This window comes from Pan paniscus, chromosome 12, assembly GCF_029289425.2.
Source record: "Pan paniscus chromosome 12, NHGRI_mPanPan1-v2.0_pri, whole genome shotgun sequence".
Classification (NCBI taxonomy): Eukaryota; Metazoa; Chordata; class Mammalia; order Primates; family Hominidae; genus Pan; species Pan paniscus.
The window spans coordinates 51,591,867-51,831,167 of NC_073261.2; the positions used below are offsets into that span (position 1 = coordinate 51,591,867).

At 42.1% G+C, this 239,301-nt stretch overlaps 2 protein-coding genes, 1 long non-coding RNA gene and 2 pseudogenes across 6 annotated transcripts; 3 read left to right on the forward strand and 2 right to left on the reverse strand.

Annotated features, from left to right (window-relative positions):
• Positions 1-30,293: 30,293 nt before the first annotated feature.
• Positions 30,294-82,196, reverse strand: LOC117979186 (uncharacterized). The gene is made up of 4 exons (XR_010109199.1): positions 82,038-82,196; positions 75,564-75,623; positions 42,575-42,839; positions 30,294-37,752 (listed from the first exon to the last, which is right to left on the reverse strand). It is a non-coding gene; the product is annotated as an uncharacterized LOC117979186 (long non-coding RNA).
• Positions 82,197-85,575: 3,379 nt separating this feature from the next.
• On the reverse strand, positions 85,576-143,253 carry SEMA4F (ssemaphorin 4F). Of its 4 annotated transcripts, XR_008624330.2 has the most exons (17): positions 142,966-143,239; positions 140,784-140,935; positions 139,837-139,896; positions 139,510-139,608; positions 134,649-134,742; positions 123,861-123,980; positions 123,609-123,760; positions 122,768-122,946; positions 122,409-122,556; positions 122,060-122,282; positions 121,810-121,919; positions 121,535-121,695; positions 118,087-118,145; positions 117,680-117,822; positions 113,125-113,243; positions 87,628-87,714; positions 85,576-87,272 (listed from the first exon to the last, which is right to left on the reverse strand). XR_008624330.2 is itself a non-coding variant. In XM_003810322.4 (14 exons), the coding sequence occupies exons 1-14, from the start codon at positions 143,108-143,110 to the stop codon at positions 117,212-117,214; spliced, it is 2,313 nt and encodes a 770-aa protein (XP_003810370.1). In that variant the 5' UTR covers positions 143,111-143,242; the 3' UTR covers positions 115,362-117,211. The 4 variants fall into 4 exon arrangements, 3 of the variants coding, with proteins under 3 accessions (XP_003810370.1, XP_008960921.1, XP_008960923.1); XM_003810322.4 differs by lacking the exons at positions 85,576-87,272; positions 87,628-87,714; positions 113,125-113,243 and having other exon boundaries at positions 115,362-117,822; positions 142,966-143,242; XM_008962673.4 differs by lacking the exons at positions 85,576-87,272; positions 87,628-87,714; positions 113,125-113,243; positions 139,510-139,608 and having other exon boundaries at positions 115,362-117,822; positions 142,966-143,253.
• Positions 143,254-148,620: 5,367 nt separating this feature from the next.
• On the forward strand, positions 148,621-238,925 carry M1AP (meiosis 1 associated protein). Its single transcript, XM_003810323.5, has 10 exons — positions 148,621-148,922; positions 156,897-157,188; positions 182,092-182,277; positions 190,006-190,174; positions 215,406-215,579; positions 220,649-220,811; positions 221,690-221,831; positions 234,841-235,047; positions 237,063-237,203; positions 238,490-238,925. The coding sequence occupies exons 1-10, from the start codon at positions 148,633-148,635 to the stop codon at positions 238,646-238,648; spliced, it is 1,923 nt and encodes a 640-aa protein (XP_003810371.4). The 5' UTR covers positions 148,621-148,632; the 3' UTR covers positions 238,649-238,925.
• Positions 168,287-169,001, forward strand: LOC103784749 (Golgi apparatus membrane protein TVP23 homolog B-like; annotated as a pseudogene).
• On the forward strand, positions 176,157-178,383 carry LOC134728612 (torsin-1B-like; annotated as a pseudogene).
• Positions 238,926-239,301: the final 376 nt, after the last annotated feature.

A 239,301-nucleotide genomic window follows, 5' to 3' on the forward strand; every position in this document is an offset into this window, starting at 1 on the left:
CCTGACCTCAGATGATCCAGCTGCCTCGGCCCCCCAAAGTGCTGGGATTATAGGCGTGAGCCACCGCGCCCGGCCATCAGGCCTTTTTTTTTTCCGAGATGGAGTCTCGCTCTGTCGCCCAGGCTGGAGTGCAGTGGTGCAATCCTGGCTCACTACAACCTCCACCTCCCGGGTTCACGCCATTCTCCTGCCTCAGTCTCCCGAGTAGCTGGGACAACAGGCGCCCACCACCATGCCCGGCTAATTTTTTGTATTTTTAGTGGAGACAGGGTATCACCGTGATAGCCAGGATGGTCTCAATCTCCTGACCTCGTGATCTGCCTGCCTCGGCCTCCCAAAGTGCTGGGATTACAGGCATGAGCCACCACGCCCAGCCTCCACAGGCCTTCTTTAGCCACTTTTTGGTACACAGCAAACCCTTTCTCTGTCCCCACCCACACGCTGCCCATTTCCCCTCCCTGCTTTGTTTGTCTCTATCACTTTTCACCTTTTAAATACCACATCTTTTATTTTTATTTTATTTATTTATTTGTTTTTTGAGATGGAGTCTCGCTCTGTCACCAAGCTGGAGTGCAATGACGTGATCTTGGCTCACTGCAACCTCCGCCTCCCGGGTTCAAGTGATTCTTCTGCCTCAGCCTCCCGAGTAGCTGGGACTACAAGCGTGCACCACCAAGCCCAGCAAATTTTTGTATTTTTTTAATTAATATTTTTGTATTTTCAGTAGAGATGGGGTTTCACCATGTTGGCCAGGATTGTCTTGATCTCTTGACCTCGTGATCCGCCCATCTCGGCCTCCCAAAGGGCTGGGATTACAGGCATGAGCCACCGTGCCTGGCCCACATCTTTTATTCTTTTATCTCAATTATTAAGTTTCCCCATGAGAACAAGGCCAAGAGTTTTTGTCCGTTTTGTTTAGTTATATCCACAGTGCCAGAATAACACCTGGCCCAACAAATGTGTGTTAAATAAATGAATAAATAATACAGTAATTTTACTTCAACTGCCCATTTATTCCCCCAATAATACAGTAATTTTACTCCAACTGCTCATTTATTCCCCCAATAATACAGTAATTTTACTCCAACTGCTCATTTATTCTCCCAATAATACAGTAATTTTACTTCAACTGCTCATTTATTCCAACTGTCTTTTCTTTATTCATCTATCAGCAACTTGTTATGAATCATGTAGTTGGGGATATTATCCTACATTCCCGTACACCTCACTTGCTGTTGAAGATGCTCTCTAATTTGAGCAGGCAACAGAATCTCCGAAGGGTGTGTGAAAACAGGTTTCTGAGCCCCACCCGCAGAGTTTTCGATTCAGCAGGTCTGGGCAGGGGTTGAGGTTCTGCAAGGCTGGAAACCTCCCAGGTTGTATGGATGCTGCCAATCCCAAGACCACACTTGAAGTTGAAAGTGTCTAGATTCAGGAGCTGGGTGATGTAGAGAGCTGGGATTCTACATCCCACTGCCCAGTGACTACTGGCATTCACTCTATTCCCAGCTCAGATCATTTTTCATTTACCTCCCTGCAGAATAGGTTTCACCCGCTCATACCTTAGACCCCTGCTTGAGCTTTTCCTGACATGCTCTGGATGGACTGAGAGAATTTTGAAAAACATTGTAGGGGTATATTAACAATAACAACATGCCGGGTGCAGTGGCTCATGCCTGTAATCCTAGCACTTTGGGAGGCCGAGGCAGGTGGATCACTTAAGGTCAGGAGTTCAGGACCAGCCTGGTCAACAGGTGAAACCTGTCTCTATTAAAAACACAAAAAAAATGCAGGGTGCAGTGGCTCACGCCTGTAATCCCAGCACTTTGGGAGGCCAAGGCAGGAGGCTCACCTGAGGTCAGGAGTTTGAGACCAGCCTCAACATGGAGAAACCCCATCTCTACTAAAAATACAAAATTAGCCGGGAGTGGTGGTGCATGCCTATAATCCCAGCTACTCCGGAGGCTGAGGCAGGAGAATTGCTTGAACCTGGGAGGCAGAGGTTGCGGTGAGCCGAGATCGCGCCATTGCACTCCAGCCTGGGCAACAAGAGCCACACTTCGTCTCAAAAAAAAAAAAAAAAACACAAAAAATTAGCCGGGTGTGGTGGCACACGTCTGTAGTCCCAGCTACTAGGGAGGCTGAGGCAGAAGAATCGCTTGAACCCAGGAGGCGGAGGCTGCAGTGAGCCAAGATCATGCCACTGCACTCCAGCCTGGGCAGCAGAGTGAAACTCCATCTCCAAAAAAAAAGAACAACAAAGCTGGAGGCATCACACTACCTGACTTCAAACTATACTACAGTATAGTTTGGCTACAGTAACCAAAACAGCATGGTACTGGTACCAAAACAGAGATATAGATCAATGGAACAGAACAGAGCCCTCAGAAATAACGCCGCATATCTACAACTATCTGATCTTTGACAAACCTGAGAAAAACAAGCAATGGGGAAAGGATTCCCTATTTAATCAATGGTGCTGGGAAAACTGGCTAGCCATATGTACAAAGCTGAAACTGGATCCCTTCCTTACACCTTATACAAAAATCAATTCAAGATGGATTAAAGACTTAAACATTAGACCTAAAACCATAAAAACCCTAGAAGAAAACTTAGGCATTACCATTCAGGACATAGGCATGGGCAAGGACTTCATGTCTAAAACACCAAAAGCAATGGCAACAAAAGCCAAAATTGACAAATCGGATCTAATTAAACTAAAGAGCTTCTGCACAGCAAAAGAAATTACCATCAGAGTGAACAGGCAACCTACAAAATGGGAGAAAATTTTCACAACCTGCTCATCTGACAAAGGGCTAATATCCAGAATCTACAATGAACTCAAACAAATTTACAAGAAAAAAACAAACAACCCCATCAAAAAGTGGGCGAAGGACATGAACAGGCACTTCTCAAAAGAAGACATTTATGCAGCCAAAAAACACATGAAAAAATGCTCACCATCACTGGCCATCAGAGAAATGCAAATCAAAACCACAATGAGATACCATCTCATACCAGTTAGAATGGCAATCATTAAAAAGTCAGGAAACAACAGGTGCTGGAGAGGATGTGGAGAAATAGGAACACTTTTACACTGTTGGTGGGACTGTAAACTAGTTCAACCATTGTGGAAGTCAATGTGGCAATTCCTCAGGGATCTAGAACTAGAAATACCATTTGACCCAGCCATCCCATTACTGGGTATATACCCAAAGGACTATAAATCATGCTGCTATAAAGACACATGCACACGTATGTTTATTGCAGCATTATTCACAATAGCAAAGACTTGGAACCAACCCAAATGTCCAACAATGATAGACTGGATTAAGAAAATGTGGCACATATACACCATGGAATACTATGCAGCCATAAAAAATGATGAGTTCATGTCCTTTGTAGGGACATGGATGAAATTGGAAATCATCATTCTCAGTAAACTATTGCAAGAACAAAAAACCAAACACCGCATAATCTCACTCATAGGTGGGAATTGAACAATGAGATCACATGGACACAGGAGGGGGAACATCACACTCTGGGGACTGTTGTGGGGTGGGGGGAGGGGGAAGGGATAGCATTGGGAGATATACCTAATGCTAGATGACGAGTTAGTGGGTGCAGCACACCAGCATGGCGCATGTCTACGTAAGTAACTAACCTGCACAATGTGCACATGTACCCTAAAACTTAAAGTATAATAATAAATAAATAAATAAAAATAAATAATAAATAATAAAAAAAAGAACAACAAACCTTAATGGTTGTTGAAGCTGGGTCCCAGACTCAAAGACGGTTCATTGCTCGATTCTCTTCACTATTTGAGTGTTTTTGTTTGTTTGTTTGTTTTTGTTTTGTTTTGTTTTTAATTTCCATAGTAAAAAGTTCAAAAAGAAAAAAGCCAGAATGAGGGCTGGGTGTGGTGGCTCACGCCTGTAATCCCAGCACTTTGGGAGGCTGAGGCGGACAGATCACTTGAGGTCAGGAGTTCAAGACCAGCCTGGCCAACATGGTGAAACCCCGTCTCTACTAAAAATACAAAAATTAGCCAGGCATGGTGGTGCATATCTGTAGTCCAAGCTACTCAGGAGGCTGAATCATGAGAATCACTTAAACTGGGAGGCAGAGGTTGCAGACTCCGTCAAAAAAAAAAAAAAAAGTCAGAATAGAATAACTCCTGCAGACAAGCAAAAGCTCTTTGGAATTGCCCACCCACCCTCCTGTTAGATAGTAAAAGGGTAATTCTTTAAATGCCCACATCCACACAGAGTTCACATCCTGTTGTCCAGTTTAGTGATTTTTTTTTTTTTTTTTTTGGTGGTGGTGGTAAAATAAATGTAACATAAATATGCATTTTTATATTTTACCTCAATTTATCATTTTTCTTGTAATAAAATACACATAACATAAAAATTACAAAATGAGTAATTTAAAATTTTACTCATTTTTAAGAGTAAAATTTAGTGGCATACATTATATCTGCAGTGTTGTGCCACCATATTAGTAGCTCTTAAATGTTAGTGAGCAAAAGAGAATTTCTAAATAGGGTGGGACATGGTTATCCTAAACATTAGATTTTTTTTTTTTTTTTTTTTTTGAGATGGAGTCTCGCTCTGTTGCCCAGTCTGGAGTACAGTGGCACGATCTCGGCTCACTGCAAGCTCCGCCTCCTGGGTTCACGCCATTCTCCTGTCTCAGCCTCCCGAGTAGCTGGGACTACAGGTGCCCGCCACCATGCCTGGCTAATTTTTGGTATTTTTAGTAGAGACGGGGTTTCACCGTGTTAGCCAGGATGGTCTCAATCTCCTGACCTCGTGATCCGCCTGCCTCGGCCTCCCGAAGTGCAGGGATTACAGGCATGAGCCACCGCGCCCGGCCAAACATTAGACTTTGTGGGAAAACTGAGGGCCTCTGAAGGCAATTTTGACAATAGAAAAATAGTACTTTAAGTGCTGACACCACCATCACCACCCCCATGAGACTCTAGTCCTCTCCCAAGCATCTGGCTCTGAGCCAGGCCTTGAGCTCGGCCTCCATCCCTCTTGCTTAGGGGAGTGTACTGCTGAAGTGGAAACCTCATTATTCACTTTGCCTATTAGGCCCTGCTTTCCTGGGGCTTCTACCTCTGCCCCCTCACTCTCAGAAAGTCGGGGTGTCAGCCCACATTGCTATTGCAATGCCAGCCTAGCCATCCATGGAGAGGAAGTCCTGGTTTATACAGTACCTGCTTTTGACCTCACTTGGCATCTGTCTGACTTTGGAGCCAGGCAGGGTTTCAGCAAAGCACACACAGGTCACGGCCCCAAACCTGTCGGTCCATCAAAACCAGTGGAGGGATCTTCAGTGATCTCCAGGTAACTGCCAGGCGTCTGAGCCCAAGCTAAGCCATCATATCCCCTGTGACCTGCACGTATACATCCAGATGGCCTGAAGCAACTGAAGATCCACAAAAGAAGTGAAACTAGCCTTAACTGATGACATTCCACCATTGTGATTTGTTTCTGCCCCACTCTAACTGATCAGCGTACTTTGTAATTTCCCCCACCCTTAAGAAGATTCTTTTTTTTTTTTTTTTTTTTGAGATAGAGTCTCGCTCTGTCGCCCAGGCTGGAGTGCAGTGGCACGATCTCGGCTCACTGCAAGCTGCGCCTCCCGGGTTCACGCCATTCTCCTGCCTCAGCCTCCCGAGTAGCTGGGACTACAGGCGCCCGCCACCACGTCCGGCTAATTTTTTATATTTTTAGTAGAGACGGGGTTTCACCGCGTTAGCCAGGATGGTCTCCATCTCCTGACCTCGTGATCCGCCTGCCTCGGCCTCCCAAAGTGCTGGGATTACACGCGTGAGCCACTGTGCCCGGCCTTTTTCTTGACACAGAGTCTCGCTCTGTCACCCAGGCTGGAGTGCAGTGGCGCGATCTCAGCTCACTGCAACCTCCGCCTCCCGGGTTCAAGCAATTCTCCTGCCTCAGCCTCCCGAGTAGCTGGGACCCATGCCAGGCTAATTTTTTGTATTTTTAGTAGAGATGGGGTTTCACCATGTTGGCCAGGCTGGTCTCAATCTCCTGACCTCGTGATCTGCCCACCTCGGCCTCCCAAAGTGCTGGGATTACAGGCGTGAGCCACCGCACCCAGCCGCCTCCCACTTTCTTAACTCATTTCCGTTTGCCCCGAGAATGCTCTTGTCTCTAATCCTAGTGTAACATCACATACATTTCTGTTACACTAGGATTAGAGACAAGTTCTGCTTAGAAATAACTCCAAGAACAGTTTTTATATTTTATTTTCACATTGAAAATCGGTCAGCTTTGCTTCAGCATCAAAAAGCATGTTTACGTCAAATTAAATGAGCGCTGGCAGCGAGCGGCACTTTTTTTTCTAAACGGGAAATGGGTTAATCAGTTATGGAGGACCACCTGAAACAGGGGTGCGCAAACCATGGCATATGGGCCAAATCCAGCCTGCTGCCTGTTTTTGTATGGCTACAGTCTACAGCTAAGAATGGTTTTTACAATTTTAAATGGTCGGAAATAACTGTAAAGAAGAATTAATATTTTGTGACACATGGAAATTAGAATTGTTTTAGTGTTCCTTAACAAAGTTTTATTGGAACCCAGCCACACTCATTTGTTTACAGACTCTCTATGGCTGCATTTATGCTATAATGACAGTGCTGAGTAGCTGTAACAGAGACCTAGCGACCTGCAAAGCCAAAAACATTTACTATCTCGCCCTTTACAGAAGAAGCTCATCGGCTGGACGCGGTGGCTCACGCCTGTAATCCCAGCACTTTGGGATGCCAAGGCGGGTGGATTTCCTGAGGTCAGGAGTTCATGATCAGCCTGGCCAACATGACGAAACCCTGTCTCTACTAAAAATACAAAAATTAGCCAGGCATGGTGGTGGACACCTGTAATCTCAGCTACTCGGGCAGGAGAATCGCTTGAATCTGGGAGGCAGAGGTTGCAGTGAGCCAAAATCACGCCATTGCACTCCAGCCTGAGCCACAGCGCGAGACTCCATCTCCAAAAAAAAAAAAAAGAAGAAGAAGAAGAAAAAGCTCATCAACTCCTAGCTTGAAGAATATACAAACCATCCAATCATATAGCTGTAATGTTTAGAAATTGTCTCCTGGCCGCTTTCTGGCAGGATAGGGTCTGGATGAGGCCAGGAAAGCCTAGAGCACATGCCAGGTCTTCCTTGTTTTAATTCCTCAGAGCACAGATTTCATTGAATGGTTCCAAGACACCTTATCAAAGGGATATTTTTGAGGACCCCTAGGAGATATTTCCCTTAGATCACAGGATCAGGAAAATCTTTGCCACTCCCTTGTGATGATCTTTGTCACAAAATATTTGCTTTGGCTCTGAGGATGCTCTGAGCCCAATCCATAGCCCCATCTTCAATGAAACAGGCTCTTAGATGGATTTCTTGAACACTGCCACTAAGTTTGAATTATTTTATTGCCCTACACATTTTTCTCTGCCTCCATCACTTCCTTTTACAATTTCACTCAATTTCTAATGTTTCTCTAAGCTGCTTCAAAAATCCTATTTTGAAATGAGGCAAAATATGAATTAGTAAATATAAAAACAAACCAAAGCAATCATCAATTATATTACATCACTATAATAATGTGCTCAATGGTTCTAGCATCAACTTGGCTATGTTGAGAACTCTGTCTCACAGAACCCCTCACCTGTATGGTCCTGGGTCAGAGGTACAGCTGAGTGAGAGGTGGGGGACAGAAGCCACAGCCATCAAGCTCTGCATTTGTCATATGTCAGAGGAGGTGAGAGACACCACAGAGGTGCAGGCAGGCACCCCACTCTGTGATTAGCTCTCCTTCTAGCTCTTTCCTGATTGCCAACCTTGCTGATCAGTAGTAAGCCCAGGCCCCATCATCAGAGAGTTTACTTCAAATCTGCAGAGGCTACTCTGAGTCCACCACCTTCTATGGACTTCTACACCAACGGTAGAACGTGCCTGGCTTCCAGATTTCCCTGCAAGTTTCAGTTCATTTGCCAGCACAAGGGCCAGTCAATGACTCTTCCTCTGATTCTTCAACTTCCCTTCACAAACCTGTGTTTCCCCAGATTCTCTCACAATTGCATAAGGTCTAGTTCCTCTAATAAATTCCTTAATCCACAATACTCACAGTGGTTCAGCTTCCCTGATTGAACCCAGATTGAGACAAGTAGTGCAACACACTTTACTACAGGTAGGATTAATGGTGAAGAACACATCTCTATCCTTACTCCTAACTTCTGTTCTTAGCCATGTGTGATCCTCTCATTAAATGAAAATGTCCTCCTTTCTATATCCCAATCTGCAGAGGAAGAATATCTAATTATGCAAGGCTCCACTGCTGTGAAAATTTCTCTCAAGTCTTGGGCCAACAGGAAGGTACAGACTGTGTTTGAGGCAGGTAGCATAATCATCGCTTTGAGCTACCTTCTCTCTCCCATCCTAATTGAAATTCTTAACAAACCAATATCAAGTTCCAAAATTGAATCAGTAATGAAAACACCTACCCACACACAAAAATCCCCAGACCAGATGGATTCACAGCCAAATTCTACCAGAGGTACAAAGAAGAGCTGGTACTAATTATACTAAAACTATTTCAAAAAATTGATGAGCAGGAATTACTCATTGATTCTAGGAAGCCAGCATTACCCTGATACAAAAATCTGGCCGACACACAACAAAAAAAGAAAACTACAGGCCAATATTCCTGAGGAACATAGACACAAATCCTCAACAAAATACTAGCCAACTGAATCCAGCAGCAATCATATAGTTAATTCATCACAATCAAATAGGCTTCATTCCTGGAATGCAAGGTTAGTTCAACATATGCAAATCATTCCATGTGATTCACCGCATAAACAGAATTAAAAACAAAAACTATATGACCATCTCAACAGACACAGAATTTTTTTTTTTATAAAATCCAACAACACTTCATGACAAAAACCCTCAGCAAATTAGGCATTGAAGGAACATGTCTCAACATAGTAAGAGCCATCTATGACAAACCCATATCTAACATCATACTGAATGCGCAAAAGCTGGAAGCATTTCTCTTGAGAATTAGAACAAGACAAAGATGCCCACTGTCACCACTTGTATTCATCATAGTACTGGAAGTTTTATCTAGAGCAATTAGGCAAGAGAAAAAAGTAAAAGGAAAAGAAGTCAAACTATCTGTCTTCATAGATGATATGATTCTACACCTAGAAAACCCTGAAGACTCAGCCAAAAGGCTCCTAGAACTGATAAATGACTTCAGTGCAGTTTCAGGATACAAAATCAATGTACAAAACTCAGCAACATTTCTATACACCAATTAACATTCAAGCTGGAGAGCCAAATCAACAAAAAGAAATACCTAGGAATACATTTAACCAAGGAATTGAAAGAATCTGTAGTTCTACAAAGAGTATTACAAAACACTGCTGAAAGAAATCAGAGATCATACAAATGGAAAAACATTCCATGCTCATGGATTAGAAGACTAAATATTGTTAAAATGCCCATAGTGCCCAAAGCAATCTACAGATTCAATGATATTCCTATCAAACTAGCAACGTCATTTTTCACAGAATTAGAAAAAAACTATTCTAAAATTCATGTGGAACTAAAAAGGAGCCCAAATAGCCAAAGCAATCCTAAGCAAAAAGAACAAAGTCAGAGGCATCTAATTACTCCACTTCAAACTATACTATAAGGCTATAGTAACCAAAACAACATGGTACTGGTATGAAAAGAGGACACATAAACCAATGGAACAAAATACAGAACCCAAAAATAAAGCCACACACCTACAGCCACCTGATCTTCAACAAAATTAACAAAAATAAGCAATGGAGAAGGCACTCCCCCATTCAATAAATGGTGCTGGGATAACTGGCTAGTCGTGCAGAAGAATAAAACTAGACCCCTTTTGCCATACACAAAAATTAACACAAGATGGATTAAAGATTTAAATGTAAAAAATTAAAGATTTAAATGTAAAGATTTAAATATAAGAATCCTAGAAAAAAACCTAGGAGACACCATTATGGACATCAGCCTTAGGAAAGAATTTATGACTTAGTCCTCAAAAGCAATTGCAACAAAAACAAAAATTGAAAGGTGGGACCTAATTAAATGAAAGAGCTTCTGCACAGCAAAAGAAACTATCAACAAAGTAAACAGACAACCTACAGAATGGGAGAAAATATCCGCAAAACTATGCATCCAACAATGGTCTAATACCCAGAATCTATAAGGAACTTAGACAATTCAACAAGCAAAAAAGAACCCCATTTAAAAAGTGAGCAAAAGACATGAACAGATACTTTTCAAAAGAAGACATGTAAGTGGTCAACAAACATATGAAAAAAATGCTCAATATCACTAATCATTAGAGAAATGCAAATCAAAACCAAATTAAGATACCATCTCACACCAGGCAGAAGACTATTAGTAAAAGTCAAAAAACAGATGCCGACAAGGCTATGGAGAAAGGGACCACTTACACACTGTTGGTAGGAATGTAAATTAGCTCGGCCATGGTGGAAAGCAGTTTGGAGATTTCTCAAAAAACTTAGAACTACCATTCAACTCAGAAATCTCATTACTGGCTATATATCCAAAGGAAAATAAATCACTCTACCAAAAGCCACATGCAGCTCTATTCACAATAGTAAAGACATGGGATCAACCTAAGTGTCCATCGGTGGTGGACTGGATAAAGATAACGCGGTACATATACACCATAGAATACTACACAGTCATAAAAAAAGAAGAAAAATATGTTCTTCCAGCAACATAGATGCACCTGGAGGCCATTATCCTAAGTCAATTAATGCAGGAACCGAAAACAAAATACCATATGTTCTCACTTATAACGAGGAACTAAATATTGGGTACACATAGACATAATGGCAACGGTAGACACTGGGGACTACTAGAGGGGGAAAGAGTCGGGGAGGAACAGGTTGAAAAACTAACTTTTGTGGCCGGGCGCCGTGGCTCACGCCTGTAATCCCAGCACTTTGGGAGGCCGAGGCGGGCGGATCACGAGGTCAGGAGATCGAGACCATCCTGGCTAACACGGTGAAACCCTGACTCTACTAAAAATACCAAAAATTAGCCGGGCATGGTGGCGGGTGCCTGTAGTCCCAGCTACTCGGGAGGCTGAGGCAGGAGAATGATGTGAACCCGTGAGGCGGAGGTTGCAGTGAGCGGAAATCGTGCCACTGCACTCCAGCCTGGGCGACAAAGCAAGACTCCATCTCAAAAAAAAAGAAAAAAGAAAAAAAACAAAAACTAACTTTTGACTACTATGCTCACCACATGGGTAACGGGATCAATCATACCCCCAAACCTCAGCATCATGCAATATACCCATGTAACAAACCTACTCATGTAGCCCCTGAATCTAAAATAAAATTGAAATTATAATTCTTTAAATTCTATTACTGATTACCTATACAGCATCAAAAAATGTTTACAGGATTGGCCGGGCACGGTGGCTCACGCCTGTAATCCCAGCACTTTGGGAGGCCGAGGCGGGCGGATCACCAGGTCAGGAGATCAAGACCATCCTGGCTAACATGGTGAAACCCCCATCTCTACTAAAAATACAAAAAGAAATTAGCCGGGCGTGGTGGCGGGAGCCTGTAGTCCCAGCTACTTGAGAGGTTGAGGCAAGAGAATGGCGTGAATCCGGGAGGCGGAGCTTGCAGTGAGCTGAGATCGCGCCACTGCACTCCAGCCTGGGCGACAGAGCGAGACTCCGTCTCAAAAAAAAAAAACAAACAAACAAAAAAACCGTTTACAGGATCAATGGAAAAGACAGGTTTTATGCCAAATGATCCTCTGGCTCCCATCCCTCTTCTCAGCTTTTTCTTTCTTTCATGTCTGGTGTTGACCAGCACTGGTGTGGAATTAGGAGGCCCTGGATTTGAATCCTAACTCCTTTACTCTCTAAGCCACAGAAGCTCAGCATTGTGAGGAGGAAACATGATGGAAGCGGAAGCGGAGGGCCCTCCTCTGTGCCTGGTGCATTGTAAGTACTCAGCAAGTTGGTAAAAAGTACTATTTCCTTCCATTGCTCTCAAGGATACCACTCCAAGTTTCTTTCTAGGGCTCTAAGGCCTGATTGTATTCTGTCAAGGTGTCTAATTCCTTCTAATCTACCTCATTTGGGGACCCCTTTAAGACAGTGCTATGGATGCCTAGGCGCTAGTGGAGGAAGACGACGAAAGCTGATCCCCTCATTTTACAAATGAGGAAATCAAGTCCCAGAGACAAGAAGCTATTTGCTTTGGGTCACACTGTAAGTTAAAATGGAGCTGAAATTAGAACCCACCTGTCTTGACCCTCTGCTGGGGGCTTTTTCAATTCTGAAAATTCTGCTTAGAGTGGTTCTCCATCCAGGTTGTTTAGGACGCATTCTTTAATCCATGGGAAGGACTTTGGGAAGGACTGGAGCAACTCAACCAAGCATCCAGAGACACCATGCCCAACAGTCTATGTCCCAGTTACTCTTTATCCCCACCCTTGAGCTCTCTTCCGAACCCTAACTCATAGATAACATTGACTACTGAGTAGTATCTGGATCTCACAGGCTCCTCCAGCCAAACAGTTCAGAACTGAGGTCATAATCTTCTCCAAACACATCATTCCTCCTATATTCTCCATCTTGCTTAATGACCTCTCCATTCATCAAACTGGACCCCAGAAAGCATCTCCACCTCCTCTTTTCTCACTCTTATTCTCAGTTAATTCATGCCTTAGTCTTTTAGCTTGGGAGGGGCACCCTAATCAGGGCCCAGAACCTGCTGTGTCCACAGCCAGCTCTACGTTAATGTCACCTGAGACCAGCTCCAAAAAGCTGATGATGAGATTGTAAAAGGGAAAATGGTGCTTAAGGAACAAAGTCTCCCTTCTGCCTTATCTCCAGCCAATTTGGATCCTGGGAGAAGGTTGTTTAAAATGCTTTGAGGAAGACACGTATACAATTAAATGTTATCCATCATCTTAGCCAAATATTTGGAAAGCAGGAAAGGTTGGAAAGCTCAAATTAAAATTCCGGGATGGGAAGCATTTATCTTCCAAACATGGGGAGGTTAGGCTGCTCAACTGGTGTGCTCATCTCTCTGTCCTCAGAGCTGAATCCTCTTCTGGGTGGTTAATCCTCAGGGAGCTGAGCCTGTAAATGCCACTTGGCAACAACTGCAACTGCCAGTCTCCCAGAGGCAACAAAGAGCCTGACCTGAGATTGGGAGAGCTGGTGGATGAGGGATAGGACTGCATTAAAGGCAGATTATTTTTTTAAAGTAATTAAACTCACTTCCTATTTAACCTATGATGACTTCTGTTCTCACCACTGTCACTGCCAGCAACCTGCTTGCCTCTGATGGTCTTTTCTTGTCCCCGCTCCTCCACTTTAGGCCTCTGAGCTTTCCGCACTCTCCAGGTCTCCTTATTCTTAACAGATTCTCCTACAGATCCCCTTCTACCTCTCTGATGCCTCTTCTAGATTAGTTCCAGAGAAGGTTCTCTCAAAGGTTCTACTTTCTTCTTCCATCCTCTAAATGCCAGTATTTGCTCAGGATCAGTCCCCGGGTCTCCACATGGCTCTCTCTACACTCTCCCAAAAAGAGATCCCTACCTCTACCCTAACTGACCTTCAACACTGCCTCCTCCCTGTGAACTATTCATCACCTTCGCCTGTAACATCCCTTCCCAATTTCCATGCCTTTCTCAAGAGTCGTGCCCTTCTGTCTTTCAAGATCAAAACTGAAGAGTAATTTCTGTCTCTTCCTTCTCCTTTTTCCTCCTTATTCAGTGAGACCCAGGTCTTTCTTGTCCAGCTAAACCTTCCTGTACCATCCCTGTTTCCATCACCACCCCTCTAAAATGAGCCTTCAACACATGCCCACACAAAGACCTCAGCCTCCTAACTGCTCTCCAGGCTCACTGTCCTGAATGCCAATTTTAGACTCTACGAAAGTCCAGGTTTGGCTCTTAAACTCCCCTACTACCCAAATTAGTTGTTTGAGCATTCTTACCACTTTTGCTTTGGAATCACAGCCTTTTAAGTCAGATACACAGAATAAAATCAACTTCCATGCTATCCCTGTCCCAGTAATTCTATATTGAATTAATTCTCCTGTTGATAATTTAAACTCCAGACAAAATTTTTAAAAAATTATTTGAAAGCATTGGCGAGAAGTGAAGAACATACAGAAACTTAAGAGGATTTGACTTTTAAAAGAAGAAAAACAAGCCGGGCGCAGTGGCTCACGCCTGTAATCCCAGCACTTCGGGAGGTCGAGGCAGGTGGATCATGAGGTCAGGAGATCAAGACCATCCTGGCCAACATGATGAAACCCTGTCTCTACTAAAAATACAAAAAATTAGCCGGGCGTGGTGGCAGGCGCCTGTAGTCCCAGCTACTTGGGAGGCTGAGGCAGGAGAATGGCATGAACACGGGAGGTGGAGCTTGCAGTGAGCCAAGATCATGCCACTGCACTCCAGCTTGGGCAACAGAGCAAGACTCCGTCTCCAAAAAATAAAAGTAAAAGAAGAAAAACACAGCAGATGAGATCCATATTTATCCCATTTTTCCCCTAAGGATTGTGTAGTGTAGTGTATGGAAATAGAGCTCAGGCAGAAATCATCAGTCTTACTGGGCTAAGGAGTCAGAGGTCAGAGTTTGGGACTGGCAAAACAGCTGGATATTGAGAGAGAAATCCTGGAACGGAAGGAGTCTCAAAGGAGGAAGCCCAACATCTGTGTGCAAATTCTCCTCAAATCCTTGGATGACTCTGAACTGTACATGTTCAGGGAAAGGTCCAAGAAAGCCAGTAGAAAGCAACAAATGGGAGGCTGAAAGGCTGTGCAGATATTTCCATTGCTGTCTAGTGCTGGGGAGACTGAGTTTGAAGAAATCTCACTAATTCAGAGGGCCTTAGTTTTACAGTGAAACTCCAGAAGGGCCATAACTTAGCAGTAAGAGCCACATCTCAAGACTAAGGCCTAAACCTAGGATTCAGAGTAAAATAGACTTGCCATACAGAGTCTAAATGAAATATTCATAGAAACAAGGTGATCCTTCAGTAACTGCCAGCTGGAACAAAACTCTATCCTCATCAGAGTAAGATAGGTCAACCCAGAATCTCTACAATGTAATATGCATGATAATGAATAAAGTACTTACTTGTGAAGAAGCAGGAAACCCATAAGCAAGTGAAAATAGTCAATAGAAACAGACATCTTGGCAACCCATATATAGGAATCAGCAGACAGGATTTTAAAATAACTATGATAAATGTATTAAAGCACCTATGGATGGGTGTGATAGACGAAAGAATGAGATGCCTCAGGAGAGAAATGAAATGCTAATAAAGAACAAAATGGGGCTTACAAAACTGAAAATTCTAATATGTGAAATTTTTAAAAACTCATTGGATGAAATAAAGATTAAACAATGTATTATAGAAGCAAGAATTGGTGAAGTTAACAACAGTTCAATAAAAATTATCCAAATTGAATCACAATGGAAAAAAAATTTAAAGGAATGAGTAGAGTCTCAACAATTTGCAAGATGAAGTCTAACACACAAGCAATTGGAATCCCAGAAAGAGATGAGAGAGAAAATTATACAGAAAGAATGCTTAGAGAAGCATGGACAAAAATTTTTCCAAATTTTATTTAAAACATAAACTTACAGACCTAAGAAGTCCATCAAACCTTAAGTGGGATAAATACAAAGAAAATCATATTATCAGTTAAATTTCTGAAAACAAAAGAGAAAGATAAAATATTAAAAAGTACAAAAGGAGGAAAAACACTACATACAGAGAACTAGTGATAACAATGACAACTCATTTCTCCCCAGAAACAAGAGACCAGAGACAACAGAACCAATCTGTAAAGTGTTGAAAGAATAACTGTCAAACTATAATTCTATACCTAGTAAAAATTCCTTTAAAATTGAAGGTAAAAAAAATTTTAGGCAAATAAGAACTGGATTTATTGTCATCAATAAATCCACCTAAGAGAAATGTTAAAGGAATTTCTTCAGGCCGAGGGGAAGTGATACCATAAGAAAATTCATATCCACGGGAAGGAAAGAAGAGCATCAAAAATAGTAAAGAGCTGGGAAATGCTTTTAATATCTGCCTTTCTTTCTTTTCTTACCTTTTTAAAATACTGTTTAAAGCAAAATAATCCATTATGGGGATTCCACTTTTACTTTGTGGAAGTAAAATATATAAGAGCCTCTTGTTTTCTTTCCTATCACCTAGCTATTCCTAAGAGAGAGAAGAGCCTGAAAATTGGCCACCTCATGACCTTCCAAACAACCATGCAAAGGTCATTAATATTCTCTTTAGGTAGGAAGGAGCGTCACTCCTGGATTCTGTCCCCTTTGCAGACTTCTTGATGTCTTTCAGGGCCTGGCAAAACTCTCCAGGTGTGAAGGTTTCTGAGCTCTCATTCAATCTAAGTAGAAAGGGAACTCCTTGATTCTGTTCAGATAGCAGGCATTGGTAGCTTCTTCTCTCGAGCCTTCACATTTTGCTCCCTCTTCCTGGAATCATTTCCTCCTCTATTTGTCTAGTTACTTCTGAGTCAGTCTTCAGGTTTCAGCTCAGACATCCCTTCTTCAAGGAATCTTTCACTGACCACTACCCCTCCCCATCATGCCCATGTCTGTGTCCATGCCTGTATCCCCTGCTCAGTCTCCCAGTCTCTCTGGACAAAGCCCCATCCTAGTCCTGGCCCAGAACACTGAGGCTGAATCCACGTGACCACTGCTGGATTCGTGGAACACCTGCCTATCAAGCTCTCACCTGCCTACCAGGGTTTTCATCACTTCCCAGCTGCTTGAACCTTCTTGATGCTGACTGACCTACAGTGTGAACTTCTCTCATCACCAACTGTGAGAGTCTCCCTGCTGGGGCCACCTGCAATCCAGCCAGTCTGCTGGTCATGGCCATCCCGGTTCTGCACCAATATTCTGCCAATAAATGCCATTTTAGGTAGGTTTGCACAAAAATGAGTGTATTAGTCCATTTTCAGGCTGCCGATAAAGACATACCTGAGACTGGGCAATCTACAAAAGAAAGAGGTTTAATGGACTTACAGTTCCACTTGGCTAGGGATGCCTCATAATCATGGCAGAAGGCGAAAGTCACTTCTTTCATGGAAGCAGCAAGAGAGAGAATGAGAACCAGGTGAAAAGTGTTTCCCCTTATAAAACCATCATATCTTATGACACTTATTCACTACCATGAGAACAGGATGGGAGAAACCGCCCCCATGATTCAATTGTCTCCCACTGGGTGCCTCCCACAACACATGGGAATTATGGGGGTATAATTCAAGATGAGATTTGGGTGGGGACAGAGAGCCAAATCATATCAATGAGTTTTAGAAAGTGACAATACTTAGAGACAGGAGAAGGGCAAGAAGATATTTGGGTTGGGACCCCCTCCTAGGCACTCCATGGCACCTTCACAGCACTCATGACATCAACCTGTGGTTGGCCCACAAACCCCGCCCTCCACTGTGTCCCCAGTGTCCAGCACAGAGTCTGATTGCACTCATACAATCAGTATTTACTGAATAAATAAATGAAAAGTTGAAGAGTCAAGAAAGACCTAAAGGAAATGGATTTACTGAAGTGAAGGAAGGAAAGTTTCAAGAAAGCTAGGTGTGCTGTTCTTTGCTCCACCTCTTGCAGCATAGGTGTGGCATTTGGTAGGTGACGGTCACCTGGGAGAGGCTGGATGAGTGCCCATTTATTCCTGATGCTAAAGGACACTGTGAGGTCATGCCTGCTTGAGAAGTTTTCAATGATGGTCTTTTTTTTTGTACTGAAAGACATTTCATAATGAGATAAGTGGCATCGTTGCCATAAAGGCTTGGAACTAATCAGATAACATAGTCTTAGTATATTCTGTTCAATTATTCAAGTGTACTTGACATTTACTTCTAATTCAGTGATTCACAGTTCTGGTGTGACTGCTTTCAAGTGTCTCTAATTATCTCAAGCGTGTCAACAGAGTCTCATAATGAAATGAATTTACATTCCCTTAATACATATTGCCAGGCCCCACCCAGACATAATTAATAGGAATCTCTGGGGTTGGGCCTAGAAATCTGCATTGTGTAATGCAGCTTGCATCTGCTTCTCAGATGATTCGGACACAGCACTTTGGAATTATTGTTCTATTCCAGCCCTCTCACTTTCCAGATGAGCAAACTGAGCCAGGAGGATGGAAAACACTTGCCTAAGGTTATGCTGTGCCAGGATTAGGGCCAAAATTCAGGCCTCCTGACTCCGATTTCAGTGCTCTCTTAACTGTACCTCACTGCCTCGGAGTACCCAGGCCTGGTACAGCAAATCCAGCTCTGCCTGACCGTGCCCCTGAGCACCTCGCAGCCTGTGGGTGCAGGGAGAGGAGAGGGCAGCGGCTCTGGTGGAATGTAATCGCCGATGAGGGGCTTCTCCCACCACAGCAGCAGAGCTGAGAGCTGTGAGCCACTACCCCACAGGTCGCTGGAAACCCTGGCATTCACCAGCTGTTTTCCCACCCGGGCTGCACTTGACTTCTCCCACCCCATTCACCAGCAACTCCTCCACAACTCTTTCCAGGGATGAGAAAAAGGAGGAGAGAAAGCCTTGCATGTATCTCCTAGAAACGGATGACACAAACAAAGGAACCTAGAGGTTGTGAGTGGAAAGGCCGCCTGGGCAGTTTCCATGGCAACGCCTCCATGCCTGCCGTAGCAGCTACGTGCTGCCTGGCATGTGCACTCTGCCAGGTCCCTGGAGGGCACTGCTGTCTCTCACTTGCTCAGGGTTCAGGAGTTGTTAATCCCGGATTCAGATAATAATATCCAAAGGCAATCAGGGGACATTGAACCAGCTGGAGCTGAAGGCTCCTCTCTGTGGGCCATGGAAGGAGGGGCCTCTGCATTCCTCCGCCTGCCATAGGCTGGGCCTGCAGCAAGTGCTCAACTACAGTGGGAAGAATGGCTGAGTGAAGGAGAGACCCTCCCAGACTACAGTAAGTTCCTCTGCTGATAGAGGTGAGAGAAAAGCAGAGCCTGGAGTGGAGGAAGGGTAGGCCTTCCCCCAAATTATAGAGGACACACATTGATCATCAGATTGCTTTTAAGAGCCTCGCCTCTTCACTCCTCCCACACCAAGTGTTTGCTGCTCCCTTTCAACTGCAAACCACCAGTACTAAGACATCAGTAACCAAGTGTCACCTCTCCCAGGGTGCTGTGCTCCCCTCCCTCTGCAGAACCCTCCTTCCAAATCCCCCTGCCCCACTCCCCACACCCACTTTGAGAGGCATGCAGCCATGGACCACTGAGAGTGGGATTTCAAACACGAGTGATGAAAGTGATGTTAGGAAAGAGGAGGAGCTACAGTGGAGTCCTGCAAAGTATTTGCCATCACAGCCTGCAGCATCTTTAAACACATAACCTCAGTGTCTCCTTCCCTTGAGGGTAGCTATCACCATTGGAAAGAGCAAACAAATCTTGCCAACAAAGTAAGTAAATAAGCTGGATAATGCCAGATGGGATAAAGGCCTTCTCGCAGCACTGATGAAGTGGTAAGACTTAGGGTTCGTTTATTCATCTGTTTTTGTATTTGCAGGGTCAATTAAGTAATTTGAGAAACATTCCTTGAACTGTGTCCCATGACCAAGCACCCACTCAGGCCCTGGGGACTATGAAAAGTGCCCTGGGAGTAGGAGGGGGGTTCCAGTTCACTGGGGAGACAAACAGGCAACCATAGGATAGAACTGCTTACCCTCTTCCCACATAGTTTCAGACCTTGCTCACTGTCTAACATCCTCAACCCACTTGCCCCTTCCCTTCTTCACTTCCTTCCGGCCCCCTGCTCAGGCTCCCAGTTGGTGAAAACCGCTAGAGAAAGCTTCTTAGCCACGCAGACTGCCAGCACCCAGGTTTATGGGGCCTTCAACAATAGCTGCTTTACCATTTTAACCACAGTCCTCATGCCCGCTTGGCCACCATCTCCTCCCTCACTAGGAGCAGATAACCTAACTAATATTTTCCATAGATAATAGAGTCCTTGAGGCAGGAGCTCCATCAACCCCACCCAGGGCCCTGGTTTTATCTCTTTAGGAACGAATCCTCCCCTTACCTCGTCCATCTCAGGGAAGGAGGTGTGTCTGCTTCTGCCCAAAGCTAATGCCTGCCTCCTCCTGATCCTGCCTTCCCTCTTGTCCTCCTCCTCAGATAACTGGCTCCATCAGCCTTTTCCTTTCTACTGCTGTTATCCCTCCATCACCTGAACATACTCAAGTCTTCCCCCAGGCGTTTAGCAAACAGCAGCAGAAACAACAAATGGTACTTCTTTTTTTTTTTTTTTTTCTTTTGAAGCGGAGTCTCGCTCTGTCGTCCAGGCTGGAGTGCAGTGGCACGATCTCGGCTCACTGCAAGCTCCGCCTCCCGGGTTCACGCCATTCTTCTGCCTCAGCCTCCCGAGTAGCTGGGACCATAGGTGCCCGCCACCACGCCCGGCTAATTTTTTGTATTTTTAGTAGAGATGGGTTTTCACCGTGTTGGCCGGGATCATTTCGATCTCCTGACCTCGTGATCTGCACGCCTCAGCCTCCCAAAGTGCTGGGATTACAGGCGTGAGCCACCGCGCCCGGCCAACAAATGGTACTTCTAGATACCATTTTATATGGATCTGGCCCTCCCCAGTGAAGTTTTATTTAAAGAAAAAAGAATTATCTTGGAGAGATACATTCATGGGGTTTAAAAAAAAAATAGAAAAAAAAAGCACACAGCGAAAAACGTCTTTATATCCCAGAGGCAACTTTTCTTGCTAGTTTCTTACATGCATAGAGTTATGTGATTATATAACCCTTCTCTTATTTACACTTGCTGTTTTCACATAGTGCCAATCATTCCATATTAGCATATATAGATTTTATTTCTTTAACATCCACAGAGTACCCCAAAGTATGTACTATGGACATACCAACATTTATTTGACAACTCTTCTATTAGTAGATGTTTGCATCCCCCTTTTGCTATTTCTTTTTATTTTTATTTTAAATGGAGTCTCACTCTGTTGCCCAGGCTGGAGTACAGTGGCACCATCTTGGCTCACTGGAACCTCCGCCTCTGTGTTCAAGTGATTCTCCTGCCTCAGCCTCTCGAGTAGCTGGGATTACAGGTGCCCGCCACCATGCCTGGCTAACTTTTTATATTTTTAGTAGAGGCGGGATTTCACCATGTTGGTCAGGCTGGTCTCGATCTTCTGACCTCAGGCGATCCACCCGCCTTGGCCTCCCAAAGTGCAGGGATTACAGGCGTGAGCCACTGCACCTGGCCTGCTATTTCAAATAATTGCAATTAATCACCCTGTACATGTGTCATTTTGTATATGAATATTTTTGTATGATAAATTCCTAGATGTGGAATTATGGGATCAAGCTGTGTGTGCATTTGAAATTTCTACTGATATTCCCAAATGTGCCCACCATAGAAAATGCACCAATTTATACTCCCATCAGCAAATAATAAGAATGGCTCTTTCCTCAGGCCCTTACCAACAATTGAGTTATCCAACTTTTTTTTTTTTTTTTTTGAGATGGAGTCATCTCTGCTCACTGCAACCTCTACTTCCCTCCCAGATTCAAGCAATTCTCCTGCCTCAGCCTCCCGAGTAGTTGGGGTTACAGGCGAGCACCACCATGCCCAGCTAATTTTTATATTTTTAGTAGAGAACGGGTTTCATCACATTGGCCAGGTTGGTCTCCAACTCCTGACCTCTAGTGATCCACCTGCCTTGGCCTCCCAAAGTGTTGGGATTACAGGTATGAGCCCCTGTGCCTGGCCCCAACTCTGTTTTTATACTTCTCAATCTAAGTGACAGTGATATTTTAGTGTAGTTTTATTTTCTCTTACATTTAGTGTGAATGGCTTTTTTCATATGTTTAAGAAACATTTATATTTTCTTTTCTGTGAACTGTTCATATCTGTTACCCATCTTTACATTGGGTTGCTCTTTTTCTTATTGATTCATGCAAGCTCTTTATATATAAGCCCCTTTTTATAATGAGTTACCTATTTTTTCCAATCTGTCATTTATATTTGGATTGTGCCTATGATGTTTTTTGTAATGCCATTTTTTATTGTGGTAAAATATACATAGCATGAAACACACCATTTAACCACTTTTGAGTGTACAGTTTGATGGCATTAAGTATATTCACATTGCTGTGCAACCATCACCACCATGCATCTCCAGGACTTTTCATCTTCCCAAACAGAAACTTTGTACCCATTAAACAATAATTCTCCACTACTGAATTTATCAGTTTTTTCTTTAGAACTTTTGGGGTTTATATCATACATAGAAAAGCTTTCTCCTTTCTCAGGTTTTAAAAAATCTGTCCCTTTTGTCGTTATGTCTTAGCCCTGGCTGCATTCCAATCAACAGGAACTTTAAAAAAATACCAATTTCTACTATGCAGCCATAAAAAAAGAATGAGTTCATGCCCTTTGCAGGGATATGGATGAAGTTGGAAGCCATCATCCTCAGCAAACTAACACAGGCAAAGAAAACCAAACACCTCATGTTCTCACTCATAGGTGGGAGTTGAACAATGAGAACACACGGACACAGGGAGGGGAACAGCATACACCGGGGCCTGTCGGGGGGTGGGGGTCCAGGGGAGGGAGAGCATTAGGACAAATACCTAATGCAAGAAAATATAAACCTAGATGACAGGTTGATGGGTGCAGCAAACCACCATGGCACATGTATACCTATGTAACCTGCATGTTCTACACATGTATACCAGAACTTAAAGTTAAAAAAAAAATTCATAACGCATACTTAAAAAATACAAATTTCTAGCTTTACCTCCAGTGATTATGATTTAAATAGCTGTGGGGGGAAGTGGGGGCCAGTGGCAAACACTGGTAATTCTTTTTTTTTTTTTTTTTTTTTGAGATGGAGTCTCACTCTGTCGCCAGGTTAGACTGCAGTGGTGCAATCTCGCTCACTGCAACCTCTGCTTCCTGGGTTCAAGTGATTCTCCTGCCTCAGCCTCCCAAGTAGCTGGGACTACAGGTGCACGCCACCATGCCCAGCTAATTTTTGTATTTTTAGTACAATTCTTTTTTTTTTTTTTTTTTTTGAGGCAGAGTCTCGCTCTGTCGCCCAGGCCGGAGTGCAGTGGCGTGTTCTCGGCTCACTGCAAGCTCCGCCTCCAGGGTTCACTCACGCCATTCTCCTGCCTCAGCCTCCCGAGTAGCCGGGACTACAGGCGCCCGCCACCACGCCCGGCTGATTTCTTTTTGTATATTTAGTAGAGACGGGGTTCCACCGTGTTAGCCAGGATGATCTCGATCTCCTGACCTGGTGATCAGCCTGCCTCAGCCTCCCAAAGTGCTGCGATTACAGGCGTGAGCCACCACGCCAGGCCTAAGCACTGGTAATTTTTTTTTTTTTTTTTTTAGAGACGGAATCTCGCTCTGTCGCCCAGGCTGGAGTGCAGTGCTGCGATCTCGGCTTACTGCAAGGTCCGCCTCCCGGGTTCACGCCATTCTCCTGGCTTAGCCTCCCGAGTAGCCGGGACTACAGGCGCCGGCCACCACGCCGGCTAATTTTTTGTATTTTTAGTAGAAACGGGGTTTCACCGTGTTAGCCAGGATGGTCTCCATCTCCTGACCTCGTGATCCGCCCGCCTCAGCCTCCCAAAGTGCTGGGATTACAGGCGTGAGCCACCGCGCCCGGCCAACACTGGTAATTCTTAAATAGACTCCCCAGTGATTCTAAAGCTCAGCCAGCATTGAGAATCACTGTTTTTGTATATTTAAGATTTCATCTCTTATAATTGTCTTTGATTTATCTGGAATTTGTACTAAGGTAAAATGCGATATGAAAATCAACTCCATGTATTTCCAAATGGCTTTTCAATCATTCCAATACCATTTAATAAATGTCAATCATTCCAATACCAACACCGACTTCAAAAGAGAGAAATCTCTGCTCCCACCACTTAGTATCTGGGTGATTTGGGGCAAATTACTTAAACTCTTTTTGCCTCAGTTTCTTCATCTGTAAAATAAGGATAACGATAGTACCTCTCAGAGTTATTGTGAGGACTGAAAAGCTAATATATTTAAAGCACTTTAAATAGTATCTGGGCCTCAGTAAAATGCTATATTGATATTTGCTACAATTATTTGTTATGGTCACTACAAATGAAGATGTGTAAGTCAACGCATAGATATAATGAACTATCATATAATCATTACAAATTATGCTTTAAAAGAGTTTCGTTTCAGTGAAAGGATGATATGAAATTAACACATCTAGATAAAGTATGTATAAGTTAAACAAAGACTAAGTAAAGAAATATGCTAAAATATTAGCAATGGTTACATTCAGGTGATGGGAGTTCATGAATTCTTTTTTACTTTCTTCTTTAGTCTCTCCTATATTTCTCAGATTGCATACAATGAATATGTATTATTTATATTTAGGGAGAATAAGGAGGGGCTTAAAAATTGCTCAGTAGTCTGTTGATCTGGATTTCATCCCTCAGCGTGTATGCTGCCCTGCCCAGCACAATTTTATGTTCAGTTTGATGAGCCTGTTCTCTATACTGCATCCATGCCATGGAGAGCTTTCTCAGGGATGATGGCCCAACATTAGGACTCTGCCTCCCAGATGGTATTAATGATATTTTCTGGGAAATTCTAACCCAGCTTTTGCCCTTGCTTCCAGCCTGCATTATGCTGTGGCTTTATCAATCAGTTTATGAAAGATCTTATCAAAAGCCTCGCAAAATGCCCTATTCATTCAGTCAACAAATATTGATTGAGTCTCTATTATGCCCCAGGCCTTGTGCCTATCATATTTTCTTAATAAATGAGTCTAGAAACAATGTCAAAGAAAGAAAAAGGTCAAGCAGACATACTTTGTTTTTAAAATCTCAGGCTGAATGCCAGTAATTGCTGCTTTTCCAAAAGTCTCCCAAACTTTTTTGTTATTATTTTAAATAATCTAGTCTAGAATCTTGTCTGGGACTGAAGCCAAACTCAGTAGTGGTATTTTGAGCAAGCCATCTTCTGTGGTCTTTGGGCATCCAGATGACTTTTATTTAGCTCTCTTCTTCCAAGACTTCTGGTATTGCCCTAAAATGTCTCAAAGACATTGGGCCATTCCTCTATTCTGCAAACTTTCCAGTAACTGAGATGTAATTCCTTTGTACCTAGAGACTAGAACTCAAAGAGAGCAGAAAAATCCTGTTTTCTTGTCTTGGCACTAGTGTGGGAGAGGGTCAAGGGGTCTTCAGACACTTTTAATGTTCTAGAGAAAATATCTCCTACTTCACTCAAATCCTTTGCAAGTATAAACTTCCAAATACCATTGAAAATACATATTTTTAAAATAAAATCTGAAAATAAAACAGATCTGTTCTTTCCTAATGCAAAAAGGACTGCCAGAAACTGGTAGAGAATAAATACTTCAAAGAGCTGAATGGTGATTATTTGAATGAATGACAAACAAAGAAATGAGTGAGTACTCTATGGTGTCACAGAGTAGGTCTGTCTATAACTACATATGATAGATGCCAACCATAGGAAACTACTTTCCATTTTAGAAGTTAGAAGGGAATTAGAGGCATGACCCAAAGTTCTTTTTAAAAGCAGTCCAGAGACATTTAAAATAATGCTGTCTTTAATATGGTGTCTCAGTGTAGCAAGTAGAATGTTTTCCAGGGTTCATTCTTTTTCGGCAGCACCTATTTTAAATGCATAGCTTGAAATTTGTGAGACCTTAGAGAGCAAGAGTTTCTTAACTATTGTTTAACTTGTCAGAATAATTCCAGAACTTTGACTTTCTTTCCTTCTTTCTTTTTTCTTTCTTTCTTTCTTTCTTTCTTCCTTCCTTCTTTTTCCTTCCTTCCTTCCTTTCTTCCTTTTATTCTTTTCTTTTTTTGAGATGGAGTCTCACCTTGTCACCCAGGCTGGAGTGTGGTGGCGTGATCTCAGCTCACTGCAACCTCCGCCTCCCAGGTTCAAGCGATTCTCCTGCCCCAGCCTCCCGAGTAGCTGGGATTACAGGTGTGTGCCTCCATGCCTGGCTAATGTTTGTATTTTTAGTAGAGATGGGGTTTCACCATGTAGGTCAGGCTGGTCTCAAACTCCTGACCTCGTGATCTGCCCCCCTCGGCCTCCCAAAGTCCTAGGATTACAGGCGTGAGCCACAGTGCCTGGCCCGTTTTATTCTTTTTCTTTCTTTCGAGACAGGAACTTAATCTGTCATTCGTGCTGGAGTGCAGTGGTGTGATCACAGCTCACTACAGCCTTGACTTCCCAGGCTCAGGTGATTCTCCCACCTCAGCTTTCCAGGTAGCTAGGATTACAGGTATGTGCCACCATGTCCAGCTAATTTTTTTAATACATATTTTTTGTAGGGATGGAGTCTCACTATGTTGCCCAGGCTGGTCTCAAATTCCTGGGCTTAAGTGATCCACCTGCCTGGGCCTCCCAAAGTGCTGGGATTACAGGCATGAGCCACCGCGCCTGGGCTAGAACTTTGATTTCTAAGAATGGTTCTCAAATTTGAACAGACTTCAAAATCCTCTGGAGGGCTTGTTAAAATATAGATTGCTGTGCCCACCCCAGGCTCTCTGATTCAGCAGGTGCAGCCAGGGAGTTTGAACTTCTCTCAAGCTCCCAAGTTACGCTGTAGGCCTAGCACTAGTTTTAAGAACCTGTGCTCCATAACACACTGGTGAGCTGCAGTGAGCACCTGGACAGGCAACAAACAGATTTCAAACACAGATTTTTTTTACCTTTGGTTTCTATAGGTCACTGCTGCACATTTTAATAGGCTCTCATTTTTACATACTATACTAATGACTATAAATATCTATTTCCTAATACATAAAAATGTTCACAGCATCTCTGGGGTGGTAATATGATGTGTGTTTTCATTGTCTTCTTTTTGTCTTTCAACTTTTTTTTGAGACGGAGTCTCGCTCTGTCGCCCAGGCTGGAGTGCGGTGGCGTGATCTCAGCTCACTGCAAGCTCCGCCTCCCGGGTTCACGCCATTCTCCTGCCTCAGCCTCCCAAATAGCTGGGACTACAGGCAGCCGCCACCAGCCCAGCTAATTTTTTTTTGTATTTTTAGTAGAGACGGGGTTTCACCGTGTTAGCCAGGATGGTCTTGATCTCCTGACCTGGTGATCAGCCTGCCTCAGCCTCCCAAAATGCTGGGATTACAGGTGTGAGCCACCGTGCCCAGCCTTGTCTTTCTACATTTTATAAGTGGTTTGTCTTGAGCATATATAACCTTTATAATCAGAAAAAAATCTAAAGGCTAACAAAAGAAAGAAAACGTGGTAAGGGACAGTCTTGTTGGAAAGCTTGATATTTCTATCACTAGCTACACAGAGAACCAAGGGGGAAAGCATGACCATAGCAGCTAACATACTTCATGAGTGAGTCCAGTGTACTCCGTTCTCACTGCGTCAATTCAATTCACCTTCCGTAACCCTGAGATGGGTACCATCATCTTCATCTTCATCATCCTCTTCATCAGCATCATCATCCTCTGCTTTTAACAGATGAGTAAACTGATGCACCTGGCTGGTAACTAGAAAAGCCAGGATTTGGACCCAGGAGTTTCAACTTCCATGTTAGCGTGCTTAACCCCACGTTACAAACCTTCCTGAGCATGTGAGACCATTGTCCCATCCTCCAGCAGAGAAGATCTTGGACAGCAGCTTTCCCTCACATTCTCTCATCTAAATGCTTTATGGATAGTCATTCACGCAGAAGCCTGGGTCTCCAGCAAGGGCTGGCATCTGCCCATCCTAATTTTTGTTTTAACCTGGTGAAAATGGGAGGAGAGTTATATGCACTGATGTTTCATTTAGGTAAAGGGTGCAATGTTGCAATCCATGAAGATCCTAACGCAAGAAAGGAGAAGAGGGCTCTAAATATGAAGGTGATGTTCTACCGGACATATGAGTACCACAGGATTGTGGAAATCTGTGCTCCTCCAGCCTAGAGTCCCGACCCCATGAGCACAAGGAGATCCAGAGGGAAACCCTCCCCAGCTTTCCTGGAAAGCTGAGGATAAGGCCTCAGTAAACATTTATTAGGGGCAGTTGTAGGCCACATTGTACCAGACACTTTACATACATTTTCTCTAATTCCCAATGCCCTCCAAAGTAGATCATTATCCTCTTCTCCACTTCACAGGTAAGAAACTGTAGCACAGATAGGGTAAGTCATTTGCCCCTGGTCAGACAGCAAACAGGTCCCAGAGCTGGGGTTTCAACTACAATTTGAACCATGGTCTGCTACTCCAAAGGCCAAGCTCATCCTATGGCCCTGCCTTCTAGGTATATTGAGTGGCTTTCAGTTATCTGCTTTCTGCAGCACAGTCAGAAGTTGGTAGGGAGGAAGGCAAAGAACTAGGACTGACTGCAGCCTAATGATCTGCCTGGGGCTGGGATCTGGGGTCGGGGTATGAGGGTGGCAGCCCCAGAGCAGCTTGGGGTGGGAAGAATAGGACCAAACTGTAAGTGTGTGGGAGAGGGAAGCAGAGGAGATGGGGAACCACAGCGCCTGCACTATCTTAGCCTTCTCAGGCCAGGCCAGCTGACTGGGCAGCCTTTGGCCTCACCCAGAAAGAGGGAGGGGAGGGTTCCTTTCACAGAATGTGGATTGGAATCCCCAACCCTCCCCCCCTCCACCCCTGACACCCAAGGCCTGTTAAGGCCAGGGCTGAGGCCCCAGGGTACACCCACCCTCAGGGCTGCCAGCTACTAGGTCCTCACTAGACAATCTTTTTTTTTTTTTTAGCTTCTAGACCTAAAAATAGGTCAAAGGCGTGGAGAGGGGAGGAAATAGCTAGACTCAAAATAATGTGTGGAATGATAAGCAAAGCTTACAGTGCATGAAATCTGGGTAGAGAAAACTATGTGGCCTTTTTTTTTCAACATTTCCCATAGACGGTAAATTTGAAGTAAAAACATTGTTACTAAAATATAAAAATATTATAAAAGCTGTACTATCATTGTGTATTACCCATTTAAACATGAAGTAGTGAAGTTTTTAAAAATTAAATATATTTCTGGATCCCCCATCCCCCATACTTATATATTTGGGACAACAGCATCTGAGTGCCCTTTAACTGACTGGCAGCTCTGGGGTCCCCAACACTTTCATCTTCCCCCATCCCTCCAAAGCTTAGAGACCAGTCCATTGTTAACTTCAAACCACCTCAAAGCTGACTTTCCAAGTTCAGTTTCTTGTAGAATTTTTTTTTCATGATTTTTTGGGTTTATTTTATTTTTAATTTGAAAACCACTAACCTGTTTCTATGAGGGAAAATGTGCTTCAAGTTCCAGACCACACACTTTTAGGACACGATCTGTTCCTACTGCAGGTAACAGAACGACATAATCAATGAACTGGTATCAACTACTGCAAGAGGCCATGAAACAGAACCTAGCCTCCCAACTCAGACATCAAAAGCATTCCACACTCCAGAGTAGCTGATGTTATGATTCCCTTTATCCTCTTTCAACTAAACACATCTATTCATGTTTTATCAATGATTTATCCAGCCCCTGCTATGAGCCAGCCACAAAGCCTGGCATTAGGAAGACTGAGATGAATAAGCTGAGGATGGTCAGCTTTGTGGGAAAGATGGATGGGGAAGCCAGTGAGCTCTCTTTAGTAGGGAGGGTGTGCAAAGAGACAGGGGGTCTCCAAGGGGAATGGCCCAGCTTCATGAAGAAGGTAATGCATAATTGAGACTCAAAAGATGAGTAAGTATTGGGAGTAGGGATGATTCTAAAGCATAGAGCACAAGCCTGGAAAGACACGACAACAAACCACAGGTGCCAGGTGGATCCACCAGACACCTGCCACCCCAACTTCCCCTTCACATGGAAAGGGCCATGGCCACAGGCCCCTAACCAGGTGAACTGGGACAGGTTGGCCTTCTATAAGAGTGGCTACTGATCGGATGAGTGGGCACCTAACCCAAAGACTCAGGCTGGCTGAGGTACCCAATGAGGTTTTCAATACCAGTGACAGTAACTAAATCAGCCAACCAACCTGGCTCCCTCTGGCATTTATGCGGAAGAATATCAGGAATTTGGCTGGTACGTGAAGAGTCAAGTGCACAGAATTAAGGACAGCAGACCAGACTAGGCACTAGACACTACATCTGCCTCCGCCTCTGCCTAAACTTTGAGTTCTCCTTTGAAGCTGTTCTGCATAACAAATCACCACAAAACCTAGTGGCTTATCACAATAATAATAATTTTATCTCTCACAATTTTCACGAGTCAGGAATTTGGGAAGGGCTCAGTGGGGTGGTTCTGGCTCAGGGTTTCTCAGGCAGTTGCAGTCAGGTGGTGGCTGGAGCTAGAAGAGCAGGGAGCTGGAGCATCCGAGGACTGGTGGGGTGTCTCTGCCTCTCATTACATCCCCTCAGAACTTCTCCATGGTGTCTCTCCTGATGGGCTAGTTTGGGCTTCCTCACAGCATGGTGCCTTCAGGGTAGCCTGCTTGCATGGCAGCTGAGGGCTTCCAGCTGAGAGTTGCAGCAAGCAAGGTAGGAGTTGCATTGCCTTTTTTGACCTAGCCTCAAAAGTCATTTGGCATCATTTCCACATACTGTCTTGGTTGACCTGGTCACAAAGCCCAATCTATTTCCTTTTTTTATTATTTTTAATTTTTGTGGGTACATAGTAGGTATGTATATTTATGGGGTACATGAGATGTTTTGATATAGGTATGCAGTGTGAAATATAAGCACATCATGGAGAATGGGGTATCCATCCCCTCAAGCATTTATCCTTTGAGTTACAAACAGTCCAATTATACTCTTTATTTAAAAATGTATAGGGTTTTTTTTTTTTTAAGACTGAGTTTTGCTCTTGTTGCCCAGGCTAGAGTACAGTGCAGGATCTCGGCTCACTGCAACCTCCGCCTCCTGGGTTCAAGCAATTCACCTGCCTCAGGCCTCCCAAGTAGCTGGGATTACAGGCCTGTCACCATGCCCAGCTAAATTTTTTGTATTTTTAGTAGAGACAGGGTTTCATCATGTTGGCCAGGCTGGTCTCAAACTCCTGACCTCAGGTAATCCACCTGCCTCAGCTTCCCAAAGTGCAAGGATTACAAGCGTAAGCCACCACTCCCAGCCAGTTATTATTGACGATAGTCACTCTCTTATGCTATCAAATAGTAGGTCTTATTCATTCTTTTTAGTTATTTTTTGTACCAGTTAACCATCCCCATCTCCCCTTCCATCCCCAACTACCCTTCCCAGCCCTAATCCATTTTCAAGCCCACCTCCTTTTTTTTTTTTTTTTTTTGAGATGGAGTTTCGCTCTTGTTGCCCAGGCTGGAGTGCAATGGCGCAATCTCGGCTCACAGCAACCTCCGCCTCCCAGGTTCAAGCAATTCTCCTGCCTCAGCCTCCCAAGTAGCTGGAATTACAGGCATGCACCACCACACCCGGCTAATTTTGTATTTTTAGTAGAGACGGGGTTTCTCCATGTTGAGGTTGGTCTCAAACTCCTGACCTCAGGTGATCTGCCCGCCTCAGCCTCCCAAAGTGCTGGGATTACAGGCGTGAGCCACCGTGCCCAGCCTTCAAGCCCACCTCCTAATGGAAAGAAAGTAAAAAAGATGTGGACATATTTTTAAACTTCCACACAATCTCAGCTCAGCCTTACACTGAAACTCCATTTTCCATTTTCTTTAGGTGAAGTGTTTAGGTGAAGATTGGGATTGAATCTCTGTTCCATGCACATTAGGCAAGCTACAGTTAGCTCAGCAGGGCTGGGGCACAAGGTATGAGCACAGCACAAAAAGAAAAGTCTAGAGAAGTAGGCAAAGGTCTTCCATGTCAGGCTAGGGAGTCTGGGCTTTTTCCTACAAGTGTCCACTCTCCTTCCAGAACAAATAGGGACAGTTACAGGTGACTTCCATAACTAGGTAGCCTCTAGAACAGAGACTGGAAACAGGTGGCCCACAGCAGAAGGCACCCATACAATACTCCTTAGCTTAGAAAGTTTCTTACCAAAAAAAATCAGCATTTCTGGCTTCTCTTGAAAAATTAGAAAACCTGGTCATAGTGGACTCTTATTCTTGCATGGATGCAAATAGGGGAGAGAATAGCAGCTGTCTTCAAATAGGATGTATGCTCTTGGCTTAGCCAGAGTTTCCACAATTTCCTGTTGCATCACAGTTGTCTTGTTTCATTATTTATCTTATTTTCACAGTAGACACTTGAGTTTGTGACCCTTGATCTCAGGCTTCCTATGGGCAAGAGCTCTGCTGGAGTCGGGCTAACAAACCCCCCTCTCATTTCACACTCGGCAAAGAAATGGAGACATATTCTCTCTTCATTTGAAGCATAGTTTGCTTCAACTTTGTAAACACTGTATGCAAACATGTTCTCAATCATTTTCAAAGAGAAACCTTGTGCTTGGAGTCATCTCATTTGCTGAACTGGATTTGGTCAATTTGTTTAGAGCAAGTGAAAACAATTGCGTACCTTGCAAAGTGTAAATCAGGCACAGGGTCACTTCCTGCAGGGGAAGGTCCATCAGCTGCCTTTGTGAGCCAGCATCTCGGCGTGATGGCTGGGCTGATTAGCCCACAGGTGATTTCAGTCAATCATAACACATAAATGCCCAGTTTAGATGTAAATCACTGAGTGTTATGTAGTTTCACCTCACAGGAAGTGGCTCGTTATACTCCTCTTCAACTCTACAAATCCTACCCTTTCTTCAAGCCGCAAATCCAGTCCCAGCTTCTTCTGAAAGCCTTCTCCAATGACTCTAGTTGTGTAGACAGGGCTTGCTACCCAGGACAGCCTCTGTGCTGGCTTTGTGCCTGCGTTTCTAAGTCTCTTTATCCCAGCTCCCTCCTCTCTGTGCCTCATCTCCCACTGGGCTCCCTTTCAGCCCACAGCTTGCCTTAACTTTGTCCCCAGATGGCTGCAACCCTCATTTTCCTGGCAGCCTGATGTCCTGTCTGGCTAAGTCAGGTCAGCCCCCACAAGGCCTGTTCCTCCCTGCTGGGTAGCTCTGGGGCCAGAACTGCACTCCTCTCCCCACCTGATCTTCCAGACAGCTTGCCTTAACTTTGTCCCCAGATGGCTGCAACCCTCATTTTCCTGGCAGCCTGATGCCTCTCTGGCTAAGTCAGGTCAGCCCCCACAAGGCTTGTTCCTCCCTGCTGGGTAGCTCTGGGGCCAGAACTGCACTCCTCTCCCCATCGGATCTTCCATAAATGCCTATTCCTGTGTCTATATCAGAGACACTGATACCAGGGAGAGGGTGAGGGAGTGAGAAGAGCAAAAAGAATAGATTCTTGGGAGGCAGATGCAGAACTAGACAAAGGAAACTCCAGCTAGGGGCTGGCTGACATAGACCTTTGTGTCTTCACTCAGGATTGAAAATGAATGACTACAGACATGTAGGCACATAAGTGTCCACCAGTGGTCCACACCTATTTTTCTATTCAGATTGTATCTTCAGATTTGAGAAGAGCATTCCTGAAGGAAGGAGTCAACATGACAAGGTAGACAGTCAGAGGAAGCAAGTAGGAGAAGTATCACCATTAGGAATAAAAATAACAAGAGGACAGTGGAGGTCTCAGAACTGTTCATGAGAGAGAATCAAAAGCAACAAAGCGTGAGAGAGCCGGATGCTTTGTGTTGATTGGTAACTGTCCATAGGCAGTGTTGGACAATGCATCTTAGCCCAAACATTTAAAATGAAGCACTATTATAATTTAGGGTATACAGACAGGGAAACAACAGACATGGGGATCATGCAGGCCACTGAAGGCTTTGTAAATACTTGTTAACTCTCCTTGCTTATTGATTTTGTGCTAGTTATAGGAAGTCTTAGCTTTATAAGTCAAGCCTTCATCAAGGAGCTCAGGAGATAGAAAGCTTCATGCTTGAAATAAAGTAACCTGATAATTTAATTGCTGCAAGAAATGACCAAAACTTGATTCATGTGTCTAATACATAATGAACATTGAATAATATTGCAGACATGTTAAAACTGTATAGGCAAGATGGTCATTGAGATCATATCAGATAACATCCTAGGTAATGGTTAAATACTGCCTATTACCAATAATTACACATTACACATGCATTAGATGACTTTCTAATATCTACTAAAGGCCTACTATGAGCTATATGTTGGGGCTGCAATGCTGAGTAAGAAAGACACAGTCCCTGACATTATGGTCATTACACTCTAGGGTTAGTTACCTTCAACTGAAGGTAGTAACATTCATATCTCAGGGGACATTTACACATGTGGAGCACTTTTAGGTGCACATTGAGGACCCCACTGGCCTTTGGCTGACAGGACCACAGATACTAAACACTCTACAGTGTGTGGGCTTGGACTAAAAGGCCAACAGCAGCCCCATCAGGAAATACTGGTAGTGCAAGATATATCTCGCCATGTTTAGAGGCAGGGTTTTTTTAATAATAACAAGACCAAGTACATAATGTTTATTTGTAAAGTATAATTTTTTCCAATTCTTCTATGGTATTCCTTTTTAAATCTCATAGAACTCTTGTCTTCTAAGTTTCACACTTTAGAAAACCTCTAGAGATTAAGAGCAGACACTGCTAGGTTTGAATCTCAACTCTAGCCTTAAAATTTCTGACCTCCAGAAAGGGACTCAACATCTCTGAGCTTCCTAACATGAGGCAGATAATGGCTGGCTCACTGAGACATTGTTTGTGTTGTCAGGAGGACTAAAGGCAGCAAGGTCTGTAAGTTGCCTTGCACAGTGTCTGGAAATCTGGATGTTACGAGGAGGTGGCCATTGTAGACAATGTGGCCCAAGCAGTTTGGGTGTGGGAAATGACGATGTAATGGGTGGAGGGGAAATTAGGGACAGGGCATGGCTTCTTGAAGAATACAGACACCTGAGACACTGAAGGGCAGAGAAAATTGAGAAAGGGAGAAGGGGAGAAGGACAACAGGTGAGATGGAGGACGATGGGGAAGTGATCCAGGTGAGAAGATCTGGAAGGCATTATTCCTATCCCATTGCAATCTGAGGACTGACTCAGCTCCCACACAGATTCTCCTGAGCAAACAGATCTCTCTTGATACCTCCCCCTCCTTCTTTTTTTTTTTTTTTTTTTGTTGTTGTTTTTGTTTTGAGATGGAGTCTCACTCTGTCACCCAGGCTGTAGTGCAATGGTGCGATCTCGGCTCACTGCAACCTACACCTCCCAGGTTCAAGCGATTCTCCTGCGTCAGCCTCCTGAGTAGCTGGGATTACAGGCGCAACCACCATGCCCAGCTAATTTTTATATTTTCATTAGAGACAGGGTTTAACCATGTTGGTCAGGCTGGTCTCGAACTCCTGACCTTGTGATCCGCCCGCCTCGGCCTCCCTAAGTACTGGGATTATAGGTGTGAGCCACCACGCCTGGCCACCTCCCCCTACTTCTATCCTTCATCTCCTTTGTGAATCCAGTGCCAGTCCCAGAGGAGACACACAAACCCATTTTCTTGGTCTCATGTGGTCCTGCTTCAGATTGATTCTTCCTGTCCTGGAGGGAGAGGGCAGAATCTGACCAACGTCTAGCCAAACCCTTTTCCTAGCCTCTCTTGGAGGTCATCTCAGGGCCCCATGCTCATTGTGAGGTCAGGGGCAGGGACAACAACAGGGAGTCTAAGCACATGGAGAATTGGCTTCTACTCAGCGGTTTTATTTGTTTGTTTGCTTGACAATGTTAACTATCTTGACAAGAATTCTGCAAAGTTACTTCAGACCACTTCCTTGGGCAGAAGGCTGTGTCTTGGCCTGAGTTCCCCACACTGGCCATGAGTAGTGTTCTCATGTTCTGGAGGCAATTCGTGTGCCAGTTGCATAATAAAGAGTGGTACTTTGGGTCAAGGAGGAGGCAGAGCCACGGCAAAGACTGTTTCTTGGCACTGATCCCCATGCAGGCCATTGAAGGCTTTGTAAATACTTGTTGACTCTCCTTTCTTATTGATTTTGTGCTAGTTGTAGTAAGTCCCAACTTTACAAGTCAAGTATTCGTTCCACCCGCACTTTAATAAAAGGCAACATCCCCCGTTACCCTCATCCTCTTTGCCTCCTTCCCCATAAAAAATATTCAGAAATAGGGTAAGAGTTGCCCCTGTTTTGGTCTCACCCGTGCTTTTCTTTCATTCTCAGTGTCCTTTCCAGGCACTTCCCTGGAGCTCTCTGAGAAGGTGAGTTACAGCTCCCAGTCATGGCCAGTAGAGCATGTCTCTGTCCTGTGCTTTCGGATGTTACTTTTTTTTTTGGCAGATTTTCTTGGCTGAATTTTGGCATCTGTTCCTGGCTAAATGCTGAGCTCTCCAATTGGTCCCCTTGATCGGTACATGTGGGGTGATTGAACTGTGGTGTCATTTAGGTTGTTTAGAAAAGACAAAACTAAAGCCATGCAACTATTCCTCCTTTTCCATAGTCACACTCTGGAATTAATGGTCAAACAACATTATTTATAGAAGAACCTAGGCCTTCCATATTGATAGGATCTCCAAAACCTATCTTTCCATGCAAAATTTTATCCTTCCATTTGTGCTATGGATTCAGTAATCAGGGAGGCAGTAACCACTCTCTTCAGGAACAAGTGCTGTGATAGATTAATGATGTCTGTCCTGAAAGCAGAATGGGGAAGCGGCAACATGCATGCCATGTGTTTGTCATTCCTGGTCTATAACCAACTGGATTATGGAATTGCTATTTCTATTACTCCTAGGGTCAGAGGTCAGCCCAGTGTATCTGTCCTTGGAAACTACAATTACCTTTGAAAGAAATCTGTTTCTACCTGGATGACTATATCCCATATCTTCATGCCACTCAACTTCTTGTATTCAATCAAGAAATATGTATTGAGCCCCAGCTATGTGCCAAATACTATTCTAGGACAAAATAGCAGTGAAGAAGAAAAAAAAGATCCTGTCTTCATGGATCAGAGTTCCTACAACAGGAAGGCAAACAATAAACAAACAAATACATACATAAGAGGTAATAGTGTTTTGAAGAAATGGACATACCAATGGGATAAAGAGTGACTAAAAAGGATTTTGTTGTTTGTTTTTAAGATGAGACATTATGACATGTTTGTAAAACAGCAGAATTGCTGCATAGAATGAGAAATTGGTGACTCAGAAAAGAGAGGGGATAATTACAGCAACACCAAGATGCCCATTTCTCTTCTAAACACTCTTTCTGTACCAGAGAGCAGTTTTCTCTCTAATTGATCCCTTTGCAGTCTGTGGCCATCAGCTTTTCTGTGCCTCCAGGGTTGTTTTTCCATCATAAATGCCATGCCTGTCAGCTTCTCAGGAAAGGTCAGGCCTCAGAACATGACATATCCTTGTATCAAGCACCTTCATATAAGTTTAGCTATTTTTCCACTCTCTGGACTACTTGTGTGTTCTTAATGTCAGTTTGAGTGTCTCTTATGCTGTCACCAAGGATTAGCTTCCTTCTCTCATATTTCTTCAAGGGGATCCATTTTCATATTTTCTTCTCTCAAATAATCTTCTCCATCCATTTTTGGCAGGAATAGCAGAGACAATTTTCAGCAAACTATTATGGTCATATAGTATTCATTTTTCCCCGTAGCAAGTGAGGGAGCAATTCCTATAACACCAAATCCCCAAAGTTATGGTCAGCTACTCATCTCTTCCATGAGCTCCTTTTAAAATATGCAAATGTAAAGTGTTTGTCACTACAGGACTTTGGGCCCAAATCCTCCCATGGATTTGCTAAACATTGTGAGCTCAGCCGGCTAAACATGAACCATAATGAAATTTTTGGATCTCCTAGCCCAAAGCCTAGAATAAATCCAGGCTTAAACTTAATCCTGGGATAAACTTAATCTTGGCTCAATTAATAGCGTATTTTTCTACATTCTAGAGCATAGTTGGCCAGGGCCTACCCCAGGCCAGAGAGCCTTTCATTAAGTGAACTGCCCTAGAGGAAGAGGACCAAGTACCAGGAGGGCTCAAAAGAAAGAATCTCAAGAAATATCAACAGGAAAAAGGAACTAACGCAGGAAAGATTTTAATCCCTCACTGATTCTACCACTGTAGCCCGCTTGTCTCCCTGACTTTGAACTCTCTCAAAGCTCCTCTTTTCCTCCTCCTCTTCTCTTTCTTTTTGCTCTTCCCTCTCCTCTTCCAAAGTGTGTGTGGCAAGGTCTGACAGGGAAGTTCATTGGCTCTTGTAGAGATATGAGCATGCCTTCGACATAAAGCTGACAGACTGCAATTGATAGAACAATCAAATGTCCAACTACTGAATGTTACTTCTTTAGCAATCCCTCCCAAAAGGGTCATTCATATTTTCTTAGCCTTACATTCTAGCTCTGAGATTATGGTCTGGATCCCTGAGACTTGCGCCTCCTCCCAAGGCACTTGTTTGTGATTCTTCAATGGAGGAATAGGTAGGAAGAGTTCTTTAGGCAGCCAGATACAAAATAAGCTCATTTAGAAACCTTCTATTTTCTATGGGTCAGAATATAAATTGAAAATGTCTCCTTCAGTGAGGAAGAAAGAAAAATCCTTTAAAAATCATGCTGCTATAAAGACACATGCACGTGTATGTTTATTGTGGCACTATTCACAGTAGCAAAGACTTGGAACCAACCCAAATGTCCATCAATGATAGACTGGATTAAGAAAATGTGGCACATATACACCATGGAATACTATGCAGCCATAAAAAAGGATGAGTTCATGTCCTTTGTAGGGACATGGATGAAGCTGGAAACCATCATTCTGAGCAAACTATCGCAAGGACAGAAAACCAAACACCGCATATTCTCACTCATGGGTGGGAATTGAACAATGAGAACACTTGGACACAGGGTAGGGAATATCACACACCAGGGCCTGTCGTGGGGTGGGAGTGGGGGGAGGGATAGCATTAGGAGATATACCTAACGTAAATGACGAATTAACGGGTGCAGCACACCAACATGGCACGTGTATACATAAGTAACAAACCTGCACATGGTGTCATGTACCCTAGAACTTAAAGTATAAAAATAAAAAAAAAAGAAAGAAAGAGAGAAAAATCCTTCCCTCACGGATCACAGTTCCTAGAGTAGAAAGGCAAATAATAAATAAACAAATATATATTAATACATAAGAACACTTCAGGCAATGATGCTTTGTAGAAATGGATATACCAATGGGATAAAGAGTGACTAAAGAGGATTTTGTCGTTTGCTTTTAAGATGAGAGAGACACTAGGACATGTTTGTAAGACAGGAGAATTGCTATATAGAATGAGAGATCAGTGACTTAATTCTCATTGTCCAAAGCACTCTCCTGTTTCTCTGCCTCGCATCCTGACCCTAACCCATGTTAATTAATTTGTCAGGTAAAATATATTTTTGGTGACCTATTTGGGTCAATTTTAATTCTATCAGGTGCCAGTTACATAAAAGCAAGCCATCATATTTGTCAGTGTATTATTTTCAAGTGTTTAAAAACAGAGGTTTGAAATTTTAAAAATTACTTAGAATGTAATATAGTTATTTGTACCTGCTTTCATGCTACAGTGGCAGAGTTAAGTGATTGCAACAGAGATGGTATGGCCCACAAAGCCTAAAATATTTACTAGCTGGTCCTTTGCAGAAGTTTCATTAGCTCCTGACATGTGGCACTAATAATTATACTAGCTCTGTATATTAAATAGTTAATACTTTTTCCCACTGATTTAAGCATCACACTTATTAGCTATAAACACACAAACACAAGTTTACAGCCTATTTATTTTGTTCTACTGATCAGCTTGCCTATTTCTATAATAGTATAACATTTTATTTTTAAAAACTTTAATTGTAAAATATTATTTAAATGTTGATAGTGAAAGCTCTTTCATTATCACTTTTTAAATCTTATTGATTATTTTAAAATCTATTCTTTTGAATGAGCTATGGAACCATTTTTGTCAAATTCCTAAAACTTTTATGAGTGCTCATATATGTCTTTTTTTTTTTTTTTTTTTTTTTTTTTTTTGAGATGGAGTCTTGCTCTGTCTCCCAGGCTGGGGTGCAGTGACATGATCTCAGTTCACTGCAACCTCCGCCTCCTGGGTTCAAGCAATTCTCCTGTCTCAGCCTCCTGAGCAGCTGGGATTACAGGCATGTGCCACCACTCCCAGATAATTTTTCTATTTTTAGTAGAGATGGGGTTTCACCATGTTAACCAGGCTGGTCTCAAACTCTTGACCTCGTGATCTGCCCACCTTGGCCTCCCAAAGTGCTGGAATTACAAGCATGAGCCACTGCGCCCAGCCCATATATAAGTCTTTGTGTGGACATATGTTTTATCTTGGTGAATACCTAGGAGTGGGTAGAATTACCAGGTCATTTGGTAAGTGCACATCTAACTTTATAAGAAATCACCTGTCTTCTATTATATTTTAAATATTTTTTATTTTGCATTGTTTTGATTTTCTCTTTTTTTCCAGGGAAGCCAATTATGCCTATGCTGGATCTCCTTTGACTGTTTTCTACATCTACCATTTTCTGTTTAATCTGTTTTAACCTTTATTTTCATTTTATTGTGTAAGTTTCCTCATTTCTATCTTGTGCTTTGCCACTACCATTTCCACCTCATTGTTTTCCAGGTTTTCTCTAGCTGCTCTTCCCTTGTCTCAAGATTGCTAACTTAGCTCAGCTTTTGTGATGCATCTGCATTCACTAAAACTTTGGCTCCAGCCTTTGCATTTTAGGTTACAACTTGGCACAACCATTTCAGAAAACTGTCATTATCTACCAAAGTAAATTATAAACATACCCTAAGATCCTGTGAGCTCTGGACCTTTACATATTGTTGACACAAGCCCTTTGTTTGCCAAATGTTTTGCATGCCTTCTTCCTCTGTGGCTCTCTTTTTTACTTCCTCTTTTTTTTTTTTTTTTTTTTTGAGATGGAGTTTCTCTCTTGTCACCCAGGCTGGAGTACAATGGTGTGATCTTGGCTCACTGCAACCTCTGCCTCCTGGGTTCAAGCAATTCTCCTGCCTCAGCCTTTCAAGTAGCTGGGATTACATCACACCCGGCTAATTTTTGTATTTTTAGTAGAGACAGGGTTTCACCATGTTGGCCAGGCTGGTCTCAAACTCCTGACCTCAAGTGACCTGCCTGCCTCGGCCTCCCAAAGTGCTGGGATTACAGGCGTGAGCCACCGAGCCCAGACTTCTTTTTTTCTTCTTAATGTTATTTTTGATGAACAGAAGTTTTTATTTTAACATAGTCATTGCTATGGTTTGAATGTTTTTGTTCCTCGTCACCAAAGTTCGCATGTTGGAAACTTAATCCCCAATGTAACAGTGTTGGGAGGTAGGATCTTTGGGGAAGTGTTTAGGTCATGAAGACTCTGTCCTCATGAATATATTAATGCCACTTTAAAAATGCTTGTGGGGGCCGGGGCAATGGCTGATGCCTGTAATCCCAGCACTTTGGGAGGCCAAGGCAGACAGACCACTTGAGCTCAGGAGTTTGAGACCAGCCTGGGCAACATGGTGAAACTCTGTCTTAACAAAAAAATAAAAAATACAAAAACAATAAGCTGGGCATGGTGGCATGCACTGGCAGTCCCAGCTATTCAGGAAGCTGAGGTAGGAGGATCACTTGAACCTGAGAGGCAGAGATGGCAGTGAGTCATGATCACACCACTGCACTCCAGCCTTGGTGATAGAGTGAGACCCGTCTCAAAAAGAAAAAAAAAAAGTGCTGGTGGGAGCAGACTCACTCTCTCTTGCCTCTTGCCCTTTCTGCCTTCTGCCGTGTAAGGATGCAGTAGGAAGGCAATAAGAAGGCCCACACAAGCTGCTGGTGACTTGATCTGGGATTTCTCAACCTCCAGAACTGTGAGAGAATAAATTTCTGTTTTTCATAAATTACCTGGTCTGTGGCATTCTGTTACAGCAGCACAAAATGGACTAAGACAGTTGTATATGTCAGTCTTTTTCTTTATGGTTAGTGCTTTTTATGTTCTACTTGAGGAGTCTTGCCTTATGCTGAGATCATGATGATATTCTTTTATATTACCATCTAAGACTTTTATTGTTTTGCCTTTTCTTTAAAAGAATCACTTATTTACATTTTGTTTTTGTGTATGTATGAAGCGAAAGCCAAGCTTTATTTTTTTCCAAATGGGTATCTAAATATCCCCACACATTCATTGATAAGACATTCCTTTCACCTGTGCTCTATAGTGTCACCTTTGACATAATTAATGGTTCACATATCTGTTTTATTATTTTAATTCATTGATAAAGTTGTCCATCCTTGAACCAATATGACAAAATCTTAATTGCTATAGTTTTGTAATAAATCTTGATACTACTAGCTAATTTCTCCCATCTTCAGCTTGTTTATATATATACACATTTTATATATTTATGTATTTTTATATATTAAGTTAATTTATATAATATATATTTACCTCTCCGCCACACCGCCGCTGCACCGCCATCATGAACACCAGCCGTGTGCAGCCTATCAAGCTGGCCAGGGTCACCAAGGTCCTGGGCAGGACCGGCTCTCAGGGACAGTGCACGCAGGTGCGCGTGAAATTCATGGACGACACGAGCCGGTCCATCATCCGCAATGTAAAAGGCCCCGTTGGGTTCTTCAATGTAAAAGGATGTTGGGTTCGCCCGCATGGCCGATGGGAATGGTCTGTCACAATCTGCTCCTTTATTTTTTGCCTGCCACACAGAATTGAGATGCGCCTTTAAATAAAGCGTTTGTGTTTCAAGTTAAAATATATATATATATTTACATATTATTCAATATATGTGTTACATTATACATATATATTAATATTTACATACATATTTTCCTGTAGGAAAGGTTTTATCTGCATCCCTCAAGTTTGGATATACAGTATTTTTGCTATTACTTAGCTCAAACAATAATATTATTAGATACATACATATTTAGTGTTGTTATATCTTCCTGGTGAATTAAACCTCTATTATATTTTTTCCCAGGGCAAATTTATGTTACTTCTGCCATGTGCCTGGAAACACTCATACCCTGGGATCACTTTAATCCAGCTTCAGAGACTGGATAAGTAAAGCTGAGTTGCACCCCCTCTGAAGGTCTATTTACTTCTGGTTCAACGTTACTCCTAGGGTGCAGGCATCCCTTTGGGGTCTCAGTCTAAAGAGAGGAGGGCTTGTCAGGCTTCCTTCGCCTGTGTCCATGCTCCATGAGTCTATCAAAGGTGTCATTCAGTCTCCCAGCACCCCAGTAAACTTTTATTGCTAGGAAATAAGAAAATTGTTGCTTTCAAATATTAGTTTTAAACTGATCATGATAATGAACTTGCTTATTAATTCTGGAAATTTTTTCTGCTGCTTCTGTTACATATTCCAGGTGGATAATAATATCATTGGCAAACAATTATGCTTTTATCTCTTGTTAGCATTTAATATTACAGAGGAGATATATACAGCCAGTCTATTTTTTTTTTTTTTTTTTGAGATGGAGTCTAGCTCTATCCCCCAGGCTGGAGTGCAGTGGCACACTCTTGGCTCAACCTCCACCTTTCAGGTTCAAGCGATTCTTCTGCCTCAGCCTCCTGAGTAGCTGGGATTACAGGCGCACACCACCACACCCAGCTAATTTTTGTATTTTTAGTAGAGATGGGGTTTCACCGTGTTGGTCGGGCTGGTCTTGAACTCCCAACCTCATGATCCACCCACCTCAGCCTCCGAAAGTGCTGGGATTACAGGCGTGAGCCACCACGCCCGGCCAGCCAGTTTAATTTTTAAACTTGCCTCCTCAGCCTGAATGCTTTGCTTATTTTGCATGGTGTGCCTAAATGTGAGCCTCTTTCCATCGACTTGATACAAAAGGAGGAAATCACTTTTAATCAATATATAAGGCTCTTTCTGGCAGTCTGAAAATATTCTTTTATATTATACCATAGTTAAGTAATTATTTCTATCCCATTTGTTCTGTTCTGAGTCATGTCTCGATTTTCTATTTTCTGTATTTATTCTCTCACTTGATTTTTTTTCCCTTTCTGCATTCTTGGAGGACTTTTCAAGCTTGTTCTTCACATATTTCTGCTTTCCTCTCCTGTGTTATCAATTCTGTTCTTTATTGGTTCAATGTGCATTTTAATATTTTGCCATCTTATTCTATCTCTTTGTGGTTTTATGTCCTGCTTCATAAAGACCCCATCTTCTTTTACTTTACTGAGGATATCAAGCAGCCTCCTAAAATTTTCTTCAGAGCCTGCATTTACATTATTTTTGAAAATACATTTGTTCTCTGAATCTTCAATCTGCTATTCCCATTCCTTTGTTTCTGTAATTTATTTATATGTTTCATATTATATTGATTCTTTCTCTTATGATCTTATGATTTTTAAAATCATAATCTTCATCATTATAATATAGCTTGCATTTGTTGAGTGCTTACTGTGTGCTCTTCCAAGTATTTCTATGCATTGACTCATGCAATCTCACAACAACTCTATGAAGTAAGAAGCATTATTAACCTCATTTTACAAATACAAATGCTGAGACATCAACATTAGGTAACTTGCCCATGGTCACAGAGCTGTAAGTGGTGGAGTCAGGATTTGAACCCAGACAGTCTGGCTCCAGAGTATCAATGCTAGACTGCCTCTCAGTCATGTTTAAGACATTTTTAAAAGGAGAATGCTATCTAACTCAGTATTTGACAACAAATTATGTGTGTGGATTTTTCCCTAGCTCCATTTCTATTTGTGTGAAGGTCAAACTCCATTCTCAGCCACACAGCTGAAGAGCAGATTGGAGTACATAACATGCAGTCCAGTCCTGACTTCTGCTGGGTATTCATCCATTTAAACTCTGCACCTCATACTTTCAGCCAACGTGATTCTTGAAAAGCTATAGTTCCGACGGGTTCCAACAAAGCTTTTTCTCTCCATACCCACTCTAGCAGCTCTTTACTTGTAGGGCTTATATGACCCAGGATAGGGGTACTACTGTGGTTCCTTACCTTAATGTCTATACACGTACATGCACCTCCCCAACTCCACTATTTACTCTCTAGTTAACTTCTGGGGGATTTCTGCTGTCTTTAAATAGATGCAAACAAATAACAAAGAAGGAGGAGGAGAATCAATATGGATTGGTTCACAGGACCCACAGCAGAGGGACAGCTGGGTCTTTGAGTGAAGAGCTAAACAGTGGTGATGTCTGAATGGTCTTGAGTTTTCAGGTAAGCTCTGTTTCATGAGCCACATGAATTGAAGTTAACCATCATTCATCTGCATTAAAGATTCCTCTGAAATTCTGGGTCAGCACTGTCCATTAGATTTAGTTTTGAGGCTGGTTATGAGCTTTCCCCTCACCACTCCCTGCCATGGCTTCCTAGATATTTTATTGAAAAGTTGAGAGATGCTGTTTTTTGTTTGTTTGTTTGTTTGTTTGTTTGTTTTTGAGACAGAGTCTTGCTCTGTCGCCCAGGCTGGAGTGCAGTGGTGCAATCTCGGCTCACTGCAAGCTCCGCCTCCCGGGTTCACGCCATTCTCCTGCCTCAGCCTCCTGAATAGCTGGGACTACAGGCGCCCGCCATCACGCCCGGCTAATTTTTTGTATTTTTAGTAGAAACGGGGTTTCACTATGTTAGCCAGGATGGTCTCTATCTCCTGACCTCGTGATCCGCCCACCTCGGCCTCCCGAAGTGCTGGGATTACAGGCGTGAGCCACCGCGCCCAGCCTGAGAGATGCTGTATTAAAGGCTGTTAATCAGGTGCCATTTTAAACCAGAACTACCCTCAGCCATTGTTTTCAAAGCTGACCAAACAGATTAGATCAGTGATCAAGGGACTCGTAAAGGGATTGAAGGGCCATATTAATTTTTAAACCTGATTACAGTTTCATCCATTGACTTTGTATATATACAGATACTTTTCACCTCACTTAGCATCTCCCAAATCCTCAGCATAGAAAAATAACTATTCAAGACTACCCAAAAGCACAACCTTCTTGAGTCAGATATAATTAGACAACAATTACAGACTGTTTGCCTACCCAGTACTACTCTCCTGTTCTTCCTGAGTAACAAAACCCCAACTTTATCAGGAATGACCACATTTTTCAGCCTCTTTTAAAACAGTGTGGCCATGTGACATTATTTTAGCTAAGGAAACATGAGTTGAAGCTGTTGGGGGGAGCATAGCTCACAGAAAAAGACTCTTTTTTTTTTTTTTCGAGACGGATTCTCGCTCTGTCGCCTAGGCTGGAGTGCAGTGGCACAATCTTGGCTCACTGCAACCTCTGCCTCCCCAGTTCAAGCGATTCTCCTGCCTCAGCCTCCTGAGTAGCTAGGACTACAGGCGCCCGCCACCATGCCTGGCTAATTTTTGTATTTTTAGTAGAGACAGGGTTTCACTATGTTGGCCAGGCTGGTCTCGAACCCCTGACCTCATGATCTGCCCACCTCAGCCTCCCAAAGTGCTGGGACTACATGTGTGAGCCACCACACCTGGCCTAGAAAAAGACTCTTTAAAGAGACACAGGCAGCTGGAGATTGCACCTTCCTTTTTACTCTTCCTCACCTCCTTCTACTTCCTGCCTAGAACACAAATGTTATTCCTAGATTTCAACAGCTATGTAGACCATGAGCAACCTAGAGATGGAAGCTATGGACTAAATCTCTTGGAATTTCTTTTTTTTTTTTTTTCTTTTAATCTCTTGGAATTTCATGGATGATAGGAGCATCTTTCGTTCTAATGAAGCAACCCTTGATGGGCTCCTGGACAGCTTCAGGGTGGAAGCCGGTCACCAAAAAGCCCAAGCCGTGATTAGAAGCTTGGAACTTTCAGCCACACCCCACCCCTATCCTCCAGGAAAGAAGAGGGGCTAGAGGTTGAATTAATAACCATTCATGCCTTCTTGATTAAGCCTAATAAAAGTCGCCAAAGTACAGGGTTCAGAGACCTGGGTTGGTGAACACATCTATGTGCCAGGAAGGTGGTGTGCCCCGACTCACTGGAGACAGAAGCTCCTGCAATCAGACCCTTCCAGACCTCACCCTGTGTACCTCTTCATCTGCCTGTTCATCTGTATTCATTATCATATCCTTTATCATAAGCCAATAAACATAAGTCTCTCTCCAAGTTCTGTGAGAATAATTTGTCAGAGCAAATTATCAAACCTGGGGAGGAGGTTGTGGGAACTCCCGATTTGTAGCCAAGTCAGACAGGAGAGTGGGTAACCTGGGGATGTACTACTTTTGATTGGCATCTGAAGTAGGAGGCAATCTGGTAGGACTGAGCCCTTAACCTGTGGGGACTGCATTAATTATAAATAGCGTTAGAATTGAGTTAAATTGTAGGACACCCAGTTGGTATCCTGGAGTGTTGGAGAATTGGTTGGTGTCAGAAGAGCTCACATATCTGGTGTCATAAATGAAGAATTATGAGGGGAATTCTTATAATTATCTGAGAATATATGGGGGGAAAGGAGTGTTTTTCCTATACAGTCACCATGCTAACCACCTCTAACATCTCAACTCAAACATCAAAACTGGCCCAGAAAACACACCAGGCACTGCAATGAGATAACTGTAGTCCCAACAGTTAAACAGGGCAATTTCCAGGCCCCCGTGTGTCTTTCATGGTATTCTCTGACTATCTGAGCATCAGATCACAGATGTCGACAAAAACCTAAACTGACAGCCTGCTGCACAGACTGAGCTGAAATCCTGGGCTGGGATTCCAGGGCACTGTTGCATGCAGGCAATGGGCCCCCTACTACCTTCAGGCAGGACATTCCAGTTGCAATTACACATTCACATCACATTCAGGAATATCACAGTGTAAGTCAGCCTTTGGCAAAATCCCATTTTTCCCCCAAATAATATAGAAGCAGAACAGCTGTAAAAATTACATATCAGTAATCCTTTAGCTTTTCTATGGCAAAGTGGCTAGGTACGGCTGTCCAGATCATTAGCATATATCACCTAGTCCAGAGCAACATTCCTAGTTTTTCTGTCTGCAGCTGTGTTCCTTTCACAGCTCACTACAGAGTAATCATAAAATTCATTTATAAGAATTCATCAAGATTCTTTGGGACATTTGAATAAGCATTCATAGAAAGTGTTTTCTAGCCCTTTCTTGATCAATTTCAAGTTAAAATATCATTATTATGCTTACAGAAAGTTGTTGCTTTTCCCCTTCTTTTCTTTTTCACCCACAATCCGTTTAAAAATCAGACAGCATCTCAATTAAAAAAGCACAGTCCAAGATACACCAGAGTGCATATAAACATTCTGAACATTTTACCAGACCTCAAACACATTAGCCTATATTTCAGTAGGACCTCGTTTTAAAACATGCATTGCCACAACTCAGGGTTTTAGAAGCCTGGAGAGATGGAGACCAAAGGAAGAGAAGAAAGAGCCACTCTTGAGCAATTTGGGTAATTCCCTCAGTATATGGCATGATTTGATAGTGAACAGGAAGACTCTTCTAACTGCAAATTTCTCCCGTTCACCTAATGTCTGCAATCCTACCATGGTAGACCTCTTTCAGTTCTTCCTACAGTTAGGGATGCAGATGCTACCAGGAAAGATAATACACAACAATGATTTCCTTCTCCAAGTAAAGTGACCTAGATTATCAGTGCCTTTTCAATCTAACAGCTACCTGAGAGGAAATAAATCAGAATGCCGAAAAAAGGTGTGTGTGGCCAGGCGCGGTGGCTCACACCTGTAATCCCAGCACTTTGGGAGGCTGAGGCAAGCGGATCACCTGAGGTCAGGATTTTGAGACCAGCCTGGCCAACATAGTGGAACGCCGTCTCTACTAAAAATACAAAAATTAGCCAGGCGTGGTGGCAAGCGCCTATAATCCCTGCTACTTGGGAGGCTGAGGTGGGAGAATCACTTGAACCTGGAAGGTGGTGGTTGCAGTGAGACGAGATCGTGCCACTGCACTCCAGCCTGGGTGACAGAGTGAGACTCCGTCTCAAAAAACAAAACAAAACAAAACAAAAAAAACACACAAAAAAAGGTGTGTGTGTCTAGAGGGATGGGGGTGAAGAAAAGAGGACGTATACAGAAAGGTGGGATGGGTGAAAGGGTGGGGGCCCAAGAGGGTTAGGGGCATTAGGAGATGTTGCCAGGGGTGCACAGAGGGGAGTAGGGACGCTCGGAGGAATGGGGTCTAGTGGGGAAGCCGAGGAGAGGGGAGCTGGACAGATGATCTTCAGCAGCGAGCATTGCCCTGGATGGGGACCCCCAAGTAGAAGATCTGACCACTAGGGAGTGAAAGGCAGCAGCATATGGGCCGGAGGATTCCAGAGGATGGGAGGAGGGGCATGGTGGGAGACCGAGAGGAAGAAAGACAGTATAGTCCAATGTCTCCTACTTCACCAAACACTGCCTCACTGAGGCCAGCATAAATCCTATGGATGCTGTTCCCAGTTAGCTTCCAGCCGGCCTCACTGCTGCTATTTCCAAGGTCAGTCTCCAAAAGCTGGTTGCCCAATCAGGCGGGAATGAGTCAGGGCCCCACCAGGCTGGTGGAGGTGGGTGGGAGCTTGGGGGACTTGCACAAGCCTGGACCGCTGAGATCACCAGAGAAGCCCAGCTGCCCACGAAGCCCTAGAATGGCTCCTAAAAAGACTTGGAGAGGGGGGTGCCAGGCAGTAGGATTTCTGGCTTCCCCTCTGGCTTGGTCCTCGTATGTGCCCTGTCACTTCCCAGACCATGTATTAACAGGAATAATGGGTTCTGTCCCTGTCAGACCCTGTGGGTAAGGGGAGGGCCAGGGAGGTGTTGGAGCCAATGCCCCTGACATCCCCAAGCTTGACTTTATGTTCCAGGACTGGCACCTGCCTCTTCTGGGCTGGAGAGTGGCATCAGTGCCTCTCAGGGGCCTGCTGGTCCAACCTGATCTGGTGGCTTCCCTGGGCCTCTGTCAGGGAGGAATGGGGCCCTTTCCAGGGTAGCATTAGCCTCCGGATCACCAGCCAACTTGGGTTTAGGGGAGGGGGATAAGGGATGCTGGGTGTCCAGCCCAGGTCAGCTCAATCTTAGGGACTGCAGAGCCAATCTAGGCTTATAGCAAGCTTGGGGTGCAACCACCTCCATCCCCAAAACTATCTGCTGAGCAAAGGCAGTCAGCCAAGCTGATGGGAGTAAAAAAGCACATCATTAGAGATGGTTCAGAAAGCAAGTTAGAAATGGAGGAGCCTGTCCCTTCCTCTAGACATGTGCTTGTCACTTCTGAGTGAATGTCAACAAAGAAACTCTCTGCAGTGATTCCAAGAGGGTACGCCTCTAAGGGGGCATGTGTGCATCTCAGTAGGAAGAGGGAGAATTTTTTAACTCCCTGCAACCACCACCACATTCACCTGCAGAAATTCTAAATCACCTTTCAGGTAAAAATGGCTGCAGCAGCGACAGCCAACAAGGTTCAGAATCTATGTATTGAGCACCTTCTGTGTTCTGGGAATATTCAGACAGACCCAGGTAACGAACAACATTCCACTGTGTCATCCCTCTGGACTTGTCTGAGCATGACAGTTTATTCAATCACAAGACAGTCCAGTCACAAGACAGGAAGGTCTGAAGCAAGCCCAATTTCACCCTTAGGGTGTGATGGTCCTGAGGAAAGTGACCTGCTGGCCCAACCTAATCCCAGACACTCAGCCAGGCAAGACAGGCTGATGTCACAGTCACAGGCAATCCCCAGCTCTGGTGGAAGCAAACAGTGAACAGTGGGGGACCAGGCTGGTTAGACTCACAGGTGGGTGGAGTGCAGCATCAGGCAATATTATCATAGTGGCACTTGGAAGTCTGGTCAGGCAGGTTATCTATAGCCAGGAATCTGCAGTTTTGCTCCAGGATTTAGGAGAATTCTCTGGCCTGTGGCTGGGGAACTAGTAGATACAGGCAGTGAGGTGGGGGTATTAGGAGATTACCAGGAAAGGAACCCAGGACAGAGGCCAAAGGGACAGCAAATGGGGTTCAGGCCTTGGATCTTGGAGTTGGCCCTAGGCCACCTTGTCATGGATCAGAAGAGGTTGTAGGGGGGTGGGGGAAATGAATGACACAAAGTCATGGCAGAATATGGACTGGACAGAACTGTGAGCCTGCAGAGGAGGAGAGCATAGGCCTCGATGAGGAATCAGGAGCTGGGTGTAAGGGTGGGTTCCTGAGCAGCAAGAAGTCTGTTGTCTGCCTCCTTCAGGTGCACAACCACGGCCTCCACTAGCCCAGGTGGAGCCTTTGCATGAACAAAAAATGGTGCCTCCTTTGGGCAGACCAGTTGAGTACACACCCCAGAGGCACACAGGCACACCTTTGTTCAAACAGAAAGGCACCACTTCCTCCTGCAGGTGCAGCCCACACCAGGGCACATAACTTGAGAACAGAGCCTGCACTAGATCCCAGCGCCCACTTTCTTACTTGGTCAGCACCTGTGTGTCGTCCATAAAATGCACACCTGTCCGTGGATGCCCTGGGAACGGCTCAGGGAGAGGGCGTGTGAATCCACCTGTTCTCCCCGGCAGTGGGCAAGCCTAGACCTCCCAGCACGGAGCAGGGACCATGGGTGGGCTTAACTCTGTGGTGGAGGAAGTGGTATTGGAATAAACTTGTCTTTGTGCTGTTGAAAACCAGCCCCTACACCTCAGCGGCCACCCTGCAGTGTAGCCTGTAATTGATTCCTTATTCATACCACGTTGGAATTTCAAGAATCGGTGCTAATAACACCCTTTCCCCTTCTTGCAGCCCCAGAGCTGTAGCTGGAGAGAGAATGACAAGCTGGGTAGCCTCGGCCACAGGCCCCCAGCTAGAATCCTGACCTGCAGGTTATAATAATTATCAGTAACAGCTAACATTTATGGTGCACATTGCAACTTACCAAGTGCTTTCATGTGCATTCTCTCCCTTGCTCCCTGTGAGGCAGGGATTCCTGGCAGTCCCTTCACAAATGAGAACACAGACTAGCTCTTATGTGTCCAGATGGTTGGTATAGCAGCATGTATTGGAGTTCCCTGGAGCCTGACTACCAGTTTCCCATCCCAGTATGACCATTTCTTGGCTGTGTGACATAGAGCAAGCTGCTTTACCTTTCTGTACTTCAGTCTCTCTATGCATGAAATGGGGATATTAGTAGCTCCCTCGTGCATGAGGTGATGTGGCAGTTAAAACACTTAGAACAGTCAGTGCCTAGCATGAAACAAGTGATCCCAGCATAGAAGCTCTGCTTTCATAGCCTCATCTGGAAAACAAGATCCACCTAAGTGTGCAAAAACCTCACATCCTTTGGCAGTCCATTTGTGGCACAAATAAAACTGGATCAGATTGCAGCATCACATTTGAGAAATGTAATTCCTGATAAGTTTCTTGAGCACGACTTAGCCCCCACGAGGCTGGGTAGTCAGAGAAGTTGCCACAAATGCTGTTGACTGGGTTGAGGAGAGCAGGTGGAATGGGCTCTGGCTGGACTGGGCAGTATGTACCCTCTGCACAGAGGCAACTGGCCAAAGGTGCCCATTTTTCAGCAGAAGCCCCAAACCCTGATTTTTAATGTGAAATATCCTGATTTCCAACTTTAGCAACTCAAATTTCTTCTAAACACTGTGTGGGCCAGACCAGACGCAGGTGCATGCAGCCAGTTTGTGCCACCTCTCCCAGTGGCCCTCTCTGACTGCCACCCCTGGAGCTTTTAGTGCCTGCGGCCTCACACACTTCTCTCCAGGTTTGCCCTTATCTGTCCCATGATGGAGACCACCCCACTTGGTCCTCTCCTCGAGGTCCTTGGGTGGTAAAATGTCAGCCATGAACATGATGGGTGTTCTACCTGGAGTACTTCAGAGGGAAAATGCCACGGACAATCAAGTACTCAATTACCATGGAGGATGAAAAAGAATGTGCTACATAAAATAAGATAAAATGAAACATGCTTTGGCATGTGAACATACAATGGGAAGTGTTTTGTCAGCTCCACACAAAGGCAAGATGCCATGTGCTCACTATAATTTTTTTTAATACTTATTTCAGAGGAACGATTTGACACCACATGAAAATCCCTTATTAAGGGGAACTTCAATGTGATCTCTGCCAAACTCTCGTGTTACAGCTAGAGAAGCTGAGAGAGTCCTGCATGAGATCTCAGAGCTGGAACCCAACACGGCGCTGCCATGTGCTCACTCAGCCCATTCTTCATTTTCATGTGCAATGCCTGCTTTCCAGGGTCTGAGATTTCCCTCCTTGAGGCAGATCCATGTATGTGTCATCCCAAGCATGTTCTTATGAGGCACTTACTGCAAGTGCAAGATAATAACACAGTAGCTTTCATTTGTAGGGTTCCATATATGGTCATCCAAGGACCCTCGTGTGTTTTTCTTTCCTGACAGGGGCATGAGACATGAACGCAAAAACCCACGCCCAGGGTCAGGAGAGCTGGGCTGTCGTCTGCACCACTAACAAGCTGTGTGACTTTGTGGGAGCTATTTGGCCTCTTCAGCCTACTCTCTTCTTTTCTCACTTTGGATAATACCAGCCATACCTTAGTATTGGTATAATTATTATGAGCTTTCCCCAGCTACTGGTTGAAGACATGAGGCTCTGACTCCAGTCTAAGGATGCTTCTTGACTGACACCTTGAAAAATGACACAAGGACCCTGAATCCACCAAAGAGGAGAGTTGCACACAGAGAGACATACACAGGCCTGCACGCACATCCATGTCCTGCCAGGTGGGGTAGGCAGAAGGCTGCTGAGAAGGTGGCCCTCAGGAACCCACCCCTGGCAGCTACCACAGTTCATTGCCCCTGTGTGCCAGACTTAAGGTCACCCAGGCCTTCCTGGAGCTGAGGGTCAGCAAATGCCTTGGCTGGGGCTGGCAGACCCTCTACTCAGCTGGCTACTGGCATAGGATGCCTTCTCCTTGACCTCTGAATCTATTTGGCAATCCTGGTGCAGGTTGAGACCAGACTTTTAGTAGTGAGTTAGAGAGACAATGATCTCAGCAAGACCGAGGCAACAGGATTAGAGCTGAAGCCGGTCAAGAACCACACCTGTGCTCACATGTGTGCCGATAAAGTTAAACAAGCTAGTAGTGTTTACACTTGAGGGGATCAACTTTGGAATTAGAAAGGATTTTCCAGAAGGGGACAGCCAGGAACTGAGGAAAAAGAACTTTTGAGAGAATATATGGCAGGGACAGAGTAGCCTGCGCCCTAGGCTAACTGTACCATTGGATCCTAATTAACTTGGGAACATATCTTAGTCTTATGGACTATTGTTCCCTTCATTTATAAGGAGGTATAATACTAGTTGACATTTAGTAAATGCTTGCAATATCCCAGGTGCTATATTAAGCACTTTGCATGTGTGTCTAATTTAATCCTCACAATGAATTAGGGTTCTATTATAATTCCCATTGCCCAGATGCAGAAACTGAGGTTTACAGAAGTTTAGTTATTTGTTACCATAAAGGAGTGATACATTTTGCAGGGGAAATCTTCACAGAAGTGGTGACGTTGAAGCCGTCTTAAAAACCAAGTAGCTATTTGTCAAGTAGGCAGCACCAAGAAGAGGAAAGTGGACAGGGGGGCACTTTAAGAAGAGGGATCAGCTTGTAGCAAAGCTCAAAAACAGGAAATGACCTGGAAAAGCCCACTGGGATTAGACTGTGAAAGGCTATATAGGGAGTTGGACAATCATGCATCATTGGAATCTTTTTGGTAGGAGAGTCACAGGATCAGATTTGTTGGGTGGACTAATGATTTTATAGTGTCTTTTGGAATAATGTTTTATCTTCTTCATTTATTATGGCTACAACTTACTCTTTTTTTTTTTTTTTTTTGAGATGGAGTCTCACTGTGTCATCCAGGCTTGAGTGCAGTAGTGTGACCTCAGGTCCCTGCAACCTCCGCCTCCCCGGTTCAAGCGATTCTCCTGCCTCAGCCTCCCAAGAAGCTGGGACTACAGGCATGCGCCACCACACCCAGATAATTTTTGTATTTTTAGTAGAGACGGGGTTTTGCCATGTTGGCCAAACCTGACCTCAAGTGATCCTCCCGCCTAAACCTCCCAAAGTGCTGGGATTAAAGCTGTGAGCCACCGCGCCTGGCCAATTTGATCTTAATTCTCCACCACTTGCATCTTATTCCCTATTTTATTACCCTAGTGTAGTGTATATTTGTGCCACCTATTTAAATCCTCTTGGGAAGGAGACAAGAAATAAACACCTACTTACTTATAAATACATGAGGATGTACACCATATAGGTGGCATGCAGATCACGGAAGAGATGTCAAGAGAGACCAGGAAGAGGGCATTGGAGAAATAGACAGAGTAGTAAAGAGATGGGTCACAGAAGCCAAGAGGAGAGAGCATTAGAAAGAGGGAGCAGCTGGCTGGCAGCATGTCACATGTTGCCAAGAGGTTAAATTGGATGAAGACTAAAAAAAGGCCTTGGGATTGAGCGATGAGAAGGTCACCAGGGACCACAAGGACACTTCATTGCCCTATTGCATCAGACACAAATGAGAGATGAAGAAGTGGAAGCAGCAAGGACAGACATACAAGTTCAAGAAATTTGTAAGCAGGAAGAAAAAAGAACCGTGGATTAAGTGAGGGGAGGAGGCTTTTATTTTCTTGTTTTGTCTTGTAGTTTTTAGGGAGCGGATGCAAACACAGATGGGAAGGTAAGCTTCAACAGGACACTGCCAGGAAGAAGCATGAAGAAAGAGATAAACCCAGAGGCAGAATGAACCCTTTGGCAGTGGAGATATCTGACCATGGAGATGGTGAGAAAGCTCAAATCTCAGTTCTGGGTTTCCCTTGCATTGATAGCTGAAGGACTGACATGTGCATGGTGATTGGAGGAACCCAAGAAGTGAGTTTCTATCCTTTCCCCTACAGAAATACTGTGGGAGGCATTGCTCCAGAGGTAGACTCCTGGCACTCCTATTCCTGCCCCGCACCCTCACACACACTCAGTGCACGTCCCCAGGGACAGTCCCTTCTCTGGGCCTTATTTTTCCTGCCTGAGGCTCCTGGTGGGAGTGATGCTACCTTGGGGGAGTCTCAGGAGAGGAAGTGGAGCACACAGGCAGGAGGGAAAAAAGGAGGGAGGCAGGAAGAGCATAAACCAGGGCTCGGCTATGCCAGCTCAAGGCTCAGGAATTCCATATTCTAATTCCAGCTTCTCTTAAAGGGCTGGGTTCTCTCTGATTGATGGATAATTCCTGTTCTGCCTATTCTGCAATCATGCTTCCATTTCCATTCCAAAGATGAACCCAAAGAAACTTGTATCCAAAAGAAGGCTTAAAAAGTAGTGGTGACTCGGAAGGGCGAGGCCTGTGGCTGCTGGCAGCATATATGTCATGCCACCTATTCCTGCATGCTTACATAATCGCAGTGCAACCGTGACTCACAGCCCGACAGCCAAGCTGAAACGTGATTAAGTCCTACAACCCTTCTGCCTGGAGCAGGGCAGGGCATGCTGTTTAACCCCTCTGCTGCCACAGCCTGGTGAGAAGGTAGTGCCCTTGGGTAGAAGAGCTCCTCCAGATGGATGAGTCGGACACATTGGGAAAGGACCCCTGACCTGCATAAATACTTCTCTGAGACAGCAGCAAAAGGTCTTTCATTCCACAGATACAAATATTCCTGGGAGAGGTGACACATGGAATCCCTGCGTTTTAGAGAAAACTTTAGACTTACCCAAGTTGAGTCATCCCCTTTAACAGATGAGGCTACGGAGGCCCAGTATCTAGTGAGAGATTAGTGACCACTCAAGGTCACACTGTGAGATAGCAGCAGAGTGGGGACTTGAACCTGGGTCTCCTGGCAGCAAGTCCAAAATGTGGTAGCCCTGACAACCTATTGAGAAGATTGCCCCTCTATATTCCAGGCTGCCAGCCAAGTGGTTCCGCACTTCACAGTAGCCTGTGTGCACCTGCTGTCTTCATACAGCCCTAGCAAGAATGACCCCAAAAGGGTTGTTCCTTAATCTCCAAGCTCCACTTAAAAGTCTCACAACTGGAGTTCTGGGGAGAACAGTATTTGGATTCAGGTCGAATCTCCAGCTCTGGAGTCTATCCACATGGATGTGGTTGTGTCTGACACTTCCTAGCTCAGTGACTTTGAGCATCTATTTGAGTCTCAGTCACCTCATCTGTGAAATGGGGATAAAAAACAGTAGTGTTGTTGTGAAATCATTGAAATAATTTGTCAGAGGTGCCTGTCACAGTGCCTGGCATGCAGTAAGTGCTCACAAGTGGTAGCTGCTACTCCAGTGTTAGAAGCACGGCTGCCTTCACGAAGGACAGGGAGTTCCTGCTGGAAGCACTCAGAGAATGCTGCCTTCAGGCTGACCCCCAACACTCACAGGCTTCATGATAATCTCAGTGCAGAGCTTCTCTATAAAGACCTCAAAGCTCCACCAGCCAGCTAGACACTGTGTGACCTGAATCCTGTCCAGGCCCCTGCCTTGCTGTTGCTGACATCCAGATGAAAAGATCTGGATTGCCACATCCTACCTGGTGTTATCTCTGGCAGTGGCAGCAAAGGACTGTCTGATGGGGAATGGCTCCACAAAAGGTTAAAATGCCATCCCCTTCCCCAAATGTCTGTCCTGGTTTCACTTAATAACCAAATGATTCTGTCATCCAAGGGTTTATCTAGATAAATGATTGTAAACAAATCTTTTATTTTTATAATTGCCCTATTCAAACATGTTTAAAGCCTGTATTCTAGGGGAAGGGAAGCTATAAATATTAACAGTAGTGAGAGAAGCACTGGACTGGGGACAGCAGGAAGAGGGGAAGGGAGGGTGAGGGGATGGCTTGAAAATAGAGAAGAAAGTAAAAGCCTGCACACTGAATGGTTAGACCCCCTCACCCTTCCCCTGCTTATTTCCAAGAATGCTGGCAATCAGGTTCATATCCTCCAGCAAAGAGACTAGAGAATCTTAATCTGGAAAATTGAATCACACTGGAAGAAAGCCATACAGATCCTACAGATACTGACATTTGGAAGTGTCTCAGTGCAAAAATCCTGTCATTGCACAAATGTACTGTAGCAGTTGGCCTCAACCCTATCAGACTCAACACCTTCTTTTTTGTTGTTGTTTTTTAACAGCTTTATTGAGATATAATTGATATTCAGTAAAGTGCTCATGATTAAGATGTGCAATTTGGAGATTTTTGACATATGCATGCACTCATGAAATGATCACCAAAATCAAGATTTAAAAACACAGCCATTCCCCAGAAGTTTCCTTGTGCCATTCATTGCCATTCTCTGTCCCAGTTTCCATTCCCAGGCAATCACTGATCTTTTGGTCACTATAGGGTTAGCTTACATTTTCGAGAATTTTATAAAAATTGAATTATATGACATGTCTTTTTTTTTTTTTTTTTTTTGAGATGGAGTCTCCCACTGTCACCCAGGCTGCAGTACAGTGGCATAATCTCTGCTCCACTGCAGCCCTCGCCTCCCACGTTCAAGCAATTCTGCTGGCTCAGCCTTCCAAGTAACTGGAATTACAGGCACCCACCACCACACCCGGCTAATTTTTGTATTTTTAGAAGAGACATAGTTTTGCCCTGTTGGCTAGGCTGGTCTTGAACTCCTGACCTCAAGCCAGGAGGTCAGGCTTGATCATCAGGTCAGCTGATCTGCCTGCCTCACCCTCCCAAAGTGCCGGAATTACAGGCATGAGCCACCAGGCCCGGCCAATATGTCCTCTTTTTGTCTGGCTTCTTTCAGTCAGCATAATTATATTTTGAGATTTGACCATGTTGCAGGTACCTTCAACTTTCTTTTTAAAGCAAAAATATTGAAATACCTCTTTTACTATGTGAAATTAAATTCATAGTTAAAATAATCAACCTACACATTATTTTCTTTAAATTATAATGTCCTTACGAAGGAGAAAAAAAAGGAAGTAGTTCATGGCCCAAGATGGTTTACTAAGTAGGCACATGGGCAGCATACCTGGGAGACATAATGAAACAGTTAGATGCTTTCATTTTTTACAATGAATAGTCCAACCTTAAAAGAAGTTAGACCATATTCAACTGAATATTGTTGATACCATTGTTCATTTTATTTTGTCATGTTTCTTATATTTTCTATCTTGAAATAAGATCTAAGTTAGTGCATTGGAACCCCTCTGGGTAAGAGGGGCAATTGCAAACCTAATTTTTGCAATTGTAAAAATTATCTGCATATTTGATCATGAGCAGTGCTGTTGCCATTGACATGTTTTTCTAAAAGGTGACAACCCTTGGTTAGGTTCTAAACAAAACAAAGTCCAGTCTCCTCTCAATTTACATAGTAGCTGCATTTTAAAAAATCATAGGGTATGTTAAATCCATGTGAAAAAAGTATTTGTATTTATATATAAAGCAGAGCTGATATCAAGAATCAAATCATTATAAAGAGCTTTTCACCCACATAACTGTGCAGTAGGACATAGAATAGGACACAGACAGGGTTGCCAGATTTGGCCCATAAACATATAATATTTGAGACACACTAATACAAAAAAATGTATTTGTTGTTTATCCAAAATTCAATTTTAACTGAGTGTCCTTTATTTTAGGTGGCAGCCCTAGATACAGGACAATCTTTGTTTTGTGGAACTGTCCTGCAATCCAACTAGCATTCTTGTCCCCCACATATTAAATGTTAGTAGGCCCCCCAATAACTGTGATAACTAAAAATCCTCACAACTTTCCAAACTGCCCAGGAGCTGCCCCTACTGAGAACCATGGTCCTACAAAGGAGATCACCACAAGCAAGCCCTACCCCTGCCCATAGAGCCCACATCAGATTCTTAGTGATTGACTCAAATATTAATGAATGGTTAAGGATCCATAGACATTTGAAAAAGACCCCCAAGGTGAAAAACAAAGGCCAGAACAGACAGAGAAAAGGGACTTGAAGAAAAGAACAAGAAGAAAAACAACTTCAGAGGAAAAACTGTATGTATTCTTTGGAGAGATAATAGCAAGAAGAGGATGCTATAGAAGGAGGGGGAGGAGAAACAGGAAACCTATCAGAGAAGTTGGAAATTAAATATGGTACCCACAGTCAAAAAAAAAGTCAATAGGAAGGGTGGAAGGTAAATTCAAGGGAGTCTCCCCAAAAACAAAACAAAATAACTAGGAGGTAAACAATAGGGAAAGAAAATGAGCCAGAAAATTAGAGGATCAATTCAGGGAGTCCAACATTCAAGTAATAAGAATTCTAGAAAGAGCAAACAAAAACTTGAGAGAGAAGAAATTTATCAAACAAATAATAATTTTTAAAAATGCTTCAAACAAAAAGATTAAAAGAGCCCATCAGGTACCAGAAAAAGAATATAACTTCTGCCATGATCATATTTTAGAACACCAAGGAGGAACAGAAGTTTCTAAAGAGAAAAAAAATTACATCCAAATAACTAAGAATAAGAATGGCCACTTCTTAACTGTAACAGAAAAAGCTAGAAAACATAAAGCACTGCTTTCCAGGTTCTGAGAGGAAAAAATTATTTTCAGTCTAAAATTCTATACCCAGCCAAATTATCGGTCAGGCATGAGGACAAAGGAAAAATACAGGCTTGAAAGATCTCAGAAAACTTTTCTTCCACGGACTCTTTCTCAGGAATAGTTATTTAAGAACATGTTCCATGAAAATGAGAGGGTCAATAAATCAAAAAAAAAGAAAGACTTAGGATCCAGGAAATGAGATCAAACACAAATAAGAGTCAAAAGGGATTTCCAGGTTGATGAAGGGAAGGCCTAGAGCCATGCTGCACAGCTGTTCCCAAGAGCAACAAGTCAGCCTGAAGCAAGAGGATGGAGTCAGGAAAGTTATCTGGTAAGTTATTTAACAATGGGAATAATCATGTTCAGATACTACCCAAAGGAACCAAGTAATTTAAGCAAATGGATGGAAAGGCAATTATTAACCCTAGGAATATCCAAAAATGTATAAAAATAAAACATTATAATATACTCCTTTGCTCTGCAATAAACAATATTTACATAGTCGTAATAATATAACATTTTATAATATAAAATAATATAATGAAATAAAATAATATATAAAAAATATAAATCTGAAATCAGATTTAATCAAAGCAACAATACAGTATAGCTATATTGGCAGAAAGAGGGGCAGGAAATGGGGGTGAGGAACAGAAAGAAAATTATATCTCTTGTAGTTCATGAGAAAGCCAAAAGATAAAGTTTAAAATTGATGCCTCAAACCAATGATATGCACATATCAAATAGAATAAAAATAGAGATAAACGGCAAAGAAAAAAAATAAGAATAAAGGAGTGGATGGGGCAGGAGACTGCTGTTTTTTCATAGGAGACTTCTGTCATTAACTTTTAAAGATATGTGTGTACTGCTTAGATAAAAGGAAAAATTAATTTCAAGAAATTAATGGCTGTGGTGGAAGTAGTCTGGAAAGGTTCCAGCAGGAAGAGCTGCTACATTCTGTCACTGAATTTAATCATTGAGCTACTCTCGACCCTGGGATGAGGCCAAGTAGACAGGCTCCTTTGAAAAGGGAAACCAATGACTCCTTCTGATTAGAGAAGGCTCGGAGGAGAGGGGGTTTGGGAAGGACCCTGCTGTGCACACCTGCCATGGCCATAATCTCTCTCTCTTATTCAATTTTTTGCCAAGTCACTGGGAGCAGGAAGCTGCTTTTTCTATTATATAGAGCAACAAAGGGGATGAGTGGTTTGATAATGAGGACTGATAACTGTCTAATACAGAGAAAGCCTGGGCTTCCCAAAAGCTTTAAATTACAACTTTGATCGCACTGATCAGGGTTCTTGAAGTTGCAGCTGGGACACAGAGAAGCCACAGAAGATGCAGTCTGAATGTTTTCTCAAACACAAAGGAAGACCTGGAGTCAGATTAAACAAAGATTTCCAGCTATTGAAGCAGATCAGTGGCGGGGGGGTGGGGGGGTGGGAAACTAAGAGATGTTTCTGTGTCTTCAAATCTTATTATAAATTGCAGGTTGCCTTGGGTGTAAAGTGGAGATTAGAAATCATTTAATTGCTGTTCAGTTTTAATGGAGAGTTTTATTTTAGTCAGAAAAAACACAAATGGGTTATACAGGATGTGATAGTTTATGACTCAGTTAACCATACTTAGGAAAAACCTGTCTGCTTGGATCATAAGTCCAAAAGCCAGCCTCCACTATTCACACAAGTGGCAGCTTTACCTGGGCTACAGGCCTGGTGCCTAGGAGGAGCAATCACCTTACAGTGGCATTGCCTAACCTAGGACTTGGTGAGAAACAGCGTGTCCCTTCTGAGCCTGTGTATATTTTCAAACTAGGCTGTCTCAAGCCAGATCTATTTGTACATGTTCATCACAAATTCTGATTGAGGTAATGCTGACTTAATTCTGCAGACCAAAATTTACTGCATCTCAGATCTGTTTCAACAACTATTCCATTAAGATCCTTTGAACATCACATCTAATGTCCATCCAGTTAGGTAGTGTGGGGGTTGGGGTGGGAGGGGTTGAGGCCTGGCCTTCTCACCCCAGCTCTGCACAACTCTGAAAGTCATGTCTAGCTTCATCACTCTCTATAGGAGCCATTGAGGGCGTTGTAACAACATCATAGCCAAGTTCTCCCTCTGCTCAATCCTGCTTTCTTCCTGCTTCCTGATTTTAGGAATACTTCCTAATTCATGTGTGCATACTAATCTCTAAAAAACAAACAAACAAACAAAAAACCCAGAAAACTCTTTGAACATTTAGTAAGAGCAGTAAAGATCTACAAACCAGAGATTATGGTCGTCATTTCCAAAGAGGTTTTTTTACCAGACTTTGGCTGGTTTTTCATAAGCTGTTTTAACTAGATGCTAAATATCCCCCTCAAAGTTTATTTGATTTGGAAAAAAAAAAGACAAAAAGATGGGCACAGGACATAAATACAATGTGCAATTGTACCCTCAGTAGAATGAACAGACCTAAATTCTCAGAGGTATCTTACATGACTTTTTGTGTCTCCACAGATCTGAAACCACTATCTCAAACTGCAGAGCTCTTGGCTCCCTCAGATAACCTGTGGCAAAATCTCCCCTCATTACTGATGAAGTTTGAGGTTTTCCTGGACTCTGGCTACCGTGGCCTGACCATTAGTCAAGAGATAGTCAGTCAGGGCCTCTTGTGCTCCCTGGGGGTATTCATGGTGGAGGAGGATATTAGCAGCATGGCTGTCTATACCAGCAATTCTTACAGCAGGTCATGGTGGAGTTCACGGGCGTGCACATGTGAGAAAGAAAAGTCCTGCCTCACTCCCTCTGTTACCTGCCTTCCAACTTCCTCTAGGAATAACATGCTAACAACACAACTTCCTCCACTCGGGTGACCACATACTATTCAATTACTGCTACACTAGCACCATGTATTAAGTGATTAACATGTGCTAGGCCCATTTCTTATCTTATTCAATTCCCATAACAATCTCCAGAGAACATGGGTACCCTTTTCCGGATGAGAAAACAGAGGCTTTTAGAGGTTAAGTAATATGCCAAAGGCCACATGGAGTTGGTATTCAAACTTATGCAATCTGAGCAGGCATCCTGTTTCTATTTATTTATTTTATTTTATTTTATTTTATTTTTATTTTTATTTTTTAGATGGAGTCTCGCTCTGTCGCCCAGGTTGGAGAGCAGTGGCATGATCTCAGCTCACTGCAAGCTCCCTCTTCCAGGTTCATGCCATTCTCCTGCCTCAGCCTCCCAAGTAGCTGGGAGTACAGGCACCCGCCAACACGCCCGGCTAATTTTTTGTATTTTTTAGTAGAGACGGGGTTTCACTATGTTCGACAGGATGGTCTCGATCTCCTGACCTCATGATCCACCCGCCTTGGCCTCCCAAAGTGCTGGGATTACAGGCGTGAGCCACCACGCCCAGCCTTCTATTTTTTTTTTATAAATAAATTCAAGTTGGGTTTCCACCACAACCAAAAGAGTGTCATTCAATACAGAAAATTAATGTGATGGGCAAAACATGAAACCACAAAGCCAAAAGAAGAACAGGCAGCTGGGTCTCAGAAGCTTCTGCAGCCGCAGGGTCACACGCTCAGGGCTTCACCCCTTGTTTCTATTTCTCTACGTGTGTTGGTTTCTGGCACTGAGTGGTTGGTGATATTTTGGACGAGGATAAGTGTTTCTGTATTTCTGAGATAAAAGGTGATTTTTAATTTATTTTAATATTTTTTCTATCACTTTTTTTTGTTTTCTGCAATAAATGTATTTCTTATGTGATTTTTTAAAAGGCGTGAAGAACACAAATAAAATCAAAACAAACTCCAGAGTGCTCATTGTTCATCACTTAACTGCTAACAATCCCAGAAAATACATCGGGCAGACTCCTAGATGCAAGAAAAGTGGACTGAATGTGGCTGGATAATATGCTGAAATGTCCTTTTTTCTCTCTCTCTCTTTCTCTCATTTTCTTTTTCCCTTCTTCTTTCACCCCAGTTTAAGGAGTAGCCTACTCCATCTCAGAGGAGGTATGTCATGGGGCAAAATATAAAAATAATATGCAAAATACTTTCCTTCCTGGATTTTAATCCCAAGAACTTAAACAATAGAGAAGGGAGAAGAATTGAGGATGAAGGTAGAATATGTGGAAAAAGCATGAGCAGAAAAGGATTTCCTCAAAACTCAAAAAAAGACTTGCCAGGGAGGGAGTAGGAGGCAATAGTCACCAAAAATTAAGCTTTTTCTTCATTATTTTTTTTTCTTCTCCCCGCCCCGCCCCCTTTTTTTTTTTTTTTTTTTTTTTTTTTTTTTTTTTTTGCTAGCTCCATACTAAATAATTATGTAAAACTTTTTAAGGCACATTTCTAGTAATTCATACATTGAAGAATGTAAAATTATACATGGAAAGCATTGACATAAGGAAATATTTCAGCATCAACTGCAGAAGCACCTAAACAGGCACCCCCACCAAAAATATTTAGGAAGCTCTGCAGAGAGGAAAAAAGCTGTTCGATCAAGGATCTGGGGTTATTTCTACTTTGAAACTACTCATTATTAGAAATAACTACAGAGTTCTAGAGACAGAGATTAAGAAGTAAAGTCCTGCAAAGATATATTTGTTACTCTGCTTTCTTAAGAACTTATGGGAATTACACATTAATGTTTTGTTTTTGGTTTTGTTTTTCCCCTGCATAAATGCCTCTGTTTTGGTTTCTGCTTCTCAGCTTCTGAATGTCACCCACCAAGAAGCTGTGAGCTGGATGCTCCACAGATATGATATACAGAGCCTTCCCTGCTGGCCTTTTTCCTTCCATCTGGAGATCAGCCCGGGTCCATAGGTAAATCACATCCTCCTACCTAATAATGACCAACTGCTAAAACCCAGGTAAGAGTACAAGGCTTGGAATTGGGGAAAGGGAAAAGGCAGCATTTTATCAGCTGATTCAATTTTTTGTTTGTTTTAAAAGCTTTTTAAAAATAAACTTATTTTGGAATAATTTTAGAAAAATTACAGAAAAGTTGCAAAGATAATACAGAGAATTATCATATACCCCTCACCTAGTTTCCCCTAATGTTAACATCTTATATTACATGGTACACTTGCTAAAACTAAAAAAAAAAAAGGGGGGGTACATTATGATTAACTAGCCTTTATTCAGATTTCACCAGTTTTTCCACTAACATTCTTTTAATGTTCCAATTCAGGATATCACATTGCATTTTGTGATTTATAATTTTTAAGTTTAAGCTCTATTTTTACAAAAGTTAACATGTCCACAATTGAAAAAGGAAATGATCATACATGACTTATGAAAGGCAATCTTCTGCCCAAACCCTCCTTGCTTCTAATTTTCTCCTTCCAACAGCAAACAATTTCAACTTTCTCACTTTTTTCACCCTCTCTCCCTCGATCCAGCCACACTGGTCTCTGAACATTCCTCAAATGTGCCAAGCCTATTCACATTTAAGGCCAAATCTTTGCTCAAGTTTTCTCTTTGTCATGTCTTCTTCCCAATAAAGTCTACCCAGACAGACCACTCTATTTAAAATTGTGGAGACTTCTGGTTCTGAAATGGCAGAACCAGAAACAAGTGTAGAAACAAGCTGGTGTAGAAACAAGCTGGCTTCACTCACCCCAAAGAAAACCAAGATCAAATATACAGTGCTGAGATTATCACTAGCAATAAATTATAACTCAAATATGAAGATGAGAAAGTTCTCCTGGCCTCAGAGAAGCGAAAAAAACTCCAAGCAGATGGTAAGAGACTTGGACTTCCATATCTGTTACACCCCTTTCCCCACTCTGCCTAGCACAAAATGCATGGAAAATTTCCCCTGACGCATGGTTTCTACACTGGAAAAAGTGAGTTGGGGTGGACAACCAGCTTGCCCACCCTCTTGGTTCTCGTCAGGAGACCTGTCCCTGCCTCAAACCACAGGATGCACTGGGAGTGCTTGAAAGGAGAAATCACCCTAAGGAAACTGAGGAGGCAGGACTACCATCTCCAGCTGTGAAAACTGCTCTCAGCCAAAGAAGACACCAAATTAGAGCAGCACCACACTGTAGGTTTGTTCCACATATCCTTGGGCATAAACTCTTAACCAGCCTTTCGATATTACCAGGATATTCCCCCTTGAGACCTACCCCTTTCAGTACTGGTGGTACTCTGGTTGTTTAATAGAACCAGGGCAAACCCGGGCTTAAGGCACCATTTAGTGCCAAAAAGGAAGCAGCAACCTAGCAGTGGAAACATAAGAAAGAAAATCAACTGATAAATTACAAAGAATCTCTAAGCAAACATATCCAATAAAAACCAAAACAAGCCAGACAAAGAAGACTGGAATAACTAATCCTTCAATGCAAAAACATAGACATACATCCACAAGAAACGGCAGCCAGTAGAGTGCTATGACTGCCTCAAATGAACAAAGCAAGGAACCAGTAACTGACCCTAAACAAGATGGTGATATATAAACTCTCTGACCAAGAATTCAAAATGGCAGTTTTAAGGAAACTCAGTAATTTCCAAGATAACATGGAAAAGCAATTTCAAAATTTGTCAGAGAAATTTAACAAAGACATTGAAGTAGTTTTTTAAAACACAAATCTTGCGGCTGGGTGCAGTGGCTCACACCTGTAATCCCAGCAGTTTGGGAGGCCGAGGCAGAAGGATCACTTGAAGCCAGGAGTTTGAGACCAGCCTGGCCAACATGGTGAAACCCCATGTCTACTAAAAATACAAAAATTAGCTGGGCATGGTGACGCATGCCTGTAATCCCAGTTATCCAGTTGGCTAAGGCATGAGAATTGCTTGAACCTAGAAGGCGGAGATTGTAATGAGCCAAGATTGCACTGCTGCACTACAGCCTGGGCAACAGAGTGAGACTCTGTCTCAAATTTTAAAAATAAAATAAAATAAAGTATAAAAAATCACAAATCTTGAAACAGAAATACATTTACTGAACTGAAAAATTCATTAGAGGCTCTCAACAGCAGAATGGATTAAGCACAAGTAAGAATCAATGAGCTCAAAGACAGGCTATTTGAAAATACACAGAGGAGAAATGAGGAGAAAAAAAGAATGAAAAGAAATACAGGTCACCTACAAAATATACAAAACTACCTCAAAAGACCAAATCTCTCTTTTTTTTTTTTTTTTTTTTTTTTGATATGGAGTCTCACTCTGTTGCCCAGGCTGGAGGGCAGTGGTACAATCTCGGCTCACTGCACTGCAACCTCCCCCTCCTGGGTTTAAGTGATTCTCCTGCCTCAGCCTCCTGAGTAGCTGGGATTACAGGCATGCGCCACCTTGCCCAGCTAATTTTTGCATATTTAGTAGAGACGGGGTTTCACCATGTTGTTCAAGCTGATTTTGAACTCCTGACCTCATGATCCACCTCCCTCGGCCTCCCAAAGTGCTGGGATTACAGGCGTGAGCCACCGTGCCTGGCTCAAAAGACCAAATCTAAGGATTATTAGTGTTCAAGAGGGAATTGAGCAAGAGCAAGGAATAGAAAACTTACTCAAAGAAATAATAATAGAAAACTTTCCAAAACTTGAGGAAAAGATAAATATCCAGATACAGGAAGATCAGAGAACACCAAACAGATATAACCCAAATAAACTACCCCAAGGCATATAATAATCAAACTCTCAAAGGTCAAGGACAAAGAGAGATCCCTAAAAGCAGCAAGAGGAAAGAATCAAATAACATATACAGGAGCTCCAGTTCTTCTGGCAACAGACTTCTCAACAGAAACCATACAGGCCATCAGGGAGTGAGATGACATTTTCAAAGGGCTGAAAGAAAAAACAACAACAACAACAACAACAAAAACTGCTTACCAAGAATACTTGTAACCTGCAAAGCTATCCTTCCAATATGAAAGAGAAATAAAGGACACACACACACAAAAAAAGAAAACTGCAGGCCAATATCCCTGATGAACACAGATGCAAAAATCCTTAACCAAACCAAATTCAACAACATATTTAAAAAGATTCACCATGATCAAGTGGGATTCTTCCCAGGATACAAGAATAGTTCAACATATGCAAATCAATAATGTGATACATCACATTAACAGAACCAAGAACAAAAACCACATGATCATTTCAATAGATGATGAAGAAGTATTCAACAAAATTCAACATATTTTTCTAATAAAAACCCTCAACAAATTGGATATAGAAGAAACATACTGCAAAATAACAAAGGCTACATATGACAAACCCACAACTAACAGCAAACTGAACAGGGAAACATTGAAAACCTTTCCTCTAAGGTCTGGAACAAGACAAGGATGCCCACTTTCAACATTTTTTTCAACATAATACTAGAAGTCCTGGCCAGAGTAATTAGTCAAGAGAAAGAAAAAAAGGACATTCCAAATGGAAAGGAAAAAGTCAGACTAGTCTTATTCACAGAAAACATGATCTTAGAAAAACCTAGACTCCACTGAAAAACTGTTAGAACTAAAAACAGATTCAGTAAAGTTGCAGGACACAAAATCAACATATAAAAATCAGTAGAGTTTCTATATGACACTGTGAACTATCTGAGAAAAATTAAAAAAGCAATCCCATTTACAATAGCTACAAAAAAAACTCTAGCAATAAGTTTAACCAAGGATATGAAAAATCTCTAAAACTATAAAATATTAATGAAAAAAATCAAGAGGGACACTAATAAATGGGAAGATAGCTCATGTTCATGAATTGGAAGAATTAATATTGTTAAAATGTCCATGCTATCCAAAGGGATCCACAGATTTAGTGCAGGTTCTATCAAAGACCAAAGACATTCTTCAGAGAAATAAAAAAAAAAATACTAAAATTTGTATGAAACCACAAAATACTTCAAATAGCCAAAACAATCTTGAGCAAAAAGAACAAACCTGAAGCCATCACACTACCTGACTTTAAAATATACTGCAAAGCAATGGTACTGGCATACTAACAGATGCATAGACTAATAGAACGGAATAGAGAACCCAAATATAAATCCCCACATTTGCAAACAACTCATTTTCAACAAAGGTGCCAAGAACATACAATGGGGAAAGGAAAGTGTCATCAATAAATGGTGCTTGGTAAACTAGATAACCAAATGCAGAAGAATGAAACTAGACCTTTATTTCTTACCACATACAAAAATAAATTCAAAATAGATTAAAAATTTAAATCTAAGATCTGAAACTATGAAACTACTAGAAGAAAACACTGAGGAAATCCTCAAGAACATTTGTCTGAGCAAAGATTTTTTTGTTTTCTGAGCAAAGACCCCAAAAGCACAGGCAAGCAAAGCAAAAATAGACAAGTTGGTTACATCAAGCTAAAAAGCTTCTGCACAGAAAAGGAAACAATCAATCAACAAACATCATATGTTCTCACTCATATGTGGGAACTGAAAAAGTGGATCTAATGAAGACAGAGAATAGATTGGTTGTTACCAGAGGCCAGGAAGGCTAGGGGGTGAGAGGGATAAAAAGAGGTTGATTAATGGGTAAAAATATGCAGTTTGATAGAAAAAATAAGACCTAGTGTTTGATAAATTAGTAGAGTGGCTATAGTGTACAATAATCTATGGTCTATTTCAAAATAGTGATAAGAGAATAACTGTTTCTAGCATAAACATTGTTAAAATGTTCATACTAACCAAAGTGATCAGAAAGAAAAGCATAAAGAGCAGATATTTAAGGTGATGGATATCCCAATTACACTGATTTGATCTTTACAAATTATATGAATGTGATAAATTATTGCATGTACACAGAAAATATGTAGCTATATTTTGTGTCAATAAAAATAATAAGGCTCAGCACAGTGGGTCACATCTGTAATTCCAATACTTCAGGAGGCTAAGGTGAGAGGATTGCTTGAGGCCAGGGGTTCAAGATCAGCTTAGGCAACATAGTAAGACTGCATCGCTACAAAAAAAATAAACAGCCAGGCATGGGGGTGCACACCTACTGTAGTGCTAGCTACTTGGGGGGCTGGTGCAGGAAGATCACTTGAGTCCAGGAAGGACTTCAGTAAGCTATGATCACTCCACTGCACTCCAGCCTGGGTGACAGAGCAAGACTTTGCCTCAAAATAATAATAATAATTAATTAATTAAAATTAAAAATACCCCGGGCACAACGGTTCACACCTATAATCCCAGCACTATGGGAGGCTGAGGTGGCCAGATGGCCTGAGGTCAGGATTTCAAGACCAGCCTGGTAAATATGGTGAAACCCCAACTCTACTAAAAAATACAAAAATTAGCTGGGCGTGGTGGCAGGTGCCTGTAGTCCTAGCTACTTGGTAGGCTGAGGCAGGAGAATCGCTTGAACCCAGGAGGCAGAGGTTGCAGTGAGCCAAGATCATGCCACTGCCCTCTAGCCTGGGTGACAGAGCAATACTCCATTGCAAAATAAATAAACTTATAGGCCAGCTGTGGTGGCTCATGCCTATAATCCCAGCACTTTTGGAGGCCCAGGTGGGCGGATCATCTGAGGTCAGGAATTCGAGACTAGCCTGGCCAACATAGCGAAACCCTATCTCTGCTAAAAATACAAAAATTAGCCAGGCACCTGTGGTCCCAGCTACTCAGGAGGCTGAGGTGGGAGGATCATTTGAGCCCAGGAGGCAGAGGTTGCAGTGAGCCAAGATCACGCCACTGCACTCCAGCCTGAGCAACAGAGTGAGACTACATCTCAAAAAGTTAAAATAAAATGAGATAAAATTATAATACACCTCACCCATGCACTCCCAATGTCCCTTACTCTAATTCTTTGTTCTTTTTTTCCACATAATGCCATATACTTTATTTATCTATTTATTATGTATATTGTTTATTATTTCTCTTTCCCTACTGGAAGGTAAACACCTAGAATAGTGCTGGGCCAGACAACAGCCTTTAAATAAATATTTGTTGAATAAATGAATGAATGAACATTGAGAGAGAAGTAAGCAGACAGGAAGATGTAAGTTCTTTCCTCCTCCAACTCTGCAGCATCCCTCTAATTTCCATACTGACAGAACCTAACATGAAGACAGCCAGCAAAGAAGAAATGTGGTTTGCAGCGTTCCAGCCCCAGCATCACACAGCAGTGTAAAAAGGTGAGCTTATGGCTGAGAAACAGTGTAATAACTGAAACACACACACTCAATTTTCCTGCACTAATCTTCCCAATATAGTTATATTTCCATTTTTGTTTAAATTTATATTATTCTTTACATTATTTTTAATATAGAATATTATTTGCAGCTGAGTCATATGGTGTGCAATGATTACATTTCCTTTCTTATACAACTTTCTGTTTTTCCAGGATTTAATAATTGCTTATCTTTCTTCATCTCAATTTCATTCCCCAAATTCTCACATAACACTCCTCTCAATACAGTCAAACACATCAGGAACCTATCAGCTCATTTTTTTTCATGACTAGATGCTTCAGTGCAGTCCTCTGTCCTCTTGTATTTTCATGTTTAGCTTCTTTGTTTCTAAGATTACTTCTTCCCCTATTCTCTAACAGCCTCTTGATACAGTTTTCCACATATTCATATGTATCTGATGATCCATCTATTATTTTGTTTTCCTTCCCCATGGAGCCCTGTACCTCTCCTACTGCAGACTGTATTGTTTCTTCTTGAGGCCTGCTACACAGCTGTTCTGGAACTTCCCTTCCCCAGTTTAATCATTTTTGAGGCTCACATTCTCCAGTATCTTTCTAAGAACGAATGCACAGGATATAAGCATTTTGCATGTCCGAATTTGTCTACTGTAAGACTTTATGGATGGTTTGTCTGTTTAAGAAAAATCTAAATTCAAACTACTCTCCTCAGTATATCAAAGGTATTGTTCCATGGTCTTTTAATTCCTCAAGTTGCTATTGAAAAGTCTTATGTTACTCGGCCTCTCACTCCTTTATATGTATCCAATTTTTCTTTTTTGTGCTTCTCTCTGGACTTTAGGACTTTCCTTTTTTTCCTGTGTTTTTTGTTTGTTGTGGTCTCTGGTGATCCATGACTGTTCACTCATATGTGAAAGTGAGAAACCAAAAGGCCGATTGATAGTTCAGTGCATGTGAGCAGGGTTTGTTGATTGTCAGGTCTTGCCTTGCTATAGGATGATTAGGTGGGGACCCAGCAATTTTGTTGATGAGTCCTTTCTGTCAGTATTTTCTTTTAGACTTGTCAATTTCTCCAGATAGAAGTGACTGTGTTTCTTGTCTTAGGTATTCCTGATGATGGTGAACTGTAAGGAGGGGAGCCTGCTCGGCTTGTGAACTTTTACTTAATACCGCTCTTCAAATACAGTGCTTCTGCTCTGCCCTCTGCCATACTGAGTCCCCAATTCCCTGGCCTCTTCAGTCAGCCTCTACAGAGAAGACATTCGCCCCAGTGCCCTGGCAGAGCAGACAATCACCTGGCTGTGTAGAGTGAGGAAGGAGATGTAGAAGCCTAAGCGTCTCATGCAATTCTCGTTTGGAGTCACACCCTGAACCGTTTCCCAGCTCTACCACCTATGGCCCTGAAGTATCACGTAGGGAACTCAACTTCTTCCTCTGAACTTGGAAGACCTTTGAAACACATAGGATGTCCAGGGCCCTCTTGGCCCTGGGAGTCTATGATCTATGAACCTTCAGAAGCTAGAGAGCTCTGCCTAGGTAGTAACATAGACAGGAAGATACAGGAGGTGAAGAAGGGCAAGGTGACAGTGGGATAGAGTGGCAGGAGACTTCAAAGAAAAGGTGGGATGAGAGCAGGACAAGAGCCAGTTGGAGGAATAGCAGAGGGAACGCCTCCTCAGGTGTCCAATACTGGGGCAGGATCGTCACAGCATGCTGGAGGCTGGTAGGCAAAGGGTTCTAGAATAATAAAGTGGAAGAGTAAACTTCAATTAGAATGTGGAGAACTTGAATTTCTTTTTTACATTAGCAAACCCCACGATCAAAGTCATCTAGAGATTCGTTTTCAGTGCCAGAGACCCTACCCCAGACTTTAAATCAGAATATCAGAGAAGAGCCCAGGAACCTATATGCCTTTAAACTTTCCACGTGAGTCCAATAAACTGGCAAGTTTTGGAACCACTTCCTTAGGCAATGGAGAACCATGGATGGTTTGTAATCAGGATGCATGATAGAAGTGGAAATTCTAGAAAGATGAATTTGACAGGCATACGCAAGGTGGACTGGAGGTCGAAGGACATGTGACAGGGATTCAAGGGAGGAAATTTCAATACTTCACAAAGATGGTCATGAGAGTCTATAGGAGGTAAGTGGTCAGGGAAAAGAAAGAAGAGACTATACCAATCCATCTTTCATGGATTGAATTATGTATCCCCCAAAAATTCATAGGTTGAATTCCTAACCCTTAGTACCTCGGAATGTAACCTTATTGGGAAATAGAGTCACTGCAGATGTAATTAGTTAGGTTAGGATGAGGTCATAGGGTGGACTCTAATCTAATAGAAGGGGGAACTTTGGACACACCAGCATGGACAGCCATAGAGGGAAGATGATGAAAAGGAAAGTAGGGAGAAATGGTTATCTATCTACAAGCCAAGGAGAGATGCCTGGAACAGATCCTTCCCTCAAAGCTAACAGGAGGAACCAGTCCTGTTGACACCTTGATCTCTGTCTTCTGGCCTCCAAAACTGTAAGTCAATAAACTGCTAATCACCAGGTTTGTGGTACTTTGTTATGGCAGCCATAGGAAACTAATACACTGTCTTTTTGGAAACACATTCCTGCCTTCAACTACCTCTTCCTCACTTTCTCTTGAGGAATGATTTCTCAAAGCCACCCACCTGAGAGGGCTGGAAGCAGTGGTTACAGAATGAAGCATGTGTTTCTAACATTATAGGATGCCTTTTTACTGGAGGAGTGAGTGTGGGGTAGCTTTTTGGAGTCCTTGGCCAGTTTGCTCCCAGAACCCACCTGAGATATCAAAGAACTGACTTGTGATTGGACCTTGCTGAATAGAAAAGATGTTATCTCTAGGAGAAGCAATTCACATTCTCCCCACCTGAGAAAGGAATTGGTGCCAAGAATATTAGACAGTGGGTAAACCCCCAGAGGAGAAGGGAGACTCATTTCTTTGGAGCCACTACCGTCCCACTGGTGGCTCATCCAGATGTTAGAGCTGCAAGAGGAGGAACAATCTACAAAAAAAGGTAAACTCTCATTCTATCATTTTGTGGCTTGGCCTATGCTGAAATAACTATCTTCCTTGGCTAAACAAAGAATTTCCAAGAACCCAATACATGAAGGTCAATGTCATGGTGGCTGATATAACCACATGGGACCAAGCACAACCACATTCCTGGCCTCCCTCACTGTCCTGCTCAGCCTGGACCCACACCAGCTACTCTGCACTGCCCTCGCTAACATCCTTGGGACACTTGGCCCTTTTACCTGCCAGTGTCCCCAGTGGCAACCCTCACTCTAGATCACCCACGACCTGCTCACTCCAGGATTGCCGACTTTTGCTAGAAAAAGTGTCATAACTATACCACAGGACCCGCTAAGTATTCCCACTCCACAACCCTATCTGGGCCCTTCCTGCTTCCATGGTTATCCATCTGGAGTTAGCTTCCTGTTGCTTCCCTCCCAGCCCTTGCAAAGAATTCTCTAGGCTCCATGAGTCTTCAACTCCATCCCAGTGACTCTTACCATCAGCCAAGGATGTCACTTCAATTTTCTGGTGAAGTGAAAAGTCTTCAGGCATCTACTACCTCACCTCTGTTTCTCTCCACTTTGGAGTTTCTCTATGTTAACATCACTCCTTTTCTGTATTCCTCCTATTTCAGAGGAAGAGGTGGTGTTTTAATTTCCTTGACCAGGCAAACCCATCTGTTCTGGGTCCCATTTCTTATTATACCAATAATCTCATTTTTAAAAAATTTTCTTACAGAGCATTTTAAATGCATACACATAATTTTATTACCTTTTTATATCTTCAAAATCCTCTGGCTTATTTCACTTGCAAGCTCAAGTCTCTTCCAGCCTTAAAAACAAAACAAAAAATAAATAAAAAATAATCTTAATCATTCCACTTCTTTGAGCTACTTCCTAATTTCTTTCCATTTTTTAAATGGCCACTGTTTCCAACAGGTTACCTTTTCTTTCTCCTCTTTGTTTCTTAACTTTCTACAATCTAGTTTCAATCTCTATCACTCCACTAAAATTCTTCTTTCTTTTTTGTAACTTTGTTATTTTGAAATTTCAGTTTTTTAAAAAAGTTTGCAAAAAACTGTGAAGAGAGTTCCCATATATCCTTTGTCCAGCTTCCCCAAATTTTAACATATTACATAACCATAGGACATTTATCAAAAGCAGGAAATTAACTTTCAAACAATACTATTAATAAAACTATAGGCTTTATTAGAATTTCACCAATTGTCCTCCTGTTAATTAATTTCTAAAGCCATTCTTTTAAAAAAGTTTTCTACTAAAGTCATTTTAAACTTTGTTTTACTTCATAAATTCTGAATATAAAATTAAGGAATAATGAGTGGAAAACTTAGAAAATATGAAAAGATATAGGCCGGGCGTGGTGGCTCACGCCTGTAAGCCCAGCACTTTGGGAGGCCGAGGCAGGTGGATCACGAGGTCAGGAGATCGAGACCATCCTGGCTAACATGGTGAAACCCCGTCTCTACTAAAAACACAAAAAATCAGCCGGGCGTGGTGGTGGGTGCCTGTAGTCCCAGCTACTCGGGAGGCTGAGGCAGGAGAATGGCGTGAACCCGGGAGGCAGAGCTTGCAGTGAGCCAAGATCGCGCCCCTGCACTCCATCCTGGGTGACAGAGCGAGACTCCATCTCAAAAAAAAAAAAAAAAAAAAAAAGATATAAAGAAGAAAAAAAAACTACCCACAATCTGGCCAGAGATAAAGCTACTAATCTACAGGGCATACCAGGGACAGAAGAACATGTTAAATACCACCATGGAAATATCAACACAATTCAGACCGTGGATTTATTATTTATTTATTTATTTATTTATTTATTGAGATGGAGTTTTGCTCTTGTTGCCCAGGCTGCAGTGCAATGGCGCAATCTTGGCTCACTGCAACCTCCGCCTCCTGGGGTTCAAGCAATTCTTCTGCCTCAGCCTTCCCGAGTAGCTGGGATTACAGGCATGTGCCACCACGCCTGGCTAATTTTTGTATTTTTAGTAGAGACGGGGTTTCTTCATGTTGGTCAGGCTGGTCTCGAACTCCTGACCTCAGGTGATCTGCCCGCCTCAGCCTTCCAAAGTGCTGGGATTATAGGTGTGAGCCACCAAGACATTCAGTTCCCAGGGGAAGGCAGGAGACAGTGGCCTTCCTCTATCTCAACTGCAACAGGCTTTCTCCTCTTTTACAAATCCACCTCAACACAGACCCTTTACGGGTGTCGGGCTGGGAGACGGTCAGGTCTTTCTCACCCCACAAGGCCATACTTCAGACTATCACATGGGGAGAAACCTTAGACAATACCTGGCTTTCCAAGGCAGAGGTCCCTGCGGCTTTTCACAATGCATTGTGCCCCTGGTTTATTGAGACTAGAGAATAGCGATGACTTTTACCAAGCATACTGCTTGTAAACATTTTGTTAACAAGACACATCCTGCACAGCCCTAAATCCCTTAAACCTTGGTTCCATACAACACATGTTTTTGTGAACTCAAAGTTGTAACAAAATAGCTGGGGCAAAGTGGCTGGGGCAAAGTTACAAATTAACAACATCTCAACAAAGCAATTGTTCAAGATACAGGTCAAAATAGAATTTCTTATGTCTTCCCTTTCTACACAGACACAGTAACAGTCTGATCTCTCTTTCTTTTCCCTACAACTGTGGATTTCTTCAGGAAAAAATTCAAGGAAAAATAAAAGAGATGAAAGGGGAATCTGCAACTTAAAAAGATGTTCATAAGCTAGATTAACCAATTGCAAAAGGTGAACTTTGTGTGGATTCCAATTTAAATAAACTACAAAAATTATAAGACAATCAGGAATCTGAAAATCCTGAATATTTATTTAGTAATGCTAAGAAATTATTGTTATTTTTAAAGCATGATAATACTATGCTTACATAAGGAACATTTATTTTAGATATAGCTATTGAAATATTTATAGATGGAATGACTGCTTCAAAGTAATGGGATGGGGGAAATAGGTGGGGGTATAGGTGAAACAGATTGCCATGCACTAATAATTGTTAAAGTCAAAGGATGAGTAAATTAGGTTCATTAAAACATTTTCTCTGCTTTTGTGTATGATTTGGAATTATCCATTGTGAATGCTTTTTTAAAAAATGAATCATCTATTCAACATTCAAAGTCATTAAAAATAAATTTAGACTTTTTTGCCTTAGTTTTTCAAATACATAGCACAAAGAATCACATCGTTTAAGTCTGGCAAACACCAGCACAAAAGACCTTTTATATCCACCTGTGTCCTCCAGGTCTCACTAACCCAGCCAATATTTCCCTTGTCTGACTCACTCCCAAACTCTGCCCTACCCAGGCTGTTCTGCCTTCTTTGCCTTCTTCGCGACCCTTTTACTCTTGCCCTTTGCTACCCTCTTCCTGATCTTCCCTGGATCCTTCATGCAAGTAGCTCCAAGCCCTTTCTAATTTGAAGCAATCCAGTCTTTCAAATTCCAGTTCCATGGCTCTGCTCATAACCTTCTAATTCCATGGCTCTGCTCATAACCTTGCTTCACTCAATAAAAGCACAAGAGCCTGGCAGAGAACAAAGGAAAACTCCCTAGTATATGTTAATATTCTGTTTGTATTTAAAAGGTAGGCAGACAAAATAAACTTGGAATTATGTTTTATAGACATAATTGTATCCTCTTTTACGCTTTAATTTCTTTCTTTCTTTCCTCATTCTTTTCTTTAACATTGTATTATAAACACTTTGCCAATTCCCTGTTCTTTGAAAACCTGGTTTTTAATGTCTGTGGAATATTCTGTCACATACATGAGCTGTAATGTATTTATCTCATCCTCTTTTGTTAGATCCAGTGACCCCTTAGTTGCCAAAGAAATTCAGTCCTCACCCTCCTTGACTTTCTACAGTACTTTGACACTGGTGACCATGCTCTGCCTTAAAATGTTCTCTCATTGGCTTTCCTGATATCCTCTCAATCTCACTCCTGTCTGACTGGTCATTCTCCTGCCTTCTGTGACCTGTCTTCCTCCTGCTCCCTGAATAAAATCCCTCCCCAAGGTTCCATTAGATTCTTTCTTTTCCTCTCTTTACTCTCATTCCCTAGGTGGGTTCTTTCTCCCTTGGCTTCACGTGAAGGACTCCCAGATCTTATAACTTCATCCCTAACCCCTTCCCAGTGTCCCAGACCTGCATCAACCCTGTCTGTTGTACATGTTCACCAAAATATAGCCCAGTGCAGTCCCACCAACACGACTAAGCAACCAAAAGGAGCTATCCAGAAGCAGCTCAGCCTGCCTCCTCCCACCTGACCACAATGCTGCATCTCCTCAGGATTCAGCTCAATGCCTTGGATTCACCACCAACCCTTTCCTTCACCGTCCACTTCACCAAGTCACCAAGCCCTAAATAATCTACTTCTGACATGTCTCCCATGACAATTTCTTACTTTGAATTCTCACTGCTCCATTCAGACTGTGAATAGGGTCAACAATTTTCATCTCCCATTTGCATTCACCTCCTACTTGGTCTTTTCTCCTCCTCCTCTGTCTCTGTTCTCTCCAATCCATCTTACCAATCAATCTTCCTAAAGTCTGACTTTAGTTAGGTGACTTACCTGTTCAGTAATCTTCAGTGGCTCCCTATTACTTAACCAAATTGAATTCTGACATTTAAGGTACAATTTAATAGGACCTGCCAAACAATTTCCCTAATCTCACTTCTCTCTTCTTCCCACACATATCTTGGAGGGGGAATAGCATGGCTCCAGAGTCGAATCCCAACCTGGTAGTGCTATAGCCTTGGGTAAATTATTTAAGTAATCTGAGCCTCTGCTTCCCCATCCATAAAATGGTAGTATTAGCAGCATCTACCTATGTGTGATTATGAGGATAAGATGAAAAATATATATATAAAGTAAATAATATCCAGCATACAGTAGGTTCTTGATAAATATCACTTACTACTTTTATTGCATCACTGCAGTCAAACTGCATTGCTTGGTTTTCCCATATAAATTTTACGACTTATTTCCCCTCCTAATTTTGCTCCTACTCTTCCCTCTGCCTAACTTTGACACAACATCTTTGCCTTCTGAAAGCACCTCCTAGACTCTAAGGCCCTACTCAGGTGCTGCTTTCTCTGTGAACTTTTCTTTGACCACCAGCCACAGGAGCTCTCTTCTTGCTCCTCTGAATGGTAGCGCTCTGCTTCCAGCACTCTGAGGCATGTATACTGCCTTCTGGTGAGCTGTGTGAATGCTTTATCTCCTACAAATCAGGGCAGGACCATGTCTTCCTCATGTTTAATTTCCTCTACACTGTCCAGCACAGGATCTGGCACAAAGTTGAAACTCAGGAAACTTTAATGGAAAGATTGAGTGGATGACATTTCCTGTTTCTCATCAATAAAGTTTCATCTTCATACTCATCTGTTAAATATTTATTGTCTCTTTTTAATACATCTTATTAAGCCTAGGATTAATCAATATGGTTCCTGTTCTCTCAAAGCTCACAGCTAGTTCAGATTATACTTTCAGAAAGTAGAATGAAAACAAGTCAGGGCAATATTTAACAATGTGTTTAATCAACTATAATCAAATTTCATAATGTATAATCTAGACAGACAGTCATTCCCGGGTGGTCAATCTAGGGAGGAGTCTGTAGGAATTAGAAGGTGAGATGGGTAGGGGCAGAGGCAGAAATCTTCACCAGAAGGTTGAGCAGACAGAAAGGCAGTTGAATTCAGGTCAGGAAAGTAGGAGGAAAAATAATTTTACAGGAGAATAATCATACCTGCTTTCATGGAGGTGGGGGGCAAGTGGGACGGAGTGTAAACTAAGAGGAGTGTGTCATCTACTTAGTTAATGACTCTTTGTCTTGCAGTACTGGTGGAGGACAATGGACACCAGCTACATTGTTCACAAGTGGTAATTATCATGACTACAAACACCAGGGATTAATACTTACCTATCGAAGACCATATGAGTAATGGGTGTCTCCCAAGCCTGTAACTGAAAGCACCTTCTAGACTCTAAGGCCCTACTCAGGTGCTGCTTTCTCTATTATACAACTTCTATTCCTGGAAAATCAATGTTGATTAAAGAAGTTTCTGGCCAGGCATGGTGGCTCACGCCTGTAATCCCAGCACTTTGGGAGGCTGAGGCGGGCAGATCACCTGAGGCCAGGAGTTCGAGATCAGCCTGGCTAACATGGCGAAACCCTGTCTCTACTAAAAATACAAAAAAAAAAAAAAAAAAAAAAAAAAAACTAGCCAGGCGTGGTGGTGGGCTCTTGTAATCCCAGCTACTCGGGAGGCTGAGGCATGAGAATCACTTGAACCCGGGAAGCGGAGGTTGCAGTGAGCCGAGATTACGCCACTGCACTCCAGACTGGGTGATGGAGTGAGACTCTGTCTTAACAATAAATAAATAAACTTTCCTGAGTTTTTGCTTTTTCTATTTTGAGGCTCCCAATTGCTGTTCAGGTTAATAAGGTCACAGCTCTATGCTTCACCTAAGAGAAGAGGGTTTACCAGGAAGTCCGACTTGCCTCTCAGCCACAGATGGTTGTAAGGCATGAGCCGATTGTGAGTTGAGGTGTAATTGAAATAATCCTAGAAAGAAACGCACATGTCTGAAATTACACCCTTATATCTCATGAAGTTGTATCCAGTTCCCTTCCTAACAAATCCAAGCATTCCTGACGAAGGACACAGAAAAGTCTCTAATCTTTTGGCTTGAATGTGATTAGCATCCTTTAAGAGGAGGAGAGAAGGCATGGAACGAGACGGAGGAGGACAGGTCCCTGAGCAGGAAAGGTGAGGGACAAAATAACCCGCACCCTGTCAGGTCTAAAGAAGCCTCCTGTCCCTCGCCTGCAGACCTGGGTCCGATTCCTCTGCTCCTACAGGGGACAGCAGTACGGGGGAAGGCAGCTTGGTGGAGTCCGCAGGCGTCCCCCCTTGGAGGTGCAGCGCGGAGCTCGCAGTCCCCAGGCGGGAGAGCGCGGGAGGGCGGCCGGCGGGCTCAGGTCCTCGGTGGCGGGGGGGTGCAGCCATGTAAGGCCTTACGAAATGTGCAGAGCCGGCCCTGGCGCCGGCAGTACGGCTGCGGAGGGACGGACACCCACGCGAAAGACCGCCCCAGGCCCTGCCAGCCGCGGACTGCGGAGGCTTCCGCACAGGCGGGCAAACCGCGCTGCGTCCGCCCCGCCCCGCCCCGGCCCGCCCTGAGCCGCGGGGCTCCAGGGCCCACGACGCTTACTTAGGTGGAGTTTCCAGTTGAGCTCGGCTCGAGGGTTTAAATGGATGACGTGTTCCATCCGAAGTCGGAGTTCATGTGATCTTATTTCTGTGTGTAACTCCGTTCTCACCTCTATCCCTAAATTACTCTCTTCGGCTCCCACCCTGAGCGCCCTCGCCCGACAGCGATCGGCACTCGTGCTGCCACCTGCAGGTGAAAGGGGAAATTGAGCGAACTCAAGTTGGGCGGCCCACTGCTGGAGGAGGGCTTTCAGGACAGGGTAGCGGATATTCCAGATTACTGGAAATCCTGGAATTACTAAGATTTAGATATATTAAGCCCAAAGAGCACAACAATTGGCAAGAGACTTGATATAGCCTTCACATCCTCTGGAGGTTTTCCTTTGGTTTGTTTTTCCATTATGCGGATTTGGCAGGGGATGGATGATAAATATTTGCACGAATGCAATTTAGGGCTGTAAAACATATGTTCGCCACCAGGTCTTGTAATCGATGCACATCGGGCAGAGCTGGTTTTTTTTTTTACCAGCGCCACCTCCATGATGTTACTGTGGTTTCCATCATGGCAGGCTCCGCCCTGCCTATATTGCTCAGAAAGGGCCTTGTGCCATGACCAGTGGTCATACCTGGGTCATTCCTAGCCTGGCGGGTTACCCCATTACAATGTTCTCTGTGCCACAGCAAGTCTTTTTTCAGGCATTCCGATACCATGATTTTGAAAATGAATGATTGTTTTTAAAATCATTTTAGAATAATTCCATTAGCATTGTGGTTGAAGCGCCCTGGAGTCAGGCTGCCTGAGTTTGAACCTGACTCCAGTTTACTTACTTGGTGACCTTGAGAAAGTTATTTATTCTCTCTGTGACTTAGTTTCCTCACATACTGAATGGGAATAATATACAGGCCACATAGGATTGTGCGTTTTAAATGAGATAATACACACAAGCACAGGAATATAACATAAAAGAGGATGTGCTCTAAGCTCAAAATGTCCAAGAAAAAAAAAAAAGTGCTCTGAGCTCAAAACATCCAGTGTCAAAAAGTCAGGCTTTGACACTAGCTAGTTTGGGAATATGGGACAAATTACTTCACTTTTCTGAGCCTCAGTTTTCTCACCTGTAATATGCAGATGATGAGAGTATCTATCTCACAGGTTATTTATGAGAATTAAATGAGATAAAATGTCTTCCATGCTTAGACACAGTAAGGATTCAATAAATGCTAGTCTTTTAAACCTTAGCTAGTCTTTACTATTTTCAGCATTCTGTTGTTTGGAAGATTCTGGGTTTTAAACTCCCAGATAAACAATCTTCATCTGTTTGTTCACTGTTTTACTTTTGTATCTAGTACAATCATATGTAGTCCTTCTACCATCCTGGGAGGTAGGTGTCCTCATCCCTAGTTTACAGATGAAGAAGCTGAGGCTCATCGTAGTTTAGTGCTATGCCTGATATCATCATACAGCACCTGAAACCAGGGCACATACACAGCTCCACTCTCCAAGACTAGGGCTCTTTTTCCTGTATCACAGCTGCCTTTATAATTCCTCTAAATGTGATGAGCACTCATTTTATTTTACAAGTTTTGCTAGATGCCCATGCAGTGTTTGAAATTTTTCAAGTTATGGCAACTTCCTAAAATCAGACTTGAAAATTTCAAGAAACTAAAAGAAATATACTTAGAGCCTTTTCTTCATGGCAAACCTTTTCTTCTGACTTATTAATGGCTTATTAGGTGTTGCTTTCAGAGGGAAGCATGGAGGGGGCAGCAGGAGGGGCTGCTGGAAGTACCAGTTGCTCAGAAGTGACAGGTGTGTTAAGTTCATGCATCTCCCTCCTTCCTAGCACCCCACATTCCCCTTTTGAAATGTTCCTCCCCTGTACTGAAATTGCTTATTTTCGTCCTCTTTCTCCCCTGACAGACTGTGATCTCTATGAAGCTCAAGACTGTGTCTAACATGTCAGTTCTCTAAAAGTTCTTTCAATTTTATTTCTGTAAGAAAATAAATTCATAGAAGAAACACTCTTCAATTCAGGAGTCAGGAAACAAGATGACTTAAAAAAAAAAAAGAAAACAATAACAGATCCACACCAATCTGTAAATCAAAAGATTAGGGATAAATTTCATAATTTTGCCCAAATATCCAACTGAAGATCTTTCTTTGATGATTAGTAATATTAATAATGGTAACAACTAGCACTTATCAAATGCCAACCATGATCAGGCCCTATGATAAGCATGTTAGATGTATTGGCACATTCAAGTCCTGCAGTAACTCCATATACTAGGTACTCTAGTCATTGTCATTTTACTGATCAAGAAGCAGGCTAAGAGAGAGCTTGGGCTCATCAGCATCCCACAGCTAGTAAGTAAAGTAGCAGACCTGGACTTGAACCCAGGCCTGTCTGACACCGAAAGAGAAGGCTCTAACCACTGCCCTGTGCTGCCTTCCAAGGAGTGGCAGAGTGCAGCAGGAGTGGCAGCTAGCTCAGGGAGGTGCCCGATGTGGAACAATGGATGGGATGAGTGTGTGCATGCTTCCTACATGAACCAGCTTGATTTCTTCTCTTTTATTTATTTTCCACTTCATCAGCTGGGTTTGTACCACAGTCATCTTCTTTCGCTGTGCCTGGCATCCCTGTCCCTGACTCAAGCCCAGAGTGATCTCTCCCCTAGTCCTTGGCACCAGGGCAAGGGGAAATATCCAGTGTCAGAGATCTGCAAAGCCCTCCATGTGACCACCAGACAGATCGGTGCTCATCTTCCCAGCAAACTGCATCCACACCTCCGATGAGTGGTTTCGATGGTGGTCAGCTAGGCCAAGATCACGTCTCTCCCTCAGTAAGTCCCAGATGCCCAGGTCACCGGGAACAGCTGCCCGTTGCATGCTCTGTCCCCAAAGGCCAAATCTTTCTACTCAGTTCATGCAGTCCTGAAGCCTCCCACCCTCTTCCCATGTCCCCATTTGCCCCTACCCATCAAACCTCCCAGGGCCAGATCCTTTTACAACTGACTGGCACAGCCAATTCACTTGTGGGATTTGATTTCCAAATACTCAACAGCCCCAGTAATTTCAGCAATAATTGCACAGGCAGGCCCAGACCATTCACAGCTGCTGCGTCCAAGATTTTTTAAGGGATTTTTTAGAATTCCAAACTTGTTTTCTGTTATATTTGGTTCCAAATAATTAGTAAGCCCCATGACAGACCCTAGAAACCACCGATCATGTGCTGAACACCTGCAGGAAAGATAGTGGAACATCGAACGCCTTTATGCCAGTGTGGCACTTAAGGAAAAGTAACTATGACTAGAAAAGGCAGAGGAGTGGGTTGAGATTCTGAACTGGGTTCAAAGCAACTTCAGAGGCCATAGAGCAAGAAATTCTCGACTCCCAGATGCAGAGGAACCATCAGAAGAGCTTGTTGAAATGCAGATTCCAGGGCCGGGTGCGGTGGCTCATGCCTGTAATCTTAGCACTTTGGGAGGCCGAGGCAAGCGGATTGCCTGAGCTCAGGAGTTCAACACTAGCCTGGGCAACATGGTGAAACCCCATCTCTACTAAAACACAAAAAATTAGCCAGGCATGGCAGGGTGCGCCTGTAGTCCCAGCTACTTGGGAGGCTGAGGCAGGAGAATCGCTTGACCCCCAAAGGTGGAGGTTGCAGTGGGCCACGATAGCGCCACTGCACTCTAGCCTGGGCGACAGAGCAAGACTCCATCTCAAAAAAAAAAAAGAAACAAAGAAAATTAATTAACGTTAATTAATGTGTGACAGACTTATAGCTCATATTCTTCCTAAAGATAAAGTTTTTAAAACAACTTTATTGAGGTGTAATTGACATACAATAAAATACATCGATTTAAAGTGTACAATTTGATAAGTTTTCACATATGACTATGCCTGATAAACTAGCCCCACAATCAAGATAATAAACATATCCATCATCCCAAAAGTTTTCTCGTGGACTTCTATTATCTCTCCCCCTGCAACCCACACCCCATCACACCTAGGCAACCACTGATCTGATTTCTATCACTATAAATTATGTTAGATTTTATAGAATTTTATATAAATGGAGGCTTACAATATGTACTGTTTTTTGTCTGGCTTCTTTACTCACGTTAATCATTTTGAGATTCATCCATGTTGCTGCATGTGTCAATACTTCATTTTTTTCATTGCTAAGTAGTATTCCATCTCATAGATATTTATTCATTCATCCATTGATGGACATTTGGGTCGTTTCCAGTTTTTTACTATTATAAATAAAGTGTCTATGAGCATTCATATAAACTCTTTGTATGGATATGTGCTTTCATTTCTCTTAGGTAAATATCTAGGCATGGGATGACTCAATCACATGGTAGGTATATGTTTAAGTTTGTAAGAAACTGCCAAACTGTTTTCCAAAATGGCTGTGCCATTTTACACTGGCAATGTGTGAAAGTTCTAGTTGCTCCATATCCTTGCCAACACTTGATATGGTCAGTATTTTTTTTTTTTTTTGAGATGGAGTCTCGCTCTGTCACCCACGCTGGAGTGCAGTGGCATGATCTCGGCTCACTGCAAGTTCCACCTCCTGGGTTCTCACCATTCTCCTGTCTCAGCCTCCCGAGTAGCTGGGACTACAGGCGTCCACCACCATGCCTGGCTACTTTTTTTGTATTTTTAGTAGAGACGGGGTTTCACCGTGTTAGCCAGGATGGTCTTGATCTCCTGACCTGGTGATCTGCCCGCCTCAGCCTCCCAGAGTGCTGGGATTACAGGCGTGAGCCACCATGCCTGGCCGATATGGTCAGTATTTTTAATTTTAATCATTCTAATAGGTAACCAGTAATATTTCATTGTGGTTTTAGTTTGTATTTCCCTAATGAATGATGTTGAGCATCCTCTTGTCTCCAATCCATATATTGTCTTTGGTTGAATAGTTGTTCAAATAGTCGTCCTATTTGGGGAAGGGGAGATCGTTTTCTTATTATTGACTTTTTTCGTAGTTAAATCAGAGGAATAGATTTAATTCACTGTCTTATTAAGGTATTCCATACTTTATGTCCTTTACTTACCCAAAAGACACAAAATTGATAAAGAAAATACAAGCAAATGAAAAACTCAAGCGTTTCCCATAGAATAGCATAGAATGTTCATTAAGTTATTAAAAGCTCAAAGATAACTTAAATCAAATGCTTATTTAGATCCAAGAATTGTGCTTGGTTCCACCTCAAAAAGCTTCATAACCTAAAAAGGAAATAAATATAGGAAAAGAAAGCAAGTTCAAAGTTTTGAATGAATAAAATTAAAGCAAGCTCTAGAAAAGAAATTCTAAATGGAAACAACAACAAAAATGTACTTAAGAGCCAAATATTCTTGGAAACTTAATTCACAGTGCAACCATGTTGAAAGGTAGGACTTTTAAGAGGTGGTTTGGTCATGAGGCCTCTGCCTTCATGAACGGATTAATGCTGTTATGTTTCCCAGATAAAACAGGGTTCCTGATAAAAGGGTGATTTTGATCTTCTTACTTCTCTCTCTCTCTTTTTCTCCTTCTCGCTCTTTTCCACCCCGTCACACATATACACACATGCCCTCTTACCTTTCCACCTTCTGCCACGGGATGACACAGCAAGAAGGCCCTCACCAGATGTGAACCCCTCAACCTTGGACTTTCCTGCCTCCAGAACTGAAAGAAATAAATCTCTTTATAAATATTTTTTAAATAGCCAAATGCTGAACAGAACCGTTCAAAAACAGTAGATTACATACTGTATTATAATGGAGTGCTTTAACATGTGCAATATAGGCATATTATATATACTGGTTTTACAAACTATTTCCATTATTTTGTATTCGGCTTGCTTGTAAAATAACTTTTTCTATCTTGAACATCAGAGAGTAGCAAAAAACTGACTAAAACTGCCTAGAAAATTACATTAGGCTAAATTTTAATGTTTTAATATAGCTAGGCAATCTCCCTTTTATTCCTGAATGACATTTTCACTGAATTAGGATTCTGGGCTGACAGTTCTTTTCATTCAGGACTTGAAAAATGTGTGATGCTTCCCTCTGGCCTCCACAGTTTCTGATGAAAAATTTCTGTCATTTAAATTATTTTCCCTCTCTGTGCAAGGTGTCATTTCTCTCATTCTGTCTTGTCTTAGTTTGAAGAAGTTTGATTATGATGTGCTTTGTCATGGATTTCTTTTCAGTTTATTCTGTTTGAGGTTCATTAGCTTCTTGAATTATGCAATCACAGCTCACCGCAACCTCTGCCACCTGGGCTCAAGCCAACCTCCCACCTCATCCTCCTGAGTTAGCTGGGACTATAGGCACGCACCACCACACCAGCTCTTTTTGTGTTTTTTGTAGAGACAGGAATTTGTCATGTTTCCCAGGCTGGTCTCAAACTCCTGGGCTCAAGCGATCCTCTTACCTCAGCACCCCAAAGTGCTGGTATTAATGGGGTAAACCACCACGCCCAGCCTATTTGGCTCCTCTTTATGTCTTGTGTTTTCCTGCTGAGACATTCTATTTTTAAATTTGTTTTAAGCATGTTTATAACTACTCATTGCAGCATTTTTATAATGGTTTCTTTAAAATTTTTGTCAACATCCGTGTCATCTCAACATTGGCATTTGTTGTCTTTTCTCATTCAAGTTGAGATTTTCCTGGTTCTTGACATGATGAGTGATTTTCTATTAATTCCTGGGCTTTGGGGGAATTATATAAGACATTATATCTTATTTAAATTTTCTGTTTTAGCAGGCCCTGTCTGACACTGTGCCAGTCAGGAAAGGGGATTGCTGCTTCATAATTGCCAGGTGGTTGTGTAAGTCCACAGTCCTCACTTGGCCTCTGTGGACACTCCACTGGGGTAGGGTGTCTCATTACACCTGGTGAGGGTGAGGGTTCCAGGTCCCCACATGGCCTTCACTGACATAATCATTGAGGAGAAGGTCATTACAGGGCACATCACCCCAGCAAGGAAGGGTTGGGGTGCCTCATCACAGCTGAGTGAGGGGAAAAGCCTAGGCTCCTTTTTAATATGGGTCATATTTTTCTACTTCTTCTCATACCTGGTAAATTTTGCTTAGATACTAGACATTGTAAATGTACTTTGCTGAGTGTTAAATATTTTTGGACTCCTATATATATTTTTGAACTTTGCTCTGGGATAAGTTAAACTACTTGGAAACAGTTGGATCCTCAGGTTTTGATTTTATGATTTTTTTTTCAAGGGTGCTGAGAAGTGCTCAGTCTAGGGTTATTTATTGCCCACTTCTGAGGCAAGGACCTTCTGTACAAACTACTGAGTGCCCCAGGAATCATGGGACTTTCCAATCTGGCAGGTGGGAACTGGCACTATTCTCAGCCCTGAGTGAGCACTGAGCAGCGTTGCTTCTAATCCTCGCAGGTGGTTTCCTCACACACATGTGCTGATTGGTACTTAGTTGAACCAATCTTGAGGAGACCCCTGAGGATCTCCTGGGCTCTCTCTGTTCACCTCTCTCCTCTCCATCATCTATCCTGCAAACTCTAGTTGCTTTGGTCTCCCCATACTCTTATCTCTGTTTCCTCAACTCAGAGCATTTTCCAGGCTCCATCTGGGTTCCACCTTCCTGAACTGTGCCCTAGGAACTTCTTCAGGGCTGTAAGCTGGAGCAATTGTAAAACTCTCCTCACCTCCCAGGAATCACTGTCATTTGTTACCTGATGTTCATGTCTTGAAAACCATTCCTTCATATATCTTTATTGTGTTTGTTGTTGTTGTTGTTATTGTTTCAGGCAAGAGGGCAAATCTGAACCTATTACTCCACTTTGGCCAGAAGCAGAAGTCTTCAAGAGAAATTGTTAACCTTTTTTTAAAAAAAAAAAAAACTTTCATAAAAGCTGCAAGAATACAATGAACATTTACATACCTTTAACCTAGATTTACCAGTCGTTAATATTTTGCCTCATTTGTTTTATTTCTCTCTAGATAGTTGGATAGATGGATAGATAGATAGATAGATAGATAGATAGATAGATAGATAGATAGATAGATAATCTGCACACATGCACACATTATTATTGGTTTTGCCTAACCATTTAAGAGTAGGTTGCTGACATCATGCTCCTTAACCCCAAATACTTCAGCATCTGTCTTTTAAGAACAAGGATCTTTTTATATAACTACAGTATAATTAACAAATTTGGAAAATTTAGCATTGATAACAAACTATTATACAATATATAGCCTACATTCAAATTTTGCCAATGTACTTTATAGTAATTTTTTCCAACCCAGAATCCAATCTAGGATCATGAAATGCATTTATTTGTCAGATACATATTTTTAAAATATATTTTAAAATATAACCCATATGACTTCCTAGTTAGTTAAATGCAGGTAGCAGAAGGGTGAGATCCAGCCTTGTTCTGCTTCCAGGTAGCAGAGGAGAGGGAGTGGCCTACCAGGGATCCTGCTTGGTCACTGCCTCTGAAGCCTACTACCTAATCCCTGCCAGTTAGGGTGTCTCCTCTCCTCATTTGGCTCTTTGATGAGTGTGAAGTGAAAATGCTCACTCACTGAGAAGTGCTCAATGGAGTATAAAAATTAATAGAAATGAAATGAAGAGATTTCAAACAAATAGGCAAACTCAGAAGTGAAAATCAATGACACAAAAGTGGTAATGCTATAAAATAAATAAATGCAAAGAGATTAACCATGAAATATGAATCAGCAAACCTCATCCAGACAACCTTGTCCAGTACTGCCTGTGTCAGAAACTTCCCCACATCTACTCCAGACAACCCATCTGTCCCTACTCTTCCTCCTTGCCACTGCACCCACATTCTTTGGCTTTCGGGAAAAGCTCTAGCCTCAATTGCTGATTCCTGAAATCTGACATCAAGTTCACATCAGATCTCCCTCCCTGATTATGCAGCCAGATCTCCCCTCTATGCATCTCCATGACCCTATGTTTGTCTCACTCATGAGCCACTGATCTGGGTCTGCCTGGACCTGAAGTCTTTGGGTTTGTGGGTTCTGAGCCCCTCTAATACTGCAAGCTCCTGTGGTGTCATGGAAAAATTTTAAACCTGTATGAATATCGATAAGTTCTTTGGCGTCAGATCTGGTTTCAAATCCCACTGAATGTACAATCTTAGGCTAGTTTCTAATCTTCTATGAGCCTCAGTTCCCTTATCTGTAAACTGGAAACATAATATCCTATGCAATTATGGTAAAAATTAAATGAATTAAATTATACAAAGGATTCAGCTCATTGCCTAAAATGTTAAAAAAATTCAATAAATGTTGTTTCTCCTTCTCTTATTCATTTTTTGAATTCCCAAAGCCTAAAATGTGTTACTAGTAATTTAATGCAAATTAAAATGGCTTGTAATTACATGACTAATTCACATTAACCATAAAGGAATCAGAAAATATACAAAAAAAGAAAAGAAAAGAAAATAGAGAATAACTTGTAACCTCCAAACACCAAGATACTAGTGTATAAATTGATACATATCTTTTGAAACTTTAAAAATGTGCAAATATGGCCAGGCCCAGTGGCTCACACCTATAATCCCAGTGCTTTTGAGAGGCTGAGGCAGGAGGATTGCCTGAGACCAGCAGTTCAAGACCAGCCTGGACAATAATAGCAAGATCCCATCTCTACAAAAAAAATTAAAAATTAGCTAGGCATGGTGGCACACATCTGTAGTCCTAGCTACTCAGGAGACTGAGGCAGGAGGATCACCAGAGCCCATGAGTCAGAGGCGTCAGTGAGCTATGATTGTGCCACTGCACTCTAGCCTGAGTGATAGAGCAAGACCCTGTTTCCATAAAAAGTTTTTAAATACTCACTGTAAAATACTGTACATAGTGCTTTATAATCTGCTTTTTATATGATAATATATGACAAACATCTTTCACTGACCATAAATAGATTTCTCAATATTATCCATTATGGCTACAGAGTAAACCTATACAGGGATGTCTCTACTTACTCAACCAATTCCTTATTTTTGAACACTTAGATCTTTTGCAATTTTTTCACTATTTCCAGGCAATTACTGTGATGACAAGCTTGTAAATCTTTGTTCTTATTCTCAATTAAATTCCTAAGAGTGGAATTGCTAGGATAAAGAAAATGTGAAAATGTTAACACTTTTGAAATACATTGCGTAATTGCTCTCCAGAAAGATGTTACCAAATTATATTCCTCACCTACTCAGGGTATACGGTCATTCTTTGCTTGCCTTTGCCATGGGGAAATGGTATCTAATTGTTATTTTAATTTCCTTTTTTAAAAAATGTAATTTGTATTTAGAAAATGTTGGACTGAATAAATGCACTTCTCTGTCCATCCTGACCCTCACACCAAACCCATCTGCACATTTGCAAGCTTTCCCTTCTAGGATGAGTGGTCATGAAGAGAATATGATCCTAATTTGCATGAAACTGATGGACCCTTGGATTGAGGGGCAGGAGGAGGACCAAACGCATAGGAGAACAAAGGCATCTGCAGTGTTGGGAGGAGCTGAAGAAGAGCAGGGCAAATCATAGGATTCCAGGGCTAGCAGAAATGAAGGTCAGGATTATGGGGCCGGGTTTGGAGAAGGAGAGAAGATAGGAAGGGACAAATCCAGTGACCATTCAGAGGGCAACTGGGGCTCTGCTAGGGCTGGGAGCATTATTGGAGACGTCTGGCTAAGTGTGAATCCAGCCCGCATTGGTAGGCAAGTTACAGTTTCCACTCACTCTTGTGTCGGCTCGTTATACAATATTTGTCCCCTAATAATTACTTTTCCTCATCTCCAATTGGTTAGATAATAAAAGTAATAACAATAAACAATTATTGGTGCTATACTCTACATGCATTATCTAATTTGATCCTTACAATAACCTCATGAAGTTTACACTAGCCAATTGTACAGATAAGAAAACAGCCTGAGAGACGTGCATCAACTTGCTCAAGGCCATGTAGCTGGTAAGAAGGGATCCCAGTTGAGAACTCCAGCCTTTTTTCAAAGTAACTGCAATATTTTACAAGGGCTGACATCTTTATCCAACCCATGCGTCATACTAGATACTATTTCAAGTTGAAGGCCAAATTGCCATGAGAAAATAAAGGTAAGACTCTAGTAGCAATTCTACATGGAGAATGAGGAAAAGGAGATCAATAATGCTGCCCCTCTCCATACCCAGTCCACTATAGTGACTCATCTAAGGCCCCAATTATTCAAACATCTACTTTGTTAGAAAAACTTAGCACCTACCTCACCAAGCTGGGATGAATTTAATGTACTTGACTCTTTGGAGATTTGACACTCATTTAGGCCCAAAGAACCAATCTATTTCCTGATTCACACATCCTGCCTGTCTTCTCCCCTGTGCAGTCTAATCTAAAATGGGTACTAGGAACTCACTCTTCTCAAGCCCTACTTTACACCTGGCTACCACCCCCAAGGTTCATGTCTGTGTTCTTTGGGGCTCCTCTAACACAGACCACAAGTGGGGCTTGGCCACATCTCTAGAGTACAGGTACAAACCCAAAGCCTTAAGAAAGAGATGCAGGAGGACCCTCCTATTGGCAGCTCCTGGTGGTTAACTCAGAGCAATCTGTGGCCCCCTTGGATTTTCATGCTACAAAGATTTGGAAGTAGAAGGTGTTACTGAATCTGCAGGGGTTGGTTCCTACTGAGTCCAAAGGCTGAGCTTGACCTGAAAGACTTGTTCCCTCTCCAGCCAATTTGTCCAGGTCACGTGGGGATCCACTGAAGCTATTGTGATTGTTTTTCTGTGCCTGTTACGGTATCTCCCCATGACAGCCTCTTCCTGGAAAAGGCCAGGATTAGTGTTTCATTTTGGCCCATTGCAACACAAGCTGCTTCCCAGCAGCTAACGGGAGGGGAGGAAGGATGGAAGAAAACTTGCTTCACTATTTCGCGGCTAAGTTCCACTCCCTTCAGGAGACTTTTCCAGACCACTCATGCCAACAAGTCCTTGGGCTGCATCCCTTCCTGCTCCCCAGCTTCTCTGACCTTTTAGAACATTGCTTGTCTCCATGTACATAATAATGCCTTGTTTGTTCTATCACCAAAATTGGCATGTGAATCCTGTCTTATTTCCTTAACCAAAATGTGCATTTCTGGAGGGCTGGGACTATATTTGAAGATTTTTTTGTATGTTCCCCCAGCTCAGAAGATGACGTTAGGTCCCAGATCACTCTACTTAAAAACTCCAAATGAATCATCTCCTTTCCTCCAACCCGTAGTATTATTTATTTTGTTCAATATATGACCCCCAAGAGAAGGTTAGCTTCAGAAATGTAGGGATTTTCACCTGTTTTGCTCACTGATTTTTCTTCAGCATTTAGAGCAGTGCCTAACATATAGTAAATGCTCAATAAATACATACTGAATTAAAGGATTAATTCAGAAAGAATTATGAAGTGAACCACCAATATCTATGGGAAAATGACCATTTTCCATTTCAACTTTTCAATGAGTATTTTACATGTTTCTCTTTATGCATTTCAGGATAATTTCTTTAGGCTCCCAAATCAATTTCATTTTTTACTTTATTTCTAGCTCACAATATCCTAAGATAAAGCATTACTACCAGTAGTTAACTGAGCTTTTACTATGCATCCGTGACTATACATATTCTCATTTAATCAACACCCCCTCCCCTAGGTTGATCTATGAATCGTCTGGAAAGTAAATAACTTTCCTAGTCTCACAAGCAGTAAGTGGCATGAACCCAGGCCATTGATCATCAATCTGCTTTCCTGCCTGAACGGAATCCAGGTTTCTAGGATTCCCCTTGATCTTCCCTCCCTTGCAGTCCTCAGGCCCTAATTAGATGAGATCAGCCTTTTGATGAGAGACCAGGTCTGGAGATGCCCAGGAAGAGTTCAAAGTCCATACTAACAAAAGAACTACCATAGAGTAAGTTTATGGAAGAAAAAGAAAGTAAAACAACAATTTCTGATTGACAAAGTTGCTTCGTTGCTTCATTAGATGCTGATGAGCAATTTTAGCTGTACCATAAACATGAACTGAATGGAGATGACTGCAGATAGAACAGGTTTCAGGGCAGAGGAAGGAGTTAAGTTTTGGTCATCTTGAATTTGAGATGTCACTTCAACACTCAAGAGCAGATGTTCCGTAAACAGTTGTCAATAGTCTGAAGTTCAAGCAAGAGGGCTAGAGATATAAACTGGGGAGTTGACATCACCATGGGAGCTTGTTAAAAGCAAATGCCTCAGGGTTGCCAAACTTACCTCTTGGCTGTCAGGTCCCTAATCCTGATGATTGTGTTAAATGTTTTTGAGAGGCTCGGAAGAGCCATGGAGAGATTTCAGCGTTCCCCAAATTGCTGCAGCTGCAGCATTATGAAGCTCAAGTTTACCACAATGCCCTTCTCATCGGGGTCCCACTGGAACTCCATGAGTGTATGTGTGATCAATTGCAATTGCTCAACGGCTGGAATGGTTGACCTCTGGGATTACCTTTTTCCTGGGCTTCCAGGCTGCCCAAGACCCTTGTAAATAGACACATTCTTTTTAGATAGGTTAAAGCCATACTCCAGACCTGGGATCCAACTTGCTTCTTTTCAGTGACTTTGCATATCTCTAAACTGAAACAAGTGACACAGATTTCATAGTGTGATGTGAGAATCCTCCAATTTCATTTCTTTTCATACTCTAGGCACAGCATGTACCACTTCACCAACTACTCCATCAATATGCATCTCACCCCTGCCCCCAGCTGTGAAGATAGAGGCTACAAACAACGAGAGGTGCTGAGGTTGGGGGAGGGACTCACAGAGCATGGCGAGAGCTCAGAGCAACGGATTTGGGGTATCTGAAAAGTACTGACTGAATGAAAAGATTTTTTTAGCAGCATTGCGAACACAGCTGAGGTTGGAAATCATAAATTTGTTCTGGAACCACTCAACCTGGCTGTGGAATTCTCTATAGCTGAGTTCGACTAGAGAAAATAAATGGTAGGGCTGATTCAGGACTGGGAGATGGCCTGACACTGACAGGTGCGCAGGGAGAGCAAGGTGGGATTCATTGATGAGAATGTAGCTGAAAAAGCTAGAGGGTCCCCGGCTGGGTAAGGAAGGAAGGGAAACCCAGAAGGAACTGATAAACAGTGTCCCATCTCTGCCAGTGAACCAGCGATCACCTCAATAGGATGGAATGTGGGGGAATCCAGGAAAGGCAAGGCCAGAACAATGGAGACCCCCATGCCCGGTCCAGCTCAGTAACCTCAACAGCCCCATCCTCTCCCACAAGCAAGGCAGCGGGGGTGCTACACATTCCCCTCTGGCTAAGCCATACCCCACCCATCAGAGATCCCCAAATATCAGGGGCTACTGAAGGCTAAGTGTCCCAGGAATGCATCAGAACCTCCAGCTGAATCTCTCCAATTTCATGTTTTACTAGAATGACACTGGGGTATCTCACAGCATCAGATGAATAACTGAAGAATTAAGCCTCAAGAAAGCAGGAACCAGGAATTCTCCAGAGACCTCAAGCACAAGAACCAGGAACTGAAACACCATTAGAACTGTCTCTTCACCTTCCTTCTGTCCTTTGTTCTGCATGTTACCTTCACTTTCTTTTACTAAAGAAAGTTAAGAACATGGTCTCTGGAACCAGTGCCTGAGATTTGAATCCTAGCTCTGCTCTTCCAACTGAATGACCTTGAGCAAGTTACTTACCCTCTCTGTGCCTCAGTTTTTTTATGGAGATAACACTAGTGCCTACTTTGTATGATTGCTTGAGGAATAAATGATTTTTCTAAAGCACTTGGAAGAATCCCTCCCACACCCCCAGGCTCTGCCTTATCTAAGAGAAGAGTTTGGACAACAAGAGTATTAATCAGCAATCTAGCCTGCGAGGCTGAAGATAATAAACTGAGGTCCCATTCAGGCCAATGGTTGGATCCAATGCCATGGATGGGGTAGGGGGCAGCAGGAGCCATGGTGCTACTCAGGGTCAGGCAGGAGACATATCATTTAGTGAGGAGCAGGGGAATCTATTCCAACATGTGGTATTTATTCTCAGACCCTTACTCTACCATTGCTCCCTTTACTGGCAACAGATGACCTCATCTACTACGTCAAGGCAAAACCAGACATCTTGCCCTCTACCCTACCCCTACATTCTTTCAGAGATGTCTGCTCTGAAGCCCATCCACATTGCCTTTCCTCCCCCTCTGTGAATTATCTGTCCTTTCTGCAGATTATTTAAGAATAATTCCCTCCACTGTCCTTTCATGCCCCCAACGCTCTTCCTCAAGACCATGTCAGCCGTGGTGTTCTTCCCACTCTCCGCATATCTTCCACCCATTCTCCTCATATCTTCCACCTCATCCTCCTCCTGGCTCTTTCCATTAGCATTGAAACAAGCTCGGGTCTCTCCCACCCTAATCATAAATGGCACTCCTTTGACTCCCCTTCCCAGCTAGCAGCTCAAAAAGTTGTCTTCACTCCCTGCCTCCACTTCTCCCCTCCCATTCTCTCCTCAGCCCTATGTTCTCTAGTTCTCATTCTCACTTCTTCTGAGAAGCTGACAAATGCCTGGGCCTCTGCTATATTAGACATCACTGCTATCCCTATTTTGAACACCCTCGTCCCTGAGTTTCTACAGTAACACTCTCTTGGTCATTCCCCTGCCTCTCCAACCGCTCCTTCTCCATGTCTCTTGTATGCTCCTCCATCTTCCTCCACCTACCCTTGAACAATCTATCTTCCCACAGGTTCCATCCTCTCTTAATCTTACAGTTTCCATAGGTGACCTCAACTACCTTCAACCACCCCCAACATGAGCTAATGATTCTCAAATCTATATCCATTATCTTAGTCCTCCCTCTGAATGTCAGATTATTTATCCAACAGCCTATGTGGCATCTTCACTTGGAGGTCCCCCTGAGGCATTGCAAACTCAGCATGTGGGTGTAGGGGATAGTTCCTGAAGCCATGTCATGTGGAGAATGGCTGAAAACCTAGGAGGTATCTGATCCACAGAGGTGACTCAGATGGATTATGGTAGTAAAGTGGGCCATAGTCTGGGTCAGCTGGGAAAGGTGCTGGAGATATTCTGTGCGTACCCCAAGGGGTGACATGAGGACTAATGATTGGAAAATTGGAAAAGACAGATTTCAGCTGAACCTAAAGAAGACCCTTTGGAAGTCAGAGTAGCTCAAAGGTAAACTTGGGTACCTTGTAAGTCACCTCAGTTATTGACAGCATTCAAGCACCAGGCTTTAAACTCCCTCAATAAGACAGGGCACAGTGGCTCACACCTGTAGTCCCAACACTTTGGGGAGGCCAAGGCGAGAGGATTACATGAGGCCAGGAGTTTGGGACTAGGCTGGGCAACATGGTGAGACACCGTCTCTACAAAAAGAAAAAAAAGAAAAAAAAATCCCTCAAACTTCAGGAGTCTGTGATTCTGTAAGAAAGCAAAATGGAGCTTATGCAGATTTGACGAAATACCATGAAACCTGGTACTACTGCTGCTTATTAATTGGGCATTGGTTTGCTGGTGGGGGCTCTGACCCTCTGAAGTGGAAATAACAACAGGGATGTTTTAGGATACCTGAGAGAAGAGAAGAAATTGAATACGTTCTCAAGTGGGAAGGACTGATCGTCAAAGGAAAACTCACCATGGCATGACTTTCTTGGAGGTATTTGTACTTAGTTATATTTGTAAGGAACCTCTCAGTGGATATGGATTTGGCATGACTCGTATTGCAGTAGGGCCTTTGTGCTAAGGTTCTGTTTCAACAAACCTAACGAGATATCCTTTGAGGCAGGGCCCCCTGAATCTGGGTGGAGTAAAATGGCCTGACAACCAGGCTAGGAAGGACTTTTGTGACTGAGTTTACAGATACCTCTGCCTTCTAAGCAGAGGACAGAAGACAAGAATTGCTGTCTGGAAAAGGATAGCTCCCACTTACAGCCAGCTCCATGAACATCTATAAGACAATGTACCCCAACTCTATGACAGCTCCATCCCATCCCATCCCATAATATATATCATACTTATATTTTCTTGCTTATGTGGCTCCTACAACCTTTGCTTCCTTTCTCCCCATTTAAAACCTTCTTATGAACAGATTTCTCTGACTTGCATCTAGCTTTTTCATACCTGGATTTTCCAGCTTTGTCTAGTCCCTTTGAATTCATGATTTAACTGGATTATTTCCCATAGCATCACTCTTAGACCTAGGACCTATGTTTTAGAGGGTTCTTCTTTGGGGAAATCTATGGTCCCTAAGGGATGTGCCCATCTGGAGTCCAGACTTCTTTCTGGGCCATCTTGCAGGTACCTGGGACCCTGGGATTTCCTATCCAAACAGTCCTGATCCTGATTCCAGGGCCTGGACAAGCATCTTCTCTGGGTCTGGAGAGGGGACCTTGCTGCCTGTGAGTGAACTCCCAGGCCTGAGGGGTGGCTGAGGCCAGTGCACAGGGCTTTTTGAGATGCAGGATGGAGCCAGGGCCAGGAAGAGAAGGGGGAAGACTGGGGGCTGGGATCCTCTGTTTGTACTGCTGCCCTGGCCCTGCTAATCCTAGAGGTTCCAGGTACGAAGATGAATGAGGTCCAGTCCCTGGCCCAAAGGAACATCAAGAATACAAGTAAACTAGGGATCAAAGTTGAACTAAAGATTGTTTCTTTCTTCTATCTAAAGCCTGGAGCCTGGAGAGGCCTTCAATGTGCTGCTCTCTACTCCCTCTGAATGATCTGCACCTCCCCAGCAGGAGGCAACCCCACCTCAAAGTGTTGCCCTCTCAAAATGCTCTCCAGTTCATCAAGACCCCAATCTTACAACTGGGGCTCATCTCAGAAGAGAAGAGGGTAGTAAGAGGGTGCTATCTCTTCCCTCTGTGCCTCAGCTTCTTCATCTGTCAAGCGGAAGTCATATCTGCCCCCTCACTTCTCCAGGATTACTTTGAGGATAAAATTAGAATTGATCACCTGATTGCCCAACATTCAAGGCTATTCTAAGCAACAGCCTCTCAAAGAGAAGTGCAAGAAAGAGCTAATCTGGGGTGACAGACACTGATACTCTGGACTATACATTGAGCTCTAGCCATGCCAAGTTCTTGAGTCAATGCTGGTTTTCCATGTCACCCAGCATGCCTCAGGACTAATGCCCCCAAGTATGTACTCAAGAGATGAAAGAATTTAATCTTAGTCCAAGAAGACTATAAGCTGGGAAGACAGCTCTCCAGCAAGGGCTAACTCTAGCTGTGGGTAGACAGGCACACTTCTACTCTGTTCATGGAAATGCAAAATGGTACAGGCCTTTGGGAAAGTATTTTGATAATATTCGTCAAAAGTACACATGCAATTACTCCTTGACCTTGCAAATCCATTTCTGGGAATCCACAAATATACATTCTTATGAGATGACATATGTACAAAGTTAGTTATGACGCCACAGGTTGTAAGAGCAAAAGATTAGAAATAACCCCAGGGTCCATAAATAGAGATTAGTTAAATATACTATGATTCAGCCTTACAACACAATAATTTAAAACAGAACAAGGACACTTTCTATGCACTTATGTGGAAGGATCTCCTTGATATATTGTTTATGTAAAAAATAATGGAAATAAGAATGCATTTTAACATTTTAATTTTTTCTTTCTTTTCTAAAAATATTTTTTATTTCCATAGGTTTTTGGGGAACAGGTGGTATTTGGTTACATGAGTAAGTTCTTTAGTGGTGATTTGTGAGATTTTGGTGCACCCATCACCTGAGCAGTGTACACTGAACCCAACTGGTAGTTTTTTTATCCCTCACCCCCTTCCCACATTTTTATATTTGATTGTATTTTCACAAAGAAACACTAGAAGGGTACAGAAGAAATTAATAAGAGAGGCAGGGCCGGGCGCGGTGGCTCATGCCTGTAATCCCAGCACTCTGGGAGGCCGAGGCGGGTGGATCACCTGAGGTCAGGAGTTTGAGACCAGCCTGGCCAACATGATGAAACCCCGTCTCTACTAAAAGTGCAAAAAAATTAGCTGGGCATGGTGGCAGGCACCTGTAGTCCCAGCTACTTGGGAGACTGAGGCATGAGGATCGCTTGAACCTGGGCGGTGGAGGTTGCAGTAAGCCAAGATCATACCACTGCACTCCAGCCTGGGTGAAAGAGTGAGACTCCGTCTCAATTAAAAAAAAAAAAAAAAAAAAAAAAAAAAGAGGCAGGAGAGATGTTTTTCAGTATACAAACTTTTATATATATATTTTTTAATCATGAATATTTTAACTTTGCAAAAAAGAAATTAATAAAGATTTTTTCAAAATCACTTCAGAATGCCTTCTAAATGGGCAAAGAGTGCTGAACTAGGTGGCAGAGGTTCAGATTTGATTTTAGGTGGGGCCCTGGCTTCCCTGAATTTGCTCAGCTGTGAGACTAGGGTGGCCCTGTATGCTCTCAGTCCCTTACAGCTTGCTCTTCTATAAATAAGGTATTTTCCTGGATCGCACCCTGTGTTGTATTACCGCTCCCTTCTGTGCCCTTTCGTTGTACAGACAGTATCAAGTTTAATGAGTATGTTTGGCACCAACTTCGGGAGAATTCCCAGCATCTCACAATTCATATCTGGTTACTTCCTGCTCTTGGATTATATTTGTCAATCGTCCATGCCATGTACTTCTCTCTTAGGCTTTATTCAGAGGCTTTTAAATTTGCACTTTAACTTGGATTAGTCCTTTTAGAAAGCAATTTGGTCATATAAAAGGTAACTCATTTACTCTTTTGAAAGAGTTTAATACAGCGTCCTGTTTCTTGGGGAATTACCCTCTATATGACAAAGTCCAGTTGTTTTATTCATTGATTTGGATTTACTTCTGTTGAGGGTTGTAGGGATGAGGGAGTAGGGATAACAGAAATCCATGGGTAGAGGATATGGAAAACAAGGTGAGCCAACTGCTCTGCTACATTTGGAGAGAAAAAGGCAAGGCTGAGGACGACAAAAATCCAGACAGGGGAGTGCTCTGTGCAGAAAAGAAGCACTGTTGTGCTCTGAGGTTGTGCAAAGGAGATCATTGTGGGAGAAGCATGGAGACAGAGCCTGAAGGTTCAAGGAGGATAGAGGAGCTCTACGAGTATAAGACACCAGCTCTGCAATTGAGTCTGCTCCCAGCTACACGGGAGGCAACTCGACTCACATCTGGCTGAGTGTCTGATGCTGGTGTGGACAGTGTTGCTATAACCTGCTGAGACACACAGAGATCCCAGCACAACAATTTTCCTCTTTTTATTCCTTAAAAACCATTTTAGTTCAAAAACAAAATTTCAAATAATAAAAAAAAATTCTCCCAGCTATCACAGTCCTCAGTATCTACTAAAATGAGTTGAAAACATATCCACAAAAACACCTGCACATGTATGTTTATAACAGCTTCATTCATAATTGCCAAAACCTGGAAGCAACCAAGATGTCCTTTAGGAGGCGAGTGGATAAATAAACTGCGGCACATCCAGACAATAGAATATTATTCAGCACTAAAAAGAAACAGGCTACATTAACCAGTCAATGTACATATTGCTTGGCAAGACTAAGCTTCAGCTTGTCCAGCATAAGTCTCGACTTACACTTCTGTATTCCCTACAGCAACTAGCTTCATGCTTTCCACCTGAAAGATGTTCCACAAGTGTTTGTTAATTTTACCTGATTGGCATCAAAATGAAGATAGCAACACAGAGCTGTTATTTAAAAGAATAAGCCAGAAGCTGAATGGTATTGTTTTTAACTATTAGGACATGTCGCCACGCATCAGTCTTTCCCAACTCATTGTTAGCTGGGAATGACTGGGAATAGGAACCCTGGGGGAAAAATCCTGGATGGGTGTGGCTAATAAAGAGGATATGGCTGTGGAGCAGATAGACTTGGCTTCAAACTCTGCATTTACTACTTCCTAGCTGGGGACCTTGAGCAAACTGAGCTCTGGGTTCCTCATTTTGTAAAAAGAGTTCAAAAGGGCTCTTGGTGTGGTTGAAATGAGAGTTTGAAATAATATACTCAGAGCACCTGCCAAGGTGTCTGGCCCCAAGCTGCTCAATGTCTAACAATGATTTCATCACCTTCCTTGCTTCCATCATGTGCTGGAAAATCTAAGTACGTTAAAAAAATGAGAGACTGAAGGATGTGAATCGCTATGAGAAAGCATGAATATCAAGAAGGAAGCATAAAAGGTACGAAAGAAGCACGCACACACACACGCACACACACGTGCAACAATTCCAGGCTCAACTGTCTTGTCTGCAGATGTTTTATCAAACATAGGAATATATTATAGCCAAGTTGTCTAAACTCTGTTTACCTGAGTCTATCAGAGTTTATCTGTTAGTAATCTATCTCTAAAAGGCTGAAAGCTTCCTGGTTCATTCTAACACAGCAGTCCCGTTTCTGAGAATTTACTTTAAAGTATATCCACACACCTACAAAATAATGGATTTATGGGGTTGCTTACTGCAGCAGAAGACTGGAAACACCTCAAATATCTATCACTACTGGGAACTGGTTGAATAAATAAACTATGACACAACCACACAAAGGAACACTGTAGCTATAAAAAAAAATGAGGACACCCTATGAACTGATAGAGGACAATTTCCTTGATTTACAGTTAAAAAGAGCAGGTATAGCACAGGTTATAAAGCATGCTACCTTTTCTGCAATATTTTCAAGGCAACAACTTCACCTTCCCGATCTGCAAAACCACTAACACAGGCATGATCTTAGGAACCAACACGGCTTCAGCACTAGGACATTCACAGGCTAAAGGAGAAAAACTATACCATCATCTTACTGGCTGCTTATGAAGATATTTGACATAATTCAACATCCATCCTATCCTCTTAAAAGAAAAATATAAAACCCTGTTAGTGTTAGAGGTAATGCAAAGACTCCCTCTGTATTACAAACCTATTAGAAACCAAGAGGAAGTGTGAAAAACAATGGTGAAATACTAAAGGCACTGCTATAAAATCAGGTTCAAGTCAAGAATGAGTTCTATCTGGGCCAGTTCTGGAAGTTCTAGCCAACATGCTGAAATAAGAAAGAGAAGAAAGAAACAAATGTATTATTTTCAAATGATGTGATGTTAATCAATGGAAGGTTAGTTAAAATAAGAAATATCAAGCAACAGAATCCTATGCAGGATGATGATATAGAATAACATTTTATTGTGGAAAAGTACCCAAGATATAGTATCAAATGGAAGAAGCAGTTTACAAAAGAGTATCATACTATGTTTATTGAAAATATCTATTTATATCCCTATGTTGAATATATACATAGAGAAAAGTCTGAAAGGAAATCCACCAAAATATATTTAGAGATTGTATCTCTGGCCTATGGGTTTTGAAGTGATTCTTATTTTTATTTACTTTTCAGCATGTCCTAAGTGCTTTATTACGAGCATATGTATGTAATTTTTTAGATAAATTTCTTTCACCCACAAATAAACACACTCGTGTGTGCACATGCAAAACTCATTTCAAGGTCAGTGAGATGAGCTGCATTTCTCTTAAAGTGGCTAGTGTTTGTGACCTAAGGCCACTTTCCAACTCACTCCCACCTTTGTGAAAAACCAAGCTGGTCTGCTCTGCCTGGTCCCTGCCCCTCTGAACAGAAGCCTCAGATCTGTGGGCTCCAAAAAAGCTTACTCTGGGTTTGATTTCCCAGGTAACCATGGCCCCTGTCCTCAGTACCCATACCCAGTCCTAGCCCTATCCTAGCTGTTTGCAAAGAACTCCCAGCCCTCTGAAGCCTGCCCACCTTGCCTGAGTGAAGAGGGCTCCTCCTTGCCACACATCCAACAGAAGCCTTTGCCTCCCTAGTGGGTGAATTTGGAGATCCCTGTGGCAGTCTGAAGCCTCCAAATGACAGGCTTCTCAGCCCCACAATAGGGCTGAAGGTCATAGGCAGAGCATACCAGGTCCTGTCACCTCATCCCAGGTCTCTTGGGACCTTAAATGTCCCCCATATGTGTTTCCTCCCTTGGGTCCCTGCCTTGTATTTCAGACAGCTAGTTGGGTGGATTCTGCTACCTCGTTTCTGTTGGCCACATTTCATGAACTCTGTGTCTGCCTTTCCCCACCTCATCTTAGGCACATTGCCTGGCACAAGCTGCTGGTATGTGTGGTGCATCTGATCCTTACTTCTTCTCCACCCTGCACCCTGAAGTTGTGAGAAGGCCACTCCTAGGTCTCAATTCCTCTGGGGAAAGGACTGGATTTGTTATCTTCCTGCATCAACTTGAGTCATAATCCAGCAGTCTGCCCCCAGAGCCTGGTACTTCTTTTGCCTGGTACTTGCCCCACACCCCACCAGCTTCCCTCCTGGCCCAGTGCCCACGACACCATCGGAGGGTGGTCAGGCCCGCTCCGTAAGGCTGGACACTGTTACCCAGACAGAAGCATTCCGATGGCTGCAGCAATGGAGTGACCGAGACATATATACGTCCAGCATGACTCAGTAGACTGAGATTAAAGCTGGCCTTGATCATCTTGGGACTCTGAAAAATATTGGCATAATCATCCCTCATCTATCCAGAACCAGCTTCCTATCAGTCAGTGTCTCCTTTCCATAATTTAGTTATGAACCAGGAATTAATGCACAAATACAAATGCCTTCAAATAGAGTTACTTTGAACCTGGGAAAACTTTACATTATACTCATTTCTACCTAGCTTGGTTATTTGATTTCTAACTCCAAAACGTTTTAGGAAAAGCAAACTAGGAAAAGGGAAAGCAGCAGCTATGTGGCAGTCCTCAGGAAATGATTGCCTGATAATTGATAACATGCAAGTTTTGGAAAAGTACGAGACCTCCAAAAGAGGGAGCAAACAGTCCTTTGCATCTGATATTACCACTCAGCACAAAACCTCATGTTTATAACGTAACCCCAAGTCACACACATGCAAACATGAGTCACCTTCAGCATGCTCCCCGAGGATGCCTAGGTGTTTCTGAACAACTCCCAGACCTCTGAAGGCTGCACACCTTGTCCAAAGTTGAGAGGGCTCCCCCATGTAATGCATCCCCGAAAGCTTTTGCATAATCACAGTACGCGAGCAGCATGGTCAGTTCTATAATTTGTACTGCAGTTCTCAGAAACTGATGGGAATGTATTTTTACGGTTGACATATTTACAACAGTAAATATATATTCATATATTTAAAGCACAAATCGTGCTTTATTTGCTGCCTATATCCTTGTTTCTTGAATTAGCTAATGGAGGGAAAAGAAACCTTGACCAATTAATTGTTAATGACTTCAGTTTTCTAATGAACTTTGCCTTCCTCATCTCTAAAATGAAGCCAATAATACCTGCCTGAAGCACTTTGGATGACCACGAAAATCTAATAGGATGGCTATGTGAAAGTTCTACAGAAAGGAATAAAGAATGTGTAGTAATTTCCCTTATCTAGATTGGATCATGGATCTAAATTACAGAAGGAAGGAAAACTACAAGTACACATTACTCAAAGGTTAGAGATTAGGCAAATCTTGAAGACAGATAATTGACAGAATTGGGCACAGCTCAGAAGGGGCTTCCACCAGCATTAGCAACAGGCTATTCTTGGGGAAAAAGCGACACCTACTGCATCTAACTATACTGCAATGGACCCAGAAAACCAAAAGTCTTCAAACTTGTGTTCAATGTTAGTCGGGCACGAGATCCCTACTTCACTATTGCAAAAATAAAAAATTAGAAATGGTCATATTGTATTTCTCTGGAAAAATCACAATCTCCTTTCATTTAAAAATAACTGTTGTTTTTCATATTCAAGTGTAATGCATATTAATTATAGATATTTAAAGAAGAACATAAATATCCTCTAATAACATCATTATCAAACACGTCTTAGTGCTGCTGCCACTGCCATCTTCATTTCTCTTCATTCTTCCATTTTTTCCCTTCACTTATTCTCCTTCCCCACCTCTTCATCGTCCTCCTCCTTCTATCTCAATTCATGCACATTGTAAAAAATAAATAAATAAATAAGACAGTAAATCAAAAGTAAAACCCCTCATCAGGGGTGACCATTGCTAACAGTTTGTTGTGTGCTATGCCACACAATTTTATAACAGTGGAAATACATTATCTATTACAAATGATTATAAGATAGTACTTGTTGTCATTGCTGTCCAGCCAAAGATCACTGGGAACACACCTGTAGTCAAGCAAGTTGGGGTTATTACTCTTTGCTGCGGGGGAGAATGCATGGCATGGGGAACTGTGGGGTGTTTCAGTAAGAGGGTGTTAGAAAGAACTTATTCTGGGACTCAGGCTTGTGCTAGGGGGTTTGCAGAAGGGTTTAAGGGAGCAGGGTAATTCTGTGCGTGGGTATCTTAATAACTCTCATCCGGAAGGAGGGAAGACTGCTGCAAGGCTAAAGCCAGTGAAGAACTGGTAAAGAAGCACTAGTCATTCCTATTAGCCAGGACAGGAGGCTGCTCGGTCATTTTGTGGTCTGGACAATGTACCTGTTTTGCCTGTGTTGAAACATGATTATAGAGTGATCTCATTTTTTTCTTCATCATCGGCACTGAGTGTCCTTGTCAGACGTTGGTGTTCTATGAAATCCTTTATGTTCAATAGGAAAACACCGAGGCCTGGCTATGAGTGCCAGGCCAGCTCCTATCTGTCAGGAACCACTTTTCTCTTTCTTATTGTTTCCTCCTTTTTTGCTTAACAATGTGGACATTTTTTCATGTCAATACTGAAGCTTATTTAACCAAATTTCACTTGTTGAATAATTGATTTTTTTCCCAACATTTTAGGCTTATAATTAATATAAAAATAAAAATCTTTAGAAGTATGTCTTTGCACACTTATACTGCTATTTCCTTAAAATAAATTTCTAAAAGTGTAATTACTGGATCAAATGATATATACACTTTAAAGTTTTCAATAGATATTACCAGAATGCCCTCCATAGAGTGTGTACTAATTTCATTTCCAACAATAGTATAGAATGCCCACTCTCCACAAATCCTTGTTTGGGGAGCGCACAAGGTCACCAACCTTTTTTTCTTGTTTTTTCTGGTTCCATAGACAGAAAAACATCTTAAAGTGTTTTATTATGTAAAATTTGATATACACAAAAGACAAAATGAGGCATGTGTATGTCTCACTAGACTACACTACATTAGACTGTCTCAGTAGCTTCAGGGGAGTCTGGTTAGGTGGTACAAATGCTTTGATTGGCATCGCAAACCTGTTTCTCAAGCTGCTAGTTAAGAAGAGAGGTCAGTAGAATGAGGTATCTTTGGGTTCCTCAGATTTGGAACACACCTTAACAATAGCGCCTTTCAAAGTGTGTTGCTGTCTGCTTACTCATCTGCCTATCCTTGAATTATGAGCTTTAAGGGGACAGGGACTATGTCTTATTCACTTTTGTGTCTCCAGAATCTAGCCCAGAACCTGACCTAAATAGACCTAAATTAATATTTAATGAACACCCCCCCAATCTATTTTTTTTAAATCAATTGATACATAAGTAGTTGGGGGTGATAAATTAGCTATAGATTTTCTATGTAAGAAACATACTTATACATAAAATTCAATTTGTCCAACTACTCCGTTGGAATAATTCCTACAGATTGGAACTGCCAGGACAAAGTATATACAAGATCTAAATTTTGAGTAAATTTCCCAAAACTGGAGTAAATTTTCCCAGTGTTTAAGAGTTCCCTATTTCCTAAAATTCTATACAAATGTTAGATTTCTGTATTTGTGATCACTGATAATGTAATATTACAAAGAAACTGCTTTTTCATCTATTAATGTTAAGCTACCTCATCTTCATATCACCTTATTAATCATTTGTGTTATTTCATTTTCCTGTTTCTTTTATTTTCATTTCCCTTGTAATGTTAGTCTCTTTGTTACTGATTTCTAAAAGCTCATTTATGATTAAGAATGTTAACATTTTTTCAAGTATTGCAAATGAAATACCATGTTTTTCTCATTTATTTTAATGTGGTGTTTTAATTTTTGGTTGTACAGAAGTTATGTATTGAAATATGATCATGTTCTGTTTTATATATATGAAATGAACAATGAGTGAAGGAGGAAACACCACTCCACTCTAGGAAGGCAAGACCCAGTTCTTGGAAGTTGCTCTGTAATGGGCACTATTTGGGTACTTTGTACACTGCAGGGGTTCTGAGCACAAGCTTTGGAATCCGAGAGACCTGGGTTTTAGTCACAACTCAGCTACAAACTAACTGTATGACCTGAGCAAGTTATTTCTCCTTCGAGCCTCAGTTTCACTGGCCGACAATGTGGCTAACAACACCAGTCTTTCTGAGATTGAGTTTGATGTAAAAAATGTTTAGCTCAATGCCCACATCATATCTAGCAGATGATTATATTTTAGGGCATTATTATTATTATTAAGGGCAACTATGATTAGGGAATTTATGCTTGCAAAGTGGTGTTGTGCCTTCCAGGGATACGTTGATTCTTTCACTCTGAAAGAAAGAGCAGAGAGGACCTACCTGTGGACAACCAGACACAAATTAGGGCCCAAAGCAAAGAAGGGTCCAGGATGGAGTTCAGAACACAGACAGGGAGAGGTCGTTTGAGGTCTAGGAGAAGGACACCCTAAAGCTATCCCTTGAAAACCATGAGTCTATGAGCAGCGGATTCCAGGGGCTGCCACTTGGTACTGCAGAACCACAGGAGCTGGGAGCTAAGTGGCCTCCTATAGGAGTACTGACCAGTGGATGGTGTTGGCCTCTCAGCAGGACCTGCGTTCTTTCCATTACCCAGAGGGTCAGCTCGGCAATGGCCATATTCATTCACTCAATAAATATTGAGCATCTACTATGTGTCAGGCACTGTTCACTGTTCTAAGCACTGGGGATACAACAGTGGACAAAAAAGCCATAGTTCAGGCTTTCATGCAGTTTGCAATCTAACAAGAAGGAAAATAATTAAACTAAGCAAACAAGAAAATACAAATTGATGATATGCTATGCTGAGAATTAATATAGGAGGATGTGATAGGAAGTAACTGGGAGCTACTTTATACAGAGTAATCAGGGTGGGCCTCTTTATGGAGGCAATGTTTAAGATAAAGCCTGACTGCCCAGAAGGACTTGCAAAGATCAGGGGAAACAACAAGTTCTCCCTAGTTGGGAACAAGCTTGGTGTATCTAGAAAGCTGAATGAAGGTTGGTGTGGCTGTTGCTCCTGAATGAGGGGAAAGTAAAAATAGTTTAGATAGATGGACAGAGGTCCTAACATGTAAGGCTCTGTAAATCAGAACAGAGGATTTGGATTTCATTCTAATTGTAACGGGAAGTGATAGGGAGGTTTTCATTTGGAAGGAACAACATTATCTTATTTAGTTTTCTTTTCTTCTTTTTTTTTTTTAAATTATACTTTAAGTTCTAGGGTGCATGTTGGTTTGCTGCACCCATCAACTCGTCATTTTTACATTAGGTATTTCTCCTAATGTTATTCCACCCTCAGCCCCCCACCCCCCAACAGGCCCCAGTGTGTGATGTTCCCCACCCTGTGTGCATGTATTCTCATTGTTCAACTCCCACTTATGAGTGAGAACATGCAGTGTTTGGTTTTCTGTCCTTGTGATAGCTTGCTCAGAATGATGGTTTCCAGCTTCATCCATATCTCTGCAAAGGACATGAACTCATTCTTTTTATGGCTGCACAGTATTCCATGGTGTATATGTGCCACATTTCCTTAATCCAGTCTATCACTGATGGACATTTGGGTTGGTTCCAAGTCTTTGCTATTGTGAATAGTGCCACAATAAACATACATGTGCATGTGTCTTTATAGTAGCATGATTTATAATTCTTTGGGTATATACCCAGTAATGGGATGGCTGGGTCAAATGGTACTTCTAGTTCTAGATCCTTGAGGAATCCCCACACTGTCTTCCACAATGGTGGAACTAATTTACACTCCCACTAACAGTGTAAAAGTGTTCCTATTTCTTGGCCGGGCATGGTGGCTCACACCTGTAATCCCAGCACTTTGGGCGGATCACGAGATCAGGAGATTGAGACCATCCTGACTAACACGGTGAAACCCCGTCTCTACTAAAAATACAAAAAATTAGCTGGGCGTGGTGATAGGCGCCTATAGTCCCAGCTACTCGGGAGGCTAAGCCAGGAGAATGGTGTGAACCCGGGAGGCAGAGTTTGCAGTGAGCTGAGATCATGCCACTGCACTCCTGCCTGGGTGACACAGCAAGACTCTGTCTCAAAAAAAAAAAAAAGGAAAAAAAAGCATTCCTATTTCTCCACATCCTCTCCAGCATCTGTTGTTTCCTGACTTTTTAATGATCACCATTCTAACTGGCCTGAGATGGTATCTCATTGTGGTTTTGATTTGCATTTCTCTGATGACCAGTAATGATAAGCATTTTTTCCTGTGTCTGTTGGCTGCATAAATGTCTTCTTTTGAGAAGGGTCTGTTCATATCCTTTGCTCACTTTTTGGTGGGGTTATTTTTTTCTTGTAGATTTGTTTAAGTTCTTTGTAGATCCTGGATATTCGCCCTTTGTCAGATGGATAGGTTGCAAAAATTTTCTCCGATCTTATTTAGTTTTCAAAGGTCACTGTCTATATCTAACTCTAAGACAGCTATAGTAAATTACAGTAATTGTGGTTTTTATTTGCCCAGCCAACTTAACCGTGTCCCTCCTTCTGACAATTTAATCCTGTCCTCCCTGGGCATGGACTTGACTCAGGCCTGACCAATCATAGTATCCCATTTCCTTGGACACAGTCATTGGTTCAGTGTGGGCATGTGATCTAAGCTGAGCCAATCAGAGTCCTTCCCTGGGATTCCCGGATTGGAGCTAAAGAAGAAGTCTTGTCCCTACCCTACAGAGCTGAGAGAATGTGAAGGAAAGATGGCAACCATCTTTCCTAGTTCTAGGAATATGTCCATTTCCAGCAAGCAGAACATGCAGAGATGACAGACTAATGGAAGAAAAATAATCCTGGTGGCATTAACACTGATTCCAGTGGCTAAGGCCTCAGTTCCTGAGGCCCTTCTTGCAATCCTGGGGGAATAACTACTCCTTATCTTTCCTACTAAGTGAGACACTAAGTTTCTCTTTTTACTGAACCCTGTCACCATGAGTCCTCTCTAATTCAGCAGCCCTTCTTACCCAGGTATTTTTTAAAATATCCAGTCGCCATTTCTCTAAGAGGAAATTCACTGTACTCCATGGAGACAGAAGAAAGGAGAGGAAGTAGCAGGTGCTCAATAGGAGGGATGAGTGAGATTATGAGTGCAAAGATTTAGTATATGTTTCCCTTCAAAAAAGAAACAAAGAGGACATCAGCAGCTCTTGGTCCTAGCAAAAGGGTCTGAGGCCATAATTTTTGTTTTTGTTTTTGTTTGAGACAAGGTCTCGCTCTGTCACCCATGCTGGAGTGCAGTGGCACGATCATGGCTCACTTCAGCCTCCACCTCCCAGGCTCACAGGCTTAATCCATCCTCTCGCCTCAGCCTCCTAAAGTAGCTGGGACTACAGGCATGCGCCACCATCCCGAGCTAACTTTTGTATTTTTTGAGAGACAGGATTCCGTCATTTTGCCCTGGCTGCTCTGGAACTCCTGGGCTCAAGTGATCTGCCTGCCTTGGCCTCCCAAAGTGCTGGGATTACAAATGTGAGCCACCGCGCTGACCCTGTGGCCATACTTTAGGCACAAATGCTTAGTACTGTGGTCTGAGCAGAAGGCTATCATAGCCCTTCTCCATCTGCTTGAACTTGCATAGTCACGTGGCTTGATCATTGAAATGTGATCATGCATGTTACTTCTAGACAAAAACTTTAGGTGCCTACCTATGGTTAGCCAAGTTCCCTTTTCCTTTCTCTACAATCATGGAAGCTTATGTCAAGATGGAGCCTCCCTGAGCCTTGGTTCCTGAGTGACTACCAAGGATAGACATACGGCATGAGTAACAAATGTTTTAAGCCACTAAAATTGTGGGGTTGTTATCGCATCATAGCAAAGCCTGCCGTGGCTAGTAACACAATAAATACCCAAAGTAGAATAAGAACTTACCTAGCAAAGATCTTAATGACAGCTGTATTACAAACCTTCGTAGAGGTAGCATGTGGACAGCTTATTTTGTTGACTGGAATCCTGTAGGTTCATATTCCCTTTTTTCCAAGGACGTTTACCTAGGAATTACAAGGCAATCTCAATCTATGATGACCTATATTATTATGATGAAACCATAGGCTTTGTCTGGTTAAAAAAAAAAAAAAGTTAATTTGGTGGATATGTGTGGGGAGAAGTTGCATTAGGGGGATGACTCCTGCAAAAGGTTGGAGGGAAGTCCTCTTTCTTCATTTTGAGCACTTGGTGCTCACTCAACTCCACCCCATTTACAGCTACTCTGCTCTATCTATAGATAGGTTCATCACGCATATGCTCCAGACAGATCATTTTAGAAATGCTGATATTAGTATAGTGGCCAGGAATTTTTCTCCACAAACTCATAGGTACAAAAACTATTTCTGTTTATTTATTTAATCAAGTTAACCCGATTCTAAGCATCCAGTCATCTGATGAGATATTTGATCTCAGCCATCTTCAGGGTGGTCATCCCTCTCCCAAGAATTCCACATGAATCCAGGGGGCTCATGTGGCTCCCAGCAAAGGGCAGAAAATCCTCTGGTTCTTATAACTGCCGCTGAGAAGCTCCTCATCCAAGCCCATACAGAGGGTGAGCAGCTCCCTCCTTCCACACCAAGCATGGGGACCCTTTCTCACAATCCTCTATGCCACAGCTGTCTCCAGCAAACACACATTCCATCCCAGCAGAGGTCTGTCACATCTGAGGAAGTGGCATGGAAGCAGGGCATAGGTCTACATCACTCAAAAGAAAAAACTCCCATCCCCGTCCTCACCTCGGGGAAAGCCACTTCTGCCTTCTCTCTTCTTATGGAGGAAGGAATTGGAACTTACGTATCAAACACACTTAAGTGTGTCTTGAGAGTGCTGAAGATGGGTGGCACATCCTCATGTTTTGGGCTGGCATAAAGTTCAGATGAACCCATGTGAGGTGATTAGTGGCCCTTACTTGACAGACATGCAACGTGCCTAATGAAGGCCTGAGGCCTCAGCCTCCCTGACTAGACAGGTCCAATCATCCTTCTCAATCATTAATCTTCAGAGAATCCCTGCTGTCTTAAAAATGTACCCAGGTTTGTTTTAATAAGGTATAATAAGACACATAGACACAGAAATGACTGTCATCGAGAAAGTTGATACTCACAGGTCCCTAGAAACAGGAGGCAAAGCACACTATACAGGGGCCACATGGGGAAGCACCAGGGTCAGTCGGGATGCAGAGGGAGCAGGGAAAACGTGGGCAAGAGTGCTTATTGTGGTTTCCATTGGAAGGAATGAGTGAGGCAGGGTAGGAAGACTTAGGATTGGCTAGTTTGAGTAATTTCAGCAGGCTTTGGGGTAAAGAGGTCATCCCTAGTTGTCTGGTGCCTGGCCCTAGGTGATTAGAGCAGGCAGATAGTGGCTCAGAGTATAAGAGCCCTGGTCTCTCTCCTCCTTGAAAAACTCTTCTCTCCCACTCCCCACAGGAAGCCCAGTCCCCTTTGACATCTCCCCACTTTCCTCCCTCCCCCAAAGAGGAACTAGGCCACAACCTCAAGTGAGTGGGGTTGAAAGATAGGCTGAGGGTAAACCAAAGAACACACAGCCTTCCTCCATTCTATACAAAGGGATCTCAGGCAACTAAGGTCAGACAGGTCTGAGGATTACAAAAATCATAGATCTGCCTCCTAAAACCTAGAAACCAGCAGCTATGAGCTGTCCAGAGGTGACCCAGAACAGGACATCTGTGAAACAATGACTGTCCTTTACTGAGTGAGGCTTAATATGATTGCGAGTGTCATGGTTATCTTTTTTTTTTTTTTTTTTGAGACGGAGTCTTGCTCTGTTGCCCAGGCTGGAGTGCAGTGGCGTGATCTTGGCTCACTGCAAACTCCGCCTCCCGGGTTCACACCATTCTCCTGCCTCAGCCTCCCAAGTAGCTGGGACTACAGGCCCCCGCCACCGCACCCGGCTAATTTTTTGTATTTTTAGTAGAGACGGGGTTTCACTGTGTTAGCCAGAATGGTCTCGATCTCCTGACCTTGTGATCCGCCTGCCTTGGCCTCCCAAAGTGCTGGGATTACAGGCGTAAGCCACCATGCCCGGCCTACGAATGTCATGGTTATCATATAGTTAAGCTATATGGTTATGGATAGTAAGCCCATTTTTGCAATAACAACATCTATTGGTACAGACAGGTCTTTATTGTTGACATATTTTCTCATTTAATCCTTGAAGCAACCCTGAGGTAGGTTTTATTATCCCCACTTCGCAGATGAGTAAACTGATGTCCCTAGGTTAGGTTACTTGCCGAAGATCACACATTTATTAGTGGCAAAGCCACTGATAATTCCAAACCCAAGGGGACTCTTTTGAGTAGTTCACAGGCTGCTGCCAAGGAAAGTAGAGCAGAAAACTTCAAAGGGGAAGGACTGGATCATTGACTGGAGCTTGAGGGGCTCAAGCACCAGGGATGAACGAGGCACATTCACAGGCCAAGACCAGGACTCAGCAGGAGAAGCCTAGAGCCATGTGCGAGTGGTCAAGCAGGAAGAGGTCTTGACGTTTGGTAAGAGTTGACAATGTCATCAAATACACATAGAGCTCAGCTTCCAGGGACTGGAGAAACAAGAAGGCCTCCAGCAGCTACCAGTCCAGGGACTGGCCACAGTCAGTCAGACTCAAAGAGAACTGAAAGGCCACAACAGTCTTCCAGACCCAGCAACCTTTGGCATCTCAGTGGTAACTCCATTCCAGCAAATCACCCTGTTCCAGGCAGGGCAAGGCCAGGGAGAGCTGCCACAGAGTGATGCCATCCTAACTTGGCCTCAGTGCAGTAACCTCAGGGCAGTGGTCCTTTAACTTTGTTAAGGCCTTGAAAATCTGACAAAAGCCATAAAACCTCCCCACAGAGACATACAGACACACATGTACAAACAACATTTTGCATACAATTTCAGGGAGTCCATGGACCCCAGGTAGGGGGGACTTCTGCTTTAGGGCAAGGATGTCACCCTGAGTAGTCACTGATTGCAAACGTATCTTTATACTGCTCGTATATCTTATGACTGTTCCCCTTCTGTTGTTCCCTAATCATTAGAATGTTGTTAATTTTTAATGGGAGCCAAGGAAATGGGGTACAGCCTACACTCCAGCCAGAGAAAGCAGCTGTGACATGGCAGTGGTGGCAGCCAGAGGGTAAAAACAAAGAAAAGGATGGGGTCATGTGTACTGCTGCCCTTCCCACCCGGAAGGTCACTTTAGGAGCTTTTCTCTACTCAAATTTAGAGTAAGGTTGTGGGGCAACGGGGAGAGGGGCAGTGTTTCAGTTCCTTTTAGAAAGGAACACCATTCCCTCTATGGCTACAGGGTCTAAAGTTCTGCAGGCAACGCCCCCATTCCAATCGTCTCCCTCCCCATCCCTCATAAATATTCCTAAGCATCGGCCCAGTCATTCATGCACATGTGGCCAGGTCTCTTATGAACACCATGTATTTACACGTACTCTTTCATGGAAGGAAAACTGAGATGGAGAAGATCTCAGGGCAGAGACTCCATGTTGCAACATGGGGATCATGCACTCCCCACAGATTCAGATAAACTTGAAGAATAAGCAGAACCACCCCAAGGACTCAGTGCACATTTGCCCCCAACCACCTCCAGGGCTCTTCCTTCCAGCCAGGCTCCAACCAGAAAGCAAAGTCATAGCTATGCCCTGTGCCCCATCCCCAAAACTAATGGGCCCAAGATAGGGGGCCAGGGATGAAGGGTTACAGGAGTTCAGATGTTACGGGGAAGCCCTGATTTGCTGCAGAAAGCAGTTCTGATTTCTCATGGGAATCAGGAATCAGACAAAGGTCTGGCCCCAAGCCCATCCAGGCTCAGAGAGAACAGATACTAAAGTCCAAGTAATCACTCATACTCAAAGAGAACTCAGAGGCTGGGATGGTCTTCCAGGCCCAGTGACCCCCAGCATCTCAGTGGTCACTCCGTTCCAGTGATCACTTATACACTAGTGGTCATTTGCCCAGCTCTAGATGGATGTTTCATCACATGTGGCTAGAGGGGCCCCAGTTAGCCGAATGTGGGCTGGGCTTGGGCAAGGATCAAGCAGGAAGGGTGGTGAGAATCCACCAAAGCCACTGCCCCTCTTGGCCAGGGCCAGCGGCAACCGCTCATCTTCAGGAGAGGGGGAGGGAGGGTCTTGGCTGTAGCTTGTGGTCCCAGAAGGTGGAGCCCCCAGGTCCAAGCCCACCTTGTCTCTAGCCAGAAGTTCCCTCTGTCGCCGTCGCTGCTGACGCCGACCAATCAGAATGAGAGTCAGGGATGCTGCGAGAACCCCCAAGAAGAAGCCAGCCAGTCCCGCCCCCACTGTGTGGGCCCGGCTCGCAGCATCTCGCTGGCTGCCCCATACCAAGCTGTAAGCTGCTACCACACGGGCTGCCCCACCCTCCTGACATTCACAGGCATAAGCGCCCATGGCCCCTGGGGTCACCACCACCTCCAGTCCATCCCGCCGGGGGGTGAGTGCAGTCACTCCACTGGGCTGGTGCCACACACAGGATGCCCATGCTGAGCTTGGAGAACATGGCAAGACCACATGCGCAGCTGTAGCCACGGGAACTTCAAACACTACTGGACGTTCTGTGAGAAACAGCAAAGGCACAAAAGGAGGTGAGGCTAAAGGCTGGAGGTGTGATGAAGAAAAGTGTGGGGTGATGTCAGACATGAAAAGGGGCTATGGAGACTAAGCTAAAAATGGGATTCCTAAAGAGGCTAAGGCCCAAGGTTCCTGGCTGCCACATCTTCCAGGATCCAAGGTTTAGAATGGTTCCAAAATGAACAACTCTCTAGCCCCTTTCCATCCACTCCACCCACATTTCCCTAATCCATACAGACCATACAGACCTCCAGGCTCTTTAGGACACAAAGAGGAGACATCTGCTGACTCTATGTCTTGGACCAACCTATAAAGAAGAGAATGCTTGGTAAATCCAGTGTGAACATTCCCTTCAACCCTCCTCAGTATTACTGAAGACTCCTTCCTTCAATATATCTCCCATCATCCCAGAAATCACTCCAGAAATTATCAGTCAAGTTTCTCCTCATCACCACATTTTTCCCCAATACCTCTTAATATTACTCATGACATTTCATTTGCCATATCAAATTCCATGCATCTTTCTAGCAGATCAGTGATAGCTAAATTTGCACTAGGTCTATTGTAAAGATGTTTAGTGGGGGTGCTTTAAAAGAAACAGAATCTTCTAAGAAATGAACCTGGTTCTCCACAACCACAAGATTTCTCTAGGAAAAAAAAGGATAAAAACTATAGGGATTTTTTTTTCTCTTATTTAAGAGAAAGAGCAAACTCCTTTTCTGTAGAAGCTAATCAAAATTCCTTTAGGGTCAGTGAGGTGACTTCTTGTTTCCTAAAAGCTCCTTGTCTCTACAAAGGAACTCTTCAATAGTGGTTGATATATACTGGCCTATGTGTTATTTCAAAGGATCTGGGGTCATCCAGCCGGAAGCTCCAGGCACAGTCCTGGCACTTCCAGGATTTGGGTGGACTATATCTGATGGAGGATAGCAAGATGGACTGTTCACTGCTGAACTCTCTGGCACCACTCCCAGAGGCCGGGAAGTCAATGAGACCCCTACACTAGGGTTGTCAGTGAAAAGGTCTGAACCTTTTCAGGTAAAAGGTCTGAACACACAAAGCCTCAATCAAACACAGACTCATCTGAGTATGAACTCCTTCAATATGAATTGAGGTCCCTGAAATGAGCTCCCAAGACTGGTATGAATAGATGGAAGTTTCTTGGGTAAAACCAAGGTTGATTAGTCTAGCTGAGAGTGGGGAACACAGGAAGACCACCTGTACAGCTGCTGCCACAGGAACTTCACAGTCTATGTTCTTCTCCCTCGGATGAACTGAGGTATGGGCAATGTACACAAGAACAACCCAGAACACTGGCATAAACACACAGCCCACACTCCCCACCACCCCCCTCCACTCATGTATACCTAAGGGAATCCTTGAGGCTCAAGTATAGAGGATATCTAAGACCAGTGAATTCTTATTTTAATGGAAATTAAAACAATAAAGGACAGAATAAAGCCCTTGCTTTTCTCTTAGATGTTTAAAAGTTCTCCCCCAAAAAACCAAAAGACCAGGTTAAAGTTCTTAACCAAAAATGCAAAGCTGGCCAAGCCTGTCATCCAAGAGTTACTTTATATCCCCAACTGGCAAAAAGTCAAGAATCTGATCAAGAGACGGCATAAGATTTTACACTTATAATTCAAGACAAATATCAGAAAAACAAAATTAAATGTTATGACTATTCTAATTATATGTCAGTTTTTTCTTTCATATCTAGCCCTACAGATCAGTTACCATTTTAAACATTTCACTCTGTTTTGACATGTGTGAATTAATCTGTTTTATTCCAAAAGACAAGTGCTTTTACCTCTACAGAATTTGTAGCCATGGGGTTTTGTAATATTCTGGATTTTGTATATACTTGAGGTTCTGCAGTATACAAATATGCTATAAATTAACTGGACTTCAAAACAGGAAATCTCAAGGTCAGTTTGCAAAAACACTTTCGAATCAAGTGATTAAAAATACTTTACTGGAAGATCTCAACAATTAAAAGACACTTAAGAAACATATCAACCAATTACAATTAATAAGCATTATTTGGATACTGACATAAACTTTTTAAAATATATGCAATTGAAGAAATCAGAACACTGACTGGATATTTGATGACATTAAGAAAGTAAGTTTTTGGTATGATAATGGTAATATGGTTTTTTTTTAAAGCCCTTGTATGTTAGAGATATGGACAGAAAGATTTATGGATGAAGTGAAATGATGTCCAGGATTTGCATCAAAGTAGTTGGGAATGAGTAAACGTACTGATGAGGCAAGATTGACCAGGAGCTGATGGTTGTTGAAGCTGAGGGATGGATGCATGGAAATTCATTATACAATTCTCTCTCCTTTTGGATATGATTGAACTTTCCCACAGTAAAATGTTTTTAAGAGTCCTGGGCTGGGCGCAGTGGCTCACACCTGTAATCCCAGCACTTTGGGAGGCCAAGGCAAGTGGATTGCTGGAGGTCAGGAGTTCCAGACCAGCCTGGCCAACGTAGTGAAACCCCGTCTCTACCAAAAATACAAAAATCAGCCGGGCATGGTGGCGGGCACCTGTAATCCCAGCTATTTGGGAGGCTGAGGCAGGAGAATCGCTTGAATAAGGGAGGCAGAGGTTGCAGTGAGCCGAGATGGTGTCACTGTACCCCAGCCTGGGCAACAGAGTGAGACTCCATCTCAAAAACAAACAAACAAACAAACAAACAAAAAACTCCTTATCTAGTAGAGATACATATTGAAATATTTAAGATGAATATGATATGATGTCAGGGATTTGCTTCAATGTGACACATGCTTTTAAGCTGCTAAATGGAAAATGGATGGTAGGAGCCCAAAATGGTCAAAAGAAGACCAATTAGGTTATTAGAGTAGTCCAGTTAAGAAGCGATGATGGCTTGGACTAGAGTGGTAGTGGTAGAGGTGGACAGAAGAGGGTGGACTAAGGACATTTGGGTGCTAGAATCAGTACAAATCATAATACAATGTGGGCAATTTCTGGCTTGAGCAACTGGATGCATGGAGGTCCCTTTACTGGAATAAGGAAAACCAGAAGAGGAACATGTGAGAGAAAGAGGAAACAACAGTGCATACTTTGACTTGCTAAGTTTGAGTTGCTTATGAAGCATCCAAGGGAATATCAAGTAGACAGTCAGATGGGGAGTTCCACAGCTCAACTAGATATATTTGTGGTGGTCATTAGCACTCAGATGGTATTGAAAGTAACCAGAATGAAACTGCCTAGAGAGAGCATGAACGTGTGAAGAGAATGGGTCCAGGACTGAACCCTGAGGAATATCAACATTCAGTTGTTGGATGGGAAAGTAAAGGAGACCAAAGAATGCAGTCATAGAGAGAAAAAGGAAAGTATTTCAAGGAAAGAGGGAGTGGACAACTGTGAAAACACTTCCAAGAGCTCTTGTAAGATGAAAACTAAGCAGCATCCACTAGAGATGGCACACTGTCAGGTCAAGGCAGGTCCAGCAGAGAGGCAAGGACATTGATGAGGGAGCACTAGATGGACAAACAGATGAGCTAGTATGGACTGACAGAAGGACACACGAGTGATATAGACACTAACAGACAGAAAAAGAAAACAGCCTCCGGCAGGGCAGCATTAACAGATGAGAAACGTAGACATATGGATGGGACAGAGCCCTGGCACAGTAAGCAAGAAATCCAGGCAGCTTCACTCACCCTCGGTGCTCCCCGGCATGGGCCACACACTCATCCAGCCGGAAGCTCCAGGCACAGACTGGGTCCTGGGCCAGGATGCACTCTGAGCAGCTCTGGAGACGGCCACAGTTGGTTGTATTCACTTGTGTCACCTCAGTACGGGAGCCAACCAGGAGCCAGCTCTACAAAAACGGAATGGGGAAGGGGAATACACTGGATCTCCCAGACCTCAGGGTCACAAACTGGCTCTGGACTCAGATGTCTCCCCAATAGACTCTCCAAAATCTACAACTCACGTGGTACAATTTCATGTTCTCAACTGGCTGTGGCTCTGGGAATAAGGCCAGATCTTCAAGAACGCTGAGTTGAGCTCCGATCCGCACTGCTCGGTGGAGGTGTCCATCCTCTAGGGGACAGGAAAGGAACAAGAATAATTACATAATTGCCCCTGTGCCTGGGACTCAGACCTATATGTATTACAATACCCTCTCTGTGACGAGAATGTGTATGCAGTAGGTAGGCAGCCTGCTTGACCATTAAATATACCTGTCCCCAGGTAGAGCACATCATACTCTTTCCCTGAGAGGCTGGTCACCCTGTGGGCCACGACTCTGAGATAGGCTGTATCTGTAGTGACCAGCAGGGGGTGGCCATCAGCTGGAAACACTGGCCTGTCCATGAGTGGGTGGTCCCGGATGAAGGTGAGTACGCGGTCAGGCAGGGAGAGAGATGACCCAAAGTGCCGGAGCTTCATGTTGTTGGTGATGCACTAGAGGAAATACAGGGCTGGTGACAAAGTTTCCCAGGGACAGGACATGCCAGTGATGCTTAGTGGGGCTCTTGCCTTAATAGCAGCTCTTGACTTCAGGCCTAGAATGAAGATCTGCCCCCTCACCTCTCCAGGTCTGGGCTGGGGCACATCATTGTCCACGACAGGCAGTCCTCTGTTGCAGTCATGTTTTAGTTCTCTGAAGGGACCATTCAGCACTGTCCGAATGTCTTGTGGTCGGAAGGCACAGACAGCAGAGATAGTAGCCCCCTCCCTGGAATTCACAGGTTGGAGCTAGATATATGGAGGGGTCTGGGGGATAGCAACTCATCCCTTGTCAAATGAGATGACCCCTGAGAAACGCACATGGAGCCATGCAGCCAAAGGCGGGAGAGCCTGCCCCCTCTGGAAGAGACAACACTGACATTGTGCCAACCCCACATATCTCCCACCCTGTAACTCTCCTCCACACCAAGACCCCTCACCACTGGGAAGAAAAGATGCCATAAAAGATGGGAGTCCCTGCCCCAAGCTCAGGTCGAAGCACAGCAACATCCTGCAGGACACTGGAGGCCCGGCCATGCTCAGGCCCTGGACAGAGCAGGTCAGCTTTCAAAAACGTCGTCCATCTCTGCTGGAGGGTCTTCCGGCCCCCGAGGTCCCCCTGGGGTGACAAACACATGGGAGGTTCTCTTTAGATGATCATCATTGGGCAAGGAGCATGGAGACCAATTTAAGTTTCCTCCCTGACTTCAGGGCAGACAGACAGATGGGGAGACAGATACATACAAATGCAAGGACAGAGAGCCACACAGAGTAGCTGCGGGGATAATGAGATATGAGGGTGAAGGGGTCACAATAACAATGACAGTGACTAAGTTAACTGTGCCCTTATAAAGTGCTGTATTATGTGTTTTACGTAAGTTACATCATTTAATCCTCAAACAGCCCTCACAGACAGGCATCATTATTATCCTCTTTTTATAGACAGGTTTCAAAGACACTAAAGAACCTGGACAGAGTTGCAGAGGCAGTTAAATGGTGGGTAGGGCAGGGACTTGAACCCTGGTCTATCTGTCACCAGTTCCTCCCTTTAACCTCTACACTAGTCCACCTCCTGTAGACAGTGTGTCACAAGGGTAATTGTGCGTGTCAAAGAGGCCAGAGCCTCTCTCTCACATTCCTCAAGCTCCCAGAAGAGAAGTCAAGGCAGAGAAAATAGGAGACACAGGAGAGATTCAAAGACAGAGACCCAAAGAGGAAAAGATAAGACGGGGGACAGACAGAGCAGGAGATGACAGACAGACAGCTGGGATGGGGTCTCACCGCACACACACGGGCCACCCGTGGGACTTTAATGCGCTCGTATGAGTCAAATGCTCGGGAAGTCTCCGTAAAGAAGAAGTAGATTTCGTCGTCTCCATCTTCATCCCCCCATTCGGCTGGGCTCAAGGCCACGGCTGCGACAAAGGCTGGGGCTGGGAATACCAGTGGCCTCAGATCCTCACAGACACAACCTAGGACTTCCCAGACTCCACCCCATCGGTCCCCCCAGAGGACCCCTCTCCCTCTCCCCACCGTTCAGCCAGGAAGGCAAGGTGTCTGTCCGAATCCAGTCCTCGGCACGACCCACTGCTCGGGTGATAATTGGCTCCGTCCCCAGGTAGTTTTTCACAGTGGCAGCATAGAGGACCCCCCCTGCAGGGCGACAGGGAGGAGATGGGCTATCAGGGACCCACTGAGGGAAGCAACAGAGGTCACAGGCAGAGTAGGGCATAAAGCAGGGCAGCGACTCTCAGGGACTAAACACCCAAGAGTGCCAGACTCTGCTGAGCACATCACAGGCATTATTGCAATTAAGGAAATCTAGACATAAACTGCTCCAGGGCAGTCAGGGAAACCAGGATTAAGAAAATATGGTGCAGAAATGTCCATGTGTATGAGAATAAAGGCATCCCTCATAAAAATCAAGCTTGTTTCTCTGGGGCTTTTTTGTTGCTGTTTCAGTAATCCTGTAATGTGCTGACTGTACTGTGACTCTCCAAAAGGGGCATTTGCTTTGTAACAGGTCCCAGTCTTATTTAAGTTGTCCCACTACGGTAAATGTCTCAGGGAATGAATGTTCTTTCTGAATATTAGTGGGCGTACACTGCTTTGGAACAAGTCACGATTTTAGGGAATACTAGACTCACTTGGGGAAGTGATTTAAATGCAGATCCCTGGGCCAGCAATTCTCATTTAGTAGAGCTGGACTTGGCTCAAGAACCTGCATTTTGAAGAAGCAATCAGAGTAATCGGATGCAGGTGATTCAGGACCTCACTTTGAGAGATACTAGCCTAGGAGATGAGTGGAGATTTCACAGGCAGCCAGGAGAAGCAACAAGGAATCAGGTCCTCCCTCCTAGTACAGCGGAGGGGCAGAGGTGCTCCAGGGATAGTAGAGACTGAGTAAGAGACAAATCACAGACACTCTGGGAAGGAAGGGGGGTTCAGCTCTGTGGGTTGAATGGGAGAGAACTGTAGCCACTCTGAGTACCACCACCAAGGGCTCTGACATGAGTAGGAGGAAAATGAATCAGAGAGTAGTACCAAGTCATGAACACCCTGGAGGTGTGTTGAGTATCACAGGCACTCTGGAGAGAACAAGGTGGCATGCCTTCACCAGCTACTATGTACAACAACTGTGCCGGGTGCTAAGTAAATCCCTGGCCCCAAGAACCCCCATGTGAGTCAGGAAGACAAGTGTGTAATCAGATTCCGGGAGGCACAGACTAACAGATGTGGGGGACCCAGCTATATCTACCTGAGGGAACAGTATCTCAGAGGCAACATGTGAGCTGGGTATGGGAATGAGAAATTTGCCAGATGGAAGGAGGACTTCAGGGAGGAAGACAACTAACCAGTGAAGAGGGTAGCCATGCTCAGCCATGTGGGGGCAGAGAGGCTGCTGGGCAGGGCCAGTGAGCAGAGAGGAAGCTGGAGGTGTGGGGATGGGCACTCAGTTGTGGTTAGTCTGCTCTGCCATGCCAGCAGATATGCACTTTACCCTGCAGGTAAGAATAAAACTGCAGAGATTTCTTTTTTTAGGAGGAAAGTGATATAAACAGTTTTGTTTTTTAAAAAGATAATGCTACTTAAAAGGCTATTCATACAGTCCAGGCAAGAGTGAAAGGCCCAAAGTAAGGCAGAGGCAGAGGAAATAAAGGGGCTGGATTTGGAAGGTATTTCTGAGGTAGAATCCATTAACAGGATTTGAAATTCATCAACTGAATATGAGATGAGACAGAATGGAGTAAACCAATGTCTCTCAAGGTTTCTAGCTTCTAAGACTGATGATAGTCAGTGGTGACATTATTAACCAAGCCAGCAAATGATAGAATAAGGTCCATAAAAGAGGCAGCTGGAGAGGAAATAAGTCCACTTGTTGCACATCCTAAGGCTGAAGTGCCTTCAGGATATCGGTCAGAGATCCTGGAAAGCAATTAAGGGAAGAGCCTGGGAACAGGGCCAGAGTCAGCAGCTTGGGAGTCATCACACTTCATGCTTAAGTCATGACATGAAAGTCATAGCCTGGGAAAAAGGTAAAGCCAGAAGAGAGCACTCTCATTTAAGGGGAGAGCTACCAAAGGCAACTGAGAAGATCCAGTCAGAGGCTAGAGAAGCAAGACAGGCTGATGTGCTGGAAGCGGGTGCATGAAACCTCAGCCAGAACCACAGGGCTCATGCACACTGGGGGAAGCAGCAGAGAGTGGGGGGCCACTTGGAGGGAAGCATGATCATCCTGGGGTCACAGATGCTCCAGAGAAGCGGCATGTCTCAGGCACCAAAAAGGTAACCAGCACTGAAGAAACACTCTACGCAGAGAACAAGAGGGCCAGAGCCTTACAAGGGCAGCAGTGCAGGGCTGAAAGCCTTCTTTTGGGGTGGGGAAGTGAGACTATTCCATTATTTGCAATTATAAAAAGAATCCAAGTGTCTGGGAGCCAGGAAGACTTGGGTTTGAACCCAAGTACTAGTACTTGTATTAATACTAGTACCTAAGTATTAGTACTATGATCTTGGGCAAAGTAATTTTCCTAAGCCTCAGGTTCCTCAAATGCAGAATAGAGATAATGCCATCTTCCACTCAGAATAGTGCTAAGGGTTAAATAAGATAAATAAAGAGACCTAGCTAAGGCCTGGCACATGGTTGACATTCATTCATGTTAGTTATAGCTCCTTATGAAACTTCAAAGGGCCATATGCTTGATCTGCCACCAGAAGAGGAGGAAGCTATACAAAGATATTCCATTCCCTTCTAGAAAATTTCAGGAAAGAAAAACCAAGTATTGGTCAAAGGTCCTGGCAGAAAATGGAGCAGCAAATGAGCCAACCCTCTGTATTTCCAAGGGGGGAAAAAGTTGACACAGAGGCCAGAGTTTGAAAATGTTCCCTAAGAGCATGACACATTAAATGCTCTAAAACCAAAACCCTGGCAGAAGCCGTGTCATGGATACCCTAAGAATAGGAGATGTGGTAAAGCAGACGCTGGGAGCGTGACTTGGTACGTAGGGTTGGAGAAAAACAATCATAAATATTCTGGAAACAGTAAAGGACCACAGATAACCATGCAAAGACGCAGCAGTAGATGGAGGTCACAAAACTTCCTAAGTGACCAATGTGGGAGTCAGCAACACTGGAGCTCAGAAATACTGAGAAGTGCGCAGTCACTCAGAGTGGAACAGCCAAGGATCACTGATACTATGAAACAGCAGGAGGGATCAGACACTTCGGGAGCAAGTAGCAGGGCTCCAGGTGCCCTAAGAGTACGAAGGGGCTTGCAGCACTTCTTACAGACAGACAGACAGACAGATATACACGTACACACCCCTACACAGCAGAAGGAATAGCAACCATTACAATATTGAGCATAGGAGTCCACAAGATCACCACATGTCCTGGACTCTTCAGGACACTCTCAATTCCAAATATTGTGATTGTGATACATTGCTTATATAATAACACCGACCATACAACTGTTTGGCAAATTATTGCTGAATGGATCAAGGCCACATCCGCCATTGGCAAAAGATGATGTGCAAAAGCGAGTAATTCCCACAGTGATGAGTTTGCTCAACAAGCAGGTTAGAAAACACCACCAGGAAAAATTCAACTCTATTTTTATTTTTTAAAAAATAAGTATATATGCCTGCAAGCATAGGAAAGATTATTCATTGAATAATCCTTGTTTTTTGTAGTTAGCATCTTTTACTTTTATAGTGCAAAAAAAACTAAGATATTTTCATTTTGAAAATACAAAAAAAAGACATTGAAAGCCACAAAAGACGAAGAAACACAGCCAAAGAAAAATCATAATTATGTGTAAAAATAGATCCCAACTTGCCCAAATGGAAAGCCTGTAAACATGTGTCATGGCAGTGAATATTTCTCTACAGCCTGGGGGTTTAAAATTTCTATTCTGGCATCAAAATGCTTCCTTTTAAAGGAGAGTTACAATAGGAATTATCAGTTCATTAGTTTTTTGTTTGTTACCTTTTGTTTTTTTGTTGTTGTTGTTGTTGTTTGAGACAGAGTCTAGCTCCGTTGCCCAGGCTGGAGTGCAGTGGTGCTATCTTGGCTCACTGCAATCTCCACCTCTCAGGTTCAAGCGATTCCCCTGCCTCAGCCTCCCAAGTAGCTGGGATTACAGGCACCCCCCCCACCACGCCCAGCTAATTTTTGTATTTTTATTAGAGACAGGGTTTCACTGTGTAGGCCAGGCTGGTCTCAAACTCCTGACCTCATGATCTGCCCACCTCGGCCTACCAAAGTACTGGGTCTTGAACTCCTGACCTCATGATCTGCCCACCTTGGCCTCCCAAAGTACTGGGATTACAGGCGTGAGCCACCATGCCCAGCTTACTTTTTAAGACAGGGTCTCACTTTGTCCCCCAGGCTGGAGTGAAGTGGCGTGAACAGCCTCAACCTCCTGGGCTCAAGCAATTCTCCCACCTCAGCCTCCCAGGTAGCTGGGACCACAGGCATGCGCCACTATGCCTGGCTAATTTTTTTAAAAGACAGGGTAATTTTTAAAGACGGGGACTTTAAAGACCCTGTCTTTAATTTTTAACAACAGGGTCTCAGTATGTTGCCCCAGCTGGTCTTGAACTCCTGGGCTAAAGCAATCTTCCCACCTTGGCCTCCCAAATTGCTGGGATTACAGGTGTGAGCTACCACACCTAGCCTTGTACATTAGTTTTAAAAAGCTAATTTTTTTTTTTTTTTTTTTTTTTTTTTTTGGCCACGCTTGGTGGCTCATGCCTGTAATCCCAGGACTTTGGGAGGCTGGGGCGGGTGGATAACCTGAGGTCAGGAGTTCAAGACCAGCCTGATCAACATGGCAAAACCCTGTCTCTGCTAAAAATATAAAAATTAGCTGGGCATGGCAGCGCATGCCTGTAATCCCAGCTACTTGGGAGGCTGAGACAGGAGAATCACTTGGAGACAGGAGAATCACTTGAACCCAGGAGGTGGAGGTTGCAGTGAGCCAAGATCACGCCACTGCACTCCAGCCTGGGCGACAGAGCAAGACTCTTGTCTCCAAAAAAAAAAAAAAAAAAAAAACTGATTTTTTACATGCCTTGGCTTTTCTTCTTCCACTGCCTTTTCTTCTCATAGTCAGACATTTTTCAGGATAGATAGCTCCTACTCAAAAAGTCTTTTCCTTATTTAAGGATTGAGCCAGCTGGATATTTTTTTAAAAAAAAATTTTTAAGCCTATTATTGGGCACAATTAGATGACTGGAGATGCAGTGTTGACTCTACCTTTCCCTCTGTTGGCCATGTAGGATTTCTGTAGCTGTCTTGTTTTCATGTGTGAATGCTAGTCTCAGAGATTTAAGAGGTAGACTTGGCCTCAAAATGCTGGCAGCATGCAGTGCATCTGGAACGTTTGCAGAGCTCCTTGGCAGATGCGTTCATCACAAGATGCAATGACACCAAAACCATACGATAAAAACACAGGATGGGTTCCCAAAGAGAAAGAGCAAAGTCTTCTGCTCTTCTTGATAGAAACCCTATCTATTATAGGATGTGATAGGGAGGCCCAAAGACAACTGACTGCTGTCTCTAGCTTGGGTACCTGAGTGAGTATGGCACTATACACTCGGAGGAGGGAAGACTGACAGAGAAGCAGGTTTGGGGGAGGTGAGTAAAGATGATGAGCTCACTTTGGGACATGATGATTTTCAGATTCCTGTGGGACATCCAACTGAAGATGTGCGGAAGGCAGTTGGATGTGTGGTCTGTACCTCCAGGTAATGTCCAGGAGGCAGATGCAGATTTGGGAGCCATCAGAATGCAGTGGAAACAGAAGCCATGGGCTCACTGAGATCACAACTACACAGAGTGAGAAGAGAAGAGGCTCTTAGGTAGAAGCCTAAGGAACTCTAACATTTAAGAATGAGCAGAAGACAAAAGGCCTGTCAAGGAGACTGAGAAGGAATCACTGATGTTCTTAGGCTAATGTGAATGTCAAAATATTCATATTTTTCCAAATTAGAATAGCGCAATAAAGACGAGATCATTTACTTAATTGTATCTAAGTATAGTACAGATAAACTTCGTATTTGAAAATAAGATTTTGGAGGCTTTCCCAAAAGAAACAGAAGTATCAATAAACACATGAAAAATTGTTCAACCTCACTAAAAGAAATGCCAATCAAAATATATATATCATACTGGACTTTGTAGGAGGTCACTGTTTGTTTGTACATATTACTTGGGACTGGCAATGGGACAGGCCCTTTAGCCACTGCTGGTAGCCATTGCTGGTAGGACTAACTGGAGAGCAATTAATTTGTCCAAATCCATCAAGCACCATCAAAATCTATACTCTTACACCTAGCAATTCCACTTTTTGGATTGACTCATATGCAATTAAGTAGATTAATGCAAAGAATTATGTAAAAGGATTCCTGCCGCAGCATTATTTATAAAAAAATAATTTTAAAATTTGAATGTATAATTATATAGAAATAATTAAGTCATGCTACATCCATCTGTGTACGCAGTACAAATTATGTAATTGTATGCAACTGCTAAAAATCATGTTTTGAAGAAAAAATTTCTATGATGAGAAAATGCTCAGTATACAATAGTAAATGAAATATACATAATTCCAAGTTATAATAAATACGCAGACGCATAGACACAGTAGAAGAAAACACTCAAAATACTCCAAAATAATAATAGTGGTTACTTGGTAATGATAGAATTAAAAATAACATTTTTACTTTCTTCTTTATGTATTTCTACATTTTCTCAATTTTCTACAATGCACATTGTAATTTTTACAATTTTAAGTAAATACTCCTATTATATTCTAATCATATTTTCATAATTAAAAGCTCTTTTCATTTCAAAATACTGCTATTATCTTTAAGGACATTTTTACAGAACCTAATTGGGAATTTTGGTTCTAATGATTATATAATGTTACCACTATTTCTATACTGCTATTTTCAAAACAGAGGCAAAGCAAGGCATAATGAATCATTCTTGAAAGCCCCAAGTAAATGCTAGCACTTATGTCAGACCAGGAAAAACTTTTAAATTATAACCCTGTAAAGTAATAACTTCAGATGAAAATGTATAATATTAGTATTGACTATGATTTGGATCTGAGACAGCTAGAGACATAGAGTTTCCACATTAACTGAAGCTAACCATTCTAAACCATTAGGAAGTGAGTTCTGATCGCCTCCATCAATTATCAACTGAAAGGCAACCCTGAATTTTATTTAAAAAAAAAAAAGACTTAAAACCTTTTTGAAAATGTTCCTCCCACTTTGTCTTTATGAAATTTCTATTCTTGTGCTCGCTTCAGCAGCACATTTACTAAAACTGGAAATTTGTATTCTTAAACCACATTCTAATATGAATTCACTTGCTGACCTAATAAAGAGAAATTACTCACAGAGGGCTAAACATGCTTAAAGATTACTGCTTGAGGCCAGGTGCAGTGGCTCACGCCTGTAATCCCAGCACTTTAAGAGGCCGAGGCATGCAGATAATGAGGTCAGGAGTTTGAGACCAGCCTGATCAACATGGTGAAACCCCATCTCTACTAAAAATACAAAAATTAGCCTGGAGTGGTGGTGGGCGCCTGTAATCTCAGCTACTCAGGAGGCTGAGGCAGGACAATCACTTGAACCTGTGAGACGGAGGTTGCAGTGAGCCGAGATGGTGCCACTGCATTCCAGCCTGGGCGACAGAGCGAGACTCCGTCTCAAAAAAACAAAACAAAACAAAAAAACAAAAATTACTGCTTGAAACAAAAGTACAATAAATGATTATCCTAGAGTGTTGCAAGTAAGAAGTCATTTTGCTGATAAACGGCTTTATAGACTCAAGAGATATCACAACCACGAAAACTCAGAAATCTTTAATGACTCTGAGTGTCATCAAAGATGTTGATTAAAAACCTAGAAAAATAAACTATCGACTAAATTGTTTTATTCAAACATGTATAAGGAAGGTCTCATCAATTTCAACAATAGATAATGATAATCATGACAACTCAAAATATTGTATTTAGTCAATATATACTTTATGCTCATTTTCAAAAACTTTTTTTTATTTTTCAGAAAAAGATAAGTCATTAACTATAAGACTAAAGAGTGACTTAATGGCTGGGTGTGGTGGCTCACGCCTGTAATCCCAGCACCTTGGGATGCCGAGGTGGGCGGATCACGAGGTCAGGAGATCGAGACCATCCTGACTAACACAGTGAAACCCCATCTCTACTAAAAATACAAAAAATTAGCCGGGCATGGCGACACGTGCCTGTAGTCCCAGCTACTCGGGAGGCTGAGGCAGGAGAATGGTGTGAACCCAGGAGGCGCAGTTTGCAGTGAGTGGAGATTGCGCCACCGCACTCCAGCCTGGGCAAGAGAGCAAGACTCTGTCTCAAAAAAAAAAAAAAAAAAGAGTGATTTAATTTGTATAGCTTTTAAAACTTTCCCTAAAAAATAAAGTCATGCATAGGAAAAAATTTTCATTGTTAGATCTTGTGTCCCAATTTTTGTTTTACATAAAATATTTCCCAAAAATATAGGTAAAAATTAATTTTATGATAAAGTTGGCAAAAAAAGTCAGCAAGGAAAGAAAAAAACAGTATGATGAATGATGCTGAGTCAACTGATTAGCTATCTGGGAAAAATTAATTTAGATCCCCCTCTCATGCGATTCATCAAAATAATGCCAAATATTAACAGATCAAAGAGTTATATGTTTGGAAAAAATTTTTAAGAAAAAATGTTATCTGCTCTTTAAGTGAAGGATTGAGCTTAAAAATTATATACAATCACAAAGGAAAAGATATGTAATTGAAACACTAATATCCTACCTGTTAACTGGTCCAAGAACATGAGCAGAGGATTTATCAAAGAAGAAATAAAAATAAGTACTAAAACATGAAGAACATTCAACCTCACTAATATTCAAAGAAATACAAATAAAAACAAGGTGTCATTTTTAGACTCAAAATAGCAAAGATTTTTTTAAATGACAACAATACATTCTGGTGAAATTTATGTGAGAGAAAAGCCACTCTCATTCACTGCTGATTTAGGGTGTAAATTGGTATACCCTTTCTAGAAACTCAATTAGCAACAGATAATGAGCCATTAAATGTTCACACCCTTTGATACAGTAATCCATTTCTAGGAATCTTAAGAGGACAATCTAAAATGTGAGCAAAAATTTATGCACAAAGATGTTCATTACAGTAATATGGATAATAGCAAAATCTTTGAACTAATTAAATTTATATAAATAATTTGGAATTGATTAATTCATGGTAGATTAGCAGAATGAGTAACATGTCATTAAACATTATCTTTACAATGAATTTTTAAATTATATAGAAATGCCTGTGATATAAAATTACATGACAAAATTCAAAATTACATCCATGTAGCATGACATTTAAAAGTTTTATAATGTGCACATGCTCATAAAATTTCCATTAACCTGCTTTACACTACCACAAGAAAATGGCTTTTCACTGAATTTGGAGGGTGTATGTTGGGTGGTCTGACCTAAAATTCAGGCTATGTGGCACAAAAACAATTTGCTGTGTGGCTGCTAATAAATTAGACAGTCATTCTCCAGAAGAGGTTTAGGTTTGTGATAGAATCATTTCACACTTGAGCAATCACAGGCAGCTTGTTCAAAAGAAGTACTAGCAGGAATTTATTTAATAGTCATTACTGACTCCCCTGAGCAACAAAGGACTGGCAGCAAATGTATGTGCATGAATGTACATGGGTGTGCACACACATTAATATCCATTTAGGATATGATATGGCTTGGATGTTTTGTCCCCTCTAAAACTCACATTGATATGTGACCTCCAATGTTGGAGGTGGACCTAGTGTGAGGTGTTTGGGTCATGCAGGCAGATGTTTCATGAATGGCTTGGTGCTGTCCTGGCAGTAATGAGTGAGCTCTCACTCTGAGTTCACAAAAGATCTGTTTAAAAAAGCACCTCCTCCCTCTCTCTCTTGCCCCCTCTCTCACTATGTGACACACTGGCTCCCCTTCACCCTCTGCCATGACTGTACGCTTCCTAAGGCTCTCACCAGAGGCAGATACTAGCACTATGCTTCATGTCCAGCATCCAGAACCATGAGCCAAATAAACTTCTTTTCTTTATAAATTACCCTGTCTCAGGTATTTCTTTATAGCAACACAAATGGACTAATACAGGATATTAGGAAATATCCTAAAATATCAGCAATAATTTTCTAAGTAGAGATATTTTAGAATTACACTAATATGGTACCACTAGACACACAGGGCTATTTACGTAAAATTAAATACTATTTAAAATTCCTTCCTTCAGTCACACTAGTCACATTTCAAGGGCTCTATGGCCACAATAGCTAGTGGCTACTGTATTGGACAGTGCAGATGTAGAACATTTCCATCATTACATAAAGTTCTTTTGGAAAGTGCTATTCTAGAAGTTTTCTTCATGTTCTTCTTTATACTTTTTCCAAATTTATTACAATATGCATTGTAGTATATTCCACTTATTAACAGGAATAAAAACACTATGAGAAAAGAAAATGAGGTTAAGAGAGGAAACATTACACTAGAGGTGCAGAGGACACATTCTGTGGAGAGAATCCTGGGGATATCATACTAGGTGGGGAAAAGCAGGTGGTCACACAGGCACTCAGGGAAGAACAGGAAAGGCTAAAAAGAGACATGAGAATAATAGACATTCCAAGGTAAGAAAGAACACAGAAATTCTAACAGCAGGGGTGGGGAAGGAGGCAATTAGCAAGAAGTTACAGGTTCTTGTCTCTCCCCACTCACCAGCCATTACAGCTGCTGACCGCTGAGCTGGCTCAAAAGGACATTTCCCCCGGCCACTCTCAAGTCTTTCAACCTGCTGGAACCTGGACACGTCCTATAGACCAGAAGGGGGCAATTGGTTTAGGGGTCATAGGGAAGGTTCATGGTGAGAATTACAAAGATGGTCAGATGAAGGAAAAGGTCAATTCCCATTCCTCTCCCCTTCCACTCCCTACCCCCAACTATCATCCCCATATTACCAGTCAGCTATTCCTGATGCCCCCATCTACTCCTGCATTTCTCATCTCTGCTATCCTTTGTTCATCAGTTTATTCCTCTTCCCTCAATTCCCCCAGCAGCCAACACCCACATGCCCTGATGAAGAAATTCCTAGGACAGCCCAAGAAGCACCTAAGAGGCTGAAGGTAGGTCTTTCCTCTGAAACACTGCTGAACTGTAGGGTTTGTAACTGGCTGGAGAATATGCTACATGACAAGAAGGATCAGGAAGAAAGCAGGCCTCCTGAGGACTGGAAACCTTAGAAAGGACAAAGAAAAGTGCAGGCTGATAAAGGACCATCTGAAACCCAGCGGCCTAGAGAGACAAGGGCCATCCTCCTCCTATTCCCCACCCCAAGGATGAAAGACAGAGCTGCATCATACGACCAAGGGCAGAGGACAGGGGAACCAGCAAAGTCAGTAAAGAATGACCTGAAGCTCAGGTCAGAATGTGAGAGTTTGGTAGGTAAGTACCTTCCTCACCCAGGGACTCCAGAGGGACTGACATTGGCAAGGAACAAGAGGTGTAAGAGCTTCATCAGGGCCAGCCAGAAGTTACCTTAGTCTAGCATTTGGCACTAAGAGAGGCTTCAAGATAACATCTAAAAACAAGGATGATTTCAACCTAGGACCGAGAGGGAAGTTAACAGTGGCTGGTTGAGAGTCAAAGGTATGGCATAGAAATGCCAGGTATGGTATCTTTAGTTCACAAACTGGCATGGGCATATGGTGTCATTGGAGCCTAATTACTTCCATGGTAGCTGTTGCAGAAATATCGATATATATCCCCTGAACATAAGTGTACTACTGGCCCACTCCGATTACTCATCTCTTGCTCTAGATGGCAAACAAGATTCTATTTTACTGAGAGTCTGGAAGAAGGCCTGTTAAAACTTTTGAAGTCCCCAAAAAGGGAATGCTGGGTCAGAAGAGTCTGCTGGAATGGAGGACTCCACAGAGGCACAGCACTCCAGCTGTGTGACAGTGGGAGCATCCTCACCTGAGAAGAAAGATGGGTTTGGTGAGAGATTAACAAGATGGTTGGGCACTCTAGAGATGTGGTACTTACCTGCTGCTGCTTCCCTTCTTACCTCTCACCTAAACCATAGCAGTAAACTCCTTTCTCCACATCATCTAGCCACCCCCACCAACCAAGTTATTCTAATACCCACCCAAGATTAATCTGAAGTATTGGTCACTGACTTAATAATAAATTTTTGTGCAAGAGAATGAGAAAATAGCCCACCATTGCCTGGAGTACAACCTCATCAGCCAAACCTACTTATTTTCAACTACTTCTCAAAATGACCTTTGTTCTATCCAAACCAGATCACCTGTTATTCCTGGAAGACAAATAATATTTTCTATGCCTATAACTACTGCCTTACATTTCTCCAAGGACTAAAGGGATGAACTTTTTCTCAGTTCTCATTCTCTTTAACCTTTATGCACCATTTGATACTTTTGACTCACTCCCTTCCTTGAAATATTCTATTCCTTGACTCTCCTGAAACTCTGCCCTTCTGGAATCCCTCCTATCTGTTATTTCTCCATTTCCTTCTTCTTTACATGTGTATCCTAAGAATCCACCCTTAGTAGCTTTCACATATACTTCAAAGATCTCATTCATTCTTTCCAGCCAGATATTCTATGCAAATCATTCCCCAAACTCTCCAAATCTGATATCTTCTAAACTCTAGCCCATATTTTTATTTCACTGCTGGACTTCCTCACAGAGATTTCCTATCTGCCCCTTAAAACTCAATATGTTGAAACTAGTTCTTTTTCAGTTTTCCCCAGCAGCATCATCATATCATCCAGGTTTCTAACCTTTGAAGAGGTGAGTCTCCTATTAACTAGATAGGTTATGATTATTGCATGGTCAAAATGACATTTAACTCGGGTCTGAAAGAGACATGACCACTCCACTATGTTATCTATCTGAATGTTGAGATTCTTCATTGTATCGTCGTTGTGTTAGTCAGCAGCATAGTCTCTGAGAATCAGCTGTGGTAAAGCAAAGTCCCTGAAGCTGAAAGCCGGAGCTGGACAGGAAGGCTCTCTCTGAGCTATGGGTTGGAACTGGTCCTTTGGCCTTGGCCAAGAGGAGTTTAAGGCATAGGAAGGACCTTTCCCAGGTGGCTAAGAAAAAAAGCAAAGAAAAGAAAGATGGTTCCTAGTACATGAAACACATCAAATGCCACAAGAAATTGAAGACAGATAAGGTCTTCTGGGCTGCAGGCTAGACTAGAGGGACAGGATAGTGGAACAGAGCCAGAGACAAACACAGGTTTAAATTTTGGTTCTGCCTCTGCTAGCTAGTCAGTCTTAGAGACAATACTTAATTTCTCTGAACTTCAGTTTCATTACTTGTAAAATGGAAATAATACCTAAATATCATGATGTGGTGATAAGAATTAAACTTAATCCTTAATGTAAAGTACCTAATACCAAGTCTTCATCAGAGCAGACACTCAACTGAATGGTTGTCATTGTTGTTGTTTGTTGTTGTTGTTGTTAGAAGTCTAACATTTTTCTCTGTTAACTGCTAGAGGTCCCTCAACAAAACAAATTACGATATTTTCCTCCAATGTCCAATGAGCTATCACTGAAGGACAGCACTCCAGAGTGGGAGCCCTTAGATCCAATGCTGGAATTTCCTTTTTGTAAGAACCTTCATTTCTCCACAATCAACTTTGATCAAGTTGCTATATCTGGAACAAAGCTCTCAGATAATTGTTTATATACAGTCTCAAAGTCATCAGTCTAGGACATGAGAGGTTCAGCAGTGAGGATAAAGGAAGAACTTGGTCAAGCAGACTGGGGCTGCTGGGTAGTAGGATAAGACAGGTTAAGGCAGAAGAGAACTTTCAAAATGTCTACAGAGCAGACAGGATGTGGCTCAAAGGGTTACCAGAGTTGACCTCTTGCGGCTAGTCTCTATATTCTCCTTCAAACAAGCCTTGACCAAAGGATGGGCCCTCATTTCATAAGCGTGCTAGACAGGAGGGTTCAGGAAAAGAGCTGAATTCTTGGGAGCTCAGGACACAGACCCCTGGCTTCACTCTTCATTGCTGATGTTCCTCAAGAAGAGATAGGCATCCAAGTCACACCAATCCTGACAGGTATGTCCAGAAAGAACATTTTCTGTCTAGATACCTTATGTAACAACCACTAGAATCCCACCTCAGAGAAACAAGGAAGAATTAAAGGCCCTAGGAGACTAACTTAGAACAATGATACTGTCTATAAGCCATGGCTCTGGGATTCATACCCATGGGATCCCCAAGCCTGGCAGAATGGAAAAGGACAAATATGGCAATGGTAGTACCATTGCTACCTTATAAACTTAAGGAGAACTGTAGGGAAATTGGACCTCAATGTTACCTGAGGGAATACAGAGATTTTCACCAACACCCTGAACTGGGAACCTTTCCAGAATGAGGGAGCTATCCAGATGCTGGTAGGGAGCCTGTATCACCTGCATTATGAAAAGGACTTAACATAAGTCCAACCCACCCCAAGGCAGCCCAGGGGGACTAACTGAAGCAATCATGCATATGATTATGATTAGCATCCTAAGCCAGAGATATGAGGGTGGTATGTAACAAAGAGGGGTTTAGAGATACACACTGACTTGATCCAGGTGGCAGGGATTACTGAGGACTGCAGAAGAGTCAAGACAAGATCTACAGTTAAGGATGAGGTCAAAAAAGGGAGCAGTTATACTCCCTCCTATTGCTCTACAGAGCAGAAAGGGAAGCCACTGGATATAAAGGATATGTGAGGCTTCTGACTCACCCCAGGGGCTTGTCACAAATGTGAGCTGCCAAAAGACCAGTGCTGACTACTGTGTAACAGATGGGAAAAGCTGAGAATTCAGAAACAGTCATCAGTCCCAGAGATTATGACTAGCCTAGATGTGATTAGGATACACATGTCCCAAGCCTGCCTGTGTTTGAGGTTGGTGATGTCCAGGCCTTCAGCAGCAATAAACAGGATCTATAAGAAAACATGATTGACAGAGTGCCCGCCCTGAAGGCAAGATCCAGAATATGGGGCCAGCAGATATTACATTAGTGGAAGTGACATCAGAAGCCATGAGAGGAGAGAGTCACAGCCCATATACAATGAGGTTGGCAGTGGAAGTAGGAGAAGGTGGTAAGAGACAGTCACATGCTATGAAAGGAAGAAACAGGCAATGGGCTGTACTAATTAAGAAATGGACACAGGCTGCCTAGACAAAGCATACACAGGGCAAGGGAAACATAAGTTTCTGGTTTCTGAAGTCTCTCCCTGGATTTGTTGTTTCCCCAGCCCAACCAGCGTCCCTAACTTCCTTAACTATCCCACTATGTCTCTCTTCACACTTTGTATATCTTACCCTCTCCAGACAACCTCCCTTTCCCTCCCTCAGTGGCTTACACATACCCTCATCCCATGAGGACAGCCCCTACACCCAATGCTTATCATGCACAATGGTTGCCTTGACCATGCCCCCATCATGGTCGCTCACAGAAAACCCTTCCCATCCTCCCACCACCACCCCAAGTAACTCACACTGGTGCAGGCACCCTCTCCCTCTCCTCCCACCCGTCACTCACAATAACCCCGCACTTCGGATCAAAAGCGAAGGTGCCACAAGTGAGGAGGTGAGAGGCATTGGCAATGGCGAGAATCTGGACAAAATTGTGACATTCGTCCTGGGGGTCAGAGACGGTTAGAAAGAATCAGAAGCAGCAGGTATGAGGAAGGGTAAGGTAACGTCAGGACAGTTAGATGCAGCTTTGGGATCAGAGATGATGGGTGATAGCATGGTGTTAGAGTCTCTGCCTGGGCCCATTGGGATGGAAGCATTACAGGGGACTGAGAGTCAGGGCTGGGCCAAGGTCTCAACTGACACTCAAGACAGGGCTCAGATTTACACCTACCTCTTTCTTGCCTTTCTTCCTACAGTTCTGTCTGTGAGCCTCAGGAACCATCCAGTCAATCTGAGAAAGGAGAAGTGATCATTTCACCCAGATTCCCCTAACATCAAACTCCCTCGATGTTAGAGGAGATTAAACTGTTCTATAACCTCCATCAATTTGGGAACTTCAAAAGTCCCCCCTAGAGCATTGTTTTTCAAATGGAGGTCCCCACCCATTAATGAGTAATAAAATCAATTCTGAAATCATGACCAATATTATTTTTAATGAAATAGAATATATCAAAATGTATCACATATAAGAGGTAGATATTGTTTCAAGAAAGGTTTCTTTCAGTACATAATTGTGTACTGGGCCACAATACACAGTATACACTGAGCATCCCTTATCTGAAATGCTTGTTATCAAAAGTGTTTTACATTTCAGATTTTTTCAGGTTTGGGGATATTCGCAGAATACATACTGGTTGAGCATCCCTAATTTGAAAATCCAAAATCCAAAATGCTCCAATGAGCATTTCCTTTGAGTGCCATGTTGGCACACAAAAAGTTTCAGATTTTGGAGTATTTTGAATTTTGGATTTTTAGATTAGGGATGCTCAAACTGTATAGTTCTAATAATGGTCAAAAAAAAGTTTGAAAGCTGTTTCCCTAGAGTATTGTAATTTTAATGATCTCTCTACCCATTGTCACCTGAAACCTGGTCACTGTGGTCTCCTCCCCATCATCATGAACCTCCTTCATATCCTCCCCAGTCACCCTGACCCACCATACTCTTAGCTAAGAAAACAAAATGGATGATCTCCCCCCATGTCTCCCAACTCACCCCCTCCTACTACCCCTGCTGTTACATCTTTAGTTATTATGAAATCCCCCCCACACACACTCATAAAATCATAGATTTAATCACATGCTACAGGGTCAGGGGTCCTTCCCTCTTTTGTCTCTCACCCTGCGGGGTCTCTCCCCTGAGAAGGGCAGGGATAAAGCGAAGATGGTGTCCCGGGCGCCAACATAAAGTGTGTGGGAGGCAGGATCCACAAGGAGAACAGAGTAATTGTATGTGTGAGGGACTGCGAACCGGGTGAGACAGGAGTCAGCCTCTGGCAGGAAGAGAGGAAAGTGATGTCAGCCATCGCTTCCTAAGGGTCAAGTCCACAAGAGCAAAACCAAAGGGGCCAATTTTTGTTTTCTTCCAAGTACCATTTATTAAGCAGCCATGGGGGAGAAAGAGAGCCTTGACAAGTGAACCAGAGATAGATGAGGCCAGAATATTTAGCACACAATCCAGTGGGTAAGTATGCTTTTTCTATAAAAATAGAGCACTAGCTGGACACGGTTGCTCACTCCTGTAATCCCAGCACTTTGGGAGGCTGAGGTGGGTGGATCACTTGAGGTCAGGAGTTTGAGACCAGCCTGGCCAACATGGTGAAATCCCGTCTCTACTAAAAATACAAAAAATTAGCCAGGCAAGGTGGCGAGCACCTGTAATCCCAGCTATTTGGGAGGCTGAGGCAGGAGAATTGCTTGAACCCAGGAGGCAGAGGTTGCAGTGAGCCAAGATCATACCACTGCACACCAGCCTGGGTGACAGAGCAAGACTCCGCTTCAAAAAAAAAAAAATCTAAACCTCATATCAGCATTCAAAATTCGTATCTATTTAAAGATTGGAATAAGTTGGCATGAATTTACCTTCCTAGCTCAACCTCTGGTTCTGGGGACCCTACCCTTGCACCAATACAGCTCTGCTCTACCTGCTTCCTCTGCTCAGTACCCTCAAGACGGCAGAATGGACACCAACCCATTCATTCCTAGATGTACTGATGTGAGTCCCGCCCACTCCATCCTCCCACACCCATACTTACCTCTGTGCCCACTCTCTCATGCTTAGTATAAGCCCTGGATCACCTAACTTCCCCTCACATCCTCAACTCTGCTTCACCTTGCTTGCCATCTAGACATCTCTGGATGCCTGGACATCAACCCAGCCTGGCAATCTCAACTTACTTTGTGGCTATTGCTCGGGTGCAAACTGAAATCCCAGGCTCTGGCCACAACTTCGCCTTCTGGAATCACAGCATTCCTATATGGCACTAGTCTGAATTTAAACTCTAAACTACTATTAACCAGTCCAGAGTTGTTGCCAACAGGTTGTACTCTTGGCTTCACTGGTTCTGTCTGCCCAAGGTGCTAATAACACTCAATGCCCACTGAGAAGACAACAAGGTCCATGGCCATGCTCATACCCACCTCAGCAGAGTCTAAAATGTGAATCGCCCCAATGATCACTTTTAACCTTGTGACGTCTCCTAGCTTCTTCCACATCTTTTCAAAGGATCATATCCCCCTCCTCTATTTTTCCTTCTGAAGACTTGAAAAATCATTTAAGCAGAACTTTACATCAACACATTGAATGGTTTACCAATATTCAATGTAGGGAATGGGCAGAGGCAGCGAGGAACACTGAGCAAGTTAGGAGAGTTAACGTGGATCCAATAATGGGAGAATGGGAGCTGCTGTCAGAGATGTCAGGGGAGCGGGAAGAGGGTTAGGAAGATTAGGGCTGTCAGAAGGGCCAAGAGGCTCGGATGATGTATAGAACTGATAGGGAAATGAATTGGAGAAGATGGAAATGCTGACCTGGGGATCGGAATGGAAAGCTGGAGTAGAATGAAAGACTGATGGGTCTGAAAGCAGAGTGGGCGTCAAGCTGGAATGATGGACCCAGGTGTATGTGCGGGGAAACAGGGGACTAAGGGAGACGGAACTTCGAAATGAACGACCTCGGGCAGCCCCCACCCGAGCTCTGGGCCTCAGTGTCCGAGTCTGCACGGTGAGGACTGGACGCTCCTGCGGCTCTGGGAATAGGGCCCGCTGGGGCAGCCTGGGCGTGTCGTGGGAGCCGAGGCGCGAGGCCCGGGCTGGGGATGAGGGGCTGGGGGGCGCGGGAGGGATGCAGAAAGGATGCGGTGAAGTGCGAGGGTCTCGCCCCGGTCCCGGCGGGGTGTGGGCGGCGTGGAACGCCATACACCAGGCTGAGAGGCCCGGGTCCGGCCGAGCGGTCTGAGGAGCAGGTGGGTGTGGGTGTGGGTGTGGGCGCAAAGGGCTGAGGGCGTGGGCGCCCGCGCCTTACCAGAGATGGGAAGCGAGGTTCTGGGCACCGAGCGGGGGACACGGCCGGACACCGGGCCGCTCAGCACCGCCAGCAGCAGTAGCGGGAAGGGCGAGGCTGTAAGCTGCCCGGGACCCGGGAGGGGCCGCGCAGCAGAGGCCGGCATCTTTGGCTCCGCCTGGCCGCGGGTGCGGCGCAAGCTACGGCCTCTACTCAGGGCCCCTTGGCTACTGGCCTCGGCCCCACTCGGGTCCTCTCGGCTCGGTCCGGCTCAGCCTGAGGCTGAGGGATGAAACACCGCCCGGCTCCGCCCCCTCAAAAAGGGGCCAATGGTCGGGCCTCCTTCTTCCTCCAGCCAATCGGGATTGACTGAAGGCGGGGCTGAGGGGAGGAGAGGCCTAACCCAGGCAGAGGCGGAGCTAGACCCAGGTGAAGGGGGGAGTTCTGCCTCGGAAGTGCGCTGGGACTGCCACTCAGGGACCTCGAGTGGCGAGTTTGCTCCGGCCACTCCAAAAACTCAAACGCCCATAGCTGTACTAATAAGGAAAACTTACTAATAAGAGGACGTGGATACACGCACCAAGTTTCTCAAAATTAATACTTTGCAAGCATTTAAGGACGGCTGCCTATGTGCTGGGCAGGCACAGTGTAACGCGCGCGCGCGCGCGCACACACACACACACACACACACACGATTATACAGAAAATACTAAAAATCACGGCCCTTGCCCTAGGGAGTTCACACTGTAATGGGGCTTCCAAATGTAAACAAATAACTGCAAATAGGTAATTGCAATACGAAGCAATGCACGTTTGCTATAATAACGTGCAATAAGTGTGCAGAAGGGCCAGGTTTTGCCAGAGGAAATCAGGAAGGCCTCACAGAAGAGGTGACATTTGAACTGAGTCTTCTAGGGTTGGTAGGCCTTTGAGGGCGAGGAACAAAGACTGCCTATGGGCATATCCACTTGGATATCCTACAAACAAGGCAAGCATAGGTCCTGAGGATAACTCACTATCTCCTCCATCCCAACCCTAGCTCCTTCTTCAAGCACTTAGTCTGCACTTAGTAGGTAGTCTTTGCTTTCTCCTCTTTCAACCCCATTGTATTAGTTATTTAGGCTGCAAAACAAATGTAACAAATTAACCTCAGAATTTGGTGGCTTAAAACAAACAAACAAAAGACATGGTCCCTGAATTCAAATTGCTTAGCCTGGAGGGAAAATCAGACATTTGGAATAAATTTTTATTATCTCTCACAGTCTCTCTGCGTCAGAAATTTAGGAGTAGTTTAGCTAGGTGGTCTGGCTTCCAGTCTCTCACAAGATTACAGTCCAGATATCAAACGGGGCAGCAGTCCACTGAAGGCTTGCCTGGGGCTGGAGGATCCACTTCCAAGATGGCGGACTTCCATGCCTGCCAAATTGGTAGTGGCTGTTGGCAGTAAGTGAAGGTTGTTCTCCACATGAATTTCTCCATGGGTCTGCTTGAATGTCTTCACAAAATGGGGTGACTTCCTCAGAGCAAGTGATCCAAAAGAACAAGGCAAAAGAGCAAATGATATATTTGTGACCTAGCCTCAGAAGTAACACACAATCTCTCGGCCATATTCTACTTGTCACACAGGCCAGCCCTGATGCACTGTGGAAGGGGACTTCACCAGGTGGTACAGGGATTTCACTGGGAATACAAGGATTTCAGCCTCCTTTCTTGGAGACTAGCTACCACGCCCATATGTAAGAAATCACTATGTCCTTATAAATCTGACTAAAAAGTAACTTAAATCCATCCTTTTCTTTCCATTATCATCATAGTTCAGGACATCATCATCATTCACCTGGACTGTGTGATAATTTCATTTAAAAAACAAAAACCTTGCCTCCAATCCCTCCCCTTCCAGACTGCCATCAGGATAATCTTTCTAAAGTGCAAGTACTAGTTCTAGTTTATTCTTTCAACAGTTATTAAGGGCCTACTATGTGCCAGGCATTTTACTAAGTACTAGAGATAAGATTAAGACATGGTCCGTTGGCTGGGCATGGTGGCTCATGCCTGTAATCCTAGCACTTTGGGAGGCTGAGGCAGGAGGATCACTTGAAGACGAGTTCGAGACCAGCCAGGTCAACATAGCAAGACCCTGTTTCTGCAAAATAATAATAATAGCAAGGCCTGGTGGCACACACCTGTAGTCCCAGCTACTTGGGAGACTGAAGCAGGAGGATCACTTGAGCCCAGGAGTTCAAGGCTGCAGGGAGCTACGATCACACCACTGCACTCTAGCCTGCCAAAAAAAAAAAAAAAAAAAAAAAAAAAGCCATGGTCCTTGAATTCAAATTGCTTAGCCTAGAGGGAAAATCAGGCATTTGGGATCAGTATTTCTAATCTTCTCTCTGAAATCTTCTTTCTAAAACCAACCTCAACACAATGGAACCCCTGCCCCCATCTGAGTTTCTTCCTCTAGCCCACTATATGCCTTTCCTAAGCTGCTTCTCAGCAGTCTAGTCTAGGCCTTAGTCCCTTCTCTGAACATGACTTATTGGTTGTCTTTTGATTTTTTAAATATTTTTTCAATTTTTTTCACAAAACATACAATAAGAGGTTCTTATTGTGCAACCTAATCGCACTTAAGTAAGTACATGCATTCATGTACCCAATGTACATATTAGTGAGTTAAATTTTTAACAAAGTCATACTTACATTATATTTACCTTTACTTCAGGAGCTAAATTCTCATTTTTTTCCCTATCATGTTGCATTTTATTCTATTCCATTTTTTTAAACACTGGTTGCAGCCCGCTAAATTGATTTTACTATTCATTAATGAGTTGAGATCCCCACTTTGAGAAAAAGAAATCACTGTTCTATGTAGTCTCATTCATACTAATTTAGTTAATAATGATTTTCTAAATCTACATTTCCAGGCCATATCTTTCTCTTCAGCTTGTGACACACACATCCAAGTGCCTAGTGGACATTTCCACACAGTGTAACCACAGGCACCTTGATTTCAATATGTCCAAAACTGAACTATCGTCCCCATCCTCATAGCATCCTGGTAATTGTGTGGATGCTAAAACCAATGTTCCCCATCTCTATACATAGCACTACTGTCTTTCCAGCTGTCTAAGCCAGAGACTTTGCATTTGTTTATTCAATAAGTATTCATTGAATGCCTACTATGTTCTAGGCCCTGTCATTTTGGATTCCTCCTAATCAATCAAATCAATCATAAAGGCCTGTTAATTTTAACTCCTAAATATTTCCTCCCACATCTCTGCATCCCCTCTGCCAATACCCTAATTCAAACAACTATCTTCTCTTGCCTGGGCTCCTTCCTACTCTTGTCTTGTCCCTATGCCCCGCTGCCACCACCCCAATTTCAGCCCCCAATCCATTCCTTTTAAGGCAGGGAAGGCAGGGAGAACGTTCTCTCCAGTACACAAATCAGATCATGTCACTCTTCTGCTTAAATACTTCAGTTTATCTCCCCATTCCAGCCCACCCCGCTTTTGCTATGAGATAAGATCCGAAATCTTTAATATAGTCCACAGATCGTATATGTTCTGGCCCTTTGCCTATCTCTCCTGCTTCATCTTTGACACTTCTCTTCCACATACTATACTCCATACTGGAGTATAGTTCAGCAAGACTGTTGGGGAATCATCAAGCCAATGTTGCCCATTAGAGGAGTGCTGTGTGAGAAGTGCAGTGTTTCCCAGGAATGGGTCTGCCTTAGTATCTCCACCACATTCAGTCAGTGGCTGGGAAGATGGCCTCCATGCAAATGTGGCAGTAGATTTCTTTTTTCTTTTTCTTTTTTTTTTTTTGAGACGGAGTTTTTGCTCTTGTTGCCCAGGCTGTAGTGCAGTGGTGCAATCTTGGCTCACCGCAACCTCCGCCTCCCGGGTTCAAGTCTTTCTCCTGCCTCAGCCTTCCGAGTAGCTGGGATTACAGGCATGCACCACCATGCCCGGCTAATTTTGTATTTTTAGTAGAGATGGGGTTTCTCCATGTTGGTCAGGCTGGTCTCGAACTCCTGACCTCAGGTGATCCACCCGCCTCGGCCTCCCAAAGTGCTGGGATTACAGGCGTGAACCACTGCACCCAGTCGTGGCAGTAGATTTCTAAGGCAGCAGCTGATGCCCTTGGTCAGTTACACTCCTTGTAGTTTAAAGTCTGCAAGGTGCTTTCTCATGACCATTATAGTTTGTCACCCTCAGAAAACAATTCTTATGTCATAGTCCCCATTTCTGGTACAGTTCTTTGCATATTTTTAATAAATGCTATAGAGGGTACAGAAAGAAATTAATAGTAGGTAGGAGCAATGGGTGGTATGGTTTGGAGTGAGGCTAGTGCTCAAGTTTGAATGTGTCCCCCAAAGTTCATTTGCTGGAAACTTAGTACCCAATGGAATAGTGTTCAGAGGTGGGGCCTAACAAGAGGTGATTAGGCCATAAGGGCTCTGCCCCCATAAATGAATTAATGTCATTATCTTGGAAATGAGTTAGTTATTGAGAGAGTGTGTTTGTTGTAAAAGTGAGTTCAGCTCCCCGTTGCTGTCTTGCTCTTTCGTACCCCTTGCCCTTCTGCCTTCTGCCATGGGATGACACAGAAAAAATGCCCTCACTAGATGTGGGATTCTCAACCTTGGAATTCCTACCCTCCAGAATTTAAGAATACATTTCCTTTATTTACAAGTTACTTGTTCTGTGGTATTCTGGTATAGCAACACAAAGGGGAGTAAGACAGTTAATGCTGGGGTTGAGCCTAGTAAGGTAGGTGGGGTCAGTTATAATGGACCCTCTAACCGAAAAGGAAACATAAGCCGTTTTTAAGACAAAGAATGATATGATCAAAATATTTTTACAAGGACAATTCTAACATCAGTGGAAACGATAATCTGGAGATTAGAGACAGAAAGGCTAATTTGGACTATATGGGGGGAAAGAGCTGTTGAGAAGCCACCCTTTAAACTGAAACACAGGAACTCTACTGAATTTCAGATTATAGTGTTTAAAAAAGGACATAGGTTAAATAGTTCTGTTCTTACCTGAGGAACAGTTGATAGGAGCAAAATGGTTTAGTGGGACTAGAATACAAGCAGGCAACTCTTTTCCTGTTGAAACATCTAACCTATCCTGTGCCACTCATTGAAATATTGCCCCACCCCACCTCCAACCTGCATCTAGACAATGAACTGAGAAAATAACAATAATAATAATAAAGAAAACAAGGAAAACTGCTTGTACATTTCTAGCTTGGAACTAGCTTATCTTTCCCTCTCCTGTGGACTAATTCAGAGAATTCCTTTTTAACCAGAGTTGAAGACCCAGACCAACCAACTGTTAAGGACCAGGACGCTCCTACCCCATCTGGAGTTCGTCAAAGGGACTATGGGAATCAACCTCAAGTAAGCGAGAATGAGTATGAAGAGAGCGACAGACCCTCTTGGAATACAGGAGTTTGAAAAGACTTAAAAGAACTTTCTGAAGGCAGCTATAACTTCCATGAGGGCAGTGACCATTGTCTGTACATCCACTGTACTCCAATCCTAGCACAATGCGTGGCACATAATGTGCCCACCACAGATGTTTAGTAAACAAAATAGCGACTGGCTGAAGGAAATGATGTGGAAGGGAAAAGTTAAAACCAAGAAAACGGTCGGTGGGGGAGCTACTGGCATGTTTCATGGGAAGGGGTAGAAAAAGAAAAATGTCAGGTTTAGCACAGCATTTCCAACAAATAGACAAAATTCTACCTAAGGGACAAAGAAGGACTGTTCTCAGGGTATCTAGGGACTTGGAGACCGTTTTCCTGAAGCGCCACCTGAAGCGCACCCTGAGGCAGCCAGGCCCCGCCTTGCCCGCAGTGAGCCTCCCGCCCAGCCGCGCCAGCCTGAGGGGGGCGCCTCCGAACGCGCGGGCGCACGCTGAGAGCCGGGAGGACCAGGTGAGGGGGCCTTCGTCTTCCGAAGACAGGTACGGTTCTCCACGCCTCGGGGAGGGAGGGCAGCCCGAGAGCAGCCGGCACCACTTCGCAGGCTGGGCGTGGGCCGAGCTCGGGCCCGTCCTCAGGCAGGTGTTGGTTGCGCTGGCCGTGGCGGGTGCCGGCGCAAGACTGACGCCAAGAGAGAGGCTCCCAAATCGCTGTCGGAGTTATCCCTCCGCATACTGTTCTGGGCGGCCAGACCTGCGCGGAGTCTGGGCCCGGAGCTTCCTCCGCGGGGCCCCCAGGCCCGAGGGCCGGGCTGCTGATCCGCCAGGCACGGTAGGCGCCATGCCGAGGGACCACGGAGGCTTCAGAGAGCCACGAGAATTTTTTTTTCTTCTGGTTTTGCTTTGTTTTTGAGACGGAGTTTCACTCTTGTTGCCCAAGCTGGAGTGCAATGGCGTGATCTCGGCTCACTGCAACCTCCGCCTCCCGGGTTCAAGTGATTCTCTGCCTCAGCTTCTCGAGTAAGCTGGAATTACAGGCTCCCGCCACCACGCCTGGCTAATTTTTTTATATTTTTAGTAGAGACGTGGTTTCCCTATGTTGGCCAGGCTGGTCTCGAACTCCTGACCTCGTGATCCGCCCGCCTCGGCCTCCTAAAGTGCTAGGATTACAGGCGTGAGCCACCGCGCCCGGCCACGAGAATGTTTTCATTTCGTTTAAAGTGAACCCATGAAGTCAAAGAAAGTGTTTTGATTTTTTTCTCACATCAGGAGGGGGAAATGAGATTTTTAGGGCCTACAAAATCCATTAACTTCTTTTAATCTTTTTTTAATGGAGGAAGGGGTCCACGAAGACGAAAGTGGCTTAGGGCCCACGAAATCTTTAATAGGGCCCTGCCAGAGGGAGAACCATTGAATCGTTTATCACGCGACAAAGTGAATGAGGGCTTGTAAAGGGGCCCTAACCTAGAAAGCTCAGCACGGAACAGAACATCCGCAGAGGCAGACACAGCGAGAAGCCCATCTGTGAGAGGTGGATCTCCCGGGGTGCGGGCAGGGGAGGGCCTAGTGTGAGGATGGAGAGTTGGGCAGAAGGCACAAGCAGAACTTCAGGGCCAGGGTAAAGATATTGGATTCTGTTTCCAGTGGTGTAATTGGAAGTCCCTGGAGGGTTTTTAGTTTGGGCATAACTTGGTGGTTTGGAGTGGTTCAAGGCCCAGTTCCAGTTTTAACCAGTTTGCAGGGAGAATTCATTAAGCGAGTGTTCTTGGCAAAAGTGGAGAGTATAGGGTCAAAATAAGGTCAGAGCCTGTTTAGTACTATGCCCAGACACATCAGATGGATGAATTGATGATGTTTGAGGATGTAAGGAAGAGAGCTGCCTCTTACCTCATTTAAAATACAGTCTTCCAATTGCATATTAGTGTGGGATTGAAAAATGACTGCAAGCTGAAACCATTCAAAGAGATCTTAAACACCAATGGGAAAAATTACAGTTGTTCTATAACCTTGAAAAATTGTCAAAACACTAAAACTTTCTTACTAACTGTATAGGGAAATGTAAAACAGTAAAACTAATTCATACACTAACTTAAAACATTAGAAACATTGAGAGCTAAAGTGTTTTATTTGTTGAAAAAAAACTTACCAAGAGTAGTTTGAACAGTACTTGTTTGCTTCTCATGGTAAAACTTATGAGAGAGCAAACATTTTTTGTGTGTCTTGGCAAACTGTCATACTTCTTTCTAAGTTTGGGTTAGTTTCCTACATTTTATCCTTTGCACCTTCAATTTTGTAAAATATCTCTGAAAGTTTCTTTAATAATGAAGCTTTTTGCCAGTGGCCCTTTCTATAGGATGTCTTCATCCTTTTCATCACAATGACTTTCCTCAAGTATGTTGATAAGTTTGCCTTCACTAAATTCCTCTGGCTGCTTCTCTAGAGTCTATCAGGTGGAGGCAGTGTCAACACTCTCGTAGTCAGCTGTTTCTCCTTTAACTCCACTTATGTTAGATTCAGATTTCACTCTTGGCATTATCATTTTTTATTTCTTTGCTGTTCCTTTTATTGGCTAGTTTCCTCTTTCAATTTTTGTTTTTATAAAACATCACATGGGCTTATCACTAGGAGACAAGGAGGCGACACAACTACACACTTCTGTCTGTGCTTTAACTGACTAATGGATCTGCAGTGACCGGTCACCAACAGACTTTGAAAGAAGTGATATAATTAATTACTGATCATGATGCACTGATCACTATATTATATCAGTACGCTATATCAGTATACTATACTATTGATACTGATAACTAGTAATTCGTGAACTAAAGAGCTAGATACTACTTTATGTAATTACAGTTAATATTCCATGGTAACTGAAATTTGAACTGTGTTGTTGGAAGACTAGTGTTAATTAACTAAACTGTAGTAACTGAAATCTATATACTTGAACCATGCAAAATGAGGACTGCCTCTACTTTATTTTTTTATTTTTATTTTTTTCAAGGGTGAGCTGGTGATGTTAAACAGCAACTTTTATTGAAGCAGCAGTGTACAGCAGCAGCAGAGGTACTGCAACTGTGGAGCAGGGCTACCCCATAGGCAGTGTGCCCAGAATAGCAGCTCAGAGGTAGTTCAGCAGTCATAGTTATACCCAGTTTTAATTACATGCAAATTAAGGGGGAGTTGATGCAGAAATTTCTAGGAAAAGCATGGTAACTTCCAGGTCATAGAGTCGTTGCTATAGAAAGGGATGGTAACTTCTGAGTATTGCCATGGCAATGGTAAACTGACAGGGCACACTGGTGGGCATGTCTTATGGAAAGCTGCTTCCACCCTCGCCCTGTTTAAGCTAGTCCTCAATTTGGTCTGGTGTCCAAGCCCTTCCTGCAGAGTTGAGTCCTGCCTCCTACCTCACTATCAAAACTAAACTCATACGTGCCTTATGGCCCAGCAATACTGTGTCCAGAATTGGTGGGTTCTTGGTCTTGCTGACTTCAAGAATGAAGCCGCGGACCCTGGCGGTGTTACAGTTCTTAAAGATGGTGTGTCCGGAGTTTGTTCCTTCTGATGTTCGGATGTGTCTGGAGTTTCTTCCTTCTGGTGGATTCATGGTCTTGCTGGCTTCAGGAGTGAAGCTGCAGACCTTTGCGGTGAGTGTTACAGCTCTTAAGGCGGCGTGTGTGGAGTTGTTCGTTCCTCCCGGTGGGTTTGTGGTCTCCCTGGCCTCAGGAGCGAAGCTGCAGACCTTCACGGTGAGTATTACAGCTCATAAAGGCAGTGCGGACCCAAAAAGTGAGCAGCAGCAAGATTTATTGCAAAGAGTGAAAGAACAAAGCTTCCACAGTGTGGAAGGGGACCTGAGCAGGTTGTCCTGCCTCTACTTTAAAATGGCTTTTGCAGATGTGAGAGATGGAGATGGATAATTAAATTTAATTATACATTAAATAAGGCCTCTGACTACCTGTTTGTGTGAATTTCTCTGTGTCAGCTTCAAGTTCAGCATTCCATGTAGAAATTGGCCCCATGTACTTAAAGTACAGTTTAAAAATACGTTATGTGCTTTCTTGGTAAATACATTAGTAATTGATTTGGATTTCTGGTTCAAGATGACTTTCAACAGATTAGCATATTCATTCATTTATTTTTCTAGCTGTATCCAGCACGTAATTGGAACTCAATTTTTAAAAATGTTGAGTGAACAAATGCTGACTTCCACTATCCAAAAAGGGAAGTTTGAAGAGAATAACTTCACTGATTCATTTGGGGAAATACATCTATCTATGTATTTTTTTTTTTTTTTTGGAGACGGGGTCTCGCGCTGTCACCCAGGCTGGAGTGCAATGGCGCGATCTTGGCTTACTGCAACCTCCGCCTCCCGGGTTCCAGCGATTCTCCTGCCTCAGTCTCCTGAGTAGCTGGGATTACAAGCGCGCGCTACCACGCCCAGCTAATTTTTGTATTTTTAGTAGAGATGGGGTTTTACCATGTTGGTCAGGCTGGTCTCAAACTCCTGACCTTGAGATCCACCCGCCTCAGCCTCTCAAAGTGCTCGGATTACAGGCGTGAGCCACCGCGCCCGGCCCATCTATGTATTCTTAGATCATTTTTAAAGATTCTAAATTCCAAAGTGTTTCTGAAAATTATCATAATTATCTTTCTATTGTCACAGGGGAAATCAAATAAGCTTTAATTTTCCCTACATTCTTTAGCTAAAAACAATTATATAGAATGATTTTAGTTCTCAGAGGTGGGGACATATTTTTTAGCTATCTTTTTTATCATATTTCTTTTGTTTTCTTTTGATTGTCCTAATGTTCTTCTTGAAATATTTTTATTATTAAATATAACATATATACAGAAAATGTCATAAAACATGAATGTATAGTTTAATAGTAGAAACTGAATACCCAATATCCACAATAAAGATCAAGAAATAGAACATTAGGCTGGAAGTGGTGGCTCATCCCTGTAATCCCAGTACTTTGGGAGGCCAAGGTGGGAGGATTGCTTGAGCCCAGGAGTTTGAGACCAGCCTGGGCAACATGGCAAAACCCTGTCTCTACCAAAAAAACACACAAATTAGAGAGGCATTGTGGTGCATGCCTGTAGTGCCAGGTACTTAGGAGGCTGAGGTGGGAGGATCACTTGAGCCTGGGAGGTGGAGGTTGCAGTGAGCTGAGATTGGGCCACTGCTGCACTCCAGCCTGGGTGATGGAGCGAGACCCTGTCTCAAAAAAAAAAAAAAAAAAAAGAACATTACCAACACCCCAGGACCCCCTTCTTTTGTCTCTTCTCATCATAATGCCTTCATTCTTTCCTAGGGAAAATCACTACCCTCATTTTTGTGATAATCAATTCTTTGCTTTTCTTTATAGTTTTATCACTGTGTATGCACCTCTAAACAATATAACTACTTTTGCTTATTTTTAAAATGTAGATGAAATCATGCTACATGTGTATGTATTCTTTGTGTCTTGCTGCTTTTACTCAATATTATGTTTCTTAGAATCATCCATGTTGCCACATGGAACTGCAGTTCATTCATCTTCATTGCTGTATGTGGAAATATACTATGATTTATCCATTTTAATGTAGATTGACATTTGTGTTTTTTTTCAGTTTTGGGTAATTGTGAACAAGATTGTTATTAATAGTCTTTTGGCTGCTATGATCTGACTTTTTTTTCATGTATCCTGTTATATATGATTATTTAAAGATTATATGATTAAGAACAAAAAAAATCCAAAAAGTTCTATAGATAAATTATTATAATTAGTAAGAGGGTGCAGCAAGGTTGTTAAAGTCAATATACAAAAATTAATTATAGCTGGGCACAGTGGTTCATGCCTGTAATCCCAGCATTTTGTGTGGCAGAGTCGGTTGGATTGGTTGAGCTCAGAAGTTCAAGACCAACCTGGGCAACATAGCAAGATCCCATCTCTATAAAAGATTGTTTTAATTAACTATATTTCTATACATAAGCAACAAACTAAAAATGAAATTTAAAAAGATGAGAAAGGGAAACTTTGTCATCGATAGTTCTTTGAAATGTAAATTAATATTTAAAAATTAACAGATCCCTAAGACTAAAATTTGACAAAAGACAAGGAGATCTTTTGGGAAAAATTACAAAGCTGTAGATTATTTTAGATTTTCTATATACACAATCATTGGCACACAATGACAGTTTTCTTTCTTCCATTGCAATGCCTTTTATTTATTTGTCTTACCTCATTACTACCTTCACTATAATGCTGAATAGTAGTGATGATAGCATGCTTCTTGTCTTACATGGAAAGCTTTCAACATATCACCATGAAGAATGATGTTTGCTCTCTCTTTTTGTAAATATATTTTGTCAGATTATTCCTATCATCTATTCTTACTCAGTCTTTATCATGCACAAATGCTGGGTTTTAAACAGAGGCTTTTTTGCATCTATTGGGATGATCATATCATTTTTCTCATTTACTTTTTTAATGTGACGAATTACGTGATTGATATTCTAATGTTATATCAACCTTATGTTCTTGGGATAAACTCAACTTGGTCATGCTGTGTTTTTTTTTTGTGTATTATTAGTTTCAATTTCTCTATATTTTATTTAGAATTTTTACAAGTTTATGGGTGAGATTATCCTATAATTTTTTTCTTATTACACCTTTATCTGGTTTCACTTTCAAAGGTCGTGCTAACCTCATAAAATTAATTGAGGAGGCCAGGTGCCGTGGCTCACGCCTGTAATCCCAGCACTTTGGGAGGCCGAGGCGGGCAGAAGTTCGAGACCAGCATGACCAACATGGAGAAACCCTGTCTCTACTAAAAATACAAAATTAGCCAGGCATGGTGGCACATGCCTGTAATCCCAGCTACTCAGGAGGCTGAGGCAGGAGAATCGCTTGAACCTGGGAGGCGGAGGTTGCAGCGAGCCAAGATCATGCCATTGCACTCCAGCCTGGGCAACAAGAGTGAAACTCCATCTAAAAAAAAAAAAAATTAGTTGAGGAGTGTATCCTGTTATATATGTTCTTCTGTTCTTAAAATAATTTGTTTAAGATTGAAATTCTTGGCGCAGTGGCTCACACCTGTAATCCCAGCACTTCAGGAGGCCGAGGCAGGTGGATCACTTGAGCCCAGGAGTTTGAGACCATCTTGGGCAACATGGCAAGACCCCATCTCTACAAAAAAAAAAAAAAAAAAAGATTGAAATTCTTGGTCTTTGCATGTTTGATGGAGCTCATCAGTGAAATCATCTGACCCTCTTACTTGTGGGAAGATATTTGATTACCAATTACATTTCCTTAATGATTATAGACTATTTAGGTTTCTAAAATTTCTTTAGTATTGGTTAGATACATTTTTCTAGGAATTTGTCCACTTTATCAAACTTATTAGCATAAAGCTATTCATTATGTCCTCCTATAACCCTTTTCACGTTTGAGCATTTGTGATGATGTCCCTTTCTCATTCCTTATATTAGTTCTTTGTTCTCATTTGTTCTCACTTCCTAATCTGAGTCCTGGGGATAAGTATAAGTAGCCAGTAGAGAAAGAAGGCAGGAGTATTGGAGGCAGAGAAGCAGCATGAGCAAATGCACTAAAGTGAATATATTTGGTATTGTTTCCATGAAAATCTTGAGGCAAAGAACAATTTCTAATGAGGCTAACAATTAAGTAATGACAGGTCTTAAAGACAGTTTAAATTTTACCTTATAAGAGATTCAGACAACCAAAGAATTTTAACCAAGGAGAAATGTAGTCATATTTTCATTTTTAAGAATTATTCGTTAGGTACTAAACACACATATGCTAGGCATTGATGAATAATATCAACAAGACAGGTTCTCTACCCTTGGGAAGCTTACAATATAGTGGGAGAGGCAGTCATAGAAACAAATTGTAATAGAGTGCAATAAATGCCAATAAAGAAACAAAGTTTATGAGGGCAGATAGCTTACTTTGAGACAGAAGCTTGAGTTTTTTGGTGTAACTTTTGATTAGTTCCACTCAGCATCTCTAAGCATTCTCAGGCTTACATTATAGGCAAACATCTAGATCTCTTGGGAGCTGTTAAAATAGGATGGCCTGGGCCAGGTACGGTGGCTCACGCCTGTAATTCCAGCACTTTGGGAGGCCAAGGCAGGCGGATCGTGAGGTCAAGAGATCAAGACCATCCTGGCCAACATGGTGAAACCCCATCTCTAAAAATACAAAAATTAGCTGGGCGTGGTGGTACGCACCTGTAGTCCTAGCTACTCAGGAAGCTGAAGCAGGAGAATCGCTTGAACCTGGGAGACGGAGGTTGCAGTGAGCCAAGATCGCACCACTGCGCTCCAGCCTGGTGACAGACCGAGACTCTGTCTCAAAAAAAAAAAAAAAAAATAGGATGGCCTGGACAAACTTTAGTACCCAATCTGACTCCTTTCTGGATTTGTTTCCCTCGACTTGTATTTTATATTTCAACAGAGCACACATAATTCAGTTTGAAAACCAGTGGTTTCTCTTTCCTTCCTTATAGGTGTAAAGAATATCCAGCTGGTGGCTACAGTTCCCCCTCTGGTTTTGCTGCCATGCATCCTGGGCGAACTACTGGTAAAGGGCCCTCCACTCACACTCAGATTGACCAGCAACCTCCACGGCTTCTCATTGTGCACATTGCTCTACCGTCCTGGGCTGACATCTGCACCAACCTCTGTGAGGCTCTGCAGAACTTCTTCTCTCTAGCCTGCAGCTTGATGGGCCCCAGCCGCATGTCCCTGTTCAGTTTATACATGGTACAAGATCAGCATGAGTGCATCCTCCCTTTTGTGGTAAGTGTATCTATATTTATTCATTTTACCCTGAAAGCAAATACAGTGGTAAGGTTTCTGGAATAGAGATCACAGTTATTAATACTTACAACAATAACCGCACTACTTCTCCACACACAGTAGCCCCCGAGTAACACTATGAGAGCCAGAGGGCATCCTGCATATATAGGGGTGTGTACTGTTGAAGAGAAAATCCAAAATTATTAATCTGGGAGTATAAATAGGCTACAAGCTCCACTCCAGAGAGAGGGAGAGAAACCTTGGCATTGACAGATGTTTGAAATGTAAACAACTGACTCCTTTTATGCCCTTTGAAATGTAAACACACAAGGAGGGAAGCCTCTAAATCTCTTCTGAGGTCTCTGACTATTCAATCGTCTTTTAACTTCCAAGACTTGCCCTTTAACCCAGGTACCAGTTTTCTTTGCTCAGAAAGCCCTAACTATGCAAAAACATGAAAATATTTTTTCTACATTCCACATAGACTCAGGTGAAACTGCCCCCTAGGGTTATGGAAGGCAATGGCTGGGCCAGGGGCAGTGTCTTTACAAAGCTCCTTCATACATAAACAATTATCTATGCTCCTCCTCAAAATTTCAATCTTCCCTTTCTCCCTTGTATAAAATTCAGAATCATAGTGAAGAGAAAGACTTCCAGAGGTTCTATGCATCTCCTTCCTTGAGGTAGCCTTGCTGCTAATATACGTTATCAAATGGATATAAGTCTTATTTAAGATTTCCAAAAGAGGAAATTTCATAAATCCATTGCTGAATTATGAATGTAATATATGACTGAAATCTATTTTTTTATTAATGCCTTAGTTTCCCTCATTGGAAGTGGAAAGATAACATCTCTGTTGATACTATAAAGAATGAAAATAATATATATTACTTCATGCTTCTTGAGTTAGAACATACCCTGGTTGCTTTGACAGAACCTTAGGCTTATAACAACTCATGGTTTATTTCTTGACAAAAGTCACACAGGGAAAGTTTTGAGTATAAATGCTCCAGTGCTAAGTATGGGGATTTTGTCTGTGCATTGTTACTTAGGCTGGGTTGGGGATGGGAAAAGGATAAAATTATTTAAGAAATTCAACTGATCCTTTCTACAGTTTGAGCAGAATTTGGTACCTCTATTCATTGTTTATTGCTGTGTAACAAATTATCCCAAAATGTAGTGGTCTAAATTAATAAACATCATCTCATAGTTACTATGAGTTAGGAATTCATAAGTGGCTTAGGTAGATCAGGCTTGGGGTCCCTCATAAGGTTGTAGCCAAGATGTCAGTCATCTGAAAGCTTGATTGAGGCTGGAGGATCCAGTTGCAAGATGGCGTATTCACTTAGCTGTTGGCAGAAATTCTTATTTCCTGACCACTTGGATCTCTCCAAAGGGCTGCTTGAATGTCCTTAATTTGTGGCAGCGGGCTTCTCCCAGAACAACTGATCCAAAAGAGAGAGAGAGCAATGAAGAAGCCAAAATACCTTTTATGTCTTAGTCTCAAAAGTAACATGTTGTCACTTCCTCCACATTCTGTTCATTGGAAGCAAGTCACTGTTCCACCCTAGATAGAATAACAGCAAGCTGATTTACCCTCTTGCCTCAAACAATAAAAAAAAACTGGATAAAACCTATGAAAAACACTTTTCAAAACACTGGACATCACGCAGCAAAGAACAAAGCCCCCTGGGAGATAGGAAGTCAATGAGGTGAGACTTAGAATTGTTCCAGCTTGCAGATCACCTGAGGTCAGTAGTTCAAGACCAGCCTGGCCAACATGGTAAAACCCCGCCTCTACAAAAATACAAAAATTATCCAGGCATGATGGTGGCTGCCTGTAATCCCAGCTACTCGGGAGGCTGAGGCGGGAGAATCGCTTGAACCCTGGAGGCGGAGGTTGTAGTGAGCCGAGGTCGCGCCACTGCACTCCAGCCTGGGTGACAGAGCAAGACTCCGTCTCAAAAAAAAAAAAGAATTGTCCCAGCTTACTGCCTTGAGAAAGTTTCTAAGCTACAATGCAGAGAGGGAGAACCTAGGGGCGGGTGCCAGTGGTTTCCTTGAGTCAAGGAGATGGATCTGGGACTTCAGAGAGACCAAGGTATTAATAGCTAGAGGAGAAGGAGCTACATACAGAACTCTATAAAGACCTGAAGAGGGTCCCCCTTGAGTATTCAGCAGAGTACTGATCAGTACATGCACATGAGGAAACTACCCAAGGCCAAAGAAAAGCCACCCTAAAGGACTAGAGACAGTGGTACCTGATACTCACAACTGGAATAGTACCTGTTCATATCAGCCAAGCTGGAAATCCTCATAATTCATGATACATTGGATAGAGGACTCACAAAGATCTTGCCTCAGTAGTAGGGCATAAAATAGCCCAAGACTTAGTACTGCTCAAGACTACCTAACATAAACACAAGATCCTAAGTGTCAAACTGTTTCCAGGTAACTTAACTATCCCAGAACAAAGCTCAAGAATATTTATAGAAATACAAAACTATCTAGCACCCATCAAGGTAAAATTCATACTGTCTGACATTCAATCAAAACTTAAATAGGTGTGCAAAGAAGCAGGAAATTATGACTCATTATGAAGAAATTATTAATTAAAACTGACCCAGAAGTGACATAAATGTTAGAATTAGCAGATGAGGACATTAAGACAATTGTTATAATCGGGTTCCATGTGTTCAAAAAGCTAAGTGGAGATATAGAAGATATTTTAAAAGTTCCAAATCAAACTTTTAGAGAGGAAAACTACAATTTCTGGCATGGAAAATACACTAGATGGAATTATTGGCAGATTAGACATTACAAAAGAAAAGATTAGTGAGCATGAAGACATAGGAATAGAAACTATCCAACATGAAACACAGAAAGAAAATAATCATTTTTTTAAATGGATAGAACATAATTGAGCTCTGGGGCAACTTCAAGCCATCTGATATATGTGTAATTAAAGTCTCCAAAGGAGAGGAACAGGGGATAGAAAAAATACTTTTAAAAAATGGCCAAAATTTTTCTAATTTTGATAAATACTCCAAACCCACAAATTTAAGAAATCAATGAATGCCATGCACAAGAAACATGAAGAAAACTACATTAAGGCACATTATATAAAAACTATTGTTAAAGATGAAATCTTGAGGCTGGGCATGGTGACTCACACCTATAATCTTAGCACTTTGGGAGTCTGAGGCAGGAGGATCATTTGAGCCCAGGAGCTTGAGATATATGTAGAGGAAATACCTAAGACAATTATATTATAAACAAAGCAGGGGAAAGTGATATAAAGGGAGGTAAGTTTTCTGCACTTCATTTGAACTGGTAAAATGTTGACACCACTTGACTCTGATAAGTTTCTATGTACAATGTGATAATTAGAGCCACCACTAAAAAACCTATACAAAGAAATACACTCAGAAACACCATGGATAAATCAAAATAGAGTATTTTTAAAATATTCAAATAGCCCATTGGAAGGTATGTAAAAGAAAACAAAGAAACTAAAAACAGAGGGAACAAGCAGAAAACAACAAATAAATTGGCAGGCTAACATATCAATAGTTATATTAAATGTGAGTGACCTAAAAACATCAATTAAAAGAAAGAGCTTGGCAGAGTTGATTTTTTAAATGACCCAACTATATCCTGTCTAAAAGAAACTAACTTCAAACACATTAAATGGAGGCTGAAAGTAAAAGAATGGAAAGGGATATATCATGCAAACATTAACCAAAACAAAGCAGGAGTGGATTTATTAATATATCAGATGAAACAGATTTCGGATCAAAGAATACCAGGTACAGAGTACATTAGACAATGATGAAAAGGTCAATCCACCAAGAAGATACAGAAATCCTAAATGTGTATGCATCAAACAACAGAAGCTATAAAATATGTGGAGCAAAAATTGATTGATCTAAAAGAGGAAATAGATAAATCCACAATTATAGTTGGATTCAGTGTCCCTCTCTCAACAATTATAGAACATCAATAAGGATATAGAAAAACATCAGCCAACAGGATCTAATTGACATTTATATAATACTCCACCTAACAACAAGCAGAATGCACATTCTTTTCAAGCACCCGTGGAACATTTGCCAAACTAGACCATACCATGGGCCATGAAGGAAAGAAACTTAAACAAACTTTAAAAATTGAAATCATACATAGTATGTTCTCTGACACAATGAAATCAAAGTAAAAATCTATAACAGAAACATAACAGAAAAATTTCCCCAAACACTTGAAAACTAAACAACACACTTCTAAATAATCCATTGGTCAAAAAGCAAAATGTCAAGGGAAATTTTAAAAGACAATACATTGAACTGAAGGTAAATGAAAATACAAATATCAAAATTTGTGGGATGCAGGTAAAGCAGTGCTGAGAAGGAAATTTATGGCACTAAAATGCTTACATTAGAAAAGAGAAAAGTCAAATCAGTAATATAAACTCCCACCTCAAGAAACTAGAAAAGGAAAAGCAAAATGAACTCAAAACAAGCAAAAACAAGGATATAATGAAGAGCAAAAATAAGTGAAATTGAAAACAGAAAATAGAGAAGATCAATGAAAAGAAGTTGATTCTTTGAAAAGATCAATAAAATTAACAAACCTCTGGCAAGAATGACAAGGAAAATAGAAAAAGAAAATACAGATTACCAATATCAGGAATGAAACAGGGGAGTGTCATTATAGGCCCTTATTATTCCAAAGGATAATAAGAGAATACTACAGATACCTTTACATACATAAATCTAACAACTTAGATGAAATGGACCAATTCCTTGAAAAGCACAAACTATCACAATCGCCCAATATGAAACAGATAGTTTGAATGGCCCTGTAACCATTAAAGAAACTGAATTCATAATTTTTAAATTTTGAAAAAGAAATCTTCAGACCCAGGTGGTTTTATTGAAGAATTCTACTAAACATTTAAAGAAAAATAACATCAATTCTACATAATCTCTTTCAGAAAATATAAAAGAAGGAAATACTTCCAAACTCATTTTATGAGGCTATTTTTTATCCCCAAAATAGACTAAGATGGTACAAAAAAAGAAAATTGAAGACCGATATCCCTCAGGAACATAGATGACATAAAACTTAACAAAATATTAAAAAATAGAATTCAGCAATTAAAAAGAATTATACACCATAACCAAGTAGAACTTATTTCAGGGGTGCAAAATTGGTTCAATATTTGAAAATCAATCAAAGTAGTATACCATATTAAAAAGCTAAAGAAGAAAACCACATGATTATGTCAATTGAAGTAGAATAAGCATTTGACAAAGTTCAACGTCCACTCATGATAAAACCTACAGCTAATGCCATATTTAATGGTGAAAGACTGAATGCTTTCCCCCTAAGATTGAGACAAGACAAAGATGTCTGCTCTTAGTACTCCTCAGCATAGTACTAGAAGTCCTAGGCAGCACAATAAGGTAAGAAAAGGAAATAAAAGGCATGCAGCTTGGACACGAAGAAATGAAATTGTCCCGGTTTGTGGATGATGTGATGGGCTAATTAGAAAATCCCAAGAATTTTGTACTACCCTTTGAGGAGAAGTATGTCAAAGAATTTGTATACATATTTAAAACCACCATGGTTCCCTTCTGGTGATATACTAACACCTTAAGTCAAGTGGTAAGAGCCTGGATTTCTGAGAAGGAGCTCAATCCTCAGGTACTTCCCACTGGTAGTTTTGCCCTTATGAAATTGCCTCTATAGTAACCACCAACCTTCTCATTACAAATATACAAGGTATTTGTTGGTCATTTTCAGACACTTAATTCAGACAAATCGCTCTATTTGCTAATATGTTAATAACATTAAGCTGATATTATGGAGTGCTTACTGCATACGTGGCATCATGCTAAGTGTTTTTTCCATGACTTTCACTTTTATCCTAATATATGTTTGCTTATTGATGTGTGTATTCAATGTAGTTTTTAAAATCTATTGTTATCTTTTAGCTTATAACTTTAAAAAGTATTTTAGATTTTATTTTCCTTTTTAATTGAGTATTTATGTAAGGAGCTGTTAAGTCAGTCAAATTGCTAGGAAGAAACAGATTGATGGCACACTCAAACCAAATAATTTTCAAAGAAATATAGAAGGGAATATTTACATAGGTGTGGGCAGAGTTTAGGTGGTGCAATAGCCATACCACCTCTAGGACTGAAGAGGAGGGAACTGTCTGAAGAGGGCTGCCTGACAGGATCTTTGGCCTTTGTTAAAGAAAAAGTTATTCATGACATTGTTAAATTATGGTAAGAAAGACTTTACTGAGGACCAACACAATAGGTATGTTGTTATGGTCCTAAATAAAGGGACCATAGCGCTGGTCCCTTGGAAATCCATCAGTAGGTATAAGGACCATGACAATGGGATGTTGCAATGGGAAAGAGAGATTGGGCTCAATTCTGAATATGGCACAAGCAAGTGGGAATATACAGCCAAGGAGCCTGTGGGGATCAGTGGATAGATAATTACTAAGAGGAAACATCAGGGGTAAGGGGAATTCTGGCTAAACTGACTTACAGGGTTCTTGCTGAAAACAGGCCAGGGTGATCAGACATCACCTGGGGGATGGTGCAGGATGAGGAACCCAATCAGATACTGAGAATGATCAGACGTTAAAAGTAGGGGATTCTCGCCAAACTGACTTAGCAGGGTTCTTTGCTAAAACGAAATTTTACAAGGAAGTGCACAGATGGGCCTAAGAAAAGGTTTAGAAGCCTGACTAAAATTTGATCAAGCAAATAATCATGTTGCCTTCAGAAGAAGGATGCAGCCATCCCATGGCAATCTGGTGAGGAGGAAATCAGGAGATGAAATACCCTGACCTCACTTTCCTCCCACATGCAGATCTCCTGCTGGTGCCTCCCATTGACCAAAGCCAGCTGGAAGTAAGAGTGTGAATGACCTCATTGAATCAGTCCCTATGGATCACCTTCCTAGGGCACAAAATAGGGTAGAGAAAGTAGAGAGTGATCTGGAAGGGCAAATAGAAGATATCCAGTATAAGAGGTTTCTTAGGAAATGAGCCCATGTCCCAAACAAGGGTAAAAGGATTTTTTTTCCTCCTCAAGTGGCTATGTTATATCCCTCTGGCACTCCTCAGTACATTTGGACCTAGTTGAATCCCTTAATCTTTTAATCACTCCACTAGAAAAGGCAGACAGCTTTACACTAGAAACCACTGACTTGTCAGAAGCTCAACTAAGCTAGGAAAGAGCTGAGCTGTCATAGTAGCTGATTAACGACATCAAGCCACAAATAAAAGGGTAAGCCTTTGATTATTTACAGTAATAGTATAAGCAAGAATCTAAACTGGAGAAAGTGCCTACTCACCCTATTCCATTTCCTCCATGGAACTGTGCACTGGTTGAAGATAAGTGCAGACATGGGGATAGTTTCACTGTTGAAGGAGTCCCAAACAAAAGGCTCTAGCAATTTTATGCACCCTGGGGTTGAGGGGAGGGCAAGGAGGGAAGGCTAGGAGTGGAAAAGTACTGAGTAGTGACTCAGAGTAGGGAAAAGTGTCTTTAAGGCTTCCTTCTCCCTTCCGCCACAAGGAGGTCTTGACAGAGGGCCTGAGGAGGACTTGGCCCAAGGCCTCAGATGAAGAGAGCTAGAAATGAAAGTACCAGAGCTAGGAATACAAATATTCCAAGAACATGACCAGCTAGGGGTTCTGAATCCTTGACTGCAACTCCCTACAGAGACTGCAGTGCATTGGCTGTGCACCAAGTCTGGTGTGGCAAAGGCAGCTTTTTCCCCATGAGGTCTGCCAGGTAAATTATTTGTAATTGCCTATGGTCAGGCCTGAAAAAATCACACATAGGTTTTTAACCAGGAATCAGACTCCTCACTGGCTTCTCAGGAAAAATTGAAAGCCAAAATTTCTTTCCAACCAAACAATAAGTTCAACCCTAATTAAAAGCTCAAGAAAATTGCAGAAACAATGCTGTTACCTTACGTATAGAACAATCCAATCTTTGCTTACGGAAAAACATGACCTTAAATCCATTGTCACTGACCTATATAAATATTTGACATTTTCCATCTGCAGAAGCAGCTTAAAATATAAATGGAGAAAGATACCATGTGGGAAATCTTACTCAGAATGAATACCTCAATATATCCTCTCATATTTAATTTTTGAGTATAATCAAATAATTCTGAATGTTTTATAAGGAGTCATGAGAAGGGATTCATAATTAATATTAAAATTCCTTTTATATCCATTGTGCCGTTAATATAAATAATTTCAACCAGAATGATTCATTTCCCCTCAAAACAGGGTTTCAGAAGAATGCCCTTACTGTGAAGATCTTCCCAATTATTTTACTTTTTTATAATAAAAAACTTATTTAAATCATATATTATCTACAATGAGATATTAGGACTCAGAGTATTCTAATTTAGCTATAATACTCATTTTCTCATTCTTAATAGCTGGCATTCAAATGGAATCACTTCAAGGTGACAAATAATAGAGATATAATATATTAAACAGCATAAAGGTAAACCCCAAGAAAGATAATATAATAAACTATAAGTTAGTGCTGCAATAAAAGGAGCGTAAGAGTAATAAAAGGAAATACACTAATTTTGTCACTTCTATAGTGGTGAATTGATAGATACTGCTAAAGATTAACTTAAGGGAATTACACAGAGTTATAAAGATAATCACTAAAGCAGAAATACAGGCCTTCCTAATCATGACAAGACAAACATACAGAAAAAATAAAAATAAAATATACAGTAAAGTGATTTTCTAAAAGCTGTAAAAATAAAGAGTATACCATAAAATAATATAACTAAAAACAAACGTATCTGTCATATCAGATGCTTTTTAGAACTTACAGACAGACTTGATCACAAAGCAAATCTGTTGTTTTCAAGAGACACAGCTACAACAAAATGATTCAGAAAGGTTGAAAATAAAAGGGTGGGCAAATGTATACTAGGCAAAGGCAAACCAAACAAAGAGAATTACAATCAATTGCAGACAAGGTTGAATTTGAAGCAAAATGCATTAAATGAAACTAAGAATGGCACAATGGCACTTTAATGGTAGGGCAAAAACAGAGTAGAGTACAGAGTGATCAAGAAGGCACACTGAGAAATACCCTTTGACCCAGCAATCCCATTACTAGGTATATACCCAAATGAATGTAAATCATTCTGTTATAAAGATACATGCACACATGTGTTTACTGCAGCACTATTCACAATAGCAAAAACTTGGAACCAACCCAAGTGCCCATCAGTGATAGGCTGGATTAAAAAAAAATGTGGTACATACACACCATGGAATACTATGCAGCCATAAAAAGGAATGAGATCATGTCCTTTGCAGGGACATGGAGGAAGCTGGAAGCCATCATACTCAGCAAACTAACACAGGAACAGAAAACCAAAGACGGCATGTTCTCACTCATAAGTGGGAGCTGAACAATGAGAACACATGGACACAGTGAGGGGAACAACACACACTGGGGCCCGTTGAGGAGGCGGGAGGAGGGAGAGCATCAGGACCAATAGCTAATGCATGTGGGGCTTAATACCTAGGTGATGGGTTGATAGGTACAGCAAACCACCATGGCACACATTTACCTATGTAACAAACCTGCACGTTCTGCACATGTATCCCAGAACCTAAAATAAAATAAAAAATTTTTTAAGGTGCATTGAAGATATTTAGCATAGAAGGCTTGTTGGAAGGGGAGCCTATTAAAAATATATCAGTTTTGAATACCTATATACCAGCCTGGTGAAGTGGCTCATGCCTATAATTCCAGCACTTTGGGAGACCAAGGAAGGAGGATCACATAAGCCCAGGAGTTCAAGACCAGCCTGGGCAACATAGTGAGACCTCATCTCTACAAAAAAGTTTTTTAAAAGACATGGTGGTACATAGCTGTAGTCTCAGCTACTCAGGAGGATAAGGCAGGAGGATCACCTGAGCCCCAGAGGTTGAAGTTGCAGTAAGTCATGATTATGCCACTGCAGTCCAGCCTAGGCAACAGAGCAAGGCCTTGTCTTAAAAAAAAAAAAAAAAAAAAAAAAAGTTGTGAATCTCTTATCCAAAATACTTTAGACCAGAAGTGTTTCAGACTTTGGATTTTTTTGAATTTTGGAATATTTGCATGTACATAATGACTTAGGGATGGGACCCAAGTCCAAACATGAAATTCACTGGTTTCGTATATACCTTATATACACCATCTGAAGGTAATTTTATACATTTTTTTTTTGAGACAGAATCTTGCTCTGCCGCCCGGGCTAGAGTGCAGTGGCATGTTCTCAGCTCACTGCAATCTCCACCTCCCAGGTTCAAGCGATTCTCCTGCCTCAGTCTCCTGAGTTTCTGGGATTACAGGTGCCCGCCACCGCACCCAGCTAATTTTTGTATTTTCTAGTAGAGATGGGGTTTCACCATCTTGGCCAGGCTGGTCTCAAACTCCTGACCTCATGATCCACCCACCTGGGCCTCCCAAAGTGCTGGGATTACAGGCATGAGCCACCGCGCCCAGCCTATACAATATTTTTTAAATAATTTTGTTCATGAAACAAAGTTTTGACTGCAACCCATCACTTGAGGTCAGATGTGCGGTTTTCCACTTATGGCCTCATGTTGGCCCTCAAAAAGTTTTGGATTTTGGAACATTTCAGATTCAGACTTTTAGATTAGGGATGTTTTACCTGTATTGGCAATATAATCCAGTGTCACATTAAAAGAATTATATGCCAAAAATTAAAATATGCTTTAATATTAGGAAATCTATTAATATAATTTACTATGTTAACCTATCTAAGGAGAAGCAACATCTTATGATCATGTTCATCTCTGTAACTTCTGAAAAAGCATTTGATAAAATTCAACATCCAATTTTGTTTTGTAAAAACTCTAATAAAACAGAAACAGATAGCTATTCTTTAGCATAATACATTTCTTTTTCAATTCAAGAGTTAGTATTGTTCTTAATGGAAAAACACTAAAGACATTCCCATGCAAGATAAGGAAGTTTAGTATCATCACCATTATTTAAAAGTATTCTGGGCCATGAAGCAGCAGGATAGTAATGATGACACTGCAGATGTTTCACTAATTGATGCAGAAGAGGAGACAACTAATAGACCAAAAAAATCCAAAAATCAGATATTCAGTGGTATCGTTTTTCCACTTATTCTTTCAAGTCAGTGCAATCATTGTCTATCTTCTCTGTGAGTTACTCAGCAGCAGCTTTATTGCCTGTATGATGACAATTATCTTGTTGTTGTCATGTGACTTTTGGGCAGCAAAGAATATCACAGGTAGACTAATGGTTGGCCTATGTCGGTGGAGTCACATTGATGAAGATGGAAAGAACCATTGGGTGTTTGAATCTAGAAAGTCATCCTCTCAAGATAATAAAACTGTGTCAGAAGCTGAATCAAGAATCTTTTGATTGGGACTTATAGTCTGTGCAGTGCTTTGGGTGATATTTGCCTTTAGTGCCTTGTTCTCCTTCAGAGTAAACTGGTTAGCAGTGGTTATCATGGGTATGGTGTTAGCAGATGCCAACCTATATGGTTACATCAGGTGTAAGGTAAGCAGCAGAAATAATTTAACCAACATGGCTACCTCATATCTTGTAAAGCAGTTTTTAAGACAAAACACTGGAGGTGATCGGAGAAGCTTCCTGAATAGAGAAAGCTTATGTGCTTTGTTACATTGGGGAACAACTGAACAGATTCTTGACTCTGAACCTTTTGGAGCTTATTTGATGTCTCAATGAGGAGGATTGGCTTTGTTTTTCCACTTAAAAACTATTTATAAAAAGGAAAAGTAGTTTTCGTATTGTTTTTATTTCCTTTCCAGCAGTTGGGAATGGAAAGTATGTTGGCAGTAGAAACATTGTCAAGATTTGTTCTGTAGTGTATGTACATGTTCCATAGGTATGCACATGGTCATGTAATATCAATATATCCCAAATTAATGAAAGAGTTTATTTATATATATAAAATGGAGACCTTTGCATTTTGATCCATAGAACACAGGAGGATGTTCTTAGTTTATCTCAAAGCTCTATGTGTTTATATATTATTTCTGTAGAGTATTTTCAGAAGTAAGTTTTGCTTTCATGGTAAGAGTGAGTGCTTTGACTTATGTATAAATGAGAAATAATTGTTAGATTTTAATATGCACTTCATGGAGAAATTTCTTAGACAAATGCAAGCAAGTGAAAACAAATTAGGGCTAGTGGTATTAACTAGTTTCTAAAATGTTATTTTTATTTGCAAGAAGTCATTTACTTACAGCCCAGGTAATATGAATGGAATCATCATAGTTTATGTTTAAGGGATACCCAGAGATTCCTGCTGTTCTATTTATTTTACAGAAAAGATGGCCAGATTTTTCTTTAGAACTTCCTGAAAGCTCTTCAGTGGACCTTGAGCTAATAAAATCTATCTTTTACCACTAAAACAATAAAAATAAAAATAAAAGTATTCTAGATATTTTCACTGATGTAGTGATACAAGAAAAAGAAATTAGGGTATGAAATGAGAAAAGAGGAGATTAAATTGTTATTTGCAGATTATTTAATTATCCAGAAAGCCCAAGAGAATCAACTAGGAAATTATTTGAAACAATAAAATAATCCACAGCAAAATCAACACAGATATTTGTACTCTTTATATGTCTAAGAGCAACAAGTTAAAAGTTATAATGGAAGAAAATTTTTCATCACAATAACCAAAATGATCAAATACTTATGAATGAAATGAACAATAAATATGCAAGATTTATATGACTTAAAATACTATTGATATATTTACATTAATAATAATGTTATATGTCATAAATATATATAGTTTTCCTTTTGCCAATTAAAAAATTGTTCAATACTATTGAGAAACACAAAAAGAGACTTGAACAAATAAAAAGCCATTCGTTTTTGGGAAGACTCAGATGTCAGTTATCCCTAATGTACAAATGTAATGCAATTCCCAAAAATTATAAAATTTCCAACAGGAGAACTAGACATTCTGCTAGTAAAGTTCAAATTTTAAAAGAAAGAATATCCAGGGACTATTCCTATCAGATATTAAACAGATATTCAAAACGATGTGATACTGGAGATTGAAAAGACAGATTGTAATGGAATACAATTTAAAGTTCATTTAAAAAAATATATGTGGGAACTTATTATGTAATAAAGATAGCATTTAAAATGAGTTGGGAAAAAGGCTATTAATAAATGTTTGGATCAGCTGGATAGCCATATGGGAAAAATAAAGCTAGATCCATACTCACAGCATATACCAGCATAGATTCCTGATGGAGCAAAGTATAAAAATAAACTATACAAGTACTAGAACAGATTGTATTAGTCTGAGTACAATCAGGAAACAAACCACACAGTGATTTAAACAAGGAAAGTTTGTGTAAAAAGTTTTAATACAGGCTGGGCGTGTTCGTTCATGCCTGTAATCCTAGCACTTTGGGAGGCCAAGGAGGGAGTATTGCTTGAGGCCAGGTGTTCACAACCAGCCTGAGCAACATAGTGAGACCTCATCTCTACAAAAAATTTAAAAATAAAAAATTAGCCAGACATGGTGGCCTGCAACTGTAATCCTAGCTACTCAGGTGGCTGAGGCGAGGGGATCCCTTGAGCCCAGTGCCATGAGCTATGATTGCATCACTACTGCATTCTAGCCTGGGTGACAAAGCAAGATCCTATCTCAAAAAAAAAAAAAAACTGAAATATAGCTTAACATATTAAACTATGATAATGGATTACCTATAAGATATAAGGGAATTTATATGGTGCCCTAGGGCTAAGGGAGAGATCCTAAGGAAAGTCAAACTTGAAAGGGGGACTCCCTTCCTGAGGCTGGGGTTCACACCAAATTGCAGAATGTGTATTTGTAACCCACTGGATGGCAGAGTTCACTAGTTTGTCAAGGCTAAAGTTGGTCTGCAGTTCCTGGGAAAGCAGGAAGCTACTCTCCAGTGATAGGTGAGCTACAGTGATGGCTGGGCTTACAGGCATGCAGAGAGAGTGCAGGCAGGATGCCCAGAATATGTATTCTCCATGTTGGAAGAGCAGTAGCATTGAGATGGCCACAGGAGACAAACTTCTCATGGGGAGGAACAAGTAAGCAAAGGGAATTAGGCATTAGTACAGGCAGGAGGCCTGAATCATATGGTGTCCATGTTGAAAGGGCTGCAGAAAGGCAATTACTAGGCCAGGCAGGGCTATGAAGTCACTGAAAGACTATGAATTCTGAATGCATGGATGGGTCACCATTAGGTGTCCCTATACCCTACAGCTGACCCACAGTATGCTGCATGTAACAACAGGAGAGCCTCTTTATGTCCCTCCAGTGCCCTTTACTAAGAAAACTTAACATTGTGCTCACTGTAAAAGAGAAATGCTTAAAGGAATTTATCACAGAGCATGTACTGAAGGATGAATTTGGAGTTGAGAGGCAATAAATTAATAATTAATACACAGACCATGGGGAGAAAATAATAGGAATGGCTTTTCTAAGCATAATATAAAACCAAAAAATCTAAAAATAAAAGATTAATAATATATAAAAACAGAAAATGTATGCTTGGAAAAGAACACACATGCAAATTCTAAAGATAAATAACTATGAGGAAAAATATTTGCTTCTCATATCATGTAGAGTTAATTTTCTACATACATAGAAAACTCCTACAACTCAGTAAGAAAAAAACATTCAATAACTCAGTAGAAAATGAGGATGGATATACACAGTCAGTTTTCAGAAAAGAAAATATAAATGACATTGAGACATGAAAATACATCAACCTCATTCATAGCAAGAGAAACCCAAATATGCAGAGATGTCACTTTCCACCTATATGATTGGCAAAAATTTTCTATGACACATTTTCATGAGAATTTGAAGAAATAAGCATGCTTATATGCCATTTGTCAGTGTATAAATTGACATTATAGAGGGCAATTTGGTGACAGTATCACAATTTACATATCTTTTAAAGTAGCAAATTCACTTCTAGGACCTTATCCTACATATATATTTACACATGTACAAAAATAACTTAAGTACAAGATTATTCCGTTTAGCACTGTTCGCAGTAACAAAAGATTGGAAACAAACTGAATGTCTGTAAATAGGGGATTGGTTACATAAAATCACGGTTCATCCATTAATGGAATACTCTATAATGATGTGAAATGATTGCTCAAATACAATAATCAACAAAAGCAAGATACAGAAAAGTATTGCCGTCACTTCTATTTAGGGAAGAAAAATGATAGATATCCTTTTGAATTTCAAACCCTATGAATGTATGTATTCAAAACACATAAATAAATATTAAAAATACATTTATGCTGATAAAATACCAATTTATATATAGGGAGTCTTTGTAAGATTTGATTTTTTATAAAGGGAATTCTGATTTTCTTTTTAAATATTTTAAATCCCCTCCCTAAACTGCATTCTGGTTTCTTGACCTGACCTCCAATGAAACATCAATCTAAGTTATCCTAACTGCCTAGGGCCATATTATCTATCTATAAGATAACCCAAAAAAGTTCATGTATGAAAGCCCAGAAATAGAATTCTTGAAGATTTTGTCAAGCCAAGGCATTTACATGATGTCCAACAAATATTAGCCATACTCAAGTGTTCTAGGTCAATAATATATATCTACTGATTCCTGGAGTTTACCCAATTATTACCAATTTTTTATCCCTTATTTCTCTAACTTGACTTTCTGATAACCAACTAGAATGTGCCACAGCTTTACAGCCTCTGAAATCCTCTTCACCTTTACTTTAATGCTGGCTTATGCTGATCTAGCACTAGCCTGCTTATGCCTTTGTGACCAATCCCTCCAACAATGATATGAGTGTCAGCCTATTTCAAGACAACTCTATAGATAGATGATACACAGAGAAAAGACTTAAATTTTACATAAATGAGATAATACTATGCCTGCTGATTCCATTATCTAATTTTTTTTAATTAACAGTATATTGTAGGCCAGGTGTGGTGGCTCACGCCTATAATCCCAACACTTCGGGAGGCAAGTTGGGAGGATCGCTTGAGCCCATGAGTTCGAGACCAGCCTGGGCAACATAGCAAGACCTTGTCTCTACTAAAAATTTAAAAATTAGCCAGGTGTGGTGGTTCATGCCTGTAGTCCCAGCTACTCCAGAGGCTGAGGAGAGAGAATCGCTTGAGCCTGGGAGTTTGAGGCTGCAGTGAATCATGATCACGCCACTGTACTCCAGCCTGGGTGACAGAGCAAGACCCTGTCCCAAAAAAAATTAATTAGTTTAATTAAATAAAACATAAGTTAAACCAGTTTCAACCTTAGCTGCACATTAGATTTGCCTGAGGAAGTTTTAAAATATATCAGTGCGTGGAGCCCACCTGATAAAATTTAAATGTCTGAGGGTATGTCTCAATGCCTCGAACTCTCTCTCTCTTTTTTTTTTTTTTATAGACAGAGTCTGGCTCTGTTACTCAGTCTAGAGTACAGTGGCACAATCTCAGCTTACTGTAACCTCCACCTCCTGGGCTCAAGCCATTCTCCCACCTCAAGTCCCAAGTAGCTGGAACTACAGGCACGGGTCACCATGCCTGGCTAATTTTTATATTTTTTTTAGAGACGGGGTTTCACTATGTTGCCCAGGCTGGTCTTGAACTCTTGAGCTCAAGCAATCTGTCCACCTCGGCCTCCCATAGTGCTGGGATTACAGGCGTGAGCCACTGCACCCAGCCCTTAAACATTATTTTACTCTCAATTATTACTGTTTTTAGGTATGCATATTAGAGATGACATACAGTGGAATTTTTCAATCTAGTCCAATAATTTGTTTTTTAGCTGGTATATTTTAGGAAGTAAGTTTGTATTTATTGTAATTACTGACCTTATTATTATTAAGATTATTCTGATTATCTTACTTGGTGTTTACTATTTGTCCTGCCTTTTCTATGCTTTCTTCTCCCATTTACTATCTGATTTTGGGTTTGTTTGTTTTTTTTTTTCACTCTATTTTTTTTTTAAGTGTATAATCTATTTATTTTCTTTTAGGGGTTGCCCTAAATTAATTGGTATCTCTACCCTTCACTAAACAATACCTTAGAATGCTTTAACTCCGATCATCTCCCTCTCATCGTGCATATTTTTGCCCCTGTATTTTACCCCCAAATTAGACATTACTGCTATTGTTTTATACAGCTAATATTTATTTCATTTTACTCATATATTTACCAATTTATTTGCTTACCCTTCCTTCTTGCATATCAGACCATTTCTCTGTGATCAGTTACCCTCTCTCTTCCTTGAATTATATCCTTTGAATCAGCACCATTTACTAGATATGTAATGTGAGCCACACATATAATACAAATTTTTCTATTAGCCACATTTAAAAATAGAAGAAAAAAAAAAAGCAGGCAATGGCCGGGCGCGGTGGCTCACGCCTGTAATCCCAACACTTTGGGAGGCCAAGGCGGGCAGATCACCTGTCAGGAGTTTGAGACCAGCCTGCCCAACATGGCGAAACCCCGTCTCTACTAAAAATACAAAAAATTAGCCAGGCATGGTGGCAGCCACCTATAATCCCAGCTACTCAGGAGGCTGAGGCAGGATAATCGCTTGAACTCGGGAGGCGGGGTTGCAGTGAGCCAAGATCGTGCCACTGCACTCCAGCCTGGGCAACAAGAGCAAAACTCTGTCTCAAAAAATAAAATAAAAAATAAACAGGCAAAACAAATTTTAATATTTTATTTTTCCTGACATATCCAAAATATCATTTCAGTATGTAATCAATATAAAAATTTATTGAATTTTTTATATTATCTTTTTTTTTTAATTTTGAGATGGAGTCCCACTGTGTGGCCCAGGCTGGAGTGCAGTGGCACGATCTCAGCTCACTGCATCCTCTGCCTCCCAGGTCTAAGTGATTCTTATGCCTCAGTCTCCCGAGTAGCTGGGATTACAGGTGTGCACCACCACACCCGGCTCATTTTTGTATTTTTTTTTTTTTAGTAGATGTGGGGTTTCACCATGTTGGCCAGGCTGGTCTCGAACTCCTGACCTCAAGTGATCCACCCACCTCAGCCTCCCAAAGTGCCAGGATTACAGGCTTGAGCCACCGCCCCCAACCAATATTAAACTTTTTTATGTTTGTTTGTATTTTGAGACGGAGTCTCGCTCTGTTTCCCAGGCTGGAGTGCAGTAGCGCGATCTCGGCTCACTGCAAGCTCTGCCTCCCGGGTTCACGCCATTCTCCTGCCTCAGCCGCCCGAGTAGCTGGGACTACAGGCACCCGCCACCATGCCCGGCTAATTTTTTTATTATTATTATTATTTGCAGAGATGGGGTTTCACCTTGTTAGCCACGATGGTCTCGATCTCCTGACCTCATGATCCGCCCACCTCGGCCTCCCAAAGTGCTAGGATTACAGGCGTGAGCCACCGCGCCCGGCCAATATTATCTTTTTTACTACTCTTCAAAGCCTTATGTGTATTTTACATGGACAGCAAACCTTCAGTTAGAGTAGCCACGTCTCAGATAATACCCACAGGCGGCCAGTGGCTGCCATATTTGACAGAGGCCCGGCTGGATCAGTTGTTAATCTGTGCCTCTCATTTTGCCAGCTGGGAAAGTGCTGCTTTTCTGGTGCTTTTTTGTTTTTTGGTTTTTTTTTTTTTTGAGACGGAGCCCCGCTCTGTCGCCCAGGCTGGAGTGCAGTGGCGCGATCTCTGCTCACTGCAACCTCCACCTCCCGGGTTCATGCCATTCTCCTGCCTCAGCCTCCCGAGTAGGTGGGACTACAGGCGCCCGCCACTACGCCTGGCTAATTTTTTTTTTTTTTTTTTTTTTTTTTTTTTGTATTTTTAGTAGAGACGGGGTTTCACCATGTTAGCCAGGATGGTCTCTATCTCCTGACCTCGTGATCCGCCTGCCTCGGCCTCCCAAAGTGATTGCAGGCGTGAACCACCACGCCCGGCCTTTCTGGCGCATTTTTAAGGTGTGTTTCTCTATTCTGGAGCTGACTCCTAGAGCCCTCAAGCTGGATTTGAAGGAGAAGCTGTTTGGACAGCATGTTGCCGCGGAAGTGATTCTCAAGGCACTGACTGGCTTCAGAAGCAACAGAAATTCCTAGAAACAACTAATTCTTTCCTTACGTGGCTGAGCTGGCATAGGCAAGAATTTGTCAGCCAAATTGTGGCAGAACGTCTTCACTCAAAAGGCCTGAAGAGTAACTCTCCACCTATTTGTACTAACTCTGTACTTCCCTCATGAGCAAAAGATAAAAAACTGTACCAGGCAGGAGAACCCAGCATTATCTTGTTCACAGGCCATTTGGACTGGTCTGGGCAAACTGCAGTAACTCTGGCCTCTGCTTCTCTTTTCTTTGCATTGCAGTAGCCCCAGGCTCCACTGAGTTAAGACACACTTGAACCCAAATTTCCCAACTCCCAGTTTACATGGTAGTCACATTCTCCAATGAATGAATGCACTCAACATTCCCAGCAGAGCATTTGGTGTTAGGTGGGGGTTGTTCAGCAGGTTGTTTGGGCATGGGGTCATTTAATGCTCTCCACCTATGATGCAGCCTCAGCCTTGCCTCTGCATGTTGCAATGTAGATTAGAGGATTTCTTTTCTTCTAAACACCTTTTATTCCCTTTGTTCCTCTCATCTTTCGAGTCCTTGGCATTGCTTTCTTCAAAGAAAGCCTCAAAGAACTGAACATTGACACTGTTTCTCCTTTTCAGATATTCCTTCCACATTTAATTTATGTTACATTATCTAGGAGGGTTCATTCTCATTTAAATGAATGTCGTCCTTGTCAAGGTTAATATTCCCACTATTAGGTGGGGACTGAAATAAGAAACAGAAACTTAACTGAACAAGGAAGTGAAAGTGAGTGTTTGCCACACAAACTGTAAGATAGAGAAGACTGCCAAAATCAGGAATAATTTTCTTATTTTTCACATTTTTTCGTAAATCTCTAGAAATATAGTAAAATAAATAAGGATGTATCTCGGGGAGTTTCCTGGTCACAAACTTTTTACATTGTGAGGTTGAGAGCTTGTTGCTTGGGTGTCTTTTTGTTCCAAGAATGTATCAGAATAAATGCTTTTCATGAGATGTCACCTAGGTCAACTCCTTCGTTCATTCCATCAGTACAAGGCATTGCTCTCGGGCACTGTGCAAGTCTTAATCTAGTTCCTTATTCTTCAATATGTCTGGTAATATTAAGTTGAGATTTCGCTTCACAGTGAGATGAACACTATGGATTAGTTAATGGTGAATGATAAATATTTATGTATCTTGTGTCTCTTATACCTTTAAAAAGGTCACATTTAACATGTCATTTGAGTTAGGAAAAAACTTCCTTGCATTTTAGCACCTATCTCTCTGCCAATTTCAACTTTGTATAGATAAAGTTTTGGAAAAACTTACCCACTGAATGGAGGTGAGAGTGCAGTTTCCTAGAGTTCTTCCCCAGGGAGCTCTGATCTTAAGTCTTTTAGAGCATGAAGAGCAGCATAGTGCTTCTGCTCCCTCAGAGCATCCTTTGAGCCTCCCCATCCCATTTCATCTTTTATGGTTGGTCTAGGACCAGTTACAGAAGTGGATTCATGGTAATGTGAGTGCATGTTCCAGCTATTTTCATATTTGACAAGATGCATAAATTCCACCCCCAGGGTTGTCAACACAATCAGTCTGTTTCTAGACCACTACAAAAAGGTTTTTACCAAAAAGCCATCTTCATCTTTCCCAGAAACATAGACAGGGACCTCATAACTGAGATAGCTCTTGACTTTTGGTGGGTAGGAGGAAGGAGGGAAGACATTTAGCTGAAGGACCTGGAACCTGTGCCGTCTGATAGTCTTCAATAATAAGCACAGTGGTCTGTGGTGCAATGGACTGATCAACAAAACCTTAATCAATTACTTTACCTTTTTCCTGCCGATGAAGTACAGACGTGAAAATATGCATGAAGGCAGAGATGAGGGCCCATGGTTCTGCTATAGATGAAGACATTGTCACAAGAGTGGCAGAGGAAATGACGCTTTTCCCCAAAGACAAGAAAATCTACTCAGTCAAGAGCTGTAAGACTGAACAATGACAGCTAGATTTCCACTGAGCTCTTAACCAGATGGGATAAGAGGGATTTGGGAGGCTCAGCACACGAGGGACCTTGCCTTTCAGAGGCATTTTGAAGACTTCTTTGGGGTTTGGCACATTTGCACCTGTGAACTTTCGGGATATAGAAGTTTCTAAGAATTGGTTTTTGAAAAGACACTAATCTGTCAAGTGCACTTGTCATTTTGCAACATGACATCAATCCAGCTGTTAATTGCAGTTAAAGATAAACTATAAAATCCCCTTCACACTTATTGTTGCTGACTTTGACAGAAGTGCCTGGAAACAGCTGTGCAAGGGAGGCCTGAGGATCGAGGATTGTTTCTGACCCACAACACCCACACCTCAGAAGCTACTGTTGTGACTGAAGGGGTTCAAGGGCCCTGCTACAGTCTGAAGAGCATTAGGTTTTCACCTGCTAAAAACATTCTTCTGCTGTTTCTTTTTCTTCACACAGAGAGGGTTCACTGACTTGTATTTTCAGTTGAAATTGGTGGCACTTGACAGGTACAGGTGGTGTCTGGTGGGAGGACATGGCCCTGCACGCTGAGCACTCTTGGCCTGGGGTGAACTGTCTGCATGTGGGGTGGGAGCTCCATCTGAGGTCTCTGCAGAGCAGGGCAGACAGGTCCATTGCTGTGGCTGCTGATTACATCTGTGATCATGGAATTCCTTCACCCATCTCTCACTTGATATCACTTACCCACTTGCCTTCCTTGTACCACATCTTCTCCTGACCTTCACTTGCTACTAAATTCCCCCCAACCATATCATCATAGAAGCTAATCAGAATAAGACTGTAGCTTCAAATTTGAGTCCTTGGTTCCTAAGGTTAAACGTTTGCTGTTACCTTTAAAATATAGGTCAATCTCTTGCTTTACTCCAGAGAACCATTTGAAATTCACAGGACATGCACATTCTCCATAGTTGACGTGCACAGACTAAGCAGTCAGTTTGCAGATTCGGCATTGCCAAAGAAGTGGGAGTATTAAACACTAGAAATGCTAAGAGTTTTCAAGGATTTGTATATTTATTATAATGTTTTTACTTCTGAACCTTCGATAATAGAAATATAGAACATTGCTTATTTTAAAACATGAGAAGGGCACAAAATGGAGTAATTGCTTATTTTTTCCCAGACACTCTTAAAACAAATGGTATGAATTTTTTTAACTTTTATTTTAAGTTCAAGGGTGCATGTGCAGGTACATAAGTAAACTTGTGTCATGGGGGTTTGTTGTACAGATTATTTCATCATCCAGGTATTAAGCCTACTACCCATTAGTTATTTTTTCTGATCCTCTCCCTCCTCCCACACTTCACCCTCTGACAGGCCCCAGTGTGTGTTGTCCCTTTTTATGTGTCCATGTGTTCTCATCATTTAGCTCGCACTTATAAGTCAGAACATGCAGTATTTGGTTTTCTGTTCCTGCGTTAGCTTGGAATTTTTATTGTTAAATCCATAGTAATATGTCATCACAATTGTAGACACAAACAAGCTTAGTCCGAAGTTGTGGCTGGTTCTGGGTGTCATCTAATAATGACACCCTATATGACATCACCAGGCTGGACTGCCCTGATCACTGAGAAGTAAGGCTTAGATTCCAGCTATTTTGAAACATTCTGTGTCTGTCCTATAGTTGTAGTACAACTGCAGACACATAATTAGAACAATGATGTAGCATTTTTGTATATAAAATGTAATAGAATGAATTTGTGACATGGAAATGCCTTGTAGGGTATCACATTTAGTCTTTTAAAATACCAAGGTGAGGCTTAAAATTTTTAGTACATATTCTCAAATTGGAGTTAAGTTACATTTCTTTTATAGCCTTTTGGGTATCTGGTCAAGAGAAAACAAGATTTTTCTCTGTTTATAATGATGCAATAAACTCAACCCATGTTGGCCACCAACTAAATAAAATAGGAATAAAAATTGATACTGAATGTTGTGTCATTCGATCAGTAATTATTTTATTTATTCACACAAACCTGAGCTAATTGAAAGAAGAGCCCAGCTTGTCCATGCCATTAAGAGGAATATTTCCAATTATTAAGATAAACATTTCCAATTAAAGCTATGCTTAATGCCAATAATTATTTCTCAAAATTTGTATATACATGTTGTGTTAATAAATTGTATATGAATGATAATTCTAATAATAACTCAATCTAGAGTGCCCCTTAGAGCCTATGCTCATAGGAAACTTAGAACTCTTGCAAAATATAGCTGTTTTAGATGCAGAGAAGTATGATGGGATGATCAATAAAAGGTTGCCAAGCATAAAAATTCTTTTACATTATGATAAAACTCTCAGGGAAAGTGAAATGGAAATATGAGTTCAAGGAGAAAAAGGAACAATCTAAATTTCTATCTCTTGGGAAAAAAAGAGCTTGTTCATGTACTTTTAACACTGAATAATGGTGAGTATCAAATCACCATGGCATTTAGATTCAATTGGACTGTTTTGAAGAGTTATATTATAGTTTTATTTTTAAATGTTGATATTTAAAATACGCTGGAAGTTACATCCTTAGCAACCACTTATAAAGTTGGAATTTTAAAATATAGATGTTCACTTAAAAATGCATAAGGGGGTACATTGTTTCTCAGATTCTTTTAGGGGGTACATGAGAAGAAATGCTTAAAGCCTACTAGGCTACACCTGTGGTGTGATTTCTTCTAATTTCTTTCTCGGATAGTTTTCTTATTTTCCTTTCTAGATTACAAGTTTTCTTTGTGTAAGAATTATATGCAATTCCTTGTGTTTTCACCCCAAAGACTTGGGGAGAGAAGAATATATCAACTGTGGAGCTAAGCCCAGGAAGGTGTTGACTTAAGCAGTCTTTGTATTCTGGCAGGTTTACAGCTCATGCTCATGGATTTTATGTGCATTACAGATATCACTCAGTTCTGCTCTATGGTCAGGAAGGTGTCCCCATCCCAAAATATAATTCTTCCCCACCCCCCACCTGCTATTGATGCATGGAATCCCTTCAAATGATGTCACAAATCTTCAGTCCACATTTATCAAAATGCATATATCCTCAGGAGAAGTAACATTGACCTAGTATCAGATTAAATTAGTTGACTCCTAAGAGCAAGTTTTTATAAAGGTAGATGAGGAGAACCAAAAGGTCGCTTGTCTCGGGTTAACATGTTGGCTCCTTAAGCTGACTGCAGACTAACCCAAATATCTCTTCTTTACTGAAGTTATCCTAAAGAGCGTATTAGATAGGACGTATGAATTCTGAAGTGATCAACCACATCAAAATTCTCACTTCTGGGAAAACCTCATTTTTAAGTAGAGAAGCTTTTGGTGCCTAGACTGACTAAGAAATGAAGATAATGTCTAAGGTGAACACTGTCTGGCCTCCAGTTTGCAGGTCACCCCAAAGTAAAACTAAGCAGTCACACAACTGGATTTCCCTTTGTGTGAGTGAATGAGTTAAAACACTTCCTTTCATGTTTCTGGTAACTCTAAGTAATCAAAACCTTTATGGCTGCAAATTTTCCTTCTGCTAGTGTAGGGAAGATTTTGGTGCAGTGGCTAGAACACAATAGGAATTCAGTAGATGTTGGTCAAATAAACAAATTTTCAGGAAGGGAAGGAACTTCTGAGGAATTATTTATAATAAATTTAGACTGCCAATTAATCTGAAACCTGGTCCCTAAAGACTTGTGTCTTTGATTCGTTTTTCTCTGCAGCAAGTGAAAGGGAACTTTGCTAGGTTGCAGACCTGCATCTCAGAACTCCGCATGTTACAGAGAGAAGGGTGTTTCAGATCACAAGGTGCTTCTCTGCGGCTGGCAGTAGAGGATGGGCTCCAGCAATTCAAACAATACAGCAGACATGTGACCACAAGGGCAGCTCTGACCTATACCTCCCTGGAGGTAAGTGATGCTGGCCTTTAGGACTCCAAGCTGTGTTCCGATTTCAGTCCATATAGGTCATTGTTTATCATCTTTACATTGTTCTATCTTTCATTCACTCTAGATGTAATATTCAAAGCAAGATTTTCAGCTCCCTACGGGCAGAGGACATGTTTCTCTTCTTCCTATAACCTGTACAGTTCTTAATGTAGAGATAGTTATAGAGAAGAGCTCTAAAAATATAGACTGAAGTGAATTATGAGGAAAAACTGAAATCAAAATAAAATCTGAATATGCCATCTGCCTCTGGATTTTTGGAAGTTGTAAAGAAAATGTTAAACTGCCTACATTGGTAGCTGTATTTATATTTACCTTGGTACTCTTAGGAATTTACAGTTGTTTTTAATCAAATCTTGGCATCAAATTGAGGAACTTTTCTCGGGATTAGCAAGTGTGCAAATACAAGAGTGCCAGACTGAGCCAATCTTAAAAATATAAATAAGGGTATGGCTGGATACTCCATTGAGTACATGAGTAAGTGTGAGTTAAGACAGTTTCGGTCTCTTGTAACCTCAGGGATCAAACAGACAGGACAAAAAATAATCGTGTGGGATTGCTGGTTTCCAATTCTTCATGTAGGAGCTTGGAAGCTGCCACTCCATCCTAACAACTAGTAAAAAGCTTAACAAACTAAAAAATCAACAATATTTTTTAGATCCCTGAGAAGTGAGGTCACAGGGCAAACTGTTGCATCCAAAATGGGAGAGACAACCAGGCAAATACAGAGAATCACAACATACTGGAACAGAAACCTCCACAGGAACCAGTGCTAGAGTAGGAAACTGTCATTGACATTGCTACAGGCTAGGTGTAGACATGTCTAAAATTCTAGGAGAGGATGAGCATTGTGGCTCACACCTGTAATCCCAGCACTTTGAGAGGCCAAGGCAGGAAGATCACCTTGAGGCCAGGAGTTCAAGAGCAGCCTGGACAGCATAGCAAGACTCCATCTCCACAAAAAATAAAGATTAGCCAGGCTTGGTGGTGTGCACCTATAGTCCTAGCTACTTGAGAGGCTGGGGCAGGAAGATGGCTTGAGCCCAAGAGTTCAAAGTTGCACTGAGCTATGATCATACCACTCCACGCTTTTGTGAGTTTTACCTCCAGGAGCTCAACCAAGTCCTCATAGTAAACATCAGGGGAAAATTCCCTCATGCCTCTGACAGGGAGAGGGAAAAATGAACCATTTTGAAATATACCAGAGCACTCTGTTATTAACAGGTATAATGAAACTACCCTAACAGGTAGTTACTCAGGAGAAACTAGTTAAACAGAACCTAACCCCTAACCTCCTGGGATTTTATCAGAGTCTAAATGACCTGGAAGAAGGGAAATACCAAACTCCAGCCAGCTGTATCCTTCAATGTAGCAGAAAGGAAATACTCAACTTCAGCCCACTCTAGCCATCCTGTCCCACCTAAGTAGGGAGAGAAAAAACTGAGGAACACTTGTAAAGTTCACAGTCCAGAGGCATAGGTTCACTAAAAGACTGAGACCTAATCATACTTCCCCTCCCTCTATCCCTTACCACACATTGCTAAAGGCCTGCTTATAGCACCTCCTTTAGCCTGGAACATCATGTACAACTATAAAAAGCGTACTAAAAGACAAAAAAACACAGTTTGAAGAGACAGCAAGCATCAGAATTAGACATGGCAGAGACACTGGAATTCTCAGACCACAGAATTTAAAGCAACTATGATTAATATGCTAAGGGCTCTAATGGATAAAGCAGACGGAATGAAAGAACATATGGGCAATGTAAGCAGAAAGATGGAAATCCTAAGAAAGAATAAAAAAAGGTGCTAGAGATCAAAAGCATTGTAATAGATGTGAAGAATGTCTTTGATGGGCTTATTCATAGACCTATGGCTGAAGAAAGAATCTTTGAGTTTGAGGATGTATCAATAGAGATGTTCAAATCTGAAAAAGCAAAGAGAAAAGAAAAACTGGAAAAAAAACCCAGAGCAGAATATTCAAGAACTGTGGGACAACTATAAAAGGTACGACTTACATGTAACGGGAATACCAGAAGGAAAAGAAAGAAAGAAACAGAAGAAACATTTGAATAATAATGACTGAGAATTTCTTAAAGTCAGACACCAAACCACAGATCCAGGAAGCTCAGAGAACATCATTAAACCACATGCTCCTGAACAACCAGTGGGTCAATGGAGAAATTAAAAATGAAGTTTAAAATCTTCTTGAGTCAAATGAAAATGGATACACAATATACCAAAACCTATGAGATATAGCAAAAGAGGGAAGTTTATAGCAATAAATGCCTACATCAAAAAAGAAGAAAGATATCAAATAAACAACCTAGCATTGCACCTCAAGGAACTAGAAGAACAAGAATAGACTAAACCCAAAATTACTAGAAGGAAAAAAAATAGTAATGATCAGAATAAAAATAAAAGAAATAGGGACTTAAAATAGTACAACACTTTGGGAAGCTAAGGCAGGAGGATCGCTTGAGGCCAGGAGTTTGAGACCAGCCTTGGTAACATAGTGAGATCCCATCTCTACAAAAATTTTTTTAAATTACCCAGGTGTGGTGCACATACCTGTAGTCCTAGCTACTTTGGGAGGCTGAGGTGGAAAGATTGCTTGAGCCCAGGAGTTTGAGGCTGCAGTGAGCTATGATCACACCACTGCATTGCAGCCTGGGTGACAGAGCAAGACCTTGTCTCTTAAAAACAAACAAAAACATAAAAGTTCAATGAAAAAAGAACTGGTGGCCGGGTGCGGTGGCTCACGCCTGTAATCCCAGCACTTTGGGAGGCCCACGCGGGTGGATCACGAGGTCAGGTGATCGAGACCATCCTGGACACGGTGAAACCCCATCTCTACTAAAAAATACAAAAAATTAGCCAGGTGTCGTGGTGGGCGCCTGTAGTCCCAGCTACTTGGGAGGCTGAGGCAGGAGAATGGCATGAACCTGGGAGGCGGAGCTTGCAGTGAGCCGAGATCGCACCACTGCACTCCAGCCTGGGCGACAGAGTGAGACTCTGTCTCAAAAAAAAAAAAAAAAAAAAAAACTGTTTTTTGTTGTTTTTTTTTCTGTCTGTTTTTTGTTTGTTTGTTTTGAGATGGAGTTTTGCTCTTGTTGCCCAGGCTGGAGTGCAATGGCGCAATCTCGGCTCACCGCACCCTCCACCTCCCGTGTTCAAGCAATTCTCCTGCCTCAGCTTCCCGAATAGCTGGGATTACAGGCATGCGCCACCACGCCTGACTAATTTCGTATTTTTAGTAGAGATGGCGTTTCTCCATGTTGGTCAGGCTGGTCTTGAACTAAAAAGAACTGTTTTTTTTTTTGAAAGGATAAACAAAATCACAAACTTTTGGCTAGACTAAGAAAAAAAGAGAGATGACTCAAATAAATCAGAGATTAAAAAGGAGACATTACAACTGATACCACAAAATACAAAGGATTATTATAGACTATTTTGAAGAACTATATGCCAACAAATTGGAAAACTTAAAAGAAATGGATACATTCCTGTATATACACAATCTGCTAAGATTGAATCATGAAAAAATAGAAAGCCTAAACAGACCAACAGTGAGTAATGAGATTGAATCAGTAATAAAAAGTCTTCCGTTGAAGAAAAGCCCCAGACCTCATAGATTCACTGCTGAATTCTACCAAACATTTAAAGAAGAACTAATAGCAATTCTTCTTAACTACTCTACAAACTTGAAGTGGAGAGAATTCTTCCAGACTCATTCTACAAGGGCAGCATTACCCTGATACCAAAACCGGACAAGGGCACAACAATAAAAAAGAAAACTATAGGCCAATGTCTCTGAAGAACATAGATGCAAAAACCCTTAAAATATTTGCAAACCAAATCCAATAGCACATCAAAAAGATCATTTACCATAATCAAGAGGGATTTGTCCCAGGGGTGCAAGGATGGTTCAACATATGCAAATCAATAAACATGACACATCACATTAACAGAATGAAGGACATAAACCATCTTCATGGATGCAGAAAGAGCATTCAATAAAATTCAACATCACTTCATGATAAAAACTCTTAACAAAATCGGTACAGAAAGAGCATACCTCAACACAATGAAGACCATATATGACAAACCTACAGCTAACTCATACTGAATGAGGAAAAGTTGGAAGTTTTTCCTCTAAAATCTGGAACAAGTACCAGGTGCAGTAGCTCACGCCTGTAATCCCAGCACTTTGGGAGCCGAGGTAAGAGGATCACTTGAGGATCAAGACTGGCCTGGACAACATAGTGAGACCCTGCCACTATGAAAAAAAACTTTTTGGAAAAACCAGCTGAGAGTGGTGGTGCATGCCTGTAGTTCCAACTACCCAGGAGGCTAAGGCAAGAGGATCCCTTGAGCCCAGGAATTCAAGATTGCAGTGAGCTATGATCATACCACTGCATTCCAGCCTGGGCAACAGAGCAAGACCCTGACTCTTAAAATGAGGGAAACAATTCGTGACATTGGTCTGGGCAAGGATTTTTTTTTAATAAGACCTCAAAAGCACAGGCAACAAAAGCAAAAATAGACAAATGGAATTTTATCAAACCAAAAAGCTTTTGCACACCAAAGGAAACAATCAAAAGATTGAAGTGGGCCAGGTGCAGTGGCTCACACCTGTAATTCCAGCACTTTGGAAGGCCAAGGCAGCAGGATCACTTGAGTCTAGGAGTTCCAGACCAGTCTGGTCAACATGGTGAGGCTTCCATCTCTACAAAAAAAAAAAATACAAAAATAAGCCAGGCATGGTGGCATGCATCTGTGGTTTCAGCTACATGGGAGGCTGAGGCAGAAGGATCACTTGAGCCTAGGAGGTCAAGGCTGCAGTGAGCCATGGTTGAACCACTGCACTCCAACCTGGGCAACAGAGTGAGACCCTGTCTCAAAAAAAAAATAGAGTGAAGTAAGAGCCTACAGAATGGAAGAAAATATTTGTAAACGATGCATCTGACAAGGGATTCATATCCGGAATATATAAGGAACTCAAACAACTCAATAGGGAAAAAATGAATAATCTGAAAGCTGAATAAACATTTCTCAAAAGAAGACATACAAATGGCCACAGGCAGGTGCAAAAATGCTCAATATCACTAATCAGAGAAATACAAATCAAACCCACAATAAAATATTACCTCACCCCAGTTAGAATGGCTACTATATAAAAGATTTAAAAAATAACAAATATTGGTGAGGAGGTGGAGAAAGGGGACCCTCCTTACATTTTTGGTAAGAATGCAAATTAGTACAGCCACTATGGAGAACAATATGAAGGTTCCTCAAGAAATTAAAAGCAGAGCTACCATATAATCCAACAATCCCACTACTGGGTATATACCCAAAGGAAATGAAATCAGTGTGTTGGAGAGATATCTTCACTCCCAGGTTTATTGCAGCACTGTGCACAGTAGCCAAGATATGGAATCAACCTGAGTGTCTATCAGTGGATAAATGGATTTTTAAAATGTGGTATTTATACACATTGGAATACCATTCCTTCATAAGAAAGAATAAAAGCCTGTTGTTTGTGACAACATGGATGAGTCTAGAGAACATTATATTAAGTGAAATAAGCCAGGCACAGAAGGACGAGTACTGCATGATCTCACTCATTTGTGGAATCTAAAAACATTGATCTCATAGAAGTACAGAGTTGAATAGTGGTTATCAGAGGCTGAGGATAGGGGGGAAGGGTGCATGAGGAGAGGTTGGCCAATGGTGCAAAGTTACAATTAGGAGGAATAAGTTCTGGTGTTCTATTGTACAATAGCATGACTATAGTTAACAGTAATGTATATTTCAAAATAGCAGAGAGGATTTTGAATGTTCTCATCACAAAGAAATGAGAAGTGTTTGAAGTGATAGATATGCTAATTACCCTGATTTGATCATTATACAATGTATAAATGTATCAAAACATCACTGTACCCGTAAATGTGTACAATTATTATGTGTCAATTAAAAACAAAATAAAACTTTAAAAAATGGACCAAAGACCTTATCAGATACCTCACCAAAGAAAGTACACAAATGGTAAACAAACATGAAAAGATGCTCCACATCATATGTCATCAGGGAAATGCAAATTAAAACAACAATGAAATACCACCACATACCTATTAAAATGGCTAAATTCCAGAACACTGACAACACCAAATGCTGGTGAGGATGTGGAGCAACAGGAACTCTCCTTCATTGCTGATGGGAATGTAGAATGGCACAGCCACTTTGAAAGATAGTTTGATGGTTTCTTACAAAACTAAACATACATTTACCATATAATCCAGAAATCATGCTTCTTGGTATTTACCCAAAGGAGTTGAAAACCTATCCACACAAAAATCCGCACTTGGGTATTTATGGCAGCTTTATTCATAATTGCCAAAACTTGGAAGCAACCAAGATGTCCTTCAGCAGATGAATGGATAAATAAACTATGATTCATCCAGACAATGGATTATTATTCAGCACTAAAAAGAAATGAGCTATCAAGCCACAAAAAGATATGGAGGGACCTTAAATGCATATTACTAAGTGAAAGAAGCCAATTTGAAAAGGCTGCATATATATCCCCAACTATATGACATTCTGGAAAAGGCAAAACTATGGTGATATAGTAAAAAGATCAATGGTTGCCAAGGGTTGAGGAGAAGGAGGGATGAATAGATAGAGCAGAGAGGATTCTTAGGGTGGTGAAAAGGCTCAATATGATATTTATTATACTGATGGGTACCTGTCATTATGCATTTGTCTAGACTCATAGAATGTACTACACCAAGAGTCAACCCTAATGTAATCTGTGGACTTTGGGTGATTATGATGTGTCAATATAGGTTCATCAATTGCAATGACTTTGGTGGAAGATACTGATAATGAGGGAGGCCATGTATATGTGGGACAAGGGGTATATGGGCTATCTCTGTACCTTCCTTTCGATTTTGCTGTGAACCTAAAACTTCCCTAAAAAATAATGTCTTTTAAAATAATAATAATAATAATAGTGCTTTAATCTATATCCCTCTTCATGGATCAAAAACATCTAAGTACAAATGAGAATTGCATATGTTTAATGATTACCGTCCAGTGTTTAAAAGTTCAAGAGGAAACTGCTAATAATAACATACAGTGGCCAGTCATGGTGGCTCACGCCTGTAATCCCAGCACTCTGGGAGGCCGGGGCGGGCGGATCACGAGGTCAGGAGTTCAAGACCAGCCTGACCAACATGGTGAAACCCCGTTCTACTAAAAATACAAAAAAAAATTACCCGGGTGTGGTGGCACGTGCCTGTAATCCCAGCTATCCAGGAGGCTGAGGCAGGAGAATCACTTGACCCCGGAAGGCGGAGGTTGCAGTGAGCCAAGATTGCACCATTGCACTCCAGCCTGGGCGACAGAGCAAGACTCCGTCTCAAAAAAAAAGACTAAAACATACATACGGTTTCTCCAGTCACTTTCTAGGGTCAGCTCAGCCTGATTGGAAAGGTCCTGTGATAACCTGTCCCACAAGAATCTGTCAGATAAAATTTGATTTTAAGTTACAGCCAAATCCTTTTTGCACTAAACATAATAGCCACCACCACAGACTTATGCTGTATTTATCCTCCGGGTAGGAACTGTTATGTTCCTCACTCTGTACATCAGGGAGAATAGACACATTGATTCTTGGGTTTATTTTCAGATTACTATTCTGACTTCTCAGCCTGGAAAAGAGGTGGTCAAACAGTTGGAGGAAGGGTTGAAAGATACAGACCTAGCCAGAGTCAGGAGGTTTCAGGTCGTTGAGGTCACAAAGGGAATGCTAGAGCACGTGGACTCAGCGTCTCCTGTTGAGGATCCCAGCAATGATGGTAAGAATTTTTTAACAAGGTAAAAAGAATTGTAAGAATTTTAATGAAAATGACAAGTTAATGGGTGCAGCACACCAACATGGCACATGTATACATATGTAACAAACCTGCACGTTGTGCACATGTACCCTAAAACTTAAAATATAATAATAATAAAATTTAAAAAAAAGAATCTTAATGAGCAGTCTTTTACAAGTCAGAAAGATTATTTTCCATGGTCTTTTTGTGTTCTTAAATGATAAAAGAAGCCAGCAGATTTCATTGAGGTTCAGACAGATGTTTCTAGATGTTGGAGTTGAATTTTTTAATAATCATTTTATTTCAGAAACAATATATCCTAATAATGAAAACTAAAATTTTATGGGTATAAAAAGTAAAAATTCCTTTCTCCCCTAATCACTTTGAAGGGATTGGGCTATCCCTTCTAACATTCTTTTATAGATAGATATAAATATATATATATATATATATATATATATGCACACACACACACTCTCTTAATATTTTAATTAACACTCAATATTTTATAGATACATATATACACATACACAACTAATTTACTGAAACCTTCTTTGTTCATGTGTGTTGGACAGCTGTGTCAGTGTTTATAGATCAGACTCGTTTTTTAATGGCTTTTTATTGTGTTGTTTTACCATAATTTGTTTAATCACTAATGTAAACAATTTGGTTTATTGCATTTTAGTATTATAAACAGTGCTGTATGAACAGACTCATATGCAGGGCTGGCTTCATGGGCTAATGACCAGGGGAGTCACACAGGGTCCTAAGTACAGAAAGGCCCCCATCCTTGAGATTTAATGCCCTGTGGCTTCTGTCTTAAAATTCTTAATAATTTTATCTTTGAATTTGTGCAGTTTGATGGAACAGTGGAGCATACACCAGGAGTTTTGAGCCTTGGCTCACACATGCCCTGCCTCCTGCTTCCTTCCCACCACTCCATAGTGGAGACCTCACTCATTTGCCAGCTTACCAGCCATCCAGTGACCTCTGCTGGCCTCTGTTCCCCCGGCTGGGCAGAAGCCTAGACACCTGTGTCAAGGTCCAGCACACATTCCTTTTGTGTTGAGTTGCCCAGGCATCTTTGAGGGTCTGCACTTGCTTGGCAAGTATCTGGTGCCGCCTGAGGAAGTGTGACATTAATAGCAATTTTTTTTTTTTTTTGAGATGGAGTCTTGCTCTGTTGCCCAGGCTGGAGTGCAGTGGCGCGATCTCGGCTCACTGCAAGCTCCGCCTCCCAGGTTCACACCATTCTCCTGCCTCGGCCTCCTGAGTAGCTGGGATTACAGGCACCCGCCACCAAGCCCAGCTAATTTTTTTGTATTTTTAGTAGAGACAGGGTTTCACCGTGTTAGCCAGGATGGTCTCCGTCTCCTGATCTCGTGATCTGCCCGCCTCAGCCTCCCAAAGTGCTGGGATTACAGGTGTGAGCCTCCGCACCCAGCAGCAAACTTTTGAAAACCATGTCATGATGAAAAAGATGAGTAAGTTCTAGATATCTGCTATACAACATTATACCTAGAAATAACAATACTGTACTACTGTACATGTAAAAATGTGTTAAAAGGTTAGATCTCATGCATGGTGTTCTTACCACAATTAAAAAACAACACCCACACACACATACATACAATGACATCTTAAGAAAGAGACTATGGAAAAAAGGAAAAGGAAAAAGTTTTATATTTTAGTATTGTTGATGGCAGTTTTTTCCTGCTTTTTGAACAAAGGGCTCTGCATTTTCATTTTGCTCTGAGCCCACAAATTATGTAGCCTTTCCTGTTTATGTGTATAACTGTGCATTTGTGAGGATGTTTTCTGTGGAATAAATTCCTAGAAATAAAGTTTCTAGGAGGTAAAACAGTATATGCATTTTTGACAGTTATTGCCAAAAAACTCTCCAAAAAGATCATACCAATTCATACTTCCACCAATAGTAAATAAGACTTTCCTAGTAGGAATTATCCTTGTTTGTTTTTTTATTTTTGCTAACCCCATGGGGGAAAAAAAGTCTAGTTTTGACTTTCTTTCACCATGTTGGCCAGGCTGGTCTCGAACTGACCTTAGGTGATCCACCCGCCTCGGCCTCCCAAAGTGCTGGGATTACAGGTGTTAGCTACCATGCCTGGCCAGACTTTTATTCTTGAATTACCTCTTAGGATTTTTTTGGAGAGAAAGTGTGGAGTGGTCCTACGTAGTGATCTTTCCCCTTGTTCCAGTCACTCTGTACCTTAATGACATTTTCCTTGATATTTACGTACTGAAAAATATTCATGTTTATTACAAACAAATTAAAAATGCAAATAAGCACAAATAAGTAAATCTAAGTTACCCACAATCCTACACTTCCTAAAAGAAGAAATATTCAAACTGTGTCTTAGAGCAGGGATCTCCAACCCCCGGGCCATGGACTGGTACCATCTGTGGCCTGTTAGGAACTGGTGATCACACAGCAGGAGGGGAGGGAAGGGTGGTGGCAAGTGAGCATTACTGCCTGAGCTCTACCTCCTGTCAGATCAGCTGTGGCATTAGATCCTTATAGGAGAGCAAACCCTATTGTGAACTGTGCATGTGAGGGATCTAGATTGTGCACTCCTTATATGAGAATCTAACCCCTGATGAGCAGAGGTGGAACAGTTTCATCCCAAAACCATTCCAACCACCCATCTGTGGAAAAATTGTCTTCCATGAAACCAGCCCGTCATGCCAAAAAGTTTGGGGACCACTGTCTTGGAAGACAAGTAAGAATTACCTAAGCAGAGGAAAAGGAAAAGGGCCACTCAAAAAGGAGACCCAGAGACATGAGAAGCAAGATATGCCCAACTTTTGAGAAATGCCCATGCTTCCCTACACCAGAGCCTGTCAGGCAGCGGTGGGAGTGAGGCATAAAGGTAGGCAAGGGTTAGATGGAAATGGCCATCTATACCATGCTAAAACATTTGGATTTCATTCTAAGGCAGTGGAAATGTGTGAAAATATTTTAGTCAGGAAGTCAAGTAGAGATCTCCAAATTATGGAGTTCAAGGGCTTTGGGACCAGTTTTAATTCATCCAACATTCAAGTTACAGTTCACCCTCCTGCAGTCCTTTTGGGCTGTACTGGCCTTTTCCATGGTTATGCATACATGGAAGTGGCCACTGTTCTGATACCATCGATTTCTTTCTGGTCGCGTGCAGATGACTTCACTCTTCCTCCCCCTCCCATCTCACCTCCCTCTAATTAGGTAGGAGGGAGGGTTGGTTACTAAGGGTGTGGTTCCTGTCAGATTCTGACACATGTGGATCCTTCCACCATCATGCAGCCACTAACATTGTTCTGGCAGGGGAGGGAAGGCAACCAGCCTTAGCCGTGTGATTTGTGAGCTCTCACTGTGTGTCCTCGTGTCTCTTCACTGACTGTCCTTTCTATCTCCATCCCTGTACTCATAGCAGTCTTTTCCTCTAAATTCCCTCTTCTTCTCTCTGAATTCCTTCCTCTATTCTCTTCCAGCCAAACCCTACTCATTCCTTAAATCCTAATTCAGGTTCATTACTACTGTATTGATTTTCCTCTTCTTAGAACAACCACATCACTTCTTCTTAGAACAACGACATCACTTGTGGTCTCTACCACGTAATTTAGCACTTAATTATATAGCATGTAGAATCATTCACCATTGCTTTATTGTGCAATAATTGTGTCTTCTTGCCTAAATTGTAAACTACTTGATATCTTTTCCCTCTGCATTAAACTGTAAGCACCTTGGCATTAGAAACTTGTCTTACTCATTTCTGTGTCCTGGTGTATATCCTACATTATCAGTATATATTTGTTGAGTGAATCAATGACTTTGATACCCATGGAGGCTACTCTTGGTCTGCCTAGCATCCTCTATATCCCCTTTCTCTGGTAACACCTCCACCTTCCTGGTCACAGAATGGGTCATGACCCAGGTTGAGGCAATCATAGTTCCCTAGGCCACCAGTCAGAGCCCTTCTCATTGGATTCTCAAAATGAATCTGTGAGAGAGAAGCTCTTTTTCTCTCTTTGGCCAGTGACAGATCAGGCATGGACTATGTTCTTTTCTGCCTTCTGTGACTGTCACCAGAAAGAACTTGTTATGTCTCTAATTGCATAGAGCTTAGAGTACACTAAGGCTGCCTGATGCCTTTCTTTAGAATAGTTAGTGGCTAGCATTGTATAGAACAGCTTTTAAATGCAGGAAAGCAGCTTTATACCTGTGTCAGTGCTGATGACTCTTCCAGTAACTTCCCATTTGCTTCTGAATAATGCATCCTTCCATAAATCGCTTGTAATTCCTCTTTGTGGGTTAAGTGTATATGACTCATTGCTCAAAATCTTCCTAGTTTGCCTGTGCTTTCCTCATAATTAATTGTTTTATTCCCTTAGTGTTTTACTGCATCTTGGCGTTGTTATCAAGACATTAGCAACAGCAGCTTCTCTCATTCTCAGAAGGATGTGTGCTCCAAAATTAGGTTGCCCAAGTCTAAATTGCAGTTTCTATAACTTTCTAGCTATGCAACTTTAGGCAAGGTATTTAGCCTCACTAAGCCTTAGTTATTAATTCCTACTCCATGCAGTAGTTGTGGGAATTAAATGAGATCATGTAAGTGCTCTACAAAAGTTAGCTATACTTATTATTAATATTTTTGAAAATTTTTGTATATGGATGGTTTGTTATATTTCCGAGATTTGTTTTTAATGGCCAGGTCTCAAGTGAACTGTCAGTTACCTGGAACTAAGACTGTGTCTTATATATCTTTCTATCACTAATGATTATCACTCCACCTGGCACACAGTAGATTCTCAATAAATGTTTTTTGACAAAACAAATGAATGATTGAAAAAAAAACAAATGATTTGTGTGAGTGATTGGGGTCAACCTCTGTGACATCAGCTAAAATAGTTAGGGATATGTCCCAAACAGCCATAGCTTCCCTCGATAACTCATGAATATCATAAATTGATTCAAACACTTCTTAAATCTAGTTATAATTCTTTTACTCCAATAGCCATGATCATCAATTAAATACAAATTATCTATAGTCCACCTTTCAGAGAGAAATACATCAAAAGCAAATGTTGATATTGCAGATTCATTTATAAAATAACTATGAGAATGTGTCCTTCAATCAGTCTTAATGCTGCCTACTTTAGTACAGTTCTGCACAGTGAAAGCTAATTATCACAAAAATGACTTAAGGACCCTGCAAGATCCAGGATCACTGTAAAAGAATGAATTTAGAAATTAAGAAAGTAGACTCACATCTTAGAAAGTTCTTTTACAGGATCTAATATGAAAAGGTTAACTTTAAATTACATTCACATTAGTTAAGGTTTTCTATAAATTTTAACCATATAGCCTATTATATATTTTCTTCTAACTGTATAAATGGGACTTCCTTTAATTTGTTCCTGGTCTTTTTCATTTTATTCTTTATTTTAAAATTTTGCTGAAAGATCCTGTCCAGTGCTGTTTGTAGTAGCTTTTGCCTGGCTATTTTAAAATTTTTTATTATGCATTATACAAATGTAAACATTATAGAGGCATAATAGAGACAGTTCAAAATGACCCCAAATTCCAGCCTCCAGAGATAACTACCATCAACATTGTAAGACACATTCTACTGAATTGCCCTCCTTACACATGCATGTATACTGATATACATATAACATTATTATTGATATTATTTACTTTGACAAAAAATGAGACTATACCATACCAACTGCTCTGCTTTTTTTTCATTTAGCTATTTATCTAGGATTTTTTCCGCACATAGAGATCTAACACCTCCCTTTTCATAGCTATGAAGTATTCCAATGTATGAATTAATCATCATTTATTTAACTATCCTTTTGGGTTTTTACATTTTAGTCTAGAACTATGTAACCTTGAACAAGTTAATTTAACTCTTTATTCCACAAATTTCTCATTTATAAAATAGGGCTTTATAAAATAGCTTGTTTTATAAAGCTCATTTGTAAAATAATAGCTACTTTATGGGGTTTTTGTGATGATTAAATACAACTTGCATGGAAAGAAAGCACTTATAACAGTGCCTGGCACAAACAAATAAATGTCATCTACTGATATTAATACTAGTAGAAGTCCTTCTTATATATGCCTTTTACTGAGAAAATGTCAAGCTCTAATAATTCATATTTATTAAGAATATAAGACTATAATTTTTAATGTAAAATTTCTCATTTCACCACCCCATTGCACTTTTATTTTTGCACGTTGCTTCTCAGTTGTTCACTCATGTTTATGTTACATAGTTATAATTCATATATATAATTTTTTGTTTTCATGTAACATAATATTATAAAACTTTCCATAGTTCTCATAGCCTTTCTTTTCTGTTCATTCTCTATTTTGTTCCTCTTTCCTCTTTTCCTCTTGAAGGAGAACTAGGAACTGTCTGTTCAAGAAATAGAGATAAGAAGATACATACCTCTCACAGGGAAAGCCAGATGCTTTCTTTGTCCTTAAATGCCCTCTTTACATATAAGCCAACCCTACAACCCTAGAGCAGATCCCTAATGCTGGATCTTCATCATAAATTTAGGATAGAGGAGAACCTGCCAATTCTAGCAACCAATGTTAACCCCATAGAAGAGCCATAAATCATGGGAATAATGCTGCTAGCTTTGTTTTTAAATAAATTCTGAGCCTTGAGGAAAAGATATGTGAACTAAAGCCACAGTCTCTTAATATTCTAACATTTGTTTTTAGATCATAATTATGGCAACATTTTACTGAATACTTACTGTTCAAATACTTTCTGTTCTAAATAGTTTCTACATATTATCTTATTTAATCCTTGTTTATCTAGATGAAAAAACTAAGGCATATTTTCTTGTCTATAATAACTTTCCCAGGGTTTTTCAGTTGAGATAGAAAAGGATTCACATCCAAGTAGTGTGCTCCAATGGCCCCATGCTTAACTCTTCTCTATACTGCTTCAGTTGAAAAGAACAATAGAGATCAACAGTTCAGGGCCAGGTGTGATGGCTCATACCTGTAATCCTAGCACTTTAAGAGGCTCAGAAGTTTGAGACCAGCCTGGGCAATATAACAAAACCCTCTCTCTACCAAAAAAGTTTAGGCACGCTGAGGAGGAAGGATCTCCTGAGCTCAGTAGTTTAAAGTTATAGTAAGCTATGATCGCATCAGTGCACTCCAGCCTGGGTGAGAGCAAGACTCCACCTCTTTAAAAAAAAAAAAAAATCCTGTCAGAGTTTTTAGATGAACTTGACAAGCTGATTCGTGTGTGTGTGTCTGGGTGTGTGTATTATATATATAGAGAGAATATATATTCTAGAATACATGTATTCTATATATTAGAAGTAAAGATACATATTAGGGCCAGGGGTTTGCCTTACCAGATGTTTAGATGGTTTATAAAGCTATTCTAATTAAGATAGTGTCATATTTACGTAGGAATAGACAAATTGTCCAAACTGGAATGGATTAGAGAAGTCCAGAAACAGCCACATGAAAACTTGATATGTGGCTTGGCTGACATGGCAGAGCAGTGTGAAAAGGATGGATTTAGCCATTAAGTCATATTGAAACTATCAATATTCCATATAGGAAAAAATATTCCTACCTCACACCATTTATAATAATGTTTTTAGATGGATTAAAGACTTCAGTGTGAAAAGTAAAATGTAAAACTTTAAAAAAAAGCATAGGAGAAAATTTTCATGACAAGGGTTGGGGAAGAGGAAGAAGCATTTCCTAAATAAGACATAAAGTTTGCTAATCATAAAATAAAAGATTTTTGACGGAGTCTCTGTCACTCAAACTGGACTGCAGTCGCATGATCTCAGCTCACTGCAACCTCCACCTCCTGGGTTCAAGCAATTATCATGCCTCAGCCTCCCAACTAGCTGGGATTATAGGTGTGCATCACCATGCCCAGCTAATTTTTTGTATTTTTAGTAGAGACAGGGTTTCACCATGTTGGCCAGGTTGATCTCGAACTCCTGACCTCAGGTGATCCGCCCACCTCGGCCTACCAAAGTGCTAGGATTACAGGCATGAGCCACCGTGCCCAGCCCATATAATAAAAGATTGATAAGTATAACTACATTAAAATGAAGAATTTCTGTTCATCAAAGTATACATGAAAATGGCTGGGTGTGGTGGCTCATGCCTATAATCCTAGCACTTTGGGAGGCCAAGGCGGGAGGATCACTTGAGCCCAGGAGTTCAAGATCAGCCTGAACAACATAGTGAGACCTCATCTCTACAAAAAATAAACAAAATTAGCCAGGCATGGTGGCATGCATCTGCAGTCCCAGCTACTCAGGAGGCTGAGACAGGAGACTTGAGCCCGGGCGGTCAAGGCCGCAGTAAATGAAGATCACACCACTGCACTCCAGCCTGGATGACAGAGCAAGACTCTGTCTCAAAAAAAAAAAAAAAAAAAAAAAAAAAAAAAAGTTGATATGCAGAATAAATATTACAAGGAATGTTTGGTGGAATATCATACATTTTTGAAAACGAATGGTCCACAGCTATAAATAACAATGTGAATGAATCTTTTCAATATTGAGAAAAAAGCAGATAGAGGTGTATACTATATGATACTTATTTATAAAGCTCAAAACTAAAATTGTAAAGTGTTATTTAAAGTAACAAAACTACTTTTATTTATTTATTTATTTATTGACATGGAGTCTCGATCTGTCACCCAGGCTGGAGTGCGGTGGCGCAGTCTCGGCTCACCACAACCTCCGCCTCCCAGGCTCAAGCCATTCTCCTGCCTCAGCCTCCTGAGTAGCTGGGATTACAGGTGCACACCACCACACCTGGCTAATTTTTGTATTTTGAGTAGAGACAGGGTTTCACCATGTTGGCCAGGCTGGTCTTGAACTCCTGACCTCAAGTGATCTGTCCACCTTGGCCTCCCAAAGTGCTGGGATTACAGGTGTGAGCCAGCGCATCCAGCCACAAAACTACTTTTAAAAAGAAAGAAATTATAAAAATAAAAGTCAACGTGGCAAGATTTCTGGAGAAGATTAGGGAAAAGCATGCAGATATCTCAGGAGTATTGATGATGTTCTACATCTGAAGTTAAATAAAGGATTTGTGAGTGTTCACTTTTGTTGTTATGCTTCATAGCTTACATTTTTATTGCATGTATTTATTGGCATACAATAAAAGTTTTACAATAGTTTTGTGAAGAATGACTAAGTAAGAAATATGCCAAAACTAAAATAGCCACTGAGATCAATAACTTTGGCATCCACAGGGCATCTGTGCAGGTTGACAGCAGTCTGCACTCACTGGGTATGTAAGTCATTCAGCCAGTTACAAATCAACCTAATGATGCTGTCAACTAGTCTACATCTCTCAGTCATACACAAGGATATCAGGTTCCCTTTCTAAGTGCTCACAAACCATCTGTTTAATGTTTCCTCCTAGACTTTGCCAGGGATCAATGTCAAGCTCTTTTGGGAAGGTATTTTCTCCATATGTGTTCTCAGGAAACACCAAATGTTAACAACCCAAACATAGAAGATAAAGATTCATTGCTTCCTAAAGAATGCCAGAAAAAAGGGCTGGGGGCGGGGTGGGGAGCCTCTTCTATGCTTGAGTGCAATTGTCAGAACAGATACTGATTTTCTCCCTTTCGGTGTCTTAGAAAATAGACCAGAAAACACAGTTGTTCATTGTGTCTGCCTTTGATAACTGCATTAAAGTCATTTCCCTCTGACATTAAGACTAAATTAGAACCACTGTTGTGTTTATTACCTAAAGATTTTTAACACAGAGAGACATTTGTTTATTTCATTAACAGAAGCCATGGTCTCAGAAAAATGGCAGATTTTTCTCTTTAAACTTGAGTTAAATAATTTTTTGAGTTCAGTAGAAAATCTCAAAGTATTTAAAAATTGAAATTTAAAAAATTTTTCCTTTCCTTCCTTTATTGGGGAATAATTTACATACCATAAGTTGCATCCATTTGAAGTATACAATTCAGTGAATTTTGACCGATGTATATGCCCACAAATCATCATCACGATCAATATACAGAACATTTCCCTCATCCTCAAAAAAGATTTTTCTTTCCCCTTTACACTCCATCCATCCCTCCAGCCCCAGGTAAGACCACTTATCTGCTTTTTGTCTGTAGGTTAGTCTGTATTTTGTGTAGGTGGAATCCTAAAGTACACATACCTTTTGTGTTTATATTTTTTAATTCAGATTTTGGGATTCATCTATGTTGTTTATATCAGTAGTGAGTTTTCTTTTTATTGCTGAGTAGTGGTATATTGCATGAATGTGTCATATTTTGTTTAAACATTTATGTATTAATGGATATTTCTATTGTTTCCAGTTTTTGACTATTGTGAAGAAAGCTGCTATGAATGTCTGTACACAAATCTTTGTGTGGATATATGTTTTCATTTATCTTGGGTCTTACTGTTTTTTGTTGTTGTTGTTGTTGTTGTTGTTGTTTTGAGATGGAGTCTCGCTCTTTTGCCCAGGCTTGAGTGCAGTGGCGTGATCTCGGCTCACTGCAGGCTCCACCTCCCAGGTTCACACCATTCTCCTACCTCAGCCTCCTGAGTAGCTGGGACTACAGGTGCCCGCCACCATGCCCGGCAAATTTTTTGTATTTTTAGTAGAGACAGGGTTTCACCATGTTAGCCAGGATGGTCTCTACCTCCTGATCTCATGATCCACCCGCCTCAGCCTCCCAAAGTGCTGGGATAACAGGCGTGAGCCACCGCGCCCCGCCATCTTACTGTTTTTATGGTTCATCCTTTCCCATCCATTTACTTTCAACTCATTTATGTCTTTATACTTAAAGTCTCTCTCTTGTAGACAGCATATAGCTGGGTCTTGCTTTATGTCTATTCTGATCATCTCTGGCTTTTATTTAGAATGTAGAGTCCGTTAACATTTACCATACATATTCATATAGTTGGACTCAGGTCTACCATTTTATTTTCTGTTTGTCCTGTTTTTCATCTTTCTTCCTTGCTTTCCTGCTTTCTTTTGGATTATTTAAATATTTTTCAATTTCATGTTAATTTATCTATTGTCATTTAGCCATTCATCTTTGCATTTTTTCTGGTTTCTCTATGGATTACAGTATATATACCTAACTTTTTACAGTCCACTTAGAGTCAATATAATACCATTCAATATAAAATATAGAAACTTCAGGATTACAATATTCACATAAAATGCAAAGACCTTGTGGGAATTAAAATGTATTTTAAAAACTCTTTTACAGCCTACTCAGAATTAATATATATAGTACCATTTCATGTAAAATATAGAAAACTTGCTATTAAGTCCATTTACTGCTCCCATTCACATACACTATCTTTCATGTCATAATTGTCATGTGTATTACATCTACATAAACTCCACAAGAAAAGTGTTGAAATCTTTGCTTTTAGCCTACAATCCCAGCACCTTGAGAGGCCAAGACAGGCAGATCACTTGAGCTCAGGAGTTCAAGACCAGCCTGGGCAACACGATGAAACCCCATCTCTACAAAAAATACAAAAATTAGCCTGGCATGGTAGTGTGCACCTATAATCCCAGCTACTCAGGAGGCTGAGACAGGAGGATTACTTGAACCTGGAAGGTCAAGGCTGCAGTGAGCCATGATCATGCCACTGCACTCCAGCCTGGGTGACAGAGTGAGACCCTGTCTCAAAAAAAAATTGTTTTTGCCTTTAAGCAAACATGTATTTTAAAAAACTTAAGAGGGCCAGCCATGGTGGCTTATACCTGTAATCCCAGCACTGTGGGAGGCCAAGTGGGGAGGATTGCTTGAGCTCAGGAGTTTGAGACCAGCCTGGGCAGCATAGTGAGACTTCATCTACAAAAAAATCAAAAAATTAGCCAGGTGTGGTGGTGCACACCTGTAGTCCCAGCTACTTGGAAGGCTAAGGTGGGAGGATTGCTTGATGTTGTTCCACTGTCTTCTGGCCTTTCATGGTTTCTGATCAAAAGTTACAGTCTCTAACTCATTTTTCCCTGTATGTAAAGGATCATTTTTTCTAGCAATTTCAAGAAATTTCTCTTATGTTTATTATTCAGCAGCTTGACAATGATGTGTTTAGGTGTGAATTTCTTCTAATTCATCCTGTTTGGGATTCCCTGAACCTCGTGAATCTGAAAATTGATTATCTTTTTTATTTTGAGATAGGGTCTCACTGTGTCACTCAGGCTGGAGTGCTGTAGCGTGATCACAATTCACCGCAGCCTCTCTACCTCCTGGGCTCAGATGATCCTCCCACTTTAGTCTCCCAAGTAGCTGGGACCACAGGCTCGTGCTACCACACCCAGCTAATTTTTGTAATTTTTTTTGTGGAGATGAGGTTTCACCATGTTGCCCAGGCTGGTCTCAAACTCCTGGGCTCAGGCAATCCTCCCATCTTGGCCTCTGAAAATGCCAGGATTACAGGCATGAGTCACCATGCCCAGCCTGTAAATTTACATCTTAACCCAACTTGGGAAATTTTCTGCCATTTTTTAAAAATATTTTTTCGGCCGCATTCTTTCTCTCTATCTTTCTAGGACTTCAATTACCCAAATGTTAAATCTTTTTAAATTGTTCTGCACAGCCCAAGACTCTGTGACTTTTTGCTTGGTTGGTTGGTATTGTCCTATCTTTTCATTTTTTATGAACATATTTTCTATTCCTCATTGAGCAAATTCTAATTATGCCACTTTAAAATCCTTGCCTGATAAATCCAACATCTCTGTCATCTTGGGGTTTGCATCTGTTGACTTATATTTTCCTTTGAGACTGAGTCATAGTTTTCTGTCTCAGTATACCAAAACATTTGGGTTGTATTTTGTGAACATTGTGTTATAAAGACTCTGGATTCTATTATATTGCTCTGAAAAGTGTTTATTTTTCAAAAAATTAACTTTGTTAAACTCAAACTGCAACCTGTTGTGCCTGCAGTGAGCAGGGACTCAGATCTTAGTCTCAATCTTTAAGCCTAAACTATAAGCTGCTTTCAGTTCACCCCATATGTGTATAGTGCAAGGTCCAATCAGCTATTTACCTAGACTGAGTTTAAACACATAATTTAGGGCGCTCCGGCTCTGGCTCTCTCCTTTCATGGATTTCTTCCTCACTCTCTGGAGGTCCTCGTTGCCCCAGACTCCTTACCCTGGCAATGCTAGTGAAAGACAAAGGCTTTTCTTTCCAATTTTTAGCTGCCTTCACACTATTGTGACTGCAGCCACTCTTAGAAAGTGCAAAAAATGGGGAACTCATTCCTTGCTGGTTTACTTGGTTACTCCAAGTTTCAACTCCTCTCCAAAGTCTGTCTACTTTTGTTCATTCTGCAGAGCCTTCAGGTAGTTGATATTTAAATATTGTTCAGGCCAGGCATGGTGGCTCACACCTGTAATCCCAGCTCTTTGGAAGGCTGAGGCAGGCAGATCACTTGAGGCCAGGAGTTCAAGACCAGCCTGGCAAACATGGTGAAACCTTGTCTCTACTAAAAATACAAAGCTTAGCCAGATGCAGTGGTGCATACCTGTAGTCCCAGCTACTCAGGAGGCTGAGGCATGAAAATCACTTGAGTCTGGAAGGTAGAAGTTGCACAGAGCCAAGATTGCACCACTGTACTCCAGCCTGAGTGACAGAATGAGACTCTGTCTCAAAAAACAAATAAATAAATAAATAAAATATTGTTCAGAGTTTATAGCTGTTTTTTTACAAGAAAATCAGTTTATTGGGTACTGGAACCTAACCAGACTGGAATTCCCTTATTTACTCTTTTTCAATTTGGTTCTTTCTTTTTACCTCCTTTTCTGCCTTCTCTTCAGCTCAATAAGCTCACGTTCTCCATCATATCTCTCACTCTCTCTCTTTAGGAGATTTTTGCTTAAAAGAAGTTCTTCTGATTAAATCTCACCTTTTCTCTCCTCATTCCCCATCCCCTAACACGTTTGACAGCACTGCTTTACTTGGCAAATGACTTGTGTTGCCACTACCCAATCTGGGGACAATCTGGCCACTTCTCTATCTGAAATCAGCCCCATCATATACCCAGCACTAGAGCATTAGTTAGTACAGTGCAAGAATTGATTGGGACACAGCTATATACATATTCAAGGTCCAGAAATAGGCACGAATATAGATATTAATTTAGCATAGGATAAAGGAGACATCTCAAATCACTAAGGCAAAGATGAACTTGCTCAAAAAGTAATGCTGGGACAACTGGTTAGCCATCTGGAAAAGATTCCAAATGGACCAGGGATCCAAATGTAAATAATAATATTAAAAGTATTAAAAGAAAACATTGGTGAATTTCTTTATAATCTCAGCATAGATAAAGGTCATCTAACTATGACTCAAAATCCAGGTACAATAAAGAAAGATTTATTTATTTAACTATATGAAAATAAAAATCTTTGGCATGGCAAAAAGTACCATAAACAATGTCAAAAGACAACTGAAAAACCAGGAGAAAGTATTTGCAATTTATGCCATGGGAGAAAAAAAAGAGTAATATCTCTGATATATAAAGAACACTTTAAAACTGAGGCGTAAGAAAAAGACCAAAAACACTAGAGAAAAATGGAAAAAAGTCATAAACACATAATTCAAAAAAAGATTTTTAAATGGTCCTTAAACATGTGAAAATATGTTCAACCTCACCCATAATTAGAGAAATAATTAAGACTATACCAAAATATTATTTCCTACCTATTATTAGATTGGCAAAAGTTAAAAAGTATGACACCAATAGAAGTGGCATGTGTTTATTTTTAAACTCAAAATTACCTATGTGTTTTACTTCTATCCCTAGAAGTCACCAGCCCCACTTCTAGGAATCTAATACCCTGAAGACACACCCCCAGATCTACAAAAATGCATGTATATACACAGAGTCGGTTGCAAAGCTGTTATACAGTCTATCTAGGATTTTTTTAAGAATATGTCTTAGGTCTGGGTGCAGTGACTTATGCCTGTAATCCCAGCACTTTGGGAGGCCGAGGTGGGCAGATCACTTAGGTCAGTAGTTCGAGACCAGCCTGGCCAACATAGTGAAACCCCTTCCCTACTGAAAAAAAAATAAAATAAAATAAAATAAAATAAAATAAAATAAAAAGTTAGCCAGGCGTGGTGGTGGGCGCCTGTAATCCCAGCTACTCAGAAGGCTGAGGCAGGACAATCACTTGAACCTGGGAGATGTAGGTTGCAGTGAGTTGAGATCACACCACTGCACTCCATCCTAGAGGACAGAGTGAGACTCTGTCTCAAAAAAATAAAAGAGTATGTCTTAGGACTTTCTTTGATTTGAGTGTCTTCTTTAGCTTTTCCTTACTCTATTTAGCTCCCCCAAGTAAGTCTTTTCTTTCATGGCTCCACTTACATTTATTTTCACCTCAAGGCAGCTCTTTCTTTCAGTTCCCTTAGGTGTAAGGAGTCAAAACTGCTTGGTGTGGTTCTTGGGTCATGTCAAAAGATTTAATGCCTTCCTAACTCTGCTTTCTTCTTAATTCAAACTTCTCTTAAATAACCCATTCCCCTGCTCCCTCCCCCACCACAGTGCCTATGACAATATTTCTTCCCAGCTTTTCAATTTTGCATTGCAATTTACATTAAATGCTTTTTGGTTTATAGAATATATGTATTAGTCTCTGTAGAAAAAGAAGACTTTTAAAATACCTTCTAAGTCTAATGTTTCTCACGTCAAAAAATACTTCAGACTTTGGAATATTTCAATCAATAGTGATCAATCTCTTTTGCATATAAGCTGCATTTTTCCAATAAAATGAAAATGAAGCCATTGAGACCCATAGATAAAATATATTTTCTTGCAACTTAGATCTTTATTGAAGAGAAAATTTTCAGCAAAAGAAATGGCACTGGCTTTTAGTGAATAAAATGTTCATATCTACTACATAGACAGCTGGGAGGCGGCTTTATATTCTATCATCCCTTATAGTTGCATGGTGCTTTAAAGTCCACAAATTGCTTTCAGGAGTCAAGTGTCATTATTTCATATTCAAGTAAACCCTTAGCCTAGGTATCACTATCATTCCCACTTTACAGATGGAGAAATTGAGCTTAAAGAGATGAAGTGACTGGCCTAAGGTCACAGAGAAAGTAAGCACCAGGCTGGCTAGTTTCTTCTGTTCAATATAACGTTTACTGAGCCCCTGTTGTATGTAAACACTGCGCTAGTGCTGTGGGTACAGAGGTAGATAAGGTGCTACAACTGGTGCCAGAGGCAGGTATACCCTGCCTTAACCAGGGCCCTTCTCTCCCGTACCTGCAATAACTTCTCTCTGGACTGTCTAGGGCAGAGCAAGTCACTCAGTTCAAAGTGGGATTGGCAAACCGGGAACACTTCCGTGGCTCCAGAGGTGAGGGGTGCAGTGCAGCTTCTCTCATAGGGCAGTCCCCACTTCTGCCCTCTTAGAAACACACAAGCCTAAGAAAAAGAGATTCTAAAAAGGCTACTCTCCCAGCCAAAATAGTTGCTCTCTAAACTTTTTCTTACCCAATTCATCTGTTTACTAAAGGCTGAAATACTACATTTGAAATTGTAGTATTTGGGACCTATCTTAGAGCTAAGGGAGTCTGCTATGGTCTGAATGTTGTATCCCGCCCCCGCCCCCGCTAAAATTCATCTTTGAAATCTAATCACCAAATAGATAGTATTAGGAGGTGGGGCCTTTGAATGGTGGATTAGGTCATGAGGGAGGGCAGAATCCTCCTGAATGGGATTAGTGCTTTTATAAAATGTTCCCTAAGGAGCTTGTTTGCCCCCTCCACCATATGAGGATACAGTGAGAAGGGGCCATTTATCAACCAAAAACAGGTCCTCCCCAGACATTGAATCTGCCAGCACCTTGATCTTGGACTTCCCAGCCTCCAAAACGGTGAGAAATATATTTCTGTTGCTTATAAGCCACTGGTTTATGGTATTTTGTGATAGCAGCCCAAATAGAACCCACTATTCCCTAGTCAGAAATTATGTAAATCAAGTTTGTCCAACCTGCTTCCCGCAGGCCGCATGCAGCCCAGGACGGCTTTGAATGCAACCCAACAAAAATTCGTAAACTTTCTTAAAACATTATAAGATTTGTTTTTAAGCTCATCAGCTATCATCAGTGTTGATGCATTTTATGTGTGGCCCAAGACAATTCTTCCAATGTGGCCCAGGGAAGCCAAAAGATTGGACACCCATAATATAAATCATCCATTGTGAACCATTAGTTCTTTAGTTAACAGTCAGTTATTTTTTTCAGCCTGCCTTAGACTATATTAGCTTGATGAGGGCAGGTGAATGGACAACTGCTAACAATAGAATTCCCTGGGTAGCTGACCAGAGCTGGGAAAGAGGCATGTCCACTACAGGCTGAAGGATCTCTGCTTGAGCTCTGCTCATGGAACTCCCAGATTCCTCTTCCCTCCTTCCCCACTGCCTGCCAGCACCACACAACAGGAAAGCATAAGCGGTAAAGCTGGGCTGGGACATGTGGCACCTTACACAAGCTGATAGCTTGGGCACACCTTCAAACAAATATTTTTAAAATGCTAATTCAGTAGATGTTTAGAAGCTAAGAGCTACAAAGAAAAAGAGAAAGAAAAAGGAACTTGCTTTACTCTGCCCCACTCTTGCACAGTTCCTGAGCAATACCAAATTGCAATAATGGAACCCACCCTTCTTCAAAGCAAGTGTAGTGACCCCTGTTGATACGTGAGTGTGCCACTTTGGGGGTCTTGTCCTTCACCCCAGCAGCTTATTAGCTAGTCCTCACTTCCTTCCTTATTCTGCTTTAGTCTGGCTAATCCCCCAACACAAAAAGCTCATTCCCATCTCAAGACCTTTGAACTTGCTCGTCTCTCTATAAGAAACAATCTTCGCACAAATGTTTTTATGACTCACTTCACTTCATTCAAATTTCTGCCCAACTGTCAGCTTCTTAAAGAATACTTCCCTGGCCAGCCAAGCTAAAACTTCACATGCATGCACGCGCGCCCGTGCACACACACACACACCCCTTTATTTTTCTTCATAGTATCTATCATCTGAAATTGTATTCTATTTTATTTGCTTGCTTATTATCTGTTCTCTCACTAGAATGTAAGCCATGAAAGTAGGCAATTTTTCTCTTTTCTTGATGCCACCAATAAGTGCCTAGCTCATAAAAGACAGTAAACTAATAAGTGCTTGAATGACTAAATAAATGAATGACTAAGCGAATGAATGAATGACAACAGTTCTCTCGCTGAGAGGAGTTCTGGGATATAAATTTTCTCTATCTCATTGCAGTTATGGTGATGTTTTGGCCCTCTTACAGATTGGGGCTCCAGGAAGATAGTCACCACTAGGTCCATTCCTGCAGTCACCTCTCCGCACTGAGTTCACATGTTGATAACCACTACCACCACCCCTGCCAACTCTTTTCAAGGGGCTTCTCCTTTTTCCTAGGGTCCAAGCATCACTTCCACAAATGAGGCAAATGAGCTTAGAAAGACAAGCTTGACTGCCTCATCGTTGTAAGCTGTTAGATTATTCTCATGTTGTGTTGATTTAAAGACAATGGTTGGATGATGCTGCACTGCTGTTCCTGACTAAGCTTTATCTGCTGTGATTACTTACCCTGGTTGTTAACATCCTATAGCAATCCTGTATTCAGAGAGTAGACAGCTAATTGTAAACCAACCCAGGCAGGCTAAGATACTGTGACTCTATAGTCTCTGTAGTGGTTCTTGACGTTTTTGGGGTCATAGAGCTCTTTTGAGAATCTGATAAAAGCTAGGGGCTTTCCCCCTTCCCCCACCCCACCAAAATACATCTATGCATGTACAGATGAATTGTATATAATTTCAAGGGGTTCTCAGAATGTCTGAAGCCCATCCATGACACCCAAGTACAGGCCTCATGAATGTCATTCGGAAAGGAACAGGTCAGGCCTAGAGGTTAGGGCCCTGTGAGACGGGGGAAGATGTGGAGGACTGGGCAAGAGCACCTTTTCCTGGGCCTCTACTTTCCTGGGCCTCTACATTTTATGTGAAGAGAGAAATACAGACATTGTATATGCACATATGTATGTTAAAGTCTCCTATTTTAAACACACTTTAATTTTATAACCCTATTTTAAGGTTTTTTCTGAGAGGGTCTACTTCAGGTATTACCTAATCTTCAGTCATTTGGCTTTCTTAGTTTTTTCCCATTGTGGCCGCAGGAGGGCAGGGTAAGTTCAAAAATAATGTGAATGCTGGCTGCAGCTTGGGCTGCAGTGAACCAGGCCTTCCTCACTGCTTTAACTATCCAAACACTAAGGGCCACCGTTTCACTCCTGTAACCTTTCCATTTCATGCCATTGGTGTGACCCGTTCATCTAGTGCATGGGTACACTGCTCCCCAGCCAGTGAGGGAGCTGTTTTTCAACATCTGAGAAGTCTCCTCCCTGATCCCCAGATTTAGCACATTTAGTCGTATTTGTGAAGAACACAATACGTACTAGTTGTTGGTGTTCAGTGTATGGTAGTCGGGGGTAGAAAGCAGTGACCAAGGGAAAAAAAGCTTTAAAAAAGGAAAACATATGGCCAGGCGTGGTAGCTCACACCTGTAATCCCAGCACTCTGGGAGGCCAAGGCAGGTGGATCACGAGGTCAGGAGATCGAGACCATCCTGGCTAACACGGTGAAGCCCCATCTCTACTAAAAATACAAAAAATTAGCAAAGCATGGCAGCAGGTGCCTGTAGTCCCAGCTACTCGGGAGGCTGAGGCAGGAGAATGGCGTGAACCCGGGAGGCGGAGCTTGCAGTGAGCCAAGACTGCACCGTTGCACTCCAGCCTGGGGGACAGAGCGAGACTCTGTCTCAAAAGAAAAAAGAAAAAAAAAAAGGAAAACATATTATTATCCTATAAGAGTTCATTTTGTGGATGAGAGAAAAGGAAGAAAATTATATTTGTTGGACCTACTGGATGCCATTTATAGATAATCATCTCGCTTTGTAGTGCTTTACTAAGAAATACGTTGTACTAGTCCACTTCGCCCAAAATCACATAGCTAACAAATTTTTTTTTTTTTTTTTGAAATGGAGTTTCGCTCTTGTTGCCCAGGCTAGCGTGCAATGGCGCGATCTCAGTTCACCGCAACCTCCACCTCCCAGGTTCAAGCAATTCTCCTGCCTCAGCCTCCCAAGTAGCTGGGATTACAGGCATGCACCACCACACCTGGCTAATTTTTTGTATTTTTAGTGGAGACCGGGTTTCTCCATGTTGGTCAGGCTGGTCTCAAACTCCCGACCTTAGGTGATCTGCCCGCCTCAGCCTCCCAAAGTGCTGGGATTACAGGCGTGAGCCACCGTGCCCGGCTGCTAACAACTTTTAAGCCTCAAGTCAAACCCTGGTCTTTCCATTAAGCCTTTCATAAACTCAGGAAAAGAGAAGAAAATCCTTTAAAAAAAATAAATCAGCAGTGCGATTAATACTGCCCAAATGAAGCCCACAGATACCCAGGGATGGCAATTAAAGCTAGATAAGGGAGGATATAGTTAAGCATAACTTCTTGGACAAAGCCAGTCCTGAGTTGAATTCTGGAAGAGGTGCAGGCCATGGGCTAACATTAATGAAAGCACTAAGGAAGGAAGGAAGTCATGTGGCAAGGAGACTAACTTAGATGAAGCTCAAGAGTTACAGGAAAAAGTAATGAGAGCTGAGGAGGAGGGAGTCACTGTTCAACTCAGGCATTTGCTAAGCTTCAGCTCTATACAAAGCCCTGATAGGGAGGATAAAAGTGAAAAGAAACAATTCCTACTTTTAATTTACATTTAAATGGGAGAGATCAAACGTATTCCCAAATAACAATAGTACTAAGGTAAAATGTAATGTGAACTATATTACAAATGTAAACCAAAAGCTATGGGACTATAATAATGGAAGGAATACAATAATGGCAGACTTCATGAAGGAGGTGACATTTGAACTCGGTCTTCAAGGATGGCAATATCTCAACAGGTAGTGATGAGGAGGAAATAGTCTGAGCCATCACAGAGGAAGGGAAGGGTAGGGTACTTGTAGAATAATGAGTAGTACCAAGTGATACAGGATGAGTGAGTGACAACAAGAAGGCAGTGTGTGCTCTTGAGCAAAGGAGGGATCTGATGAAACCATGTTTCAGAAAAAGTAACTGGTAGTAGTAATAATAAGTAATGGAGGGGAAGAAATGGAGTTTGCTAGGACAGTTAAGAAGCTACTGCCATAATCAGGGACAAGAAAATGAATTCCTAGAATGACAAAGAAAATGGAAAAGAAGTTTAGCCTCTAAAACGTTCTGGTTTACACATAAGTCTCTAGTTTGGATAATGTAAGTCTGCCCCCAAGAGGTGCTCACTCCCTTCTGAAACTGCAAAACTGAAAGCTCAAACCTGACACACAGCACCTCTGTGGAGATTATATGAGGACTTTTTCAAGAAAGCAGTTCTGCTTCATGGCTATTCCAAGAACATGTAGGTTAAGAAGTTAGAAAAGAATGTCAGAACATCGATGGGTGACAACAGGGAAGACTACTGCCTGGCTGGCTGCCAGGAGGACCTAACCACATGACATTTTCCTTCATAGAGAGGCTGTGCTTCAAGCCTGGTTCTTTAGCTTTGCAGGATCAGAAAGTTAATTTTGCCAGCAAAACACGCACCTTCCTAAGCTCAAGACTAAAGGATAAGCCAGAATGTTTTAGAGGGAGAACCATAACCATAATCACAAAAAAGAGCAGAGACTTGACAAACACATCTCTGCAATTGGGACACATCACTGAGTCCACATGCCTTCTCTGAGCTGCACTTAAGATGGGCACTGCCAGCACGCGTCGCTGTTCCCCTTCTCTGTGCTGCATTTCTGGCCAACCCTCTCCCCTTCCAATAGACACATTCATTCTTTAGATATGCCAATATAGGCTGGGCAAGGTGGCTCACACCTGCAATCCTAGCATTTTGGGAGGTCAAGGCAGATGGGTTACTTGAGCTCAGGAGTTTGAGACCACCCTGAGCAACATGGTAAAACCCCATCTCTACAAAAAATACAAAAATTAGCCAGGTGTGGTGGCTCACAACTGTACTCCCAGCTACTTGGGAGGCCGAGGCAGGAGAGTCACTTGAGCCCAGGAGGTGGAGGTTGCAGAGAGCTGAGATCACACCACTGCACTCCAACATGGGTGACAGAGTGAGACCCCATCTCAAAAAATAATAATAATAATAATAATAATAATAAAAATATATATATATATGGCAATAACATCAATAAGGCTACAGCCAAATTTTGCCTTCGACAATAAGCCATTCTGCCTTCTTAGGGTAACTTTTTCATTGGCCTCACCATTCTGGTTGATTTTATAGTTTAAATCTCTGAGGAAACCTTTATTTTCCTTACTTCCAGATTCTTGATGGGACATGGCTTTGCATTGCTCCCTCACATTGCCTGTGGTAGGAGTGTCTCATCATCCACCCTTTCCCTGGGGAGAAGAAAAGAAACACTTACTTCTTTTCCCGAAAATTCTGTTATTTCAACTCAGCAAGTTTATCTTCTCTACTTTTCTTAGCTCCTTTGCTCAATTCTATTTCTTTTTCTTTTTCTTTTTCTTTTTTTTTGCAACTGAGACAGTGTCTCACTATGTTGCCCAGGTGGGTCTTGAACTTTTGGGCTCAAGCTATCCTCCTGCCTCAGACTTCTAAGTAGCTGGGACTACAGGCATGAGCCACCATGCCTGGCCTTGGTTGCATTGCTTTAGTAGCCGCCACTTTATGCTTTAAGAACTGTTTTGCCTCACTGAAGAGAAGCTGCTGAGTCATTTTCATACTTGTTACTCAAATCAAAGTACAGGCTTCAGGCTTAGAAAAATTAAATTACTCCTTGTTTTGCCTGTGACAAAATAAAATGCACATTATTTTTTAAAAAGATATTTCTCTTTACTTGCAAGGAATGTTTTTTTGGCAATGACTTTATATATATCACAGTAGTACCCTAAAACATAATGAGGCAGATGAGAGTTTGGGGAAAAATGGTCAAGATTCATGTTGCTTTATAAACTCCATAAGGGCACAGAGTGTCAGATATATCTGATGGAATGAATGAAATAACTAACTAGTTAACAATGAATCCTCATAACTATTCATGGAAGATGGCAGAGTTTTTATCATTCTGGCCATAGAGAAATGCATTTGATGCCCCTTTTCAGCTGCAGGATAAGTTGTTAAATATGACATGAAGTCATTTTTCACCACAGTTCCCCTGTGTTGGAACAAGTATGTTGGACTGAAGCCCCTTTGTTCCCTGTGGAAAGTCTGCCACCTCTGCAAACTTGTCCTCAGGAATGTCATTCTAGAAATAATCCAGCCTTCTCCCTGGGGTCTATGAGTCATACACAGAAGCTAATTCATTGGAGCAACTGGCTTTTCTTAGGCCCTTTGTAAAAGTATTTCAGAGATCCCTCCTGATGAAGCAAGGAAAGTAGAGTTCCCCCTCAGCTTCTTTCTAGTTCTTCCCTTATTTGCTCTGTGCTTCTTCCACCACCTCATATTTGGCTTTCACTGATGACCTTTACCTGCAGACCCAGGCCCCAATTCCTTAGCTAGTGTTGCCCGAAGCTGAAAGTACACCAGCAAAGCCTCATTACCCCACCTACCCAGCTCCATTCATTCACATTTGGAATTAAATCACACTCTACCAGACCCTCCCCATCCTTTTTGCTGTTAACCACACTTGTGAGATACAGTATGCCAATGACTGATGCTCCAGGCTTGGTTCTCTACTATAAGGGGATACCCAAAAATTCATCTTTTTTCCTTTTAGTTTTTTTAAATTAATTTTTTATAACAAGTAGTAATAGAACACATTTTCACTGTAAAATAACATGAAGCTGAAGTCCCCTTTGTTAAACTAAGTATTTAATTTGCATTGCTGTATAATTTTTGGTTGTTTTTATATTCTAGAATGTTTTGGGGTTGTTTGTTTGTTTTTACAGTGGATTTCTTTCTCCCATGTTTTATTTTTTATTTATTTTATTTATTTATTTTTCTTTTGAGATGGAGTTGCCCAGGCTGGAATGCAGTGGCCTGATCTTGGTTCACTGTAGCCTCTGTCTCCCAGATTCAAGCAATTCTCGTGCCTCAGCATTCCACGTAGCTGGGATTACAGGTGCCCGCCACCACACCTGGCTAATTTTTGTATTTTTAGTAGAGACAGGATTTCACCATGTTGGCCAGGCTGGTCTCGAACTCCTCAGCTCAAGTGATCCACCCACCTCAGCCTCCCAAAGTGCTGGGATTACAGGTGTGAGCCACCATGCCCAACCTAGAATTTTTTTTAACACAAGAAATGCACAACTCCAATTAAATTCAAACAGTATAGAAGTATGAAGAGTAAAAAGGGAAAGTATCTCAGAACCCTGCCCTATTTCCACTTCCTGTCCACTGTTAACAGTTTGATGATAGCCTTCCAGAGCTTTGTAAAATGCATTTACATATATATATGTAGATAGTTTTATTTTTATATAAATGGGATCATGTTATATCTGTTCTACAGCTTCCTTTATTTACTTACTATCTCCTAGTTTTTCATGTCAGTACATTTAGCTTTGTTAACAAACATGTAATACTCCATAGTTTGAGTGTGTCATAATTTAAATATTTCCCTATTGAGGGGATTTGAACTGCTTCCCGTTTGGGGTTTTTATTATTACAGCCATGCTATACCAAATATCTTTGCATATGTCTTTGTGTACTACTCAAGAATGTCTCTAGGCTAGATGTCTAGAGATACAGTCAATGGATCAAAAAATAGGTGTGGAAGCTGGGCCAGTGACAAGTGCCTATAATCCCAGCTAATCCCAGCTACCTGTGAGGCTGAGACAAGAAGATTGCTTTGAGGCCAAGAGTTAGAGACCAGCCTGACCAACATAGCGAGACCTCATCTCTAAAAAAAAAGTTCTTTAAAAAATTAGTCAGTCATGGTGGTGAGTGCTTGTAGTCCCAGCTACTCAGGAGGCTGAGGCAGGAAGATTGCTAGAGCCCAGGCATTTGGAGGCTGCAGTGAGCAATGATTGTGCATGTGAATAGCCACTGTACTTTAGCCTGGGTGACATAATGAGACCCCCGTCTCAAAAAAGAAAAGATGGTTGTGTTCAAAATTTTATATTACTCAAAATTTACAATCTAAGTGAACACTTTATTTCCCTTTCTTTTGCAGAGAGTTCTATTCTGGGAACTGACATTGACCTTCAGACTATAGACAATGATATCGTCAGCATGGAGATTTTCTTCAAAGCCTGGCTTCATAACAGTGGAACAGACCAAGAACAAATCCATCTTCTTCTTTCTTCACAGTGTTTCAGCAGCATTTCCAGACCCAGAGATAATCCAAGTACATAACCCCCAAAAGATATTTAGGCTATGATTATTCTTATCTGGGATCAGGACTCTAGATTGGTGAGTCAGTGGAATATAGCATCGTTGAGGTTTAGGGACTGGAAGAGGGTTGGATGAGGCTGTCCAATATAAGCGTGAGGAATAAGAAGAGAAGTTCTAAGAAGCAATCATAGTTAGAAAGCTGAACCTAATTAAGCCCAACCAGCAAGGGCCAGTTAATTTAGGGGCAAAGTCTGAGACACCTCAATGACAGAGAATTGGCTAGACTACATAAGAACACAATGGATCACATTTCTCAATATTCTCATTTTTAATGTGGTAAATATAATTGACATTATAGTTTGGAGCATGCTGCTACCTCAACAATATCAATACAGCCTGTGGCGAGAGGAAGAGAACCAAGGTTAAATAAAGATCTTCTTGCTAGGGAGGCAGCAAATGGGGGAAAACTAAAGAACCTACAGAGATACGCCCCAGGGAGGACAACCTGTGCCCAAGACCATGTTCACAAAGCAGTTCAGGCAATTACTGAAACCGAGAGATCAATCCAGTGTTCTGGTCATGCCAAAAATATCCTGGATAATGGATACTGTTCTGTCTGGCAATTATACTTCATTCCAGGTCCCACTAGATGACAGGAATAAGGCCATTTCCATTCTCCCATCTCCTCGGAAGGCTGGCTCAGGCGGGACCTGGGGTGGCTGGGCCTGCAGATAGATGGGCCCATCTATCAGTCTAATCAGCCACACTGAGGTTGGGAAAGCTGAGTCCTCAAAGACCAGCTCCAAAGAGAAATGACCAAAGTATATCTTCTTTAGGGGTGGGAATTTGTACCCATCTTTCTCATTGAACAGAATACTGGTAGTGGTAGTGGCTACAGAGATCATTGAGGGTTGAAGAATGGATTGAACATGACGTTTACCAAAGCCCTTCTCGTAAGTTTTGACACGACTCACTGGGGTTACCGCCTCCTTTGAGAGCTCTTTCTTGGCCATTGGCAGTATATTTGAGTTTTTATATATGTTCCTTTTCTTCAGCTGTAATAGAACTCTTTATGACCATTGTTTCTTTAGGACAGGGGAGGGCTTTTTGGAGGTGTTACTACACAGGATTAAGGCTTCCCAAGACCCTTTCTGTCTAGGGATGGCCGTCAAGTCTCTTCCTCTCTCCCCCATTTCAACCTAGTGCCCAGAATGTCTTTGCCAACTTAACTTGATTTTAATCTGTCTTTTCTTTGTGTAAAATATTCTTCCCAGAACCTCCTTTCCACCTCTTTTGTCCAAGGCTGATAGTACCAATTTCTCCCTGTCCTATCCTCTGGACTTCACTTATCTGTTTTCCCTACTTAAGGCAGCTAGCAACTTTATATAGAAGCTAGTGTATAGCTAACATTATTAAGCCCTGCCTCTGTGCCAAGCACTAAATTAACTTCATTTCTTGCATTATCCCATTTTATCTTCACATAACACTATGAGGCAGATACTGTTACTATATGTCATTGAATCTAAGATGCTATCAATTGTAAGGTACACCACTATTTTATGTACCAGTAAGAAAGAAAACAGGCTAGGTGCAGTGGCTTACTCCTGTAATGCCAGCATTCTGGGAGGCAAAGGTGGGAGGATCCGTTGAAGCCAGGAATTAATGACAGCCTGTGTAACATAGACCTGTCTCTACAAAAAATAAAAATAAAAAATTAGCCAGGCACAGTGGTATGCACCTGTAGTCTCAGCTACTCAGGAGGCCGAGGCAAGAGGATCACTTGCACCCAGGAGTTCAAGGTTGCAGTGAGCTGTGATGGAGCCACTGCACTTCAGCCTGGGCAACAGAGTGAGACCCTATCTCTAAAAAATTTTTTTTAATAATAAAGATTTTTTTAAAAAAAAAGAAAGAAGACATTGCCCGTTAAACATTACACAGCTCTTTCTTGTCACTTAGAAGTAGTATTTTACCTGTATCGAGAGAGCTCTTTTAGGTTAGAGTAGTAAGTAAGGACTTAGAGTGCCTGCCTGGCCAATGGCAATTGTAAGACACATACAGAGATGAAAAAAAATGTGTCTTAGAATCAATTAAATACAATATTAGCCCCATTTTCCATATGAGAAAACTGAGACTTAGAGAAATTAAGCACACTTTCCCAGGGCTGCACAGAAAATTAGTAGCAGAGCTAGGATTTGAAGCCAGGCAACAGGGCCCACTCTTAACCCTTAAGATCAGAAATCTTTATTTTGTGCACTTGACACTCTCAGCCCAGACAATGTCAATAAACCCAAGTCTATCTTCCTCCAGAACCTGGGCCTTTATCTACTATGTTAAACTGCCTCATGCTAAGCAATTCTGAACAAAGGGGCTAGAGATTCACTTCTTTCATTAGGAGGGCTGGTGCCCTCAGAGGCCAGGAACTCCTGTAACCAGCCTTTCTTCCACTATCCCACTATCACATGGCATTTGCCCATGGTGCTAATCAGAATTCCTCTGGCTTCCCCTCTGTCTTTCCAAAGCTTTCAGCACCAGGATCAGAGCCAGAATATTTAACTCCATCTATAGTCATTTTTTCAGAAATCTGTAGGTCTTCGGGATGCACAGTGGAACTTAGATCCAGACTGCAGTCAGCTTTTCTGCTGGGGAGGTCTTCACTGGAATCCAGATGTTCAGGCACAGCTGGAATGAGGTCTGGGGAAATTAGGCCTCTTCTAGGGTGGATGTGACCCACCTGAGATTTTAAACAACCACAATAAAGATTATGCTGTCATTATTATTTTAAAAATTGATGTATTGCCACACATGTAGATTTCTGGACTATGGCTCACTACAAAAAAATGAAAGAAAACAAAACAAAAAACCCAAGCTTTCCTCCTCTAGACTCTTTGGGGTATGCATCTCAGATGTTCACTCTGACTCCTTCTTACAAGGTTCTCTGTCTGATGCCAGCTGCTTCTTTGCCTAGGGCCCTTCACCCCGTCTCTAGGTGCTTCCCTTAGAAAGGCCTTCCTCTGACAGAGCACACAGTGAGTTACACATGAGTTTCTTTTCTTGTTCTTAGGTATGGTGTCTGCCACATCTGCATCTGGGCTCTGGGTGGGAGAAGCACACCTGGTTCTAGATTCAAGCCCAGCTAAAACAGCTTTCCCAGCTTTGGGACACTCTGCTGAGACCACAGTTTGGGTATTTCTTAACCCAGGCTGCAATAAGAATCACATGGGGAACTTATAAAAAATACCAGTGTCTCAGGGTGGGGAACATCACACACCGGGGCCTGTCATGGGGTGGGGGTTTGGGGGAGGGATAGCATTAGGAGAAATACCTCATGTAAATGACGAGTTAATGGGTGCAGCAAACCAACATGGCACATGTATACATATGTAACAAACCTGCACGTTGTGCACATGTACCCCAAAACTTAAAGTATAATAAAATACCAGTGTCTGGGCTTCACCCCCAGAGACCCTGATTCAGTTGGTCTGGGGTAGGGCCCAGACATCAGTATCTTTTTCAAGTTTCCTAGATCAGGGGTCCCCAAACCCTGTGGCCTGTTAGGAACTGGATCAGCAGGAGGTGAGCAGCAGGTGAGCAAGCATTACCATCTGAGTTCCGCCTCCTGTCAGATCGGCTATGTCATTAGATTGTCATAGAAGCCCAAACCCTATTGTGAACTACACATGCAAGGGATCTAGGTTGTGCACTCCTTATGAGAATCTAACTAATGCCTGATGATCTGAGGTGGAACAGTACCATCCCCCACCACCCCATGGAAAAATCGTCTTTTATGAAACCAGTCGCTAATGCCAAAATGATTGAGGATTGCTGCCCTAGATGATTCTTACTGCAACCAGAATTGAAAACCTCTGCCAGATGAACACAGCTGTCCAGTCCTAAAGCCTCAGGACCAGAAATGGAGAAGTCAGGCACAGAAGAAATAAGAGGGAGCTGGAGTCCTAGGCAAAGTCCCTCCTACTGACTTCCTGTGCTCTGGGACATGTCAGGCTGAGGGCCGTCTCACCCAGAATGAATGTCTTATTCACAATGTCTAATGTGATAAGACCTAATGTCTAGGTCTTATTCACAGGGCCCAGGAGGGCCAGCTGGATCTAACATCTGTTCTGCCACTCTATTTTTTTCTATGTTGTTTTTTCCTCATATTGCAGTTAGTACAGTCATTTCACAAGTCACTAACATCAACTACCAGCCTTCTCAGAAGTACTCAACATTCGTATATTCACAAGTTTGTTATCAGTATTCAAGCCAGGTATACGTTTTATTGAAGAACTTTGTAATATCAAGGATTCAAGCTTGTGTAACAGATCATCATACACTATGGCATATGCAGTTACCTACTGGAGCAGAAGCTTAATGCAGAACAGTAAAATACCTAGATGAGTAACTCCTACCTAGCCTAAGCACTCCTCAGAACTGTTGTCTGATGCCACTGTGATGCTCCAAGGCCCAGAAGGTCCTAAATTCATGTTTCTTTGGGGAATTAAAAAATAAGCTATTTCAGGAACTTATTCCTTTCCCCCCACTCTGAATGTCCCTAAACGAGCCCACAGAAAAACAGTAGCAGTCATCTGACTGCCTGACTTCTGCTTTCCTGCTCTTCCTTCATCTGACCTGCACTGTTGCCAAAGCTTAGCCACAAGGAAGCAGCAGAAGCAAGATTTCCTTCTGTGATTGCCAGAGGGCCTCTGCGTATTTTGGCATTAGCTACCTCCTCCACAGAGGATACATGTTCCTCAGACTGGATCACAAGCCAGATGTCTCACTATGAGACAACTGCTCAGCCAGCCCAGAAGTAAAACAAGTAAAAATCATGTCAGACTCTTGAAGATAAGTTAACTTTTATGTAGAGCGATAGAGATACTATAGCTTCCAGACCTGTTCTCCCTTTCCAAACCAGTCAGGCTTTCCTCTTTCCACTCTCCTGCCTCCTCCTATCCCTTGCTTGCCTGGTAGAGATGGAATGGGTAGCAGATGTTGTCTCTTAATGGCATAGCCTAAGGTAACTTATTACCCACAATCCTTCCTCCAATTGTAGTGTGTCTGAAATGTGATCTCCTTTTATTGTAGTGTGTCTGAAATGTGATCTCCAAGAGCGACTGCTCAGCCCATCCCTACTCGCTGGCACAGCTGACAGCTCCTTGAGAATGGATGACCCTAAAGGAGACTTCATCACACTCTACCAGATGGCTTCCCAGTCATCGGCCTCTCATTACAAGCTCCAAGTGATCAAGTATGGTCCAAGGGAACCTCCCCAATCCATGCAAATGCTATTCTTAGTGGTTCTGTGGCTAGGAAGTCCAGAGATAGATGGTATCTCTTAAGTGTCAGGCAGACAAGAGTCAGTTCCGAAGTAGCAGTTACAGCTATGGCATGAGGAAGCAAAGACAGGCTACTCAGCATGTGGAGGCCAGATGTGCAGATGGTGGGAGAAGCGCTGCAGTAGAACACTCTGAGGTCTGCATGAGGATTGTTTTTCTTTTGACTCATTAAAAAGGTGTTTATCCATTTGGTAAATGTTTATTGAATAGCTACTTTGTTTAGGCATCAAGACAGAGATCCAACCTTCAAGGAGTAAGTGGTACATAGGATCTACCCCTGCCCCCTCCCATTTCTCTAAGTACTAGAATTCCTTCTTCCAGAAGAACCAATTGTAGGATAGAATTAGCAGACCAGGCACAGTGGCTCATGCCTGTAATCCCAGCCACTCTGGGAAGCTGAGGCAGGAGGATCGCTTGAGCCCAAGAGTTCAAGGCTGCAGTGAGTTGTAATTGGACCACTGCACTCCAGCCTAGGTAACAGAGCAAGCCCTTATCTTGAAAGAAAAACAAAACAAAACAAAAAAACACAATGAATTAGCAGTAATGGCAGAGTCTGCTTCAACTCTTCCCAGTTCCTACCACTGTGCCCATGCACAGGTTCCTGAACTTTGACAATCTTCTGTGTGCTAGATACTATGCTAGATGCTGGCCATACAAAGATGCATAGTTCACAGACATTAATTTAAAAGCTTTCACAGTACTGTCTTAGAGTTAAGCTGAATTGAAGTGGATCTAGGTGGAGGTTCTAGATATCACTAAGGAGTCTTTCACTGTAATTATCTCCTCCTAGGGCTTTAAAATCTAGCGGGCTCTGCGAGTCATTGACATATGGACTCCCGTTCATCCTCAGACCTACAAGCTGTTGGCAGCTGGACTGGGATGAGCTGGAGACAAATCAGCAACATTTCCATGCTTTGTGTCACAGCCTGCTGGTGAGTACCCATGTCCCCAGGTGAAAAAGAAGAATCGTTTTTAAAGTACCAACCACAGAAAAGCAGCTAACTAACTCTGCCCAATCCTAAATCTGCCTCAACCCTCAAAAAGACAGAAAAAACTGGAAATACTCTGAAATTTGGAGTAAATATGACTTGCCTTTTGTTGGCTTCATGCTATAGAGAATAATTCCCGAATTCAGTTATACAACACTAAACTTGAAAATCCCCGATTGGTAAGCTTAACATTTAAATGGCAACAGGGAGTTTTCCATACGTACCTGTATTTTAAAACCTACTTCCTTCCTAACACTGATAGACGTTATGGTTCATTTAAATGAAGAGCACTTAGTCTATGCCAGACATTGTGTCAAGCCCTAGATATATATTCTGTAGTGACCTAAAAGACATTACCTATGACCTTAAGAAACCCACTCTCCAATGGAAGAAACAGAAATGTATATATTCTTAATTATGAGAAGTTTATAAAGTAAAAGAAGAAGCTGCTATAAGAAAGCCTGTCTATAGAAGTGACATTTAAACTAAGACCTACAAGATAAGTGAGAATTAACCAGGTGAAGGGTGGCAGGAAGGGCATTCCAGGTGTAAAGAAAGGCATGTGCAAAGACCCTAAGGCTGGAAAGAGCTGAGAGAAAAATCAAGAACAGAAAAGCCATTGTGACTGAAACAGGGAGGAAGGGAGAGAGTGACAAAAGGTAGGGTTGGAGAGGTGAGCAGGGGTCAAATCATGCAAAGCTTTGTAGGCCAAATTAAGGATTTGGACTTAGGGAAACAAATCATGAGAAATAACATTATCTATTTAAGTTTTTAAAATATTACTTGGGCAGAAATTTGGAAATGAACTCGCAGAAGCAAAAATGGAAACATGAAAATGAGATAGGACGGTATTGCAGTAGACTAGTCAAGAGACTGTGGTGGTTTGAACTAGAACATTGGAAGTCAAGATGAGATGAGCAAACCAATTAGAGAAATATTTTAGAATCGCTTCTTGGCCTTTTAGCTATGACCAAGTGTAGAAATATTTTAGAGAGAAGATTGTCAGAACTTGGTTGAGAGATTGGATATAGGGAGTGAGAAAGAGGAAGTATCAAATAACTGCATGGTTTCTGACTTGAACAACTAGATGGATGTCATTCCCTGAAATGGAAAAAATAAAAGCAGTCACATGAAACTAACACAACACTTAGCAAAATTAAAACAACTGCAAATAGAATGCAAGGACAGATATAGAATAAAGGTTTGACTTAGTAGGATGATCAGGACAGCACAGCAATGCATCTCTTTCACTATCAGAAGCAGACTTCTTTTTTTCCTGTTTCGAAGCCCACACTCCCTTTTAGGTCCACCCACTGAGTTCCTGTTTCCTGTCTGAAGAACACCCATCTCCTGTCTTTGCAGAGCAGAGACAACGGAGCCGTTGTAACTGTTAGTGCCCAACAGCTCAGTTTACTATTTACTCCACCCAGTTCCTCAGAATCTGAGATGATACATCACATGGGAGGAATTTCTCCCAGGTGGCTTCAATACATTCTTACAGTATTTGATATTTTAAACATACATTGACATTTTAATACACTGCTAGAGAGGATGTAAATTTTCCGGAAAATGATACCCTTTCCTTTTGCTGGGAATGTAGCCAAAGAAGACAGTCAGGAAAGGGACGAAGATATATGTACCAGCATGTTCATCTCAGTGTTATTTACAATGGTGAAAAATTGGAAACAACTCAAATGTCCTAAGTAGGGGAAAAGTTATAGGAACTATAACCTGGTGTGATGACTCACGTCTGTAATCCCAGCACTTTGGGAGCCCAAGGCAGGTGGATCACTTGAGGCCAAGAGTTCAAGACCAGCCTGGCCAACATGGTGAAATCCCACAGCTACTAAAAATACAAAAATTAGCCAGGCATAGTGGCACGCACCTCTAATCCCAGCTACTCAGGAGGCTGAGACATGAGAATCACTTGAACCCGGGAGGCAGAGGTTGCAGTGAGCCAAGATCGCACCACTGCACTCCAGCCTGGGCGACAGAGCAAGACCCTATCTCAGAAAATAGTTACAATAGGCTGGGCACGGTGGCGGCTCATACGTGTAATCCCAGCATTTTGGGGGGCCGAGGTGGGTGGATCACAAGGTCAGGTGTTCGAGACCAGCCTGGCCAACATGATGAAACCCCGTCTCTACTAAAAATAAAATAAAATAAAAAATTAGCTGGGCGTGGTGGCAGATGCCTGTAATCCCAGCTACTTGGGAGGCTGAGGCAGGAGAATCGCTTGAACCTGGGAGGCGGAGGTTGCAGTGAGCCGAAATCGTGCCACTGCACTCCAGCCTGGGCAACAGTGTGAGACTCTGTCTCAAAAAAAAAAAATAGTAATAATAAGGATGGGAAAAAGTATTCCCTTCCATCCTGGCTTACATACACGAGATTAGAGTCTCCCTGCCACTAAACTCAGGGTTTGAGGATCTGTATTTATCTATCTGTCTATTTATTTATCAAATATTTACTCACCACTGTATGCCAAGCACTGTTGTAGAGATGAAGAGACCTCTTCTTTATTAGTCTTCTGTCTTGGAAAAGGGCAGGGATGTAGTTGACCTGTCACTAGTAGATACCTATATTTTGGAGCATTTACTAAGTGGTAGTCACTTAACCAAGTGTTTTGCATACTTTACCTCATTTAATCCTCACAATAATCTGAAGTAGAGATTGTTATCCCAACTTTTGCAGATGGAGGAGGCTGAGGCCTAAAAAGACCAAGTAAGTTACCTAAGGTCACACAGCTACCAAAGTAGTCTTGTCAGAGTTTGAGGACCTAGCTCACACATGTAATCCCAACACTTTAGGAGGCCAAGGCAGAAGGATCACTTGTGTCCAGGAATTCAAGACTAGCCTGAGAAACAGAGTAAGACCCTGTCTCTATTAAAAATTAAGAAATTAGCCAGGAGCAATGACTCACGCCTGTAGTCCCAGCTACTCGGGAGTCTGAGGTGGAAGGCTTGCCTGAGCCTAGGAGTTCAAGGCTGCAGTGACCCATGATCGCACCACTGCACTCTGGGCGACAGAGGGAGACACTGCTTAGGGGGGGTGGGAAAGAAAGAAAATTTAAAAAGAGTTTGAAGCTAGTTCTGTTGACTACGAAGCCCATGTTTTTAACTTCTTTGCTAAATTCCCTACTCTGGATGTAGCCAGATAAATACAGACTATAACACTGAAGCTAATTCTCCTTCACTTACACCCTATGCTTCTGTACTTCAGCGGAGTTGAACTCACTTAAAATGGCACAGTACTCATAACAACTGCTTACTCATCTTGTACTGCTGTTCTCTTTACTCCGTTTGGTCCACCTCATCTAGATTAAAGACCACTCTCCTATTCTGGAAAAGACAGCAGCAAAACCGTTTTCTTTCTTTTTTTTTTTTTTTTTTTTTTTTGAGACGGAGTTTCGTTCTTGTTGCCCAGGCCTGGAGCGCAATGGCACAATCTTGGCTCATCACAACCTCCACCTCCTGGGTTCAAACAATTTTCCTGCCTCAGCCTCCCGAGTAGCTGGGATTACAGGCATGCACCACCACATCTGGCTAATTTTTTATTTTTAGTAGAGACGGGGTTTCTCCATGTTGGTCAGGCTGGTCGCAAACTCCCAACCTCAGTTGATCTGCCCACCTCAGCCTCCCAAAGTGTTGGGATTACAGGCATGAGCCACCGCGCCTGGCCGCAAAACAGTGTTTAAATGCCTCTTCCTTCTTGTTTTTCACATGACATTTTCTCCAAGCAGCAAAAATCCTGAATGGCAGTATGTTATAGAGTACAAACTTTTCACAAACTTTAGCTCATTAATTCAACACAAATATTTTTAAGTGTGACGAGACTTATTTAGGGTTTTAACCTCCTAAGCCTATTTTTACAAGTTTGCCATGCTTCTTTAACTCCATCTTTGGTTTTTTATTCTTTCATATACCTTTTTCATATGTTCTTTTAAAATCTGATTTCAAGTCAGCTCCATATTTAACTCTCTTGCCTTCTGTTTTTCACTGTAATGTTCCCCTCCAGCCAACTTCTCATTCTAACTTCTGCCTTTCTGTTAATAGCAGCACCGCCATTGTCTAGTCACCCAGGCTTGAAACCTCAGTCACTTTCAGCCATCTCACCCTTTACACCTACTCCATCACTAAGTCATATCAATTTTCCACTCATAACATGAGTTGTAACTCTCCTTTACTTCCTGTTCCCACTGCTTGTCTCACCAAGACTTCTTCAGTAAACTCCTAACTGGCTTCCCTGCTTCCAATCTCTCTCTCTTCTGGTTTTCCCTGCACATTGGCACTAGTTTAATCTCCTTGAAGCATTCCCCTATCACATGTTTTTCTATGTATCAATACTCAATCACGTATTACACCTTGCCTATTCTATCCCTATAGCATCTGTTATCACTATCCTAATTCAAGCCCTTTTAACCTTTCCTTTAATACTGCAATAATCTCTCAACTTGTCTCAATGCTTTTTTAGTGCTTCCCATTCCTAGTCCATTTCACATAATGCCAACAGATTAATCTTTTGATTAATCTGATTCAGCACTGATTCTGCCACTACTCAGCTTAAAAATACTTTATGGCTTACTATTGTTTATCCATAAAGTCCATATTCCTTAGCCTAATATTCAAGGTCCCACCTTATCTCCCATTATTCCCCTTCATGTACCATACACTCCAGCCAAATTAATATAGAAACCTTAAATTTTTCCACCTTTGAGCCTTTGCTCATGTTGACCTTTCTCTCATCTCTGTGTGTTCAAATCCTACCCTATCCTGAAAGACCAAACTCAAATGGTACTTCTTGAATGGGAGCTCTCTAGTTTCTTCCACTTGTCATTAGACGTTTGTATGCTGTTTCTTTTTGGAGAAAAACATATTTCAAATAGGTTTTTAAATATAGGATCCTATGTTTGAGATTAAAGTCTCAGATATAATTTGACTACCCAAACTCCAGATTGACATAGTGCCTTTTCTACCACTTCCCCACTTTACTAACCAATTCCTAGGCTTTGGTCAAATTTAGGCCCAGAATAGAAATTTCCCCCTTTCTTACTTCTCTTTTTGGAGGAGTCAAGGCAAGGCAATTTTCTAATATGTTGTAGTAAAATATAATTTGTGTTGTCCAGGAAAATCCTGGACTGTGGAATCAGACGGCCTTAGGTTCCTGACGCTTTTTTTATTTCCCAACTGTGTGAACTTAGGCAACTTGCTTACCCTCACTAAGTATTGGTGTATTCATCTATTTGTAACCCTAACAAATTTAATGGCTCCTATGTGGCTTAGTCTCTGCACAAATGGCATATATGGAAGCACTATCAGAGGCCCAAAAGTAAATTTTAAAGTGATTTGTGTATTCAAAGTACACCAAAAAGGATCTAGTTCATAACCCATAATGACATTTCTCAAATTTTCTTCCCCTACTCCTCAATTATCTCTAACCTGAAGCTGTTCCTAGAACCTTTCACACACACACACACACACATGCACACACACACATACACACACACATGCACACAAATTATCTCTACCTCCTCAGTCCCTGTTCTCTCTCAATCCTCTTCCTCCCTCTCTCAGTCATATATTATAAATTGACTTAGCCTCTCTGACATAATGTAGTCCTCCTCTCTCTCAGGTCCTGTCTCTTTCTACCTATTTAAAATACTAAGAAATAAAGCTGATAAGGCTTCTCCTTTAATCAATAGAAGTAGAGTGAGGGAGGGCTGGGCACAGTGACTCACACCTGTAATCCCAGCACTTTGGGAGGCAGAGGTGGGCAGATCAACTGAGGTTAGGAGTTCAAGACCAGCCTGGCCAACATGGCGAAACCTCATCTCTACTAAAAATACAAAAATTAGCTGGGGGTGGTGGCACATGCCTGTAGTCCCAGCTGCTCGGGAGGCACAAGAATCACTTGACCCCAAGAGGCAGAGGTTGCTGTGAGCCGAGATCGCGCCACTGCACTCCAGCCTGGGTGATAGTGTGAGACTCCATCTCAAAAAAAAAAAAAAAAGTAGAGTGAGGGAGAAGGTGCATGACACACACCTTAGTAACTCTTGTCCCATCACATATAAAATATAGACAATAAAATATACCTCGTGTGGTTTTTAAGATGATTAAATATTGCGTGTGTAAAGCACCCAGCACATGTCTAACACATGATTTCCACATAGTGGTTGGTTAGCAGTTCTACAGTTTCCATTTGTTTCATTTTTGTAGATTCTAATTCTCTGAAGAAATTCTCTATATTTTCATCTAATTTCTTAAATATACTAATCATGGTTATTTTAAGGTTCTTGTCACCTAACCCCAATACCTGGATCACTTACGGATTTGTTTCTATTGTCTCTTTTTTCTCTTGGTTTTCAGACATGTGGCACATGTCTTTTGTCACACCTGGCAATAACATATATAAATAAATTGTAGAGACTCCAGCTGGTGTTAGCTTTCTCTAGAGAGGGCTCACCCTTCCCACACTAGGCAGACAGAGTGGTGGCTGAGCATCCTGTTTCACTAGAAACTGTGCTGAGCCAAGGCTGGGCTGCAGTCCTGCTAATGCTGAGTCTATCCAGGGTTTGTTCCTGGCCCTCCAGAGTTTTCCACTGAAAGCCTGGTGTATTATGTGTATCCCCTCCCTTTGGAAGGTCCCACCTCTAATCACTGGCTCCCAAGTCTGCTAAAACATTCTACTTTTTGGAAGCTTTCTCCTTAAGTGTTTTTGCCTTTTGCCCCATGGAGCCCTAATATTTGGCAAATGTGTTTGGGGGAAAATTGACTTGATTCCCATCCCTTCCCACCACCAAGTCTCCACCAAAAAATCTGCTAGTTTCTCTGTTCTCCTGTACTTGCCTCCACAGGTGGAAGTCTTGGATTCTCAGCTCCTCCAACCACCACTACCACCACACCCTCTGTCCCAGAATCAACATATACTCCCAGGGTATAAGCAGCTGCAATAATTCCCTCATCTCTCCGGACTCTTCCTTCTCTAGAGACTTAGCTACCTCTAGATCTCATTGCCTCAGCAACTCCTTACTGCCTTCCAAGAAATTATCCAGCTTTTCTGATTGTTCTAGGCAGGAGAACCAGTCTGCCTCTGGCCACTGTAACCCACTTAGATGCAGAAGTAGATGTTTATTAAATGCTCGTTTATTCCCCCTTTGCTATCTGTTCAGACATACAGCACATCTTCTAAGTTCCCCTTAGCCAGTTGGCCGGCTTCACCATGTTTTCATTTTCAGGCTCCTGGATTTCCTTACAAGTGTGGGTATTGCTCAGTTTATTCAACCACTGCCTCTTCACTTGCCCTTAAGTCGTAGTGATTAGTGCCAATGCACCAGTCCTCATCGACTATAAATATTGTGTAACTTTTCAAATTACATTTTACACATACTCTAAGCCTTAGTCAATCACAGCCTTGTTATTTCATTCCCTGATTTTTCACTTGAAAATTGTTTCCGTCTTCCTTACAGATTATTTTGCTTTATTCAGGTATTTCACTTGCTTTTCCTCAGAAAATGATCACTTCATCAGATAGGCAAGACTTTTCCCAGTCTTTTCTGAAAAATATGTGTTGTCCACCACTCCCGTAAATGTCACTCTTAGATTAATACAGACCACAAGAAAGCTATGTGTTTTGGCAGCATTCTTTGGAGCTTTTATAGATCTATATCTAAGAATTATTCACGTATTTTTAATTTAACAAAGTTAAATAAACATTCATAATTAAATGTATTTTTCATTTTGAAAAGTTAACACTTCATGGTGCTTACCATGTACCTGACACAGTTCTAAACACTTCACAGCTACTAACTTATTTTATCCCCATAACCATTCTATGAAGTAAGAATTATTATCCCTGTTTTACAGATGAGGAAACTGAGGCCCAGAGAGTAAGTGGTAGAGTAGGGATTGAAAGGCTGGCTTCAGGCCCCAAACTCTACACCACTCTACAGCTACATGAAATTTATCAGCATATTGATTGCAGGAGTGCTCTGAAATATATTCACTACTCAATAAGAAGCCACAGACAGCTTCTCCCACATTTTATATCAGGAAAAGCTATGGGGCTCCCTTCTAGCAAAAGTGGGTGGTTTGTATTTCTGTGAGCTTATCTAATCCTGGCTGTATTATTGCCCTACTTTTATTTTTCTTTTACCCAGTCCCCTTAATTATTTATTTTATCTTTTTATGCTGTTCCATTTTTCTAAACTGGCATAGCTGTTTTGTGGAATGTGGTAGGAAATAAATATATAAATAAAATTAATTTTTTCCAAGTCTTTATGAGATCAATCTATCCATTGCCAGGAAAATATCATTTCTATTACCAAATCTTGCTGTATAGTCCCAGTTATGTAGCTAGTGACTCACTTTCCACATCCTCATTTCAATTACAAAGTCATGTCTGTGTGAACTAGAAAAAGAAATGAAAATACCACCTAGGTCTTTCAGTTTCCTACTTAAAATGTCAGAGTCTCTGGAGACACATTCCAGAGCTTTACAGTCCATGTCTGCCCTAATTGGCCACAGAAGTTACAGGATTCAAGCCATGATGTGTTCAGCAGGAGTCTAAGTACACAGGCGATGAGCCAGTTGGGCTATAACTGGGTGGGGAGATGGAAAGTGCTTGGTTAAATAGGCAAAGACTCAAGACCAAGAAGACCAAGAATCCAAGCTGAGAGTGGGGTGATGGCAGGTCAGGAGCCATTCGAGAACAGAATGAGGGAGGTTACAGTGTAGCATCTGGGCGGGTGGGGGGGATAGACAGGTGCTAGAACAGCAGCCTAGCGTGAGTCAGTGGGCTTCCTGTGACCCAGCTTTGTCTGTTTCTCTTGCTTCATCTTTCACCTACGCCCCTCGCATCTTCCCCCCGGTCACACTAATAAATGACTGAATGTTCTCCAAATATGCTGAACTGTTTCACACCTCCACACCTTTTTTCATGCTGTTCTCTTCCTTTTGCCTCTGTCTACCTGACAAATATCTACTCATTTTTTTCCAGATCCTGCTTAAATAATTTCAGTATGAAGCCTTTCTTGCCTCCACCACAGCCTATCTCCATTCATCTTTCTTGCCTTTCCACACCCATGTACTTGTTGCCGCATCTATCTAGACCTTTTGCACCATAGCTCTCTGATACGAGAAATGTCACATTACTATATTTTTCTAAATCAAATTTAGAAAGCATTGGTTCCCAAGGGCCAGGATGTTGACACACTCAATATCTTTATGGGTGCCTCTACCCCTAGGATCATATCCAGAATCCAAAGAGCTTAACACAATACAGAAAATGTGGAAAATGACCTTCTGGTCTTCAGCACACCTCCCAGGACAATACTGAATAGAAGTAGCAAGAGTAGACATCTCTGCCTTGTTTCTGATGTTAGAGGCAGAGAATCCACTCTTTCACCACTACATATGAGGTTAGGTGTGGATTTTTTTATAGAGGTTTTTATCAGGTTGAGGAAGTTCCATTCTACTCCTAGTTTACTGAGCATTTTTACTATGTAAGGGTGTTGGATTTTGCCAAATGTTTGTGTGTGTGTGTGTGTGTGTGTGTGTGTGTGTGTGTGACGGCATCTCACTCTGTTGCCCAGGCTGGAGGGCAGTGGTGTGATTTCGGCTCACTGCAACCTCCGCCTCCTGGGTTCAAGTGATTCTCCTGCCTCAGCTTCCTGAGTAGCTGGGACTACAGGCACGTGCCACCACTCCCGGCTAATTTTTGTATTTTTTTAGTAGAGATGGGGTTTCACCATATTGGCCAGGCTGGTCTTGAACTCCTGACCTTGTGATCCACCCACCTCGGCCTCTCAAAGTGCTAGGATTACAGGTGTGAGCCACCACGCCCGGCTGCCAAATGTTTTTTCTCCATCTATTGAGATGATTATGTAGTTTTTGTTCTTTATTCTGTTAATATAGTATATTACATCAGTTGATTTGAGGGTATTAAACCAGCCTTAGGGATAAATCCTACTTTGTTGTAGTATATAATTCATTTTATATGTTGCTAAATTTGATTTGCTAATATGTAGTTAGGGTTTTTGTATCTATATTAATAAGAGATATTGATCTATAGTTTTCTTTTCTCATGATGTCATTGTTCTGGCATGGTTCTGTGTACCCACACCTAGTGCTTGGAACATAATAGGCACTCAATAAATTCTTTTTTTTTTTTTTTTTTTTGAGATGGAGTCCCACTCTGTTGCCCAGGCTGGAGTGCAGTGGTGTGATCTCGGCTCACTGCAACCTCCGCCTCCCGGGTTCAAGTGATTCTCCTGCCTCAGCCTCCTGAGTAGCTGGGATTACAGGCATACACCACCATGCCTGGCTAATGTTTTTGTATTTTTATTAGAGACCGGGTTTCACCATGTTGGCCAGACTGGTCTCAAACTCCTAACCTCAGTTGATCTGCCCGCCTCGGCTTCCCAAAGTGCTGGCATTACAGGCGTGAGCCACTGTGCCTGGCCTGAATAAATTCTTAATAGACAAAAAATTCACAAGTAAATGCACGAATCAATGTAAAAATAGAAGATTTAAAATAATATTAATAATCCAAATCCTGAGCCCCATCAGAAGTTACTTAAGCCAACTGAAATGGAGTCCCCTGAAACTTCCTGGTTTCTATCTCTTCCAGGCTTAAACAGGCCATGTCCTCAGAGCAGGGGCAGGTCCAACCCACAACCCACATACACACACACCATGATTTGTATACCATTTATTTCCAACCATCATGATGGATTTTAAGCATCAAGCTGACTTTCCTGCACATTTGGATTTGTTCTTCAGGAAGACAGCACATCTCTAGATAGAAGCAAAATGCTAAGAAAGCATGAACTTCTGAAGGCACGCATAAAGCTCTTGGCACAGTACCTCGTGCCTGATAAGCATTCCTTTAAAGTTTGTAATTATGATTATGACTAATTTTCCCATGCCCAAATCATCTGTCCCACCCCCGAAACCTTCTAGTGAGGATGCATCATGCCTCCCAAATTATCAGTCAAGTCCTACCCCACAAAGAGGTCAGCAACCGCAGGAATGGTACATACCTGTTTTTCTTGGAGCTGTTAACAGGTTTCCTACCACTTGCTGTGCCTACCAGACCTCCTCAGAGCTCCGCACTGCACAGAATGATGACACTGCTTTAAAGTGCAGAGCCTCCCCTACACCCACCCCAGCATGTGCCCCGTGGGGTCTAACTCTAATGCTACAGCAAGTGTTTTCTGTCTCACTGTGTCACTTTCTATTTGTCTTCCACAAGACACTGATAATCCTCTTTCCTCTAAAAATCTTTTCCCCCTTTTATTATTTGTCTCAACTTTTCATATAAGAGTAGCCAGAACTCATGTGTTTTCTTCTATCTTATGTAGCAGGGAGGTTGTTATGGTTTGTACCAGATGTAACTGAAGATCACCCCCAGTAAGAGGACACAGTTTGAGATGATTATGATAGTTCTAACTCCATATTTCCTGGAGTTTTGTGGTTTTTGTTGAAAAGCTACCACAAAAAAAAATTGCCTCATTTTCATGGCTCATTTAAAAGGGTACATCTACAAAATCTTCTCAGAAGTCTGGTTGTCTCTTCTTCTTACCCATGCCCTAACCTCTGCCATCGCCATGGCACATGGCAAAGTGCCACCCTCTGTTCCATAATAACCCATCATCCACAGAGGCACTGCCCCCAGAATCCTGACTCTTCTTGTCCTGTGATTGGCTGAGATGATCTCAAGGGCCCTGCACCCACCCACCTCTCCCTCTGCTCTTTCTTTATGTTTTTATTTTTTATGTTTTGAGACAGAGTTTCGCTCTTATTGCCCAGGCTGGAGTGCAATGGTGCAATCTCGGCTCACTGCAACCTCAGCCTCCCAGGTACAAGCAATTCTCCTATCTCAGCCTCCCAAGTAGCTCGGATTACAGGCATGCACCACCACGTCCAGCTAATTTTTTTGTATTTAGTAGAGATGGAGTTTCACCATGTTAGTCAGGCTGGTCGAGAACTCCTGACCTCAGGTGATCCACCCCCCTCGGCCTCCCAAAGTGCTGGATTACAGGTGTGTGCCACCGCTCCCGGCCCTGCTCTCTCTTTCTCCCCCCACTTTGCAGGCTGCTTTCACTGCCTTCTCTCTATCTGTCTGTCTATCTATCAATCATCTATCTATCTTTATTTATTTAATTTTTTGTAGAGTCTTGGTATGTTGCACAGACTGGTCTTGAACTCCTGGGTTCAAGCAGTCTTCCTGGCTTGGCCTCCCAAAGTGCTGGGATTACAGATGTGAGTCACCACATCTGGCCTTACTACCTTGTACCCTCTCTGGACATTCCAGGGATACTGCCCAGTCAGCCCATTCTAATCCCAGTTGTTAGCAAACAACCAGACTTTATTACCCTCAAAAGAAGAACTGAATTTCTGCAACAGACAACACCCCATACAAGTCTTGGTTTCAAGACACTGCTTTTTTCTTTTTCCTTTTGAGACAGACAGAGTCTCACTCTGTCACCCAGGCTGGAGTGCAGTGGTACAATCATGGCTCACTGAAGCCTTGATCTGCTAGGCTCAAGGGATCCTCCCACCTCACCCTCCTGAGTAGCTAGGGGTACAGTCATGCACCATGGGCTTCAAGACTCTGTTTTTAAGAATTATAATTCTTAAAAGTCCACATGTATGCTGAATGTGGTAGGCCCCTCTGGGATGAACACCTACTTCAAGTTACAGGGAATTTCTTAACTTTTCTCTCCATTGTTGACCCTTTTATATACTGTCTCTGGCACATCTCAAACCAGGGAGGAAGAGTAGTACATTGTGATATTGATGATTCAAGCAGGAAGTCCCTCCCTACCAGGGCTGAAGTTAAATGGCTCTGCCCTCCTCAGCACCCCTGGAAGTCAGGGAAACTTCAATTGGGACTGATCCTCAAACCATGCCATAGACTAAAGATGAACCAGTATTTCTGTATGTCCTTGTTTCAGAAAAGGGAATGGCTGCTGTTAGCCAAGGGGGAACCACTGGGCCCAGGACACAGCCAGAGAATTCCTGCCAGCACCTTCTATGTGATCATGCCGTCACGCTCCCTCACACTGCTGGTAAAGGCGGTGGCCACGCGGGAACTGATGCTGCCCAGCACCTTCCCCCTGCTACCTGAGGACCCACATGATGACAGCCTTAAGAATGTGGAGGCAAGTGGAGCCCAGATCTCATGGGACAGATCTAGAAGCGAATGGAGTTTGAGAAAGGGATGAGGGAGAGGAGTGAGCCCATGAGGGAATGGATGCGGAGCTGAAGGAGTGTGGTAAGAGAGTAAGAAGAGAAAGCAAGGATAGGCAATTATGCCAGAAGAAGGAAGTAAACACTTAGATTATGGCAGCAGGGTAAAGAGTGAAATAGAATGGAGGGAAATGAGGCTTGAGAAGAAAACACTGGGAGAGAAAAGGGATATTGGCATCAGTGATGACCGGGAATTAGAGCCATCCTGGAGGACACACGACATGCACACGGACCTGAAATCTGAGGAATGGGTGGCTGTGAAGGAGAAAAGGGAGCATCACAGAGTGGAAACCTGATGTCAGGCCAGGGCACAGGGAGGCAGGGGAGGAAGCCACAACACCAGCAGGTCCAGCTCCTGGGGATGCACTGGACGCTTGTTTGGTTCGGTTTTGTCTTTGCGCAGACTGGTTCTCCTGCCCCCACCTCCTCCCCAGAGAGGAGATTGTGAAGTTAGACAAGGGAGAGCAGAACTTTGGGAAGGAAAGGAAAGAAGACACAGTGGAAAGCAGAAGAAAAAAGAAGGGAGAAGGGAATAAAAGGAGACCCAAAAAATCAGCCTTTGTATGGGTTTTCGTGTCTTCGTGTGTTTATTTTTGTGCCCGAGTGTGTCTGTGGTTGGGTCTCTAAATTGGTGGCAGTGGGTGTAGATGCACCTGTGCACATCTGTGTGCTGGTGTGTTCTTAGGGGTCTAACTGTCTGCATTGCATGTGTGCATATGTGTATACCTGTGTTTGTGCTCATTTATGTTTGTTGAGAAAAGGCAGCCAATGTAGGTGCCCAAAATAGGAAGGGCTTCAAGATGAGATGTGATAGATGCAGATGCAGAGGAGCAAACAACTCTGAAAGCCATTTTTACCTCCTTCTTTTTCTTCTCCTCCTCCTCCTTCTCCTCCTCCTCCTCCTTCTCCTCCTTCTCCTCCTCCTCCTTCTCCTCCTCCTCCTTCTCCTCCTCTTTCTCCTCCTCCTCCTCCTCCTTCTCCTCCTCCTTGTCCTCCTCCTCCTCCTCTTCCTCCTTCTCCTCCTCTTTCTCCTCCTCCTCCTTCTCCTCCTCCTTGTCCTCCTCCTCCTCCTCTTCCTCCTTCTCCTCCTCTTTCTCCTCCTCCTCCTTCTCCTCCTCCTCCTTCTCCTCCTCCTCCTCCTCCTCCTTCTCCTCATCCTCCTCCTCCTCCTGTTTCTCCTCCTTCTCCTTTTCCTCTTCCTGGGATCTGGATTCTCTATATTTGCTCTGCTAGTCTCCCCAGGCTAAGAGTGGGAGGGATGGCTCTGGGTAGGGAGAACTGGAACCACGTCGCTGCTGGCTCGCTAGCTTAAATGCAGCAAGGACAAGGCCTGGGATTGTGCTCTTGGCTTGGCGGCCACAGAGACACAGAGAGAGGTGGGCACAAGTGGCCATGGCCTGCTCAGTGTCTCACTTTGGGGCCAGTGGTTCCTGGCACAGGATGTTGTGGCCGGAAAACCTGACTGCACAGGAATGTTGTGCTCCTGTATCCCCTCCTCCCTTTCCATTCAGCTCAGCTCACCTCCAGGCTGAGAACTCCATGTACTCGCCTTGCAGGCTGTGAGCACCCCGCCCTGCTGGGTAGCCCACTGACACACCCTCCCTCCGTGATTACAGTGGATCCCTTGTAGCATTCATGTGCGCCGGCCCCCTCAGAACCCCTGGACATGCATCTTGGGGCCAGAGTGTTCAGTGTTCCTAACCACTTAGGGTTGTTCCTACTTCTCCTATCCATGCCTGGCCCTTACATCACAAGCACTGGACCTCAGGCCAGAACACCCAGTGGGACAGCATCTATTTCACAGCCTTCATGGCAGCCCTGGGGTTTCACACTTCCTCTAGCCCCTCACACTCCTGGATCGCTACCTGACATCTTGTGTTCTGTGATCTCAAGTTCCCTAGTGAGGCCCCTCCTCTCTTTTCCTCAGAGCATGCTGGACAGCCTGGAGCTGGAGCCCACCTACAACCCCTTGCATGTTCAAAGCCACCTGTACTCACACCTGAGCAGCATCTATGCCAAGCCTCAGGGGCGGCTCCACCCACACTGGGAGAGCCGAGCTCCGAGAAAGGTACCGCTCCCCTCCTTCCCTCCTCTTCCTTACTTCCCCTCCCTCCCCTTCATGCCCAGAGTCCTAGAAAGCCCTCCTTCCCCACCCCAACACCGCCCCCATCCAAGGGAGTAGCCTTCCTCCAGGATCCCACCCCTGGTGGAGGGGAAAATTAGAACCCTTACTGGGTAGGGAGGCCTGTTTGCTAGGGCATTTACATATAATAATGTTTAGGTGTTTTAATTGTAGTGTTTATGATAGCTCATTAGTCATTTAACAGACCATTGTCCCATTAAGCAAACTGGCTACACAGGAACTATAACCACAGTCCTCGTGAAAGAAAAGGCTGAAGGAAAGGTGGGAAAAGAAATGCCCAAGGGATGGGAAATTAATATTTATAGAGTACCAGTCATTTGCCAGGTTTTATGATAAGTGCTTGCTTATATGTTTTTCTCATTTAATCCTCACAGCATCCCTGCAAGGTAAGTGTTTGCTCATTTACAGATGAGGAAAGGAGGCTGACCAAGATTAGTAACTTGAGAGGACTCCCATGACTATCTGGGGTTGAAGACAGTTGGGGTTGAAGAGGGAAGAGTGATTGAGGATAGAGAAATATTTTTATGAGACCCGTGTTCTATATCATATTTGGGCTTCCTTTTGCCCTTATTAACTTTTTCTGTTTCTTAGTAACACAGCCTTTAGAAAAATTCTCATTTTAGGCCGGGCATGGTGGCTTATGCCTATAATTCCGGCACTTTGGAAGGCCGAGGCAGGTGGATCGCTTGAGCTTAGGAGTTTGAGACCAGCCTGGGCAACATGGCAAAACCTCGTCTCTACAAAAATACAAAAAAATTAGCCAGGAGTGGTAGTGCACACTATAGTCCCAGCTACTTGGGAGGCTAAGGTCGGGGGATTGCTTGAGCCCAGGAGGTCAAGGCTGCAGTGAGCCAAGATTGTGCCACTGCACTCCAGCTTGGGTAACAGAGCAAGATCCTGTCAGAAAAAAAAAAAAAAAAAATTCATTTTGTCTTAGCTAAAATTACAGGAGGACGTTTCCAAACCAGAGGTAGGAGCAGAGGCTACCACAAGTTAGCTGCTAGGCAAGCTGCCAGAGGTAGGACACCAGGCAAGGAGAAGGCACTGTGGAGGCTGGGCTTAAGGGACTCCAGATCACTGTCCTCGGCCTTGAGGCTGTCACTCCAGGGAATGAACTTAGGAAAGAGTTAGGACAGGAAGCCCAACAGAGAATGGGATAGGTGCTCAGAAACTCTGATCTTCAGAGAAGGCTCTGGTTGCTCTCTTTGCAGACTGGGCAGTTGCAGACCAACCGAGCTCGAGCTACTGTGGCCCCCCTGCCTATGACTCCTGTCCCAGGCAGAGCCTCCAAGATGCCAGCAGCCAGCAAATCTTCCTCAGATGCCTTCTTCCTGCCTTCAGAGTGGGAGAAGGATCCCTCAAGGCCCTAAGTCACCAGCACCAGAGCCCAGCTGCCCAGCTTAACCATATCCATGCTCAGGTTCACATAATGGCTATCTGTGGTCAGACTTGCTCTCTATCCGCCTGAGCCTCTGTGAGTGAGGGCTGACTGGGAAACAACAGCCTTCCTGTCCTCTGTTTCAGTGCTGTCCCACTCAAGTCGGGAAGCGACACACCCGAGCCTGTCCTTTCTCCAGCAAGGACTTTCATTTTCTTTAGAATCATTTGCTACTGTTTACACAGAAGATTAAACACCCAGTAAGCTTCTACCATTGTTAGGAGCATTCATAACTCAGAATTTCTTCTTGTAGCTCTGTGTAAGCAGGTGGATGAGGTCAGATCACCTTTGGTAAACTGGACCTCAGGAACAAGGATGAGGTTTTGAAAGCTCATAAAAGACAAGTAAGATTGAAATCCAAGCTTCATTTCAGAGCCTGTGCCCTTCCCGCTACACCACCAGGCTTCAGCCTCCAAAGAGACAAGTGCTTAGTACCTACATGCAAAGTGTGTGTGCTGCGGGGTGGGAGGGCTGCCCAGAACAGGGGAGAGGATGGTGTAAAAAAAGACCTACTCCTTTCCTGTTACCCTCTACCCACACGTACCAACTTTCCTGTTGCTCCCTCCATCCACAGAATAATAGCTA

Coding starts and splice junctions, on each gene's coding strand:
- SEMA4F (XM_003810322.4), bottom strand. CDS start 143,110: ATGCCGGCCTCTGCTGCGCGGCCCCTCCCGGGTCCCGGGCAGCTTACA. Junction 122,947..123,608: donor GGGTGGCCCGTGTGTGTGCG/GTGAGACCCCAT, acceptor TTGTCACCCCAG/GGGGACCTCGGGGGCCGGAA. Junction 122,283..122,408: donor CCCAGCCCAGACCTGGAGAG/GTGAGGGGGCAG, acceptor TATTTCCTCTAG/TGCATCACCAACAACATGAA.
- M1AP (XM_003810323.5), top strand. CDS start 148,633: ATGGGAAGGGGTAGAAAAAGAAAAATGTCAGGTTTAGCACAGCATTTC. Junction 157,189..182,091: donor AGTGCATCCTCCCTTTTGTG/GTAAGTGTATCT, acceptor TTTTCTCTGCAG/CAAGTGAAAGGGAACTTTGC. Junction 220,812..221,689: donor TACAAGCTCCAAGTGATCAA/GTATGGTCCAAG, acceptor ATCTCCTCCTAG/GGCTTTAAAATCTAGCGGGC.